Consider the following 288,358-nt stretch of genomic DNA (forward strand, 5'->3'; position numbering starts at 1 on the left):
AATTGAGACACCATTAAGGAAAGTTGCCCAAACCTGTGTTCATACAGGTCAAATACAAAGTTTTGTTTGAAATTGGGCTCAGTCGTTTCATTCTGGGGGTGATTTTCAAAGTAAATATGGATTATGATTATAAAAGAATGAAGGTAGAGGTTTGTGGAAATAATCAACTCATGGTATTTTATCAGAAGAAACTTCCCCATTCAAGAAAGAGTGAAATTCACTTAAATTTTGAAATGCCTTTTTTTTTTAGAAATGAACAAATGCAAATTAATCTATAGATATTAATTAATGCACCAAGTGTTAGGTCATGAGATTAGGAAATGGATATGCTATTAACTGTGGGATTCTCTCTCTCCCCCTCTCTCTGCCCCTTCCATGCTCTGCCCCCCCCAAAATAAATAAACTTAAAAAAATATCTAGTGGCCTAACTCACTATAATTTTATTTTATTGTATTATTATTTTGTTTTGGTTTGAGAGAGAGAGTACGAGCAGGGGAGAGGGGCAGAAGGAGAGAATCTTAAGCAGGCTCCGGGCTCAGCACGGAGCCCAATGCAGGGCTCGATCTTACAGCGGTGGGATTGTGACCTGAGCTGAAATCAAGAGTCAGACGCTCAACTGAGTGAGCCACCCAGGCACCCTGTAGAATGTTACTGCTGTGTTCCTGGTCAGCCAGGACATAATCCTAGGTGTTGGGGGATTTCTCCATTTTGTAGCTCTACCAATCCCCTAGGTCTTAGGCTATGAGTATGCAGGAAGCCGCCCCCACCTCATTAAATACAAATCCCTTGGGTGCAGTAAGGCTGGCTTTATCAGTTATTAACACCTTGATTTAAACAAATCTATCAGATTGTTTTATGAGACTGTTTGCTAAAAGAAGGTGATGAAACTCAATGCTAAGTATATTGATTGGAGGAATAGATATACCAAGTTTGTGCATGGGAGGATATATTAGGTATTGATTACAGCATAAAAATTACCCCAAGACTTAGAGGCTTCGAATAATACTCCTTCATTATTTCTCAGTTTCTGTGGTATTTTGGAAGAGCTTAGTGGGGTCCACTGTTTCAAGGTCTATCACAAAATTATAATGAAGGTGTTTGCTTAGTCTGGGTTCTCCATTGAAGGCCCATTTGAGGAAGGATCTTCTTCCTAGCTCAATCACATGGTTGTTGGCAGGATTCAATTCGTTACGAATGGTTCTTAGTGCCTCAGTTCCTCACTGGCTACTGAACAGAGATTCCCCTCAGTTTCTTGCCATGTGGGCCTTTCCCATGTGGCAGCTGGCTTCATCAAAGTGAGGTTGCTTGGATGGCAAGAGACAGAAATTGCCAGAAAACAGAAGTCACACCCCTCCATAACCTAATCATGGACGTGATATTCCATCATGTTTGCTCTGTTTTATTCATCAGAAGCAGGTTCTTATGTCCAGAACCAAAAAGGAGGAGATTACACAGGGAGTGTAAACACCAGGAAATGGGTGTTAATGGGGCTCAGTGAGGGTCATCTTGGAAAGATGCATAGCACAAGGGAGTTGACTGCAGAGTAGGGAGAATGGAAGTTCTGATAGCAAACTTTGCTAAAATCACATACGTTGTCTTTCCTGGAATTTGGCTCAAATGATTTCTCAAATATCGTGACTCTAGCACCATAATCCTGAATTCATTTAGAACACAAGCCGAATGAAATCTGGAGCTTCTAGGATTCTCAGTTTCCTCGTCAACAAAATAAGGACGAGAGTGCCTACTTCAATGGCTTGTCAATGAAAATTAACAAAAGAGTTTTAGAACTGGGATTATGGGTAATTTTTTTCTCTGCAAGTTTGTTGATGCCTTAACATATTTCAAGAACCATATGTGCAGTTAAAAAATTTTAGGAACATGTAAAAACACCATTTAGGATATATTAGATATCAAGTAAATATTAGAATATCTTAGATCTATACTTGAACTACTAAGTAGAAAGTATATTTGAGTTACAGATTAGATGGGGCCTTAATTCTCCTTTATTTAGGAGTGAATCATGGCAAAATAATCACTTTACTGTGATTGACTCCTAAATAAAGGAAAAAAGAGGACAGAACAAATTCATTCCTCAATGCTGTATAAAGATTGGGAATCTGCTTCATCAATGTTCAGTATATTAGAAGCTGATAATTATATTTACATGGATGAGATCTGCCCTATCATGTACCTGATTCTTGCTAACAGTTAAGAGGAAAAATTCGAATACTCTAAATGCAGGTAATTTATCATTGTCTTGATTCACTGCAACCTAGGGACACTTCTTTATCTAATTTTCTACTTATGCCAAGCAAACACTTAAATTGCAATGTATTGTTGCCCTGTACTATTTTCTCAATCCTTTCCCTTCTAATATAAAGAATGACGATTTGGCTTTTTCTTTTTTAAAACAATCTCTATGTGAAATGCATTTTAAGCTCATTCAATGAACTTAAATTTATGGAGTTTTTACAATTGAACCAGGCTTTTTGAAACTTCGGTCTTAAAAATATACTGACTTTAAGGATCGTAGGATCTATGAGAGAAATTATATGTCCACTAACAATGCTGTGAAAATTATAGTTTAGTGTGATCAAGAAAAGCATTAAGTGCCATTTGACATGGCCAAGGCTTGAGATGTGCACAGAGAATTACAAACAGTGAGTCAAAGTATAGTATTCAGAATGCTAAAAACATGACACTCACACAAATATAGAATGAGCCTGTGTCAAAAATTCAACTCATTCATGAGGGAACCAGCAGGATGATAAAAATGGCTCAAGGGAGAGTTTAAAAAACAGAGATCTAGAGCGACACTCAGTAAATCAAAGAAATGCTGAAATGAATTTGCGGATAGATGAAAAATTAATATCCTATAGAATAATAAAACCATATCTTTTGGAGTAGTTTTTCCTCCTAAATAGAAATTGTTACGTTAACATGCAACTTCAGAGCCTGGGCTCGAATCAGTAGTAAACAGTAAATCAAACAAAGGTAAATCCTCCAGAAATTAAATAATCCTAGGGTAGACCTGTCAGGCAATGCTTCACTCTGATATCAAAATGACATGCAGTCATTCTTGGGTCTTATTTCTAAGTTTTGAATACTTTTCCTTAACTAGGATAAATGGCAGGAACATGGCCACAGAGGTACATTTCCAGAGAATGGCACATATACAAGGGGTTGGCACACCTTTTCTGCAGAGGGCCAGAGAGTAAATTCTGGGGGCTTTGGCGGCCATACAATCTCTGTTATAGCTACTCATCTGTGCCGCTAATGCATAAAAGCAGCTGTAGACAATAGCTCAACAAATGAGTATGACTCTGGTATCATAAAACTGAGTTTATGGACGCCAAAATTTGAATATCTTATCATTTGTACATGTCACAAAATACTCTTCTTTTTCTGGTATTTTTTCAATCATTTAGTGAAGTAAAAACCTCTCTGTGGGCCACACAAAAACAGGTGGAAGGTTGGATTTGGTCGGCAAATCATAGTTTGCTGACCCTAATAGGCTACGGGAAACAACGGATTGCTGTTTTCAATCAGTGGTGAATAAGATAGCCAAGAGTTTGGGGCCACGAAATGCATGGTCTTGATTCACCCCCGACTCACACACAGAGACAGACAGGTAAGGTCTCAATTTAAGGGTTGGTGGGGGGTTGTTAAATGACGTTGTATTGCTTTTGTAAGATTAGTGTGAAAGGAATGTTTTAGATGAGGTACAGGAGGAAGAGATCAGGGAGAGCGAAACTAGGTAAGAATTTTTCACTAGTTTTCAGGAGATAATCACATGGTTCAAAGTGCGGCCAAAGAAGAATTTCTCAACAGACCAGATGTATACGGCAGGACAGAGTAACTGTGGAAAGCTTCCACATAAAATTCAAACCAGAGACATTGGGGAGTGAAGATTTCTTTTGTCAGTGAAGGAACATAGCGACTATGGTGGTTGTAAATCAGCTGAGCTGGAGGTGTCCGTGAAAATCCAGGTGTGGGAAATTAAGCAGATAGTTGGGCATGCTTGGATGGATTTTGGGAGACAAGCCTTGCCTGAGAGTGAAAGTTTGTGAGGAATTTCCTCAGGAAAGGGAGAGGGAAGGGGGCAAGGGAATGGGTGGGGTGTTCAAAGAAAAACGCATAGGCAGAAAATCAAACTAAGGACAGAAGCTGGTGTACGGGCTGGTGGGGTGGTGGGAAGAAGGTGGCTTACCAGATTGGGGGGAAGGAAAACAAGCCTGTCTTAAGAAAAGAATAGAAAACCTTGAAAATTAGGATTGTTTAGAATTACAGAAGTTAGATCTTTCATTCATTCTGGAGGGAAATGATAGCTGACCCTAAAGGGTAGGTCGTGCATGGACATGTACGGATTTTGATGTTGTGTGTTTTTATTTTGTCAAGAATTGGACATTAGAATTTAGCATATGAATTTCTCAAGTGGCAGAACAGACACCAGAGACTTTAGAAAGAGCCTCAAGGCCCACCTTTAGCGCCTGTGAAAGAGGCACTGAACCCTGGAAAGAAATAAAGGGCCAGAGTTATAATTGTGACTCGTTCTCTCGTTATTTGCATGAACTTTCCGGTGTCATTCCACAACTTGCAATCTTAGTCTCTTTATGTGTTGAGTGAGCTCTGAAATACCCTGTATGTCTAAAATTCAGTGATTTTATTTTACGCTTCCTGTATACAAACAAGCACAGTCTTGGGTGATCCCAAAAGGGAACAGTGAGAAATTGCATCAACGCCTCTGGGTCCCAAACTCTGAATCCCTGAGGAATTATGAGGGTGTAGTAATGGAGATCCTGAGGTTTTTTTTAAAATATTTTCATATATTCCACTTTTTTCAAGTCTAATTCAAATGGCACCCTTAGCCAGGAAAGTGCTTGAAAGACTAATGGAAACATTACTATTCTTCATTTGGTGATACAGTCTTATTAATTCAGGGATAGAATATTCTCATGTGGATCAGAAACCCTCATTGGTATTAGTGACTCTTTGTCATTCAAAAATCTTGAACGGAGGCCCTTTGTGAAAAAACTACACCTGGTCCAAATGGATCCAGATGGAATTACTGCAATGCCAGTGCCTGATGAGCAGGTCACTATTCAAAGTCTAACGTTGGCAACAGTTCCAATATGTGGTGAAACATCATTGACTCTCAGAAGGTGGGAGAACTCCACAGCTAAGGTTTGCTTCTGCTGAAGGAGTACACTTACATAATTTGCCACCTGTCAGATAAGAGAGATGGAAATGTCCTGATTCTGCACCAGGTATTAAGAGAAGCTTGTGATTGTCCCTGGATGAAGAGGGAGCCAGAACTTCGTGAATGCTGCTACATAATAAAATAAGCGACAATAAGCTAAATTTAGAGCACATTTTACGTTTTTGAAAAGAACTTCCACGTGTCTTCTTATGGTCTCTCATTTGATCTAAACAACACAAACTTGAAGAGACACGAGGGGAAGATATTACTTCTCTGATTCAGCTGGATAAACTAGAGCTCATGAAGGTAAGAGTCTTGCCTAAGATACCACAAATCATAATCTTGAAGCTGGAGTGTATTAGTAACCTGTTGCCACAGCAGTGCTGGGTATGTAGCCAACAAGCACTGAACCTCAGTGGCACTTGAAACCAGTGTCTTTTATCTTCCAGCTCTCAAGCCTGAGTGCGTTCTCTGGTAATGGCAGGAGATCAAGACAATGAACACACACATGACTCACGAGTGCCTTCCCGAGCCTCTGATAACATCCCATTGGCCAAAGCGCATCACATGTTCAAACTCACAAATCAGACTCAAAAAAAAAAAAAAAAAAAAAGGTGGGAGTAAAAACAGGAGCTCACTAATATTTATTACCTGGAATATCAACCTACGTTTTCTGCCCCTAATCTACACTCATCTAATCTCTTTTTACCTTTCTAATGTGTATATTGCTCCCAAACGGAAGCACAATTTCAAGACAAATGACTGATCGAGAATGAATGTGATTTCTACTCAAATATACTGGGTGACAATGAATGCGGTCATCCTTTATTCTTTCACTCACTTAAAAATATGCACTGCCAGGGTGCCTGGATGGCTCAGTCGGGTAAGTGTTCGACTCTTTTTTTCTTTAATTTTCTTTTTTAAAAATTTACATCCAAGTTAGCGTGTAGTGCAACAATGATTTCGGGAGTAGATTCCTTAGTGCCCGTGACCCATTTAGCCCATCCCCCCTCCCACACCCCCTCCAGGAACCCTCTGTTTGTCCTCCATAATGTCCGACTCTTGATTTCAGCTCAGGTCATGATCTCATAGTTTGTGAGATCAAGCCCTGCATCAGGCTCTGTGCTGAGTGTGGATTCTTCCTGGGATCCTCTTTCTCCCTCTCTCTCTGCCCCTCCTCAGCTCTCTCTCTCTCTCTCTCTCAAAAAAAAAACTTTAAAAAACATATATGTATTACCTAGTGTATGCTGGGCACTGTGCTGAGAAGCTTGTTGTTTATAAATGAATACAGCAGTAGCCTCAGCTTTTTTTATAATCGTGTATCAAACCTTGGTGTTGAATCATATTAGTATAAAATGCCTTCTATTCAGACTCCCCAAATTCAATATTCAGGTATCAGCACCTGCAAAATAAGGGGGGAAATGGGTTGTAGCGCAGTTCAGCAAGTCTGCTCGGTAATTTCACACAACCCGTGGAGCAGCGGCTGCATTCTGCAGGGTCTCCAATTCAAACGCACCTTCAATCCTTTTCTCTGTCCTCCCAGACCTGCCTCTGCCCATAGACAGAGTCAGCAGCTCTCTACCTACTGTAATACTTCTGCAACTGCCTCGAATTCCAAAATTAGGTTCTCATATTGAATGGGTCAGGTGGAAAAGGCAGGGGCACTTCTTAGCTCTTGCAGAGACGGCTGTATGTTTTAATGTTTCAGAGCCGGAAGAGACATAGGGTCTTCCAAATCTGTCTTCTTTTAATCGTAAAGCGACGGGATTCTCTTTTTAAATTTCCAAGTCGAATTTTGGGTAGGGCCCCTGACTCAGAATAAATGAAAGCAGACTTTTTCCGATTAAATCGACAGCAGTGTTAACAGCCCCACCCACTCAGCTTGGACCAAACTAAAACCAATGGAAGCAATCTGAAAGAAAGCCAATTAGCCTTAGACAAACCGTGCCAGTCTCGACGACCCTGTTCTTTTTACCCCTGTAGCACTAACAGGTGCCAATATATGGCACGGATGCCCTCATCCCACCTCCTGTCCCTGTGTAGATGTGACTAATCAAGTAGAGCATGGTTTCCTGCTAAGCCTGAATTTGGCCTCAGAGTTCTCAGTCTAGAACTCCAGAAAGGCACTGTCTATTGGTATAAATTGGGAGTTTGCACCAAAGATGAAGCCTATTTCCAAGCCATGACAGACTTTGTACACACACACACACACACACGAGTGTACATCTTCCTCACATATACATTACTTGCCGTATAGTTATTACTGATGTTCCCTTGCGATCCGCTCCGGTGAGCAAGCTATGAGCTCTGTAGAGGCTGCACGAGAGAATTACAGTCAGCTCTTAGATTCTCTACTGCTTCCCTCACCCAGGCGGAATTAGCCTCGTGAAATCATCCTGCTCACACTCCAGCAACTCTGAAAAACAAATACTGGGGGGGGGGGGGGCGGTGAGAGTTTGAGGACTTGCCAAAACCAGACCTTTACAGAGACCTTCATTAATTTACAGAACTCCAAGGCTGACTCAGTGGACATTATCCCCCCTGTTGGGGCACAAACCATTTCGTTTGAGAAAGGATACCCCAGCACTTTACAATTCTACTTTCCACTAATCCAAAAGGTGTTTTTACCCCTCCTCTCCTAGACCAGTCTGCATTGGAAAAGTAAGAAGAAAGGAAGCAGCACCTTACTGGATTTCAGGTCTGGACATTATTCTTAAAAGACCTTTATTTTCGCAAATCAGTTTTCCTCCCACCTTGCCTGCTTGGTGGTAGAACTATGGGCTTCGGAGTTAGTTAGACCAAAGTCCAGCTCTCGCCTCTGCCTCTAGCTTGCTCTGTGATCAAGTATTGTTTTCATATTGTGAGGTCTCAGAAAGTCTTATCACCCCAAAGTTTGAAGAATTTGTATCAGTGTGGTGACTCAATAGTCCTAAAATCAAGACACTGAGGTTCTAGTCACTGTCATGTGCCTTAAAGATGACTTTGAGGGGCACCTGGGGGGCTCAGTCTGTGAAGCCTCCGACTCTTGATTTCAACTCAGGTCATGACCTCACGGTTTGGTTAGCGTGATGGAGCCCCCGTGTCAGGCTCTGCAATGACAGCACAGAGCTTGCTTGGGAGTCTCTCTCTTTCTCTCTCTCTCTGCCCCTCCCTTACTCTCTCTCTCTCTCTCTCTCCCTCTCTCTCTCAAAAATAAAAAAATAAACATGAAAAAAATTTAAGTGAAAGAAAAAGATCACTTTGAACTTCAGTGTCTTCATTTGTCAACGCCGGGGCTTGATCCGCGGTGAGGCAGCCATCGGAGGTGCCCCGGCCACACTTGCCATTTTGCACCGGGGAGTGCGGTTTTCCTGTTTGCCTCAGCTCTTGATCTGAGGCCAGCAGTTCCTAGCAGCCCCTGCCAGGGCCTGTAGAGCCTGCCGTTTCTCCTCTACTGGGCGAACTTTGCCTGGGTTCCTGTCGGATTGGCTGAGAATTTGTCAGAGCTGTGTCATGCTCACTTCCTACTCAATTCTGTGTCCTCTCTTTTCTCATTGTCGGATCCAAAATGCAATTTGCAAGCTTTCCGGCCCATTCCATCTTCCTGCCTCCTTCATCATTCACTGGCATCATCCTCTTTCTCCTACAAATAAGCCCCTTGCACCCTTCACTCCATTTCAAAGTCTGCTTCCTGGTTGACCCAAACAATACATTCTATAGGGTCTATTTCAGGTCAGTTATCTTTTAAGTCATAAGATCGTGTTAGAAGTGAACGTGCCTTCTCTTATCTTCACATTTGGCATTTTAGCAATAGTCTTGGGGAAGGTGAGTGGGATGCTTAGAAAGACCGTACATCCTGGTCTGCCTGGAACAGCACCAGCTGACACCTGTTGTCCAGATGTCCCTACTGACCTAACATTGGCTACCATCAAAATTATTTTGGAGACCATACATTATATCATCTCTCTAGTGATACTGAATAGCATCTACTATCCCTTCCCTTTTTAAAGTTTAAAATTCTTCCATGTATTTCCAAGGCAGCTCCACATATCCATCAACGTGATCATTTTCTCGTTCATTCATGTGTCCATTTAATTCTGGAAACATTTATTGAGTTTAATTTAGTACAGGATCATATGCTCAAGACTTGGACAAAAGACAGTAAATACTTGGGTAAAGGCTAAAATACAATATCTTAGATCAAGACATTGTATCTTACTGGCCGAAAGACTAATTCGAGAGCTCAATTTTTCCTTGATTTTCTAGTTCACAAAGGGCATTCATAATGGCTAGTCTACCATGACAGATACTTCCTCCAGTGGGAAAATCTCTCCAGGCAGCTGCAGCCACAGTGCAGGTTGCTGACTTCGGCTAGATTATATTCGACAGATTGAAAGCTCACAGGTGCCTGGAGTATACCAGGAAGCATTTGTCTTTCTTAGTAGGAGAATTGGAAGGATTTTAGTGGACCGTGCCGGTTTTTTCATTTATACAGGTTTTAACGGTACATTTCTGCAATACAAAATCCTGCACTACCAGGATATGTTCTGATAGGCATTACAGATTTTTTCACGTTATTCATGATTTTTAATGCAAACCCATGAAATAGCTTTGCTAAAACATTTGCTTCTTTTAGCAAGTCGAGACACTCTTGGGATCTTTGCATGTTTCTCGTGGTGGGAAAAAAAACCTTGCCTGAGTCCACTTCTCTACACTTCCCAATTTGCCCTTGCCACGGCAAAATCTAAAAAGGAAGGCTAAAATGGACTATCATAGGAAATATTTATTTTAAACACAATGGAACAACTGTTTCTGAAAGTACCCACTTTGCATTCTGCGAGCTAGGCTGGATTCTTTGTCATTTGAAAAGGACTGTATAAATGATACATGTCAAAAGATGAAGAACCTGAAGATTGGTCACTACAAAGACTTATAGCATCTCTAACGATGGTCTACATTTCAATCCTCCTTAAATCACTAGATGGTTGCAACTAAGATGATAGCATACTCCATTTGATTTTGTTGCCGCTGTTTATGCCATTCGTTGGCCTCAGACAGTCTTGAGATGCCACTGGGGGCACAAAATTCAGTTGTTGGTGTTTATTGCATAACGGGGAGACATTTTTAAAGAGTTTTACTATTAGAATTTGCATGGTTGATGATCACTTATATCTTTCAGTGACCTTGGTAGATTTCCTATAAATATCACTTTGATTTTGCAACAAGTGCGAATTACTCCGAAGCACAAGAAGTATGAATAATGTTACGTTCAATTATTTTCCCCAAGTTGCCTAAAATCAACTGCAATTCTCAACTGTAAGTTCAATACCACTCATTTGGGGGACCGTCCCTTCAGCCCCTGTATTGTCGTAGTTGGGTCAGGAACGTGGAAATCATTATAGATATTTTTAGCTGAGAGGGATTCAATACAGGGAAACAGCGGCTCCCACCGTCTTTGCAGTGTTGCCAACCATCAGGGAAGCAGACAAGGCAGGGATCAGAGGGACTGCCACTGAGGACCTCAGGTGTGTGCAGAAGCCCCTGGGGAGATTCCTGGAGGATGCGCAGAAGTAGCTGTCAAAGCCCTGCCTATTTGAGCCCAGCCCTAGCCTACAACTTTGAGAGGAGACTTAAGGGTTCTTCCTTATGTTACATATTCCCAGTCTCAGAAACACAAGACCGTTTCTGTGGCATCGTCTCAGCAGAACTGCTTGGCCAGGGGATCCTGAACATGTCTTTCTAGGATTTCGGTTTCTGGACCAACAAAGAAGGGTGAAAGGGTACAGGGTCAGGGTCACAGTCTCACAACCGCGAGGGGCACAAATAGCCCCAAGAAGATGGTCTCCCGTATTTCTAATTGTCATCATGATAGGCCATGGCTTCATATCTTCATTGCTATTTCACATCGTTAGGATTTGTAGCTACAGAAAGCCGACCGCATTTACATGCCCATTTTTCTCCAGGCATGGGGAGCCTGGCCTACATCCCTTCTCAGATGAGCAAGATCGTCCTATGAGGACATCTCTTTCCAAATTCTCTCCTGGCTAAGCTCAGAAGGGGCCCACCCTGCAGGCTCCCCCGGCTGAGGAGTTAACCTCTACCCCTACTAACGTAGTCCTCACCATCACGTGCTGTACTAGAAGGCACTCTCGCTGCATTCTATCCCTCCCCTCCAGTGTCTGAAATACTCCATTGTTTTCCCTTTGTTCCTTTTGTGAAGTTACAGCTAATACTGTTTAAAAAAAAAAAAAAAAAAAAAAACGTTTTAAGCACAATGATTTGTTCTGACTGCTTTTTAGACAGTAGTGCTTAATTGCATCTGTGGGCCTCTAAGCCTCCTCAACACAAAAGTCTGTTTTAAGATAGGCTTCTGTTGCCACCCGCCTGAAAACACCTCCTTCGGAGCCCTGAAACCCAAAAGCTGATTAGTCTCCAGTAGAGGAAAGGGAACCCCAGACCTTAGGGAGATAAAAGCCTGCCTGGCCCCCTAGTGGGGTAAAACGCACTTTTCATTCTTTCCCATTGAATCTCCAACAGCATGAGTACAATGAGTACAATGCTGTTTCTCTGTAGGTCACCCAGTCACATCGAATTTGCAATACATCAACCTGCCACACTTTGCTAGTGGATTGTCTTTTCCTGTAGATGCTGAAGTGAAAAGCACTCCGCTTGGTAAATCATTGTGGATCAAGGGCTGTGTCTGTCTTCCCAGAACCAAACTTCCCTTAAATGAGGACGAATTCTTACTTCACGCTCATCTCATCAGGATGAAACCAAAGCCCAGTGACCTCTGTATATGACTATGAGAGGCGATTCAGTGATGCTTTTAGATGCAGGTGTAGACCTTGTGGGCCACCAAGCTGAGCGGTCACTGTAGATCTGGAGGCTGGGAAAGAAGAGAAACATTCTTAGAGCTCCTGCAGAAAAGGTGTGGTAATGGGTCATGCTGAGGGTCAAAGACAAAGGGAGGGAGGGAGAGAGTCAGCAAGCGGGAAGGAGTTGCTGGGCATGAAAGACAATATGCTTTAGGGGAACCGAGTGAGAGCCCGAAGCGCATCCGTGTGTGAAGAACAGGAATCCTGAAGGTCACGTATTGATACTTGACCCAAACTGTCCTACTACCTCGAGCATAAGGAGACAAAGGAAAGAAGTCAGGATCTAAAACTAGTCTGATTTATAGGAATGGGCCAAGTATAAACTCTAGGACCAAGCTCAGACTTGAAGCGAGGCAGTGAAACTCACTCTAATGCTAACCCGTTGAAGATATCCTGAGGGATAAAGTACACACTTCAGTCGGGAATTACAGAACAGGCCACATGCACACATCTTCAGAAGTAGGTAGGTGATGCCCATCCAGGGGGTCCACTAGTAGAAAACAGGATTCCAACCCCCTGGCTGGGGTTTGGACTGATATTATAATCTTTGGAAAGATAGGGCAGGCATAAGCAAGGCAGAAAGCCATGCCTAGGTAGTTATGGTATACAGAAGAATACTGGTTCAGAGATTCATAACATAATTTATTTGCTATTTGAAGGGTACAAGGAATCCTGAAGATAAAGAAGAGTTCCGGTTATGAGAATCAGGAATAAAGCCAGGATTAAAATAACAACAACTAATAATAACGATGATGGCTATCATTTACATATATATTACCAGGTTCCAAGAATCCTATGCCTTTTTTCTTTTTCCTTTAATTATTACAACTACGAGTGAGGTAGGTATTATTGTTTGATTTAACAGGTAAGGAGACTTAATCCCAGGGAGTTAAATGATCAAAATCATATAGCTAGTAAGGGACAGAGCCATAAATTGAATTCAAGACTCTCTGATTTCAGTCATAACTCTCTGATCAGCATAGAATTGAGCTTGACTTCCCTTAATCATCGCGGTGACCAAAGAGTATTTTCCAGAGACGGCTACAACATTATGTCCTATTCCACATGGTTTTCTGTACTCTAAGTTTGCCACTCCCCATAACGAAAAGTATATGGTACAGAAATGATGTTCCAGTTAAAGATTCAGCTCTTAACTGGCCTGGCAGTTTCCATTTATAACCTCTTGGAATGCGTGCTCCTGGGACGCTCCAACTCAGAATATATCCACCATGCTATGAGAACCCTAGGGGCATGTGGGTAAAGTCACAGGTAGGTCCCCCAAGTGACAGCTCCGGCTAGTTCCGTGCTGACAGCCAGAATCAACTGCCAGTTAGAGGGGGTCGTCTTGGATATCCAGCCTACCTGAGCTTTTAAACGACTCCAGCTTCACCATGTATGTAACTGCAACCACATGAAAACTGCCTATCTGAGCCCCAAACCATGGGAACTAACAGCCTGTTATTCTTTCAAACCACTTAGGTTTGGGATAATTTGTTACGGTGGTAAAAGATTAGAATATTGCAAAAGGCAAAATGTGGTCCTAGCTATGGAACTGAGACTGAGCCTGGACAGAAGGGTTAGGTAGGTCTAGGTGGGGGGAAGAAGCAAGACAGAAAACTATGTAACACATCAGCTACTCTTAAGTTGGGGGGTAGAGGAGGGGTTAGATAATTTAGTGACATTGCAGTTGTGTACGAGTTACATAGCTCTATCGGTTGTGCTGCTTTTCCATGCTGCATATAAAATTACTAAGCACTTAAAACGACACACATCTCTTATATCACGTTTTCTGTGAGTCAGGAATCTGGGCACCCCTTTGCTGGATTCTCTATTCAGGGTCTTGCAAGGCTGCAGTCGTGTTGTTGGCCACACTACGTCCTCATGTGGAGCGGGACGTCCTAGCTCACGTGGTTGTTGGCGGAATTGAGTTCCTTGTGGCTCTTGGGCTGTGGCCCTCAGCAACTGGCGCGCAGCTTCACTTCCCTGTCACGTGGCTCTCCACATGCAGTTCATATCCCAAGAGCTTGCGTCTTCAAGGCCAGTAGAAGAGCCTCTGCAGTGTATGCTTGCAAGACCAATACATATGTATACCCATGATTACATTACATACGTATAATGATGTGTATATGTACACACATGTGCATATGCGCGTGTGTGGATACATATGTCCACCTGTATGTGGATTATTCTTTGTTTTTGTTTGTTTTTGCTTAAAAAAAAACAAAACAAAACAAAACCGAAGCGGTTAAAAGCTGCCCAGTCGCTGAAGGGAGAAGCTCGGGCAGAAGCCCTGACACCAAGGGCTTGCCAGAGGAGCCCCTCGAGGGCAGCTGGGCTGGAGAGGCTCCTGGTCGCGAGGCGCTGCGCCTAGGGAAGAGCTAGTTGCCAGTCCGGCCCGGGGGGCAGGCGTGCAGGTGGTCCTCATCTTGGCGATGCGGCTCCAGGAAGTGGCTTCGCAGGAAGCGGCGGGGCTGGGGTGCGCGTGGGCGGGTCCAAAAGGGCGCGGTTCCGGGTCGTCGGCAGCAGCGGGGCGGCGCTCAGGGCATACCGCGTGCTCTTTCTTTGCGCGTCTTGGGACGGCTTCTGCCGGTCCTGAAGAGGGCGCGCCGCCACGGCTTTGCCTCTTCCGGGAACGCTGGGCGCCCCGGCGCTTCTGCCCGGTTTGCAGGCGAGCGGCCCACTCCTCCGGAGCCACCTCCTGAGGCGAAATGGGAGCCCAGAGGGAGGTAGGTGGGTGCGGGAGGCTGGCAGCTGCATGCTGACCAGGCGGCTCACGCGGCCTCCGCGTCGGGGGCGTCATTAGTTCTCACCAATGTGGGAGCTCGTGTTTGGTCGGCATTGAGGGGCTGAGCTCACAAAATGGTGTTGGCGTGTGTGGGAGGCACAGGGTGGCCGGGAAGGTGGTTCTGAAAGTTGTGATTGGATAAGAGGTTGGGGGGGTGTTGGGAGGCAGGAACCAGAGGCATCCGTGGTGGGTTCGGTGCAAATGCTGTTGAAGCGAGGACTGCAGGCTGATTGCCCGTGCACAGTTTTTGCTGTGCTCTCAAAGTATTTTCTCTTCCTTACGGTTTTTAAAATTACGTTTTCTTTAGCTTGCTTCGTTGCAAGAATAGAGTATATAATGCATACAAAATATGCGTTAATCACCTGTTCATTTTATGGGTAAGGCTTCTGGTCTGCAGGCGGCTAAGTTTCTGGGGGAGTCAAAGGTGATGGGGGGATTTTTGCACGGGGAGGCACCCCCTCACCCTGCTGTTGTTCAGGGGTCAACTATGTATATATTACACATTAAAACATATAATAATGTTAATAAAGGAGTGACATCCCCTCACCTTTGTTGTATTCTGTTAGCAAGTTCTCGGGTCTGCCCACCCTAGTCAAGGAGAGGAGATTATTCAGGATATGAACATTGGGATCACCTGAGGATCTGTCCCCAAGAGTTTCACTTCGTTCGTTGATACAGCGTTCAGTATGCATTCATCTGTTCATCCTTCCGTCCATCCATCAGCACCTTTTCATTTACTTTTGCCTCTGCCTGGAAAACTTCCCCGGAAATTTGCACACATCCTCCTCTGCCTTTCTTCAGGTTTCTGCTCCAACGCTACTCTCTTAGTGAGGGCTTCCCTCCACCAGCCTGTTTAAAACAGTCAATCTTGGGCCCTGCAATTCATTATCTTCTCTTACATTATTTTAGTTTTCTCAAGAACTCTTAAACACATTTGATACATGTATTTACTCCTTTGTTTATTGGCTGTCTCCTCCACCACAGTGTAAGCTCTGTAAGATTAAGCACCTTGTTATATTCACTGTTGAAATGCCCGAATCTAGCCATAGCTGGAACGCAGTAAGTAGTTGTTAAGTAGATGAGCGAATGAGTATATAAACGTTTATTGGAGAGCCTACCATGTGTAAAGGATGGTGCCAATTACACTGGGGACCTGAATGGTTTTTGCTGTGAAAGGGTTTGCTAGGTGAGGACAGAAACTTGAGCGTGACAGTGAAGATTTTGGAGTAAAAAGACATTTGAAAATCAAACTCCAGGACTCCAGGGTGGCTCAGTCGGTTAGGGGTCTAACTCTCAGTTTCGGCTCAGGTCATGATCTAACGGTTGGTGGAATGGAGCCCTACACGGGGCTCTGCACTGATAGCATGGAGCCTGCTTGAGATGCTCTCTGTCTGTCCTTGCCCCTCCCCTGCTCATGTTGTCTCTCTCTCTCTCTCTCTCTCTCTCTCTTAAAATAAACTTAAAAAAATAAAATCAAACGCAATCCGGAGCAACTTAAAGGAGGCATTATTTGAGGAGATTTTTGTTTGTTTGTTTTTGTTTTTTACCTCAATACCTGGGATTTGTTGTCTTGCCGCTTCGAAGAATGAAGCGGTGGACACAAAATAAAATGAGCCGCAGGCAAAAGGTGGTTAGAGTGTAAGATCAGAAAGTAAGAATGGTATGAAAGCGCTCTTTGCCGAGAGGGGGCATTCGAAAGTGTATGACCGCGACTGGAGGCAAGGGTCTTTGTTTTACAAGGTTTTGGTCAGCCCACCCCTTATTCCTTCTCAGGTCTTACGCTTATTGGCTTGATAGCTCTAGGTGTGGGTTGCCCATTCCTGATTGGTTCGGCTCCATCGTGTGAGGAGGCAGACTGTGGTCATACTGTCCCTCGTATAACATACATTTTATGGTTTACTTAGGCATTTTGATTGTCAAATTCCCAGGGGAACCTGAGAGTGAGTAGGTGGTGTCAGTTGCATTCTTAAGAGGAACCTGAAGCCCTAGGGGGTTTGCTGTGGTCAGCCCCTCCTAGCACTGTTCCAAAATAGGTGTTTTTCCCCACCCAGGGACCTCAGGTCTTAACCTTTCCCTCTCTGCCTTTTTAACAAATCTTTTCCTATCATAGCATCAGAAAGTACAAATTAAAACTGAGGCAGCTAGAGTAAGTGTTTGCGTGAAGACAAGCCCTCGGAGGGTTAAATACCATCTCAAAACACAGATGGAAAACAAGTCATTTCAAGAGCCATGGTTTCAGGGTTCACTTTTCCCAGAGGGGGAGAGCTGTAAGGAAACCACCGAGTTTGGCTTTACCCAAGGGCTGGTGTGGTTATGCTAGTTTTAATTGTTCCAGTGGAAAAGCTAACTTCTTGTAGACAATGCTTAATGGATCCTGGATCATCCTGAGATGTTTTCTAGAGCCGTGTATGATGTTGCAGGTGTGAATATTGTTCCAGTGAGAGGACACTGAAAAGCCTAATTTCCAGACGATGAGCCCTACTGAAAAGAACATACGAAGGTGCAAGTTACAAGCAGCTGTTGGAACCAAAACAGCAGTAGCTAGGCGGAAGAACGTTCCTGGGAAATAGGAGAATGTGTAAAGACAGAAAAGAATTAACCCTTAAAGCTGGTCTTGGCAAGGAGGAATGAGGATACAGGGGACTGTGATGGTGTATAGTCCAATCATAAATCGTGAATAAAAGTAAAAGCCAATCACAATATGTGGAGAAATGGGTTGGTTCCCTCGTTTCCAGTCTCATTTTGTGATGTTGGAGATTGTGCCCAAACTGTCAGCATATCCATGGAGAAAATATCCAGAGCAGCAAGAATAGAAGTAGGTAGCCTATAACAATTCCCTCCTTATGTAAAGAAAAGCAGGAAGCCAGTTTCAGAGTGTGAAATCAGCATGGACTTTTGTCTTGAGCTAACTGCCAGCTTCCATCACCAGTTTGGTGCTGGTGAGAAAGAGCTAGGCATAGCTGATTCAAAGAACAACAATGCAGGAACTATGAATTAGTGGTGGTAGGGAAGTAAAATTAATTTCACCATGAACACTGCATACGTTGCCAAAGCACAGTGGGCACTACCTGCGCACTACCTTCTGCCAATCAGACACAGCATCTATCTGGCAGAGAAATGCAGTCACTGAAAGGATTTGTAGCCAAGTGGGCACACCCACCAACATGATGTGTGCGTGCCAAAGCTTGTATATTGCAGTTAGCTGTTACATGATCATAGACTGGGAGTAATTGGTATCTCTGCAAAATGTAATATGTTTGCAATCTGGAAATGCCAAATATTGAAGTAAAGGGGCCAGTTAGAATGACATTTGGTAAGTTTGGAATCTCCAAGTTAAAAAAAAAAAAAAAGATAAAATGGGTTATTGAAGGTGTTTTTGTCACGTAGACAATAGATCAGTGGTTCTTTTACTTGCCTGTACATTGAGTTTGCCAAAGAAACGTTTATGTTACAGATTCCTGGGCCCTACCTCTTGGTGTTCCTGGATTTATAGGCCTGAGATTGAGAATATTTTTTTAATCCCAAGTGATTCTGATGGGCAGTTTTGAGAACCTTGGGAGTAGATGACTTGAAGGAGGCCTGCAGTTGATATAAACAAAGAATTGAAAGATACATGTTTAAGAAGCAAAATGTTCATTACACTTAAGGGTTACATAATACCTTGGCCGCAAATGACAGAAGGTCACTGAATTGAAGTTCTTAGAGGGCCTATTCTGGCTCCACATAAGGAGGAACCGTCTAAATTTAGAGTTCACAAGACCAATGAAAAACCAAGCATGATGATCAATAGGGTGATAAGTGTGGGAGCCAGATTGTTATCACCTATATAGACATACCCAGGGGAATAGTGGTTTCTGGTGGCAGTGCGGATCTTTTTTGTCCCTGGATTTGTCCAACAGAACAATTTTGTCAACAGACCATTTGCTCTTCAACCCACTCCAATGACTTTCTGCCTCTGCTGTTCTGCTAACCCTGCCCTTACTATGTCACTAATACCCTCCCTATTGCCAAATCACAAAAATACATTTTAATGTTTGAGTGCTTACCGTTTACCAGGTAGTATTCCATGCAGTCTCGATGTTGCATGTAATTCTTATAAAAGCCCTATGAAATAAGTAATATTCTTATCAAATTTATACATGTAGAGTCTGAGGCACAGTGAGGACAAATTATTTTCTCAAGGTCACATGATTAGTAAGGCGTACAATTGGTGGATGATTCCCAGAAGCCAAATTCTGGAGCCAGAACTCATAATCACTCTACACAACCTCTCTTAGCGGCCTCCATGCAACATTTGGCCTAGCTGACCTCTCTCTCTGAAAAACTCTGAGCTTGCATGACACCACAGTTTCAAGGCCTTCCCCTTCCTTTTCTGTCACACTCCTAGTTTCGTTTACATGTTCTTTCTCCCCTAGCAAAGTAATGGCTTACTGTATCTCTTGTCATCATCCCACCCTCCCTGTCGGTGTTGTCATCTATTCTCAGGGGTTGTCAAGGCCAGCTATGTACGCAGGACCGTGAAATGATTATCTTTAGTCCATGCTACCTTTATGCGATTTTGTAAGTATGTGTGAAATCCCTACATCATTGCTTCACAGGCAGCTCACAGTGAAGCTGTTAGAAAAAGAACTCTCCATTTCTAACTTCTGTAGAAAATGAGACGAGGAAGAACTTGAGAGTCATCCTTTGATGCCCTTGGCTCTCAGCACAACTACATCCACTTCTTCCTGGAGTCCGGTCCATTCCGCTTCCACGGTGTTTGGGATCTTTTCACTTCTTCCTAATCCGTTGCCACAAATCTGACACAAGTCCATCTCTCCATAGACTATTGTCAGAACACATTTATTAGCTCTTCGCTTAGATTTTTTCTGTCCCAAGGGAGTGGATCTCCTCACAGAAAAGTTAGTTCTGGATGCCATCCCCCTCTCTTCCCTGAATGTGTTCTCCAGGTTCAGGCTGGGGATGATTTTTTTTTTTTCATAAACACTTTTTGTTGCTGCAAAACATTTTATCTTAGAGCTATATATATTTTAACTGTTTTCTTATTTTAGATCATTTAAGTTCCTACTTTTCAAAAAAATTAATAGATTGTTTTAAAGAACCTTTTTAACTTTTTTCAAATTGTTCATCTTTGAGAGATAGCACATGCACAAGCGGGGGAGGGGCAGAGAGAGAGGGAGGGAGACACAGAATCCAAAGCAGGCTCCAGGCTCTGAGCTGTCAGCACAGGGCCTGATGTGGGGCTCAAACTCACCAACTGTGAGATCATCACCTGAGCTGAAGTCGGACACTCAACCAACTGAGCCACCCGGGTGCCCTGTTAAGAGCTTTTTTAGTATGACAGAAATATTGAGCAAAAAATCAGAGTTCACGTATACTCCCTTTTTCCCTCTCCCAACAGTTTCCCCTGTTATTAGCATCTTGCATTAGTGTGGTACTTATTGTAATTGATGAATCAATACTGATAAATCAATATTAACTAAAATTCATCATTAAATTAGAGTTGACGGTTTGCATTGGACAGTACTACAGGTTTTGACGAATGCATGGTGTCATGTTTTTGCGATGATGGTATCATGTGGAACACTTGCACTGCTCATAAATTTCCTGTGCTTCACCTGTTCATCCCTCCCTCCTGCCCCATGAACCTTTGGCAACTCCCAATCTTTTTATTCTCTGTTTAACCTTTTTTCTAACCCAGCGTGCCTCCCCACTCCACAGCCACACTCACCTTCCAGGCACCATCACAAGAACCAGTATCTCCAAACACAGGCTTTGGAGAAAAATAGGCCTGGCTAGATATTTTCCTTCTCCTTCATAGAATTTTAGAGTTTTGAGAAATCAGAGAGATTATTTAATCCAATGATTGTTGTCCTTCAATGGTGTGTGTGTGTGTGTGTGTGTGTGTGTGTGTGTGTGTGTGTTTTACTATCTCTTTTTTTGACTGGCGATGGGAAGAAGTAGGAGACTAAAGCGATGTGACATTTTAGTTTGTAAATACAAAAAGTGAACAGAACTTTAGACCACAGTTACAAGGCCAGTGTGGTGTAGTCCTGCAAATCACACATCTCCTAGCCCTGCTTGGACCAGCTGCAGTTTGGCTTGTGGTTTCAGCATGCCCCTATCCATGCACACTTTGAAGTGGGGAAGTTAGAGGGTAAAGGCCCGGAAAATAATATGTGGTGTGGTGGTTGATTTTATATGTCATTGTGGCTGGGCCATGGTTCCCGGATATTTGGTCAAACATTATTTTGTTTGTTTCCGTGAAGCTATTTTCTGTATGAGATGAACATTTAAATGGATGGATTTTGAGAAAACTGATTGCCCTTCCTAATGTGGATAGGTCTCAATCCGCTGAAGGCCTGAATAGAACAAAAGGCTTATCCAGCCTAAGCAAGAAGTAATTCTGCCAGCAGATGGCCTCCTGACTTGACCTACAACCTCTGTCCTTCCCTGGGTCTCCAGCCTGGTGGTTCACCCTACAAATTTGGGACTTGCCAGCCTCCATAGTCTTAGGAACCATTTCCTTAAAGTCAGTCATTCCCTCCCCACCTCTCTCCTCCCCTCTTTCCCTCCCCATATAGTGTTCTGTACGTTCTGTTGGTTCTGATTCTCTGCAGAACCGTGCCTAATACACATGGCTCAAAGTGAATTGGAAACACAGAGTCATGTTTTTGGTACACAGGGTTGAGAGCATGTGAATTCTTTATAGTTGTTACTTGAAACTTCATTTCCACTTGGACTGTTTGTGGTTCCCACTGTGGAGTTAGGAGATGGAGAGTGAAGGAAATGGGAGGTATAAGAGAGGGTGGGGGTGGGTGAGTATTACCGTCCTAGCCTCATAACTTCCCGTTGAATATAACTCCCTTGATAATGTATTTCCCCATGGCAGGCAATGGCTTTCAAGATAATTACATAGACTTCATGGCTCCTCAAAGTAATATGATTAATACTCCTGTAGTATGGATAATGATGATGCATCTTTCTCAGAAAAGGATTTTTAAAAATCAGGTCTGATGCATAGTTTTTCTCCGGTACACTTTCTTATCTCCTTAGCTTATCGAAAGGTACAGTATGAGGCTAAAGAAGGAGGAAACTATCATTAAATTCTTCCATCACTATTTTCAGTGCTCCAGAAAGGTGACATATTTTCTCATTGACTTCTCTCTTTACAGGAAAAATATTAGCAAGGACTTTTCAAAGGAAACTTCAAAAGAATAACAGAATTTTGAAGAGTAGGAAGGCTGCTTTCATGTGTTAGGACAGATGGTAGAATGCATCAAAAGGCAGCAGTAATTGTGTATGGATTTTATTAGGTAGTATTTATTTAACACATACTTGGGGATGCTTTCCTGTGTGAAAGGTCATGTGATTTAGGACCTGTTAACAGTGATAGTAAGACACTGTCTCGAAATTCAGGATGTCTATCATTGAGCCGAAAAGCAATCGGTCACTCAATTGCAGATAATGTAATATGAAAAGCATTATTACAGAGTTATGTCAGGGATGCAGGAAAAAACCCGCGAGGCAGTAACACTCAAGAGTTCTTGCAGACGAAGTAAAAATAAGAATAATGGCATGAGACAGAACCCCACTGATAAGTTTTTAAAAATTCACTCTTAAAGATCTATTTTGAAAAGCAGTCTTTTGGGAACAATTAATATTAAGTTCATGTCTTTTGCTTTCTTGACTCTTTAAAGCTGGAGTAGAGTCGTATCTTAGTTTTTAATCTTTCCAGAATATTAGAGGAAGCAGAAAACAAAATAGTCAAGTTGTGCATATATGTGAAAGAACCGATAGATCAGATAAATTGTTTCCCTTAAAAAATACTAAATTTGGGGCGCCTGGGTGGCGCAGTCGGTTAAGCGTCCGACTTCAGCCAGGTCACGATTTCGCGGTCTGTGAGTTCGAGCCCCGCATCAGGCTCTGGGCTGATGGCTCAGAGCCTGGAGCCTGTTTCCGATTCTGTGTCTCCCTCTCTCTCTGCCCCTCCCCCGTTCATGCTCTGTCTCTCTCTGTCCCCCCAAAAAATAAATAGAAACGTTGAAAAAAAAATACTAAATTAATTTTTAAATGAGTGTGTGAGAAAAACACAGACTGGTTGTTGAAATGTTTGTAAGAAGCTTTCACATAGATCTATCTCTAGCCTTCACGGTCTTGTGAGAAATGGAAAATCATGCCTGTCTGGATGAGGTGTGCTTTGATAGTTGTTTAATATGATTTTATGACTAAATTTAAAAACAAAATATGGTCTTTATGTAACCTCTTGAAATAGCACATTACGAGAGGAAACACAACATGGGGCAGCTCAGTTGCTGAAACAATGTGGAATTATTTCAGCCTAACCGAAAAGAAATCATTTCCTTTGATCCCAGGTATCTACAGATTACAAAAAGAAACTGAAAAGGTGAAAGCAGTAAGGATCTTATTTGCCTTTGAGTTTGTCTTCATTTGTTTTCTTTAACTTATATGTCTGTAAAAAGTCTCCAAAGTTTCTTAAAAGTCTCTGAGAATTTTTGAGGATTTAAAGGACACAACGGCTCTGTCTTTTCTCTACTGCACTGCATGAGGCTACTGTCTGTGCTCATGGGACTGCACCGCTGCCGGCATAAGTAGCCCTGTGAAATTAAAGTGATTGGACATTGTTCTGACGAGGATTAACATTTTGTTTTTAAAAAGAGTGTGGGTATGGTAGATATGTGCATACATCACTTTATCTTAAAGTGTAACAAATTACATAAATTAACTTCATGCTGAGAAGCAGACATATTACTCAATTGTTCAAAACCTCATCCTGGGTGAGAATTATTGTACAGTTGCCTCTGTGTTTTGAATGAGGCACTTCAGTGTGAATAAAAAGACACACACATTGCATTCCCGAAAGGAAAATAACGACTTCACATACGAAAGTCTCATGCTATCATTTTTCTGTTATTTTATGCAATTCAAAAGTGGCACGAGTGCACATTGGAGAACTTTGTGCAAATCATAAGTTTTCATTTTCGAAAGAATACACTTAATTGCATTAGCAGTAAGGAGGCTACTTTGGAGCTATTGTTCATGATGACGGTGTCTCAATCTGGAATTTGAAAGGACTCGAATATCAGCAGTCGGTGAGCAATGTAAAAATCACCTTTGCAGGCACATTTTTTTTTCTTTTCACAAGACCGTGATTTAAGACTTGAAAAATAATAAGAGAAATAAGCTTTTGAAGCATATTTGTCAAGCTCTGGATCATCTGCAACAATGTGAAGGGAATAAACTAATTCCAAAGATGCAGGCAAGTTCACATGGTGAATATAAAACATGAGCCCTAGCATTCATGCTCTTTCCTTTGTAAGCCTGAAGATTTGTCTCTCTACTGGAATTGCATTCTTGGTCATACAGGTAGAGTTGGGTGAGTAAAGTTTTACAGGATCTTAAACAAACTTACCTTTCAGACTTCTAGGTAATGCTTGAATAAGCTTTAGCTCCCTTAATAGAAAACAAGAGCCATCTTTGAATAATAATAATAATAATAATACCATAAAAATACAGTGAAATGAATGGAAAACATAAATAACGTGGGCTTTCAAAGGTGGGAGAACACTGTGTAATGGGCAGACACTTCTCCTAAGCCCAAAGGAAGAAAATAAAGTGAAGAGAGAACGAAGAAGTGGAGACTTGCGTACTCTCGATGCCTCTTTGGAGTACCCCAGCGCTGGATGAACAAGACGTGGGCTTAAGGGTCAGGCAGGCACATTTGTCAGAATACAGTGTATAGTCTCTCTAAGGGTAGCCTGAAGCTAGAATAAATTGCTCTTCCTGAGGTCATGTCTCCAAACACAACATTTTTCTTTTGAGAACGCTGCAGGAAATCCACGTGTAAATGTTTGAATGCTGTACGCACTGCAGTGGGTTACCACTAAATTAGTAGCAACGGGCTTCTGGCTCTGTGAAGTTACTGGAGACATACTTGCCCTCTTGCTGTAAACAACCCAAAAACTGTAGAAAACAAATGAATTTGTGCAACATGGCACATTACAGAGATCCCCAAGAGAAGGGATACAAATGAAGTGAGTCCCGGGATTGCCTCACCTTTCTGCCAGGAGGCACTTCCTGGACTGCGATGCCACAGAGGGAAAACCCAAGCAGAGCATATGGTTTCTTTGAGTTGAGGGGTTTGGGGAGGCTGAGGTAGATAGAATTTCAGGGCAGAGTATCAGAAAGCAGGGAGCTATACAGAGAAAGAGCTCTAGAAAACTTCCTGTGGCTTTTGAACCTTTGGTTGAGTACTATGCACGTGTGTAGGGGGAAGATCTGAAAGGCTGGGCACAGAATTACCGGGGAGCCAACCCTGAGCACTTTTCAGCAGATCGTGTCTTTTTATCCACCTATGTTATTTGGAGCAATTTGGGATTTTGATTGCAGTTGTAGGGGAAAGGTAATGATTTTTAGTTTTGAGTGTTATTGGAACATTTAGGTAGACATGGGAAAACAATAAAACACGTTATTGAAAAGTGACCGATAGAACATGAGACATCTGAGAATCCATCCATAGAGGATAGAAAATGTATATATATGTACTGTCAGTAAAGAGGTATGGAAAGAGGTATGAAAATTGATAATTATTGAGCACCCCCTTCTCACCAGCACCAAGGTGCGTACATTCGTGTGCTTTCTTAACGTAGAACATTGTAACAATCCTATCAGCTAGATAATTGAATTCCAGTTGTAAAGATCAGAAAATTGGAACTCAGAAAGGTAAAGTAATTTGTTCAGGGTTCTACAACTGGAACCAATAATTTTACTCAAGATCTCACAGTAGTTACCCAGGTATGTGATACTTTAAACCCAATCTGAACCAATTGAAAGGAGCTGACAGGATTCCTGTGCTGAATTTGAGACAAGAAAGGGATACGGTCTGGGTGCTCTTGAGGGTACAACCATGGCCAACCGGGACTGCCTAACTTGTACCCTAACCTGGCCCCTTCTCTAATCTCATTCCCAGTGCTCACCTGGTATTCACTCTAATCAGCTGTAATGACTTCTGGGGGTTGCATGGAGGGACAGGGCATGTTCCTACCTCAGGCACTTACCCCCAACTTCTCTTGCAGAAATGCTCGTTCCCAGGATATGCACTTGGCTTACTTTCTCATTTCGTTCAGGATTCTGTTCACATGCTGGTTTGCCATAGAAGTCGGCCTGACCACCCTATGTAAAATATTAATTCTGTCCACTTCTTGTCCTCTTCATTGGCCTTACTTTTTCTTCATAGCACTGTTGTCTGTCAGACATTGTGGCCCCTAATCATGTGTGTTTTTATTTTCTGCCTTCCTAGATAGAATTAAGTTCCTTGATGTAAAAGATTGTACCTGTTTTAATCATTGTTCTCTTACCTGTGCCCAGAACAGGGCCTAGCACATAGAATGTTTCCCATAAATGTAAATGAATGAGTGAATGAGAAACCTGTTGTGGGTTCCAGACCCTTTGAGAATTGATTAAAGGTATGGATGCCCCTAAATGCACATATGGATAGCTTTGCTTCCCAGGGATTTAACCAATCTGTAAATCTATTTGACTTCTGGAGAGCTCCATTTCAAAAGTAAAGAATTAAAGATGTAGAAAAGTGATGAAAGTCATTCTAAAAGTGGAGAACGTGGAAGGGATAATTAAAAATAAAGGAATGGCCACTTGTGTCAAGCTAGAATTCAGAATGAAAGAGTTTGATACAGTGTTAGATTTGGCAAGGAAGACAGTGGTGACCTTCAAAAGTTCAGTGTCCACATAGAGGCAGACAAATACTGATAGACAAGGCATTAAAGAAAGTGTAGATAGCAAGGGACTGGAGTCAGGTTGAAGACCGTTTGGGATCATGGTAAAGGAGTACGAATGAGGATAAAGAAAGGTGACTTACCTTCTCACTGATGCCATGGTTGCTGGCAGAACTGAGATGAAATCCCAGGTTTCTTGATACCTATCCTTGAATCAAGTAGAAGGTTCAGTGCACAGGCTCTGGAGATAGAGCTGAATTCTACCGCTTACTGTGACTTGAAGCAAATATATTTTGTAATGTTTTATTTTTTTTTATTTCTGAGAGAGAGAATGCAAGCAGGGGAGGGGCAGAGAGAGACAGAAGATCCGAAGCGGGCTCTGCACTGACAGCAGCAAGCCCGAGGCGGGGCTCCGTGTCACCAACCATGAGATCATGACCTGAGCCAAAGTGAGACACTCAACCGACTCAGCCATCCAGGTGCCCCTAAGCAAATAGTTAAAAATCCTCCAGGTTTCCATTTCTTACCTGTAAAATATGGTCAATAATAAGGGCATGATGAGCTAATGAATGTAATAAGATTAACATGATAAGTGGTACAAAGAAACCATTTAATAGATGTACCTATCATTTTTGTCATCCCATAAAGATAGTCCCGTGTGTGTTATTGCTTAGTATCCTATGCATTATTGTTTAACACTCTCCCTATCACATAGAATGTTTATATCATTATGTGACTACTATGTAATAAGTGAATAAGTGATAACAAATAGAATGCTTGACACTAAATGGAAGAAAATAATTAGAGCAATAGCTAGAATGGTTATGTAGTTAAGTAAAGGTTTCTTAACCATTACAAATTGATTCATTATTCTCTGGGTTCGGTCGAATGGCACATCTTTGCGTGTAGTGTTGCATGTAGTGTTTTCTGGGCTCACTCGTGATTTTATGTTCAGCTGATGGTCCATAGCCTTAGTCAAATGTCTGATGGTTGGCTGGCTGTCAGCAGGGCAAAGGGGCTCTTTCGGTCACGTGTCTGTCATTGTCTAGCAGGCGAGACTGGCCTTGTTTACGTGGTGGTGGTCACAGAGTTTCCTTAGAGCAGCAAGAGAGGGCAAACCCCGATAATGAAGCCCTTTTCAAGTCTCTCTTTGCGTTATATTTGCTATCATCCCATGGAACACAGCAAGAACTATTGCTGCTGCGTCAAGAGTCAGTGTGGGCACGCACAGCCCAAGCCTTGGGTAACAAGGAAGGTCATCACTGTGACCACTGATGGACATGTTCTTGAGGAAGAAGGCAAAATAGAATTCAGACAGGAAGAGTTCCTGGGGTCAGGAATTCTCAAGAGCCAGAAAGGGGTAGATCTCGCTCTGAAACTGAAAAGAGATGAGATCATGAGTACAAAGAGTAGATGTTGCTGTAACGAGAAATAAGACCGTTCACAGCCGACTTGCTTACTCAGACCTACTCTGATGTCTTAGTCATCTTGCTTTTACATTTTCAGCATATCTCTTTTCTTATTGCTGTTCCATAGGGTATCTGTCCTGGGCTCTATTCTGTCAGAGCTACAAACTTCTCTTTCATTTGCATCCTATCAGAAGACTCAAATCCTGGAAAACACTTTAAAACACATTAACCAAAACAGGCACTGAAAGAGATATTTTGAGAAAGCTTTCTGGCTGATTCTTCACAAATGCCAGATCATCCCGCTTTGGCTCTGTGGGCTACAGAAAACCCTCAAATCTGAAATTTGTAGGTACCTCATATCCTCTATGTGAATAAACTGTCATGGAGCTAAAGCAACCTGGCATAACCATCCCAATTTCACACTCTATAGCAATGGTCTTAGATCCAGTCGTTTTTTACTACGACCCACCAAGCCATCCTTTTTAAGAGAATAGTTATTATAACAAAAAAAAGTACCTTAAAATTATGTTTTAAAATTTTATTTAATTTGATTTTTTATTTTTAAAGTTTATTTTGAGAGAGAGAGGGAGAGCAAGAAGGCGAGAGGGGCAGAGAGAGAGAGGGAGAGAGAGAATCCAAGCAGGCTCTGCACTGTCAGTGCAGAGTCTGATACGGGGCTGGAACTCGCGATCCATGAGATCATGACCCAAGCCAAGGTCAAGAGTCAGATGGTTAACCGACTGAGCCACCCAGGCGTCCCTAAAATTTTGTTGAATTTTAAAAGATAATACTTTCAAATAGGTTTCAAAATCTGTTGAAAAGTAATATATGCGTATTGTATAGATGTTCAAGTAGCAAAAAATTATTTAAATGAAAACAATACCCCCTTTCCCAAACAAAACTATTGTTAAGAGTTTCTGATTTGAACACTGAATGAATCTTTGATGTTATGAACAAAACAGATAATTTTGTTTAGATGTGAGAACCATACTTAACAAGTTTTTTAAGCAGTCCTTATCTTCCATAGATGATTAAGTGTTTATGGCTCAAAAAAAGAATTTCTTCTTCTCACCTAAAATTTAATTTTCTGTGCTCACACACATGCACACACTCATACACACACATACACCTTTTTGTCCATTTTGAACACTGCTATTGGCTTTGAGTTACCATATATTTAGGGTGTATTTTTGGCTGAGTGTATGTTTCAGGACCGAATCATATTTACTGGAAATATGCTTCATTTTCCTTTCTCCCATTAGCCAAGGACATTATCTGGGACTACATCCAAATAAGTCTTTACCACACACTCAGCTTAATTGGTGTTTATCAATAATATTGCTCATTTTTAAATAATTGCAAAGCTACCTGAAGGTAGCTTAATATGTAAATATAGCAATAGAATTGAAATTATAGACTCAAGAATCCTATTTTCAACCAGAAAAACATCTCTTTTTAATAGACATTGAATTATGGTCAAGTAGCTTGGAAGTGTGGCATTCAACAGTAATCAGTTCATTGACTGGCTGTTTTGGTCTTTTATGTAGCTACATTTGTGGAACAAAATTCAGAGACAAGGGTATTGGAAAGGTAATTAGTGTATTGATTTCATGGTTGTCTTGAAGAAGGAAAGAAAGAAATAGAAACTCACAATAGGAAAGAAATTTAGGCAATTGCTTTTTTCATGAGACAGGTTAAATTCTTCATACTGTTTAAAAACAAATGACAGTGGTATTCTTTTAGAAAGAACTGCTAGTGGGGTGCCTAGGTGGCTTAGTCGGTTGGACATCCAACTCTTGACTTTGGCTCGGGTCACGATCTCACTGTTGTGAGATGGAGCCCTGGGTCAGGCTCCGTGCTGAGCGTGGGACCTGGTTAAGATTCTGAGTAATCTGTAGAATTGTTGAATCACTATATGATGCGCCTGAAACTAATATGGCACTTTGTGCTCATTATACTTCAATAAAAGAAGGAAAAAAACCCGGCTAGTTCCTGATTGAGGAAAATTCAGAAGGGCAATATCTGTACTTAAAAAACAGTTTAGGAAGTGGTTGTTCATATTTTAAGAAGATCCTTTTTGTTCTCAATGGCTAATCACCAAATTTTTCTGTATAACTAGCTATTAAGTATTATTTTAATTTATGAAAGTCAAGCCTCATATCCTCTCAATAATTTTGGAATAAATTTGTTGTCCTTCCCCAAATGAGTTCACTGAATATGCTGGGGGAGGGGGGTTATGAGATCTCTCGGTCTTGAAATAATTTATTCCTATAAGAATATGCCAACAAAGTATAATCTCTCCACCAGCAAAGATGGTAGTATGGTTTAATATACTCAATTACCTTTGTTAATGTACAGAAGTGAATACAGAGATTACCTTAAATAGTAATAAGAACATATTTTTTATGTTAGGAATAATTCATATGATCTTTTCCATCAACTTCATGAGGCTAGTTAGATCTGACTTATATATATGGTGAAAAAAAATTTATTTCTTATACATCAGCCAGTAAAGAGCAACAAATCTAAAAAGACACTTTTCCACATTTTTTCTAAATATAGTAATTGTTAATAGGTAATGTTAATGATTTAGAGACATCAACTTGGATTGGTTTTTTCATGTGTTGGTTATAACCATTATAAAATATGGTGAATCATTCTACTTTTAAATCATTTTGTAGTCTCATCTTGCAGAATTTAGAAAGTAAAAGTTGGAGAGAAGATGATAAGTGAATTTCACATATAGTAAGGTAGCTGCATCGTAATGGTAAATTCTCTAACGTTTTCTGTGTAAAAGTGTTCTTTAATTATCCTAGTAGTGTTAACTTAAAGGAATCAGTGAAACCTAGACAATAGTGCTTTTTCTTTATATGTCATTACTGCAATCCCAGTTGAAAGATGAGATATTAGATGAGATCCCAGATGAGATATTAGAAATGGTTAAAAGGCAATGCGAGTAAATCAGAACGCCTCTGGTCACACTTAGGATGAATAGTGGAATTGCATATCTAATTGTATTGTCAGAGTCCTTCACCTGTAATGAAGGTCATAAAATCTTTCTCAGTATCTCCACCCAGACCTTGTGTCTTCCACTGTAGTAGCTAAAAATCTAAGAGAATGAGTAAGAAACAAACAAATGAACAAAAACAGAAGAGAGATTTTTATGCTCTGTCCCTCTACGAAAGTTATATTTTCTTAGATTTTTATGCTCTGTACCTCTATGAAAGTTATATTTTCTTAAAAACTTTAAAAGTTCTCTAAGGACATCCACAAATAGACATTGGGTGTCAGGAAGATCCAGCCTCGTTTGAGACTAGATATTGACAGCTATGAAAACTTGATAATATGGGAGAAAGTGTGAATTTTGCCCTCAGGTCTGAGTTCATATCCTGGTTTCATCCTTTACAGGTGGTATGCCTATAATGATTAGCGTTAATTGTTTACTGTGTCTTAGAACTTGATTACTTGAATGCTCTGAGGCTTAGTGTCCTCATCTGCAAAGTAAAGGTAACACCGACTCGTATCTTTGATGTGAATGTACTTAAAGTACCTGACACACTGTAAGGATCCATTAAAGTTTGTTTTCTTCTCCTTTTGGCTAGGAAATATAGAACACCTTACCAATACATGCCCATTTGTTCTCGTTGTAGATGCCATTTAAAATGATCTTCTTATAACTTAGAATAAGTACATATAATTTTGATACAGAAGTTAGATTTCTTCTTTCCTCCCTCCCTCCTTTCTTGCCTCCCTCCTTTCCTTCCTCTATTTATTTCCTTTATATTTGTTATTCCTGGTACCTATCTAGAATACCTAAAATTCTAGCAAAAAGTGTATAACAAACATTACGGTACACAGCCATGAATTCTCATAGACAATCTGATTTGCCTTCACATTAATTCATTTAAGTGCCTACTGTGTTACAAGTACTAAGTCAGCTTTTGAGGATGGAAAAATGAACAGAGACTTATGCCTTCAAGAAGGTTTGGGTTCACTGATGGAGTCAAGAACTCATCACAAAGTAATGTGGAAAGAGGGCTAGTATATGACATCCTAAAAAGGAAATAGGATATAGGGAGGAGCATGGAGGTGCCATGCATATCTAATGACATGAGGAGTGGTGGTCAAAGAAGCATTCTCCTCATAGGAGGAGAAGTGGGATAAGTTTTACCAAGTGAGTATTAGTAAGTGAAATCAAGAAGAGGGAAAGAGACATTTGAGGAAGTGTGAACAGCATTTATGAAAGCACGGGAGTGTGAAGAAACAAGATGCTTCTTCTGGAAAGATTTCTGTGGCAGATTGTGTTTTTCAAAATATCTGCAACAATGTTTCCAGACCCACATGCTTTCCAGAACCTTACCACTCCTCCATTAAAAGGTAAAGTCTATTTTAATTTTTAACTTTTAATTTTTTGAGGAACCTCCATACTGAAACCGGTACTACACTGTATGTTAACTAACTTGAATTTAAATAAATAATTTTTTTAAAAAAGGTAGATTCTGTACCCCCTTCCCTTGAACCTGGGCATGCTTTGGAGAACTACCTCATTAATGAAGTATAGTGGGCATGACACTTTGTGACTTCCAAGGCTCAGTCATAAAAGATGATGCAGCTTCCTCTGCTTTGCTCGTGAAAATGTACTTTTGAAGTCCAGAGCCATCATGTGAGAAGTCCGGGCTCCCTGAAGCCACTATGCTGAAGCAAACACACAGGTAGGGGGAGATGCCTGAGGAGTCCTGGCTGTTCCAGCTCCCAGCTTCTCAAGACTTCTCGAGACCAAACATAGGAGCGGGAATGCCTTTGAGATGACATGAATCCTTAGGCACTGAAATGACTAAGTGGATGAACGTTCTTGAAGAAGGACTCCCTCGCTATATCAGTCTATAGTCAAAACCCTGGGAGATAACGGTATGAGATGATTGCTGTTGTTTTAAGCTACTATTTGGGAGTGGTTTGTTATCTAACTGTAGGTAACTGATACAACTTTGTTGTTTATCCTCCTGCCTTGTGTCTGACTTGGGAGTGTTTTCTAACATTCTACTTACTTGACTGGATCCTCTACTAGTGTGTAATTTCTGGGATGGCAGGACCCAGGCCCATCATGATCAATGTTGCATCCCCTGTACCTAGCACAATGGCTGGTACACAGTACATGTTTAATATATAGCTATTCAATGAACAAATAAGTGAATGGATTATCTTTATATGTTTGGAGAGTGAAAAAGGTTGAGTCAGTGGGAGACCAGCCTAGAGAGGCCAGTAGGCGATAGATCCTGAGCATTGTTATGTATATATTTTTTAAAGTTTGAGAGCGAGCAAGTGAGCATGCACATGAGCAGGGAAGGGACAGAGAGAGAGAATCCCAAGCAGGCTCCTTGCTGTCAGCACAGAGCCCAATGCAGGGCTCAAACTCACGAACCTTGAGATTAATGACCTGAGCTGAAATCAAAAGTCAGATGCTTAACCATCTGAGCCACTCAGGTGCTCCCAAGCATAACTGTGTGTTAAGCTGAAGCATTTGACTTTATTTTGAAAGCTACAGGGCCATATAGAAAAATGTAGGCACTGGAGTGATAATGATCAGAATTCACAGTTAGGAAGATCACAATAGTAGTGCTATGGGGGATAAAATAAGATCAAAAAAGGAATATTGGGGCACCTGGGTGGCTCAGTCGGTTAAGTGTCTGACTCTTGATTTCAGCTCAGGTCATGATCTCACAGTTGATGAGTTCTAGCCCTGCATCGGGCTCCATGGGAGCTTGGGATTCACTTGTCTCTGCATGCCCCCCCCCCCCAATAAATAAACATTAAAAAAATGAGGCATATTGGCAGGCTATATGGAGAAGGACTGGCCTGGAGGAGTAGCAATCAGATTGAGAGCAAAAGTTGGACACTTAAATATTGAGGATAGAAAATTTACATAATAGATTTACCAGCAATCTTCTGACACATGGGCTTTCACTTATAGTAAAAAATATATTAATTACATCTTTTACATATGCCCCTTTAGGGCAGTTTTGAAAAGTTCCTTTGTTTGATTTTGTATTGACTTCATAATTACTGATTATTTCTGACAGACAGAAATCAGTCCCTGTAGTACCATATCCCAGAGATAAGCAACTGTGCCTTATGTATTAATTTCTTGTGATCTCAAGCAGTTAATAGACTTGAGCTAACTCATCATGCTGATCTTTTGGGAAATGAATTTCCTAGCTACTCATATGTCCTCTAAACTTAAACATCCATCCTCTTTCTTTGGAAAATATGTTTCCCAACCAAGTTAATTATTATTGCTAGCTTCAACCCTGAATCTTTACTGTTAAAAGAGTATCTGTTTTCTAGCAGACTTGTTAATTATGAAATACTACTTACTTGCCATGTTTCCTGAGGTTTTGTATACAGGGTCACTTCCGTGAGATGAGTATTGTGGGGTTGATGGAATGGAGAGAGTGGGAATATGATGTGATGGTAATCTTTGGAAAAGATGAATAATCCTTGAACAGAGGAAGACTAAAACAGTATATAAGAAGAAGTAACATTATGGTACTAAAATTAAGATCAGTGAACCCAAGAACCAGTGTATGTTCAAAGACCAATCCACACAACTAAAGGGACGTAGCAGACACTGCTGGTAGCTTATCCAGTGTCTATTCTCATCTTTTCTGTTAGAAAAGAACCCCATCTGTGTTTGGACAGTGTGCCCGGCTAAAAGAATTACATTTCCCAGCTTCCCATGCAGCTAAGGATGACCACATGACATAGTAAAGGCTAATAAGATATAAGTGGAAGATACTGGTGGCACCTGTGGAAATTTCTTTAAAAGGATAGACTCAACTGACCTGCATCATTTGTCTTAAACTTTTTCTCTTTTCTGCAACAGTTATGCGTTGATGGAATTACTACCTTGAAACCATGATCATAAAGACAAAAGTTGCTAAGATTAGAGACGTAGAAAGCTAGAAAAAGCTAGAGTCCCTGATGGCATCATGAAGCCATTGAATTGGCCCTGGACTGATGACTTCTTGTCTTATGAAAATAAGAATCCTCTGTATCAGTCGGTGTTCTCCAAATAAATAGAACACACACACACACACACAGAGACAGAGAGAGACAGAGAGATACAAATACAGATAGGGAGAAAGACAGAGGGTGAGATTTATTTTAAGGAATTGGCTCTCATGTGCTTGTGGGGGCTGAAAAGTTTGAAATTTTCAGGACAGGCGAACAGATGGAAACTCAGGCAGGGTTTCTGTGTTGCAATCTTGAGGCAGAATTTCATCTTCAAAGAAGAAACATAGCTCTTGAGGCCATCAACTGATTGGATGAGACCACCCTTTACCGAGGGCCATCTACTTTAAGTCTACTCGTGGTAAATGCTAGTCACATAAAAGAGTACCTTCACAGCAACATGTAAACTACTGTTTAATGACTGGCACTATAAAATAGATAAGTTGACTCACGAAATTAACCATCACACCTTCTAAATTGTTTCAGTTGTTGAAATTGTTAGGTGGGTTTCTATTACAAACACAAGTACAAAATACGTTAAGTATTAGCAGCAAGGGAAAGAGATCATATCTGGCAACATGAGTAGTTCTAGGTGGTAGGAATGGAGAATGAGCAGGAGTAAGTATGGGGGAGGGGAGGGTATAGATTAATAAATAATTTGTTAACTGCTTGATGTTAGCTTCTTTTCACACATGCTGATGTTCACCTTTTACACTTCAAAGGTTCTGAATGTAAAAGTTCAGAATCTTCTGGGGTGCCTAGGTGGCTTAGTCGGTTAAGCATGGGACTCCTGGTTTCAGCTCAGGTCATGATCTTGTGGTTTGTGAGTTTGAGCCCTGTATTGGGCTCTGTGCTGAGCTCTAGGAGCTTGCTTGGGATTCTCTGTTTCCCTCTCTCTCTTTCTGCCCCTCCCCTGCTCTCCCTTTGTCTCTGTCGAAAAAACATAAATAAACTCAGTTGGTTATGCATCCATCCAGCTCTTTATCTCATCTCAGGTTATGATCTCACGGTTCTTGGGATCAAGCCCCACATCGGGCACTGTGCTAACAGTACAGAGCCTGCTTGGGATTCTCGGTCTTGTTCTCTCTCTGTCTCTCTCTCTCTGTCTCTTTCAAAAATAAATTAAAAAAAATCTGAGAATCTTCTGACCCATCAAGGTAGACAGTGGACTAGTTACTGCCCTTCCTTTCCTCCATTTTTCAACGTTTATTTATTTTTGGGACAGAGAGAGACAGAGCATGAACGGGGGAGGGGCAGAGAGAGAAGGAGACACAGAATCCGAAACAGCATCCAGGCTCTGAGCCATTAGCCCAGAGCCCGACGCGGGGCTCGAACTCACGGACCGCGAGATCGTGACCTGGCTGAAGTCGGACGCTTAACCGACTGCGCCACCCAGGCGCCCCCCTTTCCTCCATTTTTTATAGGAATATTATAATAATATTGATTAGGCAAAATGCATTGACAAATTGAGTCAGACGTTTGAACACATATCAGTGAGAAATGAGAAAAGTTCTTTATTTCTCGTATCTCATAAGAGTACCTTTCCTTTAAATACAGCTGTTTCTCTCCCCAGGCTGCAGAATCATGGTCATATTTTAGTGCATTGTGTCAAAGGCTTCGTGTGGTATTTTTGTTTCTTAGTGAAATTCAACTTGTAACATCAGCTTCTGAGATCACTTAGATTTATTTAGACTGCTTGTGCACGGTTTGGGGTAAATCTTGTCAGATTCTTTTGAGGGCCAATCTACCTCAGCTGTGAGATTTGTGATTCCTTGGGCAAGTCATTCAGTTTCTTTACGTCTTAGCTTCCTTACCTGTGACATGAAGTGCTCACTCTGGGTAATCTCTAAGTTCATCTCCAGTGTAGAATGTTATCATCTTGTGGTATTACCTAAGAGTACTTGGTCCATTGACAGAAAAACAAATTCTTAGAGTACCTCTGTATCCTGGAACTCATAATTGCACTGTGTGCACACACAAAATCAAGTCGGGCTCAGCTAGCTGTTTATACCCCACAGTGGGTACTCTCACATTTTTCCAACTTTTACTGAAGTATAACTTTATATGATAAAATTTACCCCCTTTAAAGTATATACTTACATAATGATGACTGCAGTCAAAACATAAAAATGTCTTCATAATGCCCACAGTTTCCTTATGCCTCTGCCTACCTCCAGTTCTCTAGAAACCATTGCTATGTTTTCTGCCCCTATAGTTTTTCCTTTTTCAGAAGGTCATTTAAATGGAATCAGGCAGAACGTCCTCTTATGTGCCTGGCTTTTTCCACGTAGCTTAATGATGTGAAATCTGTCCATGTTCTTATATGTGTCAGTATAGATTGTTCCTTCTTATTGTTGAGTAGTGTAGTGTTGTATGGATTTAAAACAGTGTGCTTTTGTGGTTACCAGTTGATGAAATTTGTGTTGTTTTTCCAGTTTTTTTTTTTCTATTATGAATAAAGCTTCTAGGAACATTTTCATATAGGTTTTTTTTTTTTTTTTTTTTAAATTGGGTAAGTACCTGGGAGTACTTACCTGTTGAGTCGTAGGATAAATATATTTTTAACTTTATAAGAAATGGTCATAGTGGCTGAATCATTTTGCATTCCAGCTAGCAATGTTACAATTTTTCCATGTTCTTATCCATGTTTATTAGTTTTGGGTATTTTTTTTCCCTTTTGAAAAAATTTAGCCATTCAAGTAAATATGTAGCAGTGTTGGTGTTTTTAATCCCCATTTCCATGTTGATTAAGTATGTTGAACATCTTTGCATTTGTTTATTGGCCATTTGTATGTCTTCTTTAATGAAAGGTTTGGTCAAATATTGTGCCAATTTTTTTTATTGAGTATATTGTCTTTTATTATTGAACTCAAGGGTTCTTTATGTATTCTGGATACAAGACCTTTATCAAATATATGTTTGCAGATATTTTATCCCAGACTTTGTCTTGTCTCTTGAAGTGCAGAATTTTTTTTAAATTTTGATAAATCTCGTTACCATTTTTCTCTTTATAGTTCATATTTCTTTGTGCTAAGAAATATTTGATAACCCAAGGTCACAAAGATTATCTGCTGTTTCTTATAGAAGATTTCTGGTTTAAGCTTTTACTCTTGGACCGATGATACATTTTAAGTGTAGCAAGCACGGTTTTTAAAAGTACTTTCCCCATTGCTTTACTTTTGTACTTTTGTTGAAAATTAACTGACCATTTATATGAGAGTCTATTTCTGTGCTATCTGTCCCACTGATCTTTGTGTTTATCCTTGTGTCAGTACTACTGTATTTATTGATACATAGCTTTATAGATAGCATACATACTCCAATTTTGTCTGCTTTTACAAAAATTTTTGACTACTCTAGGTCTTAGGCATTTCAGTATAAATTCTAAAATTGTTGGTCAATTTCTCTAAAAACCCCGCCATGATTTTGGTAGGATTACAGTGAATTTAGAGATCAAATGGAAAGAACTGACTCCTTACCAAAAATGAATTTTTTGATTCATGAACACAGTATGTATCTCCATTTATTTAGGTCTACTTTAATTTCTTTCAGCACTACTTCTTAATTTTCAAGGTACGTGTCCTTTATGTATTTTGTAAAATGTATCCTTAAGAGTTTCATATTTTTATGCTGTTCTAAGTGGTATGTAAACATTTTGGTTTTCATAAATACACATTTGATTTTTGTAAATTGACCTTTTATCCTGTGGCTTTGCTGAACTCACTCTCATCACCTTTACTGTAGATTCCTAAGGATATTCTTTGTAGATGACCATGATATATGATAATAAAGGCAGCTCTGCTGCTTTTCCAATCTGTACCCTTTTTTTCTTTGCCGTATTGTGCTGGCTAGGACCTCCAGTCAGTGCTGAATTGAAAAGGTGAGAACAGATACTTGTTTCTAATTGTAAGGGAAGAGAATTTGGTATTCACTGTTAAGTATAATGTTAGCCATATGTTTATAGAGCCTCTTCATTAGGTTAAGGAAGTTATACTTTATTCTTAAATTAGTGAGAATTTTTTCATGAAAAAGTGTTGAATTTTGCCAAATGGTTTTTCATATGGTATACATTTTAGTCTGTTAATATGGAAAAATAAAATGTTGTTTGAATGTTGAACCCATTGCATTCTTAGGATAAAGCCCACTTGGTCATGATGTAACATGCATTTTCTATGTTGTATGTAACACATATATTGTATACGTATATATATATGTACACAACATATATGTTTTAAATTGATTTGCTAATATTAAGAATTTTTTGCATTTATGTGTGAATTCTTATATACAAGCAGTATTCCTGTACCTCTTCCAGTGGCAGATAGCTTTTGCATAGTGTCAGTGCAGGACTGAGAGGGTGGGTTTTCTATTCCTTATCCAGCAGCAGCCAAACTCAGCCCCCTGTGGAGTCGGTGCGACAGTTTCCTCCCTCTTCCCCAGTGGCAGGTGGCATTCCTGACCAAAGCATGGTTGGATTTCAGATGGGAGCAGATTTCCTGCCCTTCGCCGTTAACGGATGCCTTTGTTTAATGTCAGCCAGAAATTCTAGGTACGGGTACGTCTCAGGTTTTCTGTCAGTGGCGGCTGCTCACGTGCATGCAAGTCCTGGAGCATCGAGGGATTTCTCCAGGTACTTGTGCTAAACCTTCCAATGTTGGCAGGCCCCGAATGGCTCTCCCACCAAGACAGTATCTCAGAGTTCGTGTCTGACCTCAACTTGCCTCGTGAGCCCCAGGGAAAGCTTACAGAAAAGCCTTGGCATGCAGGCGCAGACTTGCCTTGTGTCTGTCGTTCCCAAGGATTCTAAACTGTCAGGCTAGCAAGTACTCGACATTTAACCATTCATTAAGCGTTCATTTTTCTTCTTAGCTGCTTTGTTGAATGCCAACTCTTCCTCCCTTGTGCTGCCAAAAGTAAAACAATTTGTTCCCTTATCTCTTGTCAGAGAGGCTTGCTACCCTTTGAAATGAAGTTCATCTTTTCATCTTAGGATCTTAGCTCCCTGAGGGGCTCAGAAATTGATGATTTTACAAATAATCCATTGTGGTTTTTTTTTTTTTTTCATCGTTAGGAGAGATAGGATCAGTGTTCTCTCATGGCTTTCTGCATCCTAAGATGCCCCACAGAGGTGTATGACATCTTCTGCCTAAGAAACATTCTAGAAAGCACATAATTGAGACTGTATCCCATCACCACGTGCATTTTTCATGGAGAGCCTGAGTTTCAATGTTAATGCCTTGAAATTGAGACAAGGGCTGTAACCTGTAGACAGATTCTCAGATATGATGTCATATATTCTTGTTTACATATACAGTAAATTAGTTACCTTGTGATTTTATTTGTCCGACATTTATTGAACACCTACTGTGTGCCAGAAACTCTTCTGGACTGTGAGGAATGAGCAGTGAATGAAACAGGGCATGGCTTTCATAAAGCTACGTCTACAACCACCAGTGGAAAACTTAGAAACACAAACATGCTGATTATTATTTGGCTTCAGCTTGATGAAAAATCCAGTTATTTTGAACCACTGTGGCCAGTTTGAGTCATTATTTTTTTCATTCAGTCAAATTGTGTTTTCGCTGAAAGGATTTCTTGCCTTTTTATTTACTCCAAGGGAAGACAATTTGAGTACATCTCAGCAATTCCCTCTTTGTTAGGGTGGATGCCAATTCAATATGCAGATAACTTACTCTGTAGTCTGTTTAATTATACTTAGTTGGGGAAATCCCAATAACATTAAAATACACCATTTGGAAATATGGCATCTGTATTTTTTCTAAATTCATTCTAAATCTTCTAAAAGCAGTGAGACCAGAGGTAATTACAAATCTAAAATGTAAGAGAAATAGTTTAGGCATAATGCAGTGTTTGGTAAGTGAAAAGGATGCTTCAAGTATAATTGTCTGAATAGAAATCAAGTGTTTTAAGAAAAGTCCTTTTCATATATATAAGGCATTGGAATTGAAGAGCTCGTTACAGAATGTTGAATGCTGCCACCCCAGATACCACCAGTACAGCCTGTTGATAGGACAGATCTACATGTACTGCTTACTGTTGTAAGGGAGACCACCACCTCGACAGAGTTTGTTCTTGGCTCAGAGGGAAAAGGACGAGGATATATTCTTATTAAGAATCTTAAATTTGGTGTAAGACAGTTTTCATTGTGGAAGCTTGATTAGGGTTAAGTAAGGATCATGATACGTTAGTTGAGGGTTGGGGGCACAGCAAGGTGAGGGAACAAATTGTTTTCTTTTGAGGAGTTGGTGGGGTTTGGGGGAAGTGCTGTAATGAATGATACATTGTTTGCCTGGGCGAGAGTCTTCTAGAATAATAAAGTTATACTAATATGGAAGACTGAACAGTACATTCATGTCAGTGGTTCTCACTTGTGGCTGTTTTGCCTCCCGGGGGCTTTGGGCAAAGTCTGCAGACATTTTCAGTTGTTTCAGGGGGATTGGGGGTTGTCAGCCTGGGCTGCTGCTAAACCCCCTACAGTGCAGAAGACAACCTTCCCTACAAAGAATTTTGCAGGCCAGTATGTCAGTAGTGCTCAGGGCGACACATCCTGGTGTAGACAAGAGATCTGTGAAGGGCCAGATAGTAAAAATTTTTAGGCTTTGGGCCATACGACGTTTGTTGCAACTACTCGACTCTGTTGTAGTGCAAAAGGAGTCTTAGAGAATATAGATGTGTGGTCGTGGCCGTGTTCCAAATTTTATATACATAAACAAGGAGGAAAAGCAAGCCGGGAACAAGATTTTGCCTGTGGGTTGTGGTTTTCTGACCCTTAAAGGAGACAATGAGCTGTATGGGATGGGTGGTCCCAGTTCCCAGTGTTTAAGTGTATGAGTGCGTTCAACTCTGCATTGACTCTTCAGTGGAAGTAAAACCATTCACGAAAACATAGGTAAAAGAGCAAATATACGTGGAATGCTGTATGAAAGTCCCAGACTTTCTTAAGAACACCATGAATGTTTCTATGGAGTTGATTTGTCTGTGTTATCTGAAATAGACCAAAACAGTGATCTGATTGCCAGACCAGTAATTTTCTGAAACTAAAACTACCTTTTAACTGCTTTTTATCTACATTTTCAAACTCATATAATTTAAAAATGGTAACATGCAACAAAAACAATGGTTTCTTTTGGAACAAACAAAATACGACACTCTTGCTGAGTATGGCTTCAGAATTATCCTTTTAATCCACAGTGGGTTTTTTTCCCTTCTTTCTTTTTTCAGTTTTTGTTTTGTGGCATTTATTACTTCCTGAGATTGTTTACCTATATAATCAATACCATACACATAGCCATATTTGTATGGTATTTGTTTATAGTCATGCCCTCCCTTTAGGCCAAGGTTATCACCTGTTTTAGTCACAGCTATATCCCATCGCCTAGAGAACTAGAATGGATAATTGTACCTCTAATAGAGAACCATTACTATCGTCATGGCTAACACTTATATAGCACTTATTATGTGCCAGGGACTCTTCTAAGCACTTTACATGGATTAGCTTGTCTAATCTCATTACATCCCTGAGAAGTGAGTGCTATTATTATTCACACTTTAAAAGTTGAGAATCATGAGCTAGCAAGTGATAGAGCTAGGATTTGAGTCCATGTAGTCTGGCTCCAGAATCCATGCTTTGAACTACCACACTATAGCTACCTCTCCTACTTATGTGTTGCATAAACACACACACACAGAGTTTGTATATTATACAACTTCGCTATTGTAAAGGTGGTTATACTTTGAGCCTAGGTCAGCTGGCTTTGCCATTCTGAAATGACACTGGGATATTCAGTGCACAAGTCATTAGAGGGTCTGTCTCTATGAGATACTGAGGTGCATAATGGGAAACAGCAGATGATAAGGAAAGAAAAAGTTGGGGAAAGAAGCTTCCTCTACTGTATGTGTTCTAGCATTAGAGGGGTGGTATTGGTATTGCTTAGAGCACAATGTACATTGCTTCCTGTGAGCAGACATCTGGACCCTAGCAGAGAGAGGCTTCTGTTGATAAAATATGAAAGGGCAGTTTTCTTACACAAATCTCAGACCTCAGGAGCCCAGGAAGGGAACACTACTTAGTAATAGAGCAGGACACAGAGGTAGAGGTTGGGAAGGATCCCTGCTGTACCTCAACACCCCCAGGTATCCACAGCCGCCAGTGTTTGTCCAGGGCTAGGGGTATATTATCTTGTATGCACAGTCAGGCAACACACAGCGTGGGCAATGAGGCATAGCCATCGGTGTTTGTGGCAGGAGGGCAGTGGTGACAGTCAAAGACCAGCTGCAGCTGAGGCAGGGAAAGGCATTCTGGGAGGTCTCAGTAGCAGGTGTTACCGTAGGGGAACAAATATTCCTATGTTGTATGGAGAAAGCCATATTGTGCATATGAGTACTCCTGACACATACTCCGAAGTCCCCTGATGATTGGGCCAGGAGAAGAACTTTGTAGAGTGCTAAAATTCAAGTGTTTTTTGTTTTCATGGTGGCGGTTAGAGTTATCCTATTTTTTATGACAGTAACTGCTTAGCATCAAAATAATAGCTTACAACCATGATAGAGCTGAAGCCAATGTTTCCCCCTGAGTAAGCGTGTGTGTGTGTGTGTGTGTGTGTGTGTGTGGGCGTGTGTGTGTGTATGTTAGGGAGGCAGGAAGAGAAAGGCTGTATATGTGTATACTTAGGTCTAAATCATCTTTGATCTTAGAAATTAAATTAAAACCAATGCAATGAGTTTTTAATAAAAACACAATGGTCTTGGCTGTTCTCTGAATTACTAATGCCCTGAAACTGTCTGAAAGTCATTTGGATATGCTTGCTGATAATACTCTTGATGAGGAATAAAATTTATGTTTTTCTTGAGAGCTAATTAATGTAATCTTTAAAATATATAAATCCCGTGGTGAGCGCAAATAATTATAATTGAAATGTGGACCTTGCCAAAATTGAGAAAATTAAAATGCAAGCAAAATCTGTTAATATATCTAAATTAAAAAAAATAAAAACAAAAAAGAAAGAAAACCAATTAACTTCTGGAAACAGGGTTTGGTATTTAGAATGCAGGAGATTAAATTATGCAGATATCAAATTAACACTTGGAATGAAGATGGTGTTGCCTAGCTGCCTTTCAAAGCCTCGCCTTGTGCAGGCTAACGTTTCTAGAGAGCAGTGAAGTGAGCTATTTAAAAGGCCACAGTTGTGTGCCCTAAATGGTCCACACAGGGATCATAAAAATCCCTGATGGAATCTTTAGCAGCCTGGAGATAATTGGAAGGAAAGCATGGGACTAGTAATTAAATCATAGATCTTTTCTCGGGAGATTATATGTAGATATACATATAGAGAGATACATAACACTAGATGACATACAAATTGATATGGACAGATATATATATATATATATATATATATATATATATATACACACACACACATACACACACACACACATATATATATACATATATATGTATACATATATATACATACGTACATACATATATACACACACACACATACACATATATATATGCATTTCTGCAGTACCCAGTCAGTCATTTTGATCACTTCGGTAAACAGTTGAGCAACTCCACTGGGGGGAAAAAATGGACATGAGTGGCAAGGAGGGCTTAGAATACAATTGCAAACCTTTTAGAATCTACATTGTCATATGACACCTATGCGTCTGGTGCATTTGAGCAATTTTGTGAGAGGACCAAAATGGCCAAATGAGGTTTTTTTTTGTTTCATTTTGTTTTGCTCTATGCCTGAACTGGCCAACTTGATTCAGGTTCTCTGACAGTTCCATGTTACTGCTACATTTAGGAAATCTCATAACTGCATCTTTGGTTCTTCAGAGTGTTGCAATGTGTTTCTTACTTAACAAAGGTTGATTTTAGCATTACATAGGTGCTGTTACAGCCTCTTTCACCGCAGTATTGTAAGGAGTTCACTCTGGGAGCAATTTCTGTAGATACACTGCCATAAAGAGGTTATGGTATATCAGTACGGATGGATTTGTTCTTACCTGATTAGCCAGCCGGACAGGAGTAATTTTTTTTTTTAATTTTTTTTAACATTTATTTATTTTTGAGACAGAGACAGAGCATGAACGGGGGAGGGGCAGAGAGAGAGGGAGACACAGAATCGGAAGCAGGCTCCAGGCTCTGAGCTGTCAGCCCAGAGCCCGACGCGGGGCTCGAACTCACGGACCGTGAGATCGTGACCTGAGCCGAAGTCGGACGCTCAACCGACTGAGGCACCCAGGCGCCCCAGGAGTAATTTTTAATATCAAATCTGGACCCTGGGGAACTCTTGTCCTTTTTTTTTTTTTTTAAAGACAGGCTGTAGAGTATGTACCCTGCTCCACAACCTTGTGATGACTATTAACGTTCAGAACTCCACCATAGGTGCCATCACCAAATGGCCATATTAAGAAGACATGTGAGAGAGCAATAAGATCTCTGGCATTGGCAGGGACGTAAGACACTCATCTTACTCTGATTATTGTGACTTCTTAGCCTAGAGGAAAGGAAACAAGTCACAAAAACCAAAGGCTTGTGCAATTAGTTTGGTATCATTACATCTATTCCCCCAAAAGGAACAAAAGAGCACAAAATGGGGGAAGAAAGGGAGGTGGAATAATTTCTTGCCAAGGACCCTATAGATCTTCCTCGACTGATGACAGAATTGTGTCCTGATAAACCCATCATAATTTGAAAATACTGGAAGTTGAAAATGCCCTTACTACACCCAACCTACCCAACATCATAGCTTAGTGTAGCCCACCTTAAAAGTGCTCAGAACACTTAACGTTAGTCTCCAGTTGGGCAAAATATTCTAACACAAAGCCTGTTTTATAATGAAATGTTGACTGTTTGATGCAATTTATTGATTACTGAAAGTGAAAAACACAATGGTCGTACGGGTACAGAATGGTTGTAAGTAAATTGGTTGTTTACCCTTGTGATTGGTGGCTGAGTGGGAGCTGCAGCTCGCTACCACTGCCCAGCCTCGCAGAAGAGTACCATGTATACGCCATCTCACTAGCCCAGGAAAAATTCCAAATTCCAAATTCAAAGTATGGTTTCTACTTTCTCACCAACAGAAAGTGGAAAAATCATAAGTTGGGGACTGGCTGTATTTGAAAAGCAAGCTGGTATAATGAATAGTTCATGAATACATTAACTCATTTAGCAAATATTAAGTAATTTAGGCTTGAAGTTATTAGGATAAGCACAATCAGGCAAAACCTCTGCTTGAACAGAATGATAGCCTAGCATGGGGTGCAGACCTTCATTGAATAATTACTCTGATGGAAAGAAGCACAGTTTTAAGGCCGTGTGTTAGGAAGGAAGCAGATGTAGAATGGGGGTCAGCAAAGTAATTTAGTATTTGGAATATGGCTACACTAAATCCTACTCCAAACTGGAATGGAGCTTACCTAAATCAGTCTCTAAGTTAACCCTGTCTGCCAAAAACTTTTATAAGAACCCTGTTTCTGAAGGTGTAAGGCTCTTTCCACATTAACTACTGCAATATTCTCATTCTTTGCAAAATTTAGATCTCTGATTAGGAAACCAAGCAAGTGTGGTACATCTCTTTAAGATATGATACAACATAATTTTACAGATGGAGACTTTATAAATTAATTATGCATACTTTGGCATTATTAATATACACAAAGAACTATAAAATTCTGAACTTTCAAAATTATTGTTAAAGATGTTTTTCCTGAAATTTTCCCTAATTTGATGGCAATCTGAACCTTATTTTTCAGGTTAAGAAATAAAGACATGACTGTATTTGCAGCTGAGGATTGTTATTTTGCAACTTTGCAGTTTGTATACAACTAATCAGTTTTGAGATCAAGCTGGTGTGGCAGGTAAAAACCCAAACCCACATATTCAGGTGTGCTAGAATGATAGCTAACTTTTTATTTCTATTTTCTTTATTTCTACTGTGTAGCAGAGATTTATCTTAAGCCATTCACTTTCTTTCCCATTCTTGCTCTTCCTTCAGGGTTCATTCTAATTACATGGAGATTATATACCACTAAAAGGCACAGGAAAGAGACTTTGGCCCGAGTAATCTATGCATGTTGGCATCTTCCAAGTTGTCCTTGTTCCCATCTGTTCATTGGTCCCCATGAGTCATAGCCAAGTTCCACTACCAACTATAGGCTACCCTCAGTTTGGCCCTTTGTATGCATTTGTGGATGCAAGGAAATAATTTTCATGTTCTTTCCCACTCTGTAGTGCTGTTAACTCTGTAAGGCTCTGCCAGTCCTATTTGTCTAGACGCCCAGTCAAGACATTTCTCAATCCCTTTGGTCTTGCCACCTCTCTAGAGTATCCTGGGAAAGGGGGTCAAGGTTCCATTGTTCTTGGATCTGCAATCTGTCAGGGTTTCCCTTAACTATTCACTCTCAATATGAGGCTACGCTCGGTAGAAGTATAAGACTCAAGTCTAACCTTTCTGAGGGTTCCACACTACTTAGCCAATGCTTTCCGTAGAGATTTCCTGCAATCCCATTAAACAAGGGTATCTCTTATAGTCTTGGGTGGATAGCCTTGCTCTGCACCATTATGCGATCTTTCTGCCATAAATCCTCCTATCAAATATTTTTCTCAGCTTCTGTTGTAGCATCCATTTTGTGAGATACCGAAGCTTCATTTTCTAGCTTCTTGAGTGGGGCGAGGATCACCAAGGGTCACAGATAACTGAATATGTCATTTAGCAATAGCATAAGGCCTTACATTAACATATTTTTAGTGCTTTTAAAGATTATTCATGAGTGCATTCTAACCTCAAGTGAAGCAACAAACCAGTTTTGTCTGGGTCTTGAAAGAATCTCAGTGTTCTGCAAAGAGATAACAGATACTTTATATTTTCACAGAGGGCTATAGGGTTGTATGATTACTCACATCCCCATTTCCTGTAGGTTTCATCTTCTTTTGATGGAGGAGGGCGGCAGGGTAATGGATTCATAGGTTTATTTGAGTTGAGATTTCTAGAACATTCCAAAAGTGAGCAGGAGCAAGTTACTTAGAAATTGTTTTTGTTCTCAGTATTTCTTTCCAAAGTAAAATTTTCTCTGATTTTTTAATTTCTATTATAGAACAGGAAAATGGTGTGTGTGTGTGTGTGTGTGTGTGTGTGTGTACACGCACACACACACACCACTCATTCACTTATCACTCCCCAGTGTTTTTGACTTCGTGGTCTGTTTGTGATCTTCATACCCTTTCAGACTGTCAGGAATTAAATGAATGCAGTTAATTCTTTTCTACAAAAGCAAGCATAAATTGATACGTTCTTTCAGATATTGCCCCTTGGAAATGCAAACAAGATATATTTCTCTTTTGTTGTATGAACACTCATTACTAGGTATGCAGTCTTTATTTATAAAGGCGCCATACTTCTTTCATTTTTATGCTGTTTAATATGGAGGAGATGGCACTAGACTCATTTCCAGAATTTCTAAGTGTATGTCCCCGGTGCTGTCATGTACCCATTAGCTGTGTGATTATGATCATATTCACAACATTTACAACGTAATTTTTCCCATTCTTAAAATGGGAGTAATAGTATCTTCCACCCTATCTCATAAGGCTTTTGCACATTTGCTGTTTCTGCTGAATCTTTTACCTTAAATAGTTACTTAATCCCTCCTTTTATAAATTAGAAATACTCTTCTCTCATTGTTGATTCAGAGGTTTACTTAGAGTAGGATAATATATACTATGGCAAAGGCTCTGTAGTTAAATGTAATCTCCATAAAGTTCCTCTCAACCTAGACATTTCCATTGGAAAGTGGTTTTGTTTGTTTGTTTGTTTTGTTTTGTTTTTGGTGAGCATGGAAGGAAGTCAGTATCACGGCTTTGAGTTTCAGGAAAAAGGTCAAGGCAATACCTGTGGCTGAATTCCTAGGCCAAATCCATGGAGGTCTCCGTAGCTTCCCTCCATAGATTTACTTGAATATAAAGGAAACTGCTTTTGTTGATCGATCTTATGATGTTCACCCTCATCAGCCAGTCAGGTGAGCCAAATTCAGGATGATAATGGTCTTGTATAGTAGTGATCAGATCTCAGGGTGATCAGAACAATGAGTTGATGAGAACAATTACATACCCTGTAGGTTAAGTAGTCTGAGTCTTGGATTTGCTAGATTTTTGTGTTGTTTTGAATTTCATAGTATTTTAGAAAGACATGTGTTTAAGAAATGAAATATTAGAATATAGATTATATATCTATGTAAGGACAGTACATATGGTCCTTGTGAAATGTAAAGACAGAAGTACATTCCAGATGTCCCACTGACAGTCTCTTCTGCTGTAGTACTAGTACTTATTGTTGAGACAGCTGAAGTGAGAGAATTAGCTGGGCTGTCACAGGCCTGCTTTTTCCAGGCTAGGGAGGGGACTGCCCTATGTTAGAGGGTAGAGGGTCTGTTTAGGACTTTTTAGTTTTCCGCTTGCTAGGTCAGTGATTGTTTTCCCTGTTCGTTTGTACTACACGCTGTGTGTGATGAGTGTGAAATTCATCATAAAATAAGAGAAAGTTTAGGAGGAGAGGAGAGAGAACAAACAAGTGGAAGTTTATGCTGTTTTAAGGAGCACAGTGATTCAATATTAGACATTTTGTTTTATTTGAATTACTGTAAATTACAGTTCATTGAATCAAGGTGGAAATAGTTTATAGCTGAATTGGAAAATAAAAGGATGCTTTATTGATTATATGCTCATTTGTTGTGTAGTCTATTTTATTGATACCCTATCTAATATCTTGGTAATGAAGATGATATCTTATTGAAAAGAAAAACAAACATCATCAGCATGTAGTATGAACTCACTCTAAATTCCTACTTATCAGTAATTGAACATGGCCTCCCTTTGGATTCTTCACAGCCGATGGGCTTAAAATATTTTCTTTGGCACATCCTGCAGTTTGATACCATTCGAGTCTCCTTACTGAGATGTTGAGAGGATTTCACTGTATCTTGAGGGAAAACCAAATGTCAAATGAAATGTAAGCTGATAGGAAACAGGCCTGAAACTCTTTCCAACATCATATTTCTGTTTTATCTAGGAGAGTAGTTCTCAACCAGGAATGATTTTGCCCCCCCAGGGGCATTTGGTAGTGCCTGGGGACTCTTGGTTGTCAAAACTGGGAGGTGCTACTGCCATCTAGTGGGTAGAAGCCTGGTTGCTTGTAGGATGTCCTTACAGTGTACAGGACAGCTCTTACCCTCTGCCTTCCCTACCCCCCCATTCACAAGAAGAATGATATGGACCATTACGTCAATGGTGCCAAGGTATAGAAACCCTGTCCTACAACAAAGACGTCTGATGGAATCCCTAGGAGTTTTGAGGAGTAGCTTTTTTTTTTTAGCATCTTCCATTCTCGAACACTAATATATATTTCAAGAACGCATTCATCTGTGTTTGTGGGCACTGCTGTTTTGAGTTCAAACATATGGACTTTTAATCTGAATTCAGGGAGTTGTAACTTCATGCGTACCCTCAGCAAATACTCTCTGCTTATACAATATAGATTATAGGAAGAGAATTTTTTTCCCAGGTGGGAATAAAAATGGTGTACTTTCCATAAAAAAATCCATTACAATGAAGAGATTATCATAGCCTTAGGTTAAACAATAAGACTTACTGTGTCTATAGGTCATAATTGTCACATATAAGCTATATCATATATAGTTCATCTCTACTGACTGATGTGTTATCAGATGATCATGATCTGAAAGAAACTCCCGTTTGGGAGAGAGATGTCAGGATGCCTCATCAGTGCACCTCACTTACATTTTGACCTATCATAACAACTATGGTTGGAATCTGAATACATTTGTGATATGTTAATAGTGAAACAGTGTTCAGAATGCGTTTTTGCAAGGACTTGTGTATGCCAAGATCTTTTAGGTTGGTTGACATCAATTTTTGTGAGAACTGTAGTCATAACAGTTGATAATGCTGGGAAATTTTTAAAAAATTTATAAAATTCAAGTATAGTTAACATACAGTATTATATTCATTTCACATGTACAATGTAACTCACCAATTCTATACATTGCTCACTGGTCATCACTATAAATATCCTCTCAATCCCCTTCACCTATTTCACCCATCCCTCCCCCTACCCCCCCTGTGGCAACCACCAGTTCTCTCTATTTGAGTCTGGGTTTTTTTTTTGTCTCCTTTTCTCTGTTTGTTTTGTTTCTTAAATTCTATGAATGAGTGAAATCATACGGTGCTTGTCTTTCTCTGACTGACTTATTTCATTTATCATTATACCCTCTAGATCCATCTGTGTTGTTGCAAATGTCAGGATTTCATTCCTTTTTATGGTTGAGTAACATTCCATTCAACAAATATACCACATACAGACGTATATAACATTCCACCATATATACCACGTCTTCTTTATCCATTCATCTATTGTTGGACACTTGGGTTGCTTCCATATCTTGGCTACTGTAAACAATGCTGTACTAAGCATAGGGGTGCATATATCTTTTCAAAATAGTGTTTTCATTTTCTTCAGGTGAATACCTAGTAATGTAATTACTGGATCTTAGGGTAATTCTAGTTTTAATTTTTTGAGGAACTTCCATACTGTTTTCCATAGTGGCTGCATTATCTTGTATCCCATCAACAGTGCACAAGTGTTCTTTCTCCTACATCCTCTCCAACACTTGTTATTTCTTGTGTTTTTGAGCTTAGCCATTCTGACAGGTGTGAGGTGATACCTCATTGTGGTTTTGATTTGCATCTCCCTGATGATTAGTGATGTTGAGCACCTTTTCATGTGTCTGTTGGCCATCTGGATGTCTTCTTTAGAAAGATGTCTGTTCATGTCTTCTGCCCATTTTTACATTGGATTTTTTTTGGTGTGTAAGTTCTTCACATATTTTGAATATTAACCTTTTATTGGATATATCATTTGCAAATGGCTTCTCTCATTTGGTAGATTGTTTTATTGATTGTTTCCTTTGTTTTGCAAAAAGTTTTTGTTTTAGTGTAGTCCCAATAGTTCAATTTTGATTTTGTTTCCCTTGCCAAAGGAGACATATCTAGAAAAAATGTTTTTGTGGCTGATGTCAGAGGGATTACTGCCTCTGTTTTCTTCTAGGAATTTTGTGGTTTCAGATCTCACATTTAATGGGTCTTTAATCCATTTTGAGTTTATTTTTATGTATGGTATAATGAAGTGGTCCAGTTTCATTCTTTTGCATGTTATTGCTTAGATTTTCAGAATATCTCTATCAGTCTTGTTTTGAAATAAAATAAAGTTTCTGTAAAAATTAAGGAAATAGAGGTTTAATACAGCCAATGGGAGACTGAAGGTCTAGAAATATGCAGCTGAAGGATCAGACAGCGGTCACTATAACATCAGTCTGAAGCCTTGGAGTGGGCGAAGAAGCTGACAGTCCTGGGGAGTCTCAGAACCTTACGCTGCAGCCAAGTGGGATTTTGCAGAATGGTCTGGAACTAGACCCCTGCCCCTCTGATTGTGATGATGTATTGAGCAATAATAGCTTCTGTTTCATTACTACCTTCCAATTTTCACAAGAGGTCCTTCCAGTAGTGAACTCTGACCTGGGTCTGTACGGTGAAGTTGATACTGAGAAACGTATTTCCGAGCCTTAGGAGGAACTGGAAGTGGTGACCGCCACCAGTCTGACACAATGACACCAGTCTCCTCCTTGATGGATTTCTTGCACTAATCACCGTGGGTAGGTGAGGATGGGCAGCTGATAATTTCACAAGATTTCACAGTATTGTTACTGTGTTTTCATAAAGACAGGTGAGGATGGGCATCTAAGTCCTCAGAAATCACAGTGTTATAACTGCCTAATCATAAGGGGATGTGAGGATGCACAGCTTAAAACCTCAGGAGATTTTATAGTGTTATAATTGCCTTATCATAAGAAATTGTCAGTGATGAAAATGAACAGGGGAAGATCATTGTCATCCTTCTTGCACTCAGACAATGAGAGGTGCCTTTTGGGACAAGGGAGACAAAGAGAGGCTTGAATAACTTACTGATCAAGAAACACCGTCTCAGGAAAGTCCTATCTCAGTGTCTTTACCACTGTTCTAATATTAAAGCAAATGGTTGGACGGAGATGTGGACATTTTATTTGTTTTTTCTCTGACTGAACCTATTTACTATCATACAGTGTTATTTTCATTTAAAGTAGAACACAGAATTTCTAAAAAAAAGCTGGCTAGACAATTATTTCATGATTAAAAATAGTTAATTCATACAGTTTCCTTCTCCATATCGTTCTGTCTCTCCCTCTCTTTTTTCTCTCTCCATAGGGAACATCTGGTTTGCAAAGGATCTACCCGGTGTCCTTCCTTCAGAGCAAAATATCTGGTGTTTAGTCCTCAATTTATTTTTGTGTCCTTCTAAGATATCCCTATTTTTGCTTTGGTATATTAGTCAGGGTAGAGTAGCTAGTATTTACCAAACTCTCAGTGGTAAAGAACCAGTTTCTATTATTTTCAATCTGTCACAGACCAATACTTTTGTAAAAAACAATACAGACAAATTACCAGAAGAGTGAAAATTTTTAAAAAAAGCCAAGAAAAACAAAATACAAACTTGGACTTGCTTTTTATTCAATCCAACAGATCTAAAATTTCTCTTTCAAATTGCCTTAAAAAAATTCTAAAAACTAACTTTGCAGACTAGAACTTCCCAGCATGGACTACATTTTGGTTAACACTGGGCTAAGCTATGCTTCAGTAATAAATAAAACATGAAATCTCAGTGACTCACAAGAATAAAAACTTACATTTTGCTTAAAGTCTCTTGTGATTATTCCTGGTCTGGACTCTACCAGGCAGCTCTTTTTCAAATAGTGATAGAAGAGTCTGTTTCCCCTCCCTCTCGTGCTTTAGTATGTAGCCTCTAATATCTGCAAGGAGAGTGTGGTAAGTACACTTAATACTAAGTCACCTGGTCCTAAAGTGATTGGCACCGCTTCTGCCAGTATCCTCTTGCCAGAACTAGTCGCAAGGCCAAACGAACTGAAAGAGTCTGGGAAATGTAAAGGGGCCCATGAATATTGGTGAATTGTAGCAGCCTCTTGCCTACATAGCGTCCTATATTCTGGGATCTCCTTGTTCCCATTTCTTTACCCTTCTCACACAATTTTCACATGTTCTCTTGAGTATTTCACATGTAACTTACAAGGTCTGTGTGAGACTCACATTACCTGTTTGAGGTCCTGACTGCCTAGATAGAGCTTATGGGTATTTCTTCTCTATGGCTGCAATACTGTTCTGGCCTTGGCAGATATCTGTGAAATTTCCCATGAGAGCTATGCATAGTCTCCTTGCTATTCAGGTTTCCGTATAGTCTAGAGAGTTTATCATCCCGCTTGGGAGTCTTGGGGGAGGATTGTGTTAGAGCAGACTTAGACCTCTTTCAGGAATACTGTTAGAGTCAAACCCTTTCACTTCCCTTCTGACTTTACTCTTTCTTAACATCATTTGGAATTCTAAAATTTAAGGCAGGAAAAGTAGTTCTTTAATCATCATCGTGCATTCTTTCTAAATTTATCCTTTATGGGATACAATTTTACTTTGGTACTCAAAAGCGCTTTATTTTCAGAGTTTGCAACACTTCAGCTGCTTTTTTTTTCCTCAACCATAGCCTGTTCTAGAAGTACAAACATCCATTTTGGTGTGCTAATCCTGCTCAGGATGTAGAAGGATGTAAACAACCATGTTGTAACAACTAGTAGAAAGTGGATACAAGAAAATAATCATACTTGCACACATCTGTAAGGCTACCGAATAACAGTCGATGCTGGAGAAGTCTTAATGGACTGAATTCCAGAGAGGGGTGAGCTCTTCACCGATGATCAAAGAGCCACAGACACTTCCATACTTGGAAGCAAGTGCCTGTGAAGAGTGTGAGTGGTCAGAGCAGTAGGTCTGATAGAGATGAGAGACTTTGAAAGACAAAGAAAATACATCTGAACTTTTAGTGATAGAGTTGGCTAGCATGACGGGTTGGAATTTGGAAGATGGAAAAATAAATCACTTGAAACTACCTTATAAAAATTTCCATTTGATGCCCTATTATGCTGAGTAAGCAGCAGAGAATGTAGTAGAGTTTGCTGTGGAGATAAGGCCAGAAAGCAGAGTTTGTATAGTGTATTACTGCTCAGATTTTTAGGGCCCTGGTGGAGGCCACCAAAAAGTCAGGCAAAGGTCAGTTAAAAACAATCAATTAAAGTTGTGAGCCAGTGCCCCCCCCCAGCTCAAATATTAATGATATGAAGGAGATTAATCCTTGAGGGTAGAACTGAAGAGCAAAAAGAAATCACATTATTTTATTTTGTAGCTAAAGTAAAATAAAGTTGCATCCTACCCTAGCTGAAATCAGTTCTTGGTGGAATCAGAATTACAAGCCCCTGATCCTATCTGCCTGTTAGGTGAAATGAGTTCCCCTTTCTTAGGAGAAAGATGAAAGAAAAGACACAAAATATTACAATTCAATCTTTTATATTCTTTTATGTATAAAGTTTGGCATGTAATACAAAATTAAGCAGGAAGATGTGATCCATATTCAGGAAATATAAAAACAACAGTCAATGGAAACAGACACACAGATGACACAGATTTACTATTAGCAGATAAGTACCTTAAAACAACCATAATATGTTAAATAATTTCTAAGAAAAGATGAAAAACAATGGGTGACAAGCTAGGATAATACAGGAGAGAGTTTAAAATTCCAGAAATAACAAAATGAAAATTCTTGAGCTAGAAAAACAAATTTCTGTATATGAAATGAAAAAAAAAAATGATCGGGCACAGTAGAAGAAAGGAACAGCAAGTTTGAGACTTCTTAGTAGAAAAATGACTCAAGAGATACCTGGGTGACTCAGCTGGTTAAGCATCTGACTTCGGATTAGGTCATGATCTCATGGTTTGTGAGTTCAAGCCCCACATCGGGCTCTGCACTGATGGTGCAATGCAGAGCCTGCTTGGGATTCATTCTCTCTTTCCTCTCTCTTCCTGCCCCTCCCCCACTTGCACGTGCACTCTCAAAAATGAATAAACTTAAAAAATGATTCAAAGTCCTCCATCATGAGAAAAAATAGAACATCAATGAGTAGGAACAATATTAAATATACTAACATATATGTAGTTGGATCTTGAGAAGGAGACAAGGACACGCAGGGCAGGTAAAATATATGAAAAGTGGCTTCAAATTTTCCAAATTTGAAAAGTAAATATCAACCTACAAATTTCAGAAAGTTCAGTAAATCCCAAGCAAGATGAATGAAAATAAAGCCAGAGGTAGACACATCATAGTGTGCTCAAAATAAAGGATAAAGTAAAAAACCCTAAAATCAGCTGAAGGAAAAAAGACTCAGTACATATAAAGGAAAGACGATAATGATAAAATACTTCTTAGGAACAGTGGGACACTAGAAGAAAATAGTGCCCAGAAGTGATTCGATTCTAGTTTCCTTTCTTTCATTCTTTAACATAGAGAAGAATGAACATGGTTTATGAGACGTCTTCCTGGTGTTTCCTTCCATTTGTGCAGCAGCTCTGTGTCAAGACAAGAAACTCCTTTCAGAGCATTCCAAACTGTAGGAGATAATTTCACTAATTTTTATTCATAGGCAAACGTGAGAATGTTACAGGATGGAAGCAGGGTGTGGTTAATTACGTTCTTCATTTGTCTTATGTTTTTAAATATTCGGGACAAAAACACAGAAGGCAGTTTTCCTTTGCTACTTACGTGAGTACCAACCAAAGCAAATGCAATAGAATCATTGTCAGCGTCACTGCTCTGTAGAACTCACCGTGAGGTGTGTGGGAACTGGTCAGGCTGGGACATACTGTTAGATATCACTTTTCTCAGTCTCACATTTCTTTTGCTTTAGGATTAAGCATAGCATCAGAATCTAGAGTCATTTCAGGCAAGAGGAAAGTTCCTGTAAATATTAGAATCTTAGAATTCAGTGCTGTAACATAGGAACTTTAGAAACAATCTGCATTTTGTGCATGCAGAAATTAAGTCACAAAGGCAGCAAGTGACCTCACTGTCTTGTGACTTGTTAGTGGTACAGTCTGCTCCCCTCCCTCAATCTGCTGTTTTTCAGCAAACTACCCCGAGTCTTTTGTCTTCAAAAACATCTTGAGAAATGTACCAGTTAGGTTTGTTTTTTTCACTTTCATTGACAAGACATCTCCATTGTGTGAGAGGGCCATTGAGTCAGCATGCTTGGAAAGTAGATCTGTCTTCGAATTATTCTTCACTATCCTGCTTCTCTCTCTCCTTTGCCCTCACTTGTCACTCCCCCCTCCTCTTCACTTCTTTCTGGTTCTTCCACTCTGTTCCCTGTCTCCTCTCCTCATCCATCTCCCTTTTCCCCATGACCATAAAAGGTTGGCATACAAAATAAATGCCACGAACAATTATCAAATTAATCTTTTATGCAACAATACCCTTCAGATAAGTATTCCTTTAGTTATTGAATTGGCCTTTATTTCAGGTTCATAGTAAATAATTGTAAATTAACTTGAATTTCATGTGTGTAATTAAAGTTTCAGAGCCTTATATTTCTTATGAGGAGTCTAGGCTCTGTCAACACCTTCCTGTGGAAATGTTTCTAAATGGAGGAATAAATAAGTCCACGAATAATCACTCATCCTTTGGACGTATAATCAGAATTAATGAATTGAAAAATTGTTTTTACTGCCAGTAACACTGGCCAATAAATATCTAAAATGGCCATAAAATTTGAGTGTGGTTGGCTCTGACTGAGACCTTCAAATGTTAGCTGAAGCAGAAATGAGAAAATGAGAATGATGTGCGAGCCATTGGCATGTTTGTTGGGGTTATCTAGTGCTGGGGGATGGCCCACCACAACGGTTAGTAGTTTAAACAATGGTAATATTTATTTTGCTCATGATGCTGCAGTTTGGGCAGGACTCGGTGGGGATAGCATGTTTCTGCTCCATGTGGCATCAGCAGGGGTGGCTTGAAGGCTGAGGTTGGAGTCATCTAAAGGTCTGTCCCTTCATTTATCTGGCCCTCAGTGCTTGCTGTCAGCTGGAATGTCGCCTGGGGCTATGATGAGACTACTTCCATGGGGCCTTTCCTCATCTCTGCTTGGCTGTTGCTGCTCCCCAGATGGACTGTCTAACCTGTATTTAATTTTTTAGCTGTTTAACAAAGTACTGTTTGAAATGGCTTCCCTGTATTAAATTCACTCTGTTGGATTATACCTCAAAGAACCTGGGTTCCAAGATGAACAGAGAGAGAGAATATGTACGGGGGAAAGGGGAGAGAAGGAGAAGGGACAAGGTGGAATGAACAAGGTGAAGGTGTATATTTTATGAATTCATTTAGTCACTTTGTAACTGCATTCTCTTCCTGAGAAGCAAGGCACTAGGCCAGCCATATTCAAGAAGAGGGGAATTAGATCCCACTCTTTGTAGCAAGAGTGCCAGAGAATTTATGAACATGCATTAATACCACTGTAGTTTCCCTCCTCTGCTCATTTGCTTGTTTGTTCAGATCCAACCCTTGCTCTTTCCCTCCTCTCATCTGCATTCTAGGCAACTTACTTCTGCACACTACTCCCTCGGGACTCCTTGCCCTCTGGCTTCTGGTTTGGGACAGCCAGTATAAGGTACCGAGAAGAGACTGGGGGATAATATAAGGGAGGAAGCCAAGATAGTTATTTCTTCTCTTTCTGCTTCAGGCAAAATCTTGAGCAGTTGATGCACTCCTATTTGGTTCCACTTCTCATTGGGATGCCCCATTCCCCTGCCTTAGTGCCTGTAGAACCCGTACTGTAATTCTTAAAATTCTTTTCAAACCACTTCATATTGCTGAATTGTTTCTATGATAAACTGAGTTCTTATGTGCTCTTTTTTTTAGGCTATCAGATGAGAAAGGACTTTATGTCCAAATAAAGAGTTTTCTCTGAACTTTCAAATAGAAAAGTTACTGTTAAAACCTTATGATTTAATTTTTTAATGTGTATTTTTTATTTTTGAGAGAGAGAGTATGAGAGAGCACAAGCAGGGGAGGGGCAGAGAGAGAGAGAGAGAGAGAGGGAGAGAAAGAGAGAGAATACAAAGCAGGCTCTAGGCTCTGAGTTGTCAGCACAGAGCCCGACATGGGGCTCAAACCTACAAACCGTGAGATCATGACTGGAGCCAAAGTTGGTTGCTTAACTGACTGAGTCACCCTTATGCCCCACAAACCTATGATTTAGAAGCAACAACAGCAAAGTGATTTTGATTTTTGGAGGAAAGTGGGAGGACAATTTGGAGGAATTTGGGTGCTCAGTAGGGCGGCATTGTAGGAGCTATGAAATTACAACTTCTTCTCCTTACATTATGGATACGGTTTATTTGTAATTTTTTACTTTAAAATTGAAGTTGCTAATCTTATGATTCCTGTACTGCCTTGATGTTGTTAATAATTAATTTCCTTTGCTTGGAATGTCTTTAATTCGCACCATAGTGTTTGAGAGTTTCCAATCTGTGGATCTGAGCAAATGCATTATTGAACATTCTTCCAACAGTTCTCTCTTCATTTTGCTCCTGTGGCCTTCTCATTACTCAGTCTCTAAAACATACCAAGCTTGTTGCTTTTCTCAGAGAGTGCATTGCTGACAGCATATTCTTTTTGTATATGCCACTCCTCTTTCCCTTTGTAAGGGAGTCTTAGGTTTTATTGATGGCGCTGTCAGCCGGGAAGGTAGATTTGTGTCAGGTGGAGAAGTGTTAGCCCTTCTCTTAAGCTTTAGCCTCTATGGTTCCAAAAGGCATCTTTTTCAAGAGGAAGAAGCAGTCACCTAATATAACATTGTATGTGCACACACTCGTGTTTCAATGGTGGAAGCTTGCACATATCAAGAGATACTGGGCATATTCTTCAAATGTGCAGCAGACTCTCTGATAAGGCCAGCGCAGCTCAGGCACAGTTCCTAAGGGATTCTCATGGTCTCTTCCTTTGCTGGCCTCAGGCAGAGCAGAGAGAACTCAGGGTAGCCCTGAGTGAGCTCTCCCTGGCCCCATAGAACACTCATGGATCAATATGAAAGAGATGGTTGAATATAAAATATATAGGGATCTAAATGTTACTTGATGCTCCTAATCCCAAATGTCTAGAGTCAAGAGATGTGAGACTCTCACATCAAAAAATCCTTACTTAGGTTTCTTCACTATTCCCTCACTGTCCATTAATCGTCATACTTCTTATTTAGTCCAACTCAGTAAAGATTGCATAGTCTACTGGTCACTTCAAAATTGATGGCGTGCTTAAATCTTAAGAGAAATAAAAGAAACATTTTTTTTACAAGGCACTAATGACCACTCATTCATTTTAACATTTGTTAAATGCCTACTGTGTGCTAGACACTGAGAATTTATAGAAAATGGGATTTAGTTTGTGTTCTCAATATATTCCTATATATTCATGGTAATTCATTCCCTACTGAAGGTACTGGGTTTATGATGTTTGTACTGTCTTGACTCTGTTAGTAATTGTAGGCTTTGTAGTAGTTATTCCTTCTGCTTGGAAGTTCCTCTCCTCTCTTCTCCATCTGTAGAATCGTGCCATATTTATTCATTGTTCAGTATCCAGCCCAAACAAGTCTTCTGTCTCCAGTGGAGATTCTATTTTCCCTCTTCGGAGCTCCACAAGCACCAGTCGTTTGTGTGTATTTGTCTTTTTATGCATTGGTTTCCGTATTAGCGGTGTGACGTTTGTCTTGTTTTCACTAGCACCTAGCACAAAGCCTGGCACATATTAGATGGTCCTTTAATGTAAACCGCATTAAGTGAAATAGCTCAAGTGCATCTTGCCTGTCTGTGGAGAGTGTTACTTTATAATAAATTGATCACCCCCTCCACCCCGTCCAGGCCCCTGAAGGGTACGAGGAAGCAAACCCTGTCCTTTTCCTAAGGAAGGTTGCTCTTCAGTGACACACCCTTGAAAGTGGTTTTGGGTCATTGTCTTCCAGCCTTGGGCTGTGTCGTCTCAGGGCTGAGAATCCCCCATGGTTGACACAGCTGACAATATTTTCATTAATTCAAATGAAGAAGCTGTTTGGCAGCAGAGCCTTGACCGATGCTGGCATGATGATCACATTGGCACTTTCTTCTGTTTTTTGGCCAAAAGGAAGAGGTTATAAGGAGATTGCTGCCAGGAAATGAGGGAAAGCAAGTCATAAAAGGCTCCATGCACAGTCAACGTGGTGTTAAAAATATAAGAGTATTGCACAGATTGCTGGGTGTCATTGTGTTCCTCCAGTGATCCACAAGAGCGAGTGCTAATCTTCTATTCAGTTTTGTGGGCATGAATTGACACAGAGGAAATATTATAGGTGAAAAAGTTAGACAGATGGGTGTTAAAAATTTTAGTTCCCAGGCTGTGTTGTTGACTTTGACTTGGAATTCAAGATTCAGTTGAGCCCACGTTAAAAAAAAAGATGAAAGTCCAGTACTAATGTGAAAACCAAAATTCTCTAACAGCTGTGGACCCAAAGAGGACTAAAAATCCTCAACAGAAATTCTTAGGTAATTAGTACCTAGCAACAAATGAACACAGGTGGCAATAATTAAACTACCAAATTATGCTAACTCGTTGACAAAAGTTGTTGGTCAAGGGATGAAAAACATGGTACTTACCTATCATAGTAATACATTTCATTGGGGCTTTGACTGTAAGTAAAGTTAAAAAGTCAGGGACATGTGATGTTCACTGTGTACCATATAGAACAGGGTCCATATTGGATTTTTGCTATTTTCCTCTCTAGGTATGTTCTCGTCTCTTCTTTTCCCTGCTCCTTGCCATAGTATTCCTATAGACCACATCAGTGGGGCTCCTCTACCATCTGTCCCCTCATTGGATTTGAGCTATCGGAGCTCTGGGAGGCTGAAGGGTTTGAAAAAGAGAAAGAGAGCAGCGTATTTATTGCTCAAGTTCCTTTCTTACGGTGTTGCTTTGCATTGGCTCTGTCCCTCAGATTATCTTCTTGAGGTACCCTCCTCTATACACTGTTCTCATGTTCTCGGTTTTAGCAACTTGTCCCTTGTTTCCTAGGCTAGTGGTGGTGACACCTCCACTGTTGCTAACCTGAGGTTATTTCCCTATCTCTTGTGGTTCCCCCTGTACCCAAACTAATCCTTTGCAGTGAGTAACCCTCTCCACCTTTTATGAGTTATTTTAATTTTAGTATGTCTTATGTTTCCTGACAAGACAAAATAAAACTGAGAACAGCAAAGCTTTGTTGAATCAAGTATCCTCAAACAACACAATAGGAGCTGGGTATACAAATGTTACTATGTGATACGGAAAACAAGCTGCCTTTAATGAAAGTCAAAAGATGAAGCTTAAAATATGTGCCAGCCTTAAAAGAGAAAATAGATTCCTATTTATAAGTAGTAAAAGGTGAGTAGAAGAACATGCAGACAGCTTAGACCAATGTCACTTTACTAACTTGTAGGGTATTAGTTTTCACAAAGAGCAGCCTCAAACATTGCACAGATCCTAAATGCACTTGAAATTTTATGATATACCCACTTAAATTAAATCATCTCGATCATTTCTTAATGAATAGTTCTCAGTGGAAATAAATACCTCATATCTAAGTAGAAAGGCATGTGCACAAGTATTCATTGTATTTTTGACATTTTGAGTTGACTTAACATTGAACAATTGGGTGTAATTGTCAAAAAGGACCAAACAGTAAGACCACAGAAGGATTTTATAAGCATAGCCCATTCTCCGAACAGTTTTACCGTGTCGGTGAAAACATAGCTACGTGAGGGGGAGATGCCAACCCCTCCCCTGACAGGGAATAGTACATCAGATGTCCCAGGCTTCCAGCAGGACAAAGACTCTCCTTCCATTATTGGGTGCTGCTCATAAAATAAAATCACTGGCAATTAGAAATCTTCATCTTCTTATAGCTTTTGAAAGTAACATTTTTAATGTTTATTTTTGTGAGAGCGAGAGAGAGAGAGAAAGTACACAAGTGGGGGAGGGGTAGAGAGAAGGAGAGAGAGAATTCCAAGCAAGTTCCACCCTGTCTCAGACAGAGCCCGACCTGGGGCTTGAACCCATGAACCGTGAGATCATGACCTGAGCCAAAATCAAGCCAGACACTCAGCCGACTGAGCCACCCAGGTACCCGTGAAGGTAACATTTTTATATTTACCCAGATGTCTTATAGAGTCCAAGTTCTCATAAATGACAAAATAAAGTATTTTCCTTCATAATTCTTTCACATTTTAACCTTAGATAATACATCTCTTTTTATGTTTTTGAAATTAAAAAAAGATGCAACATGTTAACCCTGACTGTCAGGACTGTGGAGGGGTTAACCTGCATATGTAGATTCTTCAAATTAGGGTAACAGCACAGCTTCTGTGTGGTCATAACAAAATTGTTAGACACCTTCCTTACTTGACAACTGAACCTGCATTTACTGTGCTAGAAGTCCCACTTTATACATTGCTAAATATATAAGTATTATAATTAATTTGTAAAAATCAGTACATATTGTTTAGTAATGTAAGTAGATCGAATTATGATTTAGGTATCCAGTTATGTTCATGAATTCATTAAGTTTAAATAATAGAGTTAGGCGGGCAGTGCCAATAAAACAGATAGTTATAAAGCACCCACTAGGTTCCAGATGCCGTTGGAGATAGGAAGATAACTAAAAGATAACTAAAAATGCTGCTGATCCTCAGCAACATTGTAATGAAACGGAAGGGAGAAGGCATGCATGTGATTGAATAAAATGTAAGGTGAAACATGATAAAGTCCTTCAGAAATACGTGAGAAAAAAGTGTTAGGAGTATTTACAGAAGTAGATGATACTTCGTTGACTTTCTCAGGGGCGGGATCACTGAGGGTATGTACGAAGGAAATAGACCTGAAAGGATCAATAAGATTTCAAAAGCAAAGAAATGAGACCAAAGGTGGGAATTAAAGGGAAAGAGCCTTACATGAAGAAATAGTGTAACAAAGGCGTGACAATGGGAAAACCGAGAGAATATTTAAGGGAGAGCCAAAAGTGCAGTTAACTAAGCATAAAATAGGAAGATTATATTCAGCACCCAACAGATATGTACTGTGTCCGTATTATATGAAAAAAGAATTCTGCTTGTGTCTGTGGTAAACAGTCAATAAGAATGACACAATCTTTGCCTTCAGGGAGCTCACGTTCTTGGTGGGCAGAGAAAGGCAGTAAACAAATATCTAGTTAGTTAAAATTGTAAAACCCCACATGGCCTGAAGGATGGGCGAAAAAAAGTGACAGAAAGGGATACGCCTTGGTTTTGAGGACCAGTGTGTTAGCTTATGAGCATGCACGTTCCTAGGAAGACCAAGTGGGATGGCCACATTGGAACTGTAATCCTTATCTGGAATCTCTCTAATCAGATTTTCTGATCCAATGGAGAGGACCAAGTGTGATGTAGAGAGAACAGTAGGTGTTTTCTTCCCAGTACTTTCAAAAGAAGGCATAAGTATAGATGACCATTTATCTTGTAAGAGCAAGAGAAGAGTTTCCTTTCTACCCCTAAGAGATAAATCTGTGGAAAACATTGAAGACACGATTGGGAATTTAACACTTAATATAATAACAAAAATATTGCTACTTACCAGTAGAAAAAAATTGGATATTTTTTTGAATTTTTGAAGATTGGTCATTCTTTCTAATTCCCTCTCAAACTCCTCAAATTACAGAATTCTCTATGGGACTTGTATTCTGAACATCAAAATATTCCCTCACATGAAAGGTTCTTTCAGGTTATAATACATTTCTTTTTAAAGCATTTTACTGGAAATCCACAAAACATACAGAGCATACATGCTCTATCTCTTAATGAAGAAATCAAGGTAAATATTATATATAGACCTTAGGCTGTTACATTCCTATTGGATATCAGAAAAAGAAAAGGAAAGTTTATGGTTATTCTTGTGCAGTACATTAAAATAGTTAAAATCTACGAACCTACACTGACACATCATAATCACCCAAAGTTCATACTTTACACTAGGGTTCACTCTTAGTGTCGTACATACTAGGAGTTTTAACAAATGTGTAATGTATTCACCATTGCAGAATCATAAAGGATAGTTTCACTGCCATAAAAATCCTCTTTGCGTGTTCATCCCTTCCCTGCCACCACAGTCCCTGGTAACCACTGATCTCTTTGCTGTCTCCAAAGTTTTGCCTTTTGCAGAATGTCATATAGTTGGAATCACACAGAATGTAGCCTTGTCAGATTGGCTTCTTTCACTTAAGAATATGCATTTAGGGGGGCGCCTGGGTGGCGCAGTCGGTTAAGCATCCGACTTCAGCCAGGTCACGATCTCGCGGTCCGTGAGTTCGAGCCCCGCGTCAGGCTCTGGGCTGATGGCTCAGAGCCTGGAGCCTGTTTCCGATTCTGTGTCTCCCTCTCTCTCTGCCCCTCCCCCGTTCATGCTCTGTCTCTCTCTGTCTCAAAAATAAATAAACGTTGAAAAAAAAATTAAAAAAAAAAAAAAAGAATACGCATTTAGGTTTCTCCATGTCTTTACATGGCTGGAGAGCTCACTTCTTTGTAGCACAGAGTAGCATTCTGTTGCCTGGATATACTGCAGTTTATTTATTCATTCACCTACTGAAGGCCATCTTGGTTGCCTCCAAGTTTTACCGGTTAGGAATAAAGCTGCTATCGATAGTCACGTGCAGGTTTTTGTGTAGACGTGTTTTTGGGTAAATACCAAGGAGAATGACTGTTGGATCGTATGGTAAAAGTGTGTATTTCTACATCTTCACCAGCCTTCGGTGTTGTCAGTGTTCTGGACTTTGGCCTTTCTGATAGGTGTGTAGTAGTATCTCATTGCTTTAATTTGCACTTCCCTAATGGCACATCACCTTGAACATCTTTTCATGTGCTTAGTGGTTTTTTCATATGCTTGTTTTCCATCTGTGTGCCTTCTTTGGTGAGATGCCTGTTCAGGTCTTCAGACCATTTTTAAATTTGTTTTTTTTTTTTATTGTTGAGTTTTAAGTTCTTTATATATTTCAGAGAACAGCGCTTTCTTAGATCTATCTTTTATAAATATTTCCCCCAGTCTGTGCTTTGTCTTCTTATTCTCTCGACATTATCTTTCACAGTGGAGAAGTTTTTAATCTTAATGAACTCCAGCACATCACTGATTTCTTTCATGGGATAATGCTTTTGGTGTTGTATCTAAAAAATCATCACCATACCTGAGGTCACCTATATTTTCTCTTGTGTTATCTTCTAGGAGTTTTATAGTTTTGAGTTTTACATTTAGGTCTATAACCCATTTTGAGTTGTTTTTTGTAAAGGGTATGAGGTTTGCATATAGATTAAAATTTTTTTTTTGTATGTAGATGCCCCCTTCTTCCTTCCTCCCTTTCTTCTTTGCTTTGTTGACTTTGTATTCTGGTTTATTTTTGTTTCCCCTCCTTTCTTTTCTTCTTTTTTTTACTTTTGTGGAAAGTTACAAATGTGCCAACCCCCAAAATCTCTCCACAAGATGTAGAAAAGAAAGACACAGATTTATTGAAAAAGCATTAAAGCAGATGACAATGTGTATTGTAGGAAATCAGATAAAAATAGACAAAAAGACATCCCACCCTTTTTATAAAGCCACGCAGTTAGAATTCATTTGGTACATGTTCTCCACATGAGTGGCCACTTGTCTTCTTGTAAGAGGACTTGACAGCACCCTTGCAATGCATTCTTTCATAGTTCATCCAAGTTCACCTGGTAATTGAGGCAGCCATGTTTTTGCTAATTGCTTTTATCCAAAAGAATAGGAAATTTTTTCTTATCTCTATGAGAAGCAAATAGTTTACCGCTCAGAGAAAGGCAGCTAGGCTAGATTCCCCAGGTGACAGAAAAATAGGGGGGCTCTGTCTTCTTTAATGTTTTACATTTCAAAGAGATGGTCCTCAGACCCTTAAGAAAAACACTCCTGAGTTGCAAAGCTAACAATGGGCTTACCTAGCTTTTGCAAAGATTTGCTTACATACCAAAGAGTTAGAGGAAGGTTTCACAAATTCTAGGTTCCTCCTGGTAAGGGAGAGGGGAAAGAAGTCTCTTTGCCTTTTGGCAACAAGGGGAATTTCATTTTTTCAATTCACCCTTACATTTTCAACAAATATTTGGCCCCTACTATTTGCTGGGCATGGGAGCATGTACACATTATGTGGTGGTGCAGTCATGCTACAGTAGTGTAGAAATAAATTGAGAGATTTTTTGGCGACGGGGGAGGGGGGCTGGGGCGCAGGATTCACTGTGAGAATGGTGAAGAGCCTGGAGGGCGGCGACGGTAGTCTTAGGTCTTTTCAAAAAGCACCAGCTAGACTGTCACTTCCGCATGGGGCTGACCTCTCGACTTTGCCAGGGTAGAGACACAAAGACCAAACTTGCTGTTTTCTTTGGAAGTACTGGCTGAACAAAACTGTTCCCTGTGCTGAGATGTATAGTGCATGGTTGAACTGAGAAGTCCTTACATCTGAATGGGGTATACATTCATTTCACTGACTTTATCTGCCAGGGCCTAAAAGGTGGCTTTTAACCCCTATGAATATGTTTTTTAAATTCTTAATTGAGACAGTTGCACCAGGAAACCTTCAAGGCTTCTTTCGCTTCCCTCAGCAAGGGCTACAGCCTGGCTGCTCACAGTGTGGTCCAAGGGCCAGCAGCAGCAGCATCTGGGAATTGTTAGAAATGCAGAATCTCAGGCCCACCCTGCTCCTCTCAGTCAGAATCTGCATTTTAACAAGATCCTCGGGTGCTTGTATGCACCTTAGAGTTTGAGGAACACTGGTGTCCAGTGCTGGGGGGAAAAAAAGACGGACAAAAGTGGTCCGAAATGTGGAGGAATTTCTGAAGCGTTGACTGATAGAGGAGCAAGAGCAGGAAGAGTAAAGGCAACGCCAAACAGTTGAGGAGGGTATTGATGCTTACAGAGTGAACTGTGGCTGGAGAAAGGCATAGAGCAGAACCTGGCAAACTTCTGGCCCTCAAAAACAGACCAAGGAAAAATGTGAGATGGACAAAGAAAAAATATAAGTTACTTAGGTCTGAGAGTAAAACACTCTAAAGTTTTTCAGGCCCAGAAAAATTCTGTTTTTTTTTTTTTTTTTTTTTTTTTTTAAGTTTATCCATTTATTTCGAGAAAGAGAGCGCCCTCGTGCAGGGGAGGGGGGAAGGAAGGGCAGATAGAGAGGGAGAAAGAATCCCAAGCAGGTTCTGCACTAGTGTGGAGCCCTTACACGGGGCTTGAATCAAACCCTGAGACCATGGACTGAGCCAAACCCAAGACTCGGATGCTTAACTGACTCAGCCACCCAGGTACCTCAAAAATTATTAATGATACCGGAAATCATGGGGATTCTAAGCTAAGCTTCCTGCTCCTTTCTGATAAAATGGATCATTTCCTAGAAGAATGTAAATTACCAACACCTGACTGAAGAAGACAAGGAGACAGAACGGATACGTGGCTGTAAAATACTAAGAAAGTCATATGAATAACCACCCTTCTAAAGGTAACGGGCCCACTTAGTTTCGTGGGTCAGTTCTACAAAACTCAAGAACAGAAAGTATTTTTTTCTACTTAAATTTTTGAGAGCATAAAAAATGACGGAAGGCTTCTTCCATGCATTCTACCAGGCTAGCACAACCCTGATATCCAAATCTTATAAAACCTTCTAAGCTAATCTCATGGAAATAAATGTGGAAGTGCTCAATACAATTTTTGTGCAAGAAATACTCAAGTGTAAGAATATTAAAGATTCATCCCACAATCTTTAAATTGGGTGGCTGCCACATCCCAAAAACTTTTCCTAATAAAAACTCTTAACAATCCTATTATTATAAATTTCTTAACTTGAGAGCACCTACCAGAAATGTATAGTGAACATCATAGTTAATAGGGAAACTTGAGCAACATTCTCATTATTGGTAGGAAGAAGACAAGAATGCTCATTATGTCTACAATAGTGTTCTGGAAAGCCTAGCCAGTGTAATAGGACATTAAAATGTAAGAAGTCATAAAAAATATTAGGAAAATAAAAAAAATTGTAATTTGCAGACAATATGAATCCAAGAGAACCAACCACAAAAATTATAAAACTAATCAGGAAACCCATAAAGGTGGCCACATGTACAGTAACAATACCTAAATCCTTAAAGCTTTGCTGTGCATCAGAAATAACCACTTTAAAATGCAAGGGACCCGTACCACCCATCAATAAATATTTCTTGGATGAACAACAGAAATCTCTATAAAAAGAATACCCCACTCACAGTAGCAACGAGGATGATTTTTAAAAATCTCTTATGGGGGTGCCTGAGTGCCTCAGTCAGTTAAGCATCTGACTCTTGATTTCAGCTCAGGTCATGATGTCTCAATTGTGAGATCAAGCCCCGGCTTGAGTTCCACGATGAGCATGGAGCCTGGTTAAGATTCTGTCTCTCCCTCTGCCCCTCTCCCCCACTCTCATGCGTTCTCCCTAAAATATAAAGAAAAAAACCTCCCATTAATATGTTTAAGAAGAAGTGTAAGAAAGATCTATTTTAGGAAAGAATACTGAAGGCCATAAAAGAAAATCTAAGAGTTGTACTGTGATGATGGATTTGAGAGTGAATGTTAAAAATGTATCAAATTGTACAGAGAATAGATTGGTGGCTGCCACAGGCAGGGAGGGTGGAGGGTGGGAGAAATGGGTGAAGGTTGTCAAAAGGTATAAAGTTCCACTTTTAAATAAGTCCTGGGAATATAATGCATGGCATGGTGACTCTAGTTCATAGTACCGTATTGTATATTTGGAAGTTGCTAAAAGAGTAGATCTTAAAAGTTCTCATCACAGGAAAGCATTGTAACTCTGTGTGGTGATGGATATTAAGTCGACTTATCGTGGTGAGCATTTCACAATATATACAGATATCCAATCATTATGTTGTACACCTGAAACTAATATAACATGTCAATTAAAAAATAATCTTCCAACATACATCAGGAATGTATCAAATTAATTCATGGACTCAATACCAGACAATAATCTTAAGATATTTAATAATGCATGACAAACTGAATTTCATGTTCGTGTGCATAGTTGGAAACATAGTGGCCAAAGGATAGTTGGGGGAAAAAATCAGGGAGGAATTTATCTTACCAGATTTAAAGTGTTCTTCTACTCTGATCTCCCCCTCCCCTTAGCTCCTGGCAATAACCATTCAACTCTGTGAGTCTATGAATTCAACTACTTAGGTAGCCCATGTAAGGGGAATTACATAGTATTTGTCTTTCTGTGACTGGCTTATTTCCCTTAGCATAATGTCCTCAAGGACCATCCATATTCTTGGAAACATTGCAGAATTTCCATATTTTTCAAGGCTGAGTATATTCCATTGTATGCTCATATCACATTTTCTTTTTGTCCAGGTTTTTAATATTCCAAAGTTGTCCACTCATAATCACATTGATAATCATAATCTAAGTTATCTTGGCTCTTGTGAATAGTGCTATAATGAACACAGGAGTGTAGCTATCTCTTTGCCCTTTCTTTTGGATAAATACCCAAAAGTGGGATTGCCAGATCACGTTGTTACAAGAATATATCTCAGGTCAAGTGTTCTTACCACAGTAAGTGACCACACACTTTCCCTGGACTTTATATGTTCCAGGTGTCTTAGGTCTGTGCGTCTTGCCTCATTCCTGACAGCGATGCCCTCTTCATGCCTTGTCTATGCCACTGTCCTGCACATGGGGAACATTCTGACCTCTTACCCCACTCTAGGAAAATCAGCTTCTAGACTCCACTCAAGAGCCTGAGCTGTTCTGTCACAGTACCACAGAATGGCACAGGGAATCCTATGAAACTGTCATAAGCCCAATGAATAGACCAAGAATGGAGATAACTCTTTTGCTTCCGCACACCCACCTAACCCCCACCACAAAACCAGGAGCTTCTCCACACTACTCCCCCTGAGTCAGGGGCTTGGTTGGGAGCTGGGGTGGGAGATGAGGGCTCAGGACCCTTTTTCATGTCTCACTAGCCTATGAACTCTTACCACTTCCCCTGTGGCTCTGCTCTGCCTTCAGCCTACACAGTCTAATCTACGCTTGAGTCAAAGAGGGTTCTCTCTGAGTTATCATCTTCAGTTTATGCTAGAATTAGACTTCTGATATTCCAAGAACAAGACTCTGAACCTTAAAGAGTTTTACCGTTTATGAGACCCTATATCTAGCAGAATGAAAGGGAAGGTGGGGCCAACCAGAGATACCAAGAGTGTGAAAGGTGAAATGAAATGGGGTCACTTAGGTCAAGGGTTTTAAAATGGAGCTGGGCCTTATGCGTGTCCTCACCAGGTGGATCCATGAACTTTTCAATGAGCCAAACCACAAATACTCCAAGGACTCTGCACAGACACCTGCAACTTGCTACAGTAAAAGACATTTGCTTAGTGATAGCCTTAGCAACCGGTTATGTTTAGCCAAGATTAGTTTTCTGCTGCCAGCAAGCAAAATTCTTTGTAACCAATATAAACAAACATTCCCTTTTTGTCTTGAAAAATCCTGGGCTTTTGCTACCTACTGGAACACCTAGTGAGTTGCTGCCCAAATCTGTGTACCCCAAATGGCAATTTTGACCCCACATAAATGCTTTGCTTAATTATTGCCTCCTGACAGTTTTAGGTTGACATGACTGAAAAAGATGTGGATGTAAATCCTAGAAAAAGCTTTAGGTTCTCCTCCACAACAAGTTTACATTCAGAGATGGGGTTATTGGTGAATGGATGCTTGTGCTTTTACTCATTCTTCTGAATTTTTAAATGCTTTGGAGCAGTGATTCTCAAATTTTAGCCGGAATCAGAATCACTTGGAGGTCTTACTAAAACTCTGCTGGGCCCCAACCAATAATTTATTTGCATTTCTAACAAATTCCAATGGTGATGCCAATACTGAGGGTCTGGGAACCATACTTTGAAAACCATTACTTTAGAGCAAACTTAAAGTACTTTTGGTAGCTATAAATTACATACAAATAAAAAAATTAAAGCTCGTGATTCTTTAAGAGTTCTCGGTGAGACTACGCTGAAGAATGCCCCACTCCCTGATGCAGTACAGTAGTCTCCCCCTTATCTGCGGTTCTCTTCTTGCTGTTGTAGGTGCCCGGGGTCAAGCATGGTCCTGAAGCAAGTGATCCTCCTTCTGATGAGGTGTGCGAAGGTCAGTAGTAGCCTAATGTCACAATGCCTGTGTCATTCGGCTCACTCCATCTCACCACATAGGTGTCGTATCATCTCACATCGGGACAATAAGAAAGGTGAGTGTAGTACGCTTAATTACATTCAGGTATTTTATTACATTATGTTATAATTGTTCTATTCTGTTGTCAGTTGCTAATCTCCTATGCCTAATTTATAAACTAAACTGTATCCTAGGTATATATGGGAAGGAAAAAAACAAAGTATATACAGGGCTTGGTACTATCCATGGTTTCAGGCACCCCCTGGCAGTCCCCCATGGATGACGGTGGACTACTGTAATTGTTCCCATGCTGCAGAGGGAACAGTCATGTGTGGTCTCTCTGTCCTCCACAGCAGCTCATGTATATGCTTGAACAAGCCTCCCCCATCTGGGAGGAGCCTTCTCACTGCTGCCCATGGTGACTGAACTTCGTTGTGCTTAAATTATTTCTTTTCTATATATATTTTTAAAATTTCCTCCCATGTCTTTGCAAAAGAGAAACAGAAATGTGATGAGGCAGTGAGGAGACATTAAAACTTAAAAAAGAAAATACCTGAATAGGTAGATTTCTTGCATTCCCTGGTCAATTTCATCAGTATGATCCATTTGTTCTAGATATTTCATGAACTCTTACCAGTTTTCTCTCCTTTTTTTGGAGGGGGGAAGGAGACGTGAGTCTCCTCATAGCTGGTATAACTGTAGAATGTCTTTGTAGAACTTTTCAGTGTATTTTGCAAGTGGCATTACTTTTGTCCTCAAATGTTAGTATCTTGCATTTTTCCTATAATGTGTGTAGTTCATGTTTTTTTTTTTTTTTTTTTTTTTGAAAAGTTACCTTAGAGACCTGGCCTGATTTCTATCCCTTTTGACTTTCTCATTTGCCTTTTGTGTCTCTGTACAGTGCTGGATTTGGCTACAATTCTTAAACTTCCTGTTGTTGTTGTTATTTTTTAATATTCTGGCAGATAGAATCTTGTGTTGGGGGGCAATTGCTTCAGTGGATTAATGCCTCCACCTGCTATTTTCCCTTGGCTCGGTGAACCTAACCAGTAAATTCACTCTTTTCACACAATTTTATTTCTTACATAGCCAATTGAGTATTCCAAGTATATGGAATATATTCATACCAATTTCTTCTTAGGCTTCTCTTCTAGCATGACTGGGACTTTCTGTCACAGGTATTTTCGTTCCATATTAGCTTTCATTTCTGTTTTGTCTGTTCTACTTTTGGGTATGTTCGCTTCCAGACGCCTCAAGCCTATCTCTGCCTCCTTGCTTGTTTTGCAGCAAAAGTGAATAGCAGCCCTAAAGTGCTGGAGTCTTAATGTGAATGTATTTTAATTAAGACTTCGTATGTAGGCTGATGAGAATGTCTCATTTAGACTGGCTTCTACAAACTCTTTTATTTTAATCATGGTCGTGGAGTGGCATGTTGTTTCACGCTGATGCAGATGCACTCTTTGGAGGCAAATAATAACCAAGAGGTCTTAGTATTTTAACACAGGACCTTGCATTAGTGTATTTTAACCCTTTCAAAACTGCTTTTCAGGCCCAGAATTGTCCTTAGAGGTTTATACCCAGCAGAAGTGCAAATGTGGCTTCACCAAAAGACATGTACTAGAATGTTCGGAATAGCAATATTTGTTACAATCCAAAGCCAGGGCCTGTCCAAGTGCTCATCCGCAGGAGAATGTGTAAGTCTAGTGCCATCATATAATGGAACATCACATAGCAATTCCAGTAAACCAAGGCAATAGTGTGGATAAATCTTACCACTGAAGTAGTGTGTAGAAGAAACAAGTCAGGAAGAAAACCAGTCACAAAAGACTATATGTTTTTTGGTGCCCTTTAAATTAAGTTGAAAAACAGGCCAAACTCATCGGTGGTTAGTGGTTACCCTTGGGAAGTGGTTTAGTGACTAGAAGAGAGCACACGGGAGTCTTCCGAGAGCCAGAAATTAGCCTTTTGTCAGTCTGGGTGCTGTTGACGTGGTTGTGCTGTTTTGAAAGTTGAGTGAATTGTCTAATTATGGTTCAAGCATTTTCCTGTGCACATACAATATGTATCAGTAAAAAGTGAAGAAGGATCTAAAAGAAAAACACTTCATCCTACACTATTTATTCATGGTCTGTCCTGTTTTTAAAAACCTTTTTCTTCCCCATACCCACTCTGTTTTTGTCTTTTTAGGGGACAATTCTTCATGTTTCTCTCACGTTTCTGTACATCTTGTGAATGGGCACTAGGTGCATTGGTGCATTTTGTTCTGGGCTCTCTTTTCAAGGTAGTTTGTGTAGCCAACGGTCTTAGACAGTAGAGATGGTATCCCCCTCTAGGGAAGAGGGAAGAAGATTCCTTTGCCTTTAAGAATAGTAAAGCTGCCATCTTCCTCAGGGCAAAGTTTGGGCAGGCTTGCTATCAACCTTCTGTAAAAGGTTGGAAGTTCCTAAGCCTGGGGTTCCTCCTCTGGGGTTGCCCTCTCCAAACACAGAATCCACCTGCAGTGCTCCACCTTGCCCTCAGGAGACCTGGGAGGGAGCAGGGGGACCTCACACACATATGACGCTCGTGACACCTGCTGTGCCGTAACAAAGTCCTTTGTTTCTGGTTCAGGAGTCTCCTGTCTTTTGCCAACATCCATGACACTGCATCAGGCTGCCCTGTTAGTTCACAAGGGTCCTTGACCCTCTTCTCACCCAGCAACTCATGTTGGGTTACGTGGCTGTTATTTCATAGTCCTTACTATGTTATATGGACCCGATCGTTACAATAAATCAGTTACTTATAATAAAGCCATAGTAGTCAAAATAACACGAGTTAATACTTATTGAGTACGTACTGTCTGTGAGACACCATGGTAAAAGATGTACATACATGCATTGTTACTGTACTGTCAGTGATCCATAAAATAGGTTTGTTTTCTTTTGGTTTTTGGGTGAGGAACCTGAGGTTCACAGATAAAGTAACTCATCATACATCAAGCAACTCGTTAATGACTGACCTGAGATTTAAGCCCAGTTACTCTGATGCCAGAGCCCATACTCTTAATTCTGTGGTCTAATATATAGGACAAGTTGAGGTCACTGTAGAGAGGAGTATCACATCTTAATTACCTGGTTTGGTGGAACTGGTTAAAATCACTACAAACAGGCAAGTTGAAAAGAAACTGTTTGTTAAAACCATTTTTGGAAGTGCCACAGCTTCACTGTTAAGGAAGCCTGCACTCCTACCAGCGCGTAGGTGTTCTCCCACAAAACACTGGTTCTGAAAAATATTTTCTTGTAGAAATAGTCATCTCTAATAGCTTCTTCTTCTTATGCGCTAGAGTGTTTTAATCGGAGGGGTGGTATGGACCACCAGTCCAGCATATACATGGAAGGTTCTTGTTGTTTTAGGGTCCACCTAGAACCAGAATAGACTAAATAGGCAATAATGTGCACCCAGAAAATCTCCAAGCAGAGCAAGATCTTAATCTTCACTCCTTTTTAGCACCTGGTGTTTTTCTATCACCAGGATCTAAAGAATGTGTTTTTCTTTGTAAAGAAAGAAAAAATCAAATCTAAATGTAATTCTTCTATGTCTCCATTGAGCTTTTCGACAAAAAACCTGCAAGTCAATACAAAGCAAGGGAAAATAGGATATTTGGTTGGCTGTTTTATGCTCACAATTAGTTGATGTCAGATAAATTGTGTTCTTAGACAAAAATTTATCAAAGCAAGGTAACAACTGTCTCTGTGACAGAATTAACCACATAAAAACTGAAAATACATTCTCAGTGGCCGGGGAAGGACTCTTGGTGAGGATTTCACATGCCTCAGCTGGGAACAACCAAGACAAAATCTACCACTGGGTCTTTCTTGTGTATAAGATAGATGTTCTGATAGGAGTGTAGCTGCATATACTGCAGTTCTCAGGAATCACAGACAAGAAATACACTTACCAAGGGCAAGAAACATGCTGACAGGCAAAAGCTACTTTTTCATAAAAGGTAGAACGCACAGTAAGGGAGGTTCGGGTGGTGGCAGGATTCTCTCCCACGCCCTTTCCCAGGCCCTGCTGCTTGCCAGATTCATTTAGTTCAGAGAAACCAGGCAGTTGAGGCTACGGGGAGAATCGTGGAAGTGAGACCTATTTTCAGGATGCAACCTGGCTTTATGGCAGCTGATGAGAATGACGGCACGGTGAAAACAGCTGTACGTGAATGCTGTCCCTTCCCTCCTCGCCCGCAAGGACCCTTGCAATTAGCTGGCCAGAAGAACCATACGCATTAGACAATGAAAATAAAAAAGGAAATGGCACAGCATCGAGACAAAAACAACATGAGAAAAACAAAAACAATTTTTTTAATTCTATTTTTGATATTTTTAGTTACAGACTATAGCATACTCACCAAAAAGTGCACAAAACAAGGACACGCTGCTCAATGATTGATCCCAGAACAAACGTCCACGTAACCACCTCCTTAGTCCAAGAAGTGGAACATGGCTGCAAATGAGGACACCCTCATTTTCTCTTGCTGTGACTGTCTTTCTTTCTCTCCAAGATAACTATTAACCTGCCCTGTATGGCAACTCCTTCCTTGTATTTCATCATAGTTTTTCAATCTGTTAATGAATTCTTAAACACTGTAGCATAGTTGGAAGGTTTTCTTCGGTGTTATTTAAGTGGAATTCTATGGCATTTATTGTTTCATGCTCAGCATTATGTCTGGGAGAGTCATCCACGTTGGCATGTGTAGTTGTGGTTTTTTATTTTCAAGGAGTTAAACTGCTGGGTCACAGGGAATGTGCATCCTCATCTTTAGTATATGATGCTGGGCCGTTTTCTCTGCCCGGTGGAAAACTGGTCAGTTTATCCACAGCAGTATTTGAGAATTCCAGCTTCTGCGCATCCTCACCTTCTCTTGGTGTTACCATTCTTTTTCATTTTAGCCATTCTGCTGGGTGACTAATGATAACATATCGTGTTTCCAGTGCATTCCGCTGATGATTCATGAGTCTTAATTTCTTTGATATTTTCATTGGCTATTATGTAATCCTGGTTTGTGAAGTACCCATTCACTTACCTCACTCATGTTTCTATTGGGTTGTCTCTCTTTTTCTTAATGATCTCTAGTGGCTTTTAAAATACTGTATATTCAAGATAAGAGCCTTTGTCAGTTATACGTACTGGAAATACCTTCTGCCATGACTTTGCTTGCCTTTCTACTCTCTTAACGCTCTGGGGGAACCTAGCCGCCATCCGACTATCCCAAGACTTTTGTGTTGCGAAGGAGTCCAAACAACCACATGCAAAAGGCTACGTGGACAGGTGTTTGATGAGCCTCAGCGTTCCAGCCATCCCGGTGCAGACAGCAGACATGCGAATGAAGAAGCCATCTTAGATATTCCAGCTCCAGCAGGTGTGACGTGGAGCAGAACAAGGGAACATGGCCAGCAGCCACAACAGAGACCTCAGACACAGGGCCTACACTGAGCCATTGCTGGCCTCTCTAGCCATTCAAACCACCCAGCGAAGCTCCCAGTCGCTGTGGAATGAAAACTACTTGTCCCTGCCCAAATTCGTGACCCATGAGATCTCAAGCATAGTAAGTGATGTCTGATGCCACTAAGTTTGGAGGGGGGTATTAGGGAGTGACGGATAATTGGACCAGAAGGTTCCATGGGGGCTGAAATGGAGCGAGGCCCTAAAAGATTGGAATAAAAGTGCAGGAATAGAAGCGTTCTCAGGAAAACACAGGAGCCAAGTTGGCGAATGAAGAATAAACCTCGAGTCTTTTGGTGTTAGTGATGTGACCCTGCCAACAGGGTGGAAGGATTATTTTAGTATAAATGTGGCAAGGCCTTCTTCACCCTTTCCTGGTTAGAGAAAACAAAGAGATACGAAAATGAAGATGTGGTAGTTGTCTCTCATGGTGAGAAAAATATTATAGAACTTACAGATGTTTCACTGTGAAGAATCTAAAGTCACCACTCCTGGGAGGGATCCAAAGCCCGGACTGGGGCCACCTTTAGAACGAAAAAGGAGAGACAGGAGACGGTATGACCTCCTAGATGTTTATCCTGGATATACCTAGATATACCTGGTATATAGTAAACGAGTGACTCCCTGGGAAAAGACTCTGCTTTGTTTTTATTCCTCTTGTCATAGATTCGCAACTAGTGTATATCCATTAGTAGCAAGTTAATAGTGAGACTACTCTCTGGAAATGAATTTTACCTAGAAGCTCTCCCAAGATTTACCAAGTTGCTTCACAGAGATGCATTAACTTAGCTAGTAAGAAGGATCAAGTTACGAAAGACCTTGAAATCATGGAATAGGTGTCGAGATGTAATTTTGGAAGGAAATGAGAACTTCTCGTTTGTCGAAGGGGTTGTAAGTATATGCTCTAAACATAATTCCCATTTACCTTTGGTGAGGGAAGGAAGGATTTCTCCAGATGGGTTTCTGGAGTGTAAAACTGGGTAAAAAATCTCACTGGTGAAGTTGGCAGCAGAGCATTGGCCAAGAACAGCATAAAGAGACAATGACGATGGGACAAAGTTGCTGTTTCACCGTGTCCCATCCTTTTCATTTCTCAACCTTGAAAATTGCCTCTGAAGCCGTAAGTGGAATGAGATGGTGATTTGAAGGAGAGTGTATGATAACTGCATGCTCCAACTGTGAAAAATGGCACAAAAAAATTGTGGAGCCCAAACTAGACGGTGCATATTGACTTTTGTTGTCAGCATCGTGTATGATAGCTTATCTCATAATGCTGGCATTTTGAACTCCAGTAAATAATAACTTTCTGAACCAAGAAAACTGTATTTTTATTCTTAGTGATACATAACTTCAGGTATCTTTAGAGGAAAGGAGAACATACTGGAGTTCAATAATAAAATGTTTATTATAGCACCGAATGTGAAAATGCCTCAGCAATAGTTTTAAAAAATGCATGACGAGAATGCATGGCCCTTCAGTGCACTGATAATAAATAAGTAAATTAAGCCCAGAGGCAGAAAAGCCCAACTGGATTCTGCAGTCAAGATATGACCAAAAATAATGATTCATAGAATGGAAAGTTAGACTCTAGGTCATATATATATTTCTTCCTCTGAAATCTTTAGTCCTTCTTCTTGATCAAATTAATACCTTGATACGCATGTAGAAAAAAACATTTTTTTATTTCTTTGCTAATTCTTTATTGTGACAAATAGTACGTTTCATGTATAAATGGTGGATTCTGAGCTGTCATTCTAACTAATTTTTAGCATCAGGAAATCTGGAGTTTCTGAAACTTGTTTGCTTTTTTTTCTCTTAATGTGAAAATTTCATCTCTGAAAGTGCACAGTATTCCTGATGTCGACACTGATACGGTATAATGTGTTGAAAGTGTTTTGAAAGCCATAATTTATGACATTAAAATAGTAGTGCTAATGTCATTGATGTCGATGATGATAAAAGCTTTATCGGGTACACTTAGACTTGCCTATTAAAAGCCACATATCCCTAGATGTTAAATAGAAAGAAAAACTGTCATTTTTTCTATTGAAAAAGGAAAACAAAGACTTTCCCTGGCCGTGGTCTTTTAACATAGGCTCTTTTCTTTATAATAGTATGTCAGTCCATATTTATTGAGATCTGCCGCATGTAGAATTCATATCTTGCTGTTGGGAAGAATTCAAAGAACTCGTAGTGAAGTCTTTGCACAGGAAGAATTTATCTTCTAATGGGAAAAAGAACAGTTTCATGTACCTAACATGTATGTGAAAGTGTGTGTGTGTATTAAATTATGTACATACCTCATCATACGTTTCTCACCCACGCATCCACTTTCTCAGTGATTTATTTAGTAGGGGACTGGCAAAGTATGGCCCAAGGACCAATCCAGCCAACAGCCTGTTTTTGTATGGTTCTTGAGCTAAGAAGGTGTTTTTGGTTTGTTTGTTGTTTTGTTTTGTTTTTTGTTTTTTTTACATTTTTAAAGGATTGTTTTAAAAAAAGAAACAGAATATGCAGTATATATAGTACATGTCCCACAAAGCCTTAAATAGTTACTCTCTGTCCCTTTACAGGAAAAAATTTGTTGGCCTTTGATTTAGAGTAATCTATGAAACTATGAAGTTTTGCTAAATCAGGGAGACCCGAATTCTCTGGCATTAGTGTGAGAGTGCATACAGAATGATCTTTACCCACACTGGACAAAATTTGAATAAAGATACCTCCTGTTTGTACTCCGGTGGCCTTCAAAGTCCTTCCTGTATGAGAAGCAAAACCATGTCCTGAAGTCATATTTATTACTACAGCAAGCCTTATGTGTTGATTCCCCTGCAGGTGTGTAAATCTCCTGTCATCTCTGTGGTATAGGCTATTCAAGTCAATAAGTAACTTCAGGTCTCCACTCTGTCTTTCTGTCGCTGAGCTTCTTTTCAATGTTTGCATTCTCTTTATAAAATGTGCCCATAAGGACCTTGGGTGCTCACTTGGCAACAATTTAACCTTCTGTACTCGATTCCATGGCTAATTGTGACATTCCTGCTGATTGAAGTTGCCATTGGATGTGACAGAAAAGACCTATATTTTCCCAACATTTCTTTGGTTTTTGTACTAGAAATCTGCCTTTTGATTCAGAACTGCAGCTGGAATTTGCAGTGTGTGACTCAGCCGTTTGGTTTATGTTCTTGTCAGTGCCTTTGTGGGAACGTGTCATTTCATTTCTGCTTCAAAAGCATTCTTTATGGGAGTTTCTACTGGCATTAAAAAAAATTCCTTGCATCTCGCTAGCACCCCAATCCTCCAGCAGCTTTCAGCCCAGTGATGTAATATTAACTTGTTCTCTGGTTTAGCATTTGGAGAGAGAGGGAGGGAGGGAGAGAATATGTCTGTGTGTTCATATATTTTCTTTTTCTTTTTTTTTAAATTTTTAATGTTTATTTTTTAGAGAGAGAGAGAGAGAGCTCAAGCACTAGTGGGGGAGGGGCAGAGATAGAGGGAGGCACAGAATCCAAAGCAGGTTCCAGGCTCTGAGCTGTCTGCATAGAGCCCGATGCGGGGCTTGAACCCATGAACCGTGACATCATGACCTGAGGCAAAGTCGGATGCTTAACCAACTAAGCCACCCAGGTGCCCCTCATGCATTTTCTTCATGAGTCTTTCTAGTCACTGTGCACAATTTTAAGGGATGCCACTGTTACCTAGTGGAATGGCTATCTGGGAAGTCCCTTCTTGGGTGTGGTCCATTCATGACCTTTGGTGCAGTGATTGGAATGTATGTCTTTGATTTTTATTCAACTCTAGTGGACCAAGTAGTCAAATGTATGAATAAATTACATATTATACATATCTATAAATTCTCTCTGCCTTGCTTTCCTCATATATTAAATGGGGACAGTAATAGAACCTAGCTCATAGGTGTGTTGGGAGAATCAAATGAGATAATTCATCAGTTGCCTAGCTCAGTGCTTGGCACAAAGTAAGCACTTGATAAGTGTTCATACCATTATTGTCACCATTATTATGTCTTTACTCTGACACAACATTCCCTTGAGGATTTGTTTACTCATCCCACAGATACTCAGTGACTACCATTTTGCCAGGCACTATCTTGAATGCTGGATTATCAAACATACTCTTTGAACCTTACTGAAAATTGAACAGGTTTGCATTGAACACACATGTGATCAGGTGTCTGATAGATGCCTGAGTCAGTGGTATGGAGGACATGCCAGGTCACTGAGCTGATTTAAGTCTAAGTGATTGTTCTTATCTCCGAGAGCAAACCCATGGACTGGCTGTAACTGCTTCCATTGACCTATTAGTAATCTCTCTGCAGGCAGACTCCTTATTGCAGTGTGTTATCAGTGAACCACATGTGTTCTTCTTCGGACTTTCTATATGTGCCACTCTGTCTGTGACCACAATCCCCACACCAGCTTGCCACAGATACGGGGATAAGCGTTCCAGAAATGTGAGGCGAGGTCACTTCACAGTTGCTGACACCAGAGCTGGCCTTTAGGAGTCCCTCGGGCAGCGGCTGTAGATTTCCCTTGGCATATACCCCTTTCAGGAATAGAACTGTACATGTTGGTGGTTTCAGCAGAATCCTTTGATAAATTCTATGGCTTCTACTAGTGATGTAGTCCTATGAGTGTCTCAGATTCTCCAACAAGACGTAACTCAGGTAGATGGAGGCACTTAGGGAGATACCTGACATCTTCCCATAGATGTGGTGGCCTCCTTAGGAGAACCTCCATAAAAACTTTTTTATGACTTTCATCATAGCTGTAATAGCTGATTTAAATTCCTTGTCTGCTGGAGTTGCTGGCAGCCATGTTCCTGCCACATAGAGAAACCTGAATATGTAGAGCCAGCCCACAGATACCCAGACGCCTCCCCACGTCCTGGAATCAGGAACAGGAGACAAACAGAAAGGACTCTTGGGAGGAGTGAAACCCTGCTTCTGTCTCGAGGTTCCAAGGGGTGCCAGGACCCCTGCAGTTCTCCCATTCTGTGCACCCCCCACACTGTTTGTACCTCAATCCTTACTTTGACTTAAGCTGCTTCCAGTTGTGTACCTGTGACTTAAAACCTAAAGACTTCTGTCTAAAACCCTCTCCATTATCTCTGTCTCCGTTTTTAAAAATTCCCACGACTGAATTCTTTATTTTCTGGAATAGGTTACAAACCCTAAAATTACAGTTCCCTTTTTGAATAAAAAATAAATAAATAAGAAAAGGTGAAAAAAATGCCACTTCATCAGGCGTTTGCTCACCTCCTCCCCCTGGTCAGAAGCCTGCATTCTCCACATGCACGGGGGGACATGAGGCCCAAACCTTGGCACCCTCTAAGACCCCAGATGGGATTTGGCTGACAAATGTTTTGTTTCCTCGTGATCAAAGTATTGAGGGGTGAGTCACTCATGGTAATTCTCAGTGTTGGACAAGGAGGCTCTGAGTCTAAGTCTGCCAGAGAGATACTCAGAGAAGGAGGTGTAGTTTAAAGAAATATAGGTGACAAATTTAGCTGGAAGAAGGGCCGTCTCCTTTTTTTAGAAGATGACCACGCTCCTGAAGATGACTCAGTGGATTGGAGATTGTCCTCACGGCAACCTTGGGAAGCACGTGCTGCAGATAGCAGGGCCACGTGAGGGAAAGAGCCTGGATTACTGAGTCAGCATGAGAGGAGAGTCATTCCTTTCCAGGACACTTGGACTGAACAGGGACAAACTGGCTCCACAGAAAATCCTTGAAATTTTAAGGTATTGCCAGTTCCAAATGATATCTTCTGAATTCTTATAATTGAAAACCAGGTCTCTTAGTTCCTACTGTTGGTGAGTTACTATTTTCTCCCATTACTCTGCCTTCCTTGCACTCACCAGAGACAAATGAGGGATGGAATCTTCAGGGAGGGAGATGATCCCTGTGACCTTGGTAAGCAGAGTCAGGCTTCCATGTTGCAGAAGGAGACTTAAAATCAACAGAATGAGCCTCACCCTGTCATGTGGGCACGCTAATACTCTACTGCAGTAGGCTTCACCGTTAGGCCCTGTCATACTCTTGAGCAAAGGCATATTAGTATGGGACTGATCTGATCTGTGTTTGTCGTAAGGCCAGGTGGAGTCTGTTTTCTGGCCAGAGTTCATTGGCTGAACTCCTTTGACTTTAATCAGCCCTTTCCACATCTCCAAATGCTATTTATGTAGTGAACTGAGAAAAATTAGACTGTATGAGTACCATTTCACAGAATGTAGCCGATCTCCCCTTCCTCCTGGCCCCACCGATATTCTGTCTTCTTTGCCAGGCACTTATTTGGCTTAGAACCAGAACGTTCGACAAGATTGTGTGTGGTCAGATGTGGCGTACAGGATACTGGCAATCTGAAACAGAGCTGCAGTGCCCTTTGGAGCCATGGTGGCCTGCTGGTTTCCATGAAAATGTCTTTCTAGCTGATCCTGGAGCAACTGTATGGTATTTTGATGGTGTCTCCCAAATATTTGAGTCAGACTCCATTGTATCTTTACGTTTTCCTGGGAGATTCTTGTATATGCTGCCATAATGTTTTTATGATAAAGAGAAGATATATTTTAAGGAAGAGAGAGGAGCCAACCAAGAGATTTTCTGCCAAGGTTGAAGAATGTCATGAATTCACTTTAACAATTAAACTGTTTACACAGACCTATGAAGCCTACAGGTCACCTGCAGAGGAAGCTAGTCCTCTGAAGTTACAAGCTGTATTTGGTAGCATTTCAGAAAAAATAGGAACAGGCTCACCTCTTCACTTGGGGACTTTTGCGCACACGCCTGTGCACATACATACACATACACACACGCGCGCGCGCGCGTAAGCTCCCTATACTTTGATATAGGGGGATGATAGCTTGTTTTCAAGTTTAGACACAGTTGCTCAAAGAATCATCATAATCCCTCCAATTCCAAGTTGCCGAAACCAGAAAACATCTTAAGAGCAATCAGAAGAATGTAAACCATGTTCAGAGTGAAATACTGTATGGTTAAAACTTACTCGTCTTTAGGAAAACCTAAAATTGATTTCCCAAGAAGCTGCATAATGGACTGAAAGAAACTGGGAAATGAGACACCCACACAAATTCTTGAAAACTCAGAATTTAAATTACTGAATCAGATTTTAAATAGGAGAGCCAATTAAAATCCCTGATAAGTATAGTATCTGGTCTTGTGGTCAGTCTGTATCGACTGCCTTTTCTCTCCAGTATGGGTCATATTTTTCGGTTTCTTCGTGTCTTGTACCCTGGGCATTATGAATAATAGGATGTACAGACTCTGGATTCTGTTATGTTCCCTCAAAGACTGTTGATTTTTAACTTTGGTAGGCAGTTAACTTGTCTGAATTAGAACTCCAAACTCTGCCCTGTTGTGAGAAGCAATTGAAAATTCTTATTTTCATTTTCAGGGAATCAAAGGAAGTCATGAAACTATAAAATTCTTTTATAGAATGTCATTGTCAATTAAGGGTAATACATTACATAGAGTCAGAACTACTGATGTTTGCAGATTCACTTTTGGAGGCAAATGGTACCAACTGAAAAATCAAAGTCACTTTTTCTATTCCATTAAAATGGTGAAGATACATTTTTCTTGGCAAACAAGTTAAAAATGTGAAATTATGTATACAAGTGCATTAAAAGCAGTGAAGAAAGAGGCAACTTTTTCTCAGTATAACATTTTAAAACTGCATTTTAGATACAGAATGATTAGTTACTAATAAAAGGCTAGACTACTTGAATGATTTCTATACCTGTGATAATTAACATCTTTCTCACTATGAAAAGTTGATTCCCTATAACCCATAAATAAATATATCCTCCAAAAATAGAATAATTTTAACGGATGTATGTCTGGCTGGAAAAATCTGAAGGCAGAAATAAGAACAAAAATAAACTTTAAAAAAAAAAAGCCTCACGTTTTTGTATTGGTTTAAGATTTACAAAAATGTTTCAAATACGTTATTTCTGGTGGTTTTTCATGATTATCCTATGCAATAACAGCAGCAGATACATTCTTCCAGGTAAAAATCTGAACCATAGGAAAGTTAAGTAATTTGCTTAAGCTCTAAATGCACATGGAGCGATAGGATTAAAACTCAATTCATGACCAAATTTTCAATGCTCTTCTAATAAAAAACTTAACCCATTGCTTTATCTTTTTAAGGTTTTAAACTGAAGTATAGTTGGCATATTAGTTTCAAGTAAATAACCTACCGATTCAGCAATTACATGTTACAAAATGCTCAACCATAAGTGTAGTTACCATCTGTCACCATATAAAGTCATTACAATATTATATTGACTATATGCCCTATGCTGTACCTTTCACCCCCATGACTTACTCATTTTATAAATGGAAATTTGTACCTCTTCATCCCCTTCCTATTTTTCCTAAAACATCCCCCTGTTTTCTGGCCACTGTTAGTTTTGTTCCCTATACTTTAGAGTCTGTTTCTTTTTGTGGTTGTCTTTTAGATTCCACATATAAGTGAAATCATGTGATAGCTATGTTTCTTTGTCTGACTTAATTCCCTTAGCATAATACACTCTAGGTCCATCTATGTTGTCACAAATGACAAGATTTCATTCTTCTTCATGGCTGAGTAATATTCCATTATGTATATATACAATGAATATGCATCTTTATCCAGTCATCTATCAGTAGACGGTTAGGTTAGATTTTTGTCCCCCCCCCCCCAGGACAAATACCCAGAAGTGGAATTACCAGATCCTGTTGTACTCCTATTTTTAGTTTTTGACAGTGCACGAGGCTTGCCTTTTCTCTGCAACCCCGCCAACACTTGTTTTTCTTACTTTTTGACACTAGCCATTCTCACTGGTCTGGGGTGGTATCTCATTGTGGTTTTGATTTGCATTTTCCTGATAATTCCTGATTTATCACATAGGATACAGTATTGCATCTAAGGTGAGATTCATTACCCTTCCTTGTTGAATGACCCCCCAAAGATGCTTTAAATTTGGTCATTAACATCACTTTAGCAGGGTTGAGATTAAGACCTTTTGTATATCCCCACATTTACATCACAGCTTCTTTAATGTGGTTTTAGGAGAGTAGAATTAAAGCAGGCCCATTTCTAAGGGAAATAAGCATCTTTTTAAAAAGTTTTTTTTAATTTATCCTTGAGAGAGAGAAAGTGAGAGAGTGAGAGAGTAGGGGAGTGGCAGAGAGAGAGAGAATCCCAAGCAGGCTCTGCAGGGTCAGTGCCAACTGTGATGTGGGGGCTTGAACTCATGGAATCGTGAGATCATAACCTAAGCCAAAATCAAGAATGGGATGCTTAGTCTGAGCCACCCAGATGCCCTAAGAAGCATCTTTTTTTTTTTTTTTTTTTTTACAATTACTTCATTATTTTTTATTTATCCTATTTTTAAAATTCCAGTGTAATTAGCCTACAATAGTTTTAGGTGTAAAATATAGTGGTACAACAATTCCATACGTTACTCAGTGCTCATTGCAGTAAGTGTACTCTTAATCCCTTTGCCTATTACATCCAACCCCCACTTCTCTGGCAACTACCAGTTCTCTGTATTTAAGAGTTTGTTTTTTGTTTCTCTTTTTTCTTTGTTTTGTTTCTTAAATTTCACATATGAATGAAATCCTATGGCATTTGTCTTTCTCAGAATTATTTCACTTAGCATTAAATCCCCCTAGATACATCCATGTTGCTGTAAATGGCAACATTCCATTCTCTTTTTTGGATGTGTAATATTTCATCATACACATACACACACACACACACATACATACCTGTGTGTGTGTATATATATGTGAATCTCACATCTGTATGCCACATCTTTATTGACCTATGGATGGACACTTGGGTTGCTTCCATATCTTGGCTATTGTAAACAATGCTGCAGTAAACATGGGGGTGCATATATCTCTTTGATTTATTGTTTCTGTTTTCTTTGGGTAAATACCCAGTAGTGGAATTACTGGATCCTGTGGTAATTCTATTTTTTTTTTTTTTTTGTAGAAACTCCATACTGTTTTCCACAGTGGCTGCACCAGTTTGCATTCCCATCCCCAATGCATGAGGGTTCCTTTTTTCTCTATATCCTTGCCAACACTTATTTCTTGTGTTTTTGATTTTAGCCATTCTGACAGATGTGAGGTGATATGTCATTGTGGTTTTGATTTGCATTTCGCTGATGATGAGTGATGTTGAACATCTTTTCATGTGTTTCTTGGCCACCTGTATGTCCTTTAGAGAAACAGTCTGTTCGTGTCTTCTGCCCATTTTTAATCAGATTATGTGTTTTTTGGTATTGACTTGTATAAGTTCTTTATATATTTTGGATTTCAACCTATTACTAGATATATCATTTATAAATATCTCCTCCCCTTCAATAGTTTGCCTTTTCATTTGTTCATGGTTTCCTTTGCTCTGCAAAACCAGAGAAGCTGCATCTCAAAGACCAAATCACAGTTTTGGTTACTCAAATAGATGAGGCACAGCACACTGTGAGATATTGAAAAATATCAAAGAATGCTGTGGAAAGTTTTGTGCCTTCAAGGAGATAGTGATCTATTTAAGGAATCAAGATTTTCACCACAATTAGCAAGCAATGCAGAACTGCCGTAAATTATGTGGTACAGAATTCAAGCACTATAGGAAATAAGAGCAAGGAAAATTAGTGCAGTCTAGGGAAATCGAGGAACGAAAGGTTTTACAGGGCACTAGTTGCTGCCTATGATCTCCTTCCAGCTTTAAGTTGGACGTATGTCAGACTACTCGAAATGGTTGCTCTTATATTCGTCCCAAAATACGCTTTTCTTGTTGACGTCCTTTTGATTAATAACTCAGTCTCATTGGAGTCTCTTTGGCTCCCTGTTTCACAACACTGTATTCTTAGTACAGTGAGTTTATATTATCCTTTTTGTTAAGTATACATACGCATAATTTCCATTTTCTTTTTCTGTTTGCTAAGGGTAGGAACACAATTTGTTTTTCCTATCATGTCTTCCATTGTGTTAGTATATGGTCCTCCACAAATTATCCACTGAGCTCAAGTTGTTGATTGATGGAACAAAATGTCTGGGCCATGGCATGTTTGTATCTACTCAAGTACCTGGCATACAGTAGGTACACCATAAGTATTTTAATGAAAATCCAGCTCTTCAATGCACTCATTGCCCACTTTTCATTGCTCTATTGTCAGTTTAATCAGTCAGCCAGTAAAGAGCTTTACATGTGCAAGTAATGAGGAAACAATTTAGTTGCTGTAGGTAGATGCGACTTGAAGTGGATTGTGGTAATTGGAATATATTACCTGAAAAATATACGTATATGTACGTAAACATATTGCCATTGACACAGAGTGTGAAGTCTGTTACAAGAGCTGTATCTTTGAATAGCGGTTCCTCATTTTTAGTGTAAATAACATTATATAAAGTATTTGTCCTAAAAAGTAAACACTACCCACCCATTTTTCTGTGTCTCTTTTATTGATTAATTGTCATATTGATTCATTGCTTGCTACCTTTAAAATAGAAGCCAAAAACCGGACTAGGCTTTAGAAAATGCCATGTAGGGAGCATTCTACTCCAACCAGCAAATGCTTAATGCCCATTACATTTCTTCTTTCGTTAGAAAGTGGATTTCTTTTGTTAGATTTATATTGAAATCTTGTCTCTACATCGTGGCATATTCATACAATGGAAAACTAGATAGCTTTGAGAGCAAACTGTTGAAAGCCATTCTCAATAACACGGATGAATCTTGCAGGCATGGTGTCGAGTAAAGAAGAAAAACAGAAGAGTCTCTATTCTGTGATTCTATTGTAAAATACTAAAACTGCAGAACTAATGTACACCGTTAGAAGTAAGGGTATTGGTTACCATGCAGGGGAGGGCTTTGTGATGGAAAGGAAGGAGGGTGGCCTCTGAAGTGCTGGACACATCCTTTCTCTTGATCTGCGGCTACTTTCACACTTGTGTTCACTTTGTGAAAAATCATAGATATGTGTAATTAAAACCTATTTGTGCGCCTTTATTTTTATTTTTCTAAAACAGTTAACATTAGGACTGAGTCACATGTCATTTACGAAAGTGCTCAGTGGACACTGCATTCAGTCAACTATCAGTAAACATTCTCTCCTAATACGTTTAATACTTTCACCCCCAAGTATCTTGCAGATAAGGGCTTTGCATACTCTCTGTCATACCCATTTTAATACGTGATACAATGAGGCAGTGCCCTAAGATCTCTCAGGACATGTCTGCTCGCTCTTCTTCTCCTACCCTGCAGGTATTGACAAACAACAAATAGTAGCCTGATAGAACTTCTTTCTCAGGTTGCTGTCCATGAGTTGGTCCTTGCTGAAAATGCATGCACACGTATCAACTGTGTAATAGGACCCATCATGCACCACTGATGGGTGACCAGTAGCAGGATGGAGCTCATAATAAAAAACAAACTACGATCAGAGCAAAAAGCCCTTCTGTTTTTTCACCTGCCAGGAAAAGCATTGCTTAAAATTGTGATTTGGCAGGCCCTCTCAAAGAAAATAATATGAAATGATTTCCTCCATCATCAATTTACTGATCAGGGCCCAGTGGCTATAAACATTGTGCTGAGGAGTTTTTTTTCTGCCTCTTGAACTAAACAGTGTTGAGAACTGTTATAATCCCTAGATTCTCTGAATTTGCATTTCCTGCCAATTGTCTTAAACTAAAGACTGGATAATTTTTAAAGAACAGAATCAAACGTGACTACTTTTATTTGCCAGGTTTTTGTCTAATTGTAGTCAGTCTTTTCCTCTGGTTTGCTCGCTAATGGTAGCCAATGTCTTTCTTACGTTAGTATGTATTATTTATTGCCCGACCTCCTTACCACATTGAAGTTAAAGGATGGTCATTGAAGGATTGGGTTTTCAGTGAAGGCATTATACACGGGGACTAAGCATCCCTAGTAATTATTATCATGCATATGCATTGCATGCTTGGGCCTCCATGTCTTCCTAAAAGAATTCCTGTGGCAAAGCATTTTATGGTGCCTGGAATTGCTTTGCATTTACTTTTTTATCAATACAAATAACTATATTAAGGTTTGAAGATCAATGTTGAACCTACTTTCTGAAATCGTAAATAATCAGCTTTTCCCTAGTGAAAGCAAAAACAGAAAACCTTAGAGGCCTATTGTAATTGATTTTTCTTAGAGCTGCAAAAATGTTTGTGAAACAGCAAGAGAAACAAAAGAAACAAAATCTAAAGCAATCAGGTATGACATTTCAGAAGATGGACTTGTTTATCTGGAGATGAAACCCCAATTACAGAATCCTTCTTAACTAACTTTATGATAGCACTTCCTCAAAATCAGTGATACAGCCCCTCCACGTTCATGAAATGAAAGACAGTCCTGCTGTGTTAAACACTGATGTGAGGAAGAAATGCTTATTTTGATGAAATAAATGGAACTCTAACATATTGGTACTGGTTTCCGTGATCCTCATATCCTAGTCTTGCTAACCTGCACTTGGATGCTGTACCCATCATTCATGACGGGTTTTATTAAGTAAACAATATTAGCAGCCAGAAAGGCACCTAACAGCAAGCATGTGTTATTTCTAAAAACTAATGTTTTTAAGATGAGTGATGATATGGTTGGCCTACTTATTCAAGGTTGTTCTAATGAATACTGGGCAGATTCGTTTTCTTAGAAGTGGAGGTGTTAATAGATAACATAACAAGTCACGGAGTTTCAAGAAGTTTTAGACCTTAGAAATAATTATTCTTCCAAAAAGAGTACAAAGGGTCAACAGATGTGTGAACGAATGTTCAACGTCACTAATCATAAGGGGATGTGCAAATAAGATTGCATTGAGATATCATCTCACACCCGTTAGGATGGGTGTTATTAAGAAAAACAAGAGATAAGCATTGGCCAAGATATGGAGAAATTGGAATCCGTGTACGCTACTGATGGGAATGTAAAATGGTGTAGCCGCTGTAGAAAACGAGGTTTTTCAAAAAATTTAAAAAAGACTAATGTATGATCCAGCAATCCCATTTCTATGTATATTTCCAAAGGAGTTGAAATTGGTATCTCAGACATGCGCTCTCATGTTCATTGCAGCATTATTCGTGAGAGTCACGACATCAAAACAATCTAAATATGTATCAGTGGCTGAATGGATAAAGAGAAAGTACACACATAATGTGACACTGTATTTTAATTTTACCAGAATTTAAAAATTCTAGTTAGTTAACATACAGTGTAGCATTGATAAAAATAAAGCAAATTTGAAGTACACAATTGAATATTATTCAGCCTTTAAGAAGAAGGAAATACTGCCATTTGCAGCAACGTGGACGAATGTGGCAGACACTATACTAAGTAAAGTCACTCTGACACAAATACTGCATGATCTCAATTATATGTGGAAGCTAAAGTAGTCAAATTTACAAAAGCAGAGAATAGACTGGTGGTTTCTAGTGGCCTGGAGGGAGGGGAAATGGGGTGATGTTGGTCAGAGGGTGTAAACTTCCAGACTTTTTCTGTGACTATAAATCACAGAAAGCATGCCTATGAAGCTAGTATAAAATGAATTTAATTCTGCAGAAAGAACTTAATTATCACTGTTTAGGTAATTCATCCATCTGTCTATCTTTGTATCCTTCGTTTATTCATTTAACACTTCATTCATTCACCAAATATTTAATGAGATTCTCCCATATGTCAAGCACTGTGCATATAAGTAGCTTTTAAGAAGTTGTGTTTGGGGGGAAGAAAACTGTGATGACAGTTGAGAAACCCTAAATATTTGAAAGCTGTAAGGAAATGAAGAGCTTGGAACTTTTTATCAAGCTAAGTGTCTTCAACTACTTTCCAGATGCTTTGCCGAGTAAGTGCGTTAGAGATTGCTTGCATCTTATTTTGGAGCCATTACCAATGGTGTTAGTAGTTTCATTTAGGAAGATGGCAGTGGGGTTTTTCAGTTTCCGTTTCTGTTTAAACACATAAACGATGTACTTACAGAAGACAGTGTATAACTTGCCACGATGTTTTGCGCAGTATCCTTCATTGTTGACCACGTGATTAAGAGAAATGGAAAGTATGATAGCACACCTGGAATGAGAGCATACACGTTCTCTGTGAAGTGCTGAAAATGATAGAAACAACAGAAGAAATTTCTTGACAAATGTCCATCAGGGGATGACCACTTAGGAGTCCGTGGCAGCAGCATGAGGGGGCTGTGATAAGCTCAGGCAGTATAATGTATTACCAAAGTCCTTCCTGCACCAGAAAGAATAATAGGCAGGCAAGCTCGCTGCAGGTAACCCCTGTGTAGATGCTGCTTAAGTGTCTCACTTGCAAAGCACGGTATTTTATGCAGAGCCTCATTTATTCTATAGGGGAAATGTGTGTAAATAATTAGAGGACACTGGTAAACTCAAGATCTTGATTTTTTTTTTCATCATTGGAGCTACAGGTATAGTTGTAATTTTCAAGTGTCTCAGTGGATTCAAATTTAATTTTTAAATTAAGAAGCACCATTTAAAGTGTTTTATTTTAAATCCACGTAGAGAAAAGTTCCCTGACAGATAACCTAAGAGCAGGCTGATTATTATCCTAGTTAATATGAAACTAAACATCCTTTGAGCAGTAAACATTAGTCCACTCCTTGCTGTATACATTATGCTCAGGACTCATCTTTGTTAGGACTTCTCCCTAATGGGCTGAGGAGGGCCTCGGCACCTGGACTTGTTGGGGAGCTTCGTGCTCTGGCTAGGCGAGTTCAGGATTCTCGATTCTCCTGTTGATTCTTCCTCGTTGTCTCATGTTTATGTGTCCTTTTAATAGACATTCACACAGCGACGAGGCTGTAAACCTTCTCTCCAGATGGCAGACCCCTCTTCGGAGTAGTGTTTGTAAAGGTCCCTGCCCAACCGACAACAGTTTTTTCCTTTCTAACATGCTTATTTGCTGCCATAGAGCAATGGGAGGTACCAAATTTGGGCAGTATAAACTTGGCAATTCATGTATAATTGTTGGCTCATTGAGCCAGGGGTATTTTCAGTTTTATGACTCAACTCACTTTTATACTCTTGCTGATGAGTTTTCTGGTACCTAAATGTAAACCCAAACTGCTTCCACATTCATCAGTCATTTTTCTTAGCCAGACGTGTCTTAAGCTGTCTCATGCAACATGAACAAGAAACCACTGAACCATTGGATGAGCAGCTCCTGCACTGTCAGTTTTAATTTTTTTAATGAAAATTACTTTTAAAGAAGTACACAGATCGTAAGTGCATATCACAGTGAATGTCCATAAAGTGAATGTATCTGTGTAACCAGCATTCATAGCGAGATACAGAATATTACTTAGAAGATCCACTCGTGCCCATGGAGCCACAGTCTTCTTTCCTAGTATAAACACTGTCATGACTTCTGGACCACAGATTAGTTTCTCTCAGTTTGAACTTTGTAGAAATGAAAAAAGTTCAGTTATGTATTCTTTTGTGTCAAGCTTCATTTACTCATAATTTTGTTAGCCATGTTTATCCTTGCGCTTGTGAGTCGTTATCATTTGTTCATTCTCATTGCTCTCTAATATTCTATTGCGTGAATATACCGTGATATATTTACCCATTTTGCCATTGATGGACATTTGGGCACTTTCCACTTGGTCGCTATTACAAATAGTGCTGCCATGTACATTCTTGTCCATGTCTTTGGGTGCATGTGCCTTTTGACCTGTCTCTTTCTTGCTGTAATTAGAAGAAAAATTATGAACTAAAGCATAAGTATCCATCTAAAAATAAGCTCATGGTGCTATTGTTATTTGGGAGTTGGTATGTGACTAATTGTATATTGGACATAACTCCCTCTGCCTCAATGCTTTCCCTCAGGAACCCAAACTCATTGAGTAACTTAGCAAAATGACTCCAAGGTTCTCCTGTTCTCATTTGAAAATCAACCAGAGTTTAGTTAGGGATGAAAGCAAAGTTTAGGATAAAAATATGCAAGGTTAAAGCCACATAGAATAGCACAGCCAAAAACACTCATTAAAATTACTCGTGGACAAAAGAGATTTACACTAATTAAGATGACTGGTCACTGTAAAGTGGGTTAAGAGGGAAGATCGACTTAGTACCAAATGGCTTCATTTTATGCTTTTACATCAGACCTTTGAAATATTTTCAGTTAAGGAAATGAAGGGAAGGTTAAAAAAAAACCTCATAGGGAAACAGATAAAATACCATACATAGACCTGAGGAGATCCATTATCATCATTATGGCAGCATTTCCAATCACATTTATGAATTTGGGCAATTTTTATCACACTTGTTGTTAAGGGACAATTGAGCAGGTGCCACTTTATGAGCTACTAATTCTTTAGTGATTCCCAAGTGGAGGATACACACACAAGGGTCAGTTATTATGAGTCTAATAGAAATGCTGTGATTAGGAAAAATGCAAAGTAACATTAATCTCCCCACTGCTCTCTTCAGCAGCGTTCAGCTGTCAGTTTTAGTCCTGAGGAGCTTGGAGACCAACAACATGGCCAGAGGGTTTTGGATTTGTTACATCAAGGGCAGGGTGAGCTGAATATTTTTAAAATAACTTTATAAAACTCGTTCATAATTTTAATGTTCTAGGAATATTTAAGGGGAAAGGAGATTATAAGTATGATTCCTATCATTGAAATATAGATTCTCTATGTCAGTATATTACCCTGAAATTTTCACCTTCTAGTCCAAAATCATGTTTAGTTTAGATCACAAGTCCTGATTCTTCTCATGCTTCAATTTCATTGTTAATGAGACTAAGCATGGGGCATTTTATTCAGGTGATAAGGCATTTGCATTCTTACTTCTCATGGAAATCATAACAGCCACAAGTCATTCTAAAAATTGTAATAATAAATGTGAAATAGTGCCATCATGACGCATTTGGCATTTAATAAGGTTAGGTCCCTTCTAGCCTATGTTTGTATGATATTGACATGTAACCATTATTTGCTCCATATGGGTGGGGCCGTGGAAATGGGAGGAAAAGGAAGGAAAGATGAAAGAGGCCTAGTACTTATTAATGGCTTGTTATGTGTGAGGTAACAAGCTCAGTATTTTGTATGCGGTAGCTGATTTAATCATTTCAATAATGCCACAGGATATGATTTATTAAGCTCTCTATGGATTACAAAGTTGAGATTCAGCAAGGTTAAATATCTTGACCATTGTTAGTTTCTAGCGAATGGTGGACTCTGGAATCAGAGCCTTACCTACTTTCCACCAAAACTTTTCCACTACGCTACTTGGCCTTCCCTTTTTAAGGGCTGATTCTTCATAGTTAAGATCTTTAATGTTCTTTGGGGAAGCTTGAAAGGAAAATGCTCATAGCTAACCTCCCAGTGCACCGAGCATTTCTCCACATTCAAGGTCATTATGTGTCATACCAGTTTTGATACTAGCAATCTTTTTTGAGAAATATCAAAATATGCCTACCACCTTCCAGTTATGGGGCCCAAGACAAGGAAGGCTCAGCCAGCAGCTATAGGCCAAGGTGGGCCTAGGTCAAGCTGCAAAAAAGGGACAAGACTGCTACAGTTTAATGTCTCCAGGCTGACAGTGCCTCTCACTTTAGAACAGTCTACACCCCCATTTCCATACTCCTTGCTCCCACTTGGTTTTGTTTTCTGTATCCGGTCTCTTCCAACTCCAAACCATCCTCCAGGCTGCTGCCAGAGACTTTGAGGTTCACAAAATGCCTGTCTGACCCTATCAGTCTTATTTGAAAAATGCTCGAATCCCCATGGAATGACAGAGTTTCAACTTCTTAGATTAGCACACAAGAATTGGGGCGTCTTCTTTCTTCCCTGGCCTTGCCTCTCCCATTGTCTCCCTGCACCTTCACATCTTTCTCTCTGACCATTCTGAAATAATGTGACAAGCTGCTGCTTATCTGCAAGCCTTTGTTCATGCAGTTTTACGTGCCTGGAATTTCCTTCCTTCTTTTTTCTCCTCAGTGAATCCAACCTTGTCTTTCATAGTTCAGCTCCAACCTTTAGACCTCAGTGTCTGATTTTTATGTACTACTATGTATTCCAATATAATAGCATGATGTTACTGAATTACAATAATTTGACTCTATTTCCCATTACACGGTAAGCTTGTCCAGGACATGGGCTGCAGTTTCAGGTATGTGTCTTTCTGTACATAGCATGAGAGCATGGGCTCTGTATCTTGGTTCTTGAATTCAAATCTAAAGTCTGCCCCTTGTTCACTGACTCTCTTCTCCCTTCTGAGCCTCACTTTTCTCATCTATGAAATGGAGCATTCACCACCTCGTGGGATTACTGTTGGGATTAGGTGAGATTAGCTTGTGTTGATAAAGCACGGTGTCTGCCATATCTTAAGTAGTCAATAAATGTTAGTTATTACTATGGTGAGAAGGGCAATAACTGTTTAATGAATAATCATTCTCAGAGAATGATAGGAATTAACCATTTGATAGTGGGGTTTTTTTTTTGCACACAGAGGATTCTCTACCAGTTATTTTTTTGTTGTTACTAAAGTGTAGGTGACCTACAATGTTATATTAGTTTCAGGTGTACAACGTAGTGATTTAACAGTTCTGTACATTACTTTTCACCACAATAAATGCAGTCACCATCTGTCACCGTATACTGTTATTACAAAATTAGTTTTAAAATTTGATTTTAAATTTCAGTATAGTTAATATAGTGTTATATTAGTTTCAAGGGTACAGTATAGTGATTCAGCTATTCCATAAATCACCCTGTGCTCATCACGACAAATGCACTCCTTAGTCGCCGTTACGGTATTATTGACTATATTCCTTATGCTGTATTTTTTTTTTTTTTTACCTCTGTGGCTTAGTTATTTTATAACTGGAAGATTGCACCTCTTAATCCCCTTCGCCTGTTTTGCCTCTCCGCACCACCCACATCACCTCTAACTACTACCAGTTTGCTCTCTGTGTGTATGAGTCTATTTCTGTCTGTTCATTCATTTGCTTTCTTTTTCACATTCCACATATAAGTGAAATCAAGTGGTATTTGTCTTTCTCTGACTTATTTCACTTAATATAATACCCTCTAGGTCCATTCATGTTGCTGCAAATGGCAAGATCTTGTTCTTTGTTATCGCTAATAGTCCATTATATATACAAACAATGAATATACATCTTGATCCGTTCATCTATCAGCAGACACTTAGGTTGCTCCCGTGTCTTGGCTATTGTAAATAATGCTGCAGTCGTCATAAAAGTTCACATATCTTTTCAAATTAGTGTTTTCATTTGCTTGGAATAAATACTAGTAGAATTACTGGATCATATGGTATTTCTGGTTTTAATGTTTTGAGGAACCACCATTGTATTTTCCATAGTGGTTGCACCAATTTACATTCCCACCAACAAGGCTGAGACTTCCTTTTTCCCCACATCCTCACCAGCACTTGTTATTTGTTGTCTCTGATAAAAGTCATCCTCACAGGTGTGAAGTGATGTCTCATTGTGGTTTTTATTTGCATTTCCCTGATGATTAGTGATGATGAGCATCTTTGCTTGTGTCTGTTGGCCATTTGTATGTCTTTGGAAAAAATGTCTATTATGGTCCTCTGCCCATTTTTAAGTTGGATTATTATTTTTTTGGTGCTGAATTTTGTAAATTCTTTATATATTTTGGATATTAGCACCTTGTCAGATTTTTCATTTGCAAATATCGTCTCCCCTTCAGTAGGTTGCCTTTTCATTTTGTTGATGGTTTCCTTCACTGTACAAAAGCTTTTTATTTTTGGTGTAGTTCCAATAGTTTATTTTGCTTTTGTTTCCCCTGCCTGAGGAGACATATCCAGAAAAATGTTGCTGAGGCCAGTGTCCAAGAGATTATTTCCCGTATTTTCTTCTGGAATTTTTATGGTTTGAGGTCTAACATTTAGGTCCTTAATCCATTTTGAGTTTATGTTTGTGTATGGTGTAAGAAAGTGGTGGGTTTTTTTTTTTTTTTTTTTTTTTTTGCACATAGCTGTCGAGTTTTCCCAACACCATTGATTGAAGAGATGTTCTTTCCCCCATTGTATATTGTTGCCTCCTTTGTTGTAGATTGATCATATATGCGTGGGTTTATATTTGAGCTCTCAAGTCTTCCGTTGGTTTGTTTTTGTGCCAATTCCATACTGGTTTGATTACTGTAGCTCTGTAATATAGTTTTAAATATGGCTTTGTTTTTCTTTCTTAAGATTGCTTTGGCTACTGAGGGTCTTTTAGGGTTGTAATCAAATTTTAGGATTCCTTATTGTAGCTCTGTGAAAAAATACTGTAGGTATTTTGATAGGGATTACATTGAATCTGTACATTACTTTGGATAATATGGATATTTTAGCAATATTAATTCTTCAATTCCATGAACATGATGTATCTTTCCATTAGTTTGTGTTATCGTCAATTAGTAATGTTTTGAAGGACTTCCACCTTTGTCACTCCTATTAGAGGAACTCTTAACAGGAGGTAAAATTTGCAGTATCTAATAAAGAAAGGAAACTAAGATGTCTTCTAGTATCCTTGGTCTGTTTGGCAGATGAAGTAATTGAGGCCCTGTAATATCACCTGTTATCATGTAGGGTTTGATAAGACAGGCAGGAGCCTTTTTAGTGACATGGAATGAGGGAATTTATTATAGGGATTAGACCTTGGGCAGAGCTGGCGGGGAAGTCTATGCAAAGCCATCGCTTTCATGTCTGGGGGTGAGTCTGAAGTCACAGCGGGCGAGCAGAACCAGCAAGTAAAGCCGGACGTGAGGTGGAGGAGCATGTGGACAAACGAGAACCTTCATAAACAGCTGGAACCCCTCTGGCCAAACTGGAACTCCTGTTTATCTGCCGCTGCCTCCAAGTTTGATGATTCAGGTCACCTGAAAGAAGAGACAGTGCCTTTTGCCATTGAGCCACACGTATGCCTAGTCCAAGACTTGGAGACACTGAAGAATAAGATGTGGTAGGAGCTCAAGGAGCCGCAGTCTGGTGGCTACTGGTGCCGACAGGCCGAGTCAGCACACGGTAATGTGTATGTGCGGCCACAGTACGTGGGGCCCCGTGGGGCCCTTCAGAGCAGAGAGGCTGCTGCTTCCCTTTCACCTTCTAAATCTCAGGTGAATTTCTCTTGTGGCCAACTCTAACCTGGCGAAGTGAATTATGGGACGTGCAGTTCCAGGTCACGTAAATTGGCACACCTTAAAGCTCCCACATCAAATAACAACTCCACAAATACACAATTGTAGAGCTGGCCCAAGAACCCAGTGTTCTTTTCATTAGGTTATGCTTCCACTGATAATAGTATCAACTGCAAGGCTGTTGGAAGGATTTTACTTTGGAAGGATTAAGTATGAAATTTTTGAAGATAGATGTCAAATCGCTGGATTTCTAGCAAAAGCCATCCCAGACTTGCCAGTAATTCTCATAAAATTGTATCTTGTAGCATCAAATGGTCTGTGAAATCATTTAAGCCTACTTTTCTTACTCAATAGGGTACCCTTGTTGGAAAAATTCGGCTTAACGCTGATCTATAGAGTATTCCTTCCATTTGTTGGCAGAATGGAGAAGATGGTTTGCAAAGTTCTGATGCTTGCGAGGAACTTGGGAATCATTCAGTTTTGGTCAAAATCACACAAACCTATATACCCACGAAGCTTTTTGGTTTTCCCGAGTTGGCCTCATTTAAGACCACAGAACCACACACAAGTAGCCACATGCCATTGTTTGATTTTGTGAAAACTCTTCCAGCACTCTAAACCCCAAACTTGGTGGCGAGGAAAATTTTACCCGTCGGAGAATCTAAATTTCTATGAAAACTTTGGTTTAAGCAGCTTCATCCAACTAATTACATGTTGCTCAAAAAACTGCACGAAAAATCGACTGAACAGACGCTCAACCAAGAAGCATGACTTATGAGGAACCACCTCTAGGTGGCCTCAGAGCTCTGTTTCTGCTCTGACATCTTTGGGTTCTTATTTAAAGTCTCCACTCACAGAGAAACTCTAACACATTTTGTGATAATTATTGACTTTATGCCAAGCTACATGTCCTCCCCCCTTTCGTTTCCATTTTACCTTAATCGTAACTTTTTAGAGTGCTCAGTTTTGAAAACATTTTTTCAGTTCATCCCATAGCTCTTGTTTTGCCTTTCTTATGAATGTTTTAGCTCAGAAACATGAATCAATCAAGTCTTAGAACACTCTGTAGTGTATATACTGCGCAGGGCATCTTTAAAATATCCTGATGTTTTAGTTGTCATTTGCTTTGAGGAGGAGAGTAAAGTGTGCCTGGAGCCATTTTTTCCCCATGATAAAGGGCAGATTCCAGGAATCTGAGTCCTTCATCTCTGTGGATGAACCTTCACTTAAAGGGCTTGGATTCTGCACACCAGGCTCCCCGTGGCACAGGCCGGCTGACTCACAAGGTATGTTCACCTTGGTGACACAGCTGGGTTTTCAGGGGTTTGACTGAGATATCAGAAACTACACTTTGAGGATAGAAGCTGTCTTCACAGTCTAGTTTTGGGGCAGTGGTTTTTTTGAATTGGAGACCTCGAGTTCAAAGTGACTTTCTGTATGGAGCCAGTGTCAGGAATGTTGATGCAAATCTCAGCTCACCTCCTCCCCGGTGTCTGTTTTTTTCCCCCCTTCTAGGATCAGTTCTGCCGGCTGATCTTGCTAAAGAATAAAGTTGCTAATTCCCTCTATGCTATTAAGTGAAACAGGGATATTTACTGGTAGTCGAACAGCCCTAATTCCCCAAAGACATTTTCATCTAGTAAGATGTTCTTTCGTGTTAGAATAAAGCAGTGCTTGAGACCTTGGGGTTTAGAGTTAGGGAGATGTAGACTGAGCTTTAGCTATGCCACTTAGTAGCTGTGCAGCCCGGGGAAAATCAGTTCATGTCTCTGAGCTTTGTTTCCTAAATGATACACGATAAACAATACCTCCGAGACTCGCCGCAAGGATCAACTGAAAGGTCAGTGGATATAGTGATTGGCACTGAGTAGGCATGCCAGAAGTGGTAGTGGCTCCTACTGTTTTTATTACTGTTTATATGGAAGTAAAATTACAATGGCATCTGATAGGAATCAGTTTAAAGCACAGGGTCTGGATTCATATCTCGTGTTTCTGTCTGACATTATCGTTTACGAAATGTGAGACCTTGTGAGACCTTGAGTAAGTTGTTTAACCCTTAACCCTCTATGCCTTTGTCTTCTTTTCCGATGAATGGGGAGAACAGCTACTTTTTAGGGCCATCGTGAGGAATCTATATCTATATACAGATATAGATACAAAATTTATGGAGGGCCTAGTGCGTGATAAATGCACAATACGTATTAGCTCCTGTCTGATCACCCTGCAGAATGAGCAGCTCACACAGTTTTAATCCATGTATTTTTTTAATCCATGTATTTTTAATATTTGTTAGAAAAACTTGAGGAAATAACCACTCTGATTTAGGATAATAGGCTATGAAGAATCAGCTCCTAAGCAACAAACTGGACAAGTTTGGGGAGCAGGACAGAAAAAGTGGCTCCTGTATCTTTCATACATATCTTTTCCACCTTGCTTTTCCTTTCACTCGTACCAGAAAGTTATTATAGGGGATAAAATATTTAAGGAGGGTTTATGGCATTTTAAATATCAAAAATTTCAGGAAAAGGAAAAGCTGGGAGTGGCATCAGAGATCAGTGAGTGTGCATTACACATATGAGAGCTTGTTTAAAAATACAAAGCAGAAGCGCCTGGGTGGCTCACTTGGTTGAGCATCCGAGTTCAGCTCAGGTCATGATCTCATGGCTCTTGAAGTTCCAGCCCTGAATTGGGCTCCCTGCTGTCAGTGCCGAGGCTGCTTGGGATCCTCTGTCTCCCTTCTTCTCTGCCTGTCCTCAACTGACTCTCTCTCTTTCTCTCTCTCTCTCTCAAAAATAAATAAACATTAAAGAAATAAATCATGTCAGTTCTATCCATATGATAGAATGCTGTGTAGCCATTACAATTAAGACAAGTTTTTACAAGTTCTAATTTAGTGGTGAGTGAAGAGATAGTGAAGATAATGTACACCGTCAACCCATTTTTATCAAAAATACTATGTTCATGGAGGCTATTTGCTAAAATGCTACTGTTCTTTTTTTTAATTTATTTTTTAATGTTTATTTTTAAGAGAGACACACAAAGTGTGAGTGGGGGAAGGGCAGAAAGAAAGGGAGACCCAGAATCCGAAGCAGGCTCCAGGCCCTCAGCTGTCAGCACAGAGCCCGATGTGGGGCTTGAACACATAAATCGTGAGATCGTGACCTGAGCCAAAGTCGGATGCTTAACTGACTGAGCCACCCAGGAGCCCAGTGTTCTTAACCATATAGTGGGTTATAGATATTAAAAAAATTTTTTAACATGTATTCATTTTTGAGAGACAGAGACAGTGTGAATGGAGGAGAGGTAGAGAGAGAGGGAGACATAGAATATGAAGTTGGCTCCAGGCCCTGAGCTGTCAGCACAGAGCCCATTGTGGGGCTTGAACCCCCAAACTGTGGGATCATGACCTGAGCTGAAGTGAGACGCTTAACTGACTGGGTCACCCAGGAGCCCCAGTGTTCTTAACTAGCTAGTAGATTATAGATAATTAAAAAAAAATAACATTTATTCATTTTTGAGAGACAGTATGAACAGGGGAAGAACAGAGAGAGAGGGAGACACAGAATCTGATGCAGGCTCTAGGCTCTGAACTGTCAGCACAGAGCCTGATGTGGGGCTCAAACCCACAAACTGTGAGATCATGACCTGAGCCAAAGTCGGATGCTTAACTGAGACACACAGGCGCCCCAGTAGGTTATAGATAATTTTACAATTTTCTTTGTGCTTTCCATGGTTAGGAACTTTTTAAATGTGATATTTTTAGAATTGAGAAAGTCAATATATATGTACTGCAGTGCTTAAACATTTGCCAAGAAAACTATGGTAGGCAGAATAAAGCGCCCCCCAAAGGTACCCACACTGTCATCCCCCGAAAATGAATATGTTACCATACATGGCAAAAGACACTCTGGACATGTGATTAAAGATTTGTTTGAGACTTGGTATGGAAAGATTATTCTGGATCCTCCAGTAGACCCAGTCTAATCTAATGAGTAGTTAAAAGCAGAGAACCTTCATGGGCTGTGATAAGAGAGAAATGTGATGACAGAGGGTCAAAGAGGTGTGATCTGAGACCTCACCAGCCTTTGCTGACTCTGAAGGTGGAATAATGAACCACAAGACAAAGAATGCTGATGGTCCCTAAAGTTGCAAAAGACAAGGGAACAGATTTTCCCTTGGAGGCTCCAGAGAGTTCACTTGCTGCCTGCACCTCTGCCTTAGCCCAGTGCAGTCAGTGTTGAACTTCTAAACTAAATAGCTGAAAGATCACAAATTTGTGTTGTTTTAAGCTGCTGAGTTTATAGTAATTTGTCACAGTAGCAACAGGAAACTAACACAAAAACAAAGCTAAATATTTGCCAGTGTTCAAGGTTTTTGCTAGTGTGTACACCCTCTGCCCTGATCAACAACCAAGTTGCTTTCCTTGTCTACAATGTCATTAAAATGATAAACGTTGGGGCGCCTGGGTGGCTCAGTCGGTTAAGCGTCCAACTTCAGCTCAGATCATGATCTCATGGTTCCTGAGTTTGAGCCCCGTATCGGGCTCTGTGCTGACAGCTCGGAGCCTGGAGCCTGCTTTACGCTCTGTCTCTCTGTCTCTCCTGCACTCATTCTCTCTCTCTCTCAAAATAAATATTTTTAAAAAATGATGAACGTTAATAGTGGAAAAAACTTCTGCAGTCATCTCATTGAAGACTTATATTTCATGCGTGAAGAAATCAGGGCCCACAGAGGCGTGTGACGTAGCTGTTGAAAATTAAAATGCCCAAAGTTGCAAGCCTCAGGGAAGTTTGGCTCACTCTGATGTATACATTGAGAAGTTTTATTATCTCCCCTAACAAGAAACAGGGTGGTCTTCTCCACAGGTTATCAGAACTCTGGCTGTTGGCGATTCTGTTGTCTCTGGCTCTTGGAAAGAGAAGTGTCCCAGCCCCAGGCCACACATCACACGTGAAGAATGGGGACAGTGAGGAATAGTTTGTTAGACGCTTTAGCTACATATGTTGTGATTCTGAGCATGAAGTCTAGAACCAGATTGACTGGGTTCTAATAATAATGCTGCCACGTAGTACCTGTGTAACCTTCCTTGTGTAACCCGAGTAACCTCTTTGTGTCTCATTTTCCTCCAGCACAAAATGGAATGAGTACATTTTTCCTGCCTCACTGAATTGTTGGAGGATCAAATGAGTTACTGTAGAGAGCTTAGAACATTACCTGGCATGTGGTGAATACAGTAGCTACCAATTTATTCAAGTCTCCTTATATCCACATCCTTTTTTTTTTAATAAGAAATTTATTGTCAAATTGTTTTCCGTACAACACCCAGTGCTCATCCCAAAAAGTGCCCTCCTCAATACCCATCACCCACCCTCCCCTCCCTCCCACCCCCCATCAACCCTCAGTTTATTCTCAGGTTTTAAGAGTCTCTTAGGTTTTGGCTCTCTCTCTCTCTAACCTGTTTTTTTTTTTTTCTTTCCCTCCCCCATGGTCTTCTGTTAAGTTTTTCAGAATCCACATAAGAGTGAAACCATATGGTATCTGTCTTTCTCTGTATGGCTTATTTCACTTAGCATCACACTCTCCAGTTCCATCCACGTTGCTACAAAGGGCCAGATTTCATTCTTTCTCATTGCCACGTAGTACTCCGTTGTGTATATAAACCACAATTTCTTTATCCATTCCTCAGTCGATGGACATTTAGGCTCTTTCCATAGTTTGGCTCTTGTTGAAAGTGCTGTTCTAAACATTAGGGTGCAAGTGCCCCTATGCATCAGCACTCCTGTATCCCTTGGGTAAATTCCTAGCAGTGCTATTGCTGGGTTGTAGGTAGCTCTATTTTTCATTTTTTGAGGAACCTCCACACTGTTTTCCAGAGCGGCTGCACCAGTTTGCATTCCCACCAACAGTGCAAGAGGGTCCCGTTTCTCCACATCTCCTCGCCAGCATCTGTATTCTCCTGACTTGTTCATTTTAGCCACTCTGACCGGTGTGAGGTGATACGTGAGTGTGGTTTTGATTTGTATTTCCCTGATGAGGAGTGACCTTGAGCATCTTTTCATGTGCCTGTTGGCCATCTGGATGTCCTCTTTAGAAAAGTGTCTATTCATGTTTTCTGCCCATTTCTTCACTGGATTATTTGTTTTTCGGGTTCCACATCCTTTTAAAAAAAAGTTTATTTACTTTGACAGAGAAAAAGCGTGAGTGGGGGAGGGGCAGAGAGAGAAAGAAGAGAGAGTGAGAATCCCAAGCAGGTTTTGCGCTGCCAGCCTGGAGCACATTGTGGGGCTCAAACTCAAGAACTGTGAGATCATGACCTGAGCCAGAGTCAGACGTTCATCCGAATGAGCCACCGGGCACCCCCTTATAACCACATCCTTAGGGTAGACCCCTTGTAGGCTGACTTTGGGCTCAGCCATGTAGCTTACTTTGATCCTTGAAATGATACCGGGCATGACCCAAGCAGAGATGTGAAATGCACTTGCATATTAGGGCTTGCCTCTTCTTGTTGCTCTTGAACATTGCTATCGTATATAGCAGCCCAGGGTAGCCAGCTGGAGAGGAGAAACACAGTGCTTCTGTTGCCCTGGCAACAGCTGGCCCTATGAGTGAAGCCATTCTAGATCTGTTAGTCGCCAGTCTTCCCTCCAGCTGACTACAGACACCTTTGTAAGCCCAGCACGGATCAGTGGTGTCAGCCCAGACCTGAAGAACCTGAAAACCCAACCCATAGAATCATGAGATGAATTGTAGATTAAACTCTTTCAGTTATAGGATGGTTTGTTATGTAGCAAAGGCTAGCTGATACAGTAAGAACTCAGTAAGAATTAGCTCTCCTTTGCTGCTCATGAGTCAGTCACCAAAGAGGTGATTATTTAAATGATCATAACGATGATTAGTGTAGACCAGAGACTCTCACCCTGGCTATGTCTCATTAAATGTATGTGATGCATTAGCAAGCGACAGAAGTGATTCTTGTATGCATCCAGAGTTGGGCGTAATCGTTTGATCTGGAATATTTATTGAGAAGGAATGGATGCTGGGGTGTCAGTCATCAGAATCATTACACGCATGATCACATAGCTGGTCAGTAGCAGAGAGATGATATCGACTAGTTCTCCTGAGCCCCTGCCTTGTATTTTTTTCATCACTGCATGCTGTGGGAGAGGGTGATACCCTCAGGCATTCACAACAAGTTAATTATTGGGCATATTGTCCAACAGCAGAGGCAAACTTGTTCACACTGTTTTTCTTTGAGCTGCACATATTCTGAGGCAAAATAGAAAACTTCAGATACCATTACTGAGACATTTTTTCTTTTTTGCTGCATGCCCAGCAGCTGGTGAGTGTTCAGCATCAGATATGAGAAGTTAAGCTGAATAAACTGGAGGAAAACCTTCTAGAGAAAGCAAGCTCAGCTTAAAAAAAAAATGCTACGTTTGCCGACTCCAGAGCCCAGGACAGCTTAATAAAATTGAACAGAGGAAAACCAATTAAACACTTTAAACTGCTATTCTGGGGCTCACCACAACAACACAAATCAAAAGAGGAAATATTCAATTATTAGTAGCAGCTGGGTTTTTGTGAAAGTTTTTTTTTTTTTTTTTTTTTAGTTAAGCCAAGTCTCACCTCTTGCTACTGTTTCCCAGAGGGCCAACCGATTTTTCAATCTCCAGAAAGTACTTCATTGTGAATTTGCCCACAGGGATATTCAAAGAAATCCTGATGGCCTAATGCATAGCTCTGAGCTCCTCCCTTCTTTTTTCAAAAACATTCAGGGTTCCCCATGGCTTTTCAATAACCTTGATTTGGTAGACAAAACCTTTTGTGATATGACCCCCACCCCTCACCACTCCATACCTGTCTAGCTTTCTCTATTACCCTACCTACTAGTAGCCTGGATTCTTGACAAACTGTGGGGCTGGCTCATTGTTCCCTAATTAATCCTGTTCTCTGCTGCCTCGATGTCTATGCTTATGCTTGCTCCACACTCACCTCTTTCATATATCCTCACCAGCTAAATAATCTGTTATTCAAGCCCAACCTCAAATGCTAATTTCATGAAGACTTTCCTTATTTTTTGCCAGAATTCACCAGCCAGACCACCTGAAATAAAAGTATAGTTTAAGGTTTGTTTAACTTACTGTGGCTTGGAAGAACACATATCAGAGAAACCATGGATATTTGAACTTCTGCTGGGTGACTGTAAGGAGGGTTTGAGGAGGCGAGGGTCATTTCTGGATTGGGTGCTGTCAGGAAGCAGGAGCCACTTGGTAATGGGATATTTTGATAACTTTTATAAAAGAGGCAGCATGATTAAAGCAATGTGAGGGCGGTCATTGGTGAAGAAGCTCGTATTAGAAGAGGGAGTTACTCAGTCACCTCACTTTTGCAGAGTGTTCTTGCCTTTATGGCTCTGTCAGATTATTATTTATGTACTCCATGTACACGTTTTCTTTATATTCCCTGTGTGTTGTTTATGTTCATTTGGGACATCTCAGCTCTCAGGACTGTTCGTTTGTCCTTCCTTCCTTTCTTCATCCAGAGAGGAGGAAGAGGGAGTGATCCAGGGAAGGGAAGATGCCGAGAGAGAGAGAATCTGAGGACTTGATCCCACGACCCTGGGATCATGACCTGAGCCAAAACCAAGAGTCGGTTGCCCAACTAACTGAGCCACCCAGGTGCCCCTGGTTTTAAGGTTTTTATAATATGCAACTAGTTGTGTCCATCTTGTCACAGTCTCCATCATACAGATGTGAGGGAAATATTGCACAGATACGTCAACATTGGCCATCAAAGATTGTTCCTTTTGGTTTTTAGTCAAGTCTAAATCTGTTGTATTTCACATTAAAAATACAGTTTGTTGAAAAACGCAGTGTGTTTTGCAAAAGACAAAAGCTTGGCATGACTGGGCTCGTAGACCTTCATGGAAAAAGCTGAATAGCAACTACCTCTTTAGACATGGTTTCTCCAGTCGACCCCAGTCTTGGCCGCTCATACAATTAAGGCTCGTCCACTTTTGTTGGCCTCCTGTTCGCCGCCTGTGGCCCCTAGGGTTGTCTGGCACTGTGATCTCTACTTACTCTGTTTCAGAGTTAAATAAGGGACTGTATTGAACACTGTAGGAAGATCAAACAGTGACCTGTAAACAACCAGATATTAGACATTAGGCTCTGTGGGCCAGACTGTCCATATTCAACTCTGGCATTGTGACAGGAAAATAGGCAGAGACCACATACCAATGAACGATCTAAGGTCCAATAATTTGTTATTGAAGTATAGTTGACATACAGTGTTATATTAGTTGCAGGGCCACAACATAGCAGTTTGAAAGTTTACATATTATACATTGTTTACCACAGTAAGCGTAGTTATTGTCTGTCACTAAAATTTGTTACAATATTATTGAATCTATTCCCTACGCTGTACTTTTCATCTCTGTGACTTATTTATAACTGAAATTTTGTACCTCTTAATCCCCTTCACCCACTTTGCCCATTCCCTCACCCTTTAGCTGCCAGTTTGTTCTCTGTGTTTATGAATATTTGTTGTTTTGTTTGTTCATTTGCTTTGGTTTTTAGAGTCTACATATAAGTGAAATGATAAGGTATTTGTCTTTGTCTGATTTCTTTTCTTTAGCAGGTCCATCCATTTCTTTTCTTTGGCACAGATAACAAGATTTCATTCTTTTGTATGGCTGAGTACTCTTCAATTGTGTGTGTACACACACACACACACCTACATATTCTTCATTCTTCATCTATCAGCAGGCACTTGAGTTGCTTGTAAATAATGCTACAGTAAGCATAGGGTTGCATACATCTGTTTGAATTAGTGCTTTTGTTTTGGTAAATACCCAGTAGTGGCATTACTGGATCATATGGTATTTCTGTTTTTAATTTTTTGAGAAACTTCCATACTGTTTTCCACCGTGGCTGCACTAGTTTGCATTCTCACCAACAGTGAATGAGGGTTACCCTTTTCCACATCCTTGCCAACACTTGTTATGTCTTGTCTTTTTGATAATAGCCATTCTGGCTGGTAGGAAATGATTACTTATTGTGATTTTGACTTGCATTTCCCCAATGATTAGTGATATTGAGCATGTTTTCAAGTGACTGTTGGCCATCTCTATGTCTTCTTTGGAAAAATGTACGTATTCCAGTCTTCTTCCCATTTTTAAAATGGATTATTTGTGGGTTTTTTGGTGCTATGTGAGCTATTTATATATTTTGGGTATTAATCTTCCATTGGATATATCTTCTCCCCTTCAGTAGGTTGCTTTTCATTTTGTTGATCATTTCCTTCAGTGAGCAAAAACTTTATTTTAGTATAGTCTTGATAGTTTATTTTTGCCTTTGTTTCTCTTGCCTGGGGAGACAGAGAAAAATGTTTCTAAGGCTGATGTCAGAAAATTACTACCTATGTTATGTTTTGGGGGTTTTATGGTTTTAGCTCTTTAATCCATTTTGAGTTTATTTTTGTGTCAGACAGCAGTCCAGGTCAACTCTCATGCTTGCAACTATCCAGTTTTCCCACCACCATTTAGTTGAAGAGACTGTCTTTTCCCCATTGTATATATTCTTGCCTCTTCTGTCATAGATGAATTGACAGGATAATTTATTGCAGTCCCTGTAAAAATACCGATTGCATTTTTCACAGAACTAGGACAAATAATTCTAAATTTGTATAGAACCACACAAGACTCCAATTTGCCAAAGCAATCTTGGGAAAGAAGAACAAAGCTGAAGATATCACAGTCTCAGATTTCAAGATATACTATAAAGCTATAGTAATCAAAATGGTATGGTACTGGCACAGAAATATACATAAAGATCAATGGGATAGGATAGGGAGTCCAGAAGTAAACCCAGTAAAATTTTATTTACAAAACAAAACAAAACAAAACAAAACAGGTGATGGGCTGGATTTCATCCACAGGGCTAGTGCTAAGTTTGAGGCCCATTCTTGCCATTTGATCACAAGTCAGTGACCATCTCTGGGCTTTGCAATTTTCACCTGTAAAATGATGATAATATTACTTGTTTTATGTATGAGGATTAAAATGGGATATAGTTATGTGAAAAACCTTTTAAAATACGAAGTGCTGTATACTTAAAATATATTGTTAGCTTACTCTGTTTTAGAGAAGAGAATCGTTGCTCTTTCTGCAGCGAGACTTTGGTAGATGTGAACATGTGCCATACGGATCTCCCTTCAAGGGAAGGCCTGCTGCTTAGCGGTGGGGTGTGTGCTCAGCAGGCAGCCTCCACTGTCAGCTCTTTCATGGTCAGCCTCTGCTGCTGAGAGCTGCCCCATGCATGCCATACCTCATGGTGACTGAGCACAGCAGAGGTGTACAAGTTCAGGCATTGCAGCCTCAGCTCTGATAACCAGTATCCACTGTAGAGCCCCTTGCCAGGCTGGCCAAGAACCAGTGAAGGACCTGCATGTCCGTTCACTTTCTCTGTCTTCTCAGCCATGATTCCTCCCCCTTCCCTTCAGGAGTTGGTCCTTAGTAAATACCTTGTACTCTTATGTCCATGTCAGGGTGTGCTTCTGGAGAGTGCACCGAATAACAAAGGTGGTTTCCTGAGGTACTAGTATGTGTGGTGATTTTTGTGTGTGTGGATCTCCTTTATCCATTTCAAGAACATAGCCAGGCTTTGTCTTGAGGCTATTGATGTTCTCCGAGGACAGTCGCCCTTTCTGTCCAGAATCTGTGATGGAAATATGCTTGGGCTTTAAGGGTGTAGGTGGAAAGATGGGTTGAGAGGTAAGTGGCCAATGCAGAGGGAATGGGATTACTTTGGCCTAGGGAGGAATCGGGAATTTGGGGTCTCTGTCCCACCTGTCTACCTGTCCACCATGTGTTTGTACCAAGACCTGTCCACCATCTGTTTGCAACACCTCAAGAAAACCTCAGAGGGAACAGGCAGAATTATGTAAGACAGAGAGTCTAAAACTGGGAGATTGGGGGACCGATGCCAACAAAATTCCTGGGCGCGTGGGCCCTCTTCAAGGGAACATGTAGGCTTGTATCGTGAACAGGTCATCACCAGGATGGGATTGAGAATCACATTGAATTTATGCTTCAGAAAATAAGGTGATGTGATATATCTTGTATAGTGTAGTTATTGAGGAAAATCCAATCTACTGCCTGCGTTTATATCCCTTTAAAAATATTTTCATGTATGGGGCGCCTGGGTGGCGCAGTCGGTTAAGCGTCCGACTTCAGCCAGGTCACGATCTCGCGGTCCGTGAGTTCGAGCCCCGCGTCAGGCTCTGGGCTGATGGCTCAGAGCCTGGAGCCTGTTTCCGATTCTGTGTCTCCCTCTCTCTCTGCCCCTCCCCCGTTCATGCTCTGTCTCTCTCTGTCCCAAAAATAAATAAACGTTAAAAATATTTTCATGTAAGTGAATTCATTGAGTTTTGAGAGAATTGGCAACAAGGGTCTAATCACATGTTCATTTCACAAATGTATATTAAGCATCTACTACATCCCTGGCATTCTGCTGGCTGCATCGTGATGAACAAGATAGGTATGGTCAGCAGAAAGTATACAGCCACTTTTTCTTCTGCCACTGCCATCAGCGTCTCAGGGCCAGGCAGCTAGAATCACAGGAATGTGACAGGGCCTTCAAAGACTGAAGGGATCAGTGCAGCCTCCTGCCACTTCCTACAAGACTCCAATTCATTTCACTGCAGATAGAGCACCTCAGAGGCTTCTCTTGCTGCCAGCACCTGTTACTCTCTACTTGGGGGCTTTCTCTAGCTGCATAAACATGGTCAGCTCATGTGCAAGGCAGGCCTGAGGGGTGTGTGTGTGTGTGATGGATTGTGGGTATAGTGTGGAATTGATGTATTTGGAAACAGCCCTCAACCACTGGAGATGGGAGTTGGTGGATAAACACTTCTGCTTGCTTGTTCCTTGGGTGGGAAAACTCTGAAATATGCTCTGCACCATCTCCCATAGATCCTCAGTGGGATTCACCCACAGGCGCACCCTCCCCCCAGCCCCCCGCCAATAATATGCTCATTACTGCAGTCTATCTTGGTTTCCTTCTTTTCCCTGTCTCGTTGTCTCCACTCCTGTTCCAGTGATTCCCAGAGTTACCTTGCAAGTAAACTACTGAAATCCCCATCCTTGCACCTATTTTGGGGGGAGCCTGAACTGAGATTCCCACCACCTTTAGGCTTGCTTCAGCCTAGGAGGAAGGGGCCCTGTGGCCATTACCACAGGCACCCCAGCACTATATATGCAGGAAAGCCCCATCTCTAGGTCCTTCTTGATAAATTTGTGTACTTTAGAGTAGCGGATCTCTCAGCACTTTGATTGACATATGGCTGAAAACAGCAAGCAACTAGTTTGCTTTTGTTCCTAATGAACAGAAGCCCAGTGAGGGAAGGTTTGTGTTATTTCTTCTTCCATAAGCACTAAGCATAATGTTAGGTACCAAGTAAGTGCTCAGTGATGGAACTGAATTTCATTCCTGGGGAGTTAGTCCCTACTTGTAACTAAGCAGCCAAATAGGTCTCTTAAGTGATGTTTCTAGATCTTCTTTAGAGCCTGCAGAAATGGCGTGTGTGATCTCTTGAGGGAAAGAATTGAATGTCTCCAGTATTTTTATGAAGTCTTTGGGCATTTCTATGCAAAATCTCTAAACTGGCATGATCAAGAGTAGTCTAAGGCAGGGATCAGCATACGTTTTCCGAAGGGGGCCAGATAATAAACATTTTAGGCTTTGTGGCAAGAAGTCTCATTGCCACTACCCAACTCTGCCTTTCTAGTGCAAAAACAGCCAGACCCATTCCATAAATGAATGTTCCAATTAAATATTATTTACAAAAAACACCTGGCTGGTTTTAGTCCACAGGACTTCGTTTCCTGACCTCTTGTCTAGGGCAGTGTTGTCTAGCAGGACTTTGCAAGATGAAAATATTCTGCAATCAGAGATACCCAGTTTGGTAACCAATTTGTGGCTAGTGCTACTGAGAATATGAATTTATTTTTATTTACATTTAAACAGGCCCACGTGGCTGGTGACTAACCTACTGGGCACCGCATGGTATTGTTTTGCCAATCCTGGCAAAGCCCGAACCACTTAATCATATCTCCATCAACCTTTCTGCCCCACCTGCTTCTTCATTGGGAAACACAATGATCAAAATAACGGAAGTGAAAACAACATATGCTCTGTCTTCCCAGTGAACCTGCCAACCTCCCTCTTGCTTTTGGTGTGGTTGGCTGAACATGATACACGTGGAGGAGACAAGCCTTTATTTCTTCCCGGGCACGTTGAGGCGTGAGTAAAACTCTTAGGCATGTAGTTCATGAGCTGCGGTGTCTCTGCCAATAATTCAGACATCTTCAGGTGGTCTTGGATAGTCGTACAGGCTTCATCAAGGTTGGGGCTTCCGTTTTTCATTCTCAATCAGCACTTCCACTTTACTCGCACTGTCAGCTCCAAAGTTCTGACCTTTTAGCCGCTGATGTCTCAATTTTGGCAAGCTGAGTTTCCACCCCCCTTCTCCTTTTTAAAGTTTGCTTTTCAAAACCAGCCTAACAGGGATCATTTCAGTGTGTGATGAAGTAGGCACTTATCGAGCAATAAACCTGTGGATTTATGCTTATGGGTTTCTAGAAGCAACTTTGCCACAATCCTGTGAAATCTCACTCACAGTTCATTGAGCTCTGACTGGATCTTGAATTATAGTTGATGCTCCAAACAGAAAGTAATATTTGTCACATTCTATAACTCTATGTTCTGCAGCTTTGGAATACTGTGCATTGCTTTGACAGATTCACTCGGCCAAAGCTGAAGTAACTCTTTACATCCTGGATCCCACAGTTCTAAGGTGCCACTCTGTGTTTTTACAAATAATTTACGGATAGGAAAGCACACACATCAAAACTTGATGCGTCTTCACCAGCAACACAGTCATGGAAGCAGCATTCAGGTCGTTCCCATCCTTACTTTTAGCAGCATAGGTAATTGTTTTTGGTGTTTTTTTTTTTCAGTTTACATAAATCAATTGTCTATATAGATGAATTTGTAAGAATCATTCCATCTATTTCACTATAGTTCTAGATTGTGCAGTCTCATTAACATAAGGCATTCCATTATAAGACTATTTATCCACCTAGCTCTAGATTAATATTGTGTTTTCTGAAGGTTGGAACAATTGTAGACAGCACTTCAAATGACCGTTCTAGTGCATGCCTTTGGAGCACATGTACAGAATTTCTAGATCATTGGGTATGCATATGTTCGCGTTAGGATAGCCTGCCAGTTTTCTAAACTGGTTGAACCATTTCACACTCCACTGACAGTGTATGGGAATTCTAGTTGCTCTGCAGCCTCACCAACGCATAGTGTTTTCTTGTTTCTTTTCACTGTTCCAGTTGATGGGTGGCACCATATTGTGGTTTTAATTTGCATTTCCATATTGATGAGCACTTTTGGACATCTTTATCAGCCATTTGGCTATCTGTTTTCATAAAATATCTACTAAATCTTTTGCCCAGTTTTCTGTAGGAGTAACTACTTTGCCTTATTTAATTTTTAGATTTTGTTTTTGAAAATGTGATACACTCAAAAGTCCAAAACCAAAAACACCTTTGAAAAGTTGAGCAAAATATATTCCTCCCCCTGCCTCCTTAGTCCCAGGTTCAGTCAGGTCCCACTTCTCCCTTTCCCACAAGAGACTACTTTTTATTAATATTTTTATTTATTAGTTTTATCATTTTATTAGTTTCCTGTGCTTTCAGGGCTTCTTGATGAGGGTGCTCCTGTTTAAATGTGAAACAAGGGTTCCATGGAAATTGGCAGAGTCAGGACAGTGGCCTCACTTTGAACAGCCCAGGAGGTGTTTCTTTTTTTATTTGATTTGTTTATTTTTTTTTGCAGGGCCAAAGCTACATTAACCACTGTTGAGATGATAGCTGTTATGTACAACCGTAGATCAAGAGGCATAATTTGCGAATCAGTCCAGATCTGAAAAACAGGATATGAACATGTCATCTAATGCTTCTGTTTTGTCAGGACTAAATAATAGAGTCTATTAAACGTAAGGCGTAAAAATCAAATATCTAAGTTGTAAGTCAGTCGCTTCATCCTCGAAGCTGTAAATTCTCTCAACAGAAAGATTCATCGGCATCGTAGGACTTACATAAGCAAAGATGTATGATTTGCTGTAGATTTTCTGACTTAACTGATGCTAGGCTCTTCACTCTTGGGTTTCTCACTTACTTGCTACTAGTAAGTTGGACACTTAGAGAGGTGCATTAACTCTTTTGAGCCACCGGAGTAACTTTAGCACACAGAAAATTAGTATAAAGAAGATTGCTTTCTCTATAAATGTTCCTTTTTTTGCAAGCTGGCTGAAGTGCTAAAGTTACACTTTGAAGCCAAATCAGATAACCTATTCATGAAACTTTGGAGTTCCGTGTGTGCACAGTACCCCACTGGTCGTAATTCAGACTTTAAAAGAAAAGCACCATGTGCTGTGCAAGAGTTGATTTGCCCAAGGTGAAATGATGTCAGAAGTAGCATATAGATAGACCACGTATGACCACAAGTGATCGCGTGCATATGTTTGAGACTATTTAAAAAAACCTTACAGCACAAAATGATCTTAATTGCCACTCAACCATGCTAGGAAGGCCCTCAGACTTCCCTCAGACTTTAATCTGGGAGAACCCCAGGTATGGATGTGCATCTTTGGGGAATATTGGTTGGCCTTTGGGGATAAGGCTTCTTTAAATATATTTTTTTTAATGTTTATTTATTTTTGAGAGAGAAAGTCAGACAGACAGACCGAGTGAGAGCAGGGGAGGGGCAGAGAGAGAGGGAGCCACAGAATCTGGAGCAGGCTCCAGGCTCCCCCCTGTCAGCACAGAGCCTGACACAGGGCTCGAATTCACAAACTGTGAGATCGTGACCTGAGCTGAAGTCAGATGCTTAACCGACTGAGCCACCCAGGCGCCCTGGGGATAAGGCTTCTACCTTGAGGAATGTTAGGTTCAAATTTCCCCAGGAAGCCTCTAAACACCTGTATTTCTCCTTCAGAGAGAGAGAGAGAAAAAAAAAATCTAACTAGAGCCACTGCTGAGTCAGAGAAGCAGTTGAATATAGGTGTAATCATACACCTAAGAGACATAATACATCAATGGGAGAAGAGCTTAGCTGATACCAGGTGTCATACAAAAGAAAAAAATATTTTTTTTGGTATTTAGGCATCCGAGCTAGATGCCAAGACTCTTGACTTATTTCCGATAGCATTTTAAGTAAGTACTTCCATTAATTTTAATGAAAACTAAAGCCTGATAATCATTGCACCCAGTTATCTAGACTTATAACATTATTAGATATTAACACAAATAAGAAATGAATTATGTAATATATTGAAATTTTTTTGTAACAGCTAAAAAGCCTAGTTATTGTATAAAATCATATAATTATAATATTTTTAGAACATTCCATCGTTTTCAAATCATAAACTAATTCACACATTTATTTTAACTGCCTTTATTAATTTTTTAATTATTTTTTTAAAGTTTATTTGTTTTGAGAGGGACAGAGCATGGGTGGGGGAGAGGAAAGGGGGGGGCAGAGAATCCCGAGCAGACCCCACACCATCAGCACAGGGCCTGATGTGGGGCTTAAACTCATGAAACTGTGAGATCATGACTTGAGCGAAAACCAGGAGTCAGACGCTTAACTAACTGAGCCACCCCAGTGCCTCCTAACTGCCTTTATTAAATAAGGCAGTCTGTTAGGCCAAGCAGAATATAAAATTTGTGGGTCCCAGAGAAGATGTAAATCAAGCTAGCAGAGAAATAGTGTATGTTCTGTCTTCCTACCTTGAGCAGTAAAGAAAGGGCTGGTCTCCTATTATTTCACTCATATGTGGAATTTAAGAAACAAAATAAATGAACAACAAAGAAAAAAAAAAGACAAACAAAAACCAGACTCTTGAACACAGAAAACAAACTGGTGTTTGTCAGAGTGGAGGTGGGTGGGAGGAAGGGTGAAAGAGATAATGGGATGAAGAGTACATTTATCTTGATGAGCACCGAGGAATGTATAGAATTGTTGAATCATACTGTATACCTGAGACTAATATAATGCTGTATGTTAATTATACTTCAATTGAAAAAAGAATACAAATAGTTACAACAATAAAAAAAAAAAAAAGGTTGGTCTCCATTCTGACCCGTTATCTTCTCCTCACGTTGGCTCTGTTCCAAAAGGAATCACATACATAGACACTTGCACACTCAGTCTACATGCCCAACCTCCATCTGCCTACGTCCTCTGCAAACAGCTGCTCTTAGCCAGTTCTCAGACCCAGGGCTGCACACACCAGCAGAGTGTCCACCCTCAAATGCATTGGATCAAGAGAAAGGCTTGCCCACACATTGGAAGCTGAAGTGTGTTCCAGAGTGAGTTGGGAGAGACCTGAGTTCCAGGTAAACCTCTTACCCCTAGATAGGGGCAGAGTTGGTAGAGGACCAAAGCAGGCTGTCAAGAGTACAGGAAATAGGGCAGGATCTCTTCCTATCCTGTTCTAACAGTACTACTATAGCTGGGCTGCTAGGTGCAGTGGGAATGGAAGGTAAAGAACAGCTTTCGTGCAACTTGTAATTTAATTGATGGAATGAGCTTCTTATAGGAATGAACACAAGTCTCCCACATCTCAGCAGGAACTTAAAAGAAATTGCTTAGGGCAACCTCTTTCACTATTTTGAAACAGTTCTTCATTTTTAAAGAAATATTGGCAGGCAGATTGTCTTTGGAAACTTCTCTGATGCCCGCGCCCCTGCATTACATCTCTAATGACAAAGCTCATGAAAGATGGACTTTATCACCTACATTAGGAGTTGTTCAGCTTTTTCTGTAAAGGGCCAGAGAGTAAATGTTTTAGGTTTTACAGGCTGTATCACATAGTACCTGTTGCGTATCCTCAACTCTGTCTTTGTAGAACAAAGGCATACCTGGACAGTGTGTAAACAAATTTGGAATAGCTGTGTTCCAGTAAAACCACATTTACAGAAGTAAGCAGTGGGCTGGATGTGGCCCATAGGCCCTATTTTGATTTATTAATATTATGACCAAATAAGAGAGAGAGAAAAACTCTAGGAGAAAGAGGCAAATATACATATTCAAAGGGAGAAGTATATTTTTAAAGAGAAGAAACAGTGTCATAAAACAATATACTCAAGGAATAACTGCAGATATATGGATACACAAAATACATAGCGAACAGCAGTAGGAAATAGAAGTAAACAGAGGTCCACATGATGATCCTTCTTAGTTGTATTTATATATTTTTACATATGAATATGTAGAAACCCTCTCTTTGCCTCATTTTAACTTAAAAAATTCAATTTCCTATGCTAAAAAGGAAGTAGCATTTTATTTTAGAGAAAGTAGTGATATTTTCAAATAGTATCTGATTCTTATAACCTGTAGTACTTCTTCCATCAAAAACTTGGAATGCCATTTTTAAAGTTTAAAATGTAATTCTGATAAGAGATTATCTCAGGGACTTGGTCTAACTAAACAGAAGACTAGATGGAGCCAAAGAAGTAGAACATCCTCACCTATGACCTAAACATCTAGAATGACCCTGTTTCCTCTCTTGAATCAGGGAGATAATTACTGGAAAAACACATGTTTTGATGGAGGAAAATATTATTGAAACTGAGATCACTTGAGTTTAGGATGCTTTCAATAATACCATGAACTTCAATTATTGTTTGCTTTGCATCGGCTGGCTCTCTGCAGCCAGCCACAGATGAGGTTTTCAAGGACATCTGGATTGTGGAAAACTTCAGCCAATGTATCCTTGACATTTCACTGGGGGGAGAGGGGAGGGGAAGATGTTTACTAATGTGAGAGCTTATTACACATTGCATTTTACCTTGAGATGGTGTTGATTCTGTCTGATATGTGGATAGTCCTGAAAGTTACATTTGATGATAAAACTTATGTTTTAAGTTGGCCTATTACTGGAAAAACATGCATTTCTGGATCTGTGGAAAGGACGTACTGTCTTTTTACAGTGTTTTCCTAAACAGCTGATGAGCTCACAGACCATCTCCACTAAGTGTGTGTGTGTGTGTGTGTGTGTGTGCGTGCGTGTGTATATTTGTTTCCCCTTCAGCCTCACTCCTACAATATTTAAGAACTACATAATCTGATCATTTTGGTATTCCCTTGGTCACATATCAGTTTCATTTGCTACAGGTTGTATAGATGAATGGGGTCAAAACTAGTGAAAAATTCTATTGTTGGTAAGAAAAACTTCAAAAATAAATAGAAAAATCTAACCCTAAGTCCTGGGTCCATCTTAATATTCAGTCATTGATAATTAAATCCATTGTTAGGACTCCAGATTCTCTAATCTAACATGGAAGAAGAGGAGTGAGTTGTACAAGGCCCTATGACTCGTTTGTCAAAGACAACAAATTCAAATCTTAAGACTCCAGCATCATTTCCGCCTAGCTTTTACACTGCTCCCCTTTTCCATATTGTTCTTTCCACTGTTCAATCTATGCATTCCTTTAAAAAGCATTCATTAGGGGCGCCTGGGTGGCGCAGTCGGTTAAGCGTCCGGCTTCAGCCAGGTCACGATCTCGCGGTCCGTGAGTTCGAGCCCCGCGTCAGGCTCTGGGCTGATGGCTCAGAGCCTGGAGCCTGTTTCCGATTCTGTATCTCCCTCTCTCTCTGCCCCTCCCCTGTTCATGCTCTGTCTCTGTCCCAAAAATAAATAAATAAACGTTGAAAAAAAATTAAAAAAAAAATAAAAAATAAAAAAATAAAAAGCATTCATTGCAGTGAGACATCACCTCACATATGTTAGGATAACTATTATAAAAAAGAAAGTTAAGTGTTGGAGAGGATGAAAATAGAAACTTGTACACTGTCGGTACGAATGTAAATTGGTGCAGCCACTGTGGAAAACAGTGTGGAGTTTGCTCAAAAAATTAAAAATAAAACTACCATATAATCCAGAAATCCTACTTTTAGGTATATATCCAAAGAAATTGAAGTTAGGATCTCAAAGAGATATCTGTATCCCTGTGTTCATTGCAGCGTTATTCACAACAGCCAAGATAAGGAAGCGACCTACTTGTCTGTCGAGAGATGAATGAATACGGACAATGTGGTATATACATACAATAGAATGCTAGTCAGCCTTTAGAAAGAAGGAAATCCTGCCATTTGTGACAACATGGATCAACCTGGAGGACATTAGGCTAAGTGAAATAAGCCAGACACTACAATGATTCCACTTACATGAGAAATCGAAAATAGTCACACTCATAGTATAAGAGCAGAGTGATGCTTACCAGGAGCGTTGGGGAGGGAATAATGGGGACCTCTTAGTCATAGGGTACAAAGTTTCAGTTAATCAAGATGAATAAGTCCTAGAGATCTACAGCCTAGGGCCTATAGTAAACAGTACTGCGTCGGATACCTAAACGTTTACCGAGACAGTCACAAAACTAATGTTATAATCTTGATAAAGCAATGTGCCAGGTGTTGTGGGAATATAAACGCGGGGAAGACCCATTCTTCCCGTCTTCATGAGTGATACAGTTTTCCTCAGACTGACTCATTTTAGCCGTAAACAATGAAGCCGTTTCTTTGCTTTATTCGGTGCCCTACTGATCTATGTGGTTCCTACACTTGGTAATTGTCATACGTTCAGCCTGTATTTTCTAAGTATGTACACTTTATCCTTGAAGTGATGGAATATAAGACATGGAATTCGCATTCTTTAAGCAGCTTAAAACTGAAAAGAGAGTAGACTTCAGTGTACCTTAATAAAATCTGCAAGAAAGCTAAATAAAGTAAGGCATGAAAGAGAAGAGAAGGTGGGTTGGAAGGAAGAAAGGTGTTATAAATAAGAATGTTTCTGGAAAAAGTGAAGACAGTATAAATTCTCTGAACTGAAGAAATACAACAAGTAGTTAATATTATAAATGTAAATACATTTTTTGAAGAAAATTTGGGAAAGATATAATTGAATGCAAGAGAAAATAAAAACCCCTGTAGCCCCACCATCCAGAGCTAAGCATTAATATTTTGGTATCCAGTATTTTCACAAATTTCTCTTAGGTACACAAAACACAATTTTTTAATAGAAATTGGGTTCATATTGTAGATACTATTTTGTAATCCACAGATTATACCTGATAAAATGGTGTTGGCACTTTATACTCCATTGATTTTTTTTCTTAACTGAAAAAAATCATTTACAATTAACATAGTATTATATTAGTTTCAGGTGTACAATATAATAATTGAACAATTGTGTACATTTCTCAGTGCTCACCAGAAATTAGTATACTTCTTATTACCTTTACCTGCTTCACTCCTCTCCCTGCCCACTTCTATTCTGGCAGCCACCAGTTCTCTGTATTTGAGAGTCTGGCCCTTTATTTAGGTACTGTTTTCTCTGTTCATTTCTTTTGTTTCTTAAACTTCACATAGGAGTGATATCATATGGCATTTGTCTTTCGTCTGACTTATTTCACTTAGTGTAATACCTTTGAGGCCCATCCGTGTTACTGCAAATGGCAAGATTTCATTCTTTTTATTCCTGAGTAATATTTCATTATAAATAGATGCCATATCTTTTATCCGTTCATCTGTGGATGGACGCTTGGTTTGCTTCCGTATCTTGGCTATTGTGAATAATACTGCAGTAAACATAGGGGTGTATATATCTTTTTGAATTAATGTTTTCGTTTTCTTTGGGTAAATACTCAGTAGTGGAGTTACTGTATCCTCTGGTAATTCTATTTTTAGTTTTTCAAAGAACTCCCATACTGCTTTCCACAGTGGCTTCATGAAAGTGAATTCCCACCAACGTTGTACAAGCATTCTCTATTCTCCACATCCTCACCAACACTTGTTATTTCTTGTGGTTTTGATTTTAGCCGTCCTCAACTTTTTACTATTTAATTCTCTTGTAAAATGCGATTTTATAGTAGTACATATCATATCCATAATTTATTAAGTCAGTTCCCTGTGTTCATCATGCAGGCTGATTCCAGTATTTTGTACTCTAAGTAGCACCATAATAAACACACTTGTACATATTTCTTGGTTTGAATCTTTCATTCTTTCAGATTCCTGGAACTTGAATCATTAGGCCACACTTGAAGCTTTTGATGCACACAGAGCAGTCACTTCTCAGAAAAGTATAGCCATTTTAATCCCATGAATGATTCACCCTAGACAATAGCATTACTACTTGTACAAAATCCTTTCAGAAGCAAAAATTAAATATCATTGTTAAAATTTGTGTTCCTTTGGTTTATAATTATGTTTAATAATATATTATTATTATTATCTATCTGTATTTTTCCATTGCGAGTTGTTTTTAATGTCCTGAAACCAATCACCAATTTTTATAAGTAGTGCTTGCTGCTTTTTCTTTTTCCAAAAAATCAAACCTGTATACATGAAGATACTTAAAACTATTACAAATAGTTTGTCTTTTTCTGTTAAATTTCTTTCAGATGCTTCATGACATGGGATAGAGAGGTGTTGTGTTTTTTTTTTATCCCCTTCCCCTAAATTTTAACCAGTTGTCTCAAAGCAACTTAATGATTAGTGTCCTGTTTCCTCAGTGAATATTTCCACTAAAAATTTCACAGGAATCACATACTAAATTATTTTATGTACTTGGGTTTATTGCAGAGCTTTTTATTTTATTTCACTCAAATGATTATTCTTGGATTCATTTCACTGTTAAATTATTTTTATTTAAAGGTGTTATATTGGGGCGCCTGGGTGGCTCAGTCGGTTGAGTGTCCGACTTCGGCTCAGGTCATGATCTTGCGGTCCGTGAGTTCGAGCCCCGCGTCAGGCTCTGTGCTGACAGCTCGGAGCCTGGAGCCTGCTTCAGATTCTGTGTCTCCCTCTCTCTCTGCCCCTCCCCCACTCATGCTCTCTCTCTCTCTCTCTCTCTCTCTCTCTCTCTCTCTCAGTCAAAAATAAATAAAACATTAAAAAAATTTTTTTAAATGAAATAAAATAAAGGTGTTATATTATTGGTAGAATGAACTTCACCATTCATCAGCTCAAGCATTTTGTTGTTGTGTTGGTTGTTGTTGTTTTTCAAAAATATCTTGGCCACTTATTCATTCTACAAACACTTATTTGGCTGTACCATTTGCTTTGCTCTGTTTCAGGCTCTTGTTGATGATTTGTTCTTTTGATAACATAACAGCATTTACTGTTTTGTTATAAAAATACATTTTCATTGGAGACATTTTAGAAAATGTAAAGATATACAAATTGGAAAATAAAAGTACCTACAGTCTAATTACTAGTCTTAATGCTTTGGACTACAAATTTAAGAGTGATATCTATTCAGTAGAGTGGATATATTTTTTAAACATTTGCTTAATATATGGGCCTCTTTAATTTTCATTTAAAATATGCCACGAACATGTTCACATGTAACTAAATATTTTTGACAACACTTTAATGATTTAGTTGTTTTCCCTAATATGTATCTACCATAATCTATATGTATTAGATGTTTTCAGATTCTGTTATAAAGTATGCCATGATTAATTTCCTCATACATAAGTCGTGTGTCTTAAGATTTCTTTCATATATATTCCTGGAAGTAGCTCATCTATTTGAATTTTTCAGAGGAAATTTAAAACAGTTTTGTGAAGTTTCCAAATACCTCATTGGTATTTCAATTTAAGTTCCTCAGAGAATTAAAAATAGAAATACCATATTATCCAGCAATTCCACTATTGGGTATTTACCTAGGGAAAATGAAAATATTAACTAAAAAAGATAAATGTACCCCTGTGTTTATTGCAGCATTATTTATAACATTCAAGGCATGGAGGCATTGTAAATGTCCATCAGTAGACAAATGGACGGGAAGATGTGGTATATATACACAATGGAATATTACACACCCATAAAAAGGATGAGAGTGTGCCATTTGAGACAAAATGGATAGAGTGAGAGGGTATTATGCTAAGTGAAGTAAGTCAGATTGTGAGAGACACATACCATATTATTCCGTTCATAAGTAGAATCGAAAAAAATACAAAAAGCAGATTCACAACTGTGAATACTGAGAGCGAACTCATGGTTGCCAGTGGGAGGATAGTGAGTGATTGAGCAAAATGAAGAAGAGGAACAGGAGATACAGGTATCCAGTTATGGAATGAGTAAACTATTGGAATAAAAAGCAAAGCATAAGGAATACGGGCATTGATATTTTAATAGCAAGGTAATAGGACAGATGGCAGCCCCACTTGTGAGCATAGCATAATGCGTGAACTTGTCAAATCATGAAGTTGTACACCTGAAACTAATGTGACATTGTGTGTCAACTATGCTCAGATTTTAAAAGTTGCATTTTAAATTCATACATTGTTTTCTGTCCTGTTGCCATCTTTAAATATTACGTTTTTCTTTTTTTGCTTTGGTATGTGATTCTCCATTTGTTCCATTATTCTTGCTTTAAAATATTTTAATTTGGGGGGCACCTGCGTGGCTCAGTCGGTTGAGTGTCCACCTCTTTAAAATTTTTTTTTTTAACGTTGATTCATTCTTTGATAGAGACAGAGTGTGAGTGGGGGAGGGGCACAGAGAGAGGGAGACACAGAATCAGAAGCAGGCTCCAGGCTCCAAACTGACAGCACAGAGCCCGACGCGGGGCTTGAACTCCCGAACCGCGAGATCATGACCTGAGCCGAAGTCAGAAGCCCAACCGACTTGAGTCACCCAGGCGCCCCGAGTGTCCACCTCTTGATTTTGGCTCAGGTCATGATACCAGGGTCATGGGATCAAGCCCCATGTTGGGGCTCAAATTGGGGCTCCACACATAGTGCAGAGCCTGCTTGAGATTTTCTCTCCCTCTGCCCCTCTTCCCTGCTCACATGTGCTGTCTCTCCCTGTCTCTAAAAACTAAAAACAATTTAATTTTCCTTTAAATAAGTCTTCTACTGGGGCTCCTGAATATCTAAGTCAGTTAAGCATCGGACTTCGGCTCACGTCATGATCTCATGGTTTGAGTTCAAACCCCACATTGGGCTCTCTGTTGTCAGCACAGAGGCCACTTCGGATCCTCTGTCCCTCTCTCTGCCCCTCTCTCCCTCCCTCCCCCCTCCCACCTCAAAAATAAATAAACATTAAAATAAATAAATAAATAAATGTTTTATCGATAGACATTGTACTTGGGTTTTTAATATTTGATGTTGCTACTGGAAATGGCATCTTTGGCATTATTAGGTTGTAAGACATGGTTCAGAATGCCTCCTGTTTTTCTTCCATTTTTACATTTTCACAGCTTTTCCAGTCAGGCCTTGTGTAACAAGAATAGTCACTAAGGAGAATGATACAACAGCTCTACTCGTGCACTGTATCTGTGATTCAGCTCCTCCCTCTTGGCTTCTCTGCCCGAATCTTCTTCTCCCTTTCTCATTGCCTCCCCTGCTTCTCCTCTCCCGATCAAAGTGACTCTTGTCTTTTGGCTTACACTAATTCCCTTCTCTCTTTTTTGTGTCAGCTTCTTACATGTTCTAGTGATTATGTCCTTAAGTATGTTCTTATTCATGCAGAGGATCTGACTGGTTCATAGATAATAAATAAAAATCACCTCGTTTAGGCAGGCCAGAGGCTCCTGGCTACCCTATGCGAAGCTATATCTGGGTCAGGAGCCAATCTGTGATCAATTTTCTGTGGCTGGAAAATAAATACATGTAGTATAAAGCATGGCAAACTATGCTTTGGATGCTTGCTTAGGAAGGTGGCTGTGGATACAGTGGGTACTCAGTGTTGTTAATAAAGGATTTTGTTTTATTATATTTGTACTAATTATTGTTTTACAGAAGTAGTATTAATTTTATATTATTTGTAGCCAGTTGCTTTGTTGAGATTGATTTTTATTCTAAGAGTTTTTAAAGTTTCTTCTCATAAATTTCCATGTAGATATTTTCCTTTGTATTTACAGAGTATTTACATTTCATTATTCCCTCCTTAATACATAGCATTGGTTAGAACTCCAGAAGAAAATTATAATACAGTAGGAATAGAAGACAACCTTCGTGGGATTGCCTCTGTGTTCAGTATTTCATATGGTGCTGGCTCCTGGTTTGGCATATATACACTTTGTCATGCTGTGGCAGTGTCTTTGTATTCCCATTTGGCAAATAATTATTACTAAAAACACATTGAATTTAATCATATGTCTTTTGGATACCTAATGAGTTGATCATTTGGTATTTGTCTCTAGTGACTAATTGGTATTACTCTGTGGTTATTCTTGGCTGACATTTGTGTGGCAGAGATTTGCCAGTTCCTTCAATCTTTCTGACTTTACTCTTCTCCTTGTCATTCTGTAGAAAAGGCATAGTTTTATTTTTTATCCACTGTGTTATTTTCCAGTAGAGTTTGGTCTTATCTTTCCCTTCTTGTTTAATACGTAATGATTTTCAGGCTTTCTTGAATTTAATTTTGTCATGTGTGGTAGATTTTACAATTATTTCATGCCTTTTATAGCAGAATTATACATCCCTGCCCATTGTCATGAGATTTTGGGAAATGCCTCATAAGAAGAATGTGTGTCCCTTCCCCACTGATAGAAGTTTGGGGCACATGTCTTGGTTTGACCAGTATAATGCCAGTGGGCTGGTTATACATTACACCTGAGGAGAAGCAGAAAGAAAGGCTTTGTGTGTTTCCGTCTTCTCTTTTTCCCTGTGAAATGAGAAATACATATTCTGTGTAGGGACTGATCCTTCAGAAGGGATCCTGGAATGAAGATGACACATGGATCACAGCCTGAGCCACCACAGCCTCAACTACCCTGTGATCCAGCAATTGCATTACTAGGTATTTACCCAAAGGATACAAAAATAATAATTCACGGGGACGCATGCACCCTGATGTTTGTAGCAACATTATCAACAGCCACCAAATTATGGAAGGAGCCCAAATGTCCATTGACCTGATGAATGGATAAAGAGGATGTGGCATATATACACAATGGAATATTACTCAGCCATCAAAAAGAATGAAATCTTGCCATTTGCAACAATGTGGATAGAGCTAGAGAGTGTTATGCTAAGTAAAATAGTGAGTCAGAAAAAGATAGATACCATATGATTTCATTCATGTGTGGAATTTGAGAAACGAAGCAAAGAAACATAGGGGGGAATAAAAGAGAGGCAAACCAAGAAACAAACTCTTAACTATAGAGAACCAAGTGATGGTTACCAGAGTGAAGCTGGGTGGGGAGTTGGGTGAAATAAGTGATGAGAATTAAGTAGGGCACTTGGCATGATGAGCCCCGGGTGTTTTGTGGAGGTATTGAATCCCTGTGTTGTACACCAGAAACTGATATTACACTGTATGTTAACTAAGTGGAGTTTAAATAAAAAAAATGTTTTTAATGTAGCATCGATGAAAAGTTGACATTTATTTTCATAAGACACAGAATTAGCAGTTATTTTTTACCACAGCATAATCAAATGGAAGCTGCAAACACCAACAACCTGTCTTTTAAAAAAAAAATCTGTATGGTTAGGTGGTTCATCCAGATGGCTCCGAATTGAACCAGACAAATTAAACTGAGCATTTTTTGCATCATTTTCTGACCCATTCAGAGACCAGCCTAACTGAACAGAGGCACTTAAACAGTGATCCAAGGCCTCTTTGTTAGGAGTAGATGCAAGGAAGAAAGTGACCCAAATGGCTAATTTCCCCTAATCTTGCTGCTGAGTAGAATGTTTTGAACATCTGGCCGTTCCTCTGTAGATACATATAGCGTACACGGTATGTGAATGAGGTTAGTTACGCATCTCACACCATGATTTATTTGCTGCTGCCAGTTTCTCAGTTGCTTGTTAAATAACAAGAATGACATAGGTGTCAGGTTCTGAATTAAAGCATCAGCCAAAAACATACGAGCTGAACTATAATGATATAAAGAATTTTATAATCACAGGAAGGTTTTTTCTTATTACCTTATCTATTCACAAATCCCGCTCAGATAAGCAGGATCATAACTGTTATTAGCCGTAATGTTTTAGTTTATATAGCAAATCAAAGTTTATGCTTAGAGATGAAATTTTTATCACCAGGCGTTACCAACCAATAAAAGTTTGCCTTGATTCCAGTTCATACACAACAATGCATTCCAGATCAAATGTAATCCCTGCAATGAAATGCAGTCAGTATTATTTTGAGCTTTTTTCCAAGGTGTGAAACACATTTTAGGAAATTTTCCAAATAGCTTATTCTCATTTTTGTCTAAAAATCCAAGTCTTTGTTTTTGTGGGAAAAATTCTCTCCTATTACATCTTTTATTACTGTTTCTGTTCCATTTCTTGTGATTTGATCTTCAGGTAATATGGTTATCTTCACTGCTGGATCTCTGCTTTCTGCCCTTCACATTTATGATTTCTCCTAATATTTATCTCTTTATATTTCCTTTACTTGAGGAGAGTACTCCTCAAGTTTTGTTCCACTTTAATAATTTTGCAGCATCAAGTTTCCTCATTACTCTTTCCGATACGGGCATTCAGTATGCTAAATAATTTTCATGTCTTTATTAAGCTTTCATATTTAACATTCTTCTCATTTTTACTTCCTTTCTTTCTTACCGTTATCTTATATTCTATCTCTTAATTCTTTTTTTTTTTCAATTTTTTTTTTCAACGTTTATTTATTTTTGGGACAGAGAGAGACAGAGCATGAACGGGGGAGGGGCAGAGAGAGAGGGAGACACAGAATCGGAAACAGGCTCCAGGCTCTGAGCCATCAGCCCAGAGCCCGACGCGGGGCTCGAACTCCCGGACCGCGAGATCGTGACCTGGCTGAAGTCGGACGCCAAACCGACTGCGCCACCCAGGCGCCCCTCTGTCTCTTAATTCTTATAATCATATTTCCTTAAACAGTACTGTGACCACATACCATGTGCTTTCTCATTTTTCCTTCTGTTTTTTGTAGCTAATACTTGTAAAATTGTGCTGTTCCACTGCATCTTGTAATGTGTTCTCTTGATTAACTCCGTTTTGGACTTCTGATCACTCTCTGTGCATATCCAGGTGCCTTTCCCTGGCCTACTAGGAGGTTTCCTCTTGCATCATGTCTTTGACCCTGGAAGACATTACATTTCCCTAGACACAGTTGGGACGCAGGTAGCACATGAGAGGCTGTGACGGTAGATGTTTCAAAGTTTTGGCAGCCAGAGAGACAGAGGAAATAAGAGTTGTGAGGAATGTTGTGTCTGTATAGCTGCTGCTTTCTCTGTACGTAATGATTTCTGAGATCCCCAAGTTTTCTATAGCAAATATCCATGCCCTTGTACCAAATAACTGATGTGGTCACCTCCAGCCCCCTCCTTGATGCCTTCACTGGGTGACTTCAGGATTTGACTATGAATATTTTTATTAGTATTGAATTCAGTAACAAAAACCATTCCCAGAGCTCATCCTTACCTCCGAGCCTTACCCTTCATTATTCAGGAGGTATTTGTGAGTTTCTGCCAGATCTCATCTACTCACTTCTGTCAGTGCTCAAGTGCCCTCCCAGGAAAACTGATTTTAAGCAAACATTATGTGGCCCCATAGCACTGAATCAGCATAAATATTTTAATGTCTGGCTGTCATTCTTCTCTTGGTTCCAGACTCAATATAGCAGAGAAAGAAAAAAATGTTACTCTCTTTCCTTTTACCCCAGTGTTTTTCCAAAAATCTAGTTGAAATTTTCAAAAGAATGGAGAGAATGATGATTTTAAGTGTGGTGCAGGAAGGCTTTTCATTGATGGAGAATTTTCTTTCACCTTGGGAATGAAGCCCATTGGCCAGGAACTTTTCTAGGTTTGTCTAGTCTTCTCTTCAGCTGTAATTACCCACATTTCCCACCTCATCATGATCCTCTTCATTATCCAGAGTTAAATTTACCTCTCTCTTCATGGTAAACAAAAGTAACTGGGTGAGAACCCATCCACCTTCCTGCCTCCAAACTTACACATTTACCCATTCTTTTACCGGTCCTTTTTCCTTTCCCATCATCATGGAAATCATCTCCATTTTCTGGCACTAACATTTGTCTTGTTTAGATCCCCCAAAACCCTTTGCCACACAAATAATTTAACGATAATTTATCCCATAGGCCACCTTTGCACATTCTTCTTCCTCGCTCCTGATATCTAATCCAGCAGTTCGTTTTCTCAGTCTGCTGCTATCAGCCTGTTTGAAACAACCATTGTCTCCAGGCTGAACCACTGCAGTTGCCTCTTAGTCATCCACCCTGATCCTCTCATGTATCTTCTAGTTTGTCATTACATTGCAGCCACTGTGATCTTTCACATCCTCTACAAATGCAGATCTGATCATGTCCCTCTATCACTTAAAACATTTCATTGCTTCCTATAGGAGAAAGGAGAATCCTTAACAGGTCCCTACCAACCTCTCCACCCTAATCCCTATGACCCTTCCTTCTCATCATCCAAGGCCATTTTGCATGCATTCCCTGTGCATGGAATGTTTTTGCCTTCTCCTGTCACCTTATCAATACCTACTCACTCTTGAGATTTCAGTCAAACTATCATTCCCTTGGAGAAGCCTTTCCTGACTTCCCGACTCATGGGGTCTATTCTCTGTTAGAATGTAAGTTCTAGGAGAGTAGCAACAACATATTTTTTAATCACAGTTAATTTTTTTTAATGTACTTGACACACAATATTGCATTAGTTTTAGGTGTACAACATAGTGATTCAGTAAGTTTCTGCCTTAAGCTATGCTCACAAGTGGCGCTCCTATCTTTTACCATACAAAGCTGTTACAATATCACTGACTGTATTTCTTATGCTGTCCTTTTACTCCTGTGACTTACTCATGCCATGACTGGAGGCCCACATCTCCCACTCCCCTTCACCCATTTTGCCCACCCACTGACCCCCTTCCTCTCTGGCAATCCTCAGTTTCTTCTCTGTATTTATAGGTCTGTATTGTTTTGTTTGTTTATTCGTTTGTTTTTCCTTAGATTCCACATATAAATGAAATCATATGGCATTTGTCTTTCTCAGTCTGACTTATTTCACTTATAATATTTCACAGTCCATTGATGTTGTCACGACTGGCATGGTCTCATCCTTTTTTATGGCTGTGTAATCTTTGATTGTATATATACCACATTTTCCTTCTCTGTGTATCTGTGGACACTTAGGTTGCTTCCATATCTTGCCTATTGTAAATAATACTGCAGTAAATATGGAGGTGCCTATATCTTTTCGAATTAGTGTTTTAATTTTCACTGTGTAAATACCCAGTAAAGAAATTACTGGATCATGTATATTTATATTTTTTATTTTTTGAGGAATCCCCATACTGTTTTCTATAGTGGGTATACCAATTTACATCCCCACCAGCAGAACACAAGGGTTTTTTTTATCTCCACATTCCCATAAACACTTGTTATTTCTTGTCTTTTTGATTTTCACTATTCTGACAGGTGTGAGGTGATAGCTCATTGTGGATGGGATTTGCATTTCTCTGATGTTTAGTGATGTTGAGCATCTTTTCACGTGTCCATTAGCCATCTGCATGTTGTGTTTGGAAAATGTCTATTCAGGTCTTCTGCCCATTTTTTAATTGGATTCTTTGGGTTTTTTGGTGTTATGTTGTATACATTCTTCATATATTTTGGATATTAACCCCTTATCACATAGATCATTTGCAATTATGTTCTCCCCTTCAGTAGATTGCCTTTTTGTTTTATTGATGGTATCTTTCACATTGCAGAAGCTTTTTACCTTGGTGTAGTCCCCATAGTTTAATTTTTATTTTGTTTCCCTTGCCAGAGGAGACATATCTAGAAAAATGTTTCTAGAGCTCATGTCTGTCAAAAAATTCCTGCCTATGCTTTCTTCTATGAATTTTATGGTTTCAGGTCTCACATTTAGGTCTGTAATCCATTTTTATTTATTTTGGTGTATGGTGTAAGAAAGTGGTCCAACTTTGGGGTTTTTTTGCATGTAACTGTCCAGTTTTTGCAACACCATTAGTTGAAGAGATTGCCTTTTCCCCAGTGTATATTCTTGCCTCCATTATTGTCAATTAATTGACCATAAAAGTGTTGGTTTATTTCTGGGCTCTTTATCCTGTTCTATTGATCTACGTGTTTATTTTTCTGCTAGTACCATAGTGTTTTGATGATTACAGCTTTGTAGTATATCATGGAATTTGGGATTGTGATACTTTGAGTATTGTTTTGCTTTCTCAAAATTCCTTTGTCTACTTGGGGTCCTTTGTGTTTCCATACAACTTTTATCATTTGTTGTAGTTTTTTTAAAATGCTCTTGGTATTTTGATACTGGTTGCCTTACATCTCTGTATTGATTTGGGTAGTATGGACATTTAAACAATATTGCTTCTTCTAATTCATGAGCATGGAATATCTTTCCACTTCTTTGTGTCATCTTTAACTCCTTTCATTGGTGTTTTAGAGGACAGGTCTTTCACCTTTTTGGTTGTTTATTCCTAGGTATTCTTTGTGGTGCAATTGTAAATGGAATTGTTTTCATAATTTCTCTTTCTTCTAATTCGTTACCAGTGTCTAGAAATGCTATCGATTTCTGGGTATTAATTTTGTATTTTGCAAGATGACCAAATTCATTGGTTACTTCTAGTTTTTTTTATGGGGTCTTTAAGGCTTTCTATGTATAGTATCATGTCATCTGCAAATTATAAGTTTACTTCCTTTTTATCAATACAGTTGCTTCTTATTTCTTTGTCTTATCTAATTGCTATTGCCAAGACTTCCAGTACTATGTTGAGTAAAAATGATGATGAGGGTAGATATCCTAGTCTTGTTCCTGATCTTAGAGGGAGAGAGCTCTTAATTTTTCATCATTGCGCATGATGTTAACTGTGGGTTTTTCTCATGTGACCTTTACTTTGTTGAAGTATATTACCGCTAAACCTACTCTGTTGAGAGTTTTTGTCATAAATGGATGTTGAATTTTGCCAGATGCTTTTCCTGCATCTGTTGAAATGATTATATGATTTTTATCCTTCATTTTGTTGATGTGGTGTATGATGATTAATTCACAAATATTGTATCATCCTTGTATCCTGGGAATAAATCCCACCTGACTGTGGTAAATGATCTTTTTAATGTATTGTTAGATTTGTTTTACTAATATTTTGCTGAGGATTTTTACATCTGTGTTCATCAGGGATATTGGCCCGTAGTTTTATTTTTTGTGGTGATTTTGTCTACTTTTAGTATTAAGGTAATGCTAGTCTCATAGAATGTATTTGGAAGCTGTCCTTCCTCTTCTATTTTTTGTAGTAATTTGAGGAAATTAGGTGTATAAACTCTTCTTTAAATATTTGGTAGAATTCACCTGTGAATCAATGTGGTCTTGGACTTTGATATTTTTGGGAGTTTTTTAAATTACTGATTTGATTTCATATTAGCAATTGATATGTTTAAATGTTCTCTTTCTTCCTCATTCAGTTTTGGGTAGTTTATATGTTTCTAGGAATCTGTCCATCTCTTCTAGGTTATCCAGTTTGTTGGTGTGATATTTTTCATAGTATTCTCTTACAATCCTGTGTATTTGTGTGGTGTCAGTTGTTATTTTTCCTCTTTCATTTTTGTTTTTATTTATTTAAGTCCTTTTTTTTCCATTATGAGTCTAAGGGTTTGTCAATTCTGTTTATCTTTTCAAAGAAACAGCTCTTGAGTCCATTGGGTTGTTGTTTTTTTTTTTTCCTTTTTTGTTTGTTTTTTGGTTTGTGTGTGTGTGTCTACAGCATTTATTTCTCCTCTAATGTTTATTATTTCCTTTGTTCTCCTTACCTTGAACTTCATTCTTTTTCTAATTTCTTTAAATTTTTTTTTACATTTATTTATTTTTGAGAGACAGAGGCAGAGCACAAGTCGGGGAGGGGCAGAGAGAATGAGACACAGAATCCAAAGGAGGCTCCAGGCTCTGAGCTGTCAGCACAGAGCCCAATGCGGGGCTCAAACTCACAAACCATGAGACCATGACCTGAACTCAACTTGGACGCTTAACTGACTGAGCCACCCAGGTGCCCCCGAATTCCTTTAGATGTATGGTTAGATTATTTATTTCAGGTTTTTTCTTATTTCTTGAGGTAGGCCTGTATCGCTATATACTTCCCTCTTAGAACTGCTTTTCCTATGTTCCAAAGATTTTGGACCATTGTGTTTTCATTTTCATTTTTCTCCATGTGTTTTCAAATCTCTTCTTTGATTACTTCCTTGACTTACTGGTTTTTGTGTCATGTTTTTTAGTCCCCACGTGTTTGTGTGTTTCCAGTGTTCTTCCTGTGATTTATTTGTAGTTTTATACCATTGAGATCAGAAATGATGGCTTATTTCACTCATGTTAAATATGTGATCTATTCTGGGGAATATTCTATGTGAACTTGAAAGTAATGTGTATTCTCTTGGTTTTTGATAGAGTGTTCTGTATGTATTTGTTATGTCCATCTGGTCCAGTGTGTCATTCAAAGACATTGAGTCCTTACTGATTTTCTGTGCAGATGATCTTTCCAGTGATGTAAGTCGGGTATTAAAGTTCCCTACTATTTATTTATTATCATCAGTTTCTCTTTTTCTGTCCATTAATATTTGCTTTATGTATTTAGGTGCTCTAGTGTTGGGTGTGTGTGTGTGTGTGTGTGTATGTTGTGTACGTATACAACATACACACACACACACACAGTTGTTACATCCTCTCGTTGGATTGATTCCTTTATAATTATGCAATGCCCTTCTCTTTTTTTTTTTTTTTTTAATTTTTTTTTCAACGTTTTTTATTTATTTTTTTGGGACAGAGAGAGACAGAGCATGAACGGGGGAGGGGCAGAGAGAGAGGGAGACACAGAATCGGAAACAGGCTGCAGGCTCTGAGCCATCAGCCCAGAGCCCGACGCGGGGCTCGAACTCACGGACCGCGAGATCGTGACCTGGCTGAAGTCGGATGCTCAACCGACTGCACCACCCAGGCGCCCCGAATGCCCTTCTCTTAATGCAGTCTTTGGTTTAAAGTCTTTGTTGTCTGATTTAACTATTGCTACCCTGGCTTTTTTTTTTTTTTTTTTTTTTTGCTTCTATTTGCATAGTGAATGTTTTTCCATCCCTTCACTTTCAGTCTGTAAGTATCTTTAGGTCTGAGGTGAGTCTCTTGTAAGCAGCATATAGATGGATTTTTTTTAATCCAACCTGCCACCCTGTCTTTTGATTGGATCATTTAGGCCATTTACATTTAAAGCAATTATTTATAAGTATGTACTTACTGCAATTTTAAAAACTTGTTTTCTGGTTATTTTTGTAGTCCTTCTTTGTTCCATTCTTCTTCTCCTCATCTCATTCTTTGTGATAGATGTGTGTGTATAGTGTAATATTTGGCTTTCTTTCTCTTTATTTTTTGTGTATCTGTCATAGGTTTTGTGTTTGTGGTTAACGTGAGGTTCATATATAACATCCGAAGTAAATAGCAATCTGTATTAATTTGATGATCACTTAGGTTCAAACATTCTAAAAAAGAAATCTTTCTTTTTACCTTTCTCTTCTGGTTTTTTACTCCCTTCTCCATGTTTTATGTATATGTTGTCATATTTTACATGTTTTTCTTCATAATTTTCTTATGTCTAATTATGGTCATTTCCACTTAATATTTATTTTCCACTTTAATATTTCTTGCAAGTCTGGTTTAGTGGTGATAAACCCCTTTATCTTATTTTTTTTTTTGGAAACTCTATCTCTTTTTCAAAGCTGAATGATAACCTTGCTAGTAGAGTATTCTTGCTTATAGGTTTTTTCCTTTCAGCACTTTGAAGATATCGTGCCTCTACCCTCTGGCCTACAAAATTTCTGCTGAAAACTCAGCTGATGGCTTAATAGGTTTTGTGTTATAGGTAACTTTTTGTTTCTCTCTTGCTGTTTTTAAGAGTTTCTCTTCATCTGTAACCTCTGACATTTTAATTATTATGTGCCATGGTGTGGACCTCCTTGGGTTCATCTTGTTTGGAATTCTCTGTGCTTCTTAGACTCAGATGTCTGTTCCCTTCCCTTTGTTAGGGAAGTTTTTAGTTATTATTTCTTCAAATACATTTTCTACACCTTTCTTTCTCTTCTGAGACCCCTATAATGCAAATATTTGCTTAATATTGTCCAAGACATCTCTTATTAATCTATTCTCATTTTTTAAAAAAAAAATTCTTTTCCCTTTTTGCTCTTCAGCTTCAATGCTTTCTATTACCCTTTCTTCCAGATCACTGGTACATTCTTATGCATCTTCTAATCTTTCGTTGGTTCCCTTTAGGGTGTTTTTCTTTCAATTTCAGTTATTGTATTCTTCAACTTTAATTGGTGCTTTTTAGTATTTTCTGCCCTTTTATTGGAGGTCTTGCTGAGTTCTTGCACTCTTTTTTCCAACCCAGTGAGTATCTTTATGATCATTACTTTAGATTTTTTATCAGGCGTATTGCTTATTTCTGTTGCATTTAGTTCTTTATCTGAGTTTTTTTCTTGTTCTTTCTTTGGCGACATATTCATCTGTCTCCCCATTTTGCTTGACTTCCTGTGTTTGTTTCAGTGGATTAGGTGAAACGGCTACTTCTCCTAAACTTGAACGAGTGGTCTTGGGTATGGTGTTGTCCATGCAGACTGTGTATGATTGGTGACTTTGGCTGGCTGGCTGGAGCTGTCACTGTATATGCTAGAAAATAATAAAAGAAGAAAAAAGAGAACAAACAAGAAAAGAAGAAAACAAAAACCAAAAGAAAAAAAGTAAAAACAAAGCAATACAGATTTTAAATGTTTAATTTTTTTAAATGTTTATTTTCTTTTTTTGATTTTTTAATTTTAATTTATTTTTTAAAATATAATTTATTGTGAAGTTAGTTGACATACAGTGTATCCAGTGTGCTTTTGGTCTCGGGGATAGATTCCTGCACTGATAGGAATTTACCCAAAGGATACAGGAATGCTGATGCATAGGGGCACTTGTACCCCAATGTTTATAGCAGCGCTCTCAACAATAGCCAAATTATGGAAAGAGCTTAAATGTCCATCAACTGATGAATGGATAAAGAAGGTGTGGTTTATATATACAATGGAATACCGCTTGGCAATGAGAAAGAACAAAATCCTGCCATTTATTTATTTTCTGAGAGTGAACTCGGGCAGGGGAGGGGCAGCGAGAAAGGGATACAGAGAATCCCAAGCAGTCTCTGCATTTCCAGTGTGGAGTCAGATGTGGGGCTCAAACCCATGAACTGTGAGATCATGACCTGAGCCAAAACCCAGAGTTAGACGCTTAACCAACTGAGCCGCCCAGCTGCCCCAAAGCAAGACACTTTAAAAAAAAATTAAAATATTACAGTAAATTCTTTAATTATAAAAACCTTCAGCTTCTTTTCCATACCCTAGTCCCACAGGAGCTGGTGAAGGCTCGCAGACCCTTAGCTCACTGAGGTCACAAGCTTACTCTGAGCCAGACCCTTTTCCGATCTGGGCTTGTAATGTGGACAGGAAGAGAGTGTTCCCACAGCCCTTTGGCCCTTTTACTTTTTTATTTTTTTATTTTTTTATTTTTAAATATAATTTATTGTCAAGTTAGCTAACATACAGTGTATATAGTGTGCTCTTGGCTTCAGGAGTAGATTCCCATGATTCATCCTCCACTGCTTGGCAGAGTTCTAGTATTGTCTCTATTAAAGGCTAGTTGCTCTGTTAAACCACATCATTTTTTTCTGTGCCCAAGGTCAGAGGAATCTGTTCCTGGACCCTCAGCATTGTCCCTCCCCACTGCTTTATGCAGCATAGAGAGTGGGGATTCCCTTTGTTACTCTATCTCCGTGTCTCTTGCTGTTCTTTGGTTGTTTAGTTCACTCAGCTCTCAGTTCTTCTTCAGAAGGAATCGTTCCATTAACAGATAAAATTTGATGTGTTCCACAGAGGAGGAGAGTTCAGAGCCTTCCTATGTTGCCATCTTAAACTGGAATTCCCAATGTCAGTTGGTTTTTTTCATCAGTTTTATTCCCATCAGCTAGCACAGCACAAAGAACAGAGTATGCCTCAGTAAATATCTATTAAATTAATGAGGACTGAACATTGGAAAAGGAATTTATACCCAGTGGAAGCTGAGAAAAAACAAGTGTGGAAGTTAGAAGAAACTCAGTAGAGCCTTTAGCTTCAGAAGTTGGGGGTAGAGGGAGTGAATTTCACAAAGGAATGGAACAGTAGACACATCAAATACTGGTAGAAAGTCCTTCAGACCCATGGAGTTAACCAATATGTAGGTAAATTGATGACTTTAGGGGAAGTGGTTTCAGTGGAATTATGAAGGTAGAATCTGAACTATAGAAGGGTTGAGGAGTAACATAGAGAAAAGGAGATAAATAGTATTTATAAACAGATCTTAAAACATATTTGTCTTTGGAGAAAAGGAGAGAACTAGGGTGGCATATGTAACAGCACATGGGTTAAAAGGAGAGTCTTTTACTTTACTGTGGAAGGAAGATGCTTACATTTAAATATTGGTTAAAAAAGAGCCAGCTGAGAGAAAGAGTAAAGTTACATAATTTAAATATCTGTAGAGTAAAACTGATACTAGTTTTGTTAAGAGAAATGAAGGCTGTTCCCTTGAAATGAGGTTTGCTTCCAGCCACCCAAGACAGACCTTTAAAATCAAAAGCAATTCAAATTTTAGTATAAAGTATGAAAATGAAAATAAGGTAATTACAAAGACTATTACGGGTAACAGAGTATGATCTGTACCCCCTTGCCACCTTCCCACTCGGGATGTCACCAAAGACTTAGCACTCATTGGGAATTTATGTGTTCAGACTTTTGAAAGTGAAATGAAACCTGAATACTAGTATCTCCTTTTTCAAAGTTACTTTAATAGGCTTAGTTTTTAAAACAAGGCTAATTCCTCTGTTGGAAATTTCTGAAGCATATTCCTACTTGTTGTTTTATTCTGGTTTACAAATTGATTACTGTTGAGTAGTGTGAAAATGATACAGAAGAGACAAGGAATGGGGATCAGAAGGACTCAGTGACAGCTCTAGCTCTGTTGCTAATGAGCTCTGGGACGTTGCCATACTCTTTAATCTTTCCTGCCTTACTTTCTCCATCTACAAAATGAGCATAATGAGGTCTTTCATACTTTTCTCACAGGGCGTATATTAGGAGGATCAAATGTGTTCATGTGTATGAAAGCCTTTTTATTCATATAAAATACTGTTCAAAGGAGCTGGACGAGAAGACCCGAAACCTCAGTGCAAAATGTTGCTTCCTCCCTTTCCAGGCATGTGACTTCAGACAGGCTCCTTAACACTTTGATTCCTCAGTCCCCCACCCAGGAAATGGGGTTGATATTCCCTAGTTCTAGAAATTGTTATTAAGATTAAATGAGTTGTGAATGAAACGAGAGAGCATATATGTTAAAAGTGCCTTGATTCGAGGTTTATTTTGCCTTTGAGTTTGTTGTTTTATTTTCAGTGTAGGGGAAGATGACTCTGAATGGTTTGACCTTATATAGGACTTAGCCTCTAATGGGTCAAAGTCGTTCACACCTTTGCCATTTGAGGGGTGGTCCTCAGGCCAGCACCAGCAGCAACACTTGGGAGCTTATCAGGAATGTGGAATCTCAGGCTCCACTCCAGACATAGTCAAAATACACATTTTAGCAAGATGCCCAGATGAGGTCCACACAAGTAATTTTGGAAATTAGTGTTTAACAAGCCATCTGGTTGGGAGAAGCGGGTTCAAAGAGCATGGTGTACATACTTGGAGCCTGTGATGCCATTTCCTCCCCTTCGTTTTTCCTCTGTCTTCGGTTCCCCACGTGTGTTTTATTATGAAAATGAAACGAACCAAAGATGAGAAAAAAGGAGCAAGAAGTTGAAGAAGGGTTAAATATGTCTGTGAAGTGATTTTACACTAGGTTCAGAAGTAGCTTCAGAGCCGTTCTGTGCCTCTCTCTTTGTCCCTCATTAGACGTCTCTGCCCCCACTGTCAAAGTGGGGCCCTTCTTGTCCTCCCTGCCCATCTGTTCGGTAACTCGCCACCACTGTCAGAGGCACCGTCACAACGCTCTGTGCTAGGAGAGTGTCCAAGTTACTGCTTAGTAAGAAACAACGTAGCTTTGGTTCTACAGATTCTGCTAGTTGTTTCTCACAGGTGAAGGTGAGATGTAGAAAAATATTTAAGCGCTAAGTTTGTAGCTTTTGAAAAGGCGTTTAGAGATCCATCATTTTTCAAAAAGGAGAATAAATTTGAGTCTGTTGGAATAAATTTCAGTAACAGACTGCAAAGTCTGAGTTTATCATGAGTAAAAATTGCATTGTTGCTTTTTAAGAATTCTTTTACTTTGTGAAATGACCAATTGGAATACCGGCAAAGCTGGTTACCATTGATACAGATGACATTTCAGCAATGTAGTAAGTTTGCACATTGCTGATGAAGGTGAAGTAAGTCTGCTTTAGTTTAATCCCAGATCTATAGCTTTTGCTAAATATCAAGAGAGTCATCTTGTCAGTGCATCAGAGGAAAGATATTTACAAGTTATCCAAAATAGGTTAGCAGCATCTCCTGGGATGAGAAGATAAGTCATGAGAATAAATGTATGGTGAGGTTATCAGGGGAGTGTTTCTAGATGCCCACGATTTTTGAAATTACTCTATTTTCTTCATTAAAATTCTTCCTTTAAACAGCAAATGACCCCTTAAACATAGCATCTAAATTTTTGATTTATGGAAAACCAGGTGTTAGTGCAGTTTGACTTAAATGTCTTTGGGGGTAGCTATGATATTAGAAGCAGTATATATTGCGTTTATGTGGAGACCTCCCACACAACATTTAAAGATTTGTACATCCCTTGGAGGTACAGGTGAGGGAATTGTTGCTCTTAATTTATGCTAACAGGCTCAATTTTTCAATTTGTAATTAAATAGCCCATAGTCATCTTGAGGGGCTGCTAGAATTGGTGCTTCTCAAGCAAACCTTGAGGAAGTTATGGCAAAGACTAAGAAGATGATCGCCTGAGAAATCAAGATGATAAAATAGTCGAACCCACCAGGGCTCTCACAATGCAGTTAGCAGTGATTGTGAGCATTTGTAACAAGCACAGATCCAGTCATTGCTAAATAAAACCAAGGTCGAATAATGAATTCTGCTCTTACGGTCTTGCGGCAAAATTTAGAAAGGGAATCTTTGCAAAATGTGTGAAAGACAGGGAAAGAGAACTTCAAACAAGGAAGCAAGTTTGCTGTAAACATTAGCTCGAATATTATATGATTCACATACGTGTTCTTGTTCTACGTATAAGGGTATGTTCAGGTTCAAGGAAAAATAGACCTATTGATAATCTTTTAAGTTCTTGTTTTGCTAACCTTCTCGCTTCTGGTTGTCGGGAAAGCAAAACCCCAATGAATGAGATTCTTCTGCACTTTACACCCTTCGGAAACAATAAGAAGATTAAAAGAAACAAGAAGATATTAAACACGTCATTGTTGAAACAAACGAAGGAAAGGAGGAAGGAAGGAAGAAACACAGGCAGGAAGACAGGAAAGCAGCCAGGCAGACAACTTTCATGGCCTGATGAGGTCCATTAAAATTCAGCCTGCACCTTGCAGAGTATCATTTCCAATGAAGATAGATCAGTTTACTATGACACAATGTGGGGCAGCTATCTTGGTATTATGATTTGATTGGATCTGCAAATTGCTATCCTACCTCAAAGTAACTTTTTTTTTTTTTTTGGTATCTGAGCATAGCTGGCACACATAGTTTCAAGTGTACAACGTAGTGATTCGATAAATCTATACATCATGCTGTGCTCACCGCAAGTGTACTATCCGCTGTCAGCGTACAACACTCTTACAATACCATTGCCTGTATTCCCCATGCTGTACCTTTTGTCTCTATAACTCACTCTTCCATAACTGGAAGCTCTATATCCCACTCCTCTTCATCCATTTTGCCAGTCTCTCCACCCCTCCCCCCTCTGGCATCCATCAGATTATTCTCTGTATTTATAGGTCTGACTCTGCTTTTTCTTTTTTTCTTTTTTAATATATGAAATTTATTGTCAAATTGGTTTCCATACAACACCCAGTGCTCATCCCAAAAAGTGCCCTCCTCAATACCCATCACCCACCCTCCCCTCCCTCCCACCCCCCATCAACCCTCAGTTTGTTCTCAGTTTTTAACAGTCTCTTATGCTTTGGCTCTCTCCCACACTAACCTCTTTTTTTTTTTTTTTTTTCCTTCCCCTCCCCCATGGATTTCTGTTAAGTTTCTCAGGATCCACATAAGAGTGAAACCATATGGTATCTGTCTTTCTCTGTATGGCTTATTTCACTTAGCATCACACTCTCCAGTTCCATCCACGTTGCTACAAAAGGCCATATTTCATTTTTTCTCATTGCCACGTAGTATTCCATTGTGTATATAAACCACAATTTCTTTATCCATTCATCAGTTGATGGACATTTAGGCTCTTTCCATAATTTGGCTATTGTTGAGAGTGCTGCTATAAACATTGGGGTACAAGTGCCCCTATGCATCAGTACTCCTGTATCCCTTGGGTAAATTCCTAGCAGTGCTATTGCTGGGTCATAGGGTAGGTCTATTTTTAATTTTCTGAGGAACCTCCATACTATTTTCCAGAGTGGCTGCACCAATTTGCATTCCCACCAACAGTGCAAGAGGGTTCCCATTTCTCCACATCCTCTCCAGCATCTATAGTCTCCTGATTTGTTCATTTTGGCCACTCTGGCGTGAGGTGATATCTGACTGTGGTTTTGATTTGTATTTCCCTGATAAGGAGCGACGTTGAACATCTTTTCATGTGCCTGTTGGCCATCCGGATGTCTTCTTTAGAGAAGTGTCTATTCATGTTTTGTGCCCATTTCTTCACTGGGTTATTTGTTTTTTGGGTGTGGAGTTTGGTGAGCTCTTTATAGATTTTGGATACTAGCCCTTTGTCTGATACGTCATTTGCAAATATCTTTTCCCATTCCGTTGGTTGCCTTTTAGTTTTATTGGTTGTTTCCTTTGCAGTGCAGAAGCTTTTTATCTTCATAAGGTCCCAGTAATTCACTTTTGCTTTTTAATTTCCTTGCCTTTGGGGATGTGTCGAGTAAGAGATTGCTACGGCTGAGGTCAGAGAGGTCTTTTCCTGCTTTCTCCTCTAAGGTTTTGATGGTTTCCTGTCTCACATTCAGGTCCTTTATCCATTTTGAGTTTATTTTTGTGAATGGTGTGAGAAAGTGGTCTAGTTTCAACCTTCTGCATGTTGCTGTCCAGTTCTCCCAGCACCATTTGTTAAAGAGACTGTCTTTTTTCCATTGGATGTTCTTTCCTGCTTTGTCAAAGATGAGTTGGCCATACGTTTGTGGGTCTAGTTCTGGGGTTTCTATTCTATTCCATTGGTCTATGTGTCTGTTTTTGTGCCAACACCATGCTGTCTTGATGATGACAGCTTTGTAGTAGAGGCTAAAGTCTGGGATTATGATGCCTCCTGCTTTGGTCTTCTTTTTCAAAATTCCTTTGGCTATTCGGGGCCTTTTGCGGTTCCATATGAATTTTAGGATTGCTTGTTCTAGTTTCGAGAAGAATGCTGGTGCAATTTTGATTGGGATTGCATTGAATGCGTAGATAGCTTTGGGTAGTATTGACATTTTGACAATATTTATTCTTCCAATCCATGAGCAGGGAATGTCTTTCCATTTCTTTAAATCTTCTTCAATTACCTTCATAAGCTTTCTATAGTTTTCAGCATACAGATCTTGTACATCTTTGGTTAGATTTATTCCTAGGTATTTTATGCTTCTTGGTGCAATTGTGAATGGGATCAGTTTCTTTATTTGTCTTTCTGTTGCTTCATTGTTAGTGTATAAGAATGCAACTGATTTCTGTACATTGATTTTATATCCTGCAACTTTGCTGAATTCATGTATCAGTTCTAGCAGACTTTTGGTGGAGTCTATCGGATTTTCCATGTATAATATCATGTCATCTGCAAAAAGCGAAAGCTTGACTTCATCTTTGCCAGTTTTGATGCCTTTGATTTCCTTTTGTTGTCTGATTGCTGATGCTAGCACTTCCAGCACTATGTTAAACAACAGCGGTGAGACTGGGCATCCCTGTCGTGTTCCTGATCTCAGGGAAAAAGCTCTCAGTTTTTCCCCATTGAGGATGATGTTAACTGTGGGCTTTTCATAAATGGCTTTTATGATCTTTAAGTATGTTCCTTCTATCCCGACTTTCTCGAGGGTTTTTATTAAGAAAGGGTGCTGGATTTTGTCAAAGGCCTTTTCTGCATCGATTGACAGGATCATATGGTTCTTCTCTTTTTTTTTTGTTAATGTGATGTATCATGTTGACTGATTTGCGAATGTTGAACCAGCCCTGCATCCCAGGAATGAATCCCACTTGATCATGGTGAATAATTCTTTTTATATGCCACTGAATTCGATTTGCTAGTATCTTATTGAGAATTTTTGCATCCATATTCATCAGGGATATTGGCCTGTAGTTCTCTTTTTTTTACTGGGTCTCTGTCTGGTTTAGGAATCAAAGTAATACTGGCTTCATAGAATGAGTCTGGAAGTTTTCCTTCCCTTTCTATTTCTTGGAATAGCTTGAGAAGGATAGGTATTATCTCTGCTTTAAACGTCTGGTAGAACTCCCCTGGGAAGCCATCTGGTCCTGGACTCTTATTTGTTGGGAGATTTTTGATAACCGATTCAATTTCTTCGCTGGTTGTGGGTCTGTTCAAGCTTTCTATTTCCTCCTGATTGAGTTTTGGAAGCGTGTGGGTGTTTAGGAATTTGTCCATTTCTTCCAGGTTGTCCAATTTGTTGGCATATAATTTTTCATAGTATTCCCTGATAATTGTTTGTATCTCTGAGGGATTGGTTGTAATAATTCCATTTTCATTCATGATTTTATCTATTTGGGTCATCTCCCTTTTCTTTTTGAGAAGCCTGGCTAGAGGTTTGTCAATTTTGTTTATTTTTTCAAAAAACCAACTCTTGGTTTCGTTGATCTGCTCTACAGTTTTTTTAGATTCTATATTGTTTATTTCTGCTCTGATCTTTATTATTTCTCTTCTTCTGCTGGGTTTAGGCTGCCTTTGCTGTTCTGCTTCTATTTCCTTTAGGTGTGCTGTTAGATTTTGTATTTGGGATTTTTCTTGTTTCTTGAGATAGGCCTGGATTGCAATGTATTTTCCTCTCAGGACTGCCTTCGCTGCGTCCCAAAGCGTTTGGATTGTTGTATTTTCATTTTCGTTTTTTTCCATATATTTTTTAATTTCTTCTCTAATTGCCTGGTTGACCCACTCATTCGTTAGTAGGGTGTTCTTTAACCTCCATGCTTTTGGAGGTTTTCCAGACTTTTTTCTGTGGTTGATTTCAAGCTTCATAGCATTGTGGTCTGAAAGTATGCATGCTATAATTTCAATTCTGGTAAACTTATGAAGGGCTGTTTTGTGACCCAGTATATGATCTATCTTGGAGAATGTTCCATGTGCACTGGGGAAGAAAGTATATTCTGTTGCTTTGGGATGCAGAGTTCTAAATATATCTGTCAAGTCCATCTGATCCAATGTCTCATTCAGGGCCCTTGTTTCTTTATTGACCGTGTGTCTAGATGATCTATCCATTTCTGTAAGTGGGGTGTTAAAGTCCCCTGCAATTACCACATTCTTATCAATAAGGTTGCTTATGTTTATGAGTAATTGTTTTATACATTTGGGGGCTCCAGTATTCGGCGCATAGACATTGATAATTGTTAGCTCTTCCTGATGGATAGACCCTGTAATTATTATATAATGCCCTTCTTCATCTCTTGTTCCAGCCTTTAATTTAAAGTCTAGTTTGTCTGATATAAGTATGGCTACTCCAGCTTTCTTTTGGCTTCCAGTAGCATGATAAATAGTTCTCCATCCCCTCACTCTCAATCTAAAGGTGTCCTCAGGTCTAAAATGAGTCTCTTGTAGACAGCAAATAGATGGGTCTTGTTTTTTTATCCATTCTGATACCCTATGTCTTTTGGTTGGCGCATTTAATCCATTTACATTCAGTGTTACTATAGAAAGATACGGGTTTAGAGTCATTGTGATGTCTGTATGTTTTATGCTTGTAGTGATGTCTCTGGTATTTTGTCTCACAGGATCCCCCTTAGGATCTCTTGTAGGGCTGGTTTAGTGGTGACAAATTCCTTCAGTTTTTGTTTGTTTGGGAAGACCTTTATCTCTCCCTCTATTCTAAATGACAGACTTGCTGGATAAAGGATTCTCGGCTGCATATTTTTTCTGTTTAGCACACTGAAGATATCGTGCCATTTCTTTCTGGCCTGCCAAGTTTCAAAAGAGAGATCAGTCATGAGTCTTATAGGTCTCCCTTTATATGTGAGGGCACGTTCATCCCTTGCTGCTTTCAGAATTTTCTCTTTATCCTTGTATTTTGCCAGTTTCACTATGATATGGCATGCAGAAGATCGATTCAAGTTACGTCTGAAGGGAGTTCTCTGTGCCTCTTGGATTTCAATGCCTTTTTCTTTCCCCAGTTCAGGGAAGTTCTCAGCTATAATTTCTTCAAGTACCCCTTCAGCACCTTTCCCTCTCTCTTCCTCCTCTGGGATACCAATTATGCGTATATTATTTCTTTTTAGTGTATCACTTAGTTCTCTAATTTTCCCCTCATACTCCTGAATTTTTTTATCTCTCTTTCTCTCATCTTCCTCTTTTTCCATAACTTTATCTTCTAGTTCACCTATTCCCTCCTCTGCCTCTTCAATCTGAGCTGTCGTCGTTTCCATTTTGTTTTGCATTTCGTTTAAAGCGCTTTCCAGCTCCTCGTGACTGTTCCTTAGTCCCTTGATCTCTGTAGCAAGAGATTCTCTGCTGTCCTCTATACTGTTTTCAAGCCCAGCGATTAATTTTATGAATATTATTCTAAATTCACTTTCTGTTATATTATTTAAATCCTTTTTGATCAGCTCATTAGCTGTTGTTATTTCCTGGAGATTCTTCTGAGGGGAATTCTTCTGCTTGGTCATTTTGGATAGTCCCTGGAGTGGTGAGGACCTGCAGGGCACTTCCCCTGTGCTGTGGTGTATAACTGGAGTTGGTGGGCGGGGCTGCAGTCCGACCTGATGTCTGCCCCAGCCCACCGCTGGGGCCACAGTCAGACTGGTGTGTGCCTTCTCTTCCCCTCTCCTAGGGGCGGGATTCACTGTGGGGTGGCGTGGCCCGTCTGGGCTACTTGCACACTGCCAGGCTTGTGATGCTGGGGATCTGGCGTATTAGGTGGGGTGGGTAGGCAAGGTGCAGGGGGGCAGGAGGGGCAGGCTTAGCTCGCTTCTCCTTAGGTGATCCACTTCAGGAGGGGCCCTGTGGCAGCGGGAGGGAGTCAGATCCGCTGCCGGAGGTTTGGCTCCTCCGCAGAAGCACAGAGTTGGGTGTTTGCGCAGAGCGAGGAAGTTCCCTGGCAGGAACTGGATCCCTTTGGGATTTTGGCTGGGGGATGGGCGGGGAAGATGGCGCTGGCTAGCGCCTTTGTTCCCCACCAAACTGAGCTCTGTCGTCCGGGGGCTCAGCAGCTCTTCCTCCCTTTGTCCTCCAGCCTTCCCGCTTTCTGAGCAGAGCTGTTAACTTAGGACCTCCCAGACGCTAAGTCGCGCTTGCTGTCGGAACACAGTCCGTCAGGCCCCTCCGCTTTTGCCCGCCAGACTCGGGGGCTCTGCTTGGCCGGTGAGCCGCCCCTCCGCCCCAGCTCCCTCCCGCCAGTCCTTGGAGCGCGCACCGCCTCTCTGCCCTTCCTACCCTCTTCCGTGGGCCTCTCGTCTGTGCTTGGCTCCAGAGACTCTGTTCTGCTAGTCTTCTGGCGGTTTTCTGGGTTATTTAGGCAGGTGTAGGTGGAATCTAAGTGATCAGCAGGACGCGCGGTGAGCCCAGCGTCCTCCTACGCCGCCATCTTCCCTCTCCTTCTCTGCTTTTTCTTTAATTGTTTATTAACTTGATTTTTAGATTCCACATATGAATGAAATCATATAGTATTTGTCTTTCTCTGACTTTTTTTTCTTTCCATAACATGCTCTAGATCCATCTGTGTTATCGCCAATGGCAAGAGTTCATCCTTTTTCATGACTAATATTGCACTGCATGCATATGTTTGTGTATGAGTGCACACACACACACACGTACACACCCCACATCTTCTTTGTCCATTTATCTGTTGGCGGACGCTTGAGTTGACTCCTTATCTTGGCTGTTGTAAATCATGCTGCAATAAACATGGGGTGCGTATATATTTTTGGATTAGTGTTGTCATTTTATTACAGTTAAAAGTAGCTCTTTCTGGGGCGCCTGGGTGGCGCAGTCGGTTAAGCGTCCGACTTCGGCCAGGTCACGATCTCGCGGTCCGTGAGTTCGAGCCCCGCGTCAGGCTCTGGGCTGATGGCTCAGAGCCTGGAGCCTGTTTCCGATTCTGTGTCTCCCTCTCTCTCTGCCCCTCCCCCGGTCATGCTCTGTCTCTCTCTGTCCCAAAAAAATAAATAAACGTTGAAAAAAAAAAAAAAGTAGCTCTTTCTCTTTAAAATCTTTGGGAAATTATTTTTCAAGTTGCTCTTTTAAAAGGCAACAACAGTACATACTTGTTTGTATTTTTATCATGAAGGTAATGTACTGTTACTGCAGAATGTTTTAAAATGTAGATAAACCAAGCAGAACAAATAGTTCTGACTTCACCACCTGAAGAGAGAATTGTTTACATTTGTCCATTAAGTATTTTTTCAGTACATACACAAATTATAAACAATAATGTTTTGTTATACAACGTTTTCCCTTAACAATATGTGGGAAAGATCTTCCTGAACACTCCATATTCTTCTGTGACTTAATTTTTTAAAGATTGAATAGTATTCCACCTTGTGAATCTGTAGTTACTTGTTAATCAGTACCTGTTTGGGAAAGCTTGTATTATTTGTAATTTTTTAGTTCTTAAAAAAGTATTGAAATCGACATTATTTTTGGTTAGCGATTCTCAGAGGTGATTTTGCCCCCAAGCAAACATCTGGCAACATCTGTAGATATTTTTGGTTGTCTTAATGAAGAGGAAGGGGGAGATGTCATTGCCATCTAGTGAGTAGAAAAATATATTTCACAAAATTGTTGAAACCTGAATGAGATCCCTGGATATGTTTATGAAATTAAGATGTTAATTTCCACTTATTAACCATAATACTTTTAACTTTATCTACCAAATAGTTCAAAGTTGCTGTTAAAAATGGTTTATAATTTTATTTTGTATTCAAACATAATTCAAGTAATTACAATATTGTATTAGTTTCAAGTGTACAGTGTAATGATTCAGCAATTCTATACATTTCTCAATGCTCATCAAGTTACATGTCCTCTTAATCTCCTTTTATCCATTTCATCCATCTCCACAGCCACCTCCCCTCCAGCAACTACCAGTTCTCTGTGTTTAAGACTCTGTGTTTTTTGTCTCTTTTTTATTTGTTCATTTGTGTTGTTTCTTTTTTTAATGTTAATTATTTTTGAGAGAGAGAGAGCGAGAGAGCAGAGGAGGGGCAGAGAGAGGGAGACACAATCCGAAGCAGACTCCAGGCTCTGTGCTGTCAGCACAGAGCTGGACACGGAGCTCGAACTCACAAACTGCAAGATCATGACCTCATCAGAAGTGGTCACTTACCCAACTGAGCCACCCAGGTGCCCCAGTTTTCATCTCATTCTTCAAAGCTGTTTGCCCTGGATACAATTTTAGGCTAGCAGTTCATTTCTTTTAACACATAGAAAATATCATTCCACTTTTTCTGTCTTCTGTGTTTTCTTTATAGAAGTCAGTCCATTATGTCTTTGATGATCTTTCCTATATGTTGCTCTTAATGTTTTCCCTTTGTCTTGAGTGGTCTGCATTTGTACTCTAATGTGTCCATTTGTGGTTTCCAACATTTGTCCTGTGAGGAATTCCTCAACCTTCTTAAGTTTGTGGAATAATGTCTTTATTCTGTTCCAGAATTTGTTCTGTCTTTAAATCTTTCACATATTGCCCCTGCCACTTTCTCTTCCTTCTCTCTTCTTGATAATGTGATCAAATGTATGTTAAACCTTCACACCCAACCTTACATGCCCTTCAACCTCTCTTTCATATTTTACACCTAAATAGAAAAGTCTGTCTCACAAATGTATCCTGTACCTGTATAATTTCTTTGCAATTATCCACAATTTACTAGTTTTCTCTTTACTCATGTCTGCTGATGAGCTTGTTCATGAAGTTCTTAAACTTGGTTATATTGTTTTTCTTTTTCAAAAGTTGTACTTGATTATTTTTAAAAATTTGCTAGCTATTTTTAAGTCTATTGTTATATATATTTTAAAATTAGAGATTTTTAAAAATACAGTAAGCATCATCACGCTTACATTTATGGCAAATTTATCCTCCCAGCTTATATGAAATAGAAGGATATCCTCCACAAAATATATGAAACTACAGTTGTCAGATATTGTGCAACAGGCGGTACAGCAAGTGATCTCTGAGAGAAGAGGAATAAATGAAGTTGCTCAAACTCATAGCCTGCCAAGGATTTCAAGGCCACAGGGCAAGGAGGGAAAGCCCAAACAATGCCTCTGTTCTCTTCTGAGGAGACATGGTTAAAAATCAAGGGAGGTCAAGGTGGCCAGAATTTGCAGGGCAGAGAAACAAAAAGGAGATAACTGCTAAATAGAGAGAGCTCCACAAATCTATGAGGGTTCCCCTCCAGTTTTCATCTGAACCCTCGTGAGCACGTGCGCATGAAGAGCTACTCCAGGCCAAGAAAAGAACCGTCAGGACCTGGAATCGTTTATGTGCCCACCAAGAGTGGAAAATGTCATTATTCCCAGGGCATCAGGTAAAGTACTCAAGGTAACTTATTACCTTATTAGTGGAAAAAAATTAGCCCCAGAGTAAATATTTGTCTGTTTCTACCTAGCAAAGCTTTAAAACAAGCCTTAAGAGAATTAACCTATTTTGAAATAATTTAACTGTGCTCCAGAAAAAACAAACCTCAAGAATATTTATAGGATATATATATATATATATATATATATACAGTGTGTATGGGTATATATATATACGTATATATATATACCCATACACACTGTATATGTACATATATGCTATATGTATATATACATATGTACACACATGTATATGTATGTAGTATGTAGAGATACATATATATTCTTCTTGGGATCTATTATATATATGTATATATATATATATATATATACACACACACACACATAATATATAATATATATACATAATATATATTATATATAATATATAGCTCCTATGAAGATAAAATCAGTCTGTATCCAGTTAAAAATTATTAGACATGCAAAAAATCAGAAAAATATGACTCATAATGAGAAAAATCGTCCAATAGAAGCAGAAGCAAAAATGACACTGCTGACAGAATTAGTAAATAAGTACAATAAAATGGTTAGGATAACTATATCATATATTTTAGAAGGTAGAGCAAAGTATTAGTATGATAAGGAGAGACAGAGTCTTTTTTCAGTTTTTTTAAGTTTTTAATTCCAGTTCATTAATATACAGTGTTATATTAGTTTCAGCTCTACAGTATAGTGATTCAGCACTTCCATACATCACCCAGCGCTCATCACAACTTTTCTCCTGAATGCCCATCACCTGTTTCACACCCCCCCCCCCAACTCCCTTCTGGTAACCGTCAGTTCCCTATAGTTAAGAGTCTTTTTCTTGGTTTGTCTGTTTCTTTCTCTTTTTTTTCCCCTTTGTTCATTTGTTTTGTTTCTTAAATTCCACATATGATTGAAATCGTATGGTATTCTCCTTTCTCTGACTCACTTATACTCTGTAGCTCCATCTGTGTCATTGCAAATGGCAAGATTTCTTTCCTTTTTATGGCTGAATAATATTCCTTTGCATATCACATCTTCTTTATCCATTCATCAATCATTGGACACTTGGGTTATTTCCATAATTTGGCTATTGTAAATAATGCTGCTTTAAACATAGGGGTGCATCTATTCTTTGAATTAGTGCTTTTGTATCCTTTGGGTAAATACCCAGTAGTGTAATTGCTGAACGATAGGGTAGTTCTATTTTTGACTTTTGCAGAGCCTCTGTACAATTTTCCGCAGTGGAAAACATCAGGTCCAGTGTTTCCCACTAACTGCATGATGTTCCTTTTTCTCCACATTCTCACCAGCACCTGTTGTTAATTCTGTGACTGCTTTTAGCTATTCAGACAGGTGTGAGGTGATATCTGCTGAAGGGTTAGTATCCAAGATATATATAGGACTTATAAAACACCTAAAAAACCAATACAGTTGAAAAATGGGTAGGAGATATGAACACTTTCCCCGAAGAAGACATACATATGGCCAACAGACGCATAAAAAAGATGTTCATCATCAGTTACCAGCAGGGGATTGCAAATCAAAACTAAAATGGAATATATTTTTTAAAGGTCAAAATTGAACCTTATTTTTTATAAATTAAAAAAACAGTTTTTGAGATGAAAAATATATTAAATGGAATCAACAGCAGATTAGGCGCTCAATGCAGAAGTAAAAGTTAGTGATCATGAAGACCTAGCAACAGAAATTATCCAGAATTAAACACACAGAGAAAAAGAGACTTAAAAAAAAAAACAGAGCATCGGTGAACTATGGATAACTTCCAAGTAGCCAAATATGTGTGTAATTAGATTCCCCAAAGGACTGGAAGGTGGGTGGGAGAAATATTTTAGAAACTAATGGCCAAAATTTTTCCAAATTTTAATTAACAAAAGAAAAACTTAGAAACCACAGATCCAAAAATCTCTATGAACCCCAGAGACAAGAATTATTAAAATACCAAGGCTCATGATAGTTACATTATTCAAAACTAGAAATGAAGATTAAAATCTTAAAGCAGCCACAGAAAAAAGTATAGATGAGCAAAGATAATGATAGATGATTCTTCATAAAACAGTACAAGCCAGAATATAGTGTATCTCTGTCCTTAAAATACTGCAGAACAACAAACTTTAAAAAAAAATTTTTTTTTAATGTTTATGTATTTTTTGAGAGCGAGAGAGAGACAGAGTGTGAGTGGGGGAGGGGCAGAGAGAGAGGGAGACACAGAATCTGAAGCAGGCTTCAGGCTCTGAGCTGTCAGCACAGAGCCCCATGCAGGGCTCAAACCCACAAGCCGTGAGATCATGACCTGAGCCAAAGTAAGACACTTAACTGACTGAGCCACCCAGACACCCCCAGCAGAACAAACTTTTAAAAGGTCAACCATTGTGGGATTGCAATGAGGGGAACCAGCTTACTCTTACCCTGAGTAAAATGGTCTCAGTTCAACATAGAGAAAATGTCTTTTTTAATTCTGACCTATGGTGAGCACCAAATTTTGTGGGTTTTGTCCCCTTTTCCCTATTTAGTTATTAAAAGGAAAGCTGAAGTTAGCCTATACTCGCAAGTGGTACTATATTGATAAGTGCCAAAAGGAAATTCAGTGCTGTGATTGGCTCTCTGGATATCCCTTGTTTCTTTAGATTTTTTTTTCCTGGTAATTCCTGCTCCCTTTCACCCATTTTGTTCATTCTCTCACTCCCTTCCCCTCTGACAGTCATCAGTTTGTTCTCTGCATTTAGGGATTTGTTTTTACTTTTTTATTTGTGTGTTTGTTCATTTGTTTTGTTTTCTTAGAAGCCATATATAGGTGAAATTAAGCACTATTTGTTTTTCTCTGACTTATTTCACTTAGCATTGTACCCTCTAGCTCCATCCATGTCGTTACAAATATCACTCTTTTTTATGGCTGCACATGCATGCCTATCACATCTTCTTTATCCATTCATCAATCAGTGGACACTTGGGCTGCTTCTTTATCTTGGCTGTTAGAAATAATGCTGCAGTAGGGGTGCCTGAGTGGCTCAGTCGGTTATGCGTCTGGCTCTTGATTTCAGCTCACGTCATGATCTCACGGTTTGTGGCTTCAAGCCCCATGTAAGGCTCAGTGCTCTGTGCTTGGGATTCTTTCTCCCTCTCTCTGTGCCCATCCCCGGTGCTCGTGCTCACCTGCTCTCTCTCACTCTCAAAATAAATAAATAAACTTTTAAAATAATAAATAAATAATGTTGGAATAAACATAATGGTGCATATATTTTTTTGAATTAATTTTCTTATATTCTTTAGGTGAATACCCAGCAGTGGAATTACTGGCTTATATGATATCTCTATTTTGAACTTTTTGAGGAACCTCCATACTGTGTTCCACAGTAGCTTCTCTGTTTTACATTCCCACTAATGGTACACAAAGCTTCCCTTTCCTCCGCATCCTCACCAGCACTTGGTATTTCTTGTCTTTTACATAGTAGCCATTCTGACAGCTGTGCGGGGATAGCTCATTGTGGTTTTGATGTATATTTCCCTGATAATGAGTGATGTTGAGGATCTTTCGATGTGTCTGTTGGCCATCTGTATGTCATCTTTAGAAAAATGTCTTTTCAGGCCCTTGGCCCATTTTTTAATGTGATTGTTTGTTTTTTTGGTATTGAATTGTATAAATTCTCCATATATTTTGGATGTGAATCCCTTATTAGATTTACAAATCTCTTCCCTCGTTCACTCAGTTACCTTTTCGTTTGGTTGATGGTTTCCTCCACTATGGAAAAACTTCTTATTTTGGTGTAGTCTTAATATTTATTTTTGATTTTGTTTCCCTTGCCTGAGGAGACATAGCTAGAAAAATGTTGGTAAGGGGAAGTCAAAAAGATCCTTTAGATTTTTGTGTGGTAATTTTGTATCCTCTTAACAGCCCTTTGATATCTGTAGTTTGTTTTCAGTGGGAGGATGGTTTGAATAATCTAGCCTCTCCATATTTACGGAAAAGGAATTAATAACTTTCATGGTCATTCTCTATTTCATTTTCCACCAAGGGGCACCTGGGTAGCTCAGTCAGTTAAGCATCCCACTCTTGATTTTGCCTCAGGTCATGATCTCCCAGTTTGTGAGTTTGAGGCCTGTGTCAGGCTCTGAGCTGATGTCCTGGAGCTTGCTTGGGATTTTCTCTCTCCCTCTTTTTCTGTCCTCCCCTCCACCCCCCGCCATATGTGTGCATGCATACACTCTCAAAATCAGTAAACATTTTTAAAAATAAATAAATAAAAACTCCATAAAGCTTAACTTACTCATTTAAAAAAAATTTTTTTTAACATTTATTTATTTTCAAGAGACAGAGGGACACAGAGTACGAGTGGGGGAGGGGCAGAGAGGGAGGGAGACAAAGAATCCGAAGCAGGCTCCAGGCTCTGAGCTGTCAGTGCAGAGCCCAACGTGGGGCTCAAACCCACCAACCACGAGATCGTGACCTGAGCTGAAGTTGGACGCTTAACCGACTGAGCCACCAGGCGCCCCCTTAACTTACTCATTTTAAGTTAAAATAAGCTTTCATAGGATTTCTAATATTTTCTACTGACTTCAGTGGATTATGTTGTTGAAAGTTGAGCCATATAAGATTGTAATTTTATGTAAAAGTGATCAAAGATTGGCAATTGCATATGGGTCGATTTAATTCGTCCCATTTCAGAGGCTGTTGATATAGCCAAAAGAGCATACAGTTGGGAGACAGAACTTAGATTCCACAATTTAGGTATCCATGAAGCTTTTGAGACTTGACTTAGTGCCTCTGAACCTCTGGAATATTGTGAGGTTTAAACCACATGACTTTCCTAAGATGATTACCAAATTCTAGCGTGGCGGGAAATGATTTGAGCACAACGGTTAATAAAGTGGTCCAGGCATCCATCACCTGTGGGATTAAACTCTGATTCTATCATTTAGGTGAGTCACCTTGGTAAAATGTCTTAAACTTTCTCTGCCTCAGTTTCCTTATCCATGAAACTGGGATTTAAAAAAATACCCACACCACAGTGTTGCAATAAGGATTAAATGCCTGTGTTTATAAAATGCGTGGAAAAGCACCTGGCACATAGAAAGTGAATAGGTATTCACTTTTATTATAGCATGATATCATTAAAAATTAATAGCTTCCCTCCACCTTCAAGTGGACACAATCAAGAAATGCAAGCAGAAGCAAAACTAGTGCAAATGAGAATCATTATTCATCTAGATGCCAATAGCATTATAGAAAAGGACAGACATCTGCAATTCCAAGCATGATGGACAAAAGGTTCATGGTCCTAAGATGGCAAAAGAATAGAAAGGTGAAAATGATTTGCGGCTGTTGGAAATGGCCACGTGGAAGAGCGAAGGCCACCTTAATCATTGCCTCTTGCAGCACATGGAGAGTGGAGCAGCTGCTTGAGTTCCTTGCAGTTGTTCAGGCAAGCGCTTCACTTTGCCAGTGTCAACATTTGGTGCATTGAATTGTTGAAATCCTCTATATTCTTTCTCCACACGGCTTCTGCTCTGAGGAAAGTGTGGCAGAAGGGGTTCACAGCTAGAGTTACTATCAAAAGCTAGGCAAGCAGAGAAATATTCATGCTCCTATGGGATGCTGCAATTATGGACTACAATAGCAACTTCAGGGCAAATGTTGAGTCCTACAGGGATCAGTTCGAAATGTTTGCCCCAAGTTGGTCTTATACCACATATATTGTGCAGTTTTGTAGCTTTTCTAACAGAAGCTCAAATTTTCTTCGTTCGTGGCGCCCTTAGTTTCTCAGTAATTTTTTCATGGCTCCCTAGGCCGAAACAAATACTTAATAGTTCTGTTCTTTTAAGTAGTTAGGTCCAGACAACTTAATAAGTATTTATATGCCAACAACTTAGTAGCCGTTTGAAATAATATCTATATTTGTACTTTATGGTACTTACACATGTAAAAAATTAACTTAAAATTATCACAATTATTTACCAATGGGATATATGTATCTGTTAGTCACTATATTTCCCAAACCTTGCAATCAGATTGGACCCTGTTCCACATTGGTTTTTGAATACCATCTGCTTTTTTATCACAACTACCAGAATGCCAACTTGGCAAAGACATGGCATCATCAAAATGGATGTAACCCACCCAGCATCCCACAGGTGTCAATGACTTTACCTTGAAAACTTAAACTTTCCTGTGATGCTCCCATAAGTTTGCTGTGACACCCCCGTGACACCTTGGCACACAGTTTGGGAACCACAGCCCTATACCATTTCCTGTATGTTTGAAGTGATTTCAAATATGTGTTCATTAAGGACAGGTTGCTGTATGGATCTAAATACCACTTTCTACCTTTCAGAGTGCGTTTATTGATCAGGAGGCTGGGCGATGGTATTTGAATGAGTAAATGTAAGGAGTTACATCATCATAAAATATTTATTGAAACTTTATTGAATGTAAAGGATGATGAGGGAGGCAAACAATTATATGTTCCTCAACAAATTTATTGTATTTGACTAAGTAGTTTATATAAATGTGATGTGATTGTATCATTTTCTCAGTGAACTTTGTTACTGTGTCCCCTATATCTCTGCCATGGAGTCCTTCACTGTTTGGGTTCCCTTTCTTTTTCCAGCTCATTCGCTGTCTCTTTCTGATGCGACTTCTCTCCCCCTGCCTCTCAGCTGCCCACAGTAAGGTATAGAAAGATGATAGACAGACATGGGATTTCATAAAGGGATTTGACTTCCCATGATTGTTGCAGGACTAGGTTAAACACTCTGTGTAAAGTAGTTATTTCTGTGTCTGGAGCTTGAAGTCTGCAGAGAAGTCAGTCAGAAGAGAGGACAATTGGAAAGCAAGGCTAAAGTGGAATCTACAAAACTGAGTCTGAACCAATGGGAACTTACTAGAACCTAGATTGATCTCTCACTCCCTCAAGCTTCCACCTTTGACAATGGGAGCCTCTTGCAGGAGAAGTGGTTCCCGTCATCATGCAGCTAACTATTCATCTGGCCGGAGAGCCAGAGAAGTTGAAGGAGAAGCTTGAAGAGCTGTGGTCCCAGCTGGCTCCCACACCAACCCTGGCAGCTCACAGAAGTTTGCATGAGCTGCAGCAGGGTCTCCTGCCCTACAGCAGTCTTTAAAGCATGAAACAACAGTGGTGAGAGTGGACATCCCTGTCGTATTCCTGATCTCAGGGGGAAAGCTCTCAGTTTTTCCCCATTGAGGATGATATTTGCTGTGGGCTTTTCATACATGGCTTTGATGATGTTTAAGTATGTTCCCTCCATCCCGACTTTCTCAAGGGTTTTTATTAAGAAAGGATGCTGAATTTTGTCAAATGCTTTTTCTGCATCTATTGACAGGATCATATGGTTCTTATCCTTTCTTTTATTAATGTGATGTATCACATTGATTGATTTGTGAATATTTAACCAGCCCTGCAGCCCAGGAATGAATCCCACTTGGTCATGATGAATAATTCTTTTTATGTGCTGTTCGGTTTGCTAGTATCTTGTTGAGAATTTTTGCATCCATGTCCATCAGGGATATTGGCCTGTAGTTCTTCTTTTTTGTTGGGTCTCTGGTTTGGGAATCAAAGTAATGCTGGCTTTGTAGAATGAGTCTGGATGTTTTCCTTTCATTCCTATTTTTTGGGACAGCTTGACAAGGATAGGTATTTTCTCTGCTTTAAATATCTGGTAGAATTCCCCAGGGAAGCCCTCTGGTCCAGGACTCTTATTTGTTGCGACATTTTTGATAACTGATTCAATTTCTTCACTAGTTATGGTACTGTTCAAATTTTCTATTTCTTCCCGTTTGAGTTTTGGTAGTGTGTGGGTGTTTAGGAATTTGTCCATTTCTTCTATGTTGTCCAATTTGTTGGCATATCATTTTTCATAGTATTCCCTGATAATTGCTTGTATTTCTGAGGGATCAGTTAAAATATATCCATTTTCATTCATGATTTTATCTCTGTGGGTCCTCTCTCTTTTCTTTTTCAGAAGCCTGGCTAGAGGTTTATCAGTTTTGTTTATTGTTTCAAAAAACCAACTCTTAGTTTCACTGATCTGTTCTACTGGTTTTTTGGATACTATATTGTTTATTTCTGCTCTGATCTTTATTATTTCTCTTGTTCTGCTGGGTTTGGGGTGTCTTTGCTGCCCTGCTTCTATTTCCTTTAGGTGTGCTGTGAGATTTTATATTTGGGATTTTTCTTGTTTCTTGAGACAAGTTTCAAGTTTCTTGAAAATACTTGCAATGTATTTTCCTCTTAGGACTGCCTTTGCTGCATCCCAAAGGGTTTGGATTGTTGTGTTTTCCTTTTCATTTGTTTCCATTTTTTTATTGATTTTTTTAATTTTTAATTTTATTTTTTTTAATTTACATCCAAATTAAATTAGCATGTAGTGCAACAATGATTTCAGGAGTAGATTCCTTAGTGCCCCTTACCCATTTAGCCCATCCCCCCTCCAACACCCTCTCCAGTACCCCTCTGTTTGTTCTCCATATTTATGAGTCTCTTATTTATGAGGGAGTTGTGTCCCCCTCCCTGTTTTTATATTATTTTTGTTTCCCTTCCCCTATGTTCATCTGTTTTGTCTCTTAAAGTCCTCATATGGGTGAAGTCAGAGGATATTTGTCTTTCTCTGACTAATTTCACCCAGCATAATACCCTCCAGTTCCATCCACATAGTTGCAAATGGCAAGATGTCATTCTTTGTGATTGCCAAGGAATACTCCATTGTATATATACCACATCTTCTTTATCCATTCATCCATTGATGGACATTTGGGCTCTTTCCATACTTTAGCTCTTGTTGATAGTGCTGCTATAAACATGGGGATGCATGTGTCCCTTCGAAAGAGCATATCTGTATCCCTTGGATAAATACCTAGTAGAGCCATTGCTGGGTCATAGGGTAGTTCTATTTTTAGTTTTTTGAGGAACCTCCATACTGTTTTCCAGAGTGGCTGCCCCAGCTTGCATTCCCACCAGCAATGCCAAAGACATCCTGTTTGTAGGCATCCTGGCCAATATCTGTTTTTGCCTGAGTTGTTAATGTTAGCCGTTCTGACAGGTGTAAGGTGGCATCTCATTGTGGGTTTGATTTGTATTTCCCTGATGAAGAGTGAAGTTGAGCATTTTTTCATGTGTCAGTTGGCCATCTGGATATTTTCTTTGGAGAAGTGTCTATTCATATCTTTTGCCCATTTCTTCACTGAATTATTTGTTTTTTGGGTGTTGAGTTTGATAAGTTCTTTCTAGATTTTGGATACTAACCCTTTATCTGATATGTCATTTGCAAATATCTTCTTCCATTCCATCAGTTGCCTTTTGGTTTTGCTGATTGTTTCCTCTGCTGTGCAGAAGCTTTTTATTTTGATGAGGTCCCAGTAATTCATTTTTGCTTTTGTTTCCCTTGCCTCTGGAGACGTGTTGAGTAAGAAGTTGCTGTGGCCAAGATCAAAGAGGTTTTTGCCTGCTTTCTCCTCGAGGATTTTGATGGCTTCCTGTCTTACATTGAGGTCTTTCATCCATTTTGAGTTTGTTTTTGTGTATGGTGTAAGAAAGTGGTCCAGGTTCATTGTTCTGCATGTTGCTGTCCAGTTTTTCTAGCACCACTTGCTGAAGAGACTGTCTTTATTCCACTGGATATTCTTTCCTGCTTTGTCAAAGATTAGTTGCCCATACGCTTGTGGGTCCATTTCTGGGTTGTCAATTCTGTTTCATTGATCTGAGTGTGTGTTCTTGTGCCACTACCATACTGTCTTGATGATTATAGCTTTGTACTATAGCTTGAAGTCTGGGATTGTGATGCCTCCTGCTTTGGTTTTCTTTTTCAAGATTGCTTTGGCTATTCGGGGTCTTTTATGGTCCCATACAAATTTTGGGATCATTTGTTCTCGTTCTATGAAGAATGCTGGTGTTATTTTGATAGGGATTGCATTGAGTGTGTAGATTCCTTTGAGTAGTATAGACATTTTAAGAATATTTGTTCTTCCTATCCAGGAACATGGAATCTTTGTCCATTTTTTTGTGTCTGCTTCCATTTCTTTCATAAGCTTTCTATAGTTTTCAGTGTATAGATTTTTCACCTCTTTGGTTAGATTTATTCCTGGGTATTTTATGGTCTTTGGTACATTTGTAAGTGGGATAGATTCCTTGATTTCTCTTTCTCTGGCTTCATTGTTGGTGTATAGGAATACAACCAATTTCTGTGCATTGATTTTATATCCTGCAACTTTGCTGAATTTATGAATCAGTTCTAGCAGTTTTTGGTGGAATCTTTTGGGTTTTCCATATAGAGTATCATGTCATCTGTGAAGAGTGAAAGTTTGACCTCCTACTGGCCTATTCGGATGCCTTTTATTTCTTTGTGTTGTCTGATTGCAGAGGCTAAGACTTCCAATACTATGGTGAGAGTGGACATCCCTGTCTTGTTCTTGATCTGAGAGCTTTCCCCCTTTGAGGATGATATTAGCATTGGGTCGTTCATATATGGCTTTTATGATCTTGAGGTATGCTCCTTCTATCCCTACTTTCTTGAGAGTTTTTATCAAGAAAGGATGCTGTATTTTGTCAAATGCTTTCTCTGCATCTAGTGAGAGGATCATATGGTTCTTGCCCTTCCTTTTATTAATGTGATGAATCACACTAATTGTTTTGTAGATATGAAACCAGCCCTGCATGCCAGATATAAATCCCGCTTAGTCGTGGTGAATAATTTTTTTAATGTATTGTTGGATTCAGTTGGCTACTATCTTCTTGAGGATTTTTCCATCCATGTTCATCAGAGAAATTGTTCTGTAGTTCTCCTTTTTAGTGGGGGTCTCTGTCTGGTTTTGGAATCAAGGTAATGCTGGCTTCATAGAAAGAATTTGGAAATTTTCCTTCCATTTCTACTTTTTGGAACAGCTTCAAGAAAATAGGTGTTAACTCTTCCTTAAATGTTTGGTAGAATTCCTCTGGAAGGCCACCTGGCCCTGGACTCCTGTTTTTTGGGAGATTTTTGATTATTTATTCGATTTCCTTACTGGTTATGGGTCTGTTCAAATTTTCTGTTTCTTCCTGTTTCAGTTTTGGTAGTGTATATGTTTCTAGGAATTTGTCCATTTCTTCCAGATTGCACATTTTGTTAGCATATAATTGCTCATAATATTCTCTTATTATTGTTTTTATTTCTGCTGTGTTGGTTGTGATCTCTCCTCTTTCATTCTTGATTTTATTTATTTGGGTCCTTTTTCTTTTTGATCAAACTGGCTAGTGGTTTATCAATTTTGTTAACTCTTTCAAAGAACCAGATTCTGGTTTCATTGATCTGTTGTAGTGTTTTCTTTGGTTTCGATAGTATTAATTTGTGCTCTAATCTTTATTATTTCCTGTCTTCTGCTGGTTTGGGGTTTTATTTGCTGTTCTTTTTCCAGCTCTTTAAGGCGTAAGGTTAGGTTGTGTATCTGAGCTCTTTCTTCCTTCTTTAGGAAGGCCTGGGATTGCTATATACTTTCCTCGTAGGACTGCCTTTGCTTCGTCCCAGAGGATTTGGGTTGTGGTGTTATCATTTTCATTGGCTTCTATGTACTCTTTAATTTCCTCTTTAACTTCTTGTTTGGCCCATTTATTCTTTAGTAGGATGTTCTTCAGTCTCCGAGTGTTTGTTACCCTTCCAAATTTTTTCTTGTGGTTGATTTCGAGTTTCATAGCATTGTGATCTGAAAATATGCAGATATTGATCGAGATGTATGATCTCGATCTTTTTGTACTTGCTGAGGGCTGATTTGTGTCCCAGTATGTGGTCTATTCTGGAGAACATTGCATGTGCTCTGGAGAAGAATGTATATTCTGCTTTAGGATGAAATGTTCTGAATATATCTGTTTAAGTCCATCTGGTCCAGTGTGTCATTCAAAGCCATTGTTTCCTTGTTAATTTTTTGATTAGATGATCTGTCCATTGCTGTGAGTGGGGTGTTGAAGTCTCCTACTGTTATGGTATTATTATTGATGAGTTTCTTTATGTTTGTGATGAATTGATTTATATATTTGGGTGCTTTCACATTTGGCGCATAAATGTCTACAATTGTTAGGACTTATTGGTGGATAGACCCCTTGATTATGTTATAATGCCCTTCTGCATCTCTTGATACAGTCTTTATTTTAAAGTCTAGGTTGTCTGACAGAAGTATGGCTACTCCGGCTTTCTTTTGTTGACCATTAGCATGATAGATGGTTCTCCATCCCCTTACTTTCAATCTGAAGGTGTCTTTAGGTCTAAAGTGGGTCTCTTCTAAACAGCATATAGATGGATCTTGTTTTCTTATCCATTCTCCTACCCTTTGTCTTTTGATTGGAGCATTGAGTCTACTGATGTTTAGAGTGAGTACTGAAAGATATGAATTTATTGCCATTATGTTGCTTGTAGAGTTGGAGTTTCTGGTGGTGGTCTCTGGTCCTTTCTAATCTTTGTTGCTTTTGTTCTTTCCTTCTTTATTTATTTATATTTTCATCTTTTCTCCCCTCAGAGAGTCCCCCTTACAATATCTTGCAGGGCTGGTTTAGTGGTCACAAACTCCTTTAGTTTTTGTTTGTCTGGGAAACTTTTTATCTCTCCTTCTATTTTGAATGACAGCCTTTCTGGATAAAGAATTCTTGGCTCCATATTTTTTCTGAATCAGTACATTGAATATATCCTGCCATTCCTTTCTGGCCTTCCAAGATTCTGTGGATAGGTCTATTGCAAACCTGATCTGTCTTCCCATGTATGTTAGGGACTTTTTTTCCCTTGCTGCTTTCATGATTCTCTCCTTGCCTGAGTATTTTGTGATTTTGACTATGATATACCTTGTTGATGGTCGGTTTTTGTTGAATCTAATGGGGTTCCTCTGTGCTTCCTGGATTTTGATGTCTGTGTCTTTCCCCAGGTTAGGAAATTTTCTGCTATGATTTGCTCATATAACCCTTCTACCCCTATCTCTCTCTCTTCCTCTTCCGGGACCCCTATGATTATGATGTTGTTCCTTTGTAATGAGCCACAGATTTCTCTCATTCTGAAATCGTGCTCTTTTGCCTTAATCTCACTCTTTTTTTTCTGCTTCATTATTCTCTGTAAGTTTGTCTTCTGTATCATTGATTCTCTGTTCTGCCTCATCCATCCTTGCTGCCACGGCATCCATCCATGATTGCAGCTCAGTTACAACATTTTTTATTTCATCCTGACTAAAAAAAAGAAGTTTTTACTTCTTTTATCTCCGCAGAAAGGGATTCTAATCTATTTTCGACTCCAGCTAATATTCTTATTATCGTGATTCTAAATTCTGGTTCAGACATCTTGCTTGTGTCTGTGTTGGTTAAATCCCTCCTGTTGTTTCTTCCTGCTCTTTCTTTTGGGGGTGAATTCCTTCCTTTTGTCATTTTGAAGGGAGAAAAGGAATTAATGCAGTAGAAAAAATTAAAATTAAAAAATTAAAAACACACAAAAAATCGAATAAATGATGCTAGATCCTAGGTGTGTTTTGGTCTGGGTGTTGAAACTGGCTTGATAGATGAGAGAAAAAAGCAGGGGGAAAAGGAAATTCAGAATTTGAAAAAAGGAATACACTGAAGTAGACTAAAATGAAATGATGGAAGTAAAATAGAATTTGAAAAAATTTACAAAAAAGTAAAAAATATAGTAGAAAAAAATTAAAGAAAAATATTTTTAATAAAAATTAAAAATAAAAATGAATTTTTTCTCTTTATTCAAGAAGAAGAAAAGAAATGGAAAAGAAAAAAAGGAAATCCTTTGAAAATTTGGAATAGTGAATACACTGTAGTAGACTAAAATAAAATGATGGAAATAAAAGAGAATTCGAAAAAAATTACATAAAAGTAAAAAATATAGTGAAAACAAGTAAAAATTTTTTAATAAAAATTGAAAATAAAAATGAATTTTTTCTTTCTGTATTCAAGAAAAAGAAAAGAAACGAAAAAGAGAAAAAAAGGAAATCATTTGAAAATTTGAAAAAGTGAATACATTGAATTAGACTAAAATAAAATGAAGTAAAATAGAATTTGAAAAAAATTACACAAAAGTAAAAAATAGAGTAAAAAATGAAAGAAAAATATTTTTAATAAAAATTGAACATAAAAATGAATTTTTCTCTTTCTGTATTCAAGAAAAAAGTAAAAAGAGAATAAAGAAAAAAAAGAAAAAAAATTGAATAGATGGACCTGCTAACAGATTGAAATATGACTGAAATTACTTTGTCTTCCCCTAGAAGGTCAGACTATGAAAAGCTTTATAGTCCATAAACTAAGCAGGTGGTGAGACTTGGGTTCCTGAAGAATGAGGTTGGCCCAGGTGGGCAGGGCTTAGTGTAATGGCTCTGTTCTCCACTAGATGGTGCTGCTAGCCTGCTGGGGTGGATTGTTGTGGCACTTGTAGGTGCATATGCTCACGTGTGGGAGGGGTGAAATGGCATCACCCAGCTACCCAATCTCTAGTATCAGAACTCTGTTCTCCCCGGTCAGCAATCGTGCACCCGTCCTTTGTCTTCAGCTTTCGTCCACTCCCCACTTTTTCACTGTCCATGACCAAGCCCCAGGTAGTATCTCTCTCCCGAGTTTTGTCTCACATGGAGCTGTTTTCCCCAGCCCCTTACTTCTGAGGGACTGTGGCTTTCACCCGTTCTGCCCCTCTGCGGAGGGTCTCATTGAGCAGTGACCGAATGCTGGCTGCACCAAGGAAAGTTCGTGAGACCATGCTGTTGCCGGTGCCCAGAGACCGCAGCCAGGTACCAGCCTGCCCCAGAAAAAGTGCGTGAGATAGTGTAGCAGGAGCATTTCAGGGATTATGGAAAATTACAACACACATCTGTCACCAGGCTTCACCCTTAACGACCTTGTTCCAGCACCAGCGAATGTGGCTGTTCTCTGGGGTCTGCTGGGGTCAGGTGGCTTCAACAGTCTCTACCAAATGTACTTCCAGCATTGGAACCACTTCTCCCCGTGTGGCCCAAGAACCTCCTGGACCCCACTCTGCTCCTGGGGATTTGCCCTTCCCACCAGAACACTGCCAGGTATCGAGCTGCAGAGTTGCAGACTCTCTGTACTCCCCCTATTTACAGTCTTAATGGAATTTAAACCCTCTCCTTTTTCATTTTTCCTTTCTCCTTTCTCCTTTCTCCTCCTTTCTCCTTTCTCCTCCTTTCTCCTTTCTCCTTTCTCCTTTCTCCTTTCTCCTTTCTCCTCCTCTCTCCTTTCTCCTTTCTCCTTTCTCCCTTCTCCCTTCTCCCTTCTCCCTTCTCCCTTCTCTCTTCTCCCTTCTCCCTTCTCCCTTTTTAGTTTAGTCCCTGCAGCTGTTTCCAATTTTCTACTTTCTCTCCAGCTGCTTTTGGGGAGGGTTGCTTTTCTCATATTCATCCCCCAGCCTCCATCCTCTCTCCTCCCGCAAAAGCAGCTCCATGCCCTCTATGGCTTCTCTGTCCCCAAGTTCACCTCTCTGCACCATGTACCTGCTGAATTCTGTGGTTCAGGTTGTGCAGATTGTTGTGTTAATCCTCAGATCATTTTTCTAGGTGTGCAGTATGCTTTAGTGTTGGTCTGGCTGTATTTCATGGACGTGAGACACACAAAAAACTTCCATGCTGTTCTGCCATCTTGGATCCCTCCCTGTTTCCATATACTTTTTAAATTTCTTCTGTAATTGCCTGGTTGACCCATTTGTTCTTTAGTAGGATGTTCTGTAACCTCCATGCATTTGGAGGTTTTCCAAACTTTTTCCTGTGGTTGATTTCAAGTTTCATAGCATTGTGATCTGAAATTGTGCATGGTGTGATCTCAGTTCTTTTACATTTATTGAAGGCTGTTTTGTGAGCCAGTATGTGATCTATCTTGGAGAATGTTCCATGTGCACGCAAGAAGAAAGTATATTCTGCTGCTTTAGTGTTGGAAGTCCTAGCCTCAGCAGTCAGACAACAAAATGAAATAAAAGCCGTCAAAATTGACAAAGAAAAAGTCGATCTTTCACTTTTCAGAGACATGATACTCTGCATGGAAAACTCGACAGACTCCACTAAAAGTCTGCTAGCTGATACATAAAGTCAGCAAAGTCGCAGGGTACAAAATCAATGTACAGAAATCGGTTGCATTTTTATACACCAATAATGAAGCAACAGAAAGAGAAATAAAGAAACTGATTCCATTTACAATTGTACTGAGAACCATAAAATACCTAGGAATAAACCTAACCAAAGATGTCAAAGATCTGTATGCTGAAAACTATAGAAAGCTTATGACGGAAATTGAAAAAGACACAAAGAAATGGAAAAACATTCCATGCTCATGGATTGGAAGAATAAATGTTGTTAAAATATCAATACTACCCAAAGCAATCTACACATTCAGTGCAATCCCAATCAAAATTGCACCAGCATTATTCTCAAAGCTAGAACAAACAATCCTAAAATTTGTATGGAACCACAAAAGACCCTGGATAGCCAAAGTAATACTGAAGAAGAAAACCAAAGAGGGAGGCATCACAATCCCAAACTTTAGCTTCTCCTACAAATCTGTGATCATCAAGACAGTACAGTACTGGCACAAAAACAGACACATAGACCAATGGGATAGAAGAGAGACCCCAGAATTGGACCCACAAATGTATGGCCAACTAATCTTTGACAAAGCAGAAAAAAGTATCCAATGGAAAAAAGACGGTCTCTTTAACAAATGGTGCTGGGAGAATGCGACAGCAACTTGGAGGAGAATGAAACTAGACCACTTTCTTACACCATACACGAAAATAAACTCAAAATGGATGAAGGACCTGAAAGTGAGACAGGAAATCATCAAAACCCTACAGGAGAAAGCAGGCAACAACCTCTGTGACCTCAGCCACAGCAATTTCCAACTCAACACATCTCCAAAGGCAAGAGAATTAAAAGCAAAAATGAACTATTGGGACCTCATCGAGATAAAAAGCTTCTGACTGCAAAGGAAGCAGTCAACAAAACTAAAAGGCAACTGACGGAATGGGAAAAGATATTTGCAAATGACATATCAGATAAAGGGCTAGTATCCAAAATCTATAAAGAATTCATCAAAACTCCAAACCCGAAAAATAATCCAATGAAGAAATGGGTGGAATACATGAATAGTCACTTCTCCAAAGAAGATATTCAAATGGCCACAGACACATGAAACCATGCTCAATATGGCTCATCATCAGGGAAAAAAAAAGATGAAGCCACACTGAGATACCACCTCACTCCAGTCAGAGTGGCTAAAATGAACAAATCAGGAGACTATAGATGCTGGCGAGGATGTGGAGAAACGGGAACCCTCTCGCACTGTTAGTGGGAATGCAAACTGGTGCAGCCACTCTGGAAAACAGTGTGGAGGTTCCTGAAAAAATTAAAAATAGAGCTACCCTATCACCCAGCAATGGCACTGCTAGGAATTTCCCCAAGGGATACAGGAGTGCTAATGCATAGGGGCACATGTACCCCAGTGTTAATAGCAGTGCTTTCAACAGTAGCCAAATTATGGAAAGAGCTTAAATTTCCATCAACTGATGAATGGATAAAGAAGATGTGGTTTATATATACAATGGCATACTACTTGGCAATGAGAAAGAATGAAATCTGGCCATTTGCAGCAATGTGGATATTTGCAGAACTGGAGGATATTATGCTAAGTGAAATACGTCAGTCAGAGAAAGACAGATACTATATGTTGTCACTCATATGTGGATCTTGAGAAAATTAATAGAAGACCATCAGGGAAGGGAAGTGGAAAAAAAATAGTTAAAAACAGAGAGGGAGGGAGGCAAACCCTAAGAGACTCTTAAATACGGAGAACAAACTGAAGGTTTAAGGGGGGTGAGGGAGAGGGGAAAGTGGGTGATGGGCATTGAGGAGGGTACTTGTTGGGATGAGCACTGGGTATTGTGTGGAAGCCAATTTGACAATAAATTATATGAAATGAAAAAAATTTTAAAAATCATGAAACAAAGCTAGCAGGTACTTTAGTTCTGCCTTCTAAATTTCACATACACCTCTTATAATCCACATTAACCTGGACCTACACAGAGAAGGAGATTCTGAGAGACATAGTTTTAACTTCACTAAGTAGATTCAACACCAATACACCACAGCCTTTCAGATAGTTGTCTCACTGTGGTCAGTTGTTGAAGTGCCTGCCTCTGCCTCTAGAATGTGGCCTCCTGGAGGGCCCGGACCACATCCTACTTACGATGTGTCTTTTGTGCTTCATGTAATACCTGACACATAGTAGGGACTCCCAGATTTTTGTTGAGTGATGAACAACTGAATGAATGAACACACAAATGAATAGGAAAAGATGTCTGACACCATCAGACAGTACAATGTAGATACTCAATATTTGGTCATATAGCAAAGTAATAAGCAGGAAGAATCACTTGCTTTCAAAAGCAAATATTCACCATACCTTATGTAGCCTAATCCCTTTAGGGTGAGGTAAATAGATTTAAGCCTTTCAAAATTTTATCATTGACATTGAGCTTTCAAATTTACAAATTGTGTTCATAGAGGTTATTTCATTTGATGACTTACTTAGTTTAGGTTTGACTGAATCACCACGTTTCTGCATATACGTGACAAAAATATTCTTAAAACGAGCTTCAATTAAAGAAAAAATGCAGATTTACTAGTTAAATTCCAATTTGTATTCAGTTTTTTAAAAAACTTGTACGTCATATTTCCAGTAGCAAAGAACCAACTGAAGATAACTATCACCAACCTATCTCTGCATAAAAGTACTACATGACCATACTATAATTTCCAATCTTCGAAGGCATCATCATCTAAGCTTATTGCTGTCTGTAAACACATGGTTAATAGGCTACAACAGGAAAGAACCCCAACTCGACATAGAACTCCATCGTTCATAGAGAGGCTTTAAGAGTAAGCATCTAAGGTAAACTGACTCTGATCCTTACGGAAGCAAAGTAATGCCTTGCCTTACTGCCATTTTGGCTAAATTGCATGTCATGCCCCCCATTGATCGTTGCCAGAATATAAGTCACCTTTAGCTTTTGCTATATGCTATTGACTCCTCACAAAATAATAAAAATGGAAAACAACCAAACACATGTTCCTTGACTTATGTTAATATCACAGAGTATGTGAAAACTTTTGAAGATATGATAATTATATGAGAAAGATGTTATTTAACTATGAACAGACCAACTGTAACCTTGGTAACCATAGAATATTTTTTTGTTTTTCTGGAAGCCTGTTGTGTTTTTAATTAGATGAATCAGTCCTTCTAACCTCAGAACACTTTTCAGAATTCTTTGCGAGTAAACTTCTTTTCTAAAAGTTTTGTCTCTGCATCTTCAAATAACAAGAGGGAACTAAAATTTAATGAGTGACAACTATGTAATACATAAAGGTTATGAGGCAGTCTTTCATATTCCCATTTACAGATGAGAACGTTTAGGTCAGAAATATTAAATATTTCCTTAGGACTAAAGAGTTAATAAATTTCAAAGCCAGGATTTTAACGTAGGATTTTAACCAGTTAAAAATGGGAAAGCGTTTACTCCATTATGTCTTAATTCTTCCCAGTCTACCATTACTGCACAGTGGTTTCAGGATTTAGGGTAAATTGTAGAGGTGCATAGCAATTCCTCTCCAGGTGTTTTGCATTATGATTCATTTATTCTTTGATTTGCCAAATCGTTATTGAGCGTCCAATATATATGAGGCCTTTCTCAAGGTGCTAGAGACATGATGATGAACAAGATAGGCTCCCTCTTCTTATTGAGTTTCCATTCTGTTGGGGAAGACAGATATAAACACAGCAATAAAAAATAGAATATGGCGTTAGGTAACTAAAGGAAAATGTCCCAGGATCAAGGGATGAAAGGTGATGTAGGTTAAGAGTCAAATTGTGCTTTATAAATAAGGGGTGAGGGAGGTGCCTGTAATATGAATACAGGTCTAATATTAAGCTTCTTCAATTATAGAGAACTAAGATAAAAAGGATATTCCAAACAATGTACTTATCAATGCTTATTGGCTTTAAAAACAGGAATTAATTTGTGTTACTTTGAAACAATCATCGAGAAAGACAGGAAAAGAGCCTGACTTCACAGCAGTAATAATAATAAAAAGTCTTTCAAGGCTTGTATTGACCTGTCAGTATTCTGCCTCTTGTATCATCTTAGCTCATATTTTAGTGTAAAAACTCTGGCCTTCCAAGTTCAGAGATCCTCACTCTCCATCTTTACAACGGTCTTTCACGTTGATCCTGTCCTAAAATATGATTCCCCTTAAAAAATTTAAAGACTCTTTCTTTCTACTTCTGTTACAGACAACAGGCTCCTAAAAAGTCAGACACATTTTTATTTTCCTTTTTTCTTTCCATAGCATTCTAAATATTAACACAGAGAACCACACATGAATTAAACATTATTTTCATCACGACTGGGTTTAAAAGGGATCAGCAAGAAAAAGAAAAACACAACCTTGACACTGGAGCGGAAATGAGATTGAAGACAATTCTTATTTTAATGTTGTTTACCCAGAAGTCAGCATAGCAAAGTGATCAAAAGTCAAGTGAGTTCTAGAGTCAAACCCCAGATCTGGTGACCTGCTGTAGGATTTGAACAAATTACTAGGCCTTTTGGATTTTGGGATTCTTCATATGTGAAAAAGCATCAAGATTGTACATTCCTCATGTTTGTATTAAAGAATAAGATAAAAAGGTACTATTGGTACAGCACCAAGAACTTAATTACACACTGCAGATAGATATTAGTTATTATTTTTACCATTGTTGAATAGATTGGTTTAAAGACAAAAGATCTTTCCCATTTCATCTTGGTAAACTCCTTCAAATATTTAAAAACTCATCTTTCACATCACCTTTCCTGTGTTTCTTGGATTCCCCAGGAAGACTTAGGTGCCCTTTTCTTATGCCCGTAGTACTTTGTTCCTAATTATATGTTAGAATTGTGAAGGAAAAACATATACGGAAGCAGTCCAAATGTCCCATCGATTGATGAATGGATAACGAAGATGCAGTGTATATATGCAGTGGAGTATTATTCAGTCATAAAAAAATCATGCAGTCTTGCCATTTGCAGCAACGTGGATGGAGCTAGGCATAATAAGGCAAAGAAAGGCAAATACCATATGATTGCATTTATAAGTGGAATTTAAGGAACAAAACAAATGAGCAAAGGGAAAAATAGACAAACCAAGAAACAGACCCTTAACTATAGAGAATGAACTGATAGTTGCCAGAGGGAAGAGGGGTAAGGGGATGGGTGAAATAGGTGATGGGGATTCAGGAGTGCGCTTGTGATGAGCACCGGGTGACGTATGGGAGTGTTGAATCATTGTATTGTACACCTGAAACTAACATAACACTGTATGTTAACCAGCTGGATTTTTTTTTTTTTAAGGAAAAACAACGTAACAATTAAAAATAGTTTTTGGAAGGGAAACAGCATTGTAACGGGGTATAGGCAACTCTCTCTCCAGTAGCTACTAAGTCAATGGTCTTAAGTGAAGTTTTCTAAGTGCAAACCCTAAGATAAGGATTGAGGTGCAACTCATTTATTTAGGAAGCGCTCCTGAGTGAAACTGGAAAGGATAAGAGGGAGACCAGAACGGACAAAGCCAAACAAAGGTGTGATTCCAGGTGAAGGCCCCCTCTCGGTCTGATCCCATGGGGAGCTCCGGAGCATATTTTGTACTCCGAGTTTGTCATTCCATCAGGTGAAGAAACTACCCCATCAGTCAGTCATTGGCCAAGGGGGTGGGATGTGGCATAAATGTGCAGGCGCTTCCAGCTCTCTTCAGCCGGTGCTTGGAAGATCTCAGATGGAAGCCAGTAAAAACACAGCACCCAGCAGATGGGCCATAGGGGCACACAGATCAAGGATTAGGGGAGGAATCTGTGTGTCACCACCAACAGTGTCTGACCCCCAGTCCTCAGTGAACCCCTACATTTTTTCTGGTCGTATCATCAGGTGCAGTAGTTCCTGTGAGCTAAATGGCTAGAAGAACAGTAGCCGCCGTTGACAAATAAGCCGTTCCTTTGGAAATAGACACGGTCACACAGCCCCAGGGCGTGGTTTGCTAATTATTGATGGCCATAAGATGGCTGACATCCAGGACTTTCACAGTGTCTACTTGACTGGCTACCGGAACTCCTACTATTTTAGTGACTTTATTCCCCGCTCCCCTACGCTGCCGTATTGCTTCTGGTGCCTGGCTCAGTGCCAAGAGAGGTTGGCCTCAGAAGTTCCTTTCTGTAGTAAATAGCATCCTAACTTACGGCAGTAACCAGAGTGCCTTCTGGTCTCAGCCTGGAATGGTGTTGACACACCCCGCATGACCCTCTCATGGCTGACATCTCTGCTGCTGCTGCCAGGGCAGCTGCCACAGCCTAGAGTTCTTGCCACAGAGTGCCCCAGTCCTGAGGCAGGCTCGTAACCACCCGTCCTGTACCGCCGCAGCACCTTTTCACCATCTCTGGCTGATGTTGGGGTATCCGCTGTCTCTTCCGATCTATAGTAGCTTCTCCTGGGTTGCAAATCTGACTGCCTTCGACCCTAGTAACCAGAGATGCCTAGGTGGCCACTTGCCTCATCTTTCATTCGAAGACTCGCCGCCAAGTGCTTCTGCCTAAATCATAATATCTATTCCACTGTAGTGGTTCCACTCAGGAAAGAGAAATTGCCTTTGTCCTTTCTAATTAAAATTGTAAAACTCGGTCTCTTTTTCTGATGTTCCTGACGTTCTCCATGCAGTTGCATCATCAATATCTCAGCGTACCGAAATCTGTCACCCATGCCTTCTGTTTCACAGTTGGAATCTGTCTTATAAATAGAATATTTCCATTGTTAGGAAACATCCCGAAATTGAAAAAAAAAATATGTTCAAAATTCATGAATTTCATCTAAAATGTATCCATATTTTTTTAAGTTTCTGTGCATACTACATAGGATTCAGTGATCATTTTTCCGTTATACATCATTCTCTATTATAACACGTAGAGATCCTCTCTGATGGTATACAGGAAGAAAACAACTGTTCCATGATGAAATGTATCATGTAATTAAAAAAAAAATGAACATTTGTTCATTCATTTATTCATTTTTGAGAGAGTGTGAGTGAGGGAGAGGCAGAGACAGAGGGACACCCAGAATCTGAAGCAGGCTCCAGGCTCTGAGCTGTCAGTACAGACCCCGACATGGGGCTCGCACTCACGGACCGAGAGATCATGACTTGAGCTGAAGTCGAATGCTTAACCGACTGAGCCACCCAGGCGCCCCTCACGTAATTTTTAAAATGCTAAAAGGAAAAGTCATGACTGTCTAGTCAGAAACAGGTTCCCACAGATAGGTAGGTAGGCAGATAATTTATAGCATCGGTTATAATAATCTCTTTCTACTTTGTTGGTCATTTATTCTGTAATAATTCATTGAGACCTTACTACTGGAGTGGGCCCCAGGAATAAAAGATGATAGATCAGAACTTCCATTAAGGCCTCATAATCTAGTAAGGAGGATAGACATGAAAAAAATAATTCTAATACAATGTTGAAGTTACCATAAACGAAACAAGGGCAAGAAGTAAAAACGCCAAAGTTTTGTAATAACTAACTTTGTCTTCCATTTGCATCCTGCTCTTTTGAGTTAGGAAACTAATGATTGGTTTTGACTCAGCTCAGCCCACCCAGGCTGAGTCCCATTCTTTCTGCTTGTGACTACCTTAGAATTCATCACATAATCCTGTAGTTCTTTATTGGTCTGTCTCCTGGACTCAAGTCTGAGCTTTGTGTATATAGGATTTTGTCTAATTGTCTTTATATCCAAAGTGTCCACTTTAATTCTGGGCACATAGTTGCTTCTCGGTAAATGTTTGGTAACTGAATGAATGAATACACTGAACAAAGGACAGAGAAGGAAGAATTTCTTTGAAATCCTTATGTATGCTTTTCTGTTTAAACTACTAAGGATCATACACTGTTGAGGTCAAATTCTGAAACGCCCAAGTGAAGGTGAGAGAATCACCTAAGGTCACAAGCTCCAGTTTTGTTTTCTTGTCCAAAGCTCCTGACTTTGCAAATTTGGCCAACCTGTCTCCTGTCCACCATGCTAAGGTAGAGCTCCTTGGGGTCGGAAACAGCTGTACCTTCCAGAGCGTCTTGTAAGATGTACCAGAAAGAACTGAGTATTTCCTGTATCGAGAACTTGGGCTTTTAAATGCTGGTTGGATCCAGTTCTGGTAATGTTTGGTTTTTAAAAAATCATCTAGAAGGTTATTATTTGCTGTCCCTGCAGTGCTGTTATGTGATTGCTGCCTCAGCTCTTTGCAAGCAATTATGGCAAGTTTTAAAATCAAGTAGCAGTGCAGGGGTGCAGTTCTCCTGGTTCTCTCCAGCAATTGGAGTTCATGCCTTATTATCGTCGAATCCATTGTTGTGATTCCTCTGGGCTTTCTAAAGAGTATTTAGGATTAAGAGTGTTCTGTTGAGGGTTAGGTATTCAAATATTTTGTCCCTTTTTTGAAATGCAGTCTAAAAATTCTGGCTGCCTGTTAGAATTCACTCTAATAACCTAAGTATTCCCATCACAGAGGTTAGCTATATAGATAATCATCCTATCCCGCTAAGTTCCATAAACTGTATTTGCCCCAAATGCCTTTTCACAAGGTTCTAGGAAAGTGTTGGTTCAGAAGACGGATGCTTTTCTAAAATTTTGCCTAATGACTCTACAGGAATCACTTAGGTTGAGAACAACCAGATAACCCCTTTTTCCTTCTCCCCAGTAATCAGAATTTGGGTTCCCAAAGTGTGAAGTTTCAGTACTCTCGACTGGAGATACACATGCCTCGAGTTTGTTGTTCAGAAGCCACTCCTGATCAACTCATCTGTTAGGATAGCAATCGGAGTAGAAATTCAGCTCACTTGTCCTCTCCTTATTCTGCTTTCGCTTCTTTCTTAAAACTTAAATTTGTAAAATTATTTTTGATTACTTAAGTATACTTGACCTTCATTGGTACATTCGTTTCAGACATTCAACACAGTGACCCTACACGTCTGTATCTCACTCAGTGCTCACCACCTCTTTTCACTTCTGAGTCCTTCATCCCTTCTCTCTTCCTCTGTAATCTTGAGCACCTCTGTTTGACCCTGCCACTCTCTGTGTTACCAGGCTCTTGCTTTCTGGGCAAAAGCTTGCCTGACTTCGTCAATCCTTCTTTGCAGAAGAACTTCGAAATGTTCAAAAGAAACAGTGGTCTAACTTACCTAAGAGGTTACATTTGATCATCCCACTGGTGAAAGTGACCTGCTGTGAGTGTATTCCAATCTGCTAGGGTATCTCCCATAGAAGAGGGTTCAAAGTTAGTGGTGGTGGTAGTTGTAGTAGTAGTAGTAGTAGTAGTAGTAGTAGTAGTAGTAGTAGTAATAGACCCAAAAGTTGTACTGAGACTAAGTTATTTCAGAACAACTACTGTTCCCACAGGGGTTTGAAATACAATTAATACCTCTCTCCTAAGTATCTACTAAGCATATATTGAAGTGTGTATCTCATAAGCTGTAAAACGGCCAGTTGCTTTTTGCGAGTAGAAATATAATCATACAAATGGAGAAGAATTACTCAGTGATAATATTCTCTATTGGCTTTTTGAGTAGAAACATAACATGTAATGTGTTTTACTAAAAGGGGCCTAAGAGATAATTTAGTCATGTCCTCATTTTGTAAAGAAGGAAGTGGTCTTCTGAGAGACTGTGGTATCTTTTCATGGTGACACAGCTGAGCTGGGAGAAGTGCAGCTGCGTCTCAGGATTCCTGGTTCCTACTGTATTCTTCTCCCTTTAAGAGTCACGGCAGTGAATTTGCGGGCTATTTCCTAAATTAGGGGTCCTTAACACTGGGATCTTTGGAAGGGATTCCTAGATCTTCTTGTAATTTCAGGTAAATTTCAGTGTGCATGTTCCCTCTGGGGGGGAGCATAGTTCTCAAAAGATTCAGAATCGCCCATACACCTTCTGCCCCAAAAAACGAGGTGTAAAAACTTCTAAACTAAATAAATACTTGTTTTCTCTTAATATAAAAATCATAGATAAATGTTTCAGTGGTGTGTCCTCCTTATTTCTCACACCTCTCCACACGGGAGATTAGTCTAGTTTCAGTTCTAGTTCACCCATCCATGGAGAAGGCAAAGTGCCATGGAGTGAAAAAAAAAAATGATTGCATGCACCTTGAGCCTACATAATCGTTCTGTTAAGACATCTTCTTTTACACATTTTTCCTATATATGTGGTGTCCATTTCCCTACCACTTATCCCACTGACCTCCCCCCTCACCCCTTCCAACTCCTTCCTGAACTGTCAAAAGTCTAACTTATCAGTGTACCATGTCACAGTAAGGCAACTCTCTTAGGTGACTAAAGACCTCTTGGAAAAAAGAGTAAAGGGTTTTTTTGTTGTTGTTTGCTAGTTTTATTTCTCCATCTAATTTCCTTTGTTATATATTGTTCATTCTTATAGCGTGGTTGCCTTTTTTCCCCCATAATTGTCTTTTCTCAGCTAGTATAACACTCTTCTACCTTCAGCTGGCTCTTTCTTCTCTCTCTTTTCCCACCTGTTAATTCCAGATATCCCAACATCTTGAGTTCTCAACCTTCTTCATATACATAATACATTATATACATTCTCTCAGGGGCTCATCCATTCTGAAAATTTACATGTGTTCTATCTACCAAGGAATCCCAAATCTGCCTTTCCTGCCCCCTTTCCTAATATCTTATTTCCACCCAGTCAGATTTAAGCTCAGCTTATTAGATACTCTTCCATTAAGTACGGACCATCTCCGTATATCCCCAAAGGCGTTGAATCTTCCGTCTGTGTTCTCTGTGTCTGACAGCAGCGCCAACTTTTCAGTCTCCAAATTTAAACATTCAGACTGTTTGCTGGCCTCCCATTCTTTTTCAGTGACAGCACCCAAGAACTGTTTGTTGTTTCTCACTGTATATCATTTACTTCCATTTGTCTCTTTAATGAACAAATGATTTTTATGGGGCACTTCGGTGGCTCAGTCGGTTGCATTGTCCGACTGTTGATTTCAGCTCAGGTCATGATCTCACGGTCACGACACTGAACGCTGCTTCAGTCTCTGCGCTGGGTGTGGAGCCTGCTTGGGATTCTCTCTCTTTCTCCCTCTCCCCCTCTCAAAAAACAAAAACTAAAATAAACAAATGATTTTTGAGAGTCAACTAGGTGCCAGATGATTTTCTTGATGCCATGGGGGAACCAAGATGAATGAGACTCTGGCTTATCCCTCTAAGAAGTTGCTTTCTAACAGGGAGTGTGAAGAATATTTACAAATCGCCATAATGCGAGGCCTCGCTAGAGTTGGCAGTGGCCGTCCCTGGCTTCATTATGCCTCAACTAAGCCTTTCTGTCAGTGACCCTTGCCCAAATCCATACCCATGTATAGGGTTTATTTCAGATTTTTGCATTCTACATACCTTACTTTATTTTTATTTTTGACTCATGGTCCTTTCAAATTACATCATTTGATTTTTTTCTCTCTTCTGGGCCGGTGGTGTTAGAAGGATATGACTCCACAATCCTCCTGTTGATCCAGTGGAGTTTTTTGTGAACCGTGCCCTTTGACAGTCAGCATCAACCAGAGGAGAGCCTGGACATGGGCTTCCCTACTTGAGAAGCTGATTTTAATTAACTGGAGCTCCTTTTCTCCATCCCTCTTTGCCTCTGAAAAGCTGAGATCCTTTACTGCCTTAGCTTTGGCTGTGCTTCTCTCCCTGGGGAAGGTCTCTGTCTTTTCAACTTAGGCCGAGTTTGACCTTCTAGGCCTCATAAGATACCCAAGTCACTTCTGAGTATCATTCTCTTCCCACCTGAAACACTTTGGTATGCTACACGTTGCGATAAAGTACTCCATACGCCCACATTAACAAAAGGGACATGACGGTGCAACGAACAAAAAACTGGGCCCCTTGTTAGGTAGTCCAGCACAAGGAGGAAAACTGCCGAAACCCTAGCACCCATGCTCATGATTACTTGTTCTTTCAGCATCCATAGTCTACTTCACGTATCGTAATTGAGTGCTTGGCTTGCCCAAATTCCTGTACTCCTGTCATGAATGTTTTATACAGCATCCCATCCTGTGTGTTAACTGCTGTGTCATGCAATTGAATGGAGAGAGGACAAGGAATCACTCATGCCTAGTTTTTGAGCTTTTGCCAATTCCAGGTCTCAGGCAAAAGGCTGCCAAACCAAGAACCTATTCTTAAAACCAGGCATATTTGTCTGTATTTCTTCTACCATTAAGTAATCCACGAAAGCATCATTTTCACAATCTTTTTTTTAAACAAGAAATCCATTTTATTCAACTCCTCTAATACCTTGTGAGAAAACGGTCATTGAAACATGATTCTGTTTATTTTAGGCTAAGACTTTACAGATCATTTAAAAATATACAACAAGGGGCACCTGGGTGGCTTAGTCGGTTAGGCATCTGACTTCAGCTCAGGTCATGATCTCAATGGTTGGTGGGTTCCAGCCCCGCGTCGGGTTCTGTGCTGACAGCTCAGAGCCTGGAGCCCGCTTCGGATTCTGTGCCTCCCTTTCCCTCTTCCCCTCCCCCACTTGTGCTCTGTCTCTCTCTCACTCGCTCTCTCTCAAAAATAAACATTAAAAAAAATTTTAAATAAAAATATACAACAAACGAGAAGTAATAGCCACATTCTTGGTTGGATCTTGTTTTTAACCTGAAAGGTTATCAAGTTGACTAATGAAACAAAGGTAGTAAATATAATTATCTACTTTTGAAAGCACTCCTGGTCTGTGTGTTACTGATTTGCGATTTTATATTTTATATTCTGGGAAACCTTACCTTTTAGTTTTCTGTTTGGAAAACAGAATTTCACCATTCCTTCAAATATTTCTCTGACTGTTGTAGGGGCTTGATGTGGAGTTTAGGTCACTGAGAAGAATTATAAGGGTATAGTGACATCTACAGGTAGCATGTATATTGTTAAAAAGGATGTGATTATGATCAGCTGAGGAATGGACTGTTCTAACAAGCCTCTCTGCCTTACATTCATTCAAATATACCTTGCCTATGGTAATCAACAGCAAAGATTAGACCAGTCACGCTGGAAGGGCTGAGTTAAGAGATCTTGCTAAAATTAAAATTCCTGTAATAACGAGCTTTGCTTTTTTACCTTGTTTCTATACATAGATTATCTTCATTTTTGAAATGTGAATAGCAGTTTGATTGGCATTTCATTTCGAAAAGCTGTGTAAGGCATACATATATACCTGGTAAAAGCAGTCACTGAAACCTCATGGAAATCACAGAGAAAGAATATGCCAATTAAAAACTCACAAATTCATTTTTGGCTCTCGATGACAAAGAGCCAAAATACAACCATTCTATTCCAGTAGTAACCAGTAGTAATAACTTAGGTTAACAGTATGTCAGGAGGTATTCCTACATTCTCTTAATGATAACAGGACTGGAAAGAACAGAAGTGTGTGTTGGGGGTTGGGGTTGAATGATTAAACTATAATCAAATCAGGCTCATGAGCATCAGTTATTTTCCTGTCTGGGTAAAAAGAACAAATCGGGGAAAGGAAAATAAAGTTGAAGCTCCTTGTGGGGTGAGAATGTTAAAACTTTTGTATTTCTCATGGTGGCTAGATATACACTGACCAATTAGAAAAAAATTAAAAAGATGTAAATTTGCTTTACAGAACTCTTTAATCTATGGATTTAGTAGAAAAGAATGAGAAGTTTCAGCATAATTGGGATTTAGCAGTCAAGCTGCTAAGACATATTTATCAGTATCCAGTTTGTGCAAAGTGTTACACAGACCTACTTAAAGTGGAAAAATCCAGCTGCTTAATTAATTCTTTCTACTCCATGTCTTCCTTCCCCTGTATGTTTCTGCTTCCAGTATTAACATCAAAGAGAGATACCTTAAGAAGGTATCTTTTCCCCAACAATTTCAAGTGATTTTCCATTTCTGTGCCATTGTTTTGTAATGTAGAATATCTTTTCTTTGTCTGATACATAAATCCTACCCAGCCCAAGTGTCCTGTCCTCTAAGTCTTTCCTGGGTGAGTCAAAATAGAGTTTTTCTTGCTTTTTGAATTCTCACAACACTCTCTTATGTCACCTGTCATCTTTTACCTTCTTGATATTAAAAATACTTAGGGGCGACTGGGTGGCTTAGTTGGTTGGGCATCCAACTTTGGCCCAGGTCATGATCTCACAGTTCGTGGGCTTAAGCCCCGCGTCGGGGTCTGTGCTGACAGCTCAGAGACTGGAGCCTGCTTCAGATTCTGTATCTCCCTCTCTCTGCCCCTCCCGCGCTCGTGCTCTGTCTTTCTGTCTCTCTATCAGAAATAAACATTAAAAAACTATGTAGCTATATTAACTCTCCTGAAGTATCTGAGGGCAGAGAGAATTCTGGAAAATTTTATTTATGTGCCCTGTATACTTTGGGTGCTCAGTAAATGCTTGTTGAACGAAGTCAAAGATTCATCCCATGGAAATTGAATAACAATTCAAGAATTAGAGAATAAGATTTACAAAGACGAGTTCTCAAGGTCATTAGTTCTTGTTTTAAGGAGTCCATTTTATTTCTAAAGACCTGCTCTTTTGACATAAATTAAAATGGTAAACACAGTGTAGGATTTCACCTGTGTGCATATCTGAGAAGGAGGAATAGGGTTAAACAGATAGGGATGATTGCAGAGAGAGGGAAGCAGTGGAAAAATCTGAATTCCCTCCTTTGGGCATGGGGAAAATGTATGAATTTCCAGTGATCCCTGCCAAGATTACCTGGCGAGAGCAATTTTGCTAATAGCCCAATCAGGGAGGCTGGCTCCTAGCTGAGACACCTCATCAGCAAGAGCCTGGAGGATGTTCTGCTACATGGGGGCCTGTACTGTCCAGGGAACAGCATATTAGAGAGGCTCCTCGGAGACCTATGAAGAATTCTATGTGTGTCCCATGAAAAGATGAGTAATTTGGGCACTGCCACACAGATTGCCTCTTAAGCCTGTCGATACTACAGAAGCAAGAATAGCCTCAGAGAGGTTAAGCTTCAGAGAGAGAGGAAAGCATTGCCTCACAGCCAGACCCTGCCCGCACCATCCAGCTCAGATCCAGCAGTCAGGACTGCCACTCAAACCTGACCTGAGGATAAGGAAAAAAAGATGAAGTTTAAAACAAGTTTGAAATCAATGCTTTAATTTGAACTAAATTTTAATAGCCAAAAGTAGCCACAAAGCTATGGAATCTTCAGAAGATCATATTGCAGTACTGGAAAGGGAAATACAACAATGCATGAGAGAAGACAGTAATTGGAAACACTAGTCACTTTATCTTTCGATACCAGCAAACTAGGACTTCTCCATAAACCAAGTTACATTACTCAACAAAGGATTGGTGCTGTCTCCTAGGGCTGCCATAACAAAATACCAAAGACTGGGTGGGTTAAAGACCAGAAATTGATTTCCTTAACACTTGTAGAGGCTAGAAAGTCCAAGATCAAGGTTCTAGTAGGGTTCAGTTTCTGCTGAGAGATGTTAGGACTTTCTGAGTCCCCACATGGTGAAGAGAAAGAGGGAAAGGGAGAGGGCAAGGGGGAAGGAAAAAACGGATCTTGGGTATTTCTTCCTCTTTTATAAGGACACCAGTTCTGTCAGATGAGAGTTCCACCCTTATGACCTCATTTGACCTTAATTACCTTTCTCGAGGATTTATCTCCAGTATAGTCACCTGGGGGTTAGGATTTCAACATATGAATGTTAGGCACAGTGCAGCTCATAGTTAGGACCCGTTGACATGTGGCACACCTGTTTCAAGATATGACAGGCTGGAGAAAAGCAGGCTAGAAAATAACTTTCTGTTCTGTGCCAAGGTCAGAGCATTGCAATTTCAAATGGAAGCAAGAACTCTGAGGCCTTCATTAGGTCTTGATTATGAGCAGAAGCCCACAACCAGAACCAGAATAGCAGAAAACTTTACATTGAAATTGATGAATTGCTGCAGGCTCAGTGTCGACAAGCTTGAGAGTTCAAAACTCCCAGGGGGCCCAATGCTAGGAGCACCCCCACCCCAATCCTTTCCTGTGTTTTACCTTCAGGAGCCCCATCAAGTTGTCAGTATAAAGATCAGAGAAAAATCCCTTCATACTTTAGGGAGAGAAAGGGGGGAAGTAACACTTTAAAAACACCCGCAGAGTCCTCTGTTCTCCTTAAGTAGACCTTTCCTCAAGGGAAATTACTTTACGAGAGCACTGTCAACTAGAGTTTTACCAAAGCCTAAGTGACATGGGGGAAGAGTACTGAACCCAGCTCTCTCTAGCCTTCCATATGGTGGAAGGGAAATACCCACTTAGGCTCACTGAAAGACTAAGAACTCAGGGTTCCTGGGTGACTTCGGCTCAGGTCACTATCTCATGGTTCGTGGGTTCGAGCCCCACATCAGGCTTTATGCTGTCAGCGCAGGGCCCGCTTTGGATTCTGTTTCCCTCTCTCTGTGCCCCTCCCCCACCCACACTCTCTCAAAAATAAACATTAAAAAAAAGACTAAGACCTAGCCATAGAACTATAGAATGCTCCCCCTCCCCCACACCACCGTCAGTAGGGCTCATGTATAATAAAGGAGATAACAGTTAAAAGAACTGGATGCCCTCACACCCTATTTAAGAAGTTGCTAGGAAAACTCAAAGGCAATAGGGGGAGAAAAAACAAGGACACTAAAGGAAATTACAGCCTCTGACACCGCAATTACAGCAAGCAGTAAACATAGTCTAAGTACCAGGCAGATAAACCTAAAACTCTCACTATCTCAGTTCCTTTTATCTGGTATATCATGTTTGGCTTTCAGCAAAAAGACTGTAAGGCATTCTAAAAGGCAAAGAAGCACAATCTGAATGGACAAAGTAGCATCAGAATTAGAGTCATATATAACAAAGAGTGTGTAATTATCAGACTGGGAATTTAAAATAATTATGATTAATATTCTGAGGACTATCATAGAAAAAGTGAACAACATGCAAGAAAACATAGGTAATATAAGCAGGGGGGTGTAAGCTCTAAGAAAGAATTAAAAGAAAATTCTAGAAATCAAAAACACCAACAGAAATGAAAAATGTCTTTCATGGATTTATTTGTAGACTATACCCAGCCAAGGAAAGAAGCAATGAGCTTGAGGATATATCAGTAGAAACTTCCAAGACTGAAATACGAAGAGAAAAAAAGGATGAAAAAGACTGAACAGAGTATTCAAGAACGCTGGGACAATTTCAGAAGGTGTAACATATATGTAATATCGCAGTCAGAAGTAGAGGAAGGAGAGGAATAGAAGTATGTGAAGCTTTAATGGCTGACAGTTTTCCAGAATTAAACACAGACACCAAACCATAGGTCCAGAAAGCTCAGAGCAGAAGCAGGATAAATATATTTAAAAAAAATCAGCATGTAGGCATATCCAAACTGCATAAAATTCAGAAACAGAGAAAATCCTGAAGTAAGCCAGTGGAAGAAACTGCCTTCCCTATAGAGGAACAAGGACAAGAATTAAGTTGTACTTCTCTTCAGAAACCATACAAGCAAAAATAGAATGAAATGAAATATTTAAAGTAATGAAAAAACCAACCACTATCCTAGAATTCCATATCTAGCAAAACTCCTTCAAAAGTAAAGGAGAAAAAAGACTTTCTCAGACAAACAGAAGTTGAGGAACTTTTCACCAGTTGACCTACTTGCAAGAAATGTTAGAAGTTCTTCAGACAGGAGGTAAATGATGGAGGTCAGAAACACACAAAGTGTTAGAGAAGGAATTAATAAAAGTAAAATAAAGCCTTTTATTTTTCTTATTCTTAACTGATCTAGCATAATTTGTTCAAAATAATAATAGCAACAGTGTTTCCAATGAATGTAGTTTATAAGTGAAATGAATGATAGCTATGTAATAAGGGGTGGAAGAAGGAGTTGGGAATACTCTGTTGTAAGTTACATGCACTACCTGTGAAACCATATAATATTATTTGAATGTGGACTTAGATTTGTTGTATATTTCAAACTTGAGGACAACTGCTAAAAAGGTTTTCTTTTTAAAGGTATAATTGATAAGCTAAGATAGCAGAGAAAATGGAGTCATGTAAAACAGTCAGAACCAGAGAAGACAGAAAAAGAGTGGAAGACAAAAACAGACACAAAGAAAACAGGGCAATGAATAGACAACAGTTACAAATACAGTAGATATTATTAATCCAGATATGTCAGTAATCACTTTCAATGTGAATGCTCCAAATAGACTAATTAAAAGAGACTTTAAGAGTGAATAAAAACAAGGCCAAACTAGATGCCTGCAAGAAACCCACATTAAACATAAAGACAGATGAATTTAATGTAAAAGGACAGAGAAAGATACATCTGGCAGGCACTCATCAAAAGAAGGGTGGAGTAGCTGTAGTAATTTTAGGCAAAGCAGCCTCATAGCAAGGAAGATGATCACTGATAAAGAGGTGCATTACATAATGATAAAAGGGTTGATTTTCTAATAAAACATGACAGTCTTTAATGTGTACTTAATAAAAGAGCATCAAAATACATGAGACAGAAAGTGATAAATGCAGGGAAAAATAGATAAATCTCCTGTTATAACTGGAGACTTCAACACCTATCAGTGGTTGACAGATCCAGCAGGCAGAAAATCAGTAAGGACTTAGTTGAACTGAAGAGTACCATCAATCAACTGGATCCAATTGACATTTATAGAACACTTGGTCCAACAGTGATAGAATATGCATTCCTCTCCAGCTCACATGAAACATTCACCAAGGTAGATCACATTCTGGGCTATAAAACACACTTTAACAAGTATGAAAGAATAGACACCATAAAAGTATGCTCTCAGACCACAATGGATTTAAAATAGAAATCAGTAATTGATAGCTGGGAAATCATAAGATATTTAGAGATTAAACAATACAATTCTAAATTACACATAAAGAACTCAAGAAAAATGAAAAATATGTTTAAATGAAAAAGAAAATCTGTCAAAATTAATGGGATGTGGCAAACCCACTGTTAGAGGGAAATTTGTAGCATTGAATGCATGTATTAGAAGATTGATCTAAAATCAATAATGTATGTTCCACCTTAGGAAAACTAGAAAAAGGAGGACACATTAAATTCAAGGTGAGCAAGAAAAAAATACAGAATTAAAAGCAAAAAATCATTGACATTGGAAAAAAGGAGGGGTGCCTGGGTGAGCCAGTCAGTTACGCGTATAACTTTGGCTCAGATCATGATCTCATAGCTTGTGAGTTCAAGCCCTACGTCGGGCTCTGTGCTGACAGCTCAGAGCCTGGAGCCTGCTTCGGATTCTGTGTCTCCCTCTCTCTCTGCCCCTCCCCTGTTCACACTCTGTCCCTCTCTTCTTCAAAAATAAATAAACATTAAAAAAATTAATTTTAAAAAGGGAAATCAATAGCAAAAAGTCAATGAAAACAAAACTTGGCACTTTGAAAATATCAAAACTAAGTTGATAACTTAGATGAAATGGACCAATTCTTTGAAAGGCATATCTTCTAAAACCCATACAGGGAGAAATAATCTGAATAAGCCCATAACTGTTAAATTGAAACCAGTAATTCATAACTTTTTAAAGCAGAAAGCACCAGGCCCAAGTGGTTTCATTAGTGAATTTTACCAAGAATCTAAGGAACAAATCACACTAATTCTCTCCAAACTGTTCCAAAAAGTAGAAGTCAAATAGATACCTCCTAACTCATTCTCTGAGGCCAGCATTACTCTAATACCCAAACAGGCAAAGAAATTACAAGAAAGAAAAACTACCAACCAATATGTCTCAGGATGATAGATGTGAAAATTCTCAGCAAAATATTTGCAAATCAAATCCAACAATGTATATAAAGGATTATATACCCCAACCAAATGTGATTTATTTCAGGGATGCAAGGTGTAGTTCCACCTATGACAATCAATTAATATAACCCCTTATAGGGGCGCCTGGGTGGCGCAGTCGGTTAAGCATCCGACTTCGGCCAGGTCACGATCTCGCAGTCCGTGAGTTCGAGCCCCGCGTCAGGCTCTGGGCTGATGGCTCAGAGCCTGGAGCCTGTTTCCGATTCTGTGTCTCCCTCTCTCTCTGCCCCTCCCCCGTTCATGCTCTGTCTCTCTCTGTCCCAAAAAATAAAAAATAAACGTTGAAAAAAAATATATATATAACCCCTTATATCAACAGGCTAAAGAAGAAAATAATAATATCATATCAATAGATATAGATATATATAAATATATATTATATATTATATATTATATATTATATTATATATTGTATATATGTATTATATATTATATAATTATATATAATATATATATAAATATATTTAATACATATTAATATATATCTATATATAGATAGATATAAAATATATAGATATAGATATTCAGATAACTCTGAATATTCTGGATATTAAAGAAGAAGAATATGTGGTCCTCCTCTTGGAAATTCATTTGACAGAGAAGAAAAATGCTTATTGAACAGTTAATCAACACCTGAAATGTGACCTTTATACAAGCTGTAGACCGACTTTCAACTGTAAGGCTACTTTCAATTGTAAATCTAAGGCTATGAAGAATTCTAAGTATAGAAATGAAAAGAAGTTAATAAATACATGGAGAAGTCTTAAAAGGGAATGGAAAAAGAAAATTATATGTGACCTAAACTCTGTTTTTATTCTTACCTACAAAAAAAAAATTTTCAAAATACTAATGGTGCCTTAGCAAGGTCTCAAGTAACATTTTGAGCTATTCTTATTTTATCCGTCCTGATACATTCTGGACAGTTTGAGGCCTATATTTGAATAGATGTCCACAGCCAGCTAAGAAAAATGCTCATTACTGAAGGAATGACTCAGCAGTTGAAAATGATCAGCAAACATTTTCGTAGAAGTTCGAAGGTATCGATGGACTTCGATTAGTATTTTTGTATTTAAATAGAAAACACTTTTTTTTTTTTTCTGAAAAAGCCTTATTTTCCAAGAGTTTAACACTTTGTAGTGAAGTGCTAGCAAGACATCAGTGTGGGTAACAGTGTGGTTCCAAATTTGGCCTCTCATCAGAATCAGTGACTGAGGCTTCTTTTTTTAAAAGCTGCATTACAACGTTCCTCTTGATTCTGGGGGGGGGGGGGGTGCAGCAGGCCTGGAAATCTGTATTCTTCCTGAAGTCCCCAAGTGATTTTTCTTACCACGGGGAATGGAGCCCACTGCCTTTGAAGAACTCACGAGTTCTTTTGTCCATTGCTCTCCCTCAGCGAAAATAGATACAATTTACTACATGCATTCACTTTTCCCCTGCGTCATTTTTGGGCCTCTCTGCGGCATTATTGTGTACTCCAGATACATGAATGGACTCTGAATTTAACACGGATCTCCCCTGATTTAAATAGAGCTCTTTTAAGTTCACCAACACTTAGTTATTAACTTACACTGTAATAGCTTTTGTACCTTTTGCTGACTGTTTGATGTGGTTCTGGATTTTAAATACTTTGTGGTTTTTGTCATTAAAGAAAGATGGTCTTGGGGCACCTGTGTGGCTCAGTCGGTTGAGTGTCTGACTCTTGATTTCAGCTCAGGTCATGATCCCAGCACTGTGAGATCGAGACCCATGTTGGGCTCCCTGCTGAGCATGGAGCCGGTTTAAGATTAATTTTCTCTCTCTGTCTCTGCCTCTCTGTGTCTCTGTCTCTCGCTACCCCACTCATGCACTCTGTTTCTCTCTCTGTCTCTCTCAACAAAAGCAAAAGAGATGGTCTTGATCACTCTTAGTGTGGAGTCCATTTTATTCTCCCCATAGTATACCTGTGTCATCTTCAGTCAGGAACTGGAAGCCAGGGAAATCTTAGTTCTACCGATTTGGACTTGGAAACACATTTGAGATAATTGAAGAACTTCAGGCCCCATCTCTCTGTCACAGACACTTGATCTGGACCTCTAGCTTTCAGTCACAAGTACCACATCAAATCCAACTCATTAAAGAAATACATAACATATGTAGGCCACCTGGTGATTGAATGTTTAGTAGACTGAAGTTTGGGGGAAAGTGTCATTCTCTGTTAGGTGTTGTCTGTCCATCACTGACAAAGCCTAAAGTTCACATCCTGATGGTGGATCTTTGTCTCCCTTTATTCCTGCTCTCTGAATATCCTATGCAGTTTTTAAGCTATTTTCTCCCTGGGGTTCTTTTTTAAAGGAAAAATCATTGTCAACAGCGTAAGCAAAGCCCTGCGGTAATCAAAGCAGTATAGAGTCACTGGAGGAAGAAAAGTAGGGAGGAATCATTTAAAAAGCAGCATTCTTTTCTTGGGGCTGAGCTTCTTTACCCATCTGCAAACTGAAAAGAACTAACTGGGTGGTAGGATTCTGCCATTGTTCGCTAGGTGGTTTGGGTATGCCAAGCTGAGATTTGTTTTTCAGATCCTTCCACAGTTGCCTAAGAACAAGTAAGAAAATAGTTTGATAGCAGCAGATGTCCCCGAGTAGTGGAGATGATATTGTTATTGTTGTTTTCCCCCACGCCTTTGCTATTTTCCTACCTCTTGACAATGACCCTTTTAAAGATTACACGTTAATACTTTTAAATAGGCTTTCATAATAAAATGGACAAACCAGTTAGAAGAAACATAAGAGTGATTCTCTAAAACAAAACTGGCACTTCGAAAGTCTGGTAGTCTGGTTAAACCCACTTCAACATTGATTAAGATGTTTTTATTTTGTTCTGGGTTTCTTGCTCTACAATAAAAGAGTGGTATGTGGTAGCACAGAATTATAAAACTTGAAGTCATCTTTCACTAGTGCTGGCTACTCGAAGGGCATGTTTTCAACTGAAAAGATTTTTCGTAAAGCCCCACAGCCCTGCTCCAATTCCCTCATAAAGAATTTTATAATATAAAATCATACACCTGTCCACATATAGAGGGAAATACGTAAACACTAAAGTCTCATTGAAGAGGTATTGCTAAAATATATGCCGGAGGCACAGGTTTTAGACATGGTTATATCTAATATCTTTATTAATTAGCCTGTATGTGACTAAACAGTATATTAATGACACTCATGAGTTTTGTTCCACTGGGAGTTGAAGGCACTAATGAATACTAAAATTACCCAGGAGATGCGATAAATATAGCTCTAAATATGTTACTCACATGCTATTTTTCGAATGTCACTTATCTTGAGCCACCACCTTGTGTCTCTTTTTTTTTTTGAAAATGCTTTGAAATACAGGATTTAAGAAATTAACTTGGTCACATCAGTACACTTTGAATTACCTGTGTCCATTAAGTCCAAATCCCAAGATAAGGGCCGAATTTGTTTTCCGTTTTTGCCTAGGAAATTGCTTTAGTTAGAAAATGTATCTGAACTGTAAAAAGGAAAGCGGATGTGTGTTTCGAGAGTACGCATCTAGACTTCCGCAGGCATCTCTGGGTCATTGCTCCGAGTCCGTCTCCATTCCGTGCCTTTGTCTTTCTCAGATATATCTACCATATATGTCCTCTAAGGAGTGTGGCTTGCTCTGATTTCAGAGCTAATCAGTATCAGAGTAGCAGAAAGAATATCAATAACCTCAGTCCCAGCATCCAGAGAGGCCCAGAATTACGTCTCTTGAAAGATGCAGTACCCAGTACCACTTGGATGAACTGTAGACGCTTGCGTAGCTTTCCACATTCCCACATTCCTATTCTGCTCACGCTGTGTAAAGCCACTTCATAAGATGGGATTTTCCCTTGTGGTTTCCAGACATTCCCATTCACCGCTGAGGCTGAACGTGTACCCTGTACTTATGCCTGTTTTTGATGAGGTCCCTTACAGGTGGCCGGCTCTAGCCGATTTCCCTCCTTGGAGGCTTGGGGGCCGGGGAAATGTGCATCCACTCTCCTTTTAGTAGCCCTAATACAGTATCGTTGCCTGGGAAATTGAGGGTGACCTATATTTAACGCAAACCTTAGACTGTGTCTGTCAGTGGTCAGGCATCTCAAGCAAGCTGTGAATGTGGTTAACTCTAGGTCCTGTTAACTCTAAGTTAAAATTCGGAAAAGTACCCGAAGAGCTCATATTTTGTGTCACTTACTAAGAGATGGCCGTGTGCTTTAGGTATCATCCTTATAGGCACTAAAGCAGATTATTTTATTTTGAAAATGTCCCTGGCCTATATTCTTGCCCTACCCAAGGGCCGCTGCACTTTGACCAAAAACATCCAAGAAAATAAGCTGAGGGTCTGCCAGGAGCATGATAGACGGCATCTCCAAAATATTCTGTGTTGAAATCTTGAGGTTCAATGTGAGGGAAAAAATGGTAGGAGGGCACATTTTCCACAGTCAAATATATTAAGAAAACTCATTATGCTATATTATCCCCCTTGGAGTTTCTCAGTACATACTGGTATATTGAGGGCTCTGGGAAGTCTTGCAGTGAAAACAAAACCAGAAACTAAAACCTACTCAACTTTGTAAAAGCCAGCTTACTCTAAAATGATTTCACTTTTTTTCAGTGGCACCTAATATTACCTCACAGGCCCTATTTTTGGCAGTGCTGATGTAAACACCCTTGCAGCACTGACCGGGAGGTATATTTGATTCCCTGGAACAGTGTCTCAGCAAGATGCGCAGGTGCAGGTGTGGTCTGTTGTTCCACCCTTCATTACTGTCACCCCCTCTGCAACAGGTCCCTTGCAGGCCCTCGAACTTGATTTTCTCTGAGTACAGTGATTTCGCAGAGGACCTCCCATATGAATAGAGAAGAATAATATAACTCCAGAAGACAGGGACCTCAGGGTCCTGTCCCACCCATGCTGTGAGACCCGGGAGGTTCAGGCAGAATTGCAAAGGACCTTTATTTCCCCCTCAAGTAGTTTTGCCAGATGTGTGTGTGTGCGCGTGCGTGTGCGTGTGTATCAACAGTCCTATATTACTTTGTCTTGTGTTATTTTCTCCTCAGGGGACTCATGGAGGTGAGGTCCTTTGTCTGAAAGAAGTGATCCCAGTTTGGCAGAGGGAGGAAGTCCAGACTCTGCTAGGAATCAAGGTAAGGAATCAGAATGAGTGGTGAGACCACCCACTGCAGGAGGGAGGGGCCTTGCCATCAACCCTAGGAGGTCTCACGCAAGGACAGTGATGTGAGACGTCCCCTCGCTTCCCCATAAGGGTCTCAGAGAGGGCAAAGGCCTTGGTGTGAAGGGAGATGGCCGCAGGCAAGGACAGCCGGTGTCCTAGGAGTTGCCAGGAGTCGTGGTGAAGGCCCTGAGTGAGGCCTAGAATGGCAAACTGCCCTTAAAGTTACTTTGGGGTTGTGGGGAAACCAGAGAGAAATCCCCCAGAGTGGGGATGCAATGTGTCGTGTGCTCTTCTGTGAGTGCGGGTAAAAGCAGTGTCCAAATTCTCTGTTTTAACCACATTGTCTCTAGGCAGTTTCTGACACATAAAGGTGATTCTGTCGAGGTGAGATGTTAAGAAGCCACTAGGCATTCTTTGTACCTGGCCTGGATTGTCAGAGCCCACTCCATCAAAAGGGCATTCGGGGTGCCTGTGTGGCTCAGGCGGTTAAGCGCACGATTTCATCTTGGGTCACAATTTCACGGTTCTTGAGTTCGAACCGGTTCATCGTTCTTGAGCTCCTTGCTGTCAGCACAGGGCCCACTTCAGATCCTCTGTCTCCCTCTCTCTGTTTCTGTCTCCCTCTCTCTGTCTCATTGCCTCTCCCCCACTCATGCTCTCCCTTTCTGTCCAAAATAAATAAACAAAAAAATATTTTTAGGGATGCCTGGGTGGGTCAGTAGGCTAAGTGTCTGACTTCGGCTCAGGTTGTGATCTTGCAGTCCATGAGTTCGAGCCCCACATCGGGCTCTGTGCAGACAGCTCAGAGCCTGGAGCCTGCTTTGGGTTCTGTGTCTCCCTCTGTCTCTGCTCCTCCTCCGCCCTCACTCTGTCTGTGTGTCTGTCTGTCTCCTTCTCTTTCTCTCAAAAATAAATAAAAACTGACAAAAAAAATTTAAGGCATTCAAGTTAACTTATAGTGTGTTCTAGGTTTTTAGTGCAGGTTAAATTAATGAAAACAAGGATGGTTTAGATGAAAGGGCCCCTGGGAGGGCAGAAAGTTATTGATCCTTGACGCACATTTTTGGAGGTTTGTGTTGCATCTAACTGGGGAACTATACCTTATACCTGTGTTGAATGATTTATCGTGTAATAGGGAAATATTACTTAGTTTTCCTTGCTAATCAACATTTTGGCTGATTTGATTTTATTTGTTCTAGAATGGTACATATTTGCTGACAGCTGCTGGATTAAAAAAAAATCCCAGCAGGGTGGGGTGGTATTATTAGGGTTCAAATTAATCATACTAATAAATACCATGTAGAATTGTCAGTAGGCCATGTACTGTGCCAGGCACTTCACACATATGAACTACAGTCCACCATCCTGTAAGACAGAGCTTATCCAACCCACTTCACAGAATCAGAGTCTGATGCTCTCTAAGGTTAGTCATGTGCCTGGATTCGCGCAGCTGTTAAGGGACAGGGTTGAAACTAGACCTCTAATCTGGACTAGTCTAGAGTCCACACTGTTCTACTTCTACCCTGAGGTCCACCTTGTGTCTCTTAATTCGGTTTGCCCCTTTCTTCTTAAAAATGTATCTCTGGGGGCGCCTGGGTGGCGCAGTCGGTTAAGCGTCCAACTTCAGCCAGGTCACAATCTCGCGGTCCGTGAGTTCGAGCCCCGCATCAGGCTCTGGGCTGATGGCTCAGAGCCTGGAGCCTGTTTCCGATTCTGTGTCTCCCTCTCTCTCTGCCCCTCCTCCGTTCATGCTCTGTCTCTCTCTGTCCCAAAAAAAAATAAATAAACGTTGAAAAAAAAATTAAAAAAAAAATGTATCTCTGGGGCGCCTGGGTGGCTCAGTTGGTTAGGCGTCCGACTTCAGCTCAGGTCATGATCTCACAGTCTGTGAGTTTGAGCCCCGCGTTGGGCTCTGTGCTGTCAGTTCAGAGCCTGGAACCTGCTTTGGAGTCTGTGTCTCCCTCTCTCTCTGCCCCTCCCCCACTCACGCTCTGTCTCTATCAAAAAATGAATAAACGTTAAAAAAAAAAATGTATCTCAGGCGGCCAGAAGAAGGACTCTGTGCTCATACCACCCGGTTGGAATACATTCCCAGAGTAGTATGAATACCCAAGTAAATGAGAGGCATGAATAAAGAAAAGAATACATAGTGACAGTATGATCATCTATACATGAAGTTTCAGATGGCCTTAAAAGATGAGGGGCTTTCAAAGTCATCCTGGACAGCCCCTTCCCTGGAGAGTATAAATCTATATGAACAGAATGTACATGAGACTCAATGTTGCTGATGAAGAGAAGGAAAATAACAGCATATTTCACCCCTCACAGACCATCGCCTTCCTGGGACTGCCGTCACTCCCAGGACAGGGACTGAGGTTTGCAGAGCGGAAACTGCTCATGGGCTGGCAAGGATGTGGCATTTCCCGGAAAGCTTTTAACCGAAGATGCCGGGGCCAAGAGGAATAGCCCGAGGTTAGAGGGCCTGAGAGACCAATACCCCAGAACGTGGGGGATCACAGTAGGCTGCCACCTGCTCTCAGACTTAGAGGCCTCAGACAGAGCTGGCAGGCTGAGCATACCCCTCACTTACTCTTCAGGCCACTCAAGGACTTAAGAATTTTGGCCCAAGACAGACAGTCCCAGGTCAGTAGAAGGAGGAGTCCCGGCCTATGGCAGGTACGGACATGAGGACCCCAAATGAGGAATGATGGAAGGACTCAGCCAGAACAGTGGGCTTCCATGAAGCCTGGCTTAGGTCCTCAACTGTAGGAAATCCAGAACAGCATGTCTGGATGTGGCTTATTCTGACTTCCACGCCAGAGGTCCCCAGAAGGTGAATACTTGGACTTCATGGGAGCAGCCTCAGTGCAACAAGGAGTTCCAAGACTGGTCAGGTGTCAGGGTGAGGACTCTGAATCAGAATGAGGGACTCACCCCAGAACAGAATATCCCCACAAATGCCCCCAGTGCTGTCCTGGGATGCCCAGGACAGAATTGTGAGGTGGAAGAACCCCCTCATTCTCCCTGTAGTGTCTCATATAGGTGAGGATCTTGGGCTAGCGGGGACAGCCCTAGATGTGCAGAGAGAGAAAACCCAGGCCTTAGGAGTCATGGTAAGGACCCTGACTATTAGGCAGGGATCCTCCTACCAGCAGAGGCTGTCAAACAGATCTCCACCCTCTTCTTAGCCCCGGGAGGCCCCAGAAGAGCTATCAGTTCTTCTTCAGCCCGTTTGGCCACAGGAGGAGTCCTGGCCTTAATTGAAGATGAGGACCCTGCGTCAGCTGATGAGGGAAAAACTCCCTTAGAAAAAGCTTCCCAGGGCCCTGTTCGTGCTTCCAGGCTTGTGCAGCCCAGGAAGGGGTAGCCACGCACCGCACCGCGGGACCAGAGATTCCCCTCTGGCAAGTCAGGAGAGTGGAGCTTGGGAGGCCAGCAGGGGGAGGAGCCCCAGGCCCTGACGGAAGTGGGGAGGACCCTGGGCCAGGACGCGCGGGGACCACCGAGTTCTCGGCGGTGGGGTCCTCGAGCGCCCCACCCCTGCTTTCAGCCCTCGGAGACCCCGGGCGGCCGCCGCCGAGGGCCGGATGCGGCTGCGCCGACTTCTTTTCGGGCCCGGACCTCAAGGCGCAGGGCGCGCGGCGTTTGTTCGGCGGCGGCCGGATTCCCGGGACCGGGCTGAAAGTGAGGTGAGGACTCCCCGCGCCCCTGTAACAGAGGGGACCCCTCCCCGCCATGGGCCCGTTTGGCCCCGGCTCCAGGCGGTCCCGGCGGAATGTGAGGTGGAATTCGGCCTAGAAGTTCTCAGAGACCAGGCCTCCGTCTCGGGAGTAGTCCCGATACTACCGAGGGAGGCGGTCCTAACTAGATTCAAGATGAGGGCCCCAAGTGCTAACAAGCGGACCTTGACCCAACAGAGGGGGCTACTCTGGGAAGCACCCCTGCACTCAGCTCTAGGAGGCTCCATGCCCGGTAGACAGATGCCGAGGGAGCTGCCTTCTTTTCTAGCAGCTAAGGGGATTCAGGGTTATACCGACAGCTCGCATACTCAGCCTAGGAGGCCCGGGGCAGAGCTGGCAAGCTGAGGTGCCCCCTCATTTCCTCTCGAGGTGGTGATCTCAGGGAAGTGACGGCCTGTATCTAGTGGCATAAGCCCCATTCAGCGAAAGGATCCCAGTCCCTAAACAGGAATCGACGTTGTGGTACTGAGTGATGATGGGGGAATCCCTCCAGGAAAGAAGGGGGCCGCATGAAGCCCAAACCCTGTTTTCACACTTGGGAAACTTGGGCATGGTGACATGATACATTACACTCACTTCTTCCCAGAACATCTCAGGGAAGTGAAGAATCAGGTCAAAGGGGGCAGCCTCAGGCCAGCAGAGGGAGGATATGGGGTCATGCCACGTGTCATGGTTCATGAGTTGGAGCCCTGCGTGCGTCTCTGCACTCATGGCCCAGAGCCTGCTTGGATTCTTTCTCTCTGCTCCTCCCCCCTCCTTCTTCCTTACTCTTGCAAAAGCAATAAATAAATAAAGTCCTGCCTAGTATTATCTCTGGGAGACCTCCAAGGTAGATGCCATATGAAGTGCTCATCAGTTTCCACTCCATGGTAACAGGAAAGTGAGAGTCTTGGTCCAAGGGGAGTGGTTCTAGATCAGCAGAGGCAGAAATCTTAGACCCTGTTGTGAGCCAGATTTAGACCTTGAGTTGGGATCCTATGGAGAACCACCTGCCATAGGACATCAACCTGCCTGCAATAGCTTTTACTCTTGAGAGACCACGTTTGGTCAGTTAAGGTTGTCTTCGCTTCTTCCTCTTGGAACTTATGCTCTTAATATGAGGACTCTAGGGATCATCCAATCCTGAATAGAGGGGACATCAAAGCATCCATCTTAACCCTTTGATTTCAGCCCAAGAATCCTCAGGGGAGAGCCATCATGTTGAGCATCCCCTGACTTCTTTATATCAGGTCTAAAGGAGGTGATATTCTTAGTCTGAAGGTTAAACCAAAGTTAACAAGGGAGAGTGGTTCTGAGCCTTTTAAGGAACCAAAGTGAAGGCCTTAAATGAGGCTGAGGATCCCAGCGAACTCAGGACAGAATGGACCCTGCTGAGCTCTCAGCACTGGGCAGGGAAGTAGACTGAGGTGCCCCTTCACTTCCTTCTCCTGGGTCCCTGGGAGCTTTGAGGTGTGAAATAACAGGTAGCAGAGGGAAGGGTGCCCCATCTCTGCCAAGACTTGATATGATAACACTAAAGATAAATGGAGAGGGCCCAACATGCCAGAACACAGAGGCCTCTACTGCAGACATCTGCTCTCACCTCAGTAAACCCGAGGCAGGGCTAGTAGGATGCAAATAAGACTCACTGTGAGGGTTCTGTGGTTCTCTGTAAGATTCTTAGGGGATAGGATGACCGAGAGAACAGGAGCCTTTGTCGGGTCCTAGAGCAGTATCCTCAAGTATCCTGCCGAGGTCACCTTTGATAAATCCCGAGTGGAATCTACCTGTTGAAGGTGATGACATCATCTTATTTTCACTTCTGCAGTTGCCCATATCACCTCTCCACTGGCTCACACCCTTGCCTGCTATCTCTGAGCACAGCCATTATGCCTCGTGGTCAGAAGAGTAAGCTCCGTGCTCGTGAGAAACGCCGCCTTAACAGAGCCGAGACCCAAGGTCTTAAGAGTGCTCAGGCAACTACAGCAGAGGAAGAAGAGGCTACTCCTTCCTCCTCTCCTGTTCTTGGGGGTGCTTCCTCAAGCTCCCCTATTGCTGGCACTTCCCAGGAGCCTCAAAAAGCCCCAGCCACCACCAGGGCTGCTGCACGTGCTTCACAGCGAAGATCTAAGGCAGGTGCCAAGAGCCAGGATGAGGAAAGTAAAAATTCCTCTCTGGCCTCAACTTCCACCGGGAAAGCTCAAAATGATCCTCTAACCAGGAAGGTGGGGATGTTGGTACAGTTTCTGCTGTATAAGTATAAATTGAAGGAGCCCATTAAGAAGATAGACATGATGAAGATCGTCCACAAAAGGAACAGGGAGCAGTTCGCTGAGATCCTCAGGAGAGCCACTGAGCGCATGGATCTGGTCTTCGGCCTCGAATTAAAGGAAGTCAAGCCTGGCAGTAACTCCTACACCCTCACCAGCAACCTAGACCTCACCGACGATGGCACTATGAATAATCTCTGGGGCTTTCCGAAGAATGGGCTTCTCATGCCTCTCCTAGGTGTCATCTACTTGAATGGCAACTGCACCTCTGAGGAGCAGATCTGGGAATTCCTGAAGATTTTGGGCGTCTATGATGGAAGGAGGCACTTCATCTTCGGGGAGCCCAGGAAGCTCATCACCCAAGATTTCGTGCAGGAAAAGTACCTGGAGTACCGCCAGGTGCCCGGCAGCAATCCTCCACACTATCAGTTCCTATGGGGCCCCAAAGCCCATGCTGAAACCAGCAAGATGAAAGTCCTCGAGTTTTTGGCCAAGGTCCACAATACCATCCCCAGTGCCTTCCTGCCCCATTATGAAGAGGCTCTGCGAGATGAGGAAGAGAGAGCCCAAGCCAGAGCTGCAACCAAGCATGCTTCTACTGCCAAGGCCACTGCATGTTCCCAGGCCACATCTGGCCACTCTTCTCCCTAGAGAGGGCTGAGGCAGATTCTTCGCTTTGTCATGGGAAGGCCCGTTAAGTAGTGTTTGTCATGGGCACAAATAATTTGTTGATTACCTTTTTTTAAATATATTCTTCAGGCACTGTTCCTTTCAATAGAAAGTTTATGTAGATTCAGAATATAAGTTTTTGGATGACACAGATCACACATTTATTGCTGTTTATCAGTTTTAGGTGTAAGAGTTTATTTTTTTTGAAATACAGATCAGAAATTGTTAAATCACTTTTGTGATCCAGAGCAAGATAAGATGGCTTTACGATAGGATATCCTTGGAAATGTGAAAGAATTCCACACTAAAATAGTTAGGATGAGAAGATAGATAGATAGATAGATAGATAGATAGATAGATAGATAGATAGATAGATAACTAGATACATAGAAACCTAGATTCGTAGATAGATGGATAGGTACATAGGTACACAGATACATAGATTACATAGATACGCAGATAGGTACATTGATATAGTAATAATTGGTTAATTCTTTGTTTGCCTTACTCTTATTCTTTTTCTAAATTTAAAAGACATATACCTGCATTTGTTTATGTTTGTTAAGAATGTTTGATAATATATGATCATAATGAATCAAACCTCTTTATACATGTCTCTTATTTTACACAAACATTGAGCATCTGCTCTTGGGAAGTCTTCATCCTTGTACTGGGGGTGTTTAGTCAAAGAAGACCCAGCCCCTGCCCCTGCGATTATAGATTATAGGAGCAGCTGTCACTATGGGAAGAAGGTGAGATAGTAGTACTCCATAAAGAACAAGGGAAGGGGCACCTGTGTGGCTCAGTCAGTTAAGCATTTGACTTCGGCTCAGGTCATGATCTTGCGGTTCGTGGGTTCGATGCCCACATTGGTCTCTGTGCTGACAGCTCAGAGCCTGGAGCCTGCTTTGGATTTTTGTGTCTCCCTCTCTCTCTGCCCCTCCCCCACTGGCTCTCTCTCTATCTCACGTGTTCGCTCACTCTCTCTCAAAAATAAACATTTAAAAAAAAAGAACAAGTGAAAATCTTGGTAAAGAGGGGGCCGAGAGAACATACTACTTAGTTTTCATTCCTAAGCAGAATTTTGGCTGATGGGGAGGTTTTTCTTGGCCAGAGCACTGCATATTTTCTGACCTGTCTTAGATGTAAAATGAAACAAAACAAAATTCAGCTGCACAGATGGTAATGTCTGAGGTCAAGATAATCATAGTAATACCTGCCATTCCCAAATGTCTCAGTATAGATGCTTTCTGTACATTATACAGTCCTAAAAGATAGGGTTTATCAAACTTACTTCACAGGGGAAGCCTGAGGCTCATAGAATTAAGAGTTTGTCAGCGTGCCAAAAGGCATAGGGCTAGTAAATGACAAGGCTGGGCCTAGGCTCCCCGCCAGAATTACTACAGAGGCTACATTGTTTTACTCCTCGCACCCTGAGACACACCCTGTGTTTATTTCAGTTTTCTTTTCAGTACTTCAAAATTCGTCTTAGGTGCTAAAAAAGAATGGCCTTGTGTCCAAACTGCTGGGCTGGAATATATAGCCAGAGCAAAAAGAATGCCAGAATAGCTGAAAGGGATAAATAAAGGACACTATTAGGTGACAGTATGATTACATTTGCAATGCTAAATAATCTCAAAAGATCAGTGGCTCTCAAAATTAGCCTGGACAATCTCTTACCGGTAGAAAGGAAATCTAGCAGAACAGAAGTTACATGAGAATCTTCATCAGGCTGATAAACAGAAGGAATAGATCAATGTGTGTTTTCCCCTGACACCCCATCACCTGCCTGGGACTCCTGCCTTGTGCTAGTGCTTGCCCATTTCACATCACTCCCAGGACAGAGTCGCATTCTCTGCGAGGATTGTAAAGCAGCAACTGCTCCAGGGTTTGCAGAGATGTGCACTTTCCCAGGAAGCCTTAAATCCAAGAGACAGAAACCGAGGCAAGGGCCCCATGTAGGAGGACTGGGGAGACCAATGCCCCAGAATATAGGGAATGCCAAGGACTTCGGTCCCGTCTGTTCTTGCACACACAAGGTCTCAGACACAGTTGTTAGACTGAGCATACCCTCCCTTATTCTGCAGGCTTTTCACTGGCGTAAAAACCTTGGTCTGAGACCCAAGTTCTCCTATCACTAGAGAAGGGGTATTGGTCTCTCATAGATGTAATGGAGATAAACCTGAATGAGGGTGGTGGAAGGACCTAGCCAGAACAGTAGGATCCCATAAAATCCTGTCCCACTGTCAGCTCTGTGAGTCCAGAAGAGTCGTGGCTGCTTGTGGCTAACATTGATTTTTCAACTCCGGTCCCAGAAAGTTGAGACCTTTGTCTGATGGCTGTATCTTCAAATTAGCAGAGAGGGTGGGGTTCCAGGAAGGATACAGGGTCAGAGTGAAGATGCTGTGTGGGGACATGGGGGTCCCCCCACCCACATCTGACAGGGCTGCACCTAACCCCTTCTCTGCTGCTAGCCTAGGAGGCACAGGCGAGAGCTGCCACGCTCACGTGCCCCCTACCTCCGCCTTGTGCCTGGAGGGAATCAAGGAAACGAGGGCCTTGGTTTTATAGGCTGGCTATTAAGTGGAATCCCAGCCGTGACGGTGTCAAGGTGAGAACTCCGTATGAGGAATGGGGCAACCAACTACTCCGTACCAGGTATATTATGACATACTAGAACAATAATAATATTAAAATCAATGTGGGGTATGAATAAGGGGAAAAAAGATGATTTTTGCAGGCAATAGGATCATCTGCATATGTGATTTCAGATAACCTTAAAAGATCAGGGACTCAAAAAATTATTTGACTCAGGATCTTCCCTACAAAAAGCAAATCTATGAGAACAGTGGTTACACGAGACCTTAAGCCTGTACAGGAAAGAGAAGGACAAGGACCCATTCTTTGCAAGGTTTGGAGTAGGGAAGCTGCTCGAGAGTTTTCAGGGATGTGAAGCCCTTATTGGAAGTGACAAGGGCCTTTGGGAGGATACCCGTGAGTCAGGACTGGTGAAAGGGGAAAGCAGCGTTCCAGAGTGTCGGCTGTTCCAGAGGGAGCAGCCCCTGCCTTCTCTCAGAGCTAGAAGGCCCCAGGCAGAGCTGGCAGGCCAAGAATCTCCTCACTTTTTCATCACACTTGTCAAGGATTTGAGACTTTAGTCTGAGGAAGACTATCTCAGGTCAGTAGAGAGAGTTGTCAGATACAAATGTGAGTTTTCTTAAAAGGAGTGAAGGAAGCATCTACCCGGAACACTGGTGGCTCATAGAGTCCAGTTCCTGCCAGCAGCTCTTGGAGGTCCTGAATTCCATCGCATGATGAAGCATAAAGAGGCTTTGAGCGGCACCTGGGTGGCTCAGTCAGTTTAAGTGTCTGATTCTTCGTTTCAGGTCATGATCCCACGGCTCGTGGGATTGAGACCCACGTCCAGCTCTGTGCTGACTGTGTGGAGTCTTCTTGGGATCCGATGTCTACGTTTCTGTCTGCCCCTCCTATGCATGCTCTTGGACTTTCCCTCTTTCTCTCTCTCTCTCTCTGTCTCTGTCTCTCACACAAAGAAAGCAAGAAAGGGAAGGAAAAGAAAAGAAAGGGAAGAAGGGAGGGAGGGAAGGAGGGAGGGAGGGAGGGAGGAAGGAAGGAAGGAAGGAAGGAAGGAAGGAAGGAAGGAAGGAAGGAAGGAAGGAAAGAGGCTCTAAGAGGTGAGAAGAAGAGAACCTGCTGCCGTGGCCAAGGTGTGTGCCAGGGCCGTGAACCGGCAGTGCCTCCCACATATAGTGAAGTCTGGGGTGGGGAGATTGGTCATCTAGTGATGGAAATGAGAGGTCAGCATTTTAAGTAGTGAAGCACCTAGGTGGACGTGGAGGGGACCCATTGTAAGTCTTCTTTTTGTCCTTGCTTTGCTTGAGTGGGAGATTTATCTGTTTTTATCTTGGGGGTTCTTTTTGGCACTTTTAAAATACTGTTCCTTGTAATAGAAGGTTTATTTGATTTCAGTATCTGTGTTTATGAATAATATGTATCACACATATGTTGCTGTTGATCAGTAGAAGTATAAATGCTTTGGTATTTTGTACAACAAATTAAAAAATCCTTGCCGCTCTTCTCTTGGTCCAGAGCAAGATAACTTGTCACATGAGCAGGGGTTGTCTTGCAAATGTGAATGAACCCTGTGGTAGAATTGTTGGGATCAAGAGATAAAAGAAAAGGTTTTGTCTGAGTGGCATCAGCAACATGGTAGAATCAGAATTTCCAGCCCTTATTTGCCCACAGAAGCACAGAACTGACAATAACATAAGTAATAAAATACCTTTATGAAAGGTCCAGAATCTAATTAATAAGTTGCAGTACTATATGTGAGCATAAAACTGAGATCAGCTGCTCTTGAAATGGATAAGAAAAGTAATTAGACTTTACTGGCATCAGCCTCTCCCTCAAGTTGACACAATTTAGCCCTAAGAGAGATTGTGACTCCTCTCTGTGTTACGGGTAGGGGAGATTGGGGTGAAAATCCCATGCACCCAAAAAACTATTAAAGCTAATAAATGTATTCAATTGCAGGATGTAAAGTCAACACACAAAAATCAGTTGTGTTTCTACACACTAACAAGAAACTATTGGAAAATAATTAAGAAAATTCTATTTAAAATAGTTGGGACGCCTGGGTGACTCAGTTGGTTGACTGGCCAGACTCCTGATTTCGGCTCAGGTTATGATCCCAGGGTTGTGGGATCGAGCCCTGCGGTGAGCTCCTTGCAGAGTGTGGATCCTATTTGAGATTCCCTCTCCTTCCCTCTCCCTTCCTCTCTCCCCCCCCTCTCCTTCTCTCTCTCTCTCTCTCTCTCTCTCTCTCTCTCTCTCTCTCTCTCCCCCCCTCTCTCTCTCCCTCTCCCTCCCTCCCTCCCTCCCTGTCTCCCTCACTCACTCACACACACACTCTCTAAAAATAAAAAAAATAAAGTGTCAAAAATAAAATAGGAATAAATTTAACCAAGGAGGGGAAAGATCTATACACTGAAAACAGTGAGACATTGATGGAAGAAATTGAAGAATAATAAATAAAAGGAAAAATATCCAATGTTCACTGATTGAAAGAATTAATATTTTTTTTAAATTTTTTTTTCAATGTTTATTTATTTTTGGGACAGAGAGAGAGCATGAACGGAGGAGGGGCAGAGAGAGAGGGAGACACAGAATCGGAAACAGGCTCCAGGCTCCGAGCCATCAGCCCAGAGCCTGACGCGGGGCTCGAACTCACGGACCGCGAGATCGTGACCTGGCTGAAGTCGGACGCTTAACCGACTGCGCCACCCAGGCGCCCCGAAAGAATTAATATTTTTAAAAATATTCTTACTAGTCAAAATGATCTACAGATTCAGTGCAATACCTATCATAATTCCAATGGAAGTTTTCACAGAAATAGAAAAAAACCTGGAAATTCATCTGAAACCACAAGAAGCCCTGAATACTAAAGTAATGTTGAGAAAGAGGAACAGAGATGGAGGCATCACACTTCTTGAGTTTGAAATATATTGCAAAACCATATTCACCATAACGGTGTTATACTAGTATAAAAACGGACGCACAGACCAATGGAACAAAATAGAGCCCAGAAATAAACCCATGCATAAATTGTCAAGTGATCTTTGACAAGTCCACCAAAAAATACATGATCGGGAAAGGATAGTCTCTTCAGTAAATGGTGTTGGAAAAACTGAATATCCACATGGAAAAGAATTAAATTGGATGCTACTTATACTCAAAAATTAGTGAAAAATGGATTAAAGACTTAAAAATGAGATTGAAAGCCGTAAAACTCCTAGAAAAAAAGCATAGGGAAAAAGCTCCTTGACCTTCATCTTGGAAAAGATTTTTTTGAATATGACAACAGAAGCATAGGCAAGAAAAGCAAAAATGGTGAACAAGTGGGACTACATCAAACTGAAAGGCATCTATACAGCAGTGGAAAAATGAAAAAGCAGTCTGTGGAGAGGGAGAAAGTATTAGCAAACCATGTATCTGAGGGACTAATATCCACATTATATAAGGAATTCATACAACTCAATAGCAAACAAATAACTGAGTTTTAAAAATGAGTAAAGAACTTGAATATTTTTCTGAAGAAGACACACAAATGGCCAATAGGTATATGAAAGGTGCTCAACACCATTAATCCCCAGGGAAATGCGAATCAAAACCGTGATATCACTTCATACTTGTTAGGATGGCTACTATTAAAAAGGCAAAAAATAACAAGTGTTGGTGAGAGTAAGGAGAAAAGGGAGCCCTTGTGCTGTTGGTGGGAATGTAAATTGGTAGAGCCATTATGGAGAAACTGTTTGGAGGTTCCTTAGAAAAGTAAAATTAGAACTGCATGATTCAGCGAGCCCACTTGTGAGTGTATACCCAAAGGAAATGAAACCAGTATCTTAAAGAGATACTTGCACTCCTATGTTCATTACACCATTATTCACAATATCAAAGATACGGAAACAACGCAAATGTCCATCAGTAGATAAAAGGATAAAGAAAATGTGGTGTATACATACAATGGAATATTATTTAGCCTTAAAAATGAAGGAAGTCTTGGGGCGCCTGGGTGGCGCAGTCGGTTAAGCGTCCGACTTCAGCCAGGTCACGATCTCGCGGCCTGGGAGTTCGAGCCCCGCGTCAGGCTCTGGGCTGATGGCTCAGAGCCTGGAGCCTGTTTCCGATCCTGTGTCTCCCTCTCTCTCTGCCCCTCCCCCGTTCATGCTCTGTCTCTCTCTGTCCCAAAAATAAATAAACGTTGAAAAAAAAAAAAATGAAGGAAGTCCTATTACATGGGACAACATGGATGAATCTGGGGAACATTATTCTAAATGAAATAAATCAGTCACAGAAGGATAAATACTGCATGATTCTATTTGTAGGAGTTATCCAAAATAGTCAAACACATAGAAACACAGAGTAGAATGGTGGTGGCCAGGGGTTGGGGAATAGGGAAAATAAGAAGTTGTTGAAGTGGTATAGTTTCAGTTGTGCAAGATGAATAGGTTCCAGAGAGAGATCTGCTGTAAAGCATTGTGCCTATATGTAACAATGCTTTATTGTTGGTACACTTACAGATATCATATATTTTCACTCATATGTGGATCTTGCTAAACTTTACAGAAGATCATGGGGGAAGGGGGAAAAAAATGGAGGGAGGCAAACCATAAGAGACTCCTAAATACAGAGAACAAACTGAGGGTTGATGGGGGATGGGGGAGGGGCAAAGTGGGTGATGGGCAGGGAGGAGGGGCACTTATTGGGATGAGCACTGGGTGCTGTATGTAAGCCAATTTGGCAATAGACTATATTTAAAAGATTTTTTTTAAATTGTTAAGAGAGTAGTTCTCACATTGTGTTCATAGCACACCAATTAAAATGTGTGTTGTCTTTCCATCTCCCCAAGTAGAGAGTAAGCTGTTTAAGTACAAGTATTTGGGAAAGACCTTGCTTTTACACCCTTGATGGGAATGTAAATTGATGTAGCCATTATGGAGCAGTATGGCGGTTCCTCAAAAAATTAAAAATAGAGCTATCAAATGATCCAGCAATTCTATTTCTGTGTATATATGAAAAGGAATTGAAATCAGGATCTTGAAGAGCTATTTGCAGTTCATTGTAGCATTATTCATAATAGCCAAGACATGGATGCAACCTAAATGTTCACTGATGAATGAATGGATACAGAAAATATGGTATATGCGTACAATGAGATATTATTCAACCTGAAAAAGAAGGAAACCTTGCCATTTGCAACAACAGAGATGAACCTGAAAGACATTATGTTAAGTGGAATAAGCCAGACACAAAAGGACAGATACATGTTATATAAGGAATCTAAAATAGTCAAACTGATAGAAGCAGAATAGTATGGTGGTTGCCAGATGCTGGGAGGAGAGGTATTGGAGAGGTGTTGGTCAGAGTGTACACAGTTTGAGTTCTATAAGGCGAATAAGTCCTAGAAATGTATAGCAGAGAGCCTATAGTTAATGTCATAGTGGATATTTAAAAAGCTGCTGAGAGGGTAAATGTTATGTTAATTGTTATTGTACTCCTAAAATATAATAAAGAGGACAGGAGAAGACTATTGGAGGTCACGGATATGTTTATGGCATAGATTGTTATGGTAGTTCGCAGGTGTATACTTATCTCCAAGCTTGTATACATTACATGTGTACAGCTTTTGGTATGTCAATCATACCTCACTATAGTAGTTTTTGAAGAAGCAAATGTTTTGTCTTATTTGGAGTTGTAGTCTCAGCACAGTGTCTAGTATACAGTAGGCAATTTGTAAATATTTAATCAGTAAGAGAAAAAAAGTATAAATAAAAATATTGTCAATTCTTGGTTTGCCTAATTCCTTCTACTGTTTCTTTTTATAAAAGTAAAATTATATACCTGGATTTCTTTCGATTATTCAAGTATTTAAAAGAGAAATTAAATGTTGATGAGCTCACTCTCTTGTTTATTTCCAGTCATTAATTGAGAATGAGCTCTTTAGAAGCCTTCAGGTTATTACTGGGGATGCTTTTATTTGTTTTTGTTTTTAAATGTTTGTGTCTTTTTGAGAGAGAGAGAGAAAGTGTAGGGGAGGGGCAGAGAGGGAGACAGAGAATCCAAAGCGGTCTCTGCACTGATAGCAGAAAGCCTGATGCAGGGCTCAAACTCATGAGCTGTGAAATCGTGACCTGAGCTGAAGTTGGACACTTAACTGACTGAGCCATCCATGTGCCCCCTGGGGATGCTTTTAAAACAAACCGTCAAAACAGCAACAATAAGTTCTGGCCCCTGCCCATTGAATTTTAGAGTCTGGATGCTGCTATCATGTAAAAAGAGATGGTTATATATTCACTGTGACCTAAAGAACAAGTAAAAAAAAAAAGGGGGGGAGGGGGCTGAAGAGGGAAGGTGGTTTGAGTTGTACGCAGTCAAGTGTCAAAGTTCTCGGGCCAGGCAGTGTGGAGCCTTAGGAAACTGCAAACCCTTCAGTGAGGGATAACTTTAAGTAGGATTGCATCGTGGACTAGATGACGCTGTGGGAGTGGTGAGCAGGGGCCAGATCCTCAAATGGAGGGCCTCGGAGATGAAAGACTAAGCCTGTGATGGAAATTTGTCCTTAACATGGCCTTTGGGATTATGGCTAAACCAAAGAAAATCTCCAGGTGGTGTAGGAATGAAAGGTGTCTGTGCTCTTGCCCAGGGCAGCTGAACACGATGCACAGACTAGATGGTCTATGTACAACATCACCAGGGAGTTTCTGAGCAATAAGGATTATACTTCTTTGAGGTGGAGTGTTCAGAACCCACTGGACTGCACTTTTCACTCTGGGTTGGGGGAGCCACAGACCACTCTATTAAAAGGGTCTCTTTTACTCAGTTACTTCATCCTGCATGTAATACGGCAAATTCTAGGCAAGGTCTAGATTTTTGCTGATGGTTAAATGAGTGAAAATAATGGTGATTTAGATTGAAGGGTAGCTGGAAGTTAGGGAAAATATTGGTCATTGACAAAAATTTTGAGAACTTTGAGTTGTATCCAACGGGGAAAGACTCTCCCACAAACACACTGTATATTATAACCTTGAATGAGGATATATTACATAACTAGCGTTGCTAAGCAGCATTTTGGTTGTGAGTTCTTTGTCTTGGAGTTTGGTAATGCACTCAAGTTCACAGGGCTACTAAGTGACAGGGCTGGGACTAGACTCCTGGTCTGAATTCGGCTAGAACACATGCTGATCATTCCACTCTTCTCTGCCTAAAGCAAACCGTTATGTTCCGTAATACTCCAAAATGTCTCTCAGGGGGTAAAAATGAGGATTCCGTGTCCAAAGAACTGGATTGGAATACGTAACCAAAGCAGTTAAGAATACCACAGTAAATCAAAGGCATGAACAAAGAGGAGAAGCAGAAAATGTCCAGTGACAGTATGATTATCTACATAAGCATTGTCAAATGACCTCAAGATTGTGGAATCACAAAACCATCCTGGACGACTCCTTCCCATTAGGAAGTAAATCATTTAAAACAAATCACATAAGGGGCGCCTGGGTGGCGCAGTCGGTTAAGCGTCCGACTTCAGCCAGGTCACGATCTCGCGGTCCGTGAGTTCAAGCCCCGCGTCGGGCTCTGGGCTGATGGCTCAGAGCCTGGAGCCTGTTTCCGATTCTGTGTCTCCCTCTCTCTCTCTGCCCCTCCCCCATTCATGCTCTGTCTCTCTCTGTCCCAAAAATAAATAAACGTTAAAAAAAAAAATTAAAAAAAAAAAATCACATAAGAGGCTCACTGACTACTGTGAAGAGGGATAGATCAGTGTCATTTTTCTTTGACACCCCATCTCTGTCCCGAATCCCCTGCCTTATGTTGCAGTTTCCCCATTTAACATGAAGCCAGGCACTGGAACCTGCAAAGTTTGCATTAGGGACACTGCTCAAGTTTGCATGGATGTGGAGTTTCCCAGGAATCCTTTAGTTATACAGGACCCCCATTAATGAAGATTGGGGAGATAACCACCCTACTTTATAGGGGGTCCTTCAGAGACCTGCCAAACCAGCTGTGAGGCCTGGAATGCCCAGGCAGGGCAATCAGAGTGGACATTCTTCTTTCACTCCTCATATTTCTTAGCAAGGTCAAAGTCTTAGCCTAAGAAAGGGGCCACACTTCAGTAGAAGGAGGCTCCTGGGTTGTATCGATAGATAGATATCAAGTTGAGGACCCTAGATGATGAATGTAGAGACCACTGACTCCAGAGCAGTGGTATTCCACAGAGACTCAAATCTGCTGTATACCTCTCAGGACCCAAGCATCCTTGGCCTAGTGTGGCTCACTCTTCCACCTGGGAGGTCTCAAGAAGGAGCAGTCCTTGATCTGAGCAGAGTAACCTCATGTCAGGGAAGATGGAGTCACACGATTGAACAGGAGCAATGTCAGGTCCCTGAGTGAGCAAAGAGGACATCACTAGACCCACAAATGAGGGAGCTTTACAAACCCCTGCACCCATCTTAACCGTGGAGAGGGCTCAGGTGGAGCTGTGAGCCTGAGAAGCCTCATTTCTGCCTGGTGAGTCTCAGGATGAGAGCCTTGTCTGACAGGGTGCAGGCCCCAGTTCTGCAGAGGGAGACGTCTTGGCTGTAACCGGAGTGAGGGAGGCTCACAGAATCCTGCCCTCTTTTCAAGCCTATGGGGCCCCAGGCAGAGGTAGTCGGAAACGGGGCATCCTGACTCCTCGCCAGGGACTCGGAAAGGTGAGGGTTCGCTTTGGGGGCTGGCAGACTTGGGTCAGTAGGGGGAGGAATCCCAGGCTCTGATAAACACCAAGGTGAGGACACCGAATGACAACCTAAAGACCACTGACTTCAGAACACTGCAATCGCATAGAACCATGTCCTTGCTGTCAGCCCTCAGAACCCCACGTGGCCATGGCCGGATATGATGTATCTGAACTTCCGCTTTGGAACCGCGGGCCTCGCCCAGTGTTAGCAGCATTTCTTCTGCTGAGGAACGGAAGATTACTTCCCAGGAGTTCTTTGAAGTCAAGGTGAGGACCTGAATGTAAAATGAAGGGACCACACCGCCCCCCCCCCCACTCCTGTAACAAAGGTGGCGCCACAAAGTACTGCCCCTGGGGTCTAAAATGGAATGTCCTGACAGGACCGTTAGGCCGAGTTTTGTCTGGAAAGTCTCAGGGAGGAAGGCGTCGGTCTAAGATAGTAGCCCTGGTTCTGGTGATCAAGGAAACCTAGGCCCTAAGTAGAGTCAAGAGGAGGGTCCTGAGTAGCTAATGAGGGGATCTTTTCCCAGTAGAGATGGCGATAGAAACCGGTACGCCTGCTTTGGTTCTGGGAGGCTCCAGGCAGGGGCAGTTTTATTTGGTAGGCTCTGACTACCGCCGCCTCGCCCGCTACTCCCGCCATCCCCCACCCCTAACCGTGAGAGCGCGCGCGCGTGCGCGCGCTCATGCGGACACACGCCTCTCTCTCTCGCTCTCGCTCTCTCTCGCTCTCTCGCTTTCTTTCTTTCTGTCTGTCTCTGTCTGTCTGTCTCTCTCTCTCTCTCTCTCTCTCTCTCTCTCGGGGCTCCAAGAAGTAAAGGCTAAAGCCAAATAAATTTGGATTTTGGTGAACTGAATTTAGTAGAGGGAGGAGTCCCAGGTCCTGATATCAAAGTGAAGACCCTGAGTCAGGACGTAGGGATCACCAACTCCAGAACACTGGGATCCCATGGAGCCCTTTCCCTGCTTTTAGCCTTTGGAGACCCTGAACGGTTGTGGCCAGTTATGACTCATCCTTCTGTCCTCTCCAGAGTTTCCAGGAAGTGAGGTCATTTGTGGGGGAGTGGGGGTGGGGGTGGGGTGGTGAGGCCACTGGCCAGCTGAGGGTGGAGTCCCAGTACTGGCCTGGAGCCAAGGTGAGGACCTTGAGTGGGGACTGAGAGGACCACCTTGACCCATAACACAGGGTGCTCTCCTAGGTCCCGCTGCTGCCCTTGGCCCTGGGAGGCCTGGCAGACCTATCAGACTTTCTGCCTGGAAACTCTCAGATAAGGAGGGCCTTCATCTAAAGGAGTAGCCTGGATCCTGCAGATGGAGGAGGCCTAGGCCCTAAGTGCCATGAAGGTGAAGCCCTGGAGTGCTAATGAGGGGACCTCTCCCCATTTAGGGAAAGCAGCATCCCTATAGCTTGTTTCTGGAAGGCTCTTGGTAAGGGTAATCCTATATGGAGGTCCCTGAATTTCCCCCCTAGGGGCACAGGGAATTGAGGGATTTGCTGTAAGGCAGGAGGCCCAAGTCCTACCAGCGTATTGGCGGCCAGCGGCCTAAATCCAACCTGTAGTTAAGGTCAGAGACCTAAGGGAGGACTAAGGGGAACACCAACTCTAAAAAGGGGGTCTCACAAATTCTGGCCCTTCTCTGATAAAAAAGAATGTAATCTGGCCATTTGCAACGACATGGATGGAACTAGAGAGTATTATGCTAAGTGAAATGAGTCAGAGAAAGACAAATATCATGTGATTTCACTCATGTGGAATTTAAGATACAAAACAGATGAAAGTAAGAGAAAGGAAGCAAAAATATAAAAACATGGAGACAAACCATAAGAGACTCTTAAATACAGAGAACAAACTGAGGGTTGCTGGAGGGGAAGTGGGTGGGGCGAATGGCTAAATGGGTGATGGAATTAAGGAGGGCACTTGCTGGGGTGAGCACTGGGTATTGTATGTAACTGATGAATCACTAAATTATATTCCTGAAATTATTATTACACTATATGTTAACTAACTTGGATGTACATTTAATAAAACAAAATAAAATAAATAAAATGAAATGAAATGAAATAAAAATTCTGGCCCTTCCCTCAGCCCTGGGGAAACCCTGAATATTTGTTAGGCTGAGGAACCCGCCTCCCCCCCCCCCCCGCCTCATTTCTGTCTGGAGAGTCCCAGAGATATGAGCATGTTGGACTTATTGGCCTCAGTTCTGCAGAGGGAGGAGACCCAGGGCTCCACAGGAATCAGAGTGAGGAATAAAGAGTGATGGTTCCACTCACCCCCCCCCAAAAAGAGACAATAGAGGGCCCCCCTTGCTTGTAGCACTGAGGAGCCCAGGTGTGGAAGTCAAATGTATGTGAACCCAACTTTATTTCTTATGTCATCAGGTTGGTGAGAGCCTTTGTTTGAGGGGAGAAACATCAGATCAGCAGAAGAAGGTGTCCCAGGCCCTACCTAGAGCCAAGGTGAGGAAGGTGAATGCGGACTGAGGACCCCATTGACCCCAGAGCAGATTCCCTCAGAACTGTCAGCAGTGGGTCACAGTAGTGGGCTGAGATGCCCCTTTAGTTCCCCTTGAGGGGTCTCAAGATGATGAGGACCTGGGTTTGAGATGTCAATTTAGAGCAGCACCGAGGAGGGGGGCCCGGCCCTGCCCAAAGCCGTTATCACGGTCCTGAATGTGAACTGGGAGGATCCCCATTCTCCATACCAGAGAAGATTCTGCAAAGACTCGGCCTACCCAGCACCGCTCTCAGCCCGAGTAAGCACCAAGCAGGGCTGGCAGGCTGCAGCCTGAGGCTCACTTTAATTACTTCCACGTGGTTCTCAGAGGACAGGTTGGTCATAACAGGAGCCCTGTGGTTGGTTTCCTAGGGCAGTGCCCTCACAGAACCTGAGAGGCAGCCTTGGTTAAAGCCAAGGTGGTCTCTCCCAGCTGAAGGTACTCCTTCTCATCCTCTCTTCTCTCATGCCCAGATCACCTGCTGTCCCTGACTACAGTCATCATGCCTCGGGCACAGAAGAGTAAGCTCTGCACCGGGGAGAAGCGCCACCAAGCCCAAGGTGGGACCCAGCCTCAGAGGGGTGCTCAGGCCCCTGCGGCCACAGAACAAGCATTCCCTTCCTCGGCCTCTCCTCCCTTTGAAGTTCTTACTCAGAGAAATCCTGCTGCCAGGTCACGTAGCGCTCCCAAGAGGTCTCAGAGGGCCGTGTCCGCCACCACAAAGTCTGCAGGTGTTTCTCGCACAAGATCATACAAAGGAGCCGACTGCCAAGTTGAGAAAAAGCAAAGTTCCGTCCAGTCCCCACTCTCCATTGTGCAGTCTCAGGGGGACCCTGTAAGCAAAACAGCGAGTGTTTTGGTAGAGTTCCTGTTGCACATGAGCAGAAGGAAAAGGCCCATTATGAAAGCTGATATGCTGAAGTTTATCAATAAAAAGCATAAACATCGCTTCGTTGAGATCCTCAAAAGAGCCTCTTTCAGCTTGGAAGTGGTTTTTGGTGTTGACTTAAAAGAAGTCGATCCTACCAAGCATTCCTATGTCCTTGTCAGCAAAATGAACCTCCCCAACAACGGGACTATAAACCGTGGCCGGGGGTTTCCCAAGACCGGCCTCCTGATGAATCTCCTGGGCGTGATCTTCCTGAAGGGCAACTGTGCCGCCGAAGAGAAGATCTGGGAGTTCCTGAATAAAATGAGAGTCTATGCGGGGAAGAGGCACTTCATATTTGGGGAGCCCAAGAAGCTCATCACCCAAGATTTGGTGAAGCTCAAGTACCTGGAGTACCGGCAGGTGCCCAACAGCGATCCTCCACGCTATGAGTTCCTGTGGGGCCCCAGAGCCCACGCCGAGACCAGCAAGATGAGAGTGCTCGAGTTTTGGGCCAAGATTAACCAAACAGTCCCAAGTGCCTTCCACCCTTGGTATGAAGAAGCTTTGAGAGATGAGCAAGAAAGAGCCGAAGCCACAGTCCCACTCCAGGCTGAGACCGATGCTACGGCCAGTGCATGTTCCAGGGCATGTCCAGCAGCTCCTCCCACACCTAGTGAGGTCGAGCCTGATCCTTCACATTGTGACTGAAGAGAGCAGTCAGTGTTCTAAGTAGTGGAGGCCTGGGTGTGACTGAGGGAACAGCATGTAATCCTTGGTGCTCCTGTTCTGTATAGGTAATTTGGAGATTTATCAGCAGTTTGAGGTTTTGCTACTTTTCAAATGTTGCTATTTTGAAATGAAATCTTACCTAGCCTTATAGTGTAAATTTATGGATTATTTTGGCTTCACTTGTTATCAGTTTAAAAGAGTGTTGCTGTTTCATAAAACAAACTGGGAAATTGCCCATCTTATTTAGTGTTCTGGTACAAAGTAGCATGGCATTGAAATATGCATTTCCTTGAAAATGTAAAAGGACTTAAGCAGTGAAATATATGGAGTCAAGAAGTGGAGGAGAAGAGTAAGATGGTCTGTATTTGGTTTCCTAATTCCTTTCACTCTGTATTTTGTAACGTTGTAAATAACGGCATGTGTTTGACTAATGGAAGAATGTAGCATCACATTTTAATGAATTAGACTCACTGCTCACAGGCTCGTTTATTCCCCAAACATTGATGGAGCGTACGCTCTTAGAAGGCTTCATGTTAGCCCTGGGAGAGCTGACAAAAAGATCAAGACACTGACCATGAAATCACAGAGGCGAGAAGCATCTGTCATATAAGGAAGAATGGTGATCTGCACTCTCAGACCAGAAGGACACATGACAAGACAGGAGAAAACAGGAGAGAGGTGGTTCCAGATGAGAGGAGTTAAGTGTCAGTGCCTGAAGCAGGGCAGTGCTGAGTCTTCAGAGACTGCAGTTCCCTCAGGGGGAGGTAATTCTAAGTTAGCTGCATGGGGGGCTCCAGGAGGCTGTGATCACAGGGAGCTGGGCCCAGACCCTCCCGTGGCGGGCTTCAGAATTGAAAGACTAAGCCCAGAATGGCAAACTGCCCTTAACACTTACTTTGGGATTGTGCAGAAAGCAGAGGGAAATCACCCCAAGCAGGGATCAAGTGCGTCCTATGCTCTTCTGCCAGTGCAGGTGAACGCAGTGTGCAGATTGGAGGTTTTATTTACAACATGTCCACAGAGTTTCTGCGAAATAAGAGCATGCTCTCTTGTCATGGGTGCCCAGAATCCCCTGGACTGGCACGCGTTGCCCTTGGTTGGGGGAGCCAAAGCACATGCCACTAAAGCATCATCCACATTAGGTCACCTTGCATGGCATTTGGCAAACTCCAGGCAAGGTCTAGATTTTTGTTGGCGGGTGAAAGAATGAGAGCCAGGGTGGTTTAGGAAGAAGGGTGGCTGAGGGGCGCCTGGGTGGCTCAGTCCGTTAAGCGTCCAACTCTTGGTTTCGGCTCAGGTCATGGTCTCACAGTTTTGTGGGTTCAAGCCCCGCGACACGCTTTGCACTGACAGTGCAGAGCCTGCTTGGGATTCTCTCACTCTCACTCTCTCTCTGCCCCTTCCCCACTTGCACGGTCTCTGTCTCTAAATAAATAAGTAAATAAATAAGCAATCAAACAAACAAATGGCAGCTGAGAGGAAGGTAAGTTTTGGGGCCTTGAAACACATTCTAGGAGCTCTGTGTTGCATCTACTAAGGAAGTCTACCTTATGCCAACATTGAATGACATACTTTAATGGGAGAGATACTACTTAGTGTTCCTTGCCAAGCACAATTTTGTATGATAGAGTTGTCTTTGTTCTGGAGCACTGCATGGTTTCTGACATCCCCTGAATTAAAAATGATTTAATTGAGATCATTGTAATGGGTTGAAACTCCAAGGGACCAATTAATCCTAGTAAGAACTGGCATCCTTTAAAGCTCAACACAGGCCACACAATGTGCCATGCACTTTACATGCATTATGGACATCCTACCAGTCCCCAAACAGAGCTCATCAAACCCATTTCACAGATGAAAAGACCGCCTCACAGAGTCTGGTATCGCTGTCCAATTTCACGTGGGTGCTAAGTGACAGGGTTGGAACTAGGCCCTTGGCCTGAATTAGTCTGCAGCCCAAACTTCCACTGCTCTGCACCTCAGGCTGATGTCGTGGTCCTTAACTCCCCTTTTTTCTCACTACTACAGAAAGTATCTCAGGTACTAAAAAGGACTCTTTTTGCCCAAGACACTGGAGTGGAATACATAACCATAGCAATTACCATATCAAAATAATTGAGAAGTGTGAATAAGGGAGAGAAAGAGATAACATTCAGTGACAATAGGATCATCTATATATTCAAAGTCAGCCTCGAAGATCAGGAGCTCACAAAATCATTTTGGACGACCCGTCCCATAAAGAAAGTTACATTCATTCAAACAGAACTTACATAAATACATGAAACACTAAGTGTGATTGCTCAAGAAGTGGATTATTTTTTTTTCTTTGACAGCACATCTGTTCTGGGGTCTCTGCTTTGTGCTATCGCTTCCTACCTCGCATCACTCCTGGGACACGGACCCAATCTCTGAACGATTTGCTATAGGGAAATAGTCCAGAGTTTGCAGGGATGTGACCTTTCACAGGAAGCCTTGCGTCAAGAAACAGGAGCCGTACGTGAGGGGATGCTCCTGCTAGGCGAAGCGTGAGCATCCCCTCACTTAGTCCTCAGGGTTCTCAAGGACAGGTGAGTCCTGCCGTAGGAGGGTGGCCTCAGGTCACTAGAGTCGCTGACACGTATGAGATTGAGGACCCTGAATGAGGAATGCCAAAAGCACCCACCCAGAACAGTGTGGCCCATAGATGCCTGTCCCCTGCTGTCAGCCCTTAGGGTCCCCAAACAGCCTTGGAAGGACGTGGCTGAAACTGGTTTCCACGTAACAGGCCGAGAAGGTGAAGAGCTCGGCCTGAGCTTGGTTGACTCTGGTCAGGAGAGGTAGGATTCCCAAGGTATGCCAGGAGGAAGGCCAGTATCCTGAAGAGGTCTGGGACCACTGTGTATCAGTGGAGACCTCACAGAATCCTTCCTACTGTCATGAGAGATCCAGGCATAATTGTCAGTCAGAGATGGCTTCCTATCCTTCTCAGGGCTAATAGAAAAGTTGGGAGGTGCCAGGTCAGAGAGAGGAGTCTTGGGACATCACATAAGGCAGATTTAGGACACTGACTTTGAAACCTGAGTGGGAGCACCATATCCTAGGTGCCTGCCATAGCCGTCACCTGCGGGACACCATGGCACATGTGGCCAAATAAAGGCCAAATATAAGCCTTCCTCTGAGGAAATGCCCTCAGATCAAGAAAGAGAGGAACCTCGGGCCCTGCCAGGAGTCAGGTCAAGGAAACTGAGTGAGAACGGATGGACCACCCATCCCTGAAAACGGGAAAACAAACCGGGTGGCCCTGCCCTTGCACTCCAGACTTAAAGCCCCAGGGCAGGGTGTGAACCTGAGCGCCCCCAACATCACTTACTTTTCAAACAGCGACCTCATTTTCTAGAGCAATTTTACATTCACAGCAAAACTGAGCAGAAAGTACAGAGAACTCCCAGGTACCCTCTTCCTGACGCACACAGCCTCCCCCACTTTCCGCGTCCTGCCCCAGAGTGCTACCTGTGGCGCAACCTGTGAACTCGCACCACCACGTCATTAGCTCCGCAAAGCCCATAGTTACATCAGGCTTTGGTCTTGCTGTTGTACGTTCTGTCCCGATCATCCCTCCCTCCCCCACCCGTAACCCTTGGCAACCACTGATCTTCTTACTTTTCCAGCAGTTTTGCCTTTTCGAGAATGTTATACATTTGGAATCATGCTGTATGTAGCCTTTTCAGATTGGCTTCTTTCACTGAGTACTACGCATCTAAAGTTCTTCCCTGTCTTTCTGTGGCTCGATTAGCTCATTTCTTTTCACACCGAACAATACAGACCTAACTCAGTGATACGCAGGTTTGGTTCCAGACCTCAGCAATAGAGTGAGTATCACAATAAAGTGAGTCAAATGAATGTTCTGGTTTCCCGGTGCATATAAAGGTTATGTTTATACTCTACCGTAGTCTATTAAGTGTGCTATAGTATTATGTGTAAACAAAAAACAACATGCATACGTTAATTTTAAAATGCTTCATTGCTAAAAAAGTGTTAGCCATCGTCTGAGCTTTCAGAAAATCACCTCTTTGCCGGTGGAGGGCCTTGCCTTGATGTTGAGGGCTGCCGACTGATCAAGGTGGTGGTTGCTGAAGGTTGGGGTGGCTGTGGCAATTCCTTAAAATAGGGCAATACTGAAGTTCGCCACCTTGATCGACTCTTCCTCACACAGATAATTTCTCCATAGCATGTGATGCTGTTTGATAGTTTTTTTTTTACCCACCCCAGAACTTCTTTCACGTTGGAGTCAATCGTCTCAAACTCTGCTGCTGATTTATCAGCTAGGTTTATGTAATATTCTAAATCCTTTGTTGTCATGTCAACACTCTTTCAAGCGTTTTCACCAAGAATAGTTTTTAGCTCAAGAAACTACCTTTTTTTTTTTTTGTTCATCCATTAGAAGCAGCTTCTCATCCATTAAACTCCTCATCTCTTTTATTATGAGATTGCATCAGTGCAGTCCCATCTTTAGGCTCCAATCATAATTCTAGTTCTCATGCTAATTCCAGTTCTCTCCACTCATTTGGTAAATGAGCTTTGGCTTCAACTTTAAGTCTCCAACTGCATTAACCCCTAACAAGAGAGTCAGCCTGTCCTTTGAAGCTTTGAAGCTGGGCATTGACTTCTCCTATCTAGTTATGAAAGCCCTACGTGGCATCTTCTTGCAGCATCAAGCTGTTTTATTTACACTGAAAATCTGTTGAGTGCAGCCACCTTCACGAATGCTCTTAGCTAGATCTTCTGGGTAACGTGCCGCAGCTTCTCCATCAGCACGTGCCGCTTCACCTCGCGTGCTCATGTTACGGGAAGAACTTTCTCCTTAAACCTCATGAACCAACCTCTGCCGGCTTCACACTTTCCTTACGTGGCTGCCTCACCTCTCTCAGCCTTCACAGAAATGAGAGAGCCTAAAGCTATGGATTAGGCTTTGGCTTAAAAGAATGTCGGGGCTGGTTTTGATCTTCTATCCAGACCACTTGAACTTTCTCGATATCCACAAGAAGGCTCTTGTGCTTTCTTATCATGTGTGTGCTCACTGGAATAGCACTTTGAATTTCTTTCAAGAACTTTTACTTTGCATCCACAACCTAGATAACTTCAGTGCAAGAGGCCTAGCTTTTGGCTTTCTCGACTTTGGACATGCCTTCCTCACTAAGCTTAATTAATCATTTCTAGCGTTTGATTTAAAGTGGGAGATGTATGACTCTTCCTATCACTTGAATGTTGAGAGGCCAGAGTAGGGTTGGTTATTAATTGGCCAAATTTCAACATCTTTGTGCCTTAGGCAATAAGGAGGCCTGAGGAGAGGGAAACATATGGGGAATGGCCGGTCAGTGGAGCAATCAGCAGTTATCAACTAAACTCACCCTCATATATGGGTGTGATTTGTGGCGCCCCAAAACAATTGCAAGAGTGACATCACTGATCACAGATCACGGTAACAAATAACAATGAAAAAGTTTGAGATACTGCAAGTTTTACCAAAATGTGGCACAGAGATACAAAGTGAGCACATGCTTTTGGAAAAATGGTGCCAAGAGAATTGCTCGGTACAGGCTTGCCACAAAACTTCAATTTAATAAATGCAATATGTGCAAAGTGCAGTAAAGTGAAGCACAATAAAACAAGGTATGCTTGTATTCCATTGTTGGGATGTACCATAGTTTATCCATTTACCTGCTGAAAGACGTCTTGGTTGCTTTCAAGTTTTGGCAACTATGAATAATGCTGCTATAAACATCCATGTGCAGGTTTGGTTTTGTTTTTGTTCTTGTTTTTGTTTTGAGGATGTAAGATTTCAACTCATTTGGGTAAATACCAAGAAGCATGATTGTTAGGTGGTATAGTATGTTTAGTTGTTGTTTTATTTAAAAGAACACTCTTTTGAGGTATGATAGACAAAAAGCTGTGCAAATTTAATGTGTACCAATTGATGAATTTGCAGATAAGTACGTACTCATGAAAGTGCCTCCACAATTTGTTTTAAAAATATCCATCACCAAGGGGCGCCTGGGTGGCGCAGTCGGTTAAGCGTCCGACTTCAGCCAGGTCACGATCTCGCGGTCCGTGAGTTCGAGCCCCGCATCAGGCTCTGGGCTGACGGCTCAGAGCCTGGAGCCTGTTTCCGATTCTGTGTCTCCCTCTCTCTCTGCCCCTCCCCCGTTCATGCTCTGTCTCTCTCTGTCCCAAAAAAAATAAATAAACGTTGAAAAAAAATTTTTTTAAAAATATCCATCACCTACAAAGGTTTCCTCCCACCTTATTTATTTATGTATTCTAAGAACAGTCCTTATAAGATCTATCCTCTTAGCCAAATTTTAAGTGTACAATGCAGTATTTTTAACTATAGGCTCTATGCTGTCCAGTAGATCTCTAGGATTTATGTATCTTCTATAACTGAAACTTTGTAACCTTTGATTAATACTTCCCCATTTCACCCTTCTCCCAGACCCTGGCAAGCACCATTCCACTCTCTGCTTCTGTCAGTCTGACTATTTTAGATTCCTCATATAAGTGGTATCTGTCCTTTTGTGTCAGCCTTATTTCATTTAGCATAATGCCCTCCAGGTTCATCTATACTGTTGCAACTGGCAAGGTTTCCTCCTTTCTAAGGGTGAATGATATTTCTTTGTATGTATGTTTCATATTTTCTTTATCCATTTGTCCATCAATAGACATTTAGACTGTTTCTATATCCTAGCTGTTGTGAGTAACACTGCAATGAACATAGGAGTGCAGACATATCTTCAAAATCCTCATTTCAGTCCCTTTGGATATATGACCAGAAGGATTGCTGAATCATATGGTAGTTCTATTTTTAATTTTTTGGTGAACCTCCATACTGTTTTCCAAGTGGCTGTACCAATTTACATTCCCACCAACAGTGTAGATACGTTTGGTGCAGTAAGAAATTTCCAAACCATCTTGCAGAGTGGCTGTGCCATTTTGCATCCCCACCAACAGTGAATGAGAGTTCTTCTTGTTCCATATCCTCACCAGCATTTGCTGTTGTCAGTGCTTTGAATTTTGGCCACTCTCAAAAGCATGCAGTGGTAATTCATTTTTATTTTTTCAAGTTTATTTATTTTGAGAGAGAGAGAAAGAGAAAGCGATTGTGCAAGCAGGGGAAGAGGAGAGAGTGAGGGAGAGAGAGAGAGAATCCCAAGCAAGCTCGGCACTGTCAGAGCAGAGCTGGATGTGGGGCTCAAACTCATGAACCCATGAGATCATGACCTGAGCTGAAATCAAGAGTCAGACGTTTAACCAACTCAGACACTGAGGTGCCCCTCATTTTTATTTTAATGTGCCACTTTCTAATGACAGATGATGCTAAGCATGTTTTCATATGATTATTTGCCATCTACATATCTTCCTTGAGGTATCTGTTCATATATTTTGCCCATTTTTTGATTGGGTTGTTGGTTTTCTTCTTGAGTTTTAAGTGTTCTTTGTTTATTTTGGATAACAGCATTCATCGGTATTTTTTTTTGTAAACATTTTCTCCCAGTATGTGGCTCATCTTCTTGTTCTCGTGATGTTTTTTTGCAGGGCAAAAGCTTTAATTATAGTAAAGGCTAGCTTATCAATTATTTCTTTCATGGATTCCCATCACTTTTTATATCAGATCTAGAGGAAGTGAGATTCTTGGTCTGAAGGTCCAGTGGCCAGTCATCAGAAGGCGGGGTGAGGGAGGAGTCCACAGCCCTGTGTGGTGTCCAGATGAGGACCCTGAGTGGATATTTAGGACCTAGCAAGCCCAATACAAAGAGGTTCCCACAGAGCCATAAGCACTGAGTGCCTCCTGGTAAGGGTGGTTAACTAAGGTGCCTTTCTCACTTTTTTTTTTTTTTTTATGAGTCCCAGGGAACCTTGAGGTATCAATTGCAGTGTAATTGAGAGGAGGGTTTTGCAGCTTTACCGAAAGTCATCATGATAATTTTGAAGGTAAACGTAGAGGATCCCTTGCCATGTTGGAACATGTGGCCCCACTGCCAGCCATGCTGTCACACTAGTCAGTAAAAGGGCTGACAGGCTATAGCCTAAGGCTCACTCTGTCTCCAGTAGGTTCTCAGAGACAGGCTGACTAGGAGAACGATAGCCTCATAAGTTAGAGAGTGTCCTCAATAAAACCTGCAGGAGTGGCTTTGTTTAACACCAAGGTGGAATATCCCTGCTGAAGGTGCATCTCATTGTCCCTCCTCCAGGGGCCCACAGTACTTACTGTTCTGCCTGCTGTTGATGACCACAGAGTCATCATTCCTCAGTATCAGAAGAGGAGGTTCATCCACATGAGAAATGCCACCAGGCCTGAGGATCTCAAGGGAGCTCAGACCACCACAACAGAAAAGGGTCCCCCTTCTCCTCTCCTGTTTTGGGGATGCTCCCTCAGATTTTCTTATTGCTGGCATTCCTAGGAGCCTCAGAGAACTCTATCCACCAGCATTACTTCTGCAGTCATTTCATGCACGAGGTCTGAACAAGGTGTCAAGAGCCAAGATGAGAACGTTCAAACTGCTCTGGAGCCCCATTCTCCACTGAGAACTCACTGAAATATTCCCGAACCAGAAAGGCGAGCATGTTGATGCACTTTCTACTGGGGAAGCATGCAGGGAGGGAGCCCATGATGCAGGCAGCACTGCTAAAGGTTGTGAACAAAAAGTATAAGGGCACTTCCCTGAGATCCTCAAGAGGACCTCTGAGCACTTGGAGCTGGTCTTTGGCCTCGAATTGAAGGAAGTCAAACCCAGTGGCCACTCCTACACCCTTTCCAGCCACCTAGACCTCACCAACGATGGCAGCGTGAACAGTGGCTGAGACTTTCCTAAGAATGGGCTTCTCATGCCTCTCCTGGGTGTCATCTTCTTGAATGGCAGGTATGACAATGAGGAGGACATCTGGAGATTCCTAAATGCCTTTGAGAATCTGTGTTGAGTTGAAGCATTTAATCTTTGGAGAGCCCAGGGAGCTCATCACAGAAAATTGAGAGCAGGAAAGGTACCCGGAGTACAGACAGGTGCCCAACAGTGATCCTCCACGCTATAAATTCCTGTCGGGCCCAAGAACCCACGCTGAACCCAGCAAGATGAAAGTGCTGGAGTTTTAAGCAGTCGACATATTCAATGCGGTCCACATCAGAATAACACCAGCATTCTTCACAGAGCTAGAACAAAGAATCCTAAAATTTGTATGGAACCAGAAAAGACCCCGAATAGCCAAAGCAATCTTGAAAAAGAAAAAAAGCAGGAGGCATCACATCCCAGACTTCAAGCTACACTAGAAATCTGTAATCATCAAGACAGTATGGTACTGGCACAAAAACAGACACTCAGATCAATGGAACAGAATAGAGAGCCCAGAAAGGGACCCACAAATGTTTGCCCAACTAATCTTTGACAAAGGAGGAAATCCAATGGAAAAAAGAGTCTCTTCAGCAGACGGTGCTGGGAAAACTGTACAGCGACATGCAGAAGAATGAACTTAGACCACATTCTTAACATCATACACAAAACTAAACTCACAATGGATGAAAGACCTAAATGTAGGGCAGGAAGCCATCAAAATCCGAGAGGAGAAAATAGGCAACAACCTCTTTGACCTCAGCCACAGCAAAGTGTTACTTGACATGTCTCCAGAGACAAGGAAACAAAACCAGAAATGAACTATCAGGAGGGACCTCATTAAGATAAAAGGCTTCTGCACAGTGAAGGAAACAATCAGCAAAACTAAAAGGCAACCGATGGAATGGGACGAGATATTTGCAAACGACATATCAGATGAAGGGTTAGTATCCAAAATCTGTAAAGAACTTTTCAAACTCCACACCCAAAAATCAAAAATCCAGTGAATAAATGGGCAAAAAGACATGACTAGACACTTTTCCAAAGAAGACATCCAGGTGGCTAACAGACACATGAGAAAATGCTCAACATCACCCATCATCAGGGAAATACAAATCAAAACCACAATGAGATACCACCTCACAGCTGTCAGAATGGCTAAAATGAACAACTCACAAAACAACAGATGTTGGCGAGGGTGCGGCAGAAGAGGAACACGTTTGCACTGCTGGTGGAATACAAACTGATGCAGCCACTGTGGAAACAGTATGGAGGTTTCTCAGAAACTTAGAACTACCATACGACCCAGCAATTGTGCTACTAGGTATTAATCCAAAGGATAAAAAAATGCCGATTCGAAGGGGCATGTGCACCCCAATGTTTGTAGTAGCACTATGAACAATAGCTCAAGTATGGAAAGAGCCCAAATGTCTATCGACTGATGAATGGATAAAAAAGATGTGGTATGTATATACAATGGAATATTACTCGGTAGTCAAAATCTTGCCATTTGCAACAAGTGGATGGTTCGAACTAGAGTATTATGCTAAGCAAAATAAGTCAGTCAGAACAAATATATGATTTCACTTATATGGGGAATTTAAGATACAAAATGGATGAACATACAGGAAGGGAAGCAAAAATAATATAAAAACAGAGAGGGAGACAAACCATAAGAGACTGTTAAATACAGAGAACAAATTGAGGGTTGCCAGAGGGGTGTTGGGTCGGGGGATGGGCTAAATGGGTGATGGGCATTAAGGAGGACACTTGTTGGGATGACCACTGGGTGTTATATGTAAGTGATGAATCACTAAATTCTATTCCTGAAGTTGTTATTACACTATATGTTAACTAACTTGGATAAATTAAAGAAATAAAAAAGGAAAGTAAAAACAAAACAAAAAAAAAAAAGTGTTGGCATTTTTGCCAACATCACGGCCTTCCCATGCCATTAGGAAGAGGCTGCAAGATGAGGAAGAGAGAGCCCGAGCCGCAGCCAGGGCAGCCTCCACTGCCAAGACCAGTGCACGTTCCCGGGCCATGTCCAGCAGCTACTCTCCTCCCTAGGGATGGCTGAGGCAGATTATTCGTGGTTAAGGAAAGCAGTTGATCTTGAAACTAGCGGAGGGCCCTGGTGCGGCTCATGAGAACACAGTGTAATACATTTGTGTTTTTGTACATTTTGTTTAAATTGGAGATTTAGCTTTTTCTTCCTAGTTTCAAATGTCTTTCCTTTCAATTAAAGTTTTATTTAGCTTCAGAATCCAAGTTTGTGAATGACATGGATCATACATTTATTGGAGTTTATCAGGCTGAAAAATAAGAATTTGGGTACTTTGTAAAACAAATTGAAACCCTTGAAACATTTCTTGTCACATAGAACTAGGTGCTGTGATGTTGGAGTATGGATTTTTTTTGTGAAAAAGGAAACTACTCCACAGTAAAGTCTGTGTGATCATGAGATCCAGAAAAAAAAAAAAAAAGTGAAATGTAGTCGCTTCTTGGTTTGTTTTCTTCCTTTTAGTCTTTATAAAATTGAAGTATACGTACCTGGATTTGCTTAGCTTAGTCAAAATGAAATTAAATCATAACAAATTTGACTTGCACACTTGCTCTTTAATTGCTCAAATGTTAATTTAGCACCTGCTCTTTGGAAGGCTCCTGGCTAGTACCGGGGATGATAAGAAAAATAGACCCAACCCGTGCCTCTAAAACTGTGGAGTCTAAGAGCAGCTCTCATATAAAGTAGGTGGTGAGTTATTTCCTAAGATGGAAAGGACTAGTAAAAATAAAGGGTAGAAAGGAGGGAGGGGCTCCAGATGAAGAGTACTAGTGTAAAATGCCCTGAGGCAAGGCAGCTTTGGACTTTGGGCAGCTAAAAGCCCTATGATGGGAAGTAATTTGAAGTCATAGCTGTACGGTGGGCTAAATGCGGCTGTGTAACTGGGGAACAGGAGCCAGGTGATGGGGCTCCAAGTGGAGAGATTTAAGTCTGGAATGGAAAACTCCCTTTAGCAGTTCCTTTGGGATTGTGAGTAAACCAGAGGGGATCTCCACCCCAGGCAGGGATGGAACGTGTCGGTGCTTCTGACCCCAGTGCAGGTGAATAGAGCACAAACCAGGTGTTTTATGTAAATCATCTTCAGGGAGTTTCTGAGACATAAGGGTGGTGCTCTTTTGAGGTTGGAAACTCAGAAGCCACTGGGCGGGCACTCTTTGCTGTAAGTTGGGGAGTCAGAGCCCATTTTGTTAAAAGCACTCAAATTCAGTGTTTTCGGCTTTTTTTTGTTTTGTGCTTCTAATTCTGCAAACTTGAAGGGAGGTATGGATTTTAGGTGATGGTGAAATTAATGAAGATTGGGGTGTTTGGGTAAATGGGCAGCTGAGAGGAAGGAATTAGTCTTTGAATCCAGTTCTAGAAATTTGAGTTGCATTCAACTCGAAAAGATTCCCCCACATATGAAATATGATTTATTGGGGAGAGGGTTTACTTAGTGTCTTTAGAAGCAGCATTTTGAACTGATTTAGTGTTCCATGTCCTAAAAGGCATATATTCTCTGATATCTCCTAGACTAAAACAAATATCCCATCAGGGTGGGGGTGGTATCCTCTGGGGTCAAAATAATCCGAATCAATGTAATAACAGGTATTGTGTAAAGTCTCAATGCATTCCGGGCATCTTTCCAGTTACTTTGCATACATTAACCATGTTCCACCAGCCTGTGAGACAGGATTTAACAAACCCACTTCACAGACGCAGGGCCTGAGGCTCACTGAACTTCATGATGCACCTGGTTCACAGAGCTAATAAGTGATGGGGCTAGGACTAGACCCTTGGTCTGAATTTGTCCAGAGCTCACACTTTTCCGCTTCTCCCAGCCTGAGGCTGGCCCTGGATCACTGAATTCACTTTCTTCAACTCCAAAATGTTTCTCAAGTGAGGAAAAGAAAAACGCTGTGACCAAAATACTGGATTGGAATACATAACCAGAGCAATAAGAATATCAAAATAAATAAGAGATATGAATAAAGGAGAGAGACAGTGACAGTATGATCATCTACCTGTGAAAAATCAGATATCCTCAAAAGATCAGGGGCTCACAAAATCATCTGGTTCCATCCTTCTCTGTAAAAAGTAAATCTTTTAGAGCCACCCTAAGTGTGGTTGGGGAAGAGAAGGAATATATCAGTGGTGGGTTTTTTTTGTTTCTTTCCTCAGCATACACCTGTCCTGGGCTCCCTGATGTATGCTGCACTTTCCTTATCTTGCAGCACTGTTGGGACCCAGACTCATGTTCTGCAAGATTTGCAATAGAGAAACTAGTCAAGTGTTTACAGGTACATGTCGTTTCCCAGGAAGCCTTTAATTAAGAGACAGGCAAAGATGAGAACCCCCATGAATGAGTACTGAAGAAACAGCTCTCCCAACATATTGGGGTCATCCAAAGACTTAAAGATGGTGACTTGAGCTCAGTGGAAAGAATCCCAGTCTCTGAAAGATATTGTGAGGACCATGAATGAGAAATGATGAGAGACCCCAGCCAGAAGTGGTTAGCATCGCATCCCTACTGTCTGTTCTTGGAGGCACTGAAGGACCATGCTCAGGCCAGGATCACCCTCACTTCCAACTTGGAATTCTCAGGAAAGGAGGACCTTGATGTAACATGAGCAGCTACAGGAAAGCAGAGAGTGAAGTTACCTGGATGGGTCTTCCATCAAGGTGAGGACCCAAATGTGGACTAAGAGCAGCACCCACCGCACAAACAGAGGCCCCAAATATCTCCTCTGATGCCGACCCTGGGAAGCCCCGGGCAGAAATGTCAGTCTGATTTCAGCCTCGAAGGTCTCAGGGGGGTGAGGGCCTCCGTTTAATGGAAGATGCCTCGCTGTTGCAGAGAGAGGGACCTGGACCGTAACAAGAATTCACGTGAAGACCATGAGTGTTCTGAGGGGACCCCCAAAGCCGAGGGGGCTAAATAGAGTCCCGCGCCTTTCTTAGCACTGGGGAACCCAGAAGAGCTCCAATTGAGGAGTCGCCTCATTCTACCTCGTGAGTCTCAGGGAAGGAATAGCCTTGTCTCACAGGTCATAAGTGGAGTCAGGGTGTGGCCCTTGAATGCAAGTGAATCTCTCCCGAAAGAAGGAGGCTCGTAGAGCGCCGCGCCTCTCGCCAGGCTTGTGCAGCCCAGGAAGGGGTAGCCACGCGCCGCGGGACCAGGGATTCCCCTCTGGCAAGTCAGGAGAGTGGAACTTTGGAGGCCGGCAGGGGGAGGAGCCCCAGGCCCTGACGGACGTGGGGACCACCGAGTTCTCGGCGGCGGGGTCCTAGAGCGCCCCACCCCTGCTTTCGGCCCTCGGAGACCCCGGGCGGCCGCCGCCGAGGGCCGGATGCGGCTGCGCCGACTTCCTTTTGGGCCCGGACCTCAAGGCGCAGGGCGCGCGGCGTTTGTTCGGCGGCGGCCGGATTCCCGGGACCGGGCTGAAAGTGAGGTGAGGACGCCGAGTGGGACCCGAGGAGACGACTCCCCGCGCCCCCGTAACAGAGGGGTCCCCTCCCCGCCATGGGCCCGTTTGGCCCCGGCTCCGGGCGGTCCCGGCGGAATGTGAGGCCTAGCAGTCCCGTAGCCGTGGTCCTCGTAGCCACCGGGACGGCCTCAGGGACGGGAGGGCCTTTGTCTAAAGGGAACGACCTCTTTAGGCAAAGGGGGTGGTCTGGGACCTCACAGGGGACAAGGCGGGACCCTTGGAACTCATGAGGGTACGCCCCTCCGGGTGACTGCGCAGACCCCCACTCCTGCTGGCAGTTTTAGAATGCCTAGAGTAGCTCGGCTAAGAGAACCCCCCGGTTTTGCCTAGGGGGTGGCTCAGGGAGGGAAAGGCCTTCCCTAAGGAAGGCGGCCCGGTTGGCGGAGGGAGGAGGCTTGGCCCTAAAAGGAGTGAGGGTAGGGCCGCCCGTACTAACGAGGGGACCTCTCCTCAAAACACGGAGCCGCGGGCGCGCCTGCATGCCTCAGTTGGGTGAGCGGCTGACGCTTGATTTCTGTTCAGGTCACGATCTCAAGGCTGGTGAGTTCGAGCCCCGCATCCGGCTCCGCAGCCGACAGCGTGGAGCCCGCTGGGGATTCTCTCCCTCCCTCTCTTTCTGCCCCTCCCCAGCTCCCGCGCTCTGTTTCTCTGGCTCAAAAATAAATATTTTTTTAAAAAATAGGGAAATGCACAGAACTGCACCCCCACTCTCAGATATGGAAGTGTCCAGATAAGGCACCCAGATGTGCAGCACACTAACTTTTCTTCTAGCTACTCACGGACGTGAGGCCTTTGCTTTGAGGCTTATAGACTCACATAGAGGGAGGAATCCCAAAAGACTCCATCTTTTACTGGTATATGTATTGTTTTTGTTGTTATTGTTAGTGCCCTTGTGATGTCATTTGTACTTTTTAAATGTTTGCTTCCTGGTGAGCCGGTTACACAAAGGCACAGTCTCCTCTGAAGCAGGTCTCGGGCGTGAGCCGTAGTTTAAGGGTTGGCTGCCCAGTTTAGCAGAGGAAGAGGAGTCCCATGTCATGCCATATGTCAGGGTACAAATCCTGTAGAAATGAGACAACTACCCCAGAACAGAGGAGGCCACAGAAACTCCACCTGTGCAGTCAGCCTCAGGAAGCCAGCCTCTCTGGCTGAAGTACCCCCTCATTTCCTTTAAGGAAACGTTTGGTCTAATTGGAGAGGCCCCATTCAGCAAAAGAAGGAGACCTGGTTCCTAATAGGAGTCAAGGTAGTGACACTGATTACAGATGAGCGGACCATTCCCAGAAAAAGGTGAACCACTTAGAGCCTTCTCAGACCAGGGAGACTCAGACATAGTGACATGATAAGTGTTACTCACTTCTTCCAGGGAATCTCAGGAAAGTGAGGAATCTTATTGGTGGGGGAAGCATCAAGTCAGTGTATAGAAGATTTTCAGGGGGCGCCTGGGTGGCGCAGTCGGTTAAGCGTCCGACTTCAGCCAGGTCACGATCTCGCGGTCCGTGAGTTCGAGCCCTGCGTCAGGCTCTGGGCTGATGGCTCAGAGCCTGGAGCCTGTTTCCGATTCTGTGTCTCCCTCTCTCTCTCTGCCCCTCCCCCGTTCATGCTCTGTCTGTCTCTGTCCCAAAAATAAAAATAAACGTTGAAAAAAAAATTTTTTTTAAATAAATAAATAAATAAATAAAAAGATTTTCAGGTACTGCCAGGACCCAAGGAAAAGACCTAAGAATTGAGGGGACCACCTACACCACAGCATTGAGGACAACAGAATCCCTTCCTTGGAAGTCCACACACAGTTGTAGCTAGATCAGGAAACTTTACTTCTGTCTAGGGGGTCTCAGGGAGGCAGGGGCCTTAGAATGATGGGATAGTCCTTAAGCCAAGACACAAAAGATTTCCAGGTCCTTCCTGAGGTGAGGATGAAGGCACTGATGGATGACTGAGATGAGCACCCACCCAAAGCTCTGGGGCCCACGAAGTTCTGCCCCCTCCAGCCCTGGGAAACCTCAGGTAGAGGTAGCCAGATGCGTCAGCCCTCCCTTCCACATCATAAGCCTCAGGGAGATAAGGGCCTTGGTCCTAACCTAGAAGACCCAGGTGGGCTGAGGGAGGAACCTAGATCCTGTGTCCAAATTAGGACTAAAGAGGTAAGTGATGTCAGAAGGGCGAAGTATGTGGAATCTAACCCCTGCTACCAATCCAGGGAGTCCATGGATAGGGTGACTGGAAGTGGCTCACTGTTTCTTTCATCCTGGGGTTTTCAGGATGGCGAGAATCTTAATACCACCTGAGGGAGCTCAGGTCAACAAAGGGAGGATCTCCAGGTTTCACCAGGACTCACGGAGAGGGCCTTGAGGACTGTGTGCAACTCCGCCCCATACCAGCAGGGCGCCCCCCCCCCCCCCCCCCCGTGATCTCTCTCCTTCTCCTCAGTCCTAGGAGTCTCCAGGAATAGTTGTTCATTAGAGGTGCCCATCAGGTCCCACTCAGAGATAACGGGAGTGAGAAGATTGTTCTGATGGGTCAGTAGCAGGAAGAATCCCAGGCCATCTTTTGAGTAAAAAGTGAGGACTACACATAATAGGGCCTCAGCCCACCTGCTATAGCTTTCAGCCTCTAGAGACTATGGGCACCGTGGCCAAATACGGCCACCCCTCACTTCTACCACTGGGTCTCAGTGACTTGTGGACTTTATTATGAGGAGAATTCCTCAGGTCCTGAGAGGGGGAGTCCCAGATCCTCCCAAGAGGCAAAGTGAGCACAGCTGAAGCTACCACCACCACTGCCCTCCACCGAGTAGAGGGAACAGAATCTTTGCAAGTCCCCATGCTCAGCCCCTGAAGGCCCAAAGCTGGATTATTAGGCTGAGACTCCTTCTCATTTCTTTGCATCAAGTCTAAGGGAGGTGAGATCCTGTGTTGAGGGTGTAACACCTGTCAGTAGAAGGGAGGGTCCCAAACTCTAGGCGTAGAAAAGGTGAGGATTGAGGACCATCAAGTCCCGCAGCGAGAGGGCCCCACAGTGCTGTCAGCACTTCTCAGTTCCTGCTTGTGGGTCCCAGGGAGCTTCGACATGTCAATTTCATGGAAGCACGGGTAAGAGGTCCTGGGCCCTACCAAGAGTTGATGTGATAATCATGGATTATCCTTGAACACAGAGAAGGTACATGCTACCAGTCCCACTTGTCACCTCAGTGAGCCACAGGCAGGGCTGGCAAGCTGGAACCTGGGGCTCACTTAATCTGGCTTCCTCCACTGGGTTCACAGGGGACAGGCTGACCGAGTGCAAGAGCCCTGGGGGGTCCCAGAGCCGTGCCTCTCAGAAAACCTGCAGAGGTGGTCTCTCCCTGCTGAGGGGCTCACACTCTCCTCTTCCCTGCTCCAGGTGTCGGTAGCTCCTGCCCACACTGCCTGCTGTCTCTGAGCCAGCCATGCCGCGGGGCCATAAGAGTAAGCTCCGTGCCCGCGAGAAACGCCGCCAGGCCCGAAGTGGATCGCAGGGTCTTGCGGATGCTCAGGCTGCCGCAACAGAGGTTGAAGAGTCCACCTCCTCTCCTGTTTCTGGGGCTGCTCCCCTGAGCTCCCCTGCTGCTGGCACTTCCCAGGAGCCTCAAAAAGGCCAAGCCACCACCAAGCCTGCTGGGCGTGTTTCACGGCGAAGATCTAAGGCAGGTGCCAAGAGCCAGGTTAAGGAAAGTAAAAATTCGTCCCAGGCCTCTGCTGAGAAAGCTCAAAATGATCCTCTAACCAGGAAGGTGGGGATGCTGATTGAATTCCTGCTAGAGAAGCATAACATGAAAGAGCCCATTATGAGGGCAAGTATGCTGAAGATTGTCACCAGAAGGCTTAAGGAGCACTTCCCTGAGATCCTCAAGAGAGCTTCTGAGCACTTGGAGCTGGTGTTTGGCCTCGAGTTAAAGGAAGTCAAGCCCAACGGTCTCGCCTACACCCTCGTCAGCATCCTAGATACCACCGATGACGGCAGTGTGAGCACTGGCTCTGGCTTACATAAGAGCGGGCTGCTCATTCCTCTCTTGGGTGTCATCTTCTTGAGTGGCAATCAAGCCTCTGAAGAAGACATCTGGGAATTCCTGAATATCTTGGGCATCTATGATGGAAGGAAGCATTCAGTCTTTGGGGATCCCAGGAAGCTCATCACCCAAGATTTGGTGAAGGAAAAGTACCTGGAGTACCGCCAGGTGCCCGGCAGCAATCCTCCAGTCTATGAGTTCCTGTGGGGCCAGAGAGCCCATGCTGAAACCAGCAAGATGAAGATCCTCGAGTTTTTGGCCAAGGTCCACGACACCGTCCCCAGTGCCTTCCCGTACCATTATGCAGAGGCTCTGCGAGATGAGGAAGAGAGAGCCCGAGTCCGGGCCGCATCTGGCCGCTCTGCTCCTCCTTAGAGAGGGCTGAGGCAGATTCTTCGCTTTGTGTTTGATGAGGTCTGCCAACCTTTTAAGTAGTGAGAGGTTAAGGTGGGGTTGGAGAGACCATAATATATCTTCTTTGTTTTCCTGTTGTGCATTGAGTAGCTTACAAATGTTTTAAAAGAATGTTTAAAGAGAATGTTTCAGAAGAATCTAATAAGATTCAGAATCCAAGTTTATAAATGACATGGATCACATATTGCCGTTTATCAGGTTTAAGAGTAAGGTTTAAGAATAAGATTTAAGAGTAAGAGTTTTGGTATTGTGTAATGTAGCTTGAAAATCCTTGTGTTTTCTTTGAGTTCCAGAACAAGATAATATGGCTTTGGAATGGGGATTTTTTTCAGAAATAGGAAAGAACCAGCAAAAATATAGCTTTAGTTTTAAAATAGAAACAAAGTAAAATGTAGTTACATCTTGGTTTGTCTTATTTTTGTCTGTCTCTTTGTGAAATTTAAGGATATATACCTCAATGTCCTTAATTTATTGAAGAGTTCGGAGAAAATTAAAGAATAATAAATTACGTTCCTCACTCAGTGCCCAGTTTATTCTCACCATTAATTGAGTGTCTGCTCTTTGGAAGGTTATATATTAGTAGCGATGATGCTGACGATACAGAAGACCCTGCACCTGGCATAGATTTTTAACGGCAGTTACTATATAAGGAAGATGGTGTGATGAATTCTAATATGTAAAAGACAAGTTAAAAAAAAAAAAAACGAGGAAGGGGGTCAGGTGAAAGTACTAAAGTGTAAATTCTCTGAGCCAGGACACTTTGGGGTCTGGGGCTTTGGAGATTCCTTGCCGCAAAGTAATTTTAAGTGAGCTGCTTGCTGGGCTAGGTGGGGCTGTGATTGTCGTGAGCAGGGGCCAGACCTTCGGATGGGGAGCCTCAGGGTTGAGAGACAACTCTGGAGTGAGACACTGTCCTTAACAGTTACTTTGAGATTGTCGGTAAACCACAGAGCATCACCAACTGGGGAAGGACTAGAAGGTGGTTGGTGCTTTTGTGCAGGTGCGGGTAAGCTTGGTGCGCACAGTGTTTTATGAATGTTGTCTTTGGGAATTTCTCAGAGATAAGGGCGATATTCCCTTAGCAGGATGCCAAGGAGCGCTGTGCTGGCACTCTTTGACCTGGGGGAACCAGACCCTACTCTGCTAAATAGGTTATGTTGAATGTAACTTGACAAAATGTCAAAATAGGACTAGATTTTGGTGGTGGTGAGGCAAATGAAAATAGCATTGTTTTTGTTGGGAGGGCAGTTGGGAGGGAGGGGAATTCTTGGTGCTTGACGTAAATTATACAAGCTTTGGGTTGAATCCCGGTGAAATCCCTGCATCCAAATTAAAGAACATACTCTATAATGGGGAAATTTTACTTAGTGTTACTTGCTAAGCAGCAGTTAGGCCGACGTGGTTTTCTTTGTCCTAGAGTACTACAGTCTCTGAAATCTCCTGAACAAAAACAAAAAAATTCCCAGAGATGAGGGAAGTTTCTTCTGGTGTGAAAAAAGGATAATAATAACTACCATTTATTAAAGACCCGCTATTTGCCAGTCACTGTGCGAGATACTTCACATACATTACATATGTTCTAGCACTCCTGCAGGACAGGGCTTATCCAACACTTGGCAGACGAAGAACTTGAAATATTCCCAAGTTCATATGGCTGGTGAAGTGACAGAACCAGGACTAGAGCTCAGTCTGATTGCTCTGGAGCCCACACTGTGCCACTCCTCCCAGCCTGAGGCCTACCTGTTCCTTGATTACCTTCTCTTTTCGCTATGCCGTGATGTCTCTCAGGCAATGAAAGAAGGACCCTGTGGCCAAAAGAAGAAAGATAAAAATGAGAATCGGGCACGATTTGGGGATTGTCCCCGGGGTTCATGTCCCTAGGATCTCCTGGCCCCTCGCCCCAGGGTCACCCTGACAGCTGGCTCTGCCCTGGTCTCAGCACAAATGTCCGCTCCCGGCACTTTCCTGCATGATGGCTCCCTTCCCTGGGACTTCCCCAGTGGGCCCTCATGTCCATACCTGGACCTGACCTTCAGGCCAGCTCTCTCCTGGGTCCTCCCCTGGAGGCTGCACCCTGCTCTTGGGGGAACAGACAGCTCTCAGGCCTCACCCTCCCCTGATTTAGAGCATTCCAACTCCCTGCAGCTCCCATCCCGCACCCTGGCCCCCCTCTGACAGCAACTGCCCTTCTGTGTAATTCTGACAGGTCTAGACACCTCCTCATCTCCCCTGGGTGCCTCCACCTCACTAAAAAGTTCGCTGCCAAATCAGCTGGTAAGTACACTCTGATTTGACATCGAATCTCTAGGGCCTTTGTTTGTAACTCTGAGGCTGGAGAAGACTTTTTTGGAAACAACTTGATATTTGCAGTAGAATTTTAATGAAGTGTCTTATTTGAATGTGGTCATTGAATCTGTACACTGATGAGTGAACTTAACTACGTGGTCAAGAACCAAAGCCTCCTGCCTAAGTGGTAGATGAGGAAGGACCCAGGAAACCACTGTGTAAGCAAATGTCTGCTGAGGCTCAATTCCCAAAAACTCATCTTGGCAGACATGCTAAGTTTCAATAAAAAGGAAAAAGGATTCACTGTTCTTCCAGTGAATCTTGTCTGTATCTGTCCCAGGGAAAATGTTGTTTTCATACTGTACTTAATGGCACCTGTTCACATCAGGTGGTGGGTAGCCATGATTTTGACCATGCACCTAAAAAAGTAGGGGAAAATTCTCAGCCTACTGAGATTATACAGGTTATTGCAAATGGCCATGCAGGAAGGTGCTGTTGAGGGGCAAGGGGTAAGCCCTCCCTGCTGAGATTTATAGGACCCTTTTGAAAATTAGATGGTAATTCTATATTTGAAAACATCAGTTACGTTGTATGCAAGAGAAGAATAATTGATGAATTTCAAGGTAAATTTGGCCTTCTCAGAAACTCCTCCAACTTCCTCAAGAAGGTTGAGGGTACTTGGGTGGGTCAGTCGGTTGAGCATCCAACTCTTGATTTCACTTCATGTCATGATCTCATGGTTTGTTGAGTCGAGCCCCACATCTGGCTCTGTGCTGACATTGGCAAAGCCTGCTAGGGATTATCTCCCTCCCTCTCCCTCTGCCCCTCCCCTCCTCAAAACAATAAACATTTTTGAAAAAGGGAAGAATGTTGTTGTTATAACCAATTGCAACAGTTGCTCCTGATTGAGTACCTACAATGCAGAAGCCATCAATTGCCATCCCACTCATAGTTGGGAGGGTCATGTGACTAACCCCTACCACTGACCTATGAGCAGAAGCATGTTTATCACCTCCAGGCCAAAGCACATTAGAGCCAGTATGCCACCTCCAGGCTCTCTCTTCCATTCAGCAGCAATCCTGGGGAGCCCGTGTTGACATGTGGAGCCACGTGATGGATACAGCCTGGATCTCTGGGTCGCCTCATAGCAGTGAGTCTCTTGCCAACCCCCATCAGGTAGTATGTACGCAAGAAATAAGTGCTGATTGCATTAAGCCATTCAGCTTTCAGGTTTCCTCTATCGCATCAGTTAGCAATAACTTCATCTGAGTCATGTGCAACTGGTATTTCTGTTGTTAGCCTCATTTAAACATTTTAATGGCAAAGCTAATAGTAGTTTATATATTCTTGTTATAAAAAATTCTAACACAGGTCAATCAGAGTCTCCCCCCCCCCCAATAACATTCCAAAATTCAACCCCCTTTTCAAAAGGAACCACAATGAACAGTCTGATGTGTGTCATTTTAAAACTGATTTGAGGCTTTTTCATCCATAGATGTGCCATAAGAAGATAGCGTTTTTAGGCATACATAGGCAACAGTGTGCATATTGTCCTGTAACTTGCTCTTCTAACTTAATGAAGTGAATGCAGGATCTTTCCATGACAGCTCATATGACATCTGTCTCACTTTTTATAACTGCCATCACCATTAGAAAAAGTCCCAACCATCCCTCTCTCTGGTTCTGGCAACTTACAGCATGAAGCAGAGCCACCTCAACCAGCCTATAGGTCCCTGAGAACTCAGGGCCTCTGTGTTAAGATGCTGAGTTTTGCGGCTATTCATCAGGCACAAGGCGTTTACTAATATGTACGTTAAGGATTAGCAATGGTTACAAGCAATTCAGATTTGAATTTTTCATCTTTGTATTCCACAGGTAGCACATAGGACTCTTAAAAATATTTTAGGGGCGCCTGGGTGGTTCAGTTGGTTGGGCATCTGACTTTGGCTTAGGTCATGATCTCATAATCCATGGGTTCAAGCTCTGCGTCGGGCTCTGTGCTGACAGCTCAGAGCCTGGAGCCTGCTTCAGATTCTGTGTCTCCCTCTCTCTCTGCCCCTCTCCTTTTCACGCTCTCTCTCTCCCAAAAATGAATAAACATTAAAAAAAAAATTAAAGGTTAAGAAAAACTTTAAAAGGCATGAGAAATGCCAATTATAGATATTAGGGAAACCTTTAAAATGGGAAAAATAATTTATAAAGGAAGAAGTAAATGATCTATAATAATTTCACCTATAAAATACAAAAAATGTATTACTCATAAACTGTTCTCTCTCAAGATGGCAGATTAACAGAAAATTTGTATCAGAGGATAAATTCCTGATGGTTCATGGCTTTCTACTTAGTTCATGGGGCATATTTATCTCACACTATCTAGAAAGACAACACGCAGTACTTAGGAGCATGGGATTCTGGAGCTAGACATTTGGTGTTTGAATCCCAGCTCTACCATTTATTAGCTGTGTGATCTTGGATAAATTAGCCCCTCTGTGCCTCTTTTCTCATCTGTAAAATTGGGTACCTAAGTATAAAATGATATTGAGGATTAAACATAAGGCATTCATAGCAGAGCCCACAAATTCATAAGCATTATATATGCATTAACTATTATTTTATTATCAAAGCTTTTTGCTGAATTTTGATCTTGTGTGTTAACTAACCTCTAATACAGTAAAAATATGAACCCTATAGATAACCTTAACAACAAACCAAAGTGTAGAGAGGCACCTGGGTGGCTCAGTTGGTTAAGCGTCCAACTCTTGGTTTCGGCTCATGTCATGATCTTAGGGTTTGTGGGTTCAAGCCCCAGGTCAGGCTCCAGACTGTCAGCATGGAGCCTCCTTGGGATTCTCTCTCTCTCTCTCTCTCTCTCTCTCTCAAAACAAATAAACTTACAAAAAAAAGTAGAAATATAACCTCTGAGAACTGTCATGTCTGTAGTCCCTAAAACACTATAGGAGAATTCTCATTAAGTTGATAAAAAATTATTTTATAATGTTTAAATACTAGCCACGGTTATCAGAAAAAGTTATTAACCTTAGTACTTCATTCCTCATTTATATAGGATAAATGAGGTGCTTTATTTTCTGTCATTAGTAAATAGCTACTTAAAGAAGAACTGAGGAACTTGGCTTTGACCACATCTTGGACTAAGACTTAAGGAGAGTTTGGTATCCAAGGATACCTCTTTTTTTTTCAGCCCAATCTTGCTTTAATCTAGTCTTTTTTTTTTCTTTTTTAATTTACATCCAAGTTAGTTAGCATATAGTGCTATAATGATTTCAGGAATAGATTCCACTGACTCATCCCCCCTGTATAACACCCAGTGCTCATCCCAACAAGTGTGTTCCCTAATGCCCCTTACCCATTTAGCCCATCCCTGCACCCACAACCCCTCCAGCAACCCTCAGTTTGTTCTTTGTATTTGAGAGTCTCTTATGTTTTGTCCTCCTTCTTTTTCTATTATTTTTGTTTCCCTTCCCTTATGTTCATCTGTTTTGTATCTTAAAGTCTTCCTATGAGTGAAGTCATATCATTTTTGTCTTCCTCTGACTGGCTCATTTCACTTAGCATAATACCCTCTAGTTCCATCCACATCGTTGCAAATGAAAGATTTCATTCTTTTTGATTGCAGAGTAATATTCCATTGTATAGGTATACCACATCTTCTTTATTCATCCATCGATGGACATTTGGGCTCTTTGCGTACTTTGGCTAGTGTCAATAGCACTGCTATAAACATTGGGGTGCATGTGCCCCTTTGAAACAGCACACCTGTATCCCTTGGATTAATACCTGGTAGTGCAATTGCTGGGTCAGAGGGTACTTCTATTTTTAATTTTTTGAGGAACCTCCATACTGTTTTCCAGAGTGGCTGCATCGGTTTGCATTCCCACCAGCAGTGCAAAAGAGATCCTCTTTCTCTGCATCCTCACCAACATATGTTGGTGCCTGAGTTGTTTATTTTAGCTATTATGACGGCTGTGAGGTGGTATCTCATTGTGGTTTTAATTTGTATTTTCCTGATGGTGAGTGATACTGAGCATTTTTTCATGTGTCAGTTAGCCATCTGCACGTCTTCTTTGGAGACGTGTCTATTCATGTCTTTTGTCCATTTCTTCACTGGATTATTTGTTTTTTGGGTCTTGAGTTTGATAGGTTCTTTATAGATTTTGGATGCTAACCCTTTATCTGATATGTCATTTGCAAATATCTTCTCTCATTCTGTCGATTGCCTTTTAGTTTTGTTGATTGTTTCTTTTGCTATGCAGAAGCTCTTTATTTTTTGATGGGATCCCAGTAGCTCATTTCTGCTTTTGTTTTTCTTGCCTCTGGAGATGTGTTGAGGAAGATGTTGCTGTGGCTGACGTCAAAGTCTGAGGCCTGCTTTCTCCTCTAGGATTTTGATGGCTTCCTGTCTTATATTTTGGTTTTGAGTTAATTTTTGTGTATGGTGTAAGAAAGTCATCTAGGTTCATTTTTCTGCATGTTGTTGTCCAGTTTCCCCAGCACCATTTGTTGAAGAGACTGTCTTTATTGCATTCGATATTCTTTCCTGCTTTATCAAAGATCAGTTGGCCATATGTTTGTAGGTCCATTTCTGGCTTCTCTATTCTGTTCCATTGATCTAAATGTCTGTTTTTGTGTCAGTACCATACTGTCTTGATGATGACAGCTTTGTAATACAGCTTGAAGTCTGGTCTGGAATTGTGATGCCTACAGCTTTGATTCTCTTTTTCAGGATTTCTTTGGATATTCAGGGTCTTTTCTGGTTCTGTACTAATTTTAGGATTGTTTGTTCTAGCTCTGTGAAGAATGCTGGTGTTATTTTGATGGGGATTGCATTGAATCTGTAGATTGCTTTCTGTAGTGTTGACATTTTAACAATATTTTTTCTTCCAATCCATGAGCACGGAATATTTTTCCATTTTTTTGTGTCTTCTTCAATTTCTTTCATAAGCTTTCTATTGTTTTCAGTATTTAGACTTTTCACCTCTTTGGTTAGGTTTATTCCTAGATATTTTATGAGTTTTGGTGCAGCTGTAAATGGGATTGATTCCTGGATTTCTCTTCCTGTTGTTTCATCATTGGTGTATAGGAATGCAACTGATTTCTGTGCATTGATTTTATATCCTGTGACTTTGCTGAATTTATGAATCAGTTCTAGCAATTTTCTGGTGGAATCTTTTGGGTATTCTATGTAGAGTATCGTGTCGTCTTCAAAGAGTGAAAGTTTGACTTCCTCCTTGCCGATTTGGATGCCTTTTATTTCCAAGGATACCTCTTAATGTGTCTTTTACAAATCTGAGAAGTTTCTGGTGATCCCATCTGAGAGTAATATGAAAGAAGAACTGGAATACATTGGAAATCCTACATACTCAGAGCATTGCTTTCATGCATATTATATGTATATGTAATATATATATTATGTAATATATATGTAGTATATATATTTTGTAATATGTAGTATATATAGTATACCATATGTATATATATCTAGTATATATATAGATATATACTAGATATATATATCTATATATATATCTAGTATATATCTAGTGTGTGTGTATATATATATATATATATATATATATATATATATATATATATATTAGAGAGAGCAAGGGAAGGGCAAAGGGAAAAGGAGAGAGAGAATCTTAAGCAGGTTCCATGCTCAGCATGGAGCCCAACATGGAGCTCGATCTCACGACTGAGATCATGACCTGAGACAAAATCAGAGTCAGTTGCTTAACCACTGAGCCACCCAGGCACCCCCATGCATATTGTATATTTTTAAGTGATTTTTAAACTTACCAGCTGGAACATTTTATGTCATGATTATTAGCCTCATAAGATATTTCATTTTTATTTATACAAATATTTGGAATCTTTGATTAGATGTGTGCATTTGGGTCAGGTGGACTTCTTTTATTTTGCATCAATGCACTTCTGGAATTTCCTTTTTCCAGTTCTCCTGGAATTTCTCCAATTTTCTGGCATTCTCCTTTTTCTAATAAAAAGCATAAATACCTGGCACAGCTTCCTGCTTGACTCTATTATTGTGCCTTATGTAATTAATGTAAGTCATATTTATGTCATGGAATGATACATATTTCTTGTCTAGCCACATTGCAGATTAAATAGGCTGTGGGATCTGGCCTGAGAAACTAATCACCCTTTGTTATTTCTTTCCAGTCGGGAAAGAGCGGCCAGAATTCTAAGCCAGTTAACGTAAGAACTAAATATATAGGATGAAAGTTGTTTATAAATCGAGATTTCTTGTACTAAGGGGAAAACATTAAGACCACTATTCTTGCAAAACATAAATGGAGAAGTCAGGCAAAGACAATTCAATCAGCATTTATGTCATTATCTCAATATTTCAAGCCAAACTACAAGTATAATATAGTGTGATGTGTGTTTGTATTGTGATATCAGTTTCCAGTTATGGTATCTATTGGCTTTATTAATCTGACAAACGCATTTCTTAGCTAAAGCCGAAAGACACTGCAGAATCTCTGTCAGACTGTTATAACGCACATCCTCTAAAGTGTTTGGTGTTGCTGGCTCAGTAATTCTACATCTGGAAATCTAAGGAAAGGTCTCTTTTCTGGAGCTCTGATGCATACGACGCTGTTGTGACCGTTCTCTCCTTTGCCAAATGTGCTACTGCCTTGGCTTTTGTGTTAGTCACAATAAGCTATGTTAGAGGGTTAAATTAATACTGAAAGCTCAGTGTTTTCCCACAACAAAGGTATATTTCCCGAGGTTGCTACACGTTCAGTGGGTATGAGGGAGGAAAGCATATTAATGGTTTGTCCTGGCGCTTGTCTCTTCACTGAGGCAGGGAAGAGTGGCCAGAAAGTTGCTAAAGGGCTTTTCTCTGATTCAGGCAAACCTATTATTTCCTTTCCCATTCCATTGGCTGAAACTAGGCATATGTCCTTGGTTAGCCTCAAAAGGTCTGAAAAATGGGGCTTTCTGGGTGCCCATGAAAGAAAAATATGGAATTGGATTTGGTGAGCATAGCATTGTCTGCTAGAGTTTTCAAGACACTACCCTGTCCTTGTTCCTTCTACCTCTCAGACTTTTTTTCTCCATGTGTTCAGTGGACTTCTCCTTCTCCACATCACTACTTACACATTGGTGTTCCTCGCATTACCATTTTGAGTTCACTATTTCTTGTCTCCCCAATGCTATCCACAGGTAATTTCATTTACTATGGCAGTTCTAACTACCAACTATGTGATGCTAACTTCCAGATCTATTATCCCAAGTTCTGACCTGCACACAAAGCCTTTAACACAGATCTACTATGATTGGTTCAGAGAGATCTCATTTTCAGTGTGAAAAAAATATATAAACTCATTATTTTCTCCCAAAACTCTTTTGTCCTCTTCCTATATTCTTTGTCCCAGGTACTGGCAGCACCATATTTCCCGAGTCTAGATTCCTCCCTATCATTCCCACCTCTTAATTTTATATGCCAACTTGGGGGACGCCTGGGTGGCTCAGTCGGTTAAGCGTCCGACTTCAGCTCAGGTCATGATCTCACGGTCCGTGAGTTTGAGCCCCGCGTCGGGCTCTGGGCTGATGGCTCAGAGCCTGGAGCCTGCTTCCGATTCTGTGTCTCCCTCTCTCTCTGCCCCTCCCCCGTTCATGCTCTGTCTCTCTCTGTCTCAAAAATAAATAAACGTTAAAAAAAAAATTTATATGCCACTTGGCTAGACTGTGGTTCCCAGCTGTTTGGCCAAACATCATTCTAGATGTCACTGTGAAGGTATTTTTTAGATATGACTAATATTTAAATCAGTAGGCTTTGAGTAAAGCAGATTACCATTCATAGTGTGGGTGGGCCTCGTCTAATCAGTTGAAGGCCCCAAGAGCAAAGACTGATGTTTCCCAAGATTCAAGACTGCAACACAGAAACACTTTCCGAATTTCCAGACTGCCTGCCCTGCTCTACGAATTTCAGACTCAAGACTGTAACATCTGAGTTTCTAGGCTACTGGCTTGCCCTATGGATTTCTGATTTGCCAGGAACAGAAATATATATATATATATATATAATAAATTATAATATATAATAAATTATATATATATAATTTGTATATTTTATATACATATAAAATGTATACATATATATATAATTTATATATATAATTATATATAGATTTTATATAATTTATATATATTATAAAAATAAATATATATATAAATATATTATATATATATATATATCTTTACTGACTTGCCCTACTGTATGTATCTCTCTTATTGGCTCTGTTTCTTGGAGAACCCTGACTAATACCCCACCATACACACTATGTGCACTTCAAACCCATTATGTTAAAAAGAACTTATGGGGGCTCTCCCCCAAACCAGAGGCCTTCAGTAGATGTTCCTACTATCTACCCGGTTGCTGATGTCAGAAACGTAGGCATCATTCTCTTCCTCATTACCCTCCCAAACTATATCAAGAATCTAGGCCTGTTGATTCTACTGTTAAATATTAGTTACAGTCTTCTAAAGTCTCTTGACAGCTTCACTAAACTTCCTCACCCTCATCTGTCTTTGATTTCTTCGTCTGCCTTCTCACTACTGATTCCCCTGCATCTGCTTTTTATGCATCCTTTACAATTCTTTCTTCCTCAAGCTTTAATACCTGCATTACAGCACCACTCCTGTGATGCAATTTTGGGCTTCATTTGCATGAATTGTGAATGGTGGTGTGGATGATCCTTGAGATAGTTTCCAATTACCCCATTCATGTTTTGTGCCCTAGCACTCTGTATTATTGAGGATATGATAGGAATCTTCAGAATTCCAGAAATCCACTTCGAGAATCCTGAAATCTGGAAGTAGATTGAATGTCTGGAGGATTTGGTTAGAAAAGGAAAGAAAGCATCAGCATCATTTCTTGATCTTTCACAGCCAGGTGGCAGTGTTGCCTCTTGGAAGATAGTCATCAGAGGTTTCTAGGTTTGGAACTGGGTTTAGGGCTTGACCCTTGGCATTTATTTCATTATTCTGGTGGATCCAATCTACCTGCAACTTAATTCTCCCCAGTCATGTCACTGGAGCAGCAACACAAGCTTTATTCCTTACTTCTTTCAAGTATCTTTATTTTTTTTTAGCACCCCTCTGATTCCCTGGATGAAAAATATTTGTCTAAAAGAATGATATGAAGAAGAATTAAAATACAGTTCCCAGTTGTCCTTCCTACAGAAAGACTCATTGTCAGCCAAACAATTATAGTGCCGTTGCAACAGATTTGTGAAAACGATTTGAAACTTATAGCAAAAGAACATGTAAAGCGGTCCAGTTCAATCCATGTGGCTGCAGGGTAATTAGTTGAAATCTAGATTAATCAGAAACTTGGTAGGCAGCAGGGTGATTTGACTAACAGCCTGGAAAGGTACAAAATAACTGGGTAATGAAGTGGATCTGACTATAATGTGCAAGATTGCTCCTGGGATTGTACTGAAATCCATTATTCACACAGACGCTGTATCTTGTGGACAAGAGATCTTTAAAACTGGAAATACTGGATTTTCCCCCATCTTATTCTGCTTCACACCCCCCATGGACCAAGGATTGCAGGGCAGCTTTAGAGAGGGAAATATTTTAGTAGATTACTTCTAGGTCCTCTCTGACATGTCCTCGAAGGTGGAGGATGTGTTCTGTGTTTCTCTAGGGCTCTGTCACACATCATCTTATCTGACCCTATAAAAAAGAAACCCTATTATTCCAAGGAAGAATAATAGTTACCACTCCCATTTTTGTATTGGTGATGAACTTGAAGCTCCAAGATATACATAAAGAATGTAGTTTGAATGTAGTTACCCACAGCACGTTTACATTTCTTTCATCAGTGATGCCTATGGGAGTTGCCAGGTACCCATAGCCAGGCTGTGGCTGAAAAATCCTCTCTGATTTTTCTCAGGCAGAGGGGAAAACTACCCGCACACATTATTGGAGAAATCATCAGCTTCACAGGTGACATGAGCACATTTTTGTCCAGGTGAAGTTTTCAGAGATAAATAAGTGCAAACAGCATCCCCTGCTTATTAAAAATGAGAAGTTTCACCCTAACAAGAAGAGTTAGCCTTAGGCATGAGGAAAATCGGTATCTGCCTGTGCGGCAACATTCAGGAAGCATCTGAACAGCTTCTCACTCTGTCCTGCTACAAATCCAAATAAATCCCTCTGCCTATTTTTGCCATTCTCCCGGGTGGGGGAGCCCACAGAGGTATGCAATGAAGCACCTATAGTGAAGTGTGGGCGTGCTGGACCAAATCAATGTGTGGGATGTTGGCAAAAGGACAGATAAAGAGGCAGAAAGCAAATTTCTAGGCTGTGAGGCTCGAAACATAAGCAGAGTCTAGTTCAACTTCCCTGTGTGAAATTCACAAGTAGACCACAATCAACAAGATCAACAATAATAAAATCAGTTCCTTAGGAATCGCAAGGCTCTGTGATGGGTAATAGGAAGGATAGAAATAAACACTTTGTCCTAACCTCAGGGGGGTGTCAGTTTACCTTGAGAGAAAACAAGTGTGCAAATACAACCACACCTAACTGTCCAAGGCAGTACACCGCACTTGTGAAATGACTGATCTCAGAGCGAAGGGCTTGCACCTGGTGCCAAAAGAGAATTCTTTATTCCTTTGTTTCCTCTATGCTTATATTGCACTTTTGGGGCTTGTGGGAATTTTTCTGCAGTTAGAATTTAATATTGCAGAAGAGGATAGATGAACGATGAAAGGTGTCATTTATTTCTTAAAACCAAAGCAAAGATATAAAAATAGTCTGACTCCCCTCTCGTTTCTCCATTCCTAACTAAAAACCGTGTCAATCAGCAAGAATTGATTGAATGCCAGCTGTGGGTGAGATGCCCTATATTTGTGAAGCATTTAAGTAAGGACAAAAGCACGTGCATGTTTATATTTTCCGTGCATCCTCATAATTTCTCTGCACAGGTTAGTGCGGCAGAGATTTCTCTGGCACTTGTGGTTGAGAGCTCTGAACACACTGTCAAAGTCAAAGACGCACCTGACCACACTGATACAGTCAGTGGATTGTTCTGCCGTTAAAGGCCCTTGCCCCAGTAGTGGTGGAAACATGAGTCATACCTATGACAAGAAAGGAAGCTAGAGGGAGACCATAAAATTAAAAGGTATGTGGCTATTAATCAGAAGATTCTGATTTGTGCCCTGATGCTGATGACACCGAGCGAATCTAAGGCAAGTTACTTGACTTCTTGGAACCCTATGTTTTCATCCATAAAACTAGGCGCAATAGCTTGTTTCAAACGGTTGTTCAGAGGTTCACATCAAATGTATGTAGACAGGCTTTAGAAAGAGTAAAGTTCTATATAAATATGTAGCATTGAAAGGGAAGAAAGAATGAAAAAGTATGAAGGGAAATGTTAGATGAAATTGTAATAATAACAATAAACATGCATTGATTGCTTACTGTTTCCAAGAGCTGTCATCAGTAATATGTATATATCAGTTTATATATTTTAGAAATTTTATACTTTATATATATAAAAGCATATGTTTTATGTATAAAATATATTTATGATATATAATATACAAATATATACAATTCTGGTTAGTCTCCATAAAACTTCTCAAGTAGGCATTATTATTCCATTTTACAGATGGAGAAAACTGAGGTTTAAAGAGATTGAATCAGTTGTCCAAGTTTACATGCTAGTAAATAGGAGGGCCTGTATTCACACTAAGACATTTTTACTTGCAATTCTCCATGCTTTCTTTTTTTTTTTCAATTTTATTTTTTATTTTTTAAAATTTACATCCTATTTAGTTAGCATATAGTGCCACAATGATTTCAGGAGTAGATTCCTTACTGCCCCTTACCCATTTAGCCCATCCCCCCTCCCACAACACCTCCAGTAACCCTCAGTTTGTTCTCCATATTTATCTCCATGCTTTCTTCTGCTTATGTGCTTCCTTTTAAAACATACCATAATTATTAGATCCTATTTAATTCTATTTTCAGTTTTCTGGGGAACCTCTGTACTGATTTCCACAGTGCCACCCTAGCTTGCATTCCCACCAAAGGTCTATCTATGAGGGTTCCTTGTTCTCCACATCCTCACCAACACTTGTTATTTCTTGTTTTTGGTTTTTGCCATTCTGACAGGCAAGAGGTGATAACTCGTCGTGGTTTTGATTTGTATTTCCCTGATGGTAAGTGATGTTGAGCATTTTTTCATGTGTTGGCCATCTGTGTGTTTCCTTTGGATAAATGTCTGTTCAGGTCCTCTACCCATTTTTAATTGGATTATTGGGGGGGGGCTGTTTTTGCTGTTGGCTTATATGATTTATTTATATAATTTGGATATTAACCCCTTATCTGATGTATTTTCCAAATACTTTCTCCCATTCAGTAGGTTGTCTTTTTGTTTTGTTGATGGTTTCCTTCACCACGCAAAAGCTTTTTAGCTTGGTGTAGTCTCAGTAGTTTAATTTTGCTTTTGCTTCCCTTACCTGAGCAGACATATCTAGAAAAAATGTTTCTACAGCTAATGTCAGAGGAATTGCTACCTATTTTTTCTTCTAGGACTTTTGTAGTTTCAGGTATCACATTTAGGTCTATAATCCATTTTGAGTTTATTTTTGTGTGTGGTGTGAAAGAGTGGTCCAGTTTCATTCTTTTGCATGTAACTGTCCAGTTTTCCCAACACCATTTATTGAAGAGACTGTCTTTTCCTCCATTGTATATTTTTTCCTCATCTGTAATTGATTAACTAACCATATTAGTGTAGGTTTATTTTGGGGCTCTCGCTTCTCTTCCATTGATCTCTGTGTCTGTTTTGGGGCCAGTGCCATATTGTTTTGATGACTACAGCTTTGTAGTTTATCTTGAAATCTGTAATTGTGATACCTACAGCTTCTTTTTGTTCTTCTTTTTCACAATTACTTTGGCTATTCAGTACATCTGAAGCTAATATAACACTGTATGTTAATTGTTATATATATATATATATATACATATATATATATATATATATATAGTACAATTGGGGGAAACTAGAAGTCATGGGCACTCAGAAGACCTACATTCCAATTCTAGCTCTGTCAGGAAACCACTTACCTATTTATAACTTACTTTGTTTAGTCACCAAGATGCTCTGTTTTGAGGTCAGCAAATTGAGAAAGTTGATCTAGATAATTTCTAGGATCTTTTCTAGCTCTTGAGTGACTGACGTGTCTCATTTTGCCTGGGATTGCCCCAGTTTTAACACTGAAAGTCCCATGTCCCAGGATATCCCTCAGTCCTGGGGTTTCTGTTAACATTCTATGATTCCATGTTAGGGGAAAGCTTTGTGTAAGAGGTGAAGGATGAGCTAAACCCTGCAGTATTTAAATAGGCAGAAAATAAAGAATTCTCATCAAAATAGATGGACCCCAGCAACATGCAGAGGTAGTGATTAGCAAGCTACATAGACAAAACGACACAAGAGATGACAGGGGAAACAAAGACAGCATAGGGCCATGTTAGGGGGAATTAAACACTGAAATTCCGACTCCATGTGAATCTCAATGCAGAGTCTTTATAGATCCAAGGATTCTTTGTAAGAACAATGATGATAGCAAATATTTGTTGACTGCTTACTATATACCAGACACTATGCTAAGCCCTTAATATGTATTATCACTTCTACTTCTCCCTGTAGGCTTACCCAGCAGTACACTTATTACTTCCACTTTAATGATAAAAAAGTAAGGATTATACAGTTTAGGGGAACTGCTGAAGGTGACCCAGCTAGCATGTAGCTGGGCTAGGATTTGGACTCTGTCCATTTCAGGCCAAGCCCTTAACATTGACACTCCACTCTCCCTCAATACCTGCACTTCCCTATTATGTGTGCTCAAATAATACCTCGCTTCCTCCTCACTGTATTTAATTCTAAAAGGGGGACTTAATTTTTAGCAACTTATATTATTCTTTGAGCCAACCGCAGTGCTATGGCAATTGATGGCAACATGAAGTAGAGTTTTGAGTCAATATGGGAATCAGTAATCCCATGCAGGTGTATATACCCCTCTGGAAAGGTCATCATTGGCCACTGCCTACCGTTTGCAAACAATAGTGCCCAGTTATGCTCTCTCCAATTCTCCCACATTCTCTGTATAAAACCAAATAAGAGAAGATTCACCCGGTTTCAACACTGTGTAAGCATTTAGAATATAATTTTCTATTTCTTTATCTTTGGCCCAGGAAATAAAGGATCAAGAAACCAATGTATCTCCTTCTGGCTGTTGATGATAACCCACAGAACTGGGAAGATAGCCGGGTTTAAGGAATGTAATAAAGTTATAAAATGGGATCGAGCCAAATTGAATGTAATTTAATTTAATGTTAATTTAAACATTCATCTTCCTGGGAAAGGAGCTATGTATTCCATTACAGATACCTCTATCACATCCATTTCAACGAGGAAGAAGAATGTAGAAAAGAAGGAGGCCTTTAGGACAGTACATTTACTTTAACAACGGTGGGGTAATGTATGAAGGGAGAAAAATTACAAATAAATGTGATAACCATGATGAGGCTTAAGAAATGGTCATTTTTACAATGAATGAACTGATATTTTTCCTATAACAACATTAGCTTAGTGAAGTTTGATATTTAAGTGTAAGCTATACTTTATATTTCATAACCCTTTTAGCAAGTTAATATATATTTATTCTTGATTTTTCTCTCTATTAAGCACTCAATTGTGGAGAGATGATAGTGTAGAGTAATTGATAGTTTAAAGTCATTCTGTTCTACATTTAAGTATGTCTGATACTAAAACAGGGAAAAAAATAACGACACACCGGAGCAATTTACAAAAAAATTCCATGCCCGTGGAAACGAAATAATGTGCTCCAGTAACTGAATACCATTCTACCAATTGCATTAAGTTCACACAGAAGTCTTGAAGTGATGAAATTAATTTTACCCACTTATTCTGAAGATGGTTATAATTAAAAGTATACTTCATTTTTGAAGTTAGGCTCTGGCTTTGTGTCTTATTTAGAAGTTTCAATGTCTCTTAAAAGTGTCAACTTTAAAAAGCTAGCTTCTATCTTCAAAATATGTTAGGTTAAAAACTACTAAAATCGGGGCGCCTGGGTGGCGCAGTCGGTTAAGCGTCCGACTTCAGCCAGGTCACGATCTCGCGGTCCGGGAGTTCGAGCCCCGCGTCAGGCTCTGGGCTGATGGCTCAGAGCCTGGAGCCTGTTTCTGATTCTGTGTCTCCCTCTCTCTCTGCCCCTCCCCCGTTCATGCTCTGTCTCTCTCTGTCCCAAAAATAAATAAACGTTGAAAAAAAAATTAAAAAAAAAAAACTACTAAAATCAAGAATCTGATCCCTGAATTCAGGGTGTATGTTCTTCAGAATTTCTCTGAGATTTATGGTCCCTGAGCCCCACTGACTGTCTTCTCTCACTTCTTCTATATCCTGGAGAGGGGAGATCAGCTAAGGGACCATTAGACCCTTTTTTCGCACCCAATTTCCCAGCAAGTCCTGTAAAGAGGGTCTCTTCTCAGAAGCAAAATATTAGAGCAGGAAAATCCCCATCTAATAGTGTTCTATTAAAATTTTAATTAGATTAGTTGTTTAATCGTGCAAATGTAGAAATTGAGTGATTGGGAGTGTGAAGGATCTTAATGCGGTTCAGAGACCTGGAGATCGTTGATTTAGAAGGAAGAATCAAGGAGGATGTAATATGTGTGTTCTGGAATTTGAATAGCTGTCAAGTCAGAAGAGAGAGGCAAAGAAATGTGGCTTATTCATCTTTGTATGCCAGCACCTACCTCAGTCCCTGACAGAGCTACTCTATGATACTTACTAATTGAACTGATTTGAATTAAACTATTGCTTTGAAGCTTCAGAGAGCAAAACTTAGATCAAAAAATAAGTCACAGGGAGGTACAGTCTAGTTAAGCAGAAGGCAAAGCTTCCTATGAATTACAGCTGTACAAAATAGACTTCTTACAGAAACAGTAAGATACTACACCTGTTCAAGCAGAAGGTGTCTGGCCATCTGTGAGTGATACAGCAAAAACAAGTCTTACATTGGATGGGGGTAGGAAGTAAGCCGTAAATATTTCTTCTCTGCTAGTTCTAAGATGCTGTAGTTATTTTTGTGTACTCTGGTTTTATTTTTTAATATAAATAAGTTGGTTTGGTGGGTTGGTTATCATCATTGTAGGTTATCTATGCTATGCAAAGTTAAATTGTATTTGTAATTTTCAATGTACCATTGCTACAATTTTGATCATACACATTTACTTAGTCATTGAAACCTACTCATTTTCCTCATATCTCATAATTTTAAGGTAAGTAGGTCTCCAAAACAGTGGTAGTATATGTGTCTTGAAATACTTTGAATTCAGTCTTTCTGAATATTTGCCTCACACTCAGTTTCTATCAGCGCATCAAAATGGCAAACATGGTCTCTATGGGCTGTTGTATTTTGCAAGTTTCTGCCAAATTCGTATAGCCATTTCATTTCCTCTTGAGCCGATTCTGGTATTTAGTATTTTTTTTTGCCCCCACTTTTCACTTTTGAGGATTCACATAACTTGATGCATTACTTCAAAGACCATGAGATACATTTTATTGTTGATACTGAGCAAGTCTTGCATCAAAATCTACATAAATTTAATATCATACTTTGGCTAATGTTTGTTGTTACCCAAAAGTAGATGCACCAAATAAGGAATTCCAGGGAAATGTAATAATTGGTTGTAGTATCTCATACATTATTATTAAATTGCATGAGGATTACAAGAGGCCCTTTGCATGCTCCAGAAAACTCTCCTCCTTTCCAGTAATAATAAAAACTTAAAAGTTTATGAATGGTGTTATGTAGAATAACAAATCCAAATCACACTCAAAATGCTTCCTAGGGTTCTAGTATATCTTCCTTTACTTCCCATAGTCCCATATTCTGCAGAATCTTCCAGACCCCCACCAAGGTCTACTTTTTCTGAAAAGCCATCCTGGTGGGCCCAATTCTCAGATATGAAGATCCCACTCCAATATCCACTGTTTTGATAGTTTTTGCATGGCCAGCAATTACTAAATAATGATTGAATTGAAATTAAACAAAAATTCTTAATAAATAATACCTTGTACTCTAGCTAAATGATATAGTGTATTGTGTTGTTATCTAATGGTTTCCTCTATCTCATCGGGGTAGGATGCTGTAGGTAAGACTAACTTATCTGCTGAGAACTTGGAAGAAAACCTTGGTGTCCTGCCTTGGCATGCATTTCAGCATGTTTTAAGAATTAGTAATTCTTAATAATTTTTAATTATTTAAAATCAAGAATTTTAGAATTAAGATAAAATTAAGAACTTTAAGATTTATTAATTCAACACGCTTGATTTGTCTGACTGAGCATTCAAAGAACAAGAAACCATTTCCAGGCACAGATTTGATCCAGGGACCCATTCAGCCATTGCTGAATTGTATGAGCATTTATCTTCTTTGTGGAGTTTTGTTTCCCTGTGTCTCCCAGGCAGCAGCTTTCATTACAGAGTAGCTGTCTCAGACATTGACTGAAGTGAAGGCTTTTCCTTCCTCACAGGATTCTGAGTGTTTACTCTTTGTGTGTAATTCCCACACCCAAGAGTCTGCATCTGACCACTCACGGTTGTCACATACTCACCATTTGCTCATCCACAGTGATTACGGACTTCGGCTATTGGCATTTGTTTGGCTCATCTGCTTGGTTTTTTTTCTAGTTCCTCACGACCTTTTTTTCTTTAATGCTCCTTGCCCATCTTGATTTTCAGAGTGGATTTTGAGCTCACAGTTTATTGGATTTCTCTTTTCCTATGTCATTTAACAGTATTCTTCAGGTTTCACAGAATTCTTACACAAAGGTCAGTCATTATTATACTTCCTAAAACTTGTCAACCTTTGGATAAACATCCAAGAACCTATATAAATTGTCTGATTAAGCTAATATTCAGGTCATGTGAACAGTCAGAACCAATCAGTCCTGGGTTAGTAGAAACATTTGTCAATTAAAGGTTAGTGTGGTTTTTTTTTTTTTGTTTTTTTTTTTTTAATTTTTTTTTTTCAACGTTTATTTATTTTTTTGGGGACAGAGAGAGACAGAGCATGAACGGGGGAGGGGCAGAGAGAGAGTGAGACACAGAATCGGAAACAGGCTCCAAGCCATCAGCCCAGAGCCTGACGCGGGGCTCGAACTCACGGACCGCGAGATCGTGACCTGGCTGAAGTCGGACGCCTAACCGACTGCGCCACCCAGGCGCCCCAAAGGTTGGTGTTTTATGCGACCATTTAGTGAGCATTAGCTGGAGTGTGCCCAAGAAAACTAGCCCCTGCTACTCCTTGAGGAAAGAATCCAGAATGTTTGATACAGGTATACCATGATGGTTCTTTTGAAATAGTAATGTTTTCCGCATACTTTTCTCTTCCTTCATTTCAAACAGTTGGTCACATTTTGTGATTTGCCTAATGGATTTTTACAGAGCACATAGAGACAGGATGGCTAAAGTCATTGGCTCTCCCTGCCCCTTACGTGACATTTGGCCTGTCCCAAAACTCACATGAGGAGAGAGGGAGATGGCTTTTGAAGAGGGGGAGAAAAGGTGAGCGAGAAGAATTAAGATTGGCACTGTGATTGGGGAGACCAGAAGCTGAGGGTCCTGGGGAAAGCAAGGACGCACACATAATTCAGAGGCAGCCCCACAGGGATATGACTGCCCTTAGAGACGTGGCTTTTGATTGGCTCAAGGAGACTGGGTGTCATGCAAACGGGCTTTGAGACTCACTAGGTGAGCCCCAAACATGACCGGGAAGCAGAATTGCCAGACTCAAAGAGACTATGTAGAAGCCTTAATAAAAGCAGCCTGGTGGGATAGAGCTTGGGTTTGGATTCAAGTTTACTTTTATTTAAATAAGATACCAAGTGAATATTTCTTATACATCTAGGCTTGTTGAATAAGGTTCTTATCTACCACACACGGACGTTAGTCAGAAACTGCTCAGAATCCTCATGTTGCACCTATCTGCATCCTCGTCTGATTTTAATTTCCATCTTCCAAAATTGGCTTCCACGACAATTGCATCTGCATCAAGCTAGCAGAAGGAGAAAAAGCATAGAGGATGCCAAGGATACGGTATGCAGGCATCAGCTTAGAAATGGCACATATCACTTCTGTCTACATCTCGTTGGCTAGAACCCCATCACATGCCCACACCTTGCTGTAAAGTAAGAAATTATACTCAGTGGTGTAGTCTATCTGCGAGTCCAGGAAGAAAAAGACCTCAATTAGAGCAGCCAGCCAGCCTCTTCCAGTGTTGATCCTTCCGGTCACTGAATATCCATTTTGCTCTTTCACATAGGGAAAACATTAACTCCCGTCCTCAAGCAAGATAACCCCAAGAGCAACCCAGTCACTGAATACAGCTGAACGTCCAGGAGCTCGGGGTGATCTGCATTCTTGTTCGGAAGATCAGATGTTCCTTTTGTGGTCCCAGATATACATTGGATATGCGATGATAAATCAGGTACAGGACAAATACCATAAAAACTTTCATTCAGAATAGAGAAGAATGAAAAACACCCAGCAGTCACTGATCTACAGAAACCATGAAGTCCTGCTGGGGTCTAAGATGTTTCTTATCTCTCTCAAAAGGAGCGAGAAATTGCTGCTATTCGGAGAGTAGCCGGAGCTCAGAATCTCTCTCTATTTTTGACTTTTTCAAACATTCAGAATTCTCTCACTGGCATGTAGGATCGGGACACTATTTGGCAGCAGTTTTCCAGGATTTGGCAAGGTCGCAGATGACGCCAGACTTGAACTACATGGTTTCCAGCTTGGCTGGAGATTCCTGTGTTTCAGGCATGGCAAGGAGTTACAGGGAGGGGCGTTAGGACCACGAGCAGCTCAGGGGTCATCATTAGACCCAAGATTGGGAGAGGGGAAGTCTGAAGAATGATTAGGGTTGAATATCGCGCTGGCCCTGCGGATTTACTGTTAGGGTCAGTTTGATTTGATTTAAAGAAATAAACAACCGGTATCTCTCAAACAACTACATTTTAGGTTGAGATTCATACCTGTTCCATAGGAAGGATTGTCCTCCAAGCACGAAGATTTGGAAAGGCATGTTAAAGGGACACGTATCCCAGGACAGCAAAAGATAATGAGTATCATATTGATGTTACCGAGTTTGAGGAAATGTGATTGGCAACAAAAATTGTAGGTAAAGGGTAGGGGCAAAGGGTAGGGGCAATACTGTCCGGGAAAAGAACAGCCCAGACTTTTTAAAAAGAGTCTATGTAACGGAGATAATACCCACTTTTCAGGATTAAATTTGATCACGTTCGTTAAGAACCTTGCACATTATCTACTATTATTGGTTAACTAACCAACTTTGGATGGCAGTCAAATTACCAGCTGATTACCAGCTAATAAAATAAACCACAAGATGGAGTTATAAACCACAGTAAAGCACCATAAAACGGGCTTTCGTTGAGTTAATGTCTGTCTTGAGGATTAGTCACTCGTCTGTAGTAGAGTCTTGTCTACCATATGTGTGGCTTTTGAGAAGTCAGCTGGCCCAGCACTCAATGTGTGGAAAATTCTAGCTCTGTTAACCCTGGGAGGTAGCCTGAGATGAGACAGGTGGATCTCTCTCACGGTCTGCATCCCAGTAGTTCTGACAGTGGGATCATCTTGCCTCAATGGATGTGGTCCCGCTGTTTTATAAAAGCCGTTTTTTATGTTTTGCCAAACGTGAGCCTGAAGCATGAGAAAACCGTTTAATCCGGTGCCCGCCTACGAAGCGCAGTCTGTGGGACACTGCAGGACACCTTCCCTCAAGAATCTCTGAGGGTAACATTTAATATAGTTGCCTTCCATTGTGTGGGCTTATGTTGTGATGCCACCATATCCTCAACATGGTTTATTTATTGTTTTTTTTTCTCTTTTGTTGAAACAGCAGAGAAACTTCAGTCCTAAAGCGCTAGAACCTCTTATAGAGAAACACACTGGCATTGAAACTTCTGCATGACAAGGTACATTAATAAGTGAATCAGTCCAGAATTGCTGGCTTATATTGTTTTATCATGTATAAATGTTTTAAAAGAAATGATCTTTTCACAGCACTACAGATTCTCCAACTAATGGTATAAATTTTACATGGGAACAAATTGTTCTAGCTTTCCATTCAGACAATGTACAGTTGACTACATCCCTGACTATACTAGTATTTATTACTGCAAGCAATCTTACGTAAAAGAGACGAGGAGGAATTCATGTTTTCATCATTCAGTTTGTTGACGCCTGAGGTTTAGAACCTCTCCAAAGCACTGTTTGTCAGCTCTCTTTGAAGCATCCAAAATATTTTCATAAGCTACACATTTTTTTCCGCGAAGTGCACAGAATCACGCAGATCCCCTTCCACGCTTAATGTTGATACACTTGGTGCTTAGTCTCCTTACGCTGTCAGGCAAACCATGGAGCAGGTAATAAGGGCCCGAGACACCTGAGACACCAGTTGTTGTTCTATCGCTAATTTTTCTCAGTTATACCATTATATAGTCAAACAGAATAGCGTGGAAAACTATCAGAGGCTAGGTTTTTCATTGGGCCAGGCCCAAAGGTTGTCTTACAAGCTGCCAAGCAGGAATCAGCAGTTGGGACAGTCAGAACAGCCCTCCCTCGATCTCCCACCCGAGGGAGGAATGAAATTCCAACCACTGTCAATCTTTCTTTCTCTGGCCAAGATTTACACGGGTTTGGATCGGGTCACTTGCCACCCTCTTAGCTGGGATAGGACGGAGCCTGTGTTGACAACCCACCAGACTGCTGTCAAGGAAGAAGTAATTCCTCAAAGCCAGCTGGTGAGTGTTTTTAGGGAAAGTAAGTGGATGCTGGCCTGCCAAACCCGACCCATTCCTGCTCCAACCATAGGATTTTTTTTTCACAGAAGAAATTTTACTAAATCATCATTTACTTAGTTCCTCCTCCTGTCCCTGGCGTCAACGTCCTAATAGGCTGAAAGTTTCCTTCTGTTCTCCATGAGGTAGCTTAACTTTTACTGTAAATCTTCATACTTGGAGAAAAGAAAATTACATAAATTCGGGGGTGGAGAACCTCTTCCAGGCCCTTGAGTTTCGATAGGAAGTTGAGAGGAGTTACTGCAGGGGCCCCTAGAGAGGAGGAAAACCACCCCACTTTGCAGAGATGTCATCTTGAACTTGAAGAAGGACCTCAGAGAACCTCTGTTCGCCCACCACAGCCACTGCTTTCGCTTTCCAGCCAATGAGGCTACCTGTGCTGTCTCCCAAAGCAAGGAAATGTCCCCACCGAACTGCTTTAAGCTGCTGCCTGCCCTGGGGCTCTGAAGAGACTGGGAAAGAGGTTTCCCGAAGCAGCCACTATTCAGAAGCCTCGAGGATTGCAGGAGCACCTATTCAATACATTCTGAGTTGGGATTCCAGACACAGGTACTCAAGCAGGGCTGGAGGCAGGGCGATATTTTGCATGGAAATCTTTGAGGTTTTTCACTTTCCTTTTGTAATTTTCCAATGGTGAAGTTAGTTTGGGCCTCAGTAGTGGAGTAATTTAACCGGAAAAATATATTTGTCTTTTAGGAAGTGTAATTCGAGTAATCTTCCTGCCCCCTCACATTAATGAAAATAAAACAATATGATATCTTCCTGACACAGTAATAAAAACAAAACATCATAGAGGAATGAGGTTTTTCACTCTTATGGTATTCTTTGATGTTATAAAACTTAAAAAAAAAAAACCCAAATGTTAAGGAAGTATTGTGGAGAAGAGGAGATTATACTGGTTTGACAGATAAAATAGTTTCCTGGAGAAAGGATTGGAATGGCCTTGAAAAGTAGACAGGATTTTAAAACCCTCAGGTGGAACTTTAGGAAGATGGAGGCAACATGAGAAAAGACTCAGGTATGATGGTTCTTGAGAACAGTGCTAGACCTTTTAAAATATTCCAGCAAACTTGGTGGCGCCTGGGTGGCTCCGTTGGTTAAGCATCCAACTTTGGCTCATGTCATGATCTTGCGGTTGGTGAGTTGGAGCCCTGCGTCAGGTTTTGTGCTGTCACCGTGGAGCCTGCAGCCTGCCTCACATTCTGTGTCTCCCTTTCTCTGCCCCTCCCCCGCTCAGGCTCGGTCTCTCTCTCTCTCTCTCTCTCAAAAATAAATCAACATAAAAAAATATATTTCAAAAAAGTGAGCTCACCTGCCACAAATGGCAAATGGTTGCAGACATTGGCTGATTTGTGTTTTGACTTAGTGTTTTTTTTTGTAGACAAAAAACTGCATGTTTTTGTTTTGTTTTGGTTTTTAAGTTTTATGTATTTATTTTGAGAGAGAGAAAGCCCACACATGAGCAGGGGAGGGGCAGAGAGAGGGAGAGAGAGAGAATCCCAAGCAGGCTGTGTGCCTGACATGGAACTTGAACCCATGAACCAGAAGATCATGACCTAAGCCAAAACCAAGAGTCGTATACCTAACTGACTGAGCCACCAGGTGTCCCCATTTTTTTTATTTTTAATGTATAATTAATTTAATTTATACATTAATTTTTAATTTATACATTTTCAATGTACACGGTTTGATGAGTCCAGGCATATGCCTATACCTGTGAAACCATTACCCAAATCAAGGTAAGAGACATATCCATCACCTCCCAAAGTTTTCCTGTGTCCCTTTGGGGGTTTTTCTGGTCTGTTTTGTTTTTTGTGGTAAGAACACGTAGCTTGAGATCTATCCTCTTGACACAGTGTTAAGTGCCCAATACAGCAGGCCCTCTAGAACTAATTCATTTCGCATAACTGAACCTTTATGCCAACTAAACAACTCCTTCTTACCTCCTCTCCCCGGTTCCTGGTAACCATTATGGTACTCTCTGCTCCTAGCAGTCGACTATTTGGGGTACCCGTAAGTAGGATCATGCAGTAATTGTCCTTCTGTGACTGGCTTATTTCACTTAGCATAATGTCCTCCAGGTTTATACACGTAATAACAAATGGCAGGATTTCCATTTTTAAGGCCGAATAGGATTCCATTGTATGTATATACTACCTCTTTATCCATTCATCTGTTGATGGACAGTTGTCTGGCTAGCTCAGCAGATAGAGTATGAGACTCACTTCTTTCTGTGATTGGGTTCAGATCGCTAAAGTGAAGGCAGGCTTTTTTTTCTTATGATCTGAATTGGTGGCTCATACATTTCCAGAAGAAGAGACCTTAATACCTTGCCCTTCCTAAAGTCCCTAAAACACTAAAGGCCTCTAATTTATATTTTAATTTGTTAAATGAAATGAATACCTTTGAGGGGCGCCTGGGTGGCTTAGTCGGTGAGGCGTCGGACTTCAGCTCAGGTCATGAAATCGCGGTTTGTCGGTTCGAGCCCTGCATTGGGCTCTGTGCTGACAGCTCGGGGCCTGGAGCCTGCTTCGGGTTCTGTGTCCCGCTTTCCGTCTGCCTGTCTCTCTCTCTCTCTCTCTGTCAAAAATAAACATTAAAAAAATTAAAATGAATACCTTTGGAATAATGTGGGAGCAGTGCAGGGCACCTTCACTTAACCTTTTGGAAATCTGTATTTTGAGAGAGAGATTAACTAGCAGAAAGGCCTCTCACGGGATTTTGCCTCCTCAGATTTGGGCAAATGGTCTAGCTTTCGTTTTGTTGATATGTTTGGCATATGTGGAAAGTAAATGTTTATTAAATAAATAGATGTCCTCTATGAGGAAGGAGCTGATGATGGTGCAAACGCCATCAACACAGCATGGTCAAAATTATTCTGCCTAAATGGCTCGGCACTGACGAGTGCGCCTTTCACAGATTTGCCAGTTTCCTGTTCATGAAGGGCATCTACTAGAGCAACAAAGATGGGTACGAGACAATTACCTAAATATTTTGAAACAAAGAGTCAAACTTTCGTTTACACGATTTCAGAATTATTCCACTTCCTGCTTTGCTTCGCCCTTAGCTAGAGTAAAATCACTGACAAAAATGGGAGGTGCACTGCAGAGGGCAGAATAATGGCGGCATAAAGGAACGGGTTTATTTCTCTCCCAACCACAGTCAAAATGCAGGAGCTGGGGTTACTGTTTAGGTGTGAAGCATTAGTAGTGGAATACTTCAGGGTCAACCATCTGCTTCTTCTGTGTTAAGCCTCTTGAAGGTGTAGTAGGTTGCACGTTACAGAGATTCGGGGTGTGTATTACTTGGATGGAATTGAACTCTAAAGCTACTTGCTCTAATTACTTGCTCACTGCAAACCCTTGCCTGAGAGGCCACAACCCCTACCATTTTGAGGGAGGACATACCTCGTATAAATGGCTCTCTCAATATGGAGAGCAATTTTACTATCTGTTAAATTTTGTTTATATCTTTGGTCTTATTAATGGAAATTTTCTAGGCAAGTCTTCATGTGAACTGTCAGCAGATGAGTTCACAGGGCTGGGTTACAGGTGTCCTTGTAGCATACGTTCAACTTCTCCCTCGATGCCCTCCCCAAACGAAAAGTATGGGGGTACTCTCGTGTCGAGCCAGGCTCAAGTTTCCTAGTACCACCTAATTTGTAACTTTGCCTTTCTTTGACATTCACATCTTGATGGAATTAAAGGCTGAGGGTTTTCATAATTTAACTTGCCATCAGCATGCACTGAAACCACAGCAGAAGAACAAATACACAGTGGCATCAGAGCCCAAAGCCTTGTGCATAACTCAGAGGAACTCAAGCAGAGAATGTAATTGCATGCTGAAATCAAAATGATTATTGATCTGCAAATCCTCAACTATATACAAAGAGAAGAAAATGTTCTGAGAACAAAGGATACCCAATGCATCTCAGTGTAATTTCCTGACATTTTGTTGGCACGTGGATTAGATGATAACTGAGGGAAGGGCCCCAACTACGTGACTTTCTCTAAGCCTTACGTGTATCCCTGGAGGTTGATTTTTCCTCAAATTCTTCCTTAGCCGAACTTCAGATATCTTAGGCTGAAAATTCATGTCCCTGTTTCTCAGCTTCCTCTCGATGAGAAAGACAGCTATTGCCATTAGCACTTATTAAAGTGTGCTGATATTAAACAACATTCAAAGAAGTAGACCTTTGTGTGTATAGAACTGAAACTTGGCATACGGTAGATCACGCTTCAATTTCTTTTTCCTGGAACACTTTGTTAACCTTGTGTCTAAGAGTTTTTGGTGTCTTTTATCTAGAATAAAATTCTCTAGACCTCAGTTGCTCATGGTATCAGTCTGGGTCTGTTGAGGAAACAGAAACAGCACTATAATTTGAATAGAGAAGATTAACATAAAGAATTCATAATGAATGAAAGGGAATTAAACACTAAATGGGTTAAAGAAGACTCTGAGGGTCTACGGATAGCAAGTTCTAATACAACCACAATATCTAGGCTGAGGAGAGTTGGCAGAGAAAGTGCAATAACTTAGCAGAGGGTCCCCCGAAGACTGAACTTCAGACCTCTTCAAAGAGCGCGGGAATGGTCATCCTCCAGGATCAAAGAAGCTTGCCAGAGGACACAGATTACAGCTGGTGGGGAGGGGGGTGGCCTGAGAGTGTGGCTGGCTGGCGCTGATCTATGAGGACTGGTGGGCTCCTTTGCTGAGTAATAAGAAAGGGGGACCGGAACCCGGAAGGAAAGTGTCTTCTGTGCTATTGCCTGGCAGCATCTCTTAAATTTTTTCTGTTGTTGAAACCAACATACATTGCACCACTGGCAAAGAGGAGTGTTTATGGGGTGTGCCTCGGATATCACAAAGCAAGGCAAAAAATGGACGATTTGGGGCTAAGAGTCAAGAAATGAATAATTGGAGCGCGCACACATATTTATCTAGCTTAGGTGTCCAAGGTTTTATTTTTTAATATAATAGCCAATATAACATTTATGTTTCTTTCATTATCTCAATCAAGAGTAATGAACTCACATGATCCCTAGAAGTCCAGAAGATAACCCAAATGAATAAAAATAGGATAGGATACACACACACACACACACACACACACACACATATATATGCATGTATACATGCATATATATATATATATCTGGGTGGCTCAGTCGGTTGAGCGTCCGACTTTGGCTCAGGTCATGATCTCGCAGTTCCTAAGTTCGAGCCCCGCGTCAGGCTCTGTGCTGACAGCTCGAGCCTGCTTCGGATTCTGTGTCCCCCTCTCTCTCCACCCCACCCCTACTTGTGCTCTGTCTCTCTCTGTCTTTCAATAGTGAATAAACATAAAAAAAATTTTTTAAAGTGATCCAGTTCGCACGTGAGCATCTGTAGTCTGCATACACACCCCTTCATACTGTGTTAGCAATTATAAAACTAAATAATGAACCTGTCTATAAACCAGAGGATTTAGTTTCAATTTTTTTTTTTTTGGCATGGCCAATGAGAAATGCCATTCTCAGGTTAGCCATGGAACCACAGATGCAACCATGCAATTGATTAGACTAGATTTATCATTTTTCCACTGTTTAAATGTTGTCTGCTATAAGACCGCCAAATAAACAATTCACAGTATTTAACCAGATATATGTGTGAGTGGGTTTGGGGCTAATTAAAAGTAATCATTTTTATTTTGTATTGGAAAGAAAGGAAACGAAGGAGGCAAGGCTCCTTGTATTTTGCTATTCTACATGTTATGCCTAATTTAAATTAGGATGCATTTTCCACATTGGCAATTCCCTTGTTTATAATTTAAAGAGCAGTGATAATAGTAGCATCAGACTCTATTACAATTACTTTGTGGAGGTAAGAAAAGAAATAGCCACTTAAAGCATTGTAATTACATCAATGTTATTAAATCCTCTGCGTGTGTTTTTAAATGTCAAAATCCCAACATTAATTACCTTTCTGCATTGAAGCGTGAAATGGCTTCAAAGTCCCTAGCTAAACAAAGGAGAGAAGTATGTTTCACAGAACCGTATGTTTGGTATTTCCCCCACATGGACCGTATTTCATGTGGCTTTATTTTTCTTTTCAATGAAGGTGAGTTGTTAACCATACAATGAAACCTATTGGACACTTTATATCTTCAGAAGATTTTTCAGGTAGACATGGGTACAAACCTGAAACTCTCTTCGTCAAACCTTGGGTCCCAGTTTCTGTTTTGGAAAACGTATCCATTGTAACTACACGACCCCAACGGACAAACTGCCAGACTTACCCACCGTCAAAACCCAAAAGTAGTCTTGGCCACCTGGATATTAACATGAGGTGTGTTCCATGCATTCTACAAAGTGTCGCAGATAGACTTACTTGTATGCCACTTTTGCAGCTACCCTGGAGGCAGTGCGGTCTAGGGATGGGAACTGAGAGGCCCTCACGAGACAGGATTACTTCCAAATTCCAGCCGCTCCTTATGCTAGTGAGGGGATCCTGAGAAAGATACCCACTTGCTGAGCCTTGACTCACTTATCTGGGATAGTATTTAACCTGTAGAGGTATTGTAGGGATTGAAATGTATACTCCATGAAAAGCACCCAAAACATGGTTTGGTACAATCACTTTTAGCTTTTTTATTTGAAATATACTATGGTTATTTGTATCCCCATTGTAGGAGTAAAACAAACAATGCAACAATGTAGGCTATTTTAGGTCAATCTGACGTGCATTTTATATTACAAATTTATTTTTCCCCTTTTCCTGATTATTTTGTCGCCCATCCTCTGCTGTGTATTACCTTCCTACTTCTGTTCTACTTATCTTTACATTCTGTTTTCTGTAGAAAACATATATGGGGTTTTGTTCTCTCCATAGTAGTCTGTCACTCCCCTTCACTTCAGTGGCTAAGTTTCATCATCTATTCCCAAAATGCAATAGGAAAACGAGTCAAAATGACTCAGTAACTATAGTGTCACAGGGGGTGCCATTAACCAATGATGGAAAAAGAGGGCAGCAAAAGTGGGGTCACTGCAGTCACTCAGACAGAATTTCTAAGTAGGAAGTTAGTTAGGTCATGGTGACTTCTATCCGAAGACCTTCTTCTGCCTATTGTCAGGCCCTCTCATCTGCCCCCCCCATCATTCCACCAACCTCTTATTTATATCCAGATGGAAATTCCCTAAGAAGATTAATCCAAAAATCCTCTTCTCCCTCGGTAGGGACAAACTCCCATTTATTCCCATTTATTCAGTGCACCTCCTCTTGGTGGTCCTTCAAAAGGAAGGACATGTAATTTAATAATTCTGACTAAGGTGTGAACCTCTCTGATATATTAGCAATTGTAAAGAAGAATATTGTAAACCGAACTAATCTTTACAGATAGTATCAGCAGCGCTGTGCAGTATCCACTGGAACCCCAGAACTGCTTTTCCTGTGCTGAAGGTGGACTTTCATCTGTCACCTGAGGAGACAACATGTGGATCTTTCTTAGGACAGTGCTGCCTGCCAGCCAACAGCAGTTGGATTTCTACAGTTTTGCCCTGTTGGTGTACCCATGGCAGTGTTTGTGAAACATTCAAATCGTTTCTTGCACGCTTCCCTTATAATTTCATAAGAAAGAGAATTTAAAAACAGGAGAGTGAAAGAGAAGAAGGTGGAGTCAAGACAAAGATTGGAATATCCTGTATGCCAAGAGAAGACCCTCGCGGGGATCACATGCTGACCCTAGGTTCAAGCGCTCAGGAGAAGAACGCCAACGAATGCACATTAGTACTCAGATGTTAAAAGAGGACTCTTGTACAAGTTTCTGCCGAGGCCCAAAGAGAGAGCAAGAAGCTGAATGAGGTTTACAGTCACGATGCAGAGTTTACATGATCCTTAATCCCTCGCCCACATCTGAGGATGGAAATGGGGAAGGTGAAAGGAATGTTTGAGGGAGCCCTTTGTGAAAGCTGAGGGTACCTCAAAGGTGGAGTGGCAGACGTACTTGCCCTTGCAACTGAAGTCAACCAAAGGACTTTAAGGAGGCAACTTGTAGAGCTAATCAGTGTCCTTGCAGTTTGGAGAACACCATGGATTAGTGTGGGTCTCTCACCGGGAAATCTAAGGGCAACAGACAGGCTACGGAGAACACAGAAGAGCGGAGCACAGAAACCGCTGGCTGAGTTGGGCAACCACACTCTCAAAGCTTGCAAGAGCAAAAAAACAAAACAAAACAAAACAAAACAAAACAACATACACACACACACAACTGAAAAAACAACAAAAAAGAGTGTTTCCCTTCCAGAGGGGGGAAGAGAGAGAGCACAGGCATGCTGCCACAGGTGTATCTTCGACCCTGTCCCATAGAGCTGCCCGGCGGGGTGGAAAGACTTAGCAGAAGGAGCTGGAGAGACAGCGAGCTCTCTAGGGACTGAAGAAGATGCAGAGAGATCAGGGTTGAGGGAAACATGAAGAAAGTTCTCCAAATAATCTCTGCAAACGCCCACGAGGAGAGTCAACGTGAAACATCTGCTGTGGCCGGAGAAAACTGTAAGATTTGCATCAGCCAGGTGAGAACTCTTCTGTATTGTTCTTCTTCTTCCTCCTTGATTCCTTCCAACGCTGTGATCCCGTGCAAATATGGACGTACAACTAGAGCTACAAAGTGGGGGCGGAGATTAGAAGCCCCTGCTGTCCGCTGCAGGCAGGAAACTTGGAAAAGTCTGAGTCTGGGAAAAAAATGAGCCATCAAACCTCACTGGTTCTGAATCACTAGTCGGTGGACTTTCCCTCTCTTGAAGGAGCCAATGGATGGAAATTGGGCTTTCTGTGAACTTCAAGGGGACAAAAATAGTTATTTTTGTTAACCTCTCACGGAAATGTAGCCTCTCCTTTAATTATGGATGCATGTAACACAACACAGAAGTATTAGCAGTGCCTGTGGAGAAAAGAATTACCACAGCAAACCCAGGAGCATTATCCTTCGAAAGACCCGCTGGCAAGGCTGGCTCGTGGCTAAATCTAGGGACTCTTGGGGCGCCTGGGTGGCTCAGTCGGTTAAGCGGCCGACTTCGGCTCAGGTCATGATCTCGCGGTCCGTGAGTTTGAGCCCCGCGTCGGGCTCTGTGCTGACAGCTCAGAGCCTGGAGCCTGCTTCGGATTCTGGGTCTCCCTCTCTCTGACCCTCCCCTGTTCATGCTCTGTCTCTCTCTGTCTCAAAAACAAATAAACATTAAAAAAAAATTTTAAACCTAGGGACTCTGATTTCGGGAGTATTCCCACCCTTGGCTCAGTGATCAGGGTGGTTCCCTGAACCTGGATTGTTTGTGCAGTGTGGCCTCTGCCGAGCACCAGCTTTGCTGCTCAGAGTCTGGAGTTCTTACATGAGCGGTGGATGGTGCTTTTGTGAGCAGCCCTAGTATAAGCCCGAGACGCTGAGTCTCTGATGGGCTCCCCGGGGAAGAAACAGTGCACACACGTTGCTAGTTTTTGTTTGGGGGAAGGGGGGGTCGAGGGAGAAGAGTGCATCCTGGATGACCCCTCAGGGGAGGAAGGAAGGCTGCAGAGGATTCCTTCAGATTCCACCTGTGTCTTTTTCCTTTCTGTTCTGACTGGCTATCTTCTCTGCCTCACTATAAATTAGCTGTGATCACAGCTATATGCAAGTGCCCTGAGACCGTCTAGCGAAATATTTGCATGTGGGGTGGTCGCGGGGACCTCCAACACAATGGTGGAGTTGGCTGACTTACATAACCCACTGACATACAGCCACAACCTCGTTCTGGGGAAAGAAAGAGGTGGGGTGGGGGCAGGTCATGACAAAACCCTCGTAGGCGAGTGGCTGTGGCGTTCCCATGGTATGCGGCATGTTTGTGATCAGAGGTCCAAGTTAACCTATGCAATGTGAAAAGAATCCATTCCTAGCAGAGTTGGCTCACTCACTGGACCCTCCAGCTACCGTAAGGGAACAACAGCCACAGCTCAGGTGATGATTTGTTTGTCTCTCTCCTCCCTCTGGGCAGGGCGAGAAAGGGCCAAACATAAAAATTAATTTGTGCCTGCTCTGTCCTCTAAGTGGGAGGAAAAAAGGCCAGAGCAGGGCTTTAGATAAAGCAGAGGAAAAAGCATGAGAAAAAAAACACCCCAGCCATTTTTTTTTTTTTCAGCCTAGCTGCTACTGCAGCGGTCCCCGCCCATAGTCCTGCTGGATTCTCCTGGCAGCCGCGATGTGAACCCTGTAAATGGTGAATTTAATGTCAGGGGTTTGCATAAACTTGTAATTCTTTTTTTTTTTTAAAGGAAATTTAAATCACAGTTTTGCATTTTGTGGCTCTTGTGTCTGGATAGATGATTAAAAAAATAATGTAGAACGTTATGCTTTCAATTTCATAAATGCTAGAGGGGTCATCTCAACCAGGGATAGCTGCGAAAACTAAGTGTAAATGGGCCACAGCTCCCTTGCTTTTTGTCACAGGTGGGCGGTTTGAAATTTGAACTCATAATATTGGAAACAAGTCTCCATAACTGATGATTTTTGCTATGGTTTTGGCTATTGGAGTCTCAGGAAAAAAGGAGCCAATGTCCAGATGAAGATACACTTTGGGAATTTTATACAGCATTTTTTAATTTTGCTAATGAGTTCTTGTAAAATCCGATTTCTGACCCTTGGGAGCTGATGGTTTTCTGGCCCCTGGTGGGCAGAGTTGTGCATGGGGCAATTTGGATCCTAAGACCGACAAGGTGAAAAGTGCGTGGGAAAGCCTCGCCCATCACTTGGACTTAGAACACAAGTGCCTGGCCCTACAGTGTCTCAGCTTCGCCACTGTGGAGGAAAAGCTGCTGGCATGTTTGATTTATTGACTTTCCAGATCCTATTTTTCTGGACCTGACTCCCAAATTGAAACCGGATACTGCCTGCCCTGGGCTGTTTCGCCCAGCACTGAGCTGTGCTCAACTGAAAGCAGATATAGGCTCAGGGATCAGAAGTCAGACTCTGGGACTGTTGGAAATTTAGGACACCCCTCTATTGGGTCGTAGTTATGAAAATGTAAATGGATGGTGGTGAGACCAGCTGGGTCACTTGGGGATGCCTAAGGAAAGGGCTTGTTCTCCAATGAGACCGTATATAATGAAGCTTCAGAAGGGCTCTGTGTTTCCGATGAGGACAGTGACTGCATTCCTAACCTGTGATTCCTCTTGAAAGCTGCCAGCTGGGGGCGGGTGTGTGTGTGTGTGTGTGTGTGACCCTCCACCCACCTCTGACAGATCTGACTCTGGAACCCCTTGGGGGCAGGATGTGTCACTGCTGTTGACCATGTTCTGCTTTCCAGATTAGTTGCATTTTGCAACAATGACTTGATAGTCTGACTCAACCCCTCACCTTTCTCCTGCTGCACCCACCTTAGGCGGTTGGATCAGTCAGTGCAGCTGTCTCCAGAAAAGGGATGGATCTTTTCTAGGCTGCTCACCAGATAAATGACCAGGACGAGAGGTCTGGGGACAGGAGAGGTGATGTGAACCCATTTTTTAAAAATACTGAAAAATCAGGATTTCATCCTGACCATTTCTTTACCCTGGCCAGTTCTTGAATATGATGTGTCTTTCCGGTTAAGTCGAATAGAAATGTTATCCCGTGCAAATGCTCGTGTCCCTCTTGCATACAACCCTTCCAAACGAAATGTCTGGGCAAAAAAAGAAATGATTAGGAGAGACTGTAAAGTTAGGGTCAGCGAGTGGGGCACACTGATGTTCAAACAACCACGAAACCTTGGTATACGGGGAGGCATGGCAGTGGAGGCAGACCATAAATGATCTTTTTTTTATTCCAGAACTGCTCCCGGAAGCTCTCCCCTCTTCCTGGAGGAAAACCATGGCGCCTGTGCCAGCGACCGACCGTGAGTGCTTCAGATTCCAGAGGACCGGCAGAGCACTCCCACATGCCCTCTACACTCAGCAGGCGACAGACTAGTGTTGCTGATGGAACTCTTCAGAGCTGGTCACATCGGGCACTTCCTCTGAAAGGCACACCTGAGAACCCCCGGGGTGAGAGGCAGCACGGGGAGGGGGTGGGGAGCCACTTTGGGAGCCCCCCCAGTAGCGTGTACCGCATGACCAGTGCACATCCTGTGTGGGGTGCCCGAACTTTGTAAGCTCTTTGCTTCCAGGGACACATGTACCCTGGGGGATTGTACCTCTCAGATGGATGTGTGCCCTATCGGGACACTGCCTCAGCCTTGGAGGGCTTGGGGAGAGCTTCATCTTACCTACCAGGCCTTGCTGGGCCAGAATCGACTCCTCAGGCCAGGTTTTTTTTTTAAAGGGGTTCATACAGGAAGTTATGAAGGAAGCCACCTGGGTTTCTAAGAGCTTTGTGGCTCATGGTCTGTGTTTTAACTGGCGAAGTCCAGAACCTCCAGAGGGCATATGGGCGACCGCTACTGGAGGCTGGCCTCAACCTGTTGTGTGGAGTCCTACTGATGATAATTGTGTAAAGACACCTTGGCCGTGGGCCAAGGGAGTGGGTTATGCAGATGAGTTAAACATAGCAAGAGTGAGACTGTCCTCAGCCTCCTTGCAAGGCTGACCCTTGGCCGACATGGGGGAACTTCAGTCTGGGAGCGTTCCTTGCCCTTCTGTCAAGCCTGAGAGCGACTCACCGGGCCTAGAATGTGCCAACAGTGGGGGTTATACTGAGCATTTGCTTGCTTTCTGTGGGTTTGGAATTTTGGTACGCGCTAGGTAAAAGATATCTATGTGAGTGGCCCCCAATAAAAAGCCTACACTCTGAGTCTCAAAGAGCTTCCCTGGGCAGAAATATCACATACATGTTCCATTTTCACTGCCAGGGAAGAGTGTGCTCTGTGTGACCCATCATGGGAAGTGAAAAGCAAGAGGAAACTTGCATACGGACACATGGTTTCCTCTGTACTCTGCCTGTGCCTCTTCCCCTTGTGAGCCGGCTGTATACCCCGCCCACATCACCATGTTAAGCCTTGGCCCTGAACACAACTGTATGCAGTGTCCCATGAGAACTTCTAGCACACCTTAATGGGCTGGTGATCTTGGGGTCCCCCAATGCAGTCACCAGCGGAAGGGTCATATTTTCTTATCATATTGTAGATGCTGTGAATTATCTTGAAATTTCAATGATATTGGCCCATTCTTTGAAATGAAGGTAGATATTAGACCTGCCACCAGTTTGTTATTTAATGTGTTGATAAAGAAGCATATACATTATACATTTTAAAATACTTTTAAAATTTAACATTTTTATTATATTTTGACACGATTCATTTCCTTTGCAATCCTAAGTATTTTATTTGCTGCGATATTCTCAGAGCCTGATTCTGAGATGTCCAGGCATTCGCCAGACCACTAAAGGGGTCTGCACTAAAGTTTAAGGCTTCTTGCAACGGGTCAGTAGCCTGGGCTAAATGCATTTATCACTAATGGGCAATTTCTTACCTATGAGCGGATAAACATTTAATGCCTTAAGTTTTATCCACGGATAAGGAAGAATTAGTTCTACAGATTACATTCATAGGGGCAGCAAGAGTCAACAATCAAGTCCCTTAATAATTTTATGCCATGCTTGTTCAAGGTGACAGTTACATATGTAATGTATCTTAAAGCTGAGATACCATTTGGGGTTTATAACCATGTTGAGCTTTCTAGAACTGTAGCTCCTCTGTATAGAATACAAGTTTCTTGTTGAACTTTATTGCATAAAGTCTTAAACTAAAATTCTGAAAAGCTCTGACTTCACTTTCAGGTGTCTCTGTGCTCACAGATTGCCACTTAACTCCAGTTGGTGCAAGGAGAGTCTTCACATTAAATGTTATGGTGCCACCTCCAAAGGTAACTTTATTTTTGTTTTTGTGGGCTAGGTTTTTGATATTTTTTGAAGCCTTGCTTAAGCTCTGGGTTTTTTTGTTTTTTTGGTTTTTTTTTTTTTTTTGCAATCAAGTTAATGGTTAACACCTTAACATTTATTATAACTTACTATTACAGATTTGATTTTAGTAGGTTCACTGGAGAGAGTCACTAAAAGTGTGAAAAGAGGTTATGACAGTAACATCCTGCTCTCTTCTCAAAGATGGACAGAGATGTGTTACCTGCTGGTAAACGTTTTTCTTCATGATGAAACAGTATGGATCAGAGGATTTTCTAAGGGTCTAGAACTCAAGTTTTTCTTTAATCGAATACAAAAATATGCATAGAAAAATAAGTCTATTTTACATTATTTTTTTTTACACTGTTCTGCCTCCGGTTCCTTATCTTTCTCTCATTGGCAACTGCACCCGTGTGGCCCCCACACTTTCATAACTTCCCACAGAGCATTTCCAGCATCATATCATCCATGCTGACTGAACCGATGACAGGCCTGAAAAACAGTTCCGCAAGGACATTGGCATTGACGTATCTCAGTAGGAAGAGGGCGCTATTCAGTTGGGCGAATCTGATGTGGTGCCCCCTGTGCGTCATCCTGATGTGGTCGCTGAGTATCTGCTGAGTTCCCCACTGAAGTCCCTGGATGTACGTGACGCACTGCAGGCCTGGCAGGCCTGGAGGAGAAAAAGGGAGAACAGTCTCTTTATTGGAAATAGCTCACTCAGCATCCTTGGCTCGCTTTTTAAATATACCCATTTCTGCCCCTTCCCACATTAAACAAGAGTTCAAGCTTCCTACTGCAAAGGGCTTTCTAGAACAAGGATAAAATGCCAAACCAGTTCTAAGTTTTCAGAAGCAATGCTTCCAAGAATGAACTATCACATAGTTATTTAATAGTTACTGTGTTTGCAGCCTCACATTTGAAAACTGCTAGGCCGGAGCCAACAGATACACATTTATTCAATATGACAGTAGAATATCACTTAATGAATCAAGGCTCCAATTTACTGTGCAAATAGGAAGACATTAAAATTGTTTCCAGAAGTGAGCACTCTACATTTTACCTATGGGAAACAGGCCATTGGAGAATGACTACAGGTTTTGCCAGATGACAAATATTTTAGCATCCTCCCTTGAATTTCCCACCAATACAGTGATTAGCCAGCTGCTGGTGGTAAACCTCACAGCCACAAACAGTGACTCTTGAGTTGCACCCTAACTGTTTGCCTACAGGCTGATTCTAATCTCCAGGCCTTTAGTAATTTAAGAGATAACACTGGCCATTTAGCTCATTGTACTGTGATTTCCGTATTGGGGAAGGTTTAAAAAATCTGATTCTAATGATTAACGCAAAATCATTTTTAAAATAATACTAAAGAGGTCTACTGAAGTCAGAGGTCTTTAAAAGGTTAAAAAGTAAACATGCAAACATCATGGATCACCATATGGCTCAAAAGTAACTTTACTGACAGGGAATGCTTGACCTCCTTGCAGTATAGTGTGAAAACCCCAGTAAAACTGAATGAAATACAATGCAGGAAAGGTAAAGTGCCTGGAAGTTTTATCAAGAAGGTGGTAAGAGGAGGCTGCTTTAAAAGTTCTTTGAGGCTGCATGACAGTTCTATTACTGTCAAGTTCCTTAAGTTGTATTTAAATACTTGCGAATTTATTGTACTGTTTAAAAGTTCTCAGTGATGAAGACAATCAATTTTCCTTCCCTTTCCTACAAAATCCAGCAGTTAACTATTTCAATAACACCCTGGTAACCAACAGACTAGCAGGACCAGCCAGCATTCTTTGAAAAATTACTACTAATAATAGGCAAGTCATTCCTATTATAGGCAAATGTATCTGATATATTGAGAATTAAATAAAGCCACATCTGTACTCCATCTATACTGGCCACACACATTAACATCCCCTAGTACCTACACTCATTAGCCAGGCTTGAGACCCCGTATTATTGTTTGAATTCCACTGGTGTAGGCAAGAAGAGGCTTGCCTGAACCACCACCAGCAAGGTGAAGCTCCTCTAGGTCCAGATTCACGGCTCCTTAAAACCTCATTTTGTAAATTCCCTGTCACTTTCCTCTGCTTTCAGAACTCACTGGCCTTTTACACTGCCCCCTCCCAAAAGACATGCCTATAAAGTAAATTCAGAAAAGAGAAAATGCAGACAAATGGACTCCACAATTAAAAAAAAAGTTTAAACACAAAGATCAGGACACACAAAAGGTTAAACATCAAAGAAAGGCCACACGCTTATTAGCAGGTGCATTTGTTTGAAACACACTCAACTGATTAAATTCAGTGAGAGGATTCAGAAAAGCAGAGAGAGAATGAGAGAGATGGGGTGTGTGTGTGTGTGTGTGACCAAAGTATACAAAACAGGGTGGAGGGCAAGAGGGGAACTCGTGGAATACAAACTTCTGGAAGCTGAGCCCCTGCCTTTCTTTATTCCAACATAACAAGGCATGTGGTTGATGTTTAACAACACTGACTGAAGGAGTGAGAAAACACTATTTCACAAATGATCTTAGGAACCACCTTGGGCACTTACTACAAATGCAGATTCACAGGCCCTGGACCACAGCTACCAAGTCAGAACCTCTAGGCAAGAGCCTGGTAAGACTTTGAACTAGCCTCTCCCCACACTCCGTGGCATTCCTTATCCACAGCCAAGTTTGGAAAAGAATGATAGCAGCAAAAGGTGATGTACTATGATGGCTGGGATGAGCAGAGATCTCTAGGTACAGAAATGTGACTTCTGAATGAAATATTATCCTATTAAATACTGCTCTATACCCTTTCAAAAAACTACTGGGCAGGAGGCAAGGACATAACCACAGACTCTTGCTGTTAGGAAAAAAAGGTGTTAAGGGAACACTATAAAAACTATCACAACTCAAGTTGCCTGGAAACTTTGTCCCCGCTTGTGACCTTTCTGGAGGGACTCTGGTCAAACACAATTCTCGTAGTATGACATACTCAAGAAAAGGTGCTGGGCGGTCCAGGGAGATATTCTCTCATGATTCGGTTGCACCGTGTGGGGCAGAGGGTCCAGCACGTAACAGCCTGAAAGTGTTGCAGCAGACATCCTGTGGGGCCCAGGAGACCCACGCTCCATGACTCACTGGGCTCCACCACTCACTGGCGGTTATTGTGGGACTAGGCTACCTAACCTGCAAATGGGGTGGAGTAAGGATGAACGGTAGAGGGGCTTAAGAGGTGCCTAAGGTCTCTGCAAGCTCTAAGAGACAGGGCCCCTGCTGGTGTTTTTTCCCTGCCCCCTTGGTGCCCTGATAAAGACACTCGGAGGATGAGATAGTCCAGCTGTTTAGGACCGTAAAAATGATCATTCAGGGGCAGAACCATGAAACACTAAGTCCAGTGTCCCGAATGGCTGTGCCCTCGGGGGATGGTATAGGACTCCTTAAGTAATGTTTACTTTCTTGCCAGCCTGCGTACATTTCTTCGAACAAAAAGTTCTAGTAAATTTCAGAACTGGGTTTCAGGAAGACATGTTGCAGAATTTGCGGTGAACGCGAACTTTTTTTTTTTTTTAAGCTATACTACTGGATTTAAAAAACTAGAGCGTAAGGACAGCCCTGTCTCTTGCAGGCACAAATTCTTCCTTAGTAACAGAAAGGGGTAGAGAGAAAATAAACCTCATCAAACAACCTCCCTGCTCTCTGCTGAGTGTCTGGCAGCAGCCCACCCTCTAGGAGTGCTTTCTGGAGCTCCCCCAACTCTGCGGAGTCACTCGCGATTCTTCGCTGGTGCCTCGACACTCCCCTGACCACAGAAAACTCTTCAGTGCCTGCGCCCCGGGTACGCACTGCCCAGCGCTTTCCTGAACAGAGAAAAGCCTGCGCCGAGGCTGCGCCCTTACCTGGGTTAAAGAGCACGGTCCCCTTGAGGTACGCGTACTCCTTGGTACTGATGTCCAGGCTCCAGCACTTGGCAAGGAAGCATTTAATGACTTGGACTTCAGCGGCAGACGGCAAATGCCCGGCCTCCAGCGGCCGTACCAAGTGTGGCGGCAGCGAGGACAGAGGCGGCGGTTCGTCGCCCGCGGTCTCCCGCCGCCTGGTGGTGAGGATCCTCTGCAGCAGGCTGGGCTCCGTGATCTCCACCGTCTCGAAGTTCAAGCGGTCCTGAGCCAGCTCGAGCATGAGCAGCGGCGCCCAGCAGTTGCGCACCAGCACCAGTTGCTGGTCCAGAGGGAGCACCTGGAAGCAGGGTAAGTACTTGACAAAGCGCATCGTCTTCAACAGGCCGGCCGAGGCAGCTTCGCAGACCACCTGTGGACTCTTGAGGGCCACCCGCCGCTGTGCGCCACACTGGGGGTCCCAGAAAGGGGCCGCAAGCTGCGTCTCGGGAGCGGCGTGCGCCAGCTTTGCGCTCAGGGGCAAGTGGTGGAGGATGCCGTCCTGCTGCGGGTGGTCGTCCCCGCAAAAGCTGCAGCGGTACAGGAGCGCCCCTGCCCGCCCACCCGGCAGCGCATTTCTGCCCCCCAGGCTCTGGGCGCCGTAGGAGCGGTCCCACCACGCGCCCCTAAGCCGCGCTTCGGGCGCTTCCGGCGCCACGTGCGTCTGCTTTGCACTCGTGAGCAAGCTGTAGAGGATGCTGCCCTGCCGCGGGTGGTCTTCACCGCAAAAGCAGCAGCGGTACAGGAGCGCCATGGCCCGCCTCTCCGGCAGCTCCTGTCTGCCCACCGGGGGCTCCGAGCCGCACGAGCAGCCCCAGCACGCGCCCTCCGGCCGCTCCTTGGGCGCCTCCGCAGCCGCTTGCGCCTCCTTTGCGCTTGTGAGCATGCAGTAGAGGATGCTGCCTTGCCGCGGGTGGTCTTCCCCGCAAAAGCAGCAGCGGTACATGAGCGCCCCTGTCCGCCCCCGCGGCAGCTCCGCTCTGCCCACCAGGGGCTCCGAGCCGCACGAGCAGCCCCAGCACGCGCCCCCCAGCCGCGCCTCGGGCGCCTCCGCAGCCGCGTGCGCTTGCTTCGCGCTCATGAGCATGTTGTAGAGGATGCTGTCCTGCCACTGGTGGTCCTCGCCCGCCATGGCCCGTGGTGCCCGGAACCCGGGTCTGTCCGGTGACGGCCGCCTGGGATCTATTTATGTCAAGCGCGCACGCACGCGCATCGGCCGTCTCCGCCAGGGCGAGGGCGCGGAGGGGGGCGCGGCGCTGTGCTCTGGTGTGTTCGCCCTTGACCTCAGCGGTTCCGAAGGGGCAGATGCTCCTTAAAAGCTGGGAATAGAGGGGGAACGGAGGCAGGGGAGCTCCTGAACCCTTCTTTCGTCTCATTACACCGTTCCCTGCCTCTGGAAGACAGAGAAGAGAGCAGGGAGCAGGTATTTGGGGGCACTGTTCGAACTCTTTCCCTTGAACCCAGGCATATAATTTGCTCCCTTTATTGGGAGGGCAGAGGTGCCTAATAATAAGGAGCGAAAATCTTTCTGCGCCAACTTTGCATACTTTCATTAAGTGATCAAAGTTTGCATAACTTATGTTTTGCATATGTATAGGGAGGTCTCATTTTCAGAGAACTTGAAAAATATAGACTTTGGACCAGCGCTATCAGCATTACATGGTAACTTGGTAGAAATGCCCAATCTCAGTCCCCAGCCATACCTTCTGACTCTGAATCTGCATTTTAACGAGGTCCCCAGGGGAATTTGCATGCACCTTAAATTTTGAAAAGCACTGGTCTAGGGATGCTGTCAAAAGCGTTTTTGTTTAACCCATTTGAGATTTACCAGCACCCACTTTGTCATAGATGCTGTGTTAAAGAGCTGGTAGAGTGACCAGGATGTAACAGTGGCTAATGTTTGGGGCTATAATATTGCCAAAATGGGGCTAAAATGTTGCTACAGTGAGAACTTTGGATTCTTCTAGAGGTATTACCTTGGATAGTTGTGTAATTAACATTTCTTCTTCCACCTCTCCTAACTGAATAATGAGAAACACAGGTTTCAGGAAGCCTGGATCCTTTAATCCTCTCTTGCCACGCAGGCTTCTTGCCTGAGTTCTCCACAGGCGCTGAGATCAGTGGGTCTCTCCACATCACCACCTGCCTGTTGTATAACTGACTGTTTCACCACCCAGCTGGGGAACTTCACAATTACAGCCCTTTAGTCCTCAAATTCCTCCTCTCTAAAATGGGAGGTTTGTTTATTGATTTCGAGGGTCCAGGACTGAAGACTAGTGTATACCAGCTGGTATAGGATTATCTTTTTCCTTTTGTAGTTTCTCTGGAGCCTGGCATTCTGAGCCTAAAAGGAAAACCTGGGAGACACATATTTGCATTCAACCTGAAACTTTATTCTGTCTGTGAGCGGCCCTATAACGCAGAGGTTAAATCTCCAACCCTGGCACCAGATTGCCTCAATTTTAATTCTGGCCCTGACACTTAGTAGTTCTGTGGCCTTGGGCAATGTATTGGTTTCCCACTGCTGCTGTAACAAATTACCACAAATCTAGTGGTTTAAGGCAACTCAAATTTATTATGTTACAGTTCTGGAGGCCGGCAGTCTGAAATCAGTTTCACTGGGCTAAAATCAAGGTGACATTCCTTCTGGAAGCTCCAGGGGAGGATCTGTTTTCTTGCCTCTTCCAACATCTACAAGCTGCCTGTATTCCTTGGCTCCTTGCCACGTCACTCTTACCTCTGCTTCCATCTCCCTTATTACAACGGGCAAAGCGAGATGGTTCAGAATAATCTCATCCCAAAATCTTTTACCGTATGAGATAATATATTCACAGGTTCTGAGTATTACAATATGGACATCATTGGGGTGGGGGGCCTTATTTAGCTTTCCACAGGAAAGCCTTAGGCCCCCTGTGCCTCACTTCCCTTATTTGTGAAATGTGGACAGTAGTCTCTGTGAGATAGTCCCCATACATGAGTTACTCTATGTCAGGTGTTTGCCTGGTACATGGTAAGTGTAGGCTGTATCAACCATTCTCTCCCTCCCCCCCTTTTTAAGATAATGGGCGATAACTTGAGGGATAGGAGATGATATTTACACCATCACCGCCATTATTCCATCTCTCCTAGGGAAGCCCACCCTCACTCTCCACCCAGAAGCGGTCTTTTTCTCTGCACGTCCACGTTTCTTGGCCCAGACCCAAAAGCCCGAATGGGTCATCTGGTCCGCACCAATAACAGATATTGAAAATGTTATCTCATTGTCCATCTTATCATTTGCCATTTGCAATATTGAAGCTACTGTTTGGGATATTGCTATTGCTACATCAGTGGTCTTCCTGCTTGATGAACCCCTACTATCAGCCTTGCTGAAAGACCCAGCTTACCCCAGTCCCCACCTTAAGTTGCCAGCGATGGTTGCTTTTTTTATTATGTTACCCTATATTATTTTCTTCCTAACATTTATCAGAATCTGATAGGATTGATTGATCTCACATGATGCTTGTTGATTGTTTCCCCCTTGTATACTCAAGTCTCCAGAAGGCAAGGAATTGGTCACTCTATATCCAAGCAACTAGAACAAAATCTGGCAGACAGTAGGTGCTCCAACATATTTGGTGGCCAACTGTACCTTTATTTTTTTAATTTTTTTAAATCTTTACTTATTTTTGAGAGAGAGAGACAGAGCGTGAGCAGGGGAGGAGCAGAGAGAGAGGGAGACACAGAGTCTGAAGCAGGCTCCAGGCCCCGAGCTGTCACACAGCCCCACATGGGGGCTCGAACCCACGAACCATGAGATCATGACCTGAGCCGAAGTCAGACACTCAACCGACTGAGCCACCCAGGCGCCCCCCAACTCTGCCTTTAGAAAAAGAGAAGGCTCATAGTTTCAACACAGGGCAAGCATTCCCTCACTATTCTTGCTGCACCGACCCTAGAGGGAGGAGAAATTAGCAAACCCCATAGGACTGAGCTTTCTGGAGGCCTTTTTTGCTGCTCAGAGTGTTACAGGCCCTGTGGGAAAGTAACAAGAGGACTGAGTGAACAATCAAAAGACATGGCTTTGAATTTGGGTTCTTCCATTCTAAAGATAAAACATTGAACAAGACATTTCAGCCTTCACACTTGTGAAATGGGGCAAGTTCTCTAAACCTTTGTTAGTTAGCAGGTACAGCCTGTTCTCAGTCCTTCAAGGGTTATTCTTATTTTTTCTCTCAAGGTAGCCCTTGAGAGAAATGTTTGCTGACCTCATTATTACACTGAAAATGTAAAGCAACTTACGTTTATATTCATTTGCTTTCAGAGCATTTAACCATATGTCAGGCTTTTCACCTATGAAACCAGAAAAAGTGCTTTAAGCTATTTTAATATATGTACCCTAGCCCTATATGGTTGAAGGGTTTTTTTAATGAAACTCTTCATCTTATCAGCTATATTTTTTTAAATCTGAGTTACTGAAGCCCATTTTTTGTTACTTTAATCATGCACATCTTGCACGTATTTGATGCCTTTGACTTTGCCTTTCAAGCACGTCTCAAACTGAAGCTTCACTTCAGCGCTGAGAACCACAAACTTGTAGCATGTTGGTTATAATCCCTGTTATTTCCCGGGAGCAGAGTCTTCTGATCTTCTCGAAGTTGCAGTCTTCTATTTGCAACTCTGAAGGACTTTCTAGATTCTTTGGATTGACTGTTGTTAAGGAGGGATGGCCTGCGTGTCCTTCACAAGTTTTCATCCTGAGAAATGTCAGGAGGAAACTGACTTCATCATTCTACTTTCCATTTTTTCCCCTGAACTAATAGTTCCTGAGAAACAAAATCATCCAAACACACCAGTGCAGAAATTTGCACCAAGTAAGGCCAGCCTGCTGGTTGCTACGGGATCAGTGAAGACATAACCTTCCAAGGCAGGCACGAGCTTCTTCATTGGATTTGTTTTGTGTCCTCAGACCACTGTGACAGCTAGACAAAAGGACACTCATCAGCTGCACCTGTCATGTGCCGAGTGTGTCCACAACTGCAATTTGGGTATTTACACTGAGTCATTGTTCGGTGACCTTGGTCAGTTGGACACCTGCTCTGCGGAATCCATTATCTGTTCCAACTCAGGATGGGAGTAACGCTGCTCTGCCTGCTTGAATGCAACCTTCGACTTCAAAGTAATGCACTTCTTGCTAAAGGACGGAGGAGTGTAGTACAGGTGGGGAGAGAGCCGGGTACAGTTGGAAAACTGACCTTTGCGCAGCAAGCTCCTCTTGACCTAGGAAGGCATGATGATCTGAAACCTGATACGGATTTTCAGTCCAGGTTTAAGAGAGCTGAAATGCCTCAGGATTCAGTTCCTTCAGTAAATAGGTGGCAGGGAGTAACAGTAGTGTTTTCCTTGTTCTTCAAGGTAAATGTTGGGAAATGCCATTGTGGAAGAATAGTGGTTGATAAAATCCAAGAGATAGCCTCCTTCCTTTTCCTTTCCAAGACCCAGAATGTTTAAAGCTCTATCTATGGAAGAATTAACAGGCTTCAGCTGCTGAGTCATGAAACCCCTAAAGAAGATCAACTCATCATTATATATTTCCTCCAGATGAGCTGCGAAGAAGGTAATCCACTGCCTTAAGGGTCACATAGCTACTGAGGTAGAATAATGCTGCTTATACTCACAGCAATTCTGAAATGTTCTAAAATCCACTTTCCAAATCAAACAACCACTCCATTTAAGGAAAACATGTTCATTCAATCAATTAATTTTACTGCATCAACCAATTTTGCATTCAGCCCAGGACCGGATCATCCGATTATCTAATTAATACAGTTGACTGGCAGGTTGAAAAATGCCCCTTCACTGGACAGGCTATTAAAATTGATTTGACTGGTCAATTTGGGAAGCATCGCTCCGTTGGCCCACATAGCTATGCCCCCTAATGGTGATGGTAATTTTATTAGACTTCTGTTTGTATTGGGGTCTGGAACTGTTGTAATATCTCCCTCCCAGGAAATTGCTTTCTTTTTCCCTCCTCCTTGACTTTTCTTAGCAAGTTCCTCCCCACGACTAGTGTGTATCTAGAGTGCCTTGTACATTGCCTGGCATATTAAAAGCACTCAGGAAACACCTGCTTAATGAAACAGTGAATGAAAAGTTTCTTCCACAACTGCAGTTCTTTTAACTTCACTAGGTTGCCCAACCTGCTCTCCTTTGCTGTGACTGTGTGGGTTTTAACAGTCTTGCCAAATACCAGTCACCTGTTTTAACCACTCTGATTACTAGTTTAATCTCAAAAATGAAAGTAAATATATAATCAGTATTTACAAAGTCGTGGAAGGTAAGAAATGATTAACAGTACCTCAAAAATGTGAGCTATTACAGTTAGATTGCAATTTATTTAGGTGAGAAACATCAGACCGTGCATATAATGCCCACTTATATGACAATAAGTGATATATTGCCTAAGTCACATTTGTGCGATGAAATTCTCTGTGCATGTACGTATCAAATGCATTTGAAATAAGGGGTACTACAGTTGATGATAAGTCGTTCAAGTTTGCAGTTAAATGCATTTAACATTCATAGTGCCATAAACCTAATTGCTTTGTGACAAACATGCTTTGTATGACAAACATACGAAGAATGAAAAATAGGTGAATGGATGTAGGTGAATTTCTTTGCAGCAGAGCCAAATGCTGGTCACGAAGAAAATCAAAACTTTTATTTCCAAACGGATGCCTTTGCCATGACAGGTGTGGCTGAGTTATTACAATGAAGCTGCCTTAGCTTGACTTCTTTGAAGCAGGGCACTGGAAAAGTGAAACTGGGAATGAGGGAAGGCCCACGTCAAGGTGCATTAGTGAGGTAACTGCTATGAGCAACAGAAGTGACTCTCCCAGGTCCTCCCCGAATCGCCCACCCAGAGGAGGCGGTGGCGATGTTTATCTGTCAGTTTCCAGCCTCCCCACCCCAGGTTGAATGGTGCCACCGGGTTTCTGCCAATATCCGTGGTGTTGTAAAGCACTGTGAAACCAGCCACAGCTGGCATGGAACTGACCCCCGACCTGTGCTTGGAGTTGGATCAGAGGTATGGAAAAGAAGATGCAGGGCAGGGAAACAAAGACATAGGGGAGAGAAGTTCCTAGCCTGCCATCCTTAACTTGCTGCCCTGAGGTCAATGCCAGCCAGGACGAGGATTGTTACCATTTTGTCCCAATATGTTCAATTCTTGAGGTAGGTAAGTCTTAAGGAGGGAAGCAGGCCAGAGCATTTACTTGCTGTTGGATACCGATTTGTCCTGACTGAGCCTTTATTCAGTGCTGTTACCAGCCATTCTTTTCTCGATTGATCGATCGATAAAATATATGTAAGATCGTTTGGGTGTTTTTAAATACTTTGACATTAACCCCAGGTTCTTAAATTTCTCAATCTATTCAAAGAAGTTTAAGCAAAACCAGAATCTTCACACAGGTCTCCTCTTGAGGCTTGAGGCATGGCTGGACGCGGATACTCACACTACATTGCTGGGGCATGTTTCTGGAAGCTTTCTGGCCTCTCTTTCAATGTGAGTTACCCTTGGCTCCTATCCTGCAGCCAACCTAGTAGCCAGTTTTATCAGCTTTACTCTCACAAGGTACCTCAGGTTCAACACCTGTCCATCGCTGTCATCACTGCACCCTGGCTCAAACCACACCTTGTCTGACCTCAGCTCTTGGAATAACCTCCTCGCTGGTCTCCTGCTTCCATGCATTCTCCGCTTGCAGCTAGTTCTCCAAATGAAGAGGGCTGCTTAAAGACAGGTGAGATTGTGTCCCTTTCCATCACACTTTTAAAAAGTCTAGGGGTAGAGGCCCTTGCTTTTCAGATCTTACAGGATCTGGCCCTGGCTGTCTGTCTGCCTCCCATTCATCGCTCACAGTGCCCTACCTACACGGCCTCCTTGATAGTCCTCAAACCCGTAGCCTCCATCATCTGGATTGCTGAACATCCTCCTTCAGAATATCCCTTGGTTCGTTCTTTTAACTTCTCTAAGGCTTGGCTCAAATGTCACATCCTCAGAGAGGTGCTCCCTGCCCGACTTCTCTTCGTAAAATAGCACGTCTGCCCCTTTTTACGCTTGTTAGCTGCTTTATTTTCCTTCTTGGCCCTTATCATCCGACATATATATTTATTGGATCATCTGTTTACTGTTTGCCTCTCCCATGAGAATATGCATTCTATGAGGGTAGAGACTAAGGCCTTCACGGCTGTGTCTGGGCACCAGGAGCAGTGCCTGGAACATGGCAAGTGATGAATACTGTGGACTGGTCATTCTCCAGCTTTCCCAGACCTGACTGCCTATCTGGGATTTCTTTTCGATCTCCTGCTGTCTGAGCAAGCTCCTGCATGAACAGTTCCTTCATCACCTGCCCTATCCAGCAGCCTGGTCCTGTTCTCTGCCAGGTAGAAAATGCCGACCTTCTCAGTAGCTTTTTCCTGTGTTTTCTGGGTCATCTTTTCCTCTGCCCTGGTTTATCGCTCATGTAACTTACATCTTCCTTCCGTCTTCCAAAAATCCATCCAACGCTCTGTTCCGTAGATGGTTTTCTTCTCAAAGCTTTAAGGCTTTATCTCATCTGTACCGTGTATGTTGTCATTTCAATAGGATTCTACGAAAAGGGATACATGTTATGTGTTCCACTTAGTATCCTGAGCCACGAGTTCCCAATTAACAGTTCTGCAAGCAGGAACCTGTTAGGACTGGGTGTGTATATGTGTGTGTATATGTGTTCTTTAGAAAATTGTTGCCTATGGGACTTAGCCGGAAATGGTCCCGAGCCCACGAGGTTCAGGATGGTGGAATTTGGTTTATAGGCTGGCAAAGGCAGACTGGCCAGTGCAGCTCCTGTGACCTTCCGCCCACTGGAGTCTGATGGATAGAAGTAAAAGGTGCCATTAGGGACCAGATCCTAAACATTCATTCGGTAACCATTTAGCATTTGAAGTGGAAATTCCACATATAAGAAAGGATGCCCACAAATAAAAAAAGTAAGCTTTTCATAACAATTCAGTTAATACACACCAAGACTGGAAGCACTGTATGCAATAAAAATGTAATTTGACGTTTCTGTTGCATCTGGAACTGCATGTAGTGTGAGAGAGGTGACTTTTGTGTTACTGGCATCTCTTAATTTGCCCGATGAACTTGAATCTCATTAGAAGTACCTCCTTTTCAAACAGAAAAGGCCGTTCTAAGTGTGTTTACCTTGTTTGGCATATATTAAATGTTACTTTAACACTCTGAATTGCAATTGTACATTGATTTCTTTGGTATCTTTTTAAAGTCCTTTGATTAAGGGCCAATATAGTGTAGCGTTTCCCATTTCGAGGCCGTGGAGCCCTGACAAAAGGGTGGATTGTATTATGCAGCGTTTCACTCCGTTTGGTTTTTTTTAAATCAACACTCCCATCAGATACTTGTAAGGTAGGAGGGATGGCTAGACAATGGACATGCTTAGTCGGAATCCACACGTCACCCTGGCAGCAAGGGGGAAGAACAAAATTGTTCCTTGATAATCACAAATAATAACATTTTCTTTCAGATATCCTCCGGTGATTTTATACCAGAGATAGTAATGGTTCACTGAGTCCTGGCTGCACAACATATGGTTTCTCAGAGCAGCAGCGTCAGTGTCATCTGGGAGCTTGTCGGGAAGATCCCCAGACGATTTGCCCATTAAACTTTGAAAATCACTTCATAAATCTCTGCTCCTCAAATTTGGCAGCTCTTTGGTATCAAACTTGCAAGTCTGAAAAATTCCTGACAATAGGATTCCATCCCCAGAGATTTTGCTTTGATTTGTATGGGCTGTGACCCGGGTGTAGAGAGTAGGAAAAATTCTCCCAGGTCATTGTAATGAGAAGCCAAGTTTGAGAATCACTGCTCTTAACAATAAAACCCGACACTCTGCCCCTCCCCCGTTCATGCTCTGTCTCTCTCTGTCTCAAAAATAAATAAAAAAAAAAAAACATTAAAAAAAAATTTAAAAAAAAAACAAAAAAAACAATAAAACCCGACATAGTATTCATTATGTAAAAATAACAGTCATAATCATAAGCAGTGGTCGTGATGTTTTGCGATCATGAATCTTCAGAAAGCACAGATGAAAGAAAACATGGCACCTCCCATTGTCACATTAATGGTGATGAGTTTATCGGATTAGCAGAACGAGGAAAGGATGGGACAGAAGTGGTAGGACTTGAAGCTTGGGAGGAGGCATCCTCAGCTGGACCCCAGAAAGCATCAACATACAAGGTCTTCCATAGCAAAGGTTCGGTATCTAAATTAGTGTGGTGGGCACCCGGCCAGCCTCGAATTTACCTTTGCAAAATTGAGTCCCCAGGAAATCACAGGTGGCTTCCCTGCCCTGTTGAGAGTGCTGACCTCTGCCGCTGACATCTAAGGAATCCATGAGAAAAAAGGGGAAAGGCCAGGTACTGTCACTGCCTTAGCTCAGAGCCTCGTGTTCTCTTGGTGGTTTTATAGCGCTGAGCTCCTAACTGGCCTCCCTGCCTCTCGTCGTCCCACTCACTACCCCGTCCGTCTTCCAAATGCTCCCAGAGTGATCTTTCTAAAGTGTGATTCTGATGCCATCGACCCTTGGCTTAAAAACTACTCCGAACACAACCCATTTCGTGAAACTTCTCCTTAGCATAATGGGAAGGAACTAAGATTTAACGAGCGTTACTTGTTTCTTTTGTTCTTCACAACCAATCTGCGAGGTCTGTGTTATCAATCCCCTTGTACAGGTGCCGAAACTCACATTCTTTTTCCTTTTGTTAATGTTTATTGTTGGGGGGAGAGTGGGGGAGGGGCAGAGAGAAAGGGGGACGGCATCTGAAGCGGGCTCTGCGCTGGCAGCAGCGAGCCCGATGTGAGGCTCAAACTCACAAATCGTGAGCCCAAGTTGGACTCTCAGCCGACTGAGCCACCCAGGTGCCTCTGATATTCTTTTCCAAGGGGAGAGTATTTAATGGCAAAGACAGAAATCACAATCCCGATCTGTCTGTACCTTCACTACCCTTCCCAGCGTGCTGTACGAGACCCTTCGTAATCTTTTTTTCTGTTTATTATAAAAGGCAGTTTATTTGCCCTTCCGGTGTTTTGTATTTCCGCTTTTTTGTCAGTAATGAGCAATTAACGGATTGGAAATCTGCTTGATTAAAGAACACTAACAAGTTCATCAAGGCACCACACTTGGGAGTATGAAGCAAGAAGTTGAAAAATATTCCCTAACCCAGTGCAAATTAGGCAGCCCTCAAAATTGCACATTTTCTTCCTAGTTTTTGTCCATGGTTTAAAATATACATATACAGAATGACCTTACAATATTGGTAATTAGTATAAAAGTCACAGCCCTGAAGACGTACATGCTACAAACTTCTAAAGAATACATGCCTAGGGGTGCCTGGGTGGCTCAGTCAGTTGAGCATCCGACTTTGGCTCAGGTCACGATCACACAGTTCGTGCGTTCTAACCCCACGTCGGGCTCTGTGCTGATAGCTCAGAGCCTGGAGCCTGCTTCAGATTCTGCGTCTCCCTCTCTCTCTCTGCCCCTACCCTGCTCATGCTCACTTGCTCTCTCTCTCTGTCAAAAATAAATAAACATTGAATTTTTTTTTTTTTTTAAAGTATAGATGCCTAGTCCTCGGGCCCTAGAAACTCATTAATGTGATTCAAGGTCACATACTTAATTCTTTACTAGGACAAAGGGTCTTTCCTCTGTTTCTAATTCTAGTCTTCTGCTGAAGACCCTTCATAATCTAACAACATTTCTGGATTCATCACTCAACTCTTCCCCCACCCAGGTTCTAGATGCCTGCGCAGACATTACACATCATGCTTCTTGCTGTTTCTTTAAAAATTAATCTTCTTTCACACTTCTATGCTTTTGAACATGGTTTTTTATTTCTAGAATGCCCCCTTTTAAGGAAGGAACTCATATATAGCCTTTCACAATCCAAGTTCGGTGATATTTCTACGTGAACCTTTTCCAGAACTTTTTCTCTAGGGTTTGCCTGTCTTCCATGTAATCATACTACTTTCCATGTAATCATACTACTTTCCACGTGTTTTATTAGCTTTTGATCTATTGTTTTGTAATTATTCTGATGTATTTGTCTCCCTATTGTGAAACGTTGTTCTTGAGGGTGCAAATCATGTGTTATTCATTTTTATAAATGGCCTCTTCTTTGTCTTGGGGTCCGTATCGGTCAGTTTGGGCTAACTTATATTTTAGACCAATTA

The 288,358-nt window shown here is 41.2% G+C and overlaps 4 protein-coding genes and 1 pseudogene across 5 annotated transcripts; 4 read left to right on the plus strand and 1 right to left on the minus strand.

Moving 5' to 3' along the window:
* Positions 1–14,613: 14,613 nt before the first annotated feature.
* Positions 14,614–215,685, plus strand: MAGEB3 (MAGE family member B3). 2 transcript variants are annotated; one of them, XM_045471745.1, is made up of 6 exons: positions 14,614–14,780; positions 72,244–72,401; positions 193,045–193,131; positions 211,239–211,378; positions 213,495–213,572; positions 214,084–215,685. In XM_045471745.1, exon 6 carries the CDS (start codon positions 214,113–214,115, stop codon positions 215,187–215,189), a length of 1,077 nt encoding a protein of 358 aa, XP_045327701.1. In that variant the 5' UTR covers positions 14,614–14,780; positions 72,244–72,401; positions 193,045–193,131; positions 211,239–211,378; positions 213,495–213,572; positions 214,084–214,112; the 3' UTR covers positions 215,190–215,685. The 2 variants fall into 2 exon arrangements, with proteins under 2 accessions (XP_045327701.1, XP_045327702.1); XM_045471746.1 differs by lacking the exon at positions 211,239–211,378.
* LOC123594783 (melanoma-associated antigen B2-like) lies at positions 196,742–200,413 on the plus strand. The gene is given in 3 exon segments (XM_045471748.1): positions 196,742–196,849; positions 198,708–199,707; positions 199,710–200,413. Coding segments are annotated over 2 exon segments (1,077 nt in total). The 5' UTR covers positions 196,742–196,849; positions 198,708–198,768; the 3' UTR covers positions 199,848–200,413.
* Positions 215,686–217,829: 2,144 nt separating the features above from the next.
* Positions 217,830–224,431, plus strand: LOC123594335 (annotated as a pseudogene).
* A 5,025-nt stretch (positions 224,432–229,456) lies between these two features.
* On the plus strand, positions 229,457–234,555 carry LOC123594105 (melanoma-associated antigen B1-like). The gene is made up of 2 exons (XM_045470729.1): positions 229,457–229,561; positions 232,979–234,555. The coding sequence occupies exon 2, from the start codon at positions 233,025–233,027 to the stop codon at positions 233,997–233,999; it is 975 nt and encodes a 324-aa protein (XP_045326685.1). The 5' UTR covers positions 229,457–229,561; positions 232,979–233,024; the 3' UTR covers positions 234,000–234,555.
* Positions 234,556–271,520: 36,965 nt separating this feature from the next.
* On the minus strand, positions 271,521–277,237 carry NR0B1 (nuclear receptor subfamily 0 group B member 1). Its single transcript, XM_045471620.1, has 2 exons — positions 276,055–277,237; positions 271,521–272,836 (listed from the first exon to the last, which is right to left on the minus strand). The coding sequence occupies exons 1-2, from the start codon at positions 277,223–277,225 to the stop codon at positions 272,592–272,594; spliced, it is 1,416 nt and encodes a 471-aa protein (XP_045327576.1). The 5' UTR covers positions 277,226–277,237; the 3' UTR covers positions 271,521–272,591.
* Between the last annotated feature and the right edge of the window lie 11,121 nt (positions 277,238–288,358).

The sequence above is a fragment of the Leopardus geoffroyi genome, chromosome X (genome assembly GCF_018350155.1).
Source record: "Leopardus geoffroyi isolate Oge1 chromosome X, O.geoffroyi_Oge1_pat1.0, whole genome shotgun sequence".
In the NCBI taxonomy this organism is placed as follows: Eukaryota; Metazoa; Chordata; class Mammalia; order Carnivora; family Felidae; genus Leopardus; species Leopardus geoffroyi.

Excerpts from the sequence above, each read along its gene's own strand:
- LOC123594105 (XM_045470729.1), top strand. The coding sequence starts at position 233,025 with ATGCCGCGGGGCCATAAGAGTAAGCTCCGTGCCCGCGAGAAACGCCGC.
- NR0B1 (XM_045471620.1), bottom strand. The coding sequence starts at position 277,225 with ATGGCGGGCGAGGACCACCAGTGGCAGGACAGCATCCTCTACAACATG. Across the intron at positions 272,837-276,054 it reads GACCGTGCTCTTTAACCCAG|GCCTGCCAGGCCTGCAGTGC; the intron begins GTAAGGGCGCAG and ends TTTCTCCTCCAG.
- MAGEB3 (XM_045471745.1), top strand. The coding sequence starts at position 214,113 with ATGCCTCGGGCACAGAAGAGTAAGCTCTGCACCGGGGAGAAGCGCCAC.